Here is a 218,722-nt window from a genome sequence, read left to right on the forward strand (position 1 = left end):
TGTGTGTGTGTGTGTGTGTGTGAGTGTGTGTGAGTGTGAGTGTGAGTGTGTGTGTGTGTGTGTGTGTGTGTGTGTGTGTGTGTGTGTGTGTGTGTGTGTGTGTGTGTGTGTGTGAGAGAAAGAGAGCTTCAGTACAAGACATCAGAGTTAATTGTCGGGAGGGGAGTAGCCTAATCAATCATATCATGGAACAATTAACCATGTTAGGGTGACAGGTACACACACACACACATACACACACACCTGGGTAGTCATTGACGAAGCCCTGGTACATGTCGCAGAGCTCTTGGGCGCTGATGTGGCGGTCTGCGTTGGGAGGAGACTTGAAGTCCAGGTCGTACTTGCCCTCTTTGTAGAACTCAGAGGCTGCCACGTCCATCCCGATCACCACCTTGTCTGTGAAACCTGCCTTCTCAATGGCTGTCTTGATCAGCTCCAGGGCTGCACAGGACAGAGGGACAGGACACAGGGACAGGACAGAGGGACAGGACAGAGGGACAGGACAGAGGGACAGGACAAAGGGACAGGACAGAGGGACAGGACACAGGGACAGGACAGAGGGACAGGACAGAGGGACAGAACAGAGGGGCAGGACACAGGGACACAACACATGGACAGGGGGACAGGACACAGGGACACGACAGAGAGACAGGACAAAGGGACATGACACAGGGAAAGGGGGACAGGACACAGGGACACGACAGAGACACAGGACACAGGGACACGACAGAGAGACAGGACAAAGGGACATGACACAGGGAAAGGGGGACAGGACACAGGGACACGACACAGGGACAAGACACAGAGAGACAGGACAAAGGGACATGACACAGGGAAAGGGGGACAGGACACAGGGACACGACAGAGAGACAGGACAAAGGGACATGACACAGGGAAAGGGGGACAGGACACAGGGACACGACAGAGACACAGGACACAGGGACACGACAGAGAGACAGGACAAAGGGACATGACACAGGGAAAGGGGGACAGGACACAGGGACACGACAGAGACACAGGACACAGGGACACGACAGAGAGACAGGACAAAGGGACATGACACAGGGAAAGGGGGACAGGACACAGGACACAGGGACACGACACAGGGACAAGACACAGAGATAGGACAGAGAGACAGGGAAAGGGAGTGTGACAAGAAAGGTGAGCAGGGAGAGGGGGTTGCTATTAAACAGTGAGTGATAAATCCAATGCAGGGGTATTGTACTTGTCTTGTTCTGACTCTGAAAGACAATGTGCTGTGTTAATTTATGAGCCCAGTTCAAAAACAACCACGGACTCCAACCCCTTCTGTATTTACAGTAATATTGGGAATCTTGCCTACGGTGCATTCAGAAACTATTCATACCCCTTGACTTATTCCACATTTTGTTATATTACAGCCTGAATTCAAAATGGATTAAATAGATTTTCGTTCACACCCATCTACACACAATACCCCCTAAATGACAAAGTGAAAACATGTTTATAGACATTTTTGCAAATGTATTGAGTCAATACATGTTAGAATCACCTTTGGCAGCAATTACAGCTGTGAGTCTTTCTGGATAAGTCTCTAAGAGCTTTGCACAACTGGATTGTACAATATTTGCACTTTTTTCTTTTAAGCTATTCAAGCTCCATCAGGTTGGTTGTTGATCATTGCTAGACAGCCATTTTCAAGTCTTGCCATAGATTTTCAAGCCGATTAAGTCAAAACCAATGTTGTCTGGTAAGCAACTCCAGTGTATATTTGGCCTTGTGTTTAAGGTTATTGTCCTGCTGGAAGGTACATTTGTCCCCCAGTGTCTGGTGGAAAAGCAGACTGAACCAGGGTTTCCTCTAGGATTTTGCCTGTGCTTAGCTCTATTTCATTTATTTTTTATATAATTAACTCCCTAGTCCTTGCCAACGACAATCATACCCATAACATGATGCAGCCACCACCATGCTTGAAAATATGAAGTGATACTCAGTGATGTATTGTGTTGGATTTGCCCCAAACATAATGCTTTGTATTCAAGTTAATTTCTTAGCCACATTTTTTGCAGTTTTACTTTAATGCCTTATTGCAAAAAGGATTCATGCTTTGGAATATTTGTATTTTGTACAGACTTCCTTCTTTTCACTCTGTCATTTAGATTAGTATTGTGGAGTAACTACAATGTTGTTGATCCATCCTCAGTTTTCTACTATCACAGCCATTAAACTCTGTAACTGTTTTAAAGTTTCCTTCCTCTCTTGCTACTTACTTAGGAAGGATGCCTGTATCTTTTTAGTGACTGGGCATATTAATACACCATACGAAGTGTAATTAATAACTCCACACTGCTCAAAGGGATATTCAATGTCTGCTTTTTATATTTTACCCATCTAGCAGTAAGTGCACTTCTTTGCGAGGCATTGGAAAACGTGTAGGCCAGGCTGGAACAGAATAAAATGTAGAAAACGTCAAGGAGTGTGAATACTTTCTGAAGGCAATGTAAACCAATTGGAAGGCTGTTTCCTTCACATCTGAAAACACAGAAAGCTGAGGGTCTACAGAAGTTGTTTCCGGGCCATGCAGTAATGTCTTTGATGTGTCTTTCCTCCTGTCTCTCTCACCTTCAGTGTTCTCCAGTATGTTTGGGGCGAACCCCCCCTCGTCCCCCACGTTGGTGGCGTTCTGGCCATACTTCTCCTTGATCACTTCCCTCAGCGTCTGGTACAGCTCCGCCCCCACACGCACAGCGTCCCTGAAAGACTCCGCCCCTACAGGAAGTACCATGAACTCCTGCATGGCCAGCTTGTTGCCCGCGTGAGAGCCCCCGTTGATAACGTTAAAGGCCTGAGGGAGAGATGGACCAGGGGAGGAGAGGGAGACATACATCAGTATTTGTCAATATACAGTATTTATTCATTAATGTATCTAGTTGTTCCTTCATTCCTTTATCTAGATTGTGATTCATTGCTTTATCCAGTTGTATCTTCATTCCTTTATCCAGTCGTTCCTTCATTCCTTTATCCAGCTGTTCCTTCATTCCTTTATCTAGTGTTTCCTTCATTCCTTTATCTAGTGTTTCCTTCATTTCTATATCCAGCTGTTCCTTCATTCCTTTTTCTAGTTGTTCCTTCATTCCTTTATCTAGTTTTTCCTTCATTCTTTTATCCAGCTGTTCCTTCATTCCTTTAGCCAGTTGTTCCTTCATTCCTTTACGTAGTTGTTCCTTCATTACTTTATCCAGTTGTTCCTTCATTCCTTTATCCAGTAGTTCCTTCATTCCTTTATCTAGTTGTTCCTTCATTCCTTCATCCAGTTGTTCCTTCATTCATTTATCAAGTTGTTCTTTCATTCCTTTATCTAGTTGTTCCTTCATTCCTTTATCCAGTTGTTCCTTCATTCCTTTATCTAGTTGTTCCTTCATTCCTTTATCCAGTAGTTCCTTCATTCCTTTATCCAGCTGTTCCTTCATTCATTTTTCCAGTTGTACCTTCATTCCTTCATCCAGTTGTTCCTTCATTCCTTTATTTAGTTGTTCCTTTATTCCCTTTTCCAGTAGTTCCTTCATTCCTTCATCCAGTTGTTCCATCATTCCTTTATCCAGTCGTTCCTTCATTCCTTTATCCAGTTGTTCCTTCATTCCTTTGTCTAGTGTTTCCTTCATTCCTTTATCCAGTTGTTCCTTCATTCCTTTATCTAGCTGTTCCTTCATTCCTTCATCCAGTTGTTCGTTCATTCCTTTATCGAGTTGTTCCTTCATTCCTTTTCCAGTTGTACCTTCATTCCTTCATCCAGTTGTTCCTTCATTCCTTTATCTAGTTGTTCCTTTATTCCCTTTTCCAGTAGTTCCTTCAATCCAGCATCCAGTAGTTCCTTCATTCCTTTATCCAGTCGTTCCTTCATTCCTTTATCCAGTTGTATCTTCATTCCTTTATCCAGTTGTTCCTTCATTCCTTTATCCAGCTGTTCCTTCATTCCTTTATCCAGTTGTTCCTTCATTCCTTTATCCAGTAGTTCCTTCATTCCTTTATCTAGTTGTTCCTTCATTCCTTTATCCAGTTGTTCCTTCATTCATTTATCAAGTTGTTCTTTCATTCCTTTATCTAGTTGTTCCTTCATTCCTTTATCCAGTTGTTCCTTCATTCCTTTATCTAGTTGTTCCTTCATCCCTTTTTCCAGTAGTATCTTCATTCCTTTATCCAGTGTTTCCTTCATTCCTTTATCCAGCTGTTCCTTCATTCCTTTATCTAGTTGTTCCGTCATTCCTTTATCCAGCTGTTCCTTCATTCCTTTATCTAGTGTTTCCTTCATTCCTTTAACCAGTTGTTCCTTCATTCCTTTATCTAGTTGTTCCTTTATTCCCTTTTCCAGTAGTTCCTTCATTCCTTCATCCAGTAGTTACTTCATTCCTTTATCCAGTTGTTCCGTCATTCCTTTATCCAGTTGTTCCTTCATTCCTTCATCCAGTTGTTCGTTCATTCCTTTATCCAGTTGTTCCTTCATTCCTTTATCTAGTTGTTCCTTCATTCCTTTATCCAGTAGTTCCTTCATTCCTTTACCCAGCTGTTCCTTCAATCATTTTTCCGGTTGTACCTTCATTCCTTCATCCAGTTGTTCCTTCATTCCTTTATTTAGTTGTTCCTTTATTCCCTTTTCCAGTAGTTCCTTCATTCCTTCATCCAGTTGTTCCATCATTCCTTTATCCAGTCGTTCCTTCATTCCTTTATCCAGTTGTTCCTTCATTCCTTTGTCTAGTGTTTCCTTCATTCCTTTATCCAGTCGTTCCTTCATTCCTTTATCTAGTGTTTCCTTCATTCCTTCATCCTGTTGTTCGTTCATTCCTTTATCCAGCTGTTCCTTCATTCCTTTATCCAGTTGTACCTTCATTCCTTCATCCAGTTGTTCCATCATTCCTTTATCCAGTCGTTCCTTCATTCCTTTATCCAGTCGTTCCTTCATTCCTTTATCCAGTTGTTCCTTCATTCCTTCATCCAGTTGTTCGTTCATTCCTTTATCGAGTTGTTCCTTCATTGCTTTTTCCAGTTGTCCCTTCATTCCTTCATCCAGTTGTTCCTTCATTCCTTTATCTAGCTGTTCCTTTATTCCCTTTTCCAGTAGTTCCTTCAATCCAGCATCCAGTCGTTTCTTCATTCCTTTATCCAGTCATTCCTTCATTCCTTTATCCAGTTGTATCTTCATTCCTTTATCCAGCTGTTCCTTCATTCCTATATCTAGTGTTTCCTTCATTCCTTTATCCAGTTGTTTCTTCATTCCTTTATCTAGTGTTTCCTTCATTCCTTTATCCAGTCGTGCCTTCATTCCTTTATCCAGTTGTTCCTTCATTCCTTTATCTAGTTGTTCCATCATTCCTTTATCCAGCTGTTCCTTCATTCCTTTATCTAGTGTTTCCTTCATTCCTTTAACCAGCTGTTCCTTCATTCCTTTATCTAGTTGTTCCTTTATTCCCTTTTCCAGTAGTTCCTTCATTCCTTCATCCAGTAGTTACTTCATTCCTTTATCCAGTTGTTCCGTCATTCCTTTATCCAGTAGTTCCTTCATTCCTTCATCCAGTTGTTCCATCATTCCTTTATCCAGTCGTTCCTTCATTCCTTTATCCAGTTGTTCCTTCATTCCTTTGTCTAGTGTTTCCTTCATTCCTTTATCCAGTCGTTCCTTCATTCCTTTATCTAGCTGTTCCTTCATTCCTTCATCCAGTTGTTCGTTCATTCCTTTATCGAGTTGTTCCTTCATTCCTTTTCCAGTTGTACCTTCATTCCTTCATCCAGTTGTTCCTTCATTCCTTTATCTAGTTGTTCCTTTATTCCCTTTTCCAGTAGTTCCTTCATTCCTTCATCCAGTTGTTCCATCATTCCTTTATCCAGTCGTTCCTTCATTCCTTTATCCAGTTGTTCCTTCATTCCTTTGTCTAGTGTTTCCTTCATTCCTTTATCCAGTCGTTCCTTCATTCCTTTATCTAGCTGTTCCTTCATTCCTTCATCCAGTTGTTCGTTCATTCCTTTATCGAGTTGTTCCTTCATTCCTTTATCCAGTTGTATCTTCATTCCTTTATCCAGTTGTTCCATCATTCCTTTATCCAGTCGTTCCTTCATTCCTTTATCCAGTTGTTCCTTCATTCCTTCATCCAGTTGTATCTTCATTCCTTTATCCAGTTGTTCCTTCATTCCTTCATCCAGTTGTTCGTTCATTTCTTTATCAAGTTGTTCCTTCATTCCTTTTTCCAGTTGTACCTTCATTCCTTCATCCAGTCGTTCCTTCATTCCTTTATCCAGTTGTTCCTTCATTCCTTCATCCAGTTGTTCCTTCATTCCTTTATTTTGTTGTTCCTTTATTCCCTTTTCCAGTAGTTCCTTCATTCCTTCATCCAGTAGTTCATTCATTCCTTTATCCAGCCGTTCCTTCATTCCTTTATCCAGTCGTTCCTTCATTCCTTTATCCAGTCGTTCCTTCATTCCTTTATCCAGTTGTTCCTTCATTCCTTTATCTAGTGTTTCCTTCATTCTTTTATCCAGTCGTTCCTTCATTCCTTTAACCAGTTGTTCCTTCATTCCTTCATCCAGTTGTTCCTTCATTCCTTTATCTAGTTGTTCATTTATTCCCTTTTCCAGTAGTTCCTTCATTCCAGCATCCAGTAGTTCCTTCATTCCTTCATCCAGTCGTTCCTTCATTCCTTTGTCCAGTTGTATCTTCATTCCTTTATCCAGTTGTTCCTTCATTCCTTTATCCAGTTGTTCCTTCATTCCTTCATCCAGTTGTTCGTTCATTCCTTTATCTAGTTGTTCCTTCATTCCTTTTTCCAGTTGTACCTTCATTCCTTCATCCAGTTGTTCCTTCATTCCTTTATCTCGTTGTTCCTTTATTCCCTTTTCCAGTAGTTCCTTCATTCCTTCATCCAGTAGTTCCTTCATTCCTTTATCCAGTCGTTCCTTCATTCCTTTATCCAGTTGTTCCTTCATCCCTTTATCTCGTTGTTCCTTTATTCCCTTTTCCAGTAGTTCCTTCATTCCTTTATCTCGTTGTTCCTTTATTCCCTTTTCCAGTAGTTCCTTCATTCCTTCATCCAGTAGTTCCTTCATTCCTTTATCCAGTCGTTCCTTCATTCCTTTATCCAGTTGTTCCTTCATCCCTTTATCCAGTTGTTCCTTCATTCCTTCATCCAGTTGTTCGTTCATTCCTTTATCTAGTTGTTCCTTCATTCCTTTATCTAGTTGTTCCTTCATTCCTTTATCCAGTAGTTCCTTTATTCCTTTTTCCAGTTGTACCTTCATTCCTTTATCCAGTTGTTCCTTCATTCCTTTATCTCGTTGTTCCTTTATTCCCTTTTCCAGTAGTTCCTTCATTCCTTCATCCAGTAGTTCCTTCATTCCTTTATCCAGTCGTTCCTTCATTCCTTTATCCAGTTGTTCCTTCATCCCTTTATCCAGTTGTTCCTTCATTCCTTTATCTAGTTGTTCCTTCATTCCTTTATCCAGTTGTTCCTTCATCCCTTTATCCAGTTGTTCCTTCATTCCTTTATCCAGTTGTTCCTTCATTCCTTTATCTCGTTGTTCCTTTATTCCCTTTTCCAGCCGTTCCTTCATTCCTTTATCCAGTTGTTCCTTCATTCCTTTATCTAGTGTTTCCTTCATTCCTTTATGCAGTCGTTCCTTCATTCCTTTAACCTGTTGTTCCTTCATTCCTTCATCCAGTTGTTCCTTCATTCCTTTATCCAGTAGTTCCTTCATTCCTTTATCCAGTCGTTCCTTCATTCCTTTATCCAGTTGTTCCTTCATTCCTTTATCTAGCGTTTCCTTCATTCCTTTATCCAGTTGTTCCTTCATTCCTTTATCCAGTAGTTCCTTCATTCCTTTATTTATTGATTCATTCATTTGTTTATTCAATGACAGCGATAACTGTCTGAAGCCTTCATCTTATCTTTTTTTACAGAGTAGGTTATGGTTTTTGGTCAAATGTATTCTATGACAGTCAACTGAATACAGGTGAAAATGTAACGGTAATGAACTCACAGGAACTGGAAGCACTAGCTCTGTGTTTCCTGCCAGGTCAGCAATGTGACGGTACAGGGGGACACCTTTCTCTGCAGCACCAGCTTTGCATATGGCCAAGGACACACCCAGAATAGCATTGGCCCCAAACTGAGCTGAAGGGAGCAGAATGGATAGGTATGAATTAAGGGAACGATCAAATTGAAAAAGCACTGGTTAGAATAAAATGTTCAGACGCCAGCTCTTGAGACCAGGACTAGTCCAAGCTGGTGTCCCATATGCGATTCATACAGGTTGTTACTTACCCTTGTTCTCAGTGCCGTCCATCTCTATCATCATCTTGTCCAGTTTCTCCTGTTCTACCACACTGACCTCCTGCAACACAGCACATCTTAGAGAGACTGATGAGACATCTTTCTCTCTTTCTCTCAGTTACAAATAGGCCCAAACAAACACACTGCAACACAGGACATAACACACACACACACATACACACGCTCTCCACCGTACTCACCGACTGGATGAGGGCAGGACCAATGGTGTCATTGATGTGACCAACAGCCTTGAGCACACCTAGGAGAAGGAGGGATGTAGCGAAGGATGAGAAGAAACAGGATGAAGAAGAGGTGGTGGAGGAGGAGGAGGATACAGACACAGGACATAAGAATGAAGAAAAGGACACAGAAAAGTAGTTCATTCTGCACCTCACTTAGTGTAGTCATCTTAATTTTCCTCCTCACAGTGCTACCATAAGTCAATATGGCTTACTGCTCATACCTTCTCTAGTGACCATCCATCTCCTAGCCCATTTCTCTATCCCCCTTTCCCCCTTCACTTCCCCTCACACACACACACACACGCACACGCACACGCACACACACACACACACACACACACACACACACACACACACACACACACACACACACACACACACACACACACACACACACACACACACACACCTTTCTCGGCAATCACCTTTGCCCTTGTAGCGGCTTTTGTCTCCGTCTCTCAGCTCCAGGGCTTCATAGATGCCAGTAGACGCTCCGCTAGGCACAGCTGCCCTGAAGACACCTGGAAAGTGGAGGGAGAGATTTGAGGGAATGGAGGGGTGAGGGAATGAGGGAAGGGAGAGGAAGACAGATGGGGGAGGGAATGGAAGGGTTGAGAAAACGAGGGAATGGAGGGGTGAAGGATAGAGGAGAAAGCAAGATACCCATTATAAGGAGAAAGCAAGATACCCATTTGATAATGGAATATCTCAAATAATCACACCATGTAATGATGATGAAAAATACCAGTCTCTCACCTTTGTCAGTGTGCAGGTCCACTTCCACTGTGGGGTTCCCCCTGGAGTCCAGGATCTCCCTGGCAACAATGATCACTATCGACATCCTGTGGGGAACACACACACACACACACACATATACACACAGACGTGCACAGTCAAATATAATGCAGACACAATTCATTCTCACCTCTAACAGGCACGCACACAAATGTACACACACACACACACACGTACACTCACACATACAGTGGGGAGAACAAGTATTTGATACACTGCTGATTTTGCTGGTTTTCCAACTTACAAAGCATGTAGAGGTCTGTAATTTTTAACATAGGTACACTTCAACTGTGAGAGATGGAATCTAAAACAAAAATCCAGAAAATCAAAATGTATGATTTTTAAGTAATTAATTTGCATTTTATTGCATGACATAAGTATTTGATCACCTACCAGCCAGTAAGAATTCCGGCTCTCACCTGTTAGTTTTTCTTTAAGAATCCCTCCTATTCTCCACTCATTACCTGTATTAACTGCACCTGTTTGAACTCGTTACCTGTATAAAAGACACCTGTCCACACACTCAATCAAACAGACTCCAACCTCTCCGCAATGGCCAAGACCAGTGGGCTGTGTAAGGACATCAGGGATAAAATTGTAGACCTGCACAAGGCTGGGATGGGCTACAGGACATTAGGCAAGCAGCTTGGTGAGAAGGCAACAACTGTTGGCGCAATTATTAGAAAATGGAAGAAGTTGAAGATGATGGTCAATCACCCTCGGTCTGGGGCTCCATGCAAGATCTCACCTCGTGGGGCATCAATGATCATGAGGAAGGTGAGGGATCAGCCCAGACCTACACGGCAGGACCTGGTCAATGACCTGAACAGAGCTGGGACCACAGTCTCAAAGAAAACCATTAGTAACACACTACGCAATCATGGATTAAAATCCTGCAACGCATGCAAGGTCCCCCTGCTCAAGCCAGCGCATGCCCGTCTGAAGTTTGCCAATGACCATCTGGATGATCCAGATGAGGAATGGGAGAAGGTCATGTTGTCTGATGAGACAAAAATAAGGCTTTTTGGTCTAAACTCCACTCGCCGTGTTTGGAGGAAGAAGAAGGATGAGCACAACCCCAAGAATACCATCCCAACCGTGAAGCATGGAGGTGGAAACATCATTCTTTGGGGATGCTTTTCTGCAAAGGGGACAGGACGACCGCACCGTATTGAGGGGAGGATGGATGGGGCCATGTATCGCAAGATCTTGGCCAACAACCTCCTTCCTTCAGTAAGAGCATTGAAGATGGGTCGTGGCTGGGTCTTCCAGCATGACAACGACCCGAAACACAAAGCCGGGGCAGTGGCTCCGTAAGAAGCATCTCAAGGTCCTGGAGTGGTCTAGCCAGTCTCCAGACCTGAACCCAATAGAACATCTTTGGAGGGAGCTGAAAGTCCGTATTGCCCAGCGACAGCCCCGAAACCTGAAGGATCTGGAGAAGGTCTGTATGGAGGAGTGGGCCAAAATCTCTGCTGCAGTGTGTGCAAACCTGGTCAAGAACTACAGGAAACGTATGATCTCTGTAATTGCAAACAAAGGTTTCTGTACCAAATATTAAGTTCTGATTTTCTGATGTATAAAATACTTACAGTGCCTTGCGAAAGTATTCGGACCCCTTGAAATTTGCGACCTTTTGCCACATTTCAGGCTTCAAACATAAAGATATAAAACTGTATTTTTTTGTGTGAAGAATCAACAACAAGTGGGACACAATCATGAAGTGGAACGACATTTATTGGATATTTCAAACTTTTTTAACAAATCAAAAACTGAAAAATTGGGCGTGCAAAATTATTCAGCCCCCTTAAGTTAATACTTTGTAGCACCACCTTTTACTGCGATTACAGCTGTAAGTCGCTTGGGGTATGTCTCTATCAGTTTTGCACATCGAGAGACTGAAATTTTTTCCCATTCCTCCTTGCATAACAGCTCGAGTTCAGTGAGGTTGGATGGAGAGCATTTGTGAACAGCAGTTTTCAGTTCTTTCCACAGATTCTCGATTGGATTCAGGTCTGGACTTTGACTCGGCCATTCTAACACCTGGATATGTTTATTTTTGAACCATTCCATTGTAGATTTTGCTTTATGTTTTGGATCATTGTCTTGTTGGAAGACAAATCTCCGTCCCAGTCTCAGGTCTTTTGCAGACTCCATCAGGTTTTCTTCCAGAATGGTCCTGTATTTGGCTCCATCCATCTTCCCATCAATTTTAACCATCTTCCCTGTCCCTACTGAAGAAAAGCAGGCCCAAACCATGATGCTGCCACCACCATGTTTGACAGTGGGTATGGTGTGTTCAGGGTGATGAGCTGTGTTGCTTTTACGCCAAACATAACGTTTTGCATTGTTGCCAAAAAGTTCAATTTTGGTTTCATCTGACCAGAGCACCTTCTTCCACATGTTTGGTGTGTCTCCCAGGTGGCTTGTGGCAAACTTTAAACGACACTTTTTATGGATATCTTTAAGAAATGGCTTTCTTCTTGCCACTCTTCCATAAAGGCCAGATTTGTGCAATATACGACTGATTGTTGTCCTATGGACAGTCTCCCACCTCAGCTGTAGATCTCTGCAGTTCATCCAGAGTGATCATGGGCCTCTTGGCTGCATCTCTGATCAGTCTTCTCCTTGTATGAGCTGAAAATTTCGAGGGATGGCCAGGTCTTGGTAGATTTACAGTGGTCTGATACTCCTTCCATTTCAATATTATCGCTTGCACAGTGCTCCTTGGGATGTTTAAAGCTTGGGAAATCTTTTTGTATCCAAATCCGGCTTTAAACTTCTTCACAACCGTATCTCGGACCTGCCTGGTGTGTTCCTTGTTCTTCATGATGCTCTCTGCGCTTTTAACGGACCTCTGAGACTATCACAGTGCAGGTGCATTTATACGGAGACTTGATTACACACAGGTGGATTGTATTTATAATCATTAGTCATTGAGGTCAACATTGGATCATTCAGAGATCCTCACTGAACTTCTGGAGAGAGTTTGCTGCACTGAAAGTAAAGGGGCTGAATAATTTTGCACGCCCAATTTTTCAGTTTTTGATTTGTTAAAAAAGTTTGAAATATCCAATAAATGTCGTTCCACTTCATGATTGTGTCCCACTTGTTGTTGATTCTTCACACAAAAAAATACAGTTTTATATCTTTATGTTTGAAGCCTGAAATGTGGCAAAAGGTCGCAAAGTTCAATAGGGGCCGAATACTTTCGCAAGGCACTGTATGTCATGCAATAAAATTCATTACTTAAAAATCATACAATGTGACTTTCTGGATTTTTGTTTTAGATTCCGTCTCTCACAGTTGAAGTGTACCTATGATAAAAATTACAGACCTCTACATGCTTTGTAAGTAGGAAAACCTGCAAAATCGGCAGTGTTTCAAATACTTGTTCTCCCCACTGTATACACACACGCAAAGCACCTTTCATCCTCTCTTCTAGCACATACAGTACATGCACCAACCGTCCTCCTAACACAGCCTTGTTCTAACACAGCCATGTTCTAACACAGCCATGTTCTAATACAGCCATGTTCTAACACAGCAGAGGGATTTCTGCATTATCAAAACAAGCTTTAGAAGACGGGGGAGAAAGATGAGAGGAGCAAGGGAACGGTGGTAGAGATTCTATAATTTTTAAATCCCCCTTTGGCCAGAAATTATGAATATTCTGAGATGAGGTGAGTGATATTCACAGTGAGAGGTAAAAATTACCTCTTAAATGTCTTTGCCGGAGACATAAACAGAAAATATAGAGACTAACACAGGCAGACTTCTACTCTCTCTCTCTCTCTCTCTCTCTCTCTCTCTCTCTCTCTCTCTCTCTCTCTCTCTCTCTCTCTCTCTCTCTCTCTCTCTCTCACACACACACACATAGCACACTGACGCATAGTCAGGAAGTAAATGCTGTGAAGCAGATGCACTCTAAGCACATACAGCGACACACACCATACCGCAATTGACAGGCCAACCATCAAACACATTCAACACCGAACCATGGACTAGTAGGACACACGTTCAATGCACTGTCATTCCTTGACACACACACACCGTCAGTGAGTTTAGACACATAAGCTGATGCAATGGTACCTGTGCTGTGCTGTGCAGTCAAGGACTAATCAGAGGATATGAGCCGGTGGAGGGATGAAATGGTGAGAGAAGAGAGCAGGGAGACAGAGGACGGGAGACTGAGAAGGATGAGAGGAAGGAAGGAATAGATGTATATTGTTTTCCATTACCTGCAGTGTGTGTGAAGCCTGGTAGGGAAAGTGGGAGAATGTGAGCAAATGAGTGAGAGGGAGAGTGAGAGAGGGGCACAGGGAGGAGGTAGAAAATGGGAGGGGGTCAGAACTTGCGACAGACGGGGGAGGGGGAACGTGCAAGTTATTGGAAGATGCAGAGGAAAGGGGAGGGAGCGAGACTGGGTCAAGGAGACAAAAAGAGGAGAGGAGAGAAGGATTCAGCATAGCAGCAGTAGGCACCGAAAAAGAGGGGTTGTGTGTGTTCGGTTTTGGCTTGAGCCCAGAGAAACGTCACAAAATAGAATAGGAGAGAACACAACATGGAATACAAAATACAATCCCCCACAACCCCCCTGTCCCATCCCATGATGACACAGTCAACACACTGCACCACAGCAACAGAGCTACAGCCCTAGGCACTGACGCTCAGTATATTGGCAATCACAAAAATTACACATTCATTTATGCATACATTTGTTGGAACAATATTTCCGCAGATGTCATAAGTACTAGTCAGTAGTGATGTAAGCCCTGATAAGCTCACATACACAGAGAACAGGAAGAAACAGACGGCAGGGTTGGCAGGAGTGTATGCTGGGACATACTGTGGGATGCATGGGCTTAGCTTGCTGTGTGTATCTGCTAGCTAGAACATATTGGAGGATGCATTCACTTAGTTAGCATTAGCATTCATCTTCTAAGACATACTGCAGGCTGCAGAAATCTGTTAGTATGGCTATCAGCTTTGTATAGATACTATGTGGATTGGCCTTGTATAGACTGTTGTGACCAAACTGTAGGTTGTTTTTGGCTTAGCCTTTGCATGCACAGTACAGGAGGGGAGACATTGAACTCCCTGTAGTTCAGGTTAGATGGCCATATGGAATAGATACAGTGCCTTGCAAAAGTATTCATACCCCTTGGATTTCTGCACATTTTATTGTTCTACAAAGTGGCATTAAACTGGATTTAATTGTACTTTTTTGTCAACAATCTACACAAAATACTCTGTAGTGTCAAAGTGGAATAATAAAAAAATAAAAAATAGAAGATTGATAGAAATTCAATAATATAGTTGTTGCATAAGTATTAAGCTCCATGAGTCGAGACATGTTAGAAACACATTTGGCAGTTATTACTTAAAAAAAATAGTTTCTCACACCTGGATTGTGCAATATTTAATTTCATAATTCTTCAAGCTCTGTCAAGATGTTGGGGGTCATGGCTAGACAGCAATTTTCAAGTCTTGCCATACATTTTCAAGCAGATTTAAGTCAAAACTGTTACTTGGCCACTCAGAAACATTCACTGTCTTATTGGTAAGCAACTCCCGTGTAGATTTGACCTGTAGGTTTTTGTCCTGCTGAAAGGGGAATTCCTCTCCCAGTGTCTGTTGGAAAGCAGACTGAACCAGGGTTTCCTTTTGCCTGTGATTAGCTCCATCCTGTTTCTTTTTATCCTGAAAAACTCCCCAGTATGTGCAGATGTCAAGCATACCCATACCTTGATGCAGCCACCACCATGCATGAAAATAAGGAGGCAGTTACTCAGTGAAGTGTTATGTTGGATTTGTCCGAAACATAAGACTTAGCATTTAGGCCAAAAAGTGTATTACTTTAGTGCCTTGTTGCATACAAGATGGATGTTTTGGAATATTTGTAATTCTCTTTTCACTTCGAGTCATTATTGTGGAGTCACTACAATGTTGTTGAACCATCTTAAGTTTTCTCCCATCACATCCATTGTAACTGCTTTAAATCACCAATGGCCTCATGGTTACATCAGTGAGCAGTTTAAGTCCTGTCCTGCACCTCAGTTCAGAAGGATGTCTATCTTGATGTGTCTGGGTGGTTTAATACATAATCCACAGCATAATTATTAACTTGACCATGCTTAAAGAGATATTCAATGTCTGATGTGTTATTGTTATCCATCAAACAATCACTACCCTTCTCTGAGGCTTTCAAAAAGATCCCTGGTCTTTGTAGTTGAATCTGTGCTTGGTATTCAATATTTGATTGAGGGGACTTACACATATTGTATGCATGGGGGACAGAAGAAGGGTTAGTCATTAAAAAATGTCAACCCATAGTTTTTCATAGAGTGAGTCCATGTAAATTATGTGATTTATTAAGCAACATCTTCCTCCTGAACTAATTTAGGCTTGCATAAACAAATAGGCTGAATACTTACGCAATGGACATATTTTCGTTATCATATTTTTATTCATCTTTAAAAAAAATTGAATTTCTCTTCCACTTTGACATTACAGAGTATTTTGAGTAGATTAACAAAAAAAGAAAATTAAATCAATCAATTCTAATTCGTAACATAATGTGAAGCAATCCAAAAGCTCTGAATGATTTTGCAAGGCACTGTATGTGAATGAAGGCCAGGGCCAACTAACTAGTGATGGGTAGCATTTAACAGAATACAGAGATGAAAGATAGAGAACGAACAATAAAGCACACAAGGCAGCTATAAAATACAGATGGAACTTCAGAGATGAAGGTGACAATTATGGAAGAGACAAATCCAGAGGGAATGTGCCACGGAATGGGCAGAGGGCAGGGAGGATTTTGATTGGCTTCTTCTCTGGTGTGTTCCATCTGGATGTCATATGACCATCTGCAGCTATTCTGACACTAGATAGTGAGAGCACGAGTTTACACACACAAGAGAGTGTGTGTAGGGATGTGAATGTGTTTATTTTTGAGGGAGTATGTATGAAGGGATGGACTGTGCCATAAGACACACTATTTACTGTGGCATTTATAATAGAAACAAAGTGTTGGGATGGAAAGACATGCTGAATATTGAACAGATTCAACAGCAAAACAAAAATACAACCAAGTAACATTTTCACATGCACCAGGGTTGGGATCAATACCACTTCAATTGTGCCTATTTGGGAATTAAACTTAAATTCCAATTCTCATGGCTTTTCAACAATGAAAATTGTTGGAATGTCTGTTTACTTCCCTACATGGAAATGGGATGTCAGACACGTGACTGTATTAAGACAGAAAAACACCAGCAAACTCCATTTCTCCTGTACCACCTTCAGTAATGGCAGTCCTCGTCAGGTCAAAACCTGTTCTAAAAACATAACCCATCCACTCACTATTCCATGACAAACCACAACACAGTGTGCAATTATCTAACAATATTTAATGTTTGTTTTCATTAATTGTTTTAGTCAACAGTATACAATTCAATTCACAGACACACTAGTGTCTACACAAACATATATGGACTGTACAGCACATGTGTAGTATGTAGTGTGGCAATTTATATATATTTATATAGTGAGGTGGGAAATTAACGCATGTGAAGTTGGAGGGTGGCTCTATATACAACTTGAATGTGTGTAATCATGTGTGTACATGTGTGTCCACACGTGTATGTGAACGGTAACAGCAGATAGGTTGAACCATAATTGCAGGTATTGAGTGTGTTGGGTTCTGATGTGTGTGTGTGTGTTAAATGTATAGTTTATATATAGACAGTCCCATCATATCAAACATCTTGACGGTCAGTCGTGACCCTCTTCTCCCTTCTTCATTCACAGCATCAGGCAGATCCCCTCGGTATCCTCTCCTCCATCCTTCTGCTCACCTTTCACCTTTGACCCCTGGCAGGAGAGAACACATGACATCAGTGGGTGATGTGGATCTCGAGTGTCATAGTGGCTTCTTGTCTCCTCTCCTACACTGATCTGAAAACACTGGTTATGTCAAAAGCAATATGGAGGATTCTTACTGGGACTGAGCTTTTGCATGTCCACTTGTTTAATGTCAGAGCAGATGGAGGAGTGGTGTAACGTAAACCACTGTAGACTATTGAGATACACCCATTGAGCCCAGACAAGCTAACAACTGGGACAGGCCCAGGTCCAGACTCATCTCATCTGTTCCCTGGACCTTATTGACTCACCTAGTGGATTTGAAAGGACTGGATCGGGATTGGCGTAAGCAAAGACCCTATATCAGGGTTGATGCCTATCCACTACTTTCAGATCAACAAAGGGTACAGGAATTGATTTGGAACTGTGCTGTCCACAGTACACACACTTTTACAAACACAGATATACACAGGTCATGCTCCTCCTACCTCTCACCAGTCGTAGCGGGGGCGAGTTGCGGGTGGGAGGTGTCTGGGAGACTCATGGCGAGGGGCGGGCGGAGACGAGGAGCTGGGTGGGGCGGCGAGGGCCAGCTGTTGGCCCCCTGCCCTCCTGTCCCGGCCGTAGTCTATCCCCCGTGCGTTTGGGGGAGGGTACCTTCCGGCTGTGCTCCTCCACTCCTCATCGAAAGCAGTAGCCTCACCTGAGAGAGGGACAGGGGGGGGGTCAGAAACCTGGCCAGACGTACCTCTAACCAGGCAAGTCTAGCAATGGAAACAAACAGTTGCAAATACAGCCATTAAGCATTCATGTGCTTTTTTACTCAAGGCAAATGGTTTATTATTACTTGAGGGTTAGAAACATGGGTATGGTCATACTGATTCTGGAGAACCGTAGTGAGTAGCACATGTAGCTCCGTGACTTACTCTCCTCCAGGTTGATGTAGTCCTGTCGTTCTTCGCGGTCACCCGTGTGGCGGTTTCGGGAGCGTTCCATTACGTGACCGCGGTCCCAGATGTGGTGGCCAATGGCCAGGCGCTCCAAGCCGCTCTCGCTGTCACGCATCGATTGGCGCGTCTCACGAATCTGAGGGGAGGAGGTAGTGTTCAGCAGGGAGCTGGTAGTAGAGGCCAGTAGCTCTGGAGGACTGGCATTGTAAAACCCTACTGAAAAAATGTACATGCAATCACAGTAGTAAATGTAATTTGGCCTGCTCTTACCCCTCCAGGTGCAGTCCTCAGTTCGCTGGTCTGCTGGTAGACTTTAGGGGCTCCCATGTCTGAGGAGGAGTAGGAGATGACTGTGGAGGAAGAGAACGTCTGACAGTTTGGCGAACCAGACATTCTGTCCTAAAGGGAAAGAAGATAACATCTTGTCTAGCTGGATTATGTTTAAGTTTCAACTACTGAACTCATGTTGGGACTTTGCTTTAGACAGAGTTGTTGCTAGGTCACAAAACGTTAACTCTAAAATGTGTTTTTTTTTCTGGACGCAGAGAATCTCCATTGAGGGTGTTTTTTTTTAGCTCAGGAACATGTTTGATCTGGGAAAGCAGGTGAGGGAATATCTCTGGAAATACTCACCATGTTCTCCATCATTCCTCCCATCATCCCAAACATGTCCATGAAGCCTCCCCCCTATGGAAGGAACACATGAGGAAGTCAGTTATCTGATTCTGAAATTGAGAATTAGTTTTGAATGTATTGGAACAGGGCCTTGGGTGCTTTTCTGTGCTCTAAGAGGCAGAGATAACATCTTAACACGCAGGGACAAGGACTCACCATTCCCATCATTCCAAAAGGCTGCAGGGCTCCAGCCTGAAAAGCAGTATGAGGTTATTTAACAGCAGACAACAAATATGCAGTAACAATGCAGTATGGCATGAAGTACTATAAAATTAGAGTCTACACTACATATAATCAAAGGGAAAATAGCTATGGTGTGTTGTGCTGAATACATACCAGGGTTGGGTCGGTTCCATTTTAATTAGTCGATTCAAAAGTTATCCAATTCAAATTCCAATGTTTACTCATTGAAGAGAATTTGAATTGTACTGTACTGACTAAATTTGAAGTGGAATTGAACCCAACATCACACACTTACTATAGATACTCAGAGTAGTCTCTCTCACACACACACACACACACACACACACACACACACACACACACACACACACCTGAAGGTGGGGTGCACGGGGAGGCTGAATCTGAGGGCTGAGGGGGAAAGGTTCGTAGCCAAATGACCCAAACAGACTCCTCATCTGTTGCCTCTGGGCTGCAAATGGATCCCTTCAAAACAGAAATGATTTATCTCACTGAGGATACAGACCATGAAAAAAAACCACAGCAGTGAATAAGGAAAGGGATTGCTGACATTATGAAAACTCAGGTGAGAAATCCACCTGTTTCCAGGAGTGCTCTTGACCATGGTTACTCATCATGGAATGAGGATAAGGTGTAACCACATACTTATGTAAAAAAAAAAAGAAGAAGCTCGAGATAACTATATCATGGCTTGGATGGATCATGGTCCACTCACTATGTGGTGTATGTAGTTAACTAATACACATGGTGGCAGGAGATTAGGCCTTTAAATCTAAGAACAAACGACGACTTGGTTGATGCATGCAAGTGGGTATAAAAGCAAGACATGCAGTTCGCTTGGATAAAAGGCAATACGATACTCACATCATGTAAGGGTTGTCATCCACGTCATTTAAATATCGAAACATGGTGTTTTGGTTAGCTAATTAAGCTAGCTGGGGCTAGCTAAAAACGTACTTTCTTGGGGCCTCAGTACAAAAAATAATGTAAGAGGACAGTAAGTTTACGACCTTTCATTCAGGTATTTCGACACTTCTAGTACAGCGTACCGACGGACAATAGTGAGAAATGTGCAGCAGTATTGTTAGCAAGCTAGCTATCCTTGCTAGCCACCTAGCATCCGTGTAAGGAAACTAGCCTGAAAACTAGCTTGCAAACCAACGTAGGAAATTAGCCCCTTAAAGCAGACGTATTTGCAGATAGAAAGTCTTATATTGTTCACGCCTAAATACAACTTAAAACAGTGACTAGGGTTTTCCTAGCAAGATAGCTAACTAGCTATTTTTCCACTGTTGATTGCACATGAAAACGGAAGTCAAGCTGACAAAGGAAGCCAAAACGTCAGGAATCTAAAGGAAGAAAGATGTTGATGTCTCCACAATTTTCCAACAACCTGACACCTACAAACGCCTATATTTTGTGCAAAACATGCACCTATCCGTTCAGAAGCCGTGGTGCTAAATGTCACCGAATAAAAAACAAATGACCCTGCAAAACGCCTGTAGCCCGCAAGCTAGAATTAAGCGAAATGTCAATAAAAAAAAGGGGGGGGGGGCAACATCCGGAAATGACGTAGACTCGTCGTCAATGAGGATAGAATGCAAAAGGGCCAACATGCCTTACCCTTGCAAATGTGTAATATCTGTCAACCAATGTCACTTCTTTGGTATCTATTTACATTAAACATGTAATTTTTCTATTGAATGTCACTAAAAAGAGCTGGTGAGAGGGTGTCATTATGTCACTGGGTGACATAAATTATATAGAGCTTAAAATCATAATCAACTATCTTTTTTTCTAAAGATTTGCCTTGATATGACTGTAAAAACAGAACATTTTAAAACATGACTCTGAAACAACTTTAGGAATCAAAATATTGCCAGAAGTTAAAGAAATGTGAGAACACTGCTCTCTACAGGCCTTGCTTTTGAGGATCAAACTGCTGTTGCATGCATGCATGCTCAAAAGTTGTGCCAACTGTCAAATATGTTTTTGAAGTTAAGTTTTAATGTCACATGCACAAGCATAGTGAAATGCCTTCTTGCAGCACGAAACCCAACAATGCACTGATCAATATCAAAGTAGCACTAAAGATAACACAAGCTAGAACAAAAACACACAAGAAATAAAAATAAGAACACAAGGTAATAAGCTATATACATGGTAAGTTCCAATACCATATTTACAGTGTGCAGGGATACTGGAGTGATAGAGGGAGACACGGTGCATTCGGAAAGTATTCAGACCCCTTGACTTTTTTCCACATTTTGTTACATTACAGCCTTATTCTAATATGGATTAAAAAAATCAGAATAATAATTATTCACTAGTCTTCTAGTCCCTGCTGCTGAAAAATATCCCCACAGCATGATGCTGCCACCAGCATGCGTCACCGTAGGGATGGTGCCAGGTTTCCTCCAGACGTGACGCTTGGCATTCAGGCCACAGAGTTCAATCTTGGTTTCATCAGACCAGAGCATCTTGTTTCTCATGGTCTGAGAGTTCTTTTGGGTGCCTTTTGGCAAACTCCAAGCGGGCCATCATGTGCCTTTTACAAAGGATTGGCTTCCGTCTAGCAACACAACCATACACGCCTTTGTGGAGTGCTGCAGAGATGGTTGTCCTTCTAGAAGGTTCTCCCATCTCCAAAGAGGAATTCTGGAGCTCTGTCAGAGTAACCACCGGGTTCTTGGTCACCTCCCTGACCAAGGCCCTTATCCCCCGATTGCTCTGTTTTGCCGGGTGACCAGCTCTAAGGTTCCAAACTTCTTCCATTTAAGAAATATGGAGGCCACTGTGTTCTTGGGGATCTTCAATGATGCAGAAATGTTTTGGTACCTTTCCCCCCCCAGATCTGAACCTCGACACAATCCCGTTTAAGAGCTCTACGGACAATTCCTTCAACCTCATTTGCTTGGTTTCTGGTCTGACATGCACTGTCAACTGTAGGACCTTATATAGACAGGTGTGTGCCTTTACAATTCATGTCCAATCAACTGAATTTACGTCAAGTTGTAGAAACATCTCAAAGATGATCAATGGAAACAGGATGCACATGAGCTCAATTTTGAGTCTCATAGCAGAGTCTGAATATTTATGTAAATAAGGTTGGGTTTTTTTCTTCATTTTTCATCAAAACCTATTTTCGCTTTTTCATTATGGGGTATTGTTTGAAGATTGATGAGGAACATGTTTTAATTATCCATTTTAGAATAAGGCTGTAACGTAATATAATGGGCAAAAAGTGAAGGGGTCTGAATACTTTCACTGCACTGTATGTATAGGGGTAAGGTGAATAGGTATCAAGACTGTCTAAAGTGTGTGTAAATGTGTGTGCATGTTATGTGTGTGTTGGAGTGTCAGTTAGTGTGTATAATACTGTGACTGTGCATAGAGACAGTGCAAAACATTATTTTTTTTTAAATACAAGGTTCAACTCAGATAGTCCGTGCAGCCATTCTGTTAGCTATTTAGCAGTCTTATGGCTTGGAGATAGAAGCTGTTCAGGAACCTGTTGGTGTCAGACGTGATGCACTGGTACCACTTGCCGTGCAGAAGCAGAGAGAGAGGTCTATGGCTTACGTGGCTCGAGTCTAACGATTTCCCGGGCCTTCCTTTCACACCAGCTGATATAGAGGTCCTGTATAGCAAGGAGCTCGGACCCAGTGATGTACTAGGCTGTCCGTACCACCCTCTGTAGCGCCATGTGATCGAGGGTGGTGCTGTTGCCATACCAAGCGGTGATGCAGCCAGTCAAGATGCTCTCAATGGTGCAGCTGTAGTGTTTTTTTTGTGGTTTTAGATGGTGTGCATTTCCACTGTACTCCTATCCTCACGTGGTTCAGTTTTCACTCCAGTCCATTCCACCCTTTCGATTGTCACGTTTATGAAGTTGATTTATTTGTTGTTGATATTATGTTTGCAAGTCATCGTCATACACACTATTGGCTAGATGCTGGCTACCACCAGGTCACGCAATCCTGCACCTTAGAGGCTTATGTACATAGACATGTGTTTAGAATATTGTTCTACTCATTTCATATGTATATATTGTATTGTACTGTATTTTAGTCAATATCACTCCGACATTGTTCGTCCTAGTATTTATATAATTCCATTCATTTACTTTTAGATTTGTGTGTATTGTTGTGAATTGTTAGATACTACTTCACTGTTGGAGCTAGGAACATAAGCATTTCGCTATACCCGCAAAAACATCTGCTAAATATGTATGCGACCATACAATTAGATTGTATTGTATTTATTACTCTATTGTGTCGGTAGATGGCGGCACTGTCACAAGGACCCGGGGGGAATCCTCGCTCGCAGCTGCGCAGAAGTGGTCTAGTCGAACCCGGATGTAACCAACGCCTAATTGCCGGAGAAAAACGGTGAGTACTTTTCTGAAAACGGGCATAATGAAATTGTTTTAGTTGAATAAATGTGAAGACAGTTGTAGTATAGATTCGTCCATCGTTATACATTAGTGCCTACTCACGTAAGAAACGTTGAATTGTTATATTGTTGTTAATGACCATAAGCGACTTTTTAGGAAATTAGCAATCACAGGCTAACCGAGGGGCAATGCTTGCCAGCCAACCCGCATTGTCATAACTTTGAAAAGTTTCATGATATGCGGGCAGTCTCGAATGTTTTGGACTGTACAAAATAACCAATTATCGGCAATGGTTTATGACAATCTAACTTTACCCATAATTATTTGGCTAGCTGTATGCTTCATATCAGTGTCTCCCGAAAGCCGGTAGCTGACGTTTGGTATGAAAGTACATGAAAGCTACATTTTTGCCTGACACTTCATACAGTGTAGAGCAAATTCTAAGGTTTAACTTTCACATTCATTTTTAGACTGAGACTTTAATGGCTAGCTACAGATTGTTACACAATATGTGTGAAACCAAATATTGTTGGTATCCATTACTGGGAGTTTCAGGTTACTGTATGTTGTAACGTTAGCGCAGATAATTTGACCAACCTTAATGATATAATCTTTACAAACTTCGTTGTCAATTCGGTCAAACATGTATATTTTAAAATGACTGTGTCCAGTTGCAGGTGTTGCGTTTGAATTTAGAAAATGCTCAGTTATTAAAATAATGTGTATGGCGCCGTTTTAGTGTTGCCAAATTAAGGTTGGTCGAAAACTCTGTGCTACGCCAAACAGTACCTAACCTGTAACTCCCAGTAATGGATCCCCAAAAATCTATAGTTAAATCACATTATCTGGTGTAACAATCTGTAGCTATGCAATGGCATGCTTGCTGTCCTTGCATTTTTCTGGGAAATATGAGTGTATTTAGACAAGCAGGTCCACCTTTTCCTCTACTAATTGGTCGTTTAACCAATCACATCAAATAATTTTTTTTATATAGCCCTTCGTACATCAGCTGATATCTCAAAGTGCTGTACAGAAACCCAGCCTAAAACCCCAAACAGCAAGCAATGCAGGTGTAGAAGCATGGTGGCTAGGAAAAACTCCCTAGAAAGGCCAAAACCTAGGAAGAAACCAGGCTATGTGGGGTGGCCAGTCCTCTTCTGGCTGTGCCGGGTGGAGATTATAACAGAACATGGCCGAGATGTTCATAAATGACCGGCATGGTCAAATAATAATCACAGGCAGGACAGTTGAAACTGGAGCAGCAGCACGGCCAGGTGGACTGGGGACAGCAAGGAGCCATCATGTAAGGTAGTCCTGAGGCATGGTCCTAGGGCTCAGGTCCCCCAAGAGAGAATTAGAGAGAGCATACTTAAATTCACACAGGACACCGGATAGGACAGGAGAAGTACTCCAGATATAACAAACTGACCCTAGCCCCCCGACACATAAAATACTGGAGGCTGAGACAGGAGGGGTCAGGAGACACTGTGGCCCCATCCGATGACACCCCCAGACAGGGCCAAACAGGAAGGATATAACCCCATCCACTTTTCCAAAGCACAGCCCCCACACCACTAGAGGGATATCTTCAACCACCAACTTACCATCCTGAGACAAGGCCGAGTATAGCCCACAAAGATCTCCGCCACGGCACAACCCAGAGGGGGGGCGCCAACCCAGACGGGAAGATCACATCAGTGACTCAACCCACTCAAGTGACGCACCCCTCCTAGGGACGGTATGAGCCCTAGTAAGCCAGTGACTCAGCCCCTGTAATAGGGTTAGAGGCAGAGAATCCCAGTGGAAAGAGGGGAACTGGCCAGGCAGAGACAGCAAGGGCGGTTCGTTGCTCCAGAGCCTTTCCGTTCACCTTCACACTCCTGGGTCAGACTACACTCAATCATATGACCCACTGAAGAGATGAGTCTTCAGTAAAGACTTAAAGGTTGAGACCGCATTTGCGTCTCTCACATGGGTAGGCAGACCATTCCATAAAAATGGAGCTCTATAGGAGAAAGCTCCGCCTCCAGCTGTTTGATTTTTTAAAACTTCTTCATAGTTGATCTGATTGATCAAAATATCAGAATTAGTCAACCAGTCTAAGCACAGCCTATGTCCGGTGCCCCCCCCAGTCCAGTTCACTTGCTGTCTGACAAATTTAGTTAAGCCATAACTGTAGAGCTGATTGTTTATTCATAAGCGATGCCATTTCCTTTCACATATTTAGGTATAGACTAGCTGCTTTTAGCAACGCTAGTATTTACACACTAGCGTTGCTGGGAATTAGCTTGCAAAAAACCTGACTGGTCCGGTAGGCTTGGTCCTTATGCAGGGGGTGAATTTGTTAGAGAAAAAATACATCTATTGGAACGTTTAATTAACCAGCATTTCCAAATGTGGGTCTGTTACAGACCCATGCAGTTCCTCAGCGAGGTCAGTTCCTCTCTGCTTACATGTCAAAATAAAAATCCCCAACAAGATCTTGCTTTTTTTGTGTGCATGTATGTCACACGTGCAGGACTTTTATTTTGACATGAAGTAAGCGCAGAGGAAGTGGGTCTACAACAGACCCACTTTTGGAAAGTTTGTTTAATTTGTTCAATTAGAATTTTTTTCTCAATTTCCCCCAGTATAAGGTTTAACCTTAAGGACAAACGGCAGGGTAAGTTTAAATATAATTTTATTTAACCTCTGGCTTCCAGCGGACTGTCAATCACAGGTATTTATAAAGCCCTTTTTTACATCAGCCGACGTCACAAAGTGCTGTACAGAAACCCAGCCTAAAACCCCAAACAGCAAGCAATGCAAATGTAGAAGTACGGTGGCTCGGAAAAACTCCCTAGAAAGGCCAGAACCTTGGAAGAAAGAGGAACCAGGCTCTGAGGGGTGGCCAGTCTTCTTCTGGCTGTGCCAGGTGGAGATTATAACAGAACATGGCCAAGATTTTAATAGATGACCAGCAGGGTCAGATAATAATAATCACAATGGTTGTAGAGGGTGCAACAGGTCAGCACCTCAGGAGTAAATGTCAGTTGGCTTTTCATAGCAGAGCATTCAGAGTTTGAGACAGCAGGTGCGGTAGAGAGAGTCCGGGACAAGGTAGCACGTCCAGTGAACAGGTCAGGGTTCCATAGCCATAGGCAGAACAGTTGAAACTGGAGCAGCAGAATGACCAGGTGAACTGGGGACAGCAAGGAGTCAAAAGGCCAGGTAGTCCTGAGGCATGGTCCTAGGGCTCAGGTCCTCTGAGAAGAGAGAATTAGAGGGAGCATATTTAAATTCACACAGTACACCAGATAAGACATGAGAAATACTCCAGATATAACAGTCTGACCCTAGCCCCCCGACACAAACTTATTGCAGCATAAATACTGGAGACTGAGACAGGAGGGGTCGGAAGACACTTTGACCCTGTTAGACGATACCACCGGACAGGGCCAAACAGGCAGGATATAACCTCACCCGCTTTGCCAAGGCATAGCCCCCACACCACTAGAGATATCTTCAACCACCAACCTCCTACCCTGAGACAAGGCTGATTATAGCCCACGAACCCGAGGGGGGCGCCAACCCGGACGGGAAGATCACGTCAATGAATCAACCCACTCAAGTGATGCACCCCTCCTAGGGACAGCATGGAAGAGCACCAGTAAGCCAGTGACTCTGCCCCTGTAATAGGGCTAGAGGCAGAAAATCCCAGTGGAGAGAGGGGAACCGGCCAGGCAAGGGATGTTCGTCGCTCCAGTGCCTTTCCGTTCACCTTCACACCCCTGGGCTAGACTACACTCAATCATAGGACCTACTGAAGAGATCAGTCTTAAAGTCAATAAAGACTTAAAGGTTGAGACCGAGTCTGCATCTCTCGCATTCCATAAAAATGAAGCTCTATAGGAGAAAGCCTTGCCTCTAGCTGTTTGCTTAGAAATTCTAGGGACAGTAAGGAGGCCTGCATCTTGTGACTGTAGCGTATGTGTAGGTATGTTCGGCAGGACCAAATAGGAAAGATAGGTAGGAGCAAGCCAACATGTAATGCTTTGTAGGTTAGCAGTAAAATCTTGAAATCAGCCCTTGCCTTAACAGGAAGCCAGTGTATAAAGGCTAGCACTGGAGTAATATGATAAAATGTTTTGGTTCTAATCAAGATTCTAGCAGCCGTTGTTTAGCACTAAGTTTATTTAGTGCTTTATCCGGGTGGTTGGAAAGTTGAGCATTGCAGTAGTCTAATCTAGAAGTGTCACTTCTAGATTAGACTACTGCAATGCTCAACTTTCCAACCACCCGGATAAAGCACTAAATAAACTTAGTGCATGGATACATTTTTTGACAAAGCTTCTGATTTTTGCAATGTTACGAAGATGGAAAAAGGTTGTCCTTTTAAATATTCTTTATCTTCGTCAGAAGATAGATCAGGGTCCAGAGTAACGCCGAGGTCCTTCACGGTTTTATTTGAGATGACTGTAGAACCATCAAGATTAATTGTCAGATCCAAAATATCTCTCTCTTTCTTTGGACCTAGAACTAGCATCTCTGTTTTGTCCGAGTTTAAAAGTAAAACATTTGCCGCCATCCACTTCTTTATGTCTGAAACACAGGCTTCCAGGGAGGGCAATTTTGGGGCTTCACCATGTTTTATCGAAATGTACAGCTGTGTATCGTCCGCATAGCAATGAAAGTTAACATTATGTTTCCGAATGACATTACCAAGAGGTAAAATATATATATATATATTTATATATATTTATATATATATTTATGTGAAAACAAGTGGTCCTAAAGCGGAACCTTGAGGAACACTGAAATTTACAGTTGATTTGTCAGAAGACAAACCATCCACAGAGACAAACTGATATCTTTCTGACATATAAGATCTAAACCAAGCCAGAACTTGTCCGTGTAGACCAATTTGGGTTTCCAATCTCTCCAAAAGAACGTGGTGATCGATGGTGTCAAAAGCAGCACTAAGGTCTAGGAGCACGAGGACAGATGCAGATCTTTGGTCTGACGCCATAAAAAAATAATTTACCACCTTCACGAGTGCAGTCTCAGTGCTCTGATGGGGTCTAAAACAAGACTGAAGCGTTTCGTATACATTGTTTGTCTTCAGGAAGGCAGATATGGTAACTCGTGTAACCAGGAGGAGAGGCCTCGTTTAACACAGTAAATTCATCAAGCTTAAGCCATGATTCAGTCAGGCCAATCACATCAAAATTATGATGATTGACTGTAACTGCACTGGAAGTGAGTGATCTAACATTAAGTAGCCCTATTTTGAGATGTGAGATATCACAATCTCTTTCAATAATGACAGGAACGGAGGAGGTGTTTATTCCAGTGAGATTGATAAAGTGAACACCGCCATGTTTAGTTTTGCCCCCCCCCCCCAGATCGAGGCACAGACACGGTCTCAATGGGGATAGCTGAGCTTACTACAATGACTATGCTAGTGGCAGACTCCACTAAACTGGCAGGATGGCTAGCTGCCTGGTCTGCGCCCTATCTCATTGTGGAGTTAGAGCCCTGTCTATGTTCATAGATCAGATGAGAGCACCCCTCCAGCTAGGATGGAGTCCATCACTCCTCAGCAGGCCAAGCTTGGTCCGGTTTGTGGGTGAGTCCCAGAAAGAGGTCCAATTATCTACAAATTCTATATTTTGGGAGGGGCAGAAAACGGTTTCAACCAGCGATTGAGTTGTGAGACTGCTGTAGAACTCATCACTACCCCTGTCTGGGTGGGGGGCAGAGACAATTACTCGATGCAGACATCTTTCTAGCTGATTTAAACGCTTAAGCTATATTGCGCTTGGCGATCTCTGACTGTTTCATCCGAACATCGTTGGTGCCGACGTGGATAACAATATCCCTATACGCTCTACACTCGCCAGTTTTAGCCTTAGCCAGCACCATTTTCAGATTAGCCTTAGCATCGGTAGCCCTGCCCCCTGGTAAACAGTGTATGATCACTGGATTATTAGTTTTAAATCTAATACTACGGTAATGGAATCGCCAATGACTAGGGTGTTCAATTTGTCAGAGCTAATGGTGGGAGGCTTCGGTGTCTCAGACCCCGTAACGGGAGGAGTAGAGACAAGAGAAGGCTCGGCCTCTGACCCGTTGCTTAATGGGGAAAACCGGTTGAAAGTTTCTGTCGGCTGAATGAGCGACACCGGTTGAGCATTCCAACAGCATTTCCTTTCAGAAGCCTTGAGAAAGTTGTCCGGTTGAGGGGACCGTGCGAGGGGAATTATACTACTCACGTTATCTATACTTATTGGTGGTACAGACGATGTTTCATCCTTTACTTAGCTTCGGCTGGTGGAGGTCCTGTCGAACCATGTCCAGATAAAGCGTCCGGGGTGAAAAAGTTGAATGAAAAAATGAGGTAAAAATATAAGACGGTAATTAAAAAGTAAAAGCCATAAAGTTGGCAGGTAGCAAAGAAACATTTAAAAACAAACCGCACGTAAACAAGTCTACAAATTGTGACCGGAAACTATAGCGTTTTTTTGCAAGATAATTCCTAGCATCACTAGTGTGGAAATACTAGCGTTGCTAAAAGCAGCTTGATATAGACTACCCGTTTCTAATGTGTTAATCTACTTATTCAGCAGAAGTAACGATTTGAAATTAGAATCTTAAATCAGGCAAAACGCAACAAATAGTCATGACTACATCATGTCGCTTCCCTTTCCCTGACATGTCTTTGCTATGCAAGTATGCGGAAGTTAACGTTGTCTAGTAGTAACTGGAAATAACTTTTTGTTACATAACACCAAGTTTGTCACAGAGACACACTTTTTTGGGTAGTCCAGGCATATTTTGATTTGCCTGGACCCCTGTCTGTTTGCCTGTCTGTCTCTACCTCCTTCCGTTGACTATTAGAAGTTCCGCCCCCCCATAAAGGATCCATTAGTGATAATCAACATGTTTCAAATGCGGTCAAGCATCATTTGTGGTTTGATGATCAGTAGATGCCCATGTTTTGAGCATTAGCCTAACACACCATGAACATCACCTGTCCGTACATCAATAGGCTGCAGGCAAGGCAGAAAGTTATTGAAAATCACGGTGCTGTTGTCATCTCCACTCTGTCTGATTGTGTTGTTTTTAGTTTCCCAGTTACTGTTATTGTATGGAGTTACAAGCAAGGTCTCAATTTTGTCTTTCATAAGATATTAACTCTACTATGTTATGACTGGTGTATGTGTGTCCTGTCTATCTGTGTCTGTCTCTCTCGCCGAGTAGATGCAGACAATAAAGTGTGTAGTGGTGGGGGACGGAGCTGTAGGAAAGACCTGTCTACTTATCTCCTACACAACCAACAAGTTCCCCTCAGAATACGTGCCTACGGTAAGAGGTGGGCAGGGGAGGGTGTGTAAGTAGGGGCAGACAAGTCGCATCCTAAACACTGTGGAGGTCAGTGGGGTGATGTCCAGAGAGCTGAGTGGGAGGGTAGAATGGGCCTTAACACCTTAACGTTTAGCTTATTGATTTACATTTGCTTCATGAAATAATTAAAGATGGGTAACATCCCTTAACTTTTTTACTTTTACTAATTATTTTGTGTGTCTCATGTGTGCAGGTGTTTGATAATTATGCAGTGACGGTGATGATCGGAGGGGAACCCTACACACTTGGGCTTTTTGACACAGCAGGTAATCTGTCTTTGTCTGTCAATTTATGCTTTTATGTCTGTACCTCCTTCTGTTAAGCAGTCGCTGTGCTACAACTTAATCCTCGTCTGCTTTTGTTAATTCTTGAGAACATATGATGTTTTGTAAATGCAACCCAACCAGTTGAATCGTTCAATATCACATTAGTTTCATTGTCACAGCGTTCTCTTCCTCTGATTGGTCGTCTCAGGTCAGGAGGATTACGATAGGCTGCGACCTCTCAGCTACCCGCAGACGGACGTCTTCCTCGTCTGTTTCTCCTGCGTCTCACCCTCATCCTTTGAGAATGTCCGAGAGAAGGTCGGTGTTGGTCTCTGAGTCGCCACACACCTTAACTTTTTACCTTGTATTATTACCCATAGAGAAACTTCTAGATGATGGATCTGAACCCTTTCCTGAGCCACTTCACCTTCTGTTATGGCAGAAGATCTCCCAAAGCCCATTGGAAGGCTATGTGAAGTCATCCTCATATTGCTTACATCAGGAATGGGCAACTTTGATGGGGCCGCAGTGGCACACGGGTCTGTGTACCCACATCCATTCCAACACATGCAGTCAGAGCCAGCCATAACCTTTCGGGGACCCTAAGTTGTCTCGTGAGCAAAACATTGAAGTTTTAGTTAATTTCCTGAAATTCTACACATTTTGCCATGGAGTGTAGATAAAATGTTGTAGTTTTAAATTAACTTTGCTTCAATTCTATACATTTTGCCATGGGGCAGAGAGAAGATTTTACAATTTTAGAACTCATTTCATGCAATTCTACTAATTTTGCCATGTGGTGGAGAGAAGAACGTGTAGTTTTACAGCAAATGTTTATAAATTCTACACACTTTGCCATAGTGTGGAGAGAAATGTTTGCGGTTTTTAATATGATACCTGAGTGAGCGTGACAATTTAATGGGGACCTCCCGGTCGGTAATTCGACCATGATTACTGCAGATGGCTAGACTAATTTACCATTCAAAATTTACCAATCTTAGTTAATTCAGTGGCTGTCAGTGACTAACATAACACAATACATTTCTGATTCACAACCATATTTCAATATTGCAAATTGTATTATACTATTGTAACTCTCAACAGTAAGTTGAGACCCCGAATGAGTTCCTAAAAAAATATATATTTTCAAAACTAATTTTGGGAAATTGATCCGCGGCCCTCCAGTTGCTCATTCCTGGCTTACATCTATCTCTGTTGATATCTACAAACAGAATGGCTCGGGGCTAGCTCAGGGTAAAAAAAAGAAAGTGCATGCACTTGTCTTGTCCTACTAGCACTCACTTTGCTGAAAAATGTATTTACTACGACTGAGGTGTGTGGTTGTCTCACCTTGCTATTTTAAGATGAATCTAACTGTAACTCTGTCTGGATAAGAGCATCTGCTGAATGACTAAAATGTAAAAATGATTTTGAATTGAGCATATGAACTGATTCTGTACACACTCTGACCTCTGTGTATCCTTCGACCCCTGTAGTGGGTTCCAGAGATCTCCCATCACTGTCCTCGTACACCCTTCCTGTTGGTAGGCACCCAGGTGGATCTGAGGGACGACAGCAACACTGTGGAGAAGCTGGCCAAGAACAAACAGCGGCCCCTGTCCCCTGAGAGCGGAGACAAGCTGGCCCGGGACCTCCGGGCCGTCAAATATGTGGAGTGCTCTGCCCTCACGCAGGTAAGGGGCCAAGGATTATGATGATACATTGTTAGAGGGGAAAAGAGCTGATAAGGACCCATGGTGGCTGTACTTCACAAAATAGGTTAGAATACATTTATAAACCATGAAAAGTCAATGCAAACTCTCCCTCCCTCCTCTCTCTCTCAGAGGGGGCTGAAGAATGTGTTTGACGAGGCCATCCTGGCAGCTTTGGAACCTCCTGAGACGAAACCCAAGAAACGCTGTGTCCTGTTATAAAGGGAGGAGGAGAGAAGGAGCGGTAGAGGGGCAGGGTTAAGAATGTTATAAAGGGAGGAGGAGAGAAGGAGCGGTAGAGGGGCAGGGTTAAGAATAGGCGAGTTGGTTACAAATAAGAGAAGCAGATCAACAGCTTGAAAAAGGACAAAAAAGAGTGAAAAGGAAGGAGATGAAATGGCATCGAGACTCCAATACATTCATGCACTGTGCCTTCTTAATATGTATTGAAAAATGGAGAGGAGAGCGAAAGAAATTTGGTCTTTCAAGTAAAGAATACAAGAGGGGAAGGAATCAACAGAACTTTCATCTAGTCTCCTTCTCCAGATACACTTTAGACATCTGCAGTGTTTACCCTAACATTACTTCTGTGGGGCGGGCTCTCCTACCTGCCCGTCATGTTGCCTTTGTGCCTAGCTTAAATTAAATAAATACCTTGGGGAAACACTTCATTGACATTTTCTTTTGTTGCTTCTTTGAGGAGGGAGGGGGAGAACACATGATTTGTTTCCACTCCCGACCAGGCTAGCATGCTGGAATGGTCACTTTTTCTTTTGGGACACACAAAGTGCATTTTCGCCTCAGATTTTACTGCCTTCTGAAGGCAACACAGACCTGAATATATATATTTTTTATCTCTTTTTGTGTCATGTATGATGTATTAATTTTATAATTTTCTTTTGGGAAATTCTTAGCGTATATTATATTCTTTTGGGAGTAATTAAAAAAAACATTTTTTTTTTGCTTGACTACCAACTTGATTGTGATTGGTTGATAGTATAACACATTAAGCTGTACTATTTTGAAAAGCTGATCTTAATCTTGATAATAACAATGATGGTGAGATTATAACCTTTTCCTAGTCAACTTCTGGATGTTTGTAATTGCAGAATGTTTTTAATAAAATAGTTTAACTGACACAGTTGGTCATTGAGTTAGTGTGTAATTCTTATTTTTCTATATATGTTTCACATGATGGTATACAGCACACATCATAGAAGAAACTGTCGTCAAAACAAGTTTATTTGACCAAGTCGACTGCAGAACACGAGCAACATGCATCACAATTGTTTTATTAGTGTTGGACTAAAGCAACATGGATGCAGACGGACTGGGGGGAGAGGACAGGTATTCTCACTGGTAGAATCTGAGGTGTAGGAGAACGGGCCACAGGATGATTGATGTACAAATAAATAAAAGACAGAATAGTGGCAAAAGACTCATGAATACAGTAAATGTATAAAGACTGCAACTACCTACTACAGTGAAATCAATAGAATCGTAAATATATAAAGACCAACTACACTGAAATCAAGAATCATAAATACAGTAAATGTATAACGTTTGCAACTACCTACTATACTGAAATCAAATGCATTTAAGAAAAGGGATGTAATAATTTCCCAGTTAGTTGAGGTTAATTTCGGCTTTAAACACTTTGTCAGTTTAATTGTGTGTGTGTGCTCGCTGTAGGCTGTGTGCCATTATGATCTAGACAATCACCTACACAGTGTAGGACGCTGACTTGCAATGCTGCATTATAGTTCCTTTTAGATTGAAAGATCACGAGTGTAATGTGTTCAATGGGAGTGTGAATATTGCTCTATGCAGGGAGTTTCCTTTCTCCATGCTTGTTAGTATATCTCTCTACTTTCTGGCGTTAGAGGTAATGGGCAAGGTCATTCCACCCTTTCTGCCTTCCCTTGCAGAGGTTTCTGTCATAATGCACTGGCTTATACTATCCACACGGTTCTTCTCAGAGTCTTAAAGTGTATGTCAGGTCAGTTTTGTAGAACTTGTCATCAAAGTGTTGTTCTGCCACGTCTGGACAATGTTCTACAGCAGCGGTTCCCAACTTTTTCTCCCAGGGCCCCACTTTTCACATTTTAAAAATGTAACTTAGGTAGGCTATTTAATGATTATAATAATAAAGCATAAGGAAAATAAAGTCTTGACCTGATTTCCCATAATGTTTTTCCACTACCAAATATGTTTTATTAAAATGTATATCAACCTCAATGTAATTATACATATTATATTTTACAGAATGTAAATAGATCAATTGATAGCGACAGAGTCACACATTGTATAAGATTACTTCCCAAGCAAAGTCCAATTTCTTTGATTCCTTGACTTTAGGTCGTAGCTCAGATTCTGAATGTCATGGAGACAAACCAAAGATATTTCTATATTCGCATCTCCCCCGGGCATTTTACCGTTTGTTTCTAGCCTAAAGCTTCACAGATGGATGCGTCAGTATAAACAATTAAAAAATATATAACCCCGCCCCCCCCCCCCCCCAAAAAAAACAAACATTGGTGCATCCTAGGTTGGGAACCCTGGTTCTAGAGTGTCTGGTCCACAGGAGGTTGGTGGCACCTTAACTGGGGAAGACGGGCTCGTGGTAATGGCAGGAGCGGAATTAGTGGAATGGTATCAAACAAGCCATTCCATTTCCTTTACCTTATTATGAGCCGTCCTCCACTTGTCTGGTCGTTGTAGTAGTGGTCCAGAATGTCTGGGTAGTGTTGTGTTCTAGAGTGTCTGGACAGTGTTGTGTCTGGGTAGTGTTCTGGAGTGTCTGGGCTGTGTTCTAGAGTTTCTGGACAGGTGTAAGGTTCTTGCGTGTCTGCTCAGTGCTCTGGGTTCTGCATAGACTGGGTTCACTCTCGGCAGGTGTGGATCATCACTGTGTTCTTGCACTGCTGGCAGCGGACCGAGCAGCACCAGGAGAACTTACAGGAGCAGCGCTGCACCACCTCGGCCCGGCCTGCCCGGTACCCTGGCCCACAACACACCAGCTCACAGCCATCTGGGGCCAGCCGGGAGGTGCCTGGGAGTGGAGGATGTAGTCGAGGTAGAGGAAAGGAAATAAGGATGTGAACATACAAAACAGCCTGATCACCTAATAAAATGTAAATGCTTTATCCCAGTGCTGCTGCTGTGACTGAATCTCACCGTTACAGCGTCGGCCGGCTGTCCCGGGGATCCCATTGTTGGGGTCGAGACGGCAGAAGTCTGGAGAGACAGCGAGGTACACCAGGTCCCTGGCGGCGGGAGGTTTGACCTGGATGTCCCGGGGCAGCAGGGCTGTCCTGGAGCCGATACGGGACAGACGCACCTGGGTGAGTGGGGGTATTTGTTGAATGTTAGAGATTTTGAAAAGACTGGAAGCAGTAAAAAAACTAATTTCCAATGGTTTGTCACCTATTAAATGAATGATGAAGATAATATCCCAAATATATGGCTGTACCTCTGTGGCTCCATCAAAGCGTTCCTTCAGCACGGCGCCGACGCGCCGAAATGGGGGCATGACTTTCCAGCAGGTCCTCAGCTCACAGGATCCCGAGACACCGTGACATTTACACTCCACCTGCATGTTATGGAGAATAGCCTGGGGATGGAGGAATGCAAAAGAACAATCAGGAAGTCAAAGGAAACAAGGAGAAAAGATGATAGAAGTGAAGATTGATGATGTCATCAGAGTGCCCCACCGCCACCAACCTTCCGTCCAGCCTCGTTGTTATGGACATTCATGAGGGGTCTCCCTGCCGACATCCCCTTGGCACGCTCCGTCTCATCCACGAAGGTCTGGGAGAAGGCCACACCATATGACAGGTTATCACTGCACCCAGACCACTGGAAACCTGCAGGACAGACAGAAAGATGTTGACAGCATCTGCACATTTTCCAATTATGTATTTCAAGACAATAGAGACAAATTTTAACTGACAGACAGAAAGAGAGACAGACATATAGACTGATGTCTGGACACAAGCGTAGACAGAGGATCAGAGGTCCACACCGCAGACTCACCCTCGGGACTGACCCCTCTGACCTTCCTGTCGCAGCCACACCGCTCTAGCTCCCCCCGGCTGCAGCCTCGCGTCACTGCAACCGCTACCGCCGCCGAGGACAGGGCGTGCACAAAGGCTGCCTCACGGGTGCCTGGTTTATAGAAGAGTTCAAGACAGCAATTGAGTCATCACATGTCCTTCTGATTTCAGCCATGTGGAATCAACGGTTACCAGCATGTTAAAGACTGTGGTACAACCACAGATTTCCAGTGGTAACGAGAGAGGCCCTGCTGTCCTCACCTTGGCTCATGACTCTACCGAACACGTTGACTCCACGTGGGGTGGTGGAGCAGTTCCAACGGCGATTACGAAACTGGTGCTGGCACTGATCCAACCAACAGCCAAGCCAATGGGACCAAGGGTTCAGGGTTCATATAGACAGGCAGATAGACATTTTACAAAGGTGCTGAGGAGAGTGAACTTTGGTCAAACTGGTGCAATTGTTTAATACTTTACTGAGTACAGATGAGGGGATGTTAATGATGCTGGTTAAAGAGGAAGAAGAAGATGATCATAATAATAATAAATACAAATGATGAGGATGTTTGAGGAGGTTAATGATGACACTCCACCACACTGATTGATATGGATATCGGTTGAAGAAGATGATTTTGGTGATGATGATGTTGGAGATGACTGGAACAACAGCGCTGATGATGATGTTGGAGATGACTGTAACAACAGCGCTGATGATGATGTTGGAGATGACTGTAACAACAGCGCTGATGATGATGTTGGAGATGACTGTAACAACAGCGCTGATGATGATGTTGGAGATGACTGTAACAACAGCGCTGATGATGATGTTGGAGATGACTGTAACAACAGCGCTGATGATGATGTTGAAAATGACTGTAACAACAGCGCTGATGATGATGTTGGAGATGACTGTAACAACAGCGCTGATGATGATGTTGGAGATGACTGTAACAACAGCGCTGATGATGATGTTGAAGATGACTAACAACAGCGCAGATGATGATGTTGAAGATGACTGTAACAACAGCGCTGATGATGATGTTGAAGATGATCTTGAGAAAGTCAATGGTTGATCTTAAAGAAACTCTTCCACACGGACTTCACTACTTTTGTAACACAACCGATGACAGTTCTGCCCCAGGCTCATACCTCCTCTATGACCATCTCGGCTGCCTTGCGCACAGATTCCATGACCTCTCCCCGCGCCCTGCACACCCCCACCTGCCCCACGGACAGTCCCCTCAGCCGCCCACAGGGGGCAGCACCCGACACGGGCCGCGAGCGTGGCATCCTCGCCAGGGAGCTGAGTGAGAGAAAGAGAGTGAGAGGGGACGATGCAGGAGAGAGAGGGGAGGGGCAGAGGGGGAGATAGAGAAAGTGGGGAGTTGGGGATTGAGGGAGAGCGAGGGTGTAAATGGCGAGAAGGGGTGAGATAGAGGATAAGGATAGAGGGAGAGGAAGAGAAGGGGCGAAAGAGCCAATGATGGGTGAAAGAGGAGAGAACACAGGGGACAGGGTTTCAGAGAGAGAAAGAGGACAGAGAAAGACCAGCAGACAAAGGGGACAGAGAAGACACAGTGAAGGGAGTGAGAGAGAGGACAAGAGAAAGACCAGCAGACAAAAGGGACAGAGAAGACACAGTGAAGGGAGAGTGGACAAGAGAAAGACCAGTGGGGAAAGAGAAGACACAGTGAAGGGAGGGAGAGAGAGGACAAGAGAAAGACCAGCAGACAAAAGGGACAGAGAAGACACAGTGAAGGGAGAGAGGACAAGAGAAACACCAGCAGACAAAAGGGATAGAGAAGACACAGTGAAGGGAGAGAGGACAAGAGAAAGACCAGTGGGGAAAGAGAAGACACAGTGAAGGGAGGGAGAGAGAGGACAAGAGAAAGACCAGCAGACAAAAGGGACAGAGAAGACACAGTGAAGGGAGTGAGGACAAGAGAAACACCAGCAGACAAAAGGGACAGAGAAGACACAGTGAAGGGAGAGAGGACAAGAGAAACACCAGCAGACAAAAGGGACAGAGAAGACACAGTGAAGGAAGAGAGGACAAGAGAAAGACCAGTAGGGACAGAGAAGACACAGTGAAGGGAGGGAGAGAGAGGACAAGAGAAAGACCAGCAGACAAAAGGGACAGAGAAGACACAGTGAAGGGAGAGAGGACAAGAGAAAGACCAGTAGACCAAAGGGACAGAGAAGACACAGTGAAGGGAGAGAGGACAAAGACCAGTAGACCAAAGGGACAGAGAAGAGACAGTGAAGGGAGGGAGAAAGAGAGAGAGTACAAGAGAGAAAAGGTCAGCAAGGGAGAGACAAAGAGAGAAAGGGGAGCGACAGAAAGAGATTTAGAGGCACGTCACCATCTTTTAAAAGTTATAGCATTACAAACAAACTCTCTCTTTCTCTCCCTCCCAGAACGCCAGACTTACAGCCAGTTGGTTGCCATGGTCGGGTGGGTTGCCCATAGCAACAGCAGGAGGAGTTGTGCCGTGAGATTGACAGCGGAGACAGTTGGCATCAGACTGTCTGTCTGTCCGTCTCCGTGGGTCAGTGAGTGTCCTTGGGCGGCAGTCTGCCTTTTTCCACGGTTAAGCCTCGTTGTGTGTCAGTTAGTTATATCTTTCTGGTTCCGAGCTTGGGGATGATCCCCTCATATCTGCAGATAGGAGAAGGTCGACCTGGTTAGTTAAGTAATGTGTTCTGTCGGAGAAGCTCATCTCTCCCTCTTACAACTTATTCACAACCGTAAGGTCTGTGATCAAGACTGTAGATGAGGGTGCTATTTCATTTTCTTAAAAAAATGCTATGTATAATACATAACAAGTTCTCTGGATGAGTACAGCTTAGTAATAAACGTGGGTTCTTACCAATTCATGTCCAGCTCTGTACAGTAGTTTTTCTCTTTGGAAATGTGTCTGACCAGATTGAAAATACAATCAAATTTCTCAGTGAACGGTATCAATGTTATAGATGAACAATTTCCACCTCTGTGATAGCAGAAACATGCCTGTAGTTAGGTATTGTCATGTAAAGTTATCCAGGTACACGTCTAAAAACAACTAAATTATAAAATAAAAAAGGTCATATCCAAATAGTATGGTTCTTGACCAAATAAAATTACTTTTTACAATGATTTGGCAGACAGTGATCAAAATTTACACTTTTTGTTTGTCTGATTCCCCTCTATCTCTCTCTCTATCTCTCTCTCTCGAAAATGTTTGCGAGAGAGAAAGAGACTAATATTATAACACAAAGAACAAAAGTGAGGGAAACTCAACATCCAAAAGAGCCCCTAAGATTTCGATAGGTAAATATGTAAAAAAAGCATTTTTCCTCTCTGCTGTTTGTCCCTTGGTTTCTTCCCCTCGTTAAGAAAACGAATGTGTGTCCAGTCCCGTAAAAGACAGAAAGAAAGTGAGAATGGTGAGATGGGAGTGATGGGTTATAAAGGAGGGAGGGAGGGAGGTAGAAGAGATGTAGGGTGGCAGTCAGAGGGAGGGGACACTGTTTAATGGTTACACTGCAGTACATTAACACTGATGAATGGCATGGGTTCCATTGTGCATGTTAAGCACAAGACATAATATAATATGTGACCCGGACTGGAGAGAGGGAGAGCTAAACAGAGTTATGTTGAATGTTTCATTTAGAGCGTGCGTGTGTGCGCGTGTGTGTGTGTTTGTTTGTTTGTTTCACCAGTTTCTAAGAACATTAAAAGCACCTGTCAGAATATGTCTCTGTTCATTCAGTGGTCCTAGCTACAGGTTCTCACTGATGCTACATTGTGTGTTTGACTGAAATGTGCAGTGGTTACTGTGGCCTGTAAGAAATACCCAGCAGAAGATGAAGGACCCTGGGACTAAACACCTCCCTCTGCAACTAGATCTTTGACTTCCTGACAGGCTGCCCCCAGGTGGTAATGGTAGGTAACAACACATCCACCACGCTGATCCTCAACACTGGGGCCCCTCAGGGGTGCGTGCTCAGTCCCCTCCTGTACTCCCTGTTCACTCATGACTGCACGGCCAGGCTCGACTCCAGCACCATATTCATTAAGTTTGCTGATGACACAACAGTGGTAGGCCTGATCACCGACAACGATGAGACAGCCTAGCCTATATGTAGGAGGTCAGAGACCTGAATGTGTGGAGCAAGGACAACAACCTCTCCCTCAACGTGATCAAGACAAAGGTTTGTGGACTACAGGAAAAGGAGGACCGAGCACGCCCCCATTGTCATTGACGGGGCTGTAGAGGAGCTGGTTGAGAGCTTCAACTTGGTGTCCACATCACCAACAAACTAACATGGTCCAAGCACACAAAGAGAGTCGTGAAGAGGGCACAATAAAACCTATTCCCCCTCAGGAAACTGAAAAGATTTTACAGCTGCACCATCGAGAGCATCCTGACGGGTTGCATCACTGCCTTGTTTGGCAACTGGTCGGCTTCCGACCGCGAGGCACTACAGACGGTAGTGTGTACGGCCCAGTACATCACCGGGGCCAAGCTTCCTGCCATCCAGGACCTCTATACCAAGTGATGTCAGAGGAAGACCCTAAAAATTGTCAAAGACTCCATCTACCCTAGTCATAGACTGTTCTCTCTGCTACCACAAGGCAAGCAGTACTGGAGTGCCAAGTCTAGGTCCAAGAGGCTTCTAAACAGCTTCTACTCCCATGCCATAAGACTCCTCAACAGCTAATCAAATGGCTACCCAGACTAGAAACTTTAATAGCTGCTCTTTAATTATTTGTTATTTATATCTCATACTTTTTGGGGGTATTTTCTTAAAACTGCATTGTTGGTTAAGGGCTTTAAGTAAGCATTTCACTGTAAGGTCTACCTGTTGTATTCGGAGCATGTGACAAATAAAATGTGATGTGACTACACCCGCCCCTCGTCCAGGAATTGTGACACTGTTTTTTTGTGTATATATGTATGTGAGAAAGTGTCTTACCTAATGTTTAATCTTCCCAAACTTTGTTGCTCTTTTTACGAGTTCCCCTCCTCTATCCCCCCCCGTACTTACCCTCTCCTTCGGTCTTTCTCTGCCTCTCTATATCGTCTGAGAAGAAGGGGTGACATTTAGACAAGGGGTAGAAAACACACTGGTGACAAATATTGGAACTGAGGCAAATAAATCACGAAAGTGGAGGGGAGGGAGGGAGGGAGGGAGGGAGGGAGGGAGGGAGGGAGGGAGGGAGGGAGGGATGAAGAGAAACTACTGGGGTGTTAAACTGAGGTTAAGGGGTAAAGGGAAAGGGGGCCGAAAGGAACATTCAGGGATGTAGGGTAGAAGGAAAGTCTGATATTAGAGTTCAGGGAGAGGGGTTGGTGCTTCCTTATGGTCCTGTACAACACTCTGTGTGTGTGTGTGTGTGTGTGTGTGTGTGTGTGTACGTGCGTGCGTGCTAATGGGGTATGTTCCGGCCCAGAGCTGGAACACCTGAGTTAACTAATTTATTACTTGTGTTAGATCTCCAATAGTTGATTTAGGTGTTTTAGTGCTAGGTATGAACAAAAACCTGCACACTGTGGCTGTCCAGGGATGGGATTGGTGACCTATGCCCACTCACTTATAGGCCTATTTAATTAATGTAATAGTGCTGAACAATGTTTGGTTAACTCGTTGAAAGAGGTGTATGAGGCCCTTGTTGCCCTGCTGACCCCTGCCCTATGATCTATAATGATATCACTATCTGATGGCATACCATAGTCTACCTGAACCCAGTGACACGAGGTCCTCTCCAAACTAACAAATAAATAACCTAATTCTAGGTTGGCTCCACCTCCCCAAACCCCTCTCTCTCTCGCCGTTTGAACAGTCCCTCTCTCTGTTTCCCTCCTCCCTCCTTTTTTAAACTCTACTCCATGTCGTATTCCTCCTTTGTGTCCGTCCATTTCTCTCAGTGACGTCTTTTTCTGTATCCCCCAGCAATGCCATGGCGATGGGCTCGCCACTGTCACGTCCGGCGCCTCCGTTGTGCTCATCCCTCTGTCCCTTCACCCCTCTCTCGTAAATAACATCCCCTCTTTCCTCCCGTTGGAGCCCATTTTATCATCATTAGATGGCCTCACTTACACTCTGATTGTCTATAGTCACGTTGCAGGTGTAAACTAGCTCCCTCAACACCCGTGCCTATTTAGTAGTTTGTGTAACTTCTTAGAGGTTTCCTAACATCCAGGCGGGTGGTGCAGTCAGAGGTGTTATGCACGGCGCACCTCAAAGGGGCAACTGAGGCCAAATTCAATATCTTTGAATTAATTCTGTGTATAAAAAATTATATCTTGGATACTGTTATCTTACAAAGAAATACAACTGATGGGGCACGAGTACACATTGGTGGTGGATATTGGCGTGAGTTCCAGTGATTGAAAAAGTGCTATATAAATTCCGCCCTATAGCATTATGATGTAGCTAGTATAACAGGTAGGGCTGCACTGCCACTCCATCCAGATATCTGTACTGTATTGTTATCTCATAGTGTGCTGATTATTACTGGATGGCCAGCTGACCTCATTCCCCCATGGTCGCCCTTGGTAACCATCAACTCTATTGCAAAGCCTTCTCTTAGGTTATTATGGGATGGAAATTTGATCTCCCTCCCTCCCTCCCTCCCTCCCTCCCTCCCTCCCTCCTGTTTTCTCAGCCTGAGTATGAACAAAGCAGTCATATCTGACTTACCATTTACTCTAAAGGCACACCCACCGGAGAGAGAGGTTTCTTCTGAAGCTAGCGTGTTTCTGTGTATGAGAGGTGGTGAAGGGAGCTGAGAATATTATGGGATGGATGTGTTAGAGGGGTGAGCAGCAGATGTGTGGAGGTGGGGGCAGTGTGTGGGGCTCTGAATATTATGGGATTGATGCGTTATTAGGCAGTGTGTGTGGGGGGGGGTGGTGGCTTTGAAAGGAAGGGAGGGGATTGTGAGCATTATGGGTAAGAGAGGTTGTCAGGCAGGGGCCTGAGACAAGGAAGCTAGGGGGAGTGTGTGGGTTGAGCGGGTATAGGGGGAGGGATAAGAGTGGAATGTGTGTGTGTGTGTGGATTGAGTGGGTATAGGGGGATAAGAGTGGAATGTGTGTGTGTGTGTGGATTGAGTGGGTATAGGGGGATAAGAGTGGAATGTGTGTGTGTGTGTGTGGATTGAGTGGGTATAGGGGGATAAGAGTGGAATGTGTGTGGGTTGAGCGGGTATGGGGCATAAGAGTGGAATGTGTGTGTGTGTGTGCGTGCGTGCGTGTGCATGCGTGTGTTTGTGTGTAAGGTGCTGTGAATACTATGGGATTCAGGTGTTATGAAATGGAAGGGGGGGTGTATGGGTTTGGGGGGGTAACAGAACATCCAATCGCAGACATTGGGGCTTGGGGTCATGGCGAGGGGAAATGTTTTGAGGTGTGCAGTCAGAAAGACAGAGAGAGTAATGGCTCACTACACCTGGGCTAGATACACTGGCAGACAGGTGTAGAGAGACATTGGGTTCCCTCCAGGTTTGGTGTGGCAACTCCTTTTGAACAATAACAGTCATACCTGGAAGACATACACTTTACAGCTCAACAATAAAAACAATCTGAATTTCAATTGACCGTTACCCCAGTAGAAACATAACTAATTAAACCCCACCCAGGCGGAGATTATTCTGGTGTAGGGCTTCTTGCATCCAGGGAGCAGTCAGTGCACTTGACCTGTAGAGGGAGTAGGATCCCAAGCTATTGAGTACAGCACCAGAAGACATATCTACTGGACAGGTTCTACGTTTTTAAGGATCTGCCTGCTCGCCAGCCCCTTTTTGTCTGGATTCCTGTGTGTGTCGTGGGTGTATTTAACCTTCAACAATTGAATTTTCTTCGTCTGCTTATTTCCTCTGGGGAAAAAAGCAGGATATAAACTTTACAGTGGTGCAAAAGCCTGGTTGATATGCCCGTAATGTACTACTGATAAATCAATATCAGCGATACAGTAACAAAGTCACAAAATGAACCGTGTTTGGTATCAGGAACACTGGGCTATGAAGAATTTACTTGCAGAGACCTGAAGGGGATGGTGAGAGAGGGAGGTAAGAAATTCACACACGCACGCACACACACACACACACACCAACGTGATACCATTCTATTGTCTGCCATCTAGAAAATGCCACCCCATAAGGACAGAGTCCAACCATTCAGAGTGATGCATGACAGTCCATCCATGTAAACACAATGCATCCATCACACATATCCCAGATAACTTGAAACTTATCACTGATTCAGTCCTAACACATTAGGGTACAAATCAATCTATCAAATCTAATTGATAGAGCTCTTTTTTACATCTGCAGTTGTCACAAGATGTTTTAAATGTTTCTGTCTACAGGGCTCCCGAGTGGCGCAGCGGTATAAGGCACTGCATCTCGGTGCTAGAGGTGTCACTACAGACCCTGGTTTGATTCCAGGCTGTATCACAACAGGCCGTGATTGAGGGATGCATGACAGTCCACAGTCCATCCATGTAAACACAATGCATCCATCACACATATCCCAGATGACTTGATTCTTATCACTGATTCAGTCCTAACACATTAGGGTATAAATCAATCGATCAATTCATCAAATCTAATTGTATATAGCCCTTTTTTACATCTGCAGTTGTCACAAGATGCCACAAGGTACCACCACATAAGGGTTACTACAGACCCTGGTTCAATTCCAGGCTGTATCACAACAGGCCGTGATTGGGAGTCCCATAGGGCTGCGCACAATTGCCCAGCGTCGCCCGGGTTAGGGTATGGCTGGGGTAGGCCATCTTTTTAAATAAGAATTTGTTCTTAACTGGCTTGCCTATCATCTGTGCATAGTCACTTTAATAACTCTACCTTCATGTACATATTACCTCAACTAACCATTGCCCCCGCACATTGTCGCTGTACCGGTACCCCCCTGTATATAGTCTCGCTATTGTTATTTTACTGCTGCTCTTTAATTACTTGTTACTTTTATTTCTTATTCTTATCCGTATTTTTTTTTTAACTGCAATGTTGGTTAGGGGCTCATAAGTAAGCATTTCATTGTAAGGTCTACACCTATTGTATTCGGCACATGTGACTAATAACATTTTATTTTATTTGATAGTTAAATGTTAAATAAAATACAAAATAAAAACATGCCAATGTGGTCAGGTAGTGTGTTTGCAAACACGGCATCAAAATGTTAACATTCCTGATCATGCAATCTATTGACCATCTGTTGCCCAATTCAAGACTGAATACATCTGTATATACTTTCGATCTGTGGTTTCCAACCTGTTTCAGCTACTGTAGCACCAGCTGAATTTTGCTCTGCCCAGAGTACCCCTGAAGTACCCCCTCATGTTTATTTTTCCAGTAGGCCTATGGTCTGAAGAGTCTTCTTAAGTACCCCCTATGGATAGGCCAGGTACCCCCAGGAGTCCTAGTACCCCTGGTTGGGAACCCCTGCTTTAGATGCTCTTCTATATGGTTGAATTCTCTGTGGCGGTCAATGCAATGTTGACCCTGTTTCACATTCTAGTTTTCTCTACCCTGTCCACAGCACTGCATGCTGTGAGGGCTATGGGGACAATGGACCCCAACTGTACTGTGCCATCCCATAAGTTGTTCTGTTGAGTCCAGAGACAGATGCCTAACATGTGACATAGCAGGTCATCATTGACACAAGCAGTACATGTTTCTGGTATCCCTGTGGGTCCCGAACAATCACATGTGTGTGGCAAACCTGTTGTGTTGATGTGTGTATTTAAGACTAAGTCATGTGTACCATGTACTTCAGTACAGTTGGCCTAGAGTTATTCCCATGCAAGTGTTATAAAGCAGTCTTATACTGTGAGTGCAGTCTGTAAGTAAGTACGCACAGTGGTAGCCTAGCCTACGTGTGGGCTTCCATAGGACTTCTGGGTGCAGTGGAAGACATGCCAGGTGGACAGTCTGTGAATATTATGGTCTGTCACCAGTGGCCTAGAGTTTCCCTGGAGACCATGTGACTGGTATTTTTTCTCCTGTCTTTTTAGGAGTTGTGTTTATTATGGGATGTTGGTGGCTGGAGTATTATGGTCTGTCAGAGAGAGGGTGGGGGGAGGAGTGTATCCATGACAACGGGGTTTCTAAGGGGCTGGGATGAAGGGTGTGTGTTCAGTAGAAATGTATGTGCATGAGCATGTGTGTGTGTGTGTGTGTGTGTGTGTGTGTGTGTGTGTGTGTGTGTGTGTGGAGGGGGGAGGTGCGTGCAAGCTGAGTATTATGGTCTGTCTGTTGCGAGGTAACTATGCAGAGTTGTGTGAGTCCGAGGGAGGGAGGGAGGATTATTCTGGGATGTCTGCCCCCTTTGTGTGTTTGTGAGGATGTTAGCTAAGCTCTGCTAGCCACTGAGGCTGGGGGAGAGAAGGGGGACGGAGAGTGTGCAACCTGTTTTGCAGGGTCATTAACGACATATTTTACTGGATATTGTTGCTCATTAATTGATATTAAAGACTAATACCATTGCTGAGAGACAATTATTACACAAAGGAAACCCATCTCTAACAGGGACTACAGTAAGTTTCTCACAAGTCTTAGGGGTTTCACTTGAACCCTGACTGTAACTGTAAGTTTGCCTAAATTGAGTTTGTATCGCGAGTGGGGCAGTATTCCAGAGAGTACTATAATGCACCTTTCTATTCAATACACGATGATTGACGGGTGTCCATTGCTACAGCTTCCTGTGCGGTGTGGACAGAGGCATGCCAATTGAAAACAAATGTTTTTCGATGTAATACGATAGTTAACATGTCACACCGTGACCTGTCACTGTAATAAATATTTATTATTATTCGAAAAATACCAATAGGATTGCTAATTCAAGCAAAGGTTTTTTTTCTTCTTACAGCGACCCTCCCCTCCCCAGGACACCCCCGTTCCATTCTCCACCACCCACACGTCATTTGCCCTCCTCCCTCACAAGATCGGACAGGGTTCGGTGGAGGGAATAGCACGCTTTTAATTTAAATTCATTATTATTGAAATATGTCGGGAAGCGAGGACGAGAGGGAAGACTTGGAACCTACGGCACTTGCACATGGTAAGACAGCAATATTTCTTTTCAGAACAGGCTTGCAGGTTGGTAACGTTAGTTAACGTTACATTAGCTAGCTAGTTAGCTAGCTGATTTGCTAGCTACTCTAGTCTGGTTACTAGTAGTGACAATTTACATTAGGCAGCCCAGTTCGCTAGCTAGTCTAATGTTTTGCTTCTACGCTAGCTGGCAAAGTTGATAGCACGTTAGCTGGCTACCAATAGAGAGTGCGTAAATATTTACACTGTCAATGCATGCGTGTTGTTGTCAGAAGTTGCGTCCACGACCATTTGCTGGCAAAGTCACAGGAGTCATGCCTCTGGTACTGAACTGGCAACAGACGTGCAGTGCGTTCTTTATATCAACATGTATCCAAAGCACTGTCAATAAAGCTTGTCTGGAGTTGACAGTTTTAGAATTTTATACAAATCCCACGGTAATTTATGAATATATTTTTATGAATATAATAATCTCAATCAATTATGCATTTTATTCAATCAATTCCTGTACCCTTTCCATCGGCAGACGAGGAGGAACCAGAAGAGGCTGTGTCTGACGTCGAGGTCCCCACCAAGTCAAAGAAGAAGAAGAAAGCCAAGAAGAGCCGTGAGAGCAGGATCAGCAAGAGACCAAGACCTGTCAGAGAGGTAGGATGGGCATGATCCTTCCTTACATGAAGTATCCTAGTCACTGATATCAGGGATTTCTCCAAGGAAGTTGGGAGGGAAGAATGCATTTTGAAGTATAATAATAACAATACGGATAGCCCCTAGCCTTTGACCCTTTTGACCTGTCCTTAGTATACATTTTCAGCATTTGTGAGATTTTTTTCTTCATATTTGCATCTATGTTGACTCATTTTGTTTCCTCTCAGGAGGTGCCAGTCAGCTCACCAGAACCCTTCATAGCAGTAGAGCAAGCAGCGAGGGAGGAGGAAGAGGGAGGAGGAGGTAGAGCCAGGTCAGAAAGCGAGGGAAGTGATTACGCCCCGAGGGGGAAGAAGAAGAAGCGCTCCAGCTCCTCCAAAGACAAGAAGAAGGGAGGAGGGACGAGTGGAGAGAAGGAGAAAGGAGGAGGAGGCTCATCCAGCTCCAAGAGTAAACGCAAAGAACCAGAACTAGAGAAAGATGAGGATGAAGATGATGATGAAGATAGCCAGGTGAGGATGAAGGCTAAGAGGTGGGCAGTGCAGGTGGGGTGAACAAGGGAGACGTTGGAGCTGTTCTCTGTTTGGATTTGAAGCAGCCCCTACAATCCACTTAATGACCCTGTTGGCTCAATGACCCTGAATGTAATGATATCCTCACTCCATCCCCTCTCCAGGAGCCCAAGAGCTCGACTCAGCTGCTGGAGGACTGGGGCATGAAAGACATCGACCATGTCTTCACTCAGAAGGACTACACCACCATCACCAACTACAAGGCCTTCAGCCAGTTTGTCAGGTTAACACACCTCTCTCACGTCTCATGTTTTCTACTTTCTCCTTCTGTTTCCACTGTAGCACATTTCCGTACCACTTCACTTGGATAGCGCAGCTTTTGTGGATCGGGGGAGAAAGTTACTTCATATCTGTGTGTGACTGAGCTAGCTACGACCAGTCTGAAACTGCCCCTACTTCTACCCCGAACTTAAACTAACATAGCAGGCGTAAAAAGACGCTTGAACGGAGTCCCCACATCTGTTTTTCAGAGCAAAAGGAAGTTATGTTGAAAATACTGTAACCCTGGAAAACCGCAAACATCCAGTTTCTGCTGCCCCCCTGTAGAGAGCCCCAAACATAACCTCTGCCTCTCCTTTAACCTCACTTCCCCAGACCCCTCATCGCAGCCAAGAACCCCAAGATCGCTGTGTCCAGGATGATGACTCTGATGATGTCCAAGTGGAGGGAGTTCAGCACCAACAACCCTCTGAAGGTAACACAACCCAATACAAGACATTGCTATTACGTGACATTACATTGCTATTACGTGACATTACATTGCTATAACATGACATTACATTGCTATTACGTGACATTACATTGCTATTACGTGACATTACATTGCTATTACGTGACATTACATTGCTATTACGTGACATTACATTGCTATTACAAAACATTACATTGCTAATACGATACATTACAAACGTATTTTGACTATGATTGCATGTTCTTTATAGCAACAGTCCTGATTTCCATCCTGCCTTGTCTAACCCTCTGTAGGGCTGTGCCAGTGCCAACGCAGCCCTGGCAGCTGCCAACGTGGCTGCGGCCGTAGAAAGCATGGTGGTGGCAGGGACAGAGGCAGGAGGAGATACAGGGGTGGGGGGTAGTGCTGCTAAAGACTCCCCTCCAGCTACACCCGCTTCCGTACCTGTAGCTGTACCCGCACCCCCACTCCGCAAGGCCAAGACCAAAGAGGGCAAAGGTGAGTAATAAGTAAAATAAATCAAATAAATAAGAATGCTGATGGAGGGAGCATGTATAATATTAATGGTTGGGGATTTGTTGTAGAATAAGGGAATAATTGAACTCCATCTCCCTCTGCAGGCCCCAATGCTCGCAGGAGGTCCAAACCCAACCCTAAGCCCGTCCCCAAGCCCAAAGCCAAGAAGGTGGCTCCGCTCAAGATCAAACTGGGAGGCTTCAGCAGCAAGAGGAAGAGATCCTCGGTAAGAAAACTAACTTGTCTAAGAATCAACTGATATGCAGTAAGCCTTGCCATACTTCTGACCCACAATTCTATCATTGTATCTTTCTCTGTTTCTCTCCCTGTGTTGTTGTCAGAGTGAGGAGGATGAGCTTGACGTGGAAAGTGACTTTGACGACGGGACCTTTGAAGTGTCGGACGGCTCCAACAGCCACAGCAGCCGCTCCAAGAAGAAGGCCAAGACCGCCAAGAAGAAGAAGAAAGGTTGGCATGGAAACGCAACTGTCATTTCTTGACCTTTCATTCCATGCAATGGAGGTGTCTACTAGTGGTCAGTCACATAGCTTAGATCAGGAGAGCTATAGGGGGTGCAGGCTTTTGTTCCAGTCCAGCACTAACACACTTGATTCAACTAATTGTGTTGCTGATGATCGTGTGACTAGAAGAATCAAATGTAGTTGCTCTGGGCTGAAACCAAGGACCTGGCTCTCAGCCAATCCTCTGATAATATTAGATGTTTTTAACAGGACTATCATCATGTACAATCCCCCTCCCTCCTAACTCCTCCCCCCCTAACTCCTCCTCTTCCCATCCCAGTTGAGGAGGATGGTGACGGCTATGAGACAGACCACCAGGACTACTGTGAGGTGTGCCAGCAGGGAGGGGAGATCATCCTATGTGACACCTGTCCCAGGGCCTACCACATGGTCTGTCTGGACCCTGACATGGAGAAGGCCCCTGAGGGCAAGTGGAGCTGCCCCCACTGTGTAAGTACACAATGTACCCAGTCTGAAGTTGGCCCATAGTCCAACCCATGGTTAGGTAGAGTTTACACCATATTGCTTGTGTACACTGTATGTATTTTCTCTTTAATGACTAAAGATTGGTGTGATATCCTATTTTTGATGTTGAACTTTTTCTGTCCTGGTCCTTCTCTCTTTCACTCCTCCTATCTTTCTCTCTCCTTCCCCTTGTCCTTCATCACCACACTCTCGCTTCCCCTCCATCACACCCCCCCACCTCCTCCCTCTCCCTCCTCACTCCCCTTCCTGCCCTCTCACTATCCCCTCCACCACACCCCTCCCGCATTCTTGTCCCCCCCCCGCTCTCTCCTCCCACTCTCTTTTTGTTCCTCCCTCTCTCCCTGCAGGAGAAAGAGGGGATCCAGTGGGAGGCCAGAGAGGAGCTGTCTGAGGGAGAGGGGGAGGACGAGGAGGTGGGGAGGGATGAGGGATGGGTAGAGGAGGAGGATGACCATCACATAGAGTTCTGCAGGGTGTGTAAGGATGGAGGAGAGCTGCTGTGCTGTGACACTTGTACCTCCTCCTACCACATCCACTGTCTCAACCCCCCCCTCCCCGAGATACCCAACGGGGAATGGATCTGCCCACGCTGCATGGTGAGCCCTGCCACCCTGTGTATGTCTGTGAGAGAGAGAGAGAGATTCTCAACGTATGGGTGTTGGATGTACATGATTATTAAAGAGAACATGTTCTGTTTTACGTGTGTGGGTGGCTACACCTACATCATATGGAATTCTTGATTTGAGTTGATACAGCTATACAGCTGCAATTTAACTCTTATTTCCGATCTCTCCTCGTAGATGCTGGCATTGTTTTTAAAATGTATAATGATGGAAGATTGCAGATATAAATGCAATATGTGGTGTTGACATGATTAACAAAGAAGGTATTTTCTACACAAGATATTTCTTTGTGAATGTATATCTGATTGTTCCTGAATTTCCCTCAGTGCCCAGGCATGAAGGGTAAAGTCCAGAAGGTTCTGACCTGGAAGTGGGGTGAACCTCCGCCCCCTACACCTGTGCCCCGCCCACTGGACCTCCCAGCTGAGGCTCCGGACCCTGTCCCATTGGCCGGCCGACCAGAGAGGCAGTTCTTTGTCAAATGGTGCAACATGTCTTACTGGCACTGTTCCTGGGTTCAAGAGCTACAGGTAACACGCACAACCAGCAGTATGCCACTGTAATATGCAGGCTTAATTGTCATGCAAAAGACTGCCGGTCTCATGGTAATTGATCGATCATTAACATAAACACGTTAGGGGACAGAATGCGGTCGGACCATCACATAATTGCCATATATATTATTCTTACAGAATTTCCATGTGGGCAAGGATATATTTAATCAGTCTTCTGGGTGATAACTTGTTTTTGACTAGGACAGAAGAATTTATAACGGACTTTTTGACGTAGGTACAGCAGATGCCAATATCATATGGGACAATTTTAAATGTGCCTTTAGAGGCCATGCAATTCAGTACTCATCTTCACTGCTCAAAAAACATAAAGGGAACACTTAAACAACATAATGTAACTCCAAGTCAATCACACTTCTGTGAAATCAAACTGTCCACTTAGGGAGCAACACTGATTGACAATAAATTTCACATGCTGTTGTGCAAATGGAATAGACACTAGGTGGAAATAATAGGCAATTAGCAAGACACCCCCAATAAAGGAGTGGTTCTGCAGGTGGTGACCACAGACCACTTCTCAGTTCCTATGCTTCCTGGCTGATGTTTTGGTCACTTTTGAATGCTGGCGGTGCTTTCACTCTAGTGGTAGCATGAGACGGAGTCTACAACCCACACAAGTGGCTCAGGTAGTGCAGCTCATCCAGGATGGCACATCAATGCGAGGTGGCAAGAAGGTTTACTGTGTCTGTCAGTGTAGTGTCCAGGGCATGGAGGCGCTACCAGGAGACAGGCCAGAACATCAGGAGACGTGGAGGAGGCCGTAGGAGGGCAACAACCCAGCAGCAGGACCGCTACCTCCGCCTTTGTGCAAGGAGTAGCAGGAGTAGCACTGCCAGAGCCCTGCAAAATGACCTCCAGCAGGCCACAAATGTGCATGTGTCTGCTCAAATGGTCAGAAACAGACTCCATGAGGGTGGTATGAGGGCCCGACGTCCACAGGTGGGGGTTGTGCTTACAGCCCAACACCGTGCAGGACGTTTGGCATTTCCCAGAGAACACCAAGATTGGCAAATTCGCCACTGGCGCCCTGTGCTCTTCACAGATGAAAGCAGGTTCACACAGAGCACATGTGACAGACGTGACAGAGTCTGGAGACGCCGTGGAGAACGTTCTGCTGCCTGCAACATCCTCCAGCATGACCAGTTTGGCGGTGGGTCAGTCATGGTGTGGGGTGGCATTTCTTTGGGGGGCCGCACAGCCCTCTATGTGCTCGCCAGAGGTAGCCTGACTGCCATTAGGTACCGAGATGAGATCCTCAGACCCCTTGTGAGACCATATGCTGGTGCGGTTGGCCCTGGGTTCCTCCTAATGCAAGACAATGCTAGACCTCATGTGGCTGGAGTGTGTCAGCAGTTCCTGCAAGAGAAAGGCATTGATGCTATGGACTGGCCCGCCCGTTCCCCAGACCTGAATCCAATTGAGCACATCTGGGACATCATGTCTCGCTCCATGCTTTAGTCCAGGTCTGGGAGGAGATCCCTCAGGAGACCATCCACCACCTCATCAGGAGCATGCCCAGGCATTGTACGGAGGTCATACAGGCACGTGGAGGCCACACACCCTGCTGAGCCTCATTTTGACTTGTTTTAAGGACATTACATCAAAGTTGGATCAGCCTGTAGTGTGGTTTTCACTTTCATTTTGAGTGTGACTCCAAATCCAGACCTCCATGGGTTGATAAATTTGATTTCCATTCATAATTTTTGTGTGATTTTGTTGTCAGCACATTCAACTATGTAAAGAAAAAAGTATTTAATAAGAATATTTCATTCAGATCTAGGATGTGTTATTTTAGTGTTCCCTTTATTTTTTGAGCAGTGTATTAAAAAATAAAGCGGACTGGATGGAATATGGGGAAAAATGCACCAAATTATTTTTAGATCTTCAACAAAAAAATGTTTTGAAGTTTGTTACAAATTGAGTCACTCATGATGTACCAAACAATAATTTGAAAGAGGAACTGAAGTACTTTAAGAATGTGTTCTAATTGTATGGATTTTTTCCCCCAATTAATAATGTAAAATTAACATCTGAACAGAAAAACTCATGTGAAGGCCAAATTCCAGAGGAGGAACTTCTTGATGTAATTAAAGCTTTGAAAGGCTGGTCATGGCTCATATCAACACCATTATCCCAGAAACCCTAGACCCACCCCAATTTGCATACCGCCCTAACAGATCCACAGATGATCTCTATTGCACTTTACACTGCCCTTTCCCACCTGGACAAAAGGAACACAGAGTAAGAAAGCTAATCATTGACTACAGCTCAGCGTTCAACACCATAGTACCCTCAAAGCTCATCACTAAGCTAAGGATCCTGGGACTAAACACCTCACTCTGCAACTGGATCCTGGACTTCCTGCCGGGCGGCCCCCAGGTGGTGAGGTTAGGTAGCAACTGGAGGTCGACCGATTCATCGGAATGGCCGATTAATTAGGGCCGATAATAAATTGGTATTTATTATTTTTGGACGCCGATATAAAAAAAAAAAAATGTAATCTTTATTTAACTAGGCAAGTCAGGTAAGAATACATTCTGATTTTCAATGACGTCCTAGGAACGGTGGATTAACTGCCTTGTTCAGGGGCAGAACGACAGATTTTCACCCTGTCAGCTCTGTGATTCAATCTTGCAACCTTACGGTTAACTAGTCCAACGCTATAACCACCTGCCTCTCATTGCACTCCATGAGGAGCCTGCCTGTTACGCGAATGCAGTAGAAGCCAAGGTAAGTTGCTAGTTAGCATTAAACTTAACTTATAAAAAACAATCAATCAATCATAATCACTAGTTAACTCCACATGGTTGATGATATTACTGGTTTATCTAGCGTGTCCTGCGTTGCATATAATCGATGCAATGCTGGGGGATGATTTAACAAAAGCGTATTTGCGAAAAAAGCACAATCGTTGCACAACTGTACCTAACCATAAACACCAATGCCTTTCTTAAAATCAATACACAGAAGTATATATTTTTAAACCAGCATATTTAGCTAAAAGAAATCCAGGTTGGAAAGCAGTATTAACCAGGTGAAATTGTGTCACTTCTCTTGTGTTCATTGCACGCAGAGTCAGGGTATATGCAACAGTTTGGGCAGCCTGGCTCATTGCCAACTAATTTGCCTGAATTTGACGTAATTATGACATAACATTGAACGTTGTACAATGTAATAAGGATATTTAGACTTGGGGATGCCACCTGTTAGATAAAATACCGAACGGTTCCGTATTTCACTGAAATAATAAACGTTTTGTTTTCGAAATGATAGTTTCCGGATTTGACCATATTAATGACCAAAGGCTCGTATTTCTGTGTGTTATGTTATAATTAAGTCTATGATTTGATAGAGCAGTCTGACTGAGCGATGGTAGGCAGCAACAGGCTCGTAAGCATTCATTCAAACAGCACTTTCGTGCGTTTTGCCAGCAGCTCTTCGCAAGCACAGCGCTGTTTATGACTTCAAGCCTATCAGCCTAATGGCTGGTGTAACCGATGTGAAATGGCTAACTAGTTAGCGGGGTGCGCGCTAATAGCATTTCAAACGTCACTCGCTCTGACACTTAGAGTACTTTTTCTCCTTGCTCCGCAAGGGCCGCCGCTTTTGTGGGGCAATGGGTAACGCTGCTTCGAGTGTGGCTGTTGTCGATGTGTTCTTGGTTCGAGCCCAGGTAGGGGCGAGGAGAGGGATGGAAGCTGTTACACTGGCAATACTAAAGTGCCTATAAGAACATCCAATAGTCAAAGGTATATGAAATACAAATGGTATAGAGAGAAATACTCCTATAAATACTATATTAACTACAACCTAAAACCTCTTACCTTGGAATATTGAAGTCTCATGTTAAAAGGAACCACCAGCTTTCATATGTTTTCATGTTCTGAGCAAGGAACTCAAACGCTTTTTTACATGGCACATATTGCACTTTTACTTCTCCAACTTTGTTTATGTATTATTTAAACCAAATGGAACATGTTTCATTATTTATTTGAGGCTAAATTGATTTTTATTGATGTATTATATTAAGTTAAAATAAGTGTTCATTCAGTATTGTTGTAATTGTCATTATTACAAATACATTTTTTAAAAATGGACCGATTCATCGGTATCAGATTTTTGTGGTCCTCCAATAATCGGTATTGGTTTCGGCGTTGAATAATCATAATCGGTTGACCTCTAGTAGCAACACATCTGCCACACTGATCCTCAACACTGGAGCCCCTCAGGGGTGCGGGCTCAGTCCTCTCCTGTACTCCCTTTTCACCCACGACTGCATGGCCAGGCACGACTCCGCAACACCATCATTAAGTTCGCAGACGACACATCAGTGGTAGGCCTGATCACAGACAAGGACGAGACAGCCTATAGGGAGGAGGTCAGAGACCTGGCTGGGTGGTGCCAGAATAACAACCTATCCCTCAACGTAACAAGACTAAGGAGAGATTTTTGGAATACAGGAAAAGGAGGACCGAGCATGCCCCCATTCTTATCAACAGGGGCTGTAGTGGGGCAGGTTGAGAGCTTCCACCTCACCAACAAACTGTCCACCTCACCAACAAACTAGAATGGTCCAAACACCAAGACAGTCGTGAAAAGGGCACGACAAATGCCTATTCCCCCTCAGGAAACTAAAATAATTTGGCATGAGTCCTCAGATCCTCAAAGGCTTCTACAGCTGCAACATCGAGAGCATGGTTGCATCACTGCCTGGTACGGCAATTGCTCGGGCTCCGACATCAAGGTACTACAGAGGGTAGTGCGTACGGCCCAGTACATCACTGGGGCAAAGCTGCCTGCCATCCAGGACCTCTACACCAGGCGGTCTCAAAGAAAGGCTTTACTTACCTATGGTTCACCTAATACCTTTTTTTGCACTGTTGGTTAGAGCCGGTAAGTAAGCATTTCACTGTAATGTCTGTAATGTCTACCTGTTGTATTTGGCGCACGTGACAAATAAACGTTGATTTGATTTAAGTCCGGGAAAACTCCAGGGCTGGATGGCATACCAGTGGAAGTACACATATCCAGGTGTTAGAATAGCCGAGTCAAAGTCCAGACCTGAATCCAATCGAGAATCTGTGGAAAGAACTGAAAACTGCTGTTCACAAATGCTCTCCATCCAACCTCACTGAGCTCGAGCTGTTTTGCAAGGAGGAATGGGAAAAAATTTCAGTCTCTCGATGTGCAAAACTGATAGAGACATACCCCAAGAGACTTACAGCTGTAATCGCAGCAAAAGGTGGCGCTACAAAGTATTAACTTAAGGGGGGCTGAATAATTTTGCACGCCCAATTTTTCAGTTTTTGATTTGTTAAAAAAGTTTGAAATATCCAATAAATGTCGTTCCACTTCATGATTGTGTCCCACTTGTTGTTGATTCTTCTCAAAAAAATACAGTTTTATATCTTTATGTTTGAAGCCTGAAATGTGGCAAAAGGTCGCAAAGTTCAAGGGGGCCGAATACTTTCGCAAGGCACTGTATACCAAACTTTTTTATATCCTCAGAGGACCGTTATTAGCATGTTTTAACCACTCATATATAAACGGTAGAATATCAGACATGCAACAAGAAGGTCTGATTTCATTATTACTGAAACATGATCCAAGTGGTGTATATATAAAGATCCAGTCCATTTTTTAAAAATGGAGCCTCTTACACTTCAGTGTTGTGATACAAAATTTCTAGCTACAGTTGAAGTTGGAAGTTTACATACACCTTTGCCAAATACATTTAAACTCAGTTTTTCACATTTTCTGACATTTAATCCTAGTAAAAATTCCCTGTCTTAGGTCAGTTAGGATCACCACTTTATTTTAAGAATGTGAAATGTCAGAATAATAGTAAAGAGAATTATTTATTTCAGCTTTTATTTCTTTCATCACATTCCCAGTGGGTCAGAAGTGTACATACACTCAATTAGTATTTGGTAGCATTGTCTTTAAATTGTTTAACTTGAATCAAATGTTTTGGGTAGCCTTCCACAAGCCTCCCACAATAAGTTGGGGGAATTTTGGCCCATTCCTCCTGACAGAGCTGGTGTAACTGAGTCAGGCTTGTAGGCCTCCTTGCTCACACACACTTTTTCAGTTCTGCCCACAAATGTTCTATAGGATTGAGGTCAGAGCTTTGTGATGCCCACTTCAATACCTTGACTTTCAATGTCCTTAAGACATTTTTCCACAACTTTGGAAGTATGCGTGTTGTCATTGTCCATTTGGAAGACCATTTGTGACCAAGCTTTAACTTCCTGACTGTTGTCTTGAGGTGTCGCTTCAATATATCCACATAATTTCCCATCCTCATGATGCTATCTATTTTGTGAAGTGCACCAGTACCTCCTGCAGCAACGCCCCCCCACAACATGATGCTGCCACCCCCGTGCTTCACGGTTGGGATGGTGTTCTTCGGCTTGCACAGCCAAAGGAGGGAGATGAGAAGCGAGGTGGACACAGGCGCTGCCAAAGAAGGTTATCCAGACGGATGGCCATTGAGACGCCAGCGTCCAAGGATATGTTGTCATCCCGACATGCCAACTCCATCTGAACCTACTCGCGCAGTCCACTGCGGAATAGAGTACGCAGCTCATTACATCTACTGGAGGCTGCCACATTCTGAAAGGTGAGGGCACACTCCGCAGTGGTCTGGGCACCCTGCTGGAGTTGGAACAGTTGCTCACCTCCCTCTCTGCCCTCTGGAGGTTGGTCAAAGACCGCCCTGAACAGAGCCATGAACCTCTCATAGTAACCTAGCTCCTCCTCTCCTCTCTCCCAGGCGGCCGAAGCCCACTCCAGAGCCCTTGCGGTCAGCAGGGAAGTAACCGAGAGCAACCTTGGACCTCTCGATGATGGGGGATCCCGTCTGATAGGCGAAATATAGGGAGCACTGGAGTAGGAAGCCACTGCATTTCGATAAAGTTCCGTGATACTTCTCCGGAAGGGATAGTCGGGCATTGCTGACCTGGGTGGACCGCTGGGTAGGCTGGGGGACTGGCTCACTGTGATGATCCGTGGTAGGAGGCCCTTTGATAGGCGTATGGAGAACCTCGCTGGTGGTGTCGAGGCAGTGTAGAATGCGGAGGACCTCCCTCATGGTCCAATCCAGGTGCGCCAGTTGGTCGTGGTGTTGGTTGATTAGATGACCCTGTTCATTGACCATCTGGAAGAAGGTTTTATCTTCTGCTGCGTCCCTATTGTGAGGTGGTATTCTGTAACGTATATGCCGGGAGTCAGGAAACAGGTGCAGACGATGAGTTTAATAATCACATTTTATTGGTCACATACACATGGTTAGCAGATGCAAGTGTAGTGAAATGCTTGTGCTTCTAGTTCCGGCAGTGCAGTAATATCTAAGTAATGTAACAATTCCCCAACTACCTAATTCACAGATCGAAATGGATGGAATAAGAATATGCACATTTAAATATATGGATGAGCGATGGCCGAGGGGCATAGGCGAGGTGCAATAGATGGTATAAGGTACAGTATATACATATGAGATGAGTAATGTAAGATATGTTAACATTATTAAAGTGGCATTTATTAAAGTGACCAGTGATTTGAGTCTTTAGGCAGCAGCCTCTCTGAGTTAGTGATTGCTGTTTAGCAGTCTGATGGCCTTGAGATAGAAGCTGTTTTTCAGTCGCTCGGTCCCAGCTTTGATGCACCTGTACTGACCTCGCCTTCTGGATGGTAGCGGGGTGAACAGGCAGTGGCTCGGGTGGTTGTTGTCCTTGATGATCTTTTTGGCCTTCCTGTGACATTGGGTGCTGTAGGCGTCTTGAAGGGCAGGTATTTTGCCCCCGGTGTTGCGTTGTGCATACCGCACCACCCTCTGGAGAGCCTTGCGGTTGAAGGCGGTGCAGTTGCTGTATCAGATTCTCTCGATTGTGCATCTGTAAAAGTTTGTGAGGGTTTTAGGTGACAAACCAAATTTCTTCAGCCTCCTGAGGTTGAAGTGGCGCTGTTGCGCCTTCTTCACCACACTGTCTGTGTGGGTGGACCATTTCAGTTTGTCTGTGATGTGTATGCCGAGGAATTTAAAACTTTCCACCTTCTCCACTACTGTCCCTTCGATGTGGATAGGGGGGTGCTCCCTCTGCTGTTTCCTGAAGTCCACGTCATCTCCTTTGTTTTGTTGACATTGAGTGAGAGGTTGTTTTCCTGACACCCAACCCCGAGTGCCATTACCATCTCCCTGTAAGCTGTCTCGTCCTTACAAACTCACTCACCGAGTCAGTGTATAGATTGATGTTATTCTCTGAGGCTGCCCGGATCATTTCCCAGTCCACGTGATCAAAACAATCTTGAAGCGTGGATTCCGATTGGTCAGACCAGCGTTGAATGGTTCTAGTCACGGGTACATCCTGTTTGAGTTTCTGCCTTTAAGACGGTTGGAGCAAGATGGAGTCGTGATTGCCGAAGGGAGGGCCTTGTATGCATTGCGGAAGTTAGAGTAGTAGTGATCAAGTGTATTGTCCGCACGAGTGCTGCAATCAATATGCTGATAGAATTTAGGTAGCATTGTTCTCAAATTTGCTTTGATAAAATCCAGAGTCACAATAAATGCAGCCTCCAAGATATATGGTTTCCAGTTGACATAAAGCCCAATGAAGTTCCTTGAGGGCCGTCGCATTGTCTGCTTAAGGGGGTATTATACACAGCTGGGATGAAAACTGACGAGAATTCTCTTGGGAAATAATATGGCCAGCATTTGATTGTAAGGAATTCTAGTTCGGGTGAGCAGAAGGACTTGAGTTACTGTATGTTGTTATGATTACACCATGAGTTGTTAATCATGAAGCATACAGTTGTGGCCAATAGTTTTGAGAATGACACATTAATTTCCACAAAGTTTGCTGCTTCAGTGTCTTTAGATATTTTTGTCAGATGTTAATATGGAATACTGAAGTATAGTTACACGCATTTCATAAGTGTCAAAGGCTTTTATTGACAATTACATGAAGTTGATGCAAAGAGTCAATATTTGCAGTGTTGACCATTTTTTCAAGACCTCTGCAATCTGCCCTGGCATGCTGTCAATTAACTTCTGGGCCACATCCTGACTGATGGCAGCCTATTCTTGCGTAATCAATGCTTGGAGTTTGTCAGAATTTGTGGGTTTTTGTTTGTCCACCCGCCACTTGAGGATTGACCACAAGTTCTCAATGGGATTAAGGTCTAGGGAGTTTCCTGGCCATGGACCCAAAATATCTACGTTTTGTTCACCGAGCCACTTAGTTATCACTTTTGCCTTATGGCAAGGTGCTCCATCATGCTGGAAAAGGCATTGTTTGTCACCAAACTGTTCCTGGATGGTTGGGAGAAGTTTCTCTCTGAGGATGTATTGATACCATTCTTTATTCATGGCTGTGGTGTTAGGCAAAATTGTGAGTGAGCCCACTCCCTTGGCCGAGAAGCAACCCCACACATGAATGGTCTCAAGATGCTTTACTGTTGGCATGACACAGGACTGATGGTAGCTCTCACCTTGTCTTCTCCGGACAAGATGCCCCAAAAAATCGGAAAGGGGATTCATCAGAGAAAATCACTTTACCCCAGTCCTCAGCAGTCCAATCCCTGTAACTTTTGCACAATATCAGTCTGTCCCTGATGTTTTTCCTGGAGAGAAGTGGCTTCTTTGCTGCCCTTCTTGACACCAGGCCATCCTCCAAAAGTCTTGCACTCACACCTGCCTGCTGCCATTCCTGAGCAAGCTCTCTACTGGTGGTGCCCCGTTCCCGCAGCTGAATCAACTTTAGGAGACGGTCCTGGTGCTTGCTGGACATTCTTGGGCGCCCTGAAGCCTTCATCACAACAATTGAACCGCTCTCCTTGAAGTTCTTGATGATCCGATAAATGGTTGTTTTAGGTGCAATCTTACACGGAACCCAAACCGGCTGCGCGCTTGCGCTATCGTGCAGACATATATTTTGTCCCTCTACACCAAACGCGATCACGACACGCAGGTTAAAATATCAAAACAAACTCTGAACCAATGACATTAATTTGGGGACAGGTCGGAGAGCATTAAACATGTATGGCATTTTAGCTAGTTAGCTTGCACTTGCTAGCTAATTTGGCCTATTTAGCTAGCTTGCTGTTGCTAGCTAATTTGTCCTGGGTTATAAACATTGAGTTGTTATTTTACCTGAAATGCACAAGGACCTCTACTCTGACAATTAATCCACACATAAAACGGCCAATCGAATCGTTTCTAGTCATCTCCTCCTTCCGGGCTTTTTCATCTTTGAACTTATTTGGTGATCCATCTAAACTGTCATAGTATTACCACGACAACCGGCAACAAAGTTTGTCTTTCAATCACCCACGTGGGTATAACCAATGATGAGATGGGAGAGGCAGGACTTTCAGCGCGATCTTTGTCAGAAATAGGAATGACTTCTATTTTAGCCCTTGGCATTGCAGACGCACGTTGGCGCTAGTAGTGTGGGTGCAAAAATTGAATAACATTAATTTTTACATTTTATTTTGCGGCACACGCGACGTGACTGTTCTGGTCAGCATGTTACTGGCAGCAATAGCCCATTTTGTGCAAAGCTATGATGACGGCACATGTTTCCTTGCAGGTAACCATGGTTGAATGAGGAAGAACAATGATTTCAAGCACCACCCTCCTTTTGAAGCTTCCAGTCTGTTATTCAAACTCAATCAGCATGACAGCCTTGTCAACACTCACACCTGTGTTAACGAGAGAATCACTGACATGATGTCAGCTGGTCCTTTTGTGGCAGGGCGGAAATGCAGTGGAAATGTTTTTTGGGGATTCAGTTCATTTGCATGGCAAAGAGGGACTTTGCAATTAATTGCAATTCATCTGATCACTCTTCATAACATTCTGGAGTATATGCAAATTGCCTTCATACAAACTTAGGCAGCAGACTTTGTGAAAAGTTATTTTTGTGTCATTCTCAAAACTTTTGGCCACGACTGTACACCCCGCCCTTCTTCTTCCCAGAGAGGTGTTTATCTCTGTCAGTGCGATGCATGAAGATACCCGGTGGCTGAACCGACTCCGACAACGTATCCCAAGAGAGCCATGTTTCCGTGAAACAGAGGATGTTACAGTCTTTGATGTCTCTCTGGAAGGCAATTTCGTCTACCTTGTTGTCAAGAGACTGGACATTAGTGAGTAGTATACTCGGAAGCGGTGGGCGGTGTGCACGCCTACAGAGCCTGACCAGGAGGCCGGTCCGTATGCCTCTTCTGCGGCGACATTGTTTTGGGTCGGCTGCTGGGATTAGATCCACTGTCCCAGGTGGTGAACAAAGGATCCGCTTCGGGAAAGTCGTATTCCTGGTCGTAATGTTGGTAAGTTGACGTCGCTCTTAAATCCAATAGTTCTTCCTGGCTGTATGCAATAACACTTTCGATTTTCTGGGCTAACAATGTAAGAAATAATACAGAAAAAAAACTAAATACAGCATAGTTTCCTAGGACTCGAAGCAAGGCGACCATCTCTGTCAGCGCCATCTTCATGAAACAATACAAAAGAACAAACATGAGAAGCATTCTGAACACGAGAGATAACAATACCACCTAATGACTGATGACAACTGAGGGTGAAATAAAGGGGGCGTAATCAGAGAGAGAATTATGACCAGGTGTGTGTAATGATGGGGAACAGGTGTGCGTAATATAATAGCCAGTTCCGGTGGTTAGTAGACCGGTGACGTTGAAGGCTGGAGGGAGCAGGAGTAGGTGTGACAATATGCTTAAGTCCCGTGCCATTATTTTATTTTACTTGATTTTATAGTAAGAAGAATATAATTGAAAATAGCTGATTAAAATAGAAAGGATATTTTTCCCATTGCGGAGCATATTTTACTGCCGTCATGACTGCCGGTGTGGCGGTAATACGGTGGCGGTAATACGGTCACCGCAACAGCCCTCCGCTCAATGTCTTCATCCTTATGTACTAAATAGAGAGTAGACTCATCTTTTACCCTCTTCACTCTTTTCCCTCCCTCCCTCCCTCCCTCCCTCCCTCCCTCCCTCCCTCCCTCCCTCCCTCCCTCCCTCCCTCCCTCCCTCCCTCCCTCCCTCCCTCCCTCCCTCCCTCCCTCCAGTTGGAGCTGAACTGCCAGGTGATGTTCCGTAACTACCAGAGGAAGACCGACATGGACGAGCCCCCGCTGGTGGACTTTGGTGGGGAGGGGGACGATGACAAGAGCACTAAGAGGAAGAACAAGGACCCCCTGTATGTTCACATGGAGGAGGAGTTCTACCGTTACGGAGTCAAGATGGAGTGGCTCATGATCCACCGCATCCTCAATCACAGGTAGTGCACACACAGGCACCTGGGATACACACGCTAACACACACACGCACACACCTGGGATACACACGCTAACATGCACACGCACACACCTGGGATACACACGCTAACACACACACGCACACACCTGGGATACACACGCTAACATGCACACCATGGATACACATGCTAACATGCACACCTGGGATACACACACTAACACACACACACACACACACCTGGGATACACACACTAACACACACACACACACCTGGGATACACATGCTAACACACACACACACACACACACCTGGGATACACACGCTAACATGCACACCTGGGATACACACGCTAACACACACACACACACACACTGGGGTACACACGCTAACACACTCACACACCTGGGATACACACACTAACACACACACACACACACCTGGGGTACACACGCTAACACACTCACACACCTGGGATACACACGCTAACACACACACACACACACACAACTGGGATACACACGCTAACACACACACACACACAACTGGGATACACACGCTAACACACACACACACACACACACACACACACACACACAGGCGTGTCAAAGTCAGTTCTGTAAAAGAAAAGGCTGTTTATTTGTTGTAAAAATGGCAATAGTTTGTTTAACACCTCTGTGTCCTATTTGTATCAATACAGATGTAAACCATAATATCATCATTCTCCTTCCCCTCTCCTCCTCTCTCCAGTGTGGATAAGAGGAACAACGTGCACTACCTGATCAAGTGGAGGGATCTGGCCTACGACCAGGCCTCCTGGGAGAGTGAGGAGATGGACATCCCAGAGTACGACCAATACAAGCAGACCTACTGGAACCACAGGTACACACACGCACACACACGCACACGCACACAAAACTCTGACAACTGCCTATAGCAACCTAGAGTAACCTGAAGCAATAATCGAATCCTTCATATCAGGACCAGTACTCTTCATATCTTTCATATTTCTCTACCTTCCCCCTCTTCCATCTCTCTCTCTCAGAGAGTTGATGTTAGGAGATGAGGGCAGGCCTGGTAAGAAGCTGAAGAAGATAGCTAAAGTGAAGAAGAGTGAGAAACCTCCTGCTAACCCTGTGGTGGATGTAAGTACGGGTACTTCCTTGTTCCTTTTCATGTGAATCGTCCAAATCTCCAATTCACATTGATTCATGATTCTGTGATGTAATTGAAGATGTTTATCTTCCACTTCCCCTCCAGCCCACCATCAAGTTTGACCATCAGCCAGACTACCTGGACACTACAGGGGGAACGCTGCACCCCTACCAGCTGGAGGGTCTCAACTGGCTGCGTTTCTCCTGGGCTCAGGCCACTGACACTATACTGGCTGATGAGATGGGTCTAGGCAAGACTGTCCAGACCGCTGTCTTTCTCTACTCACTCTACAAAGAGGTGTGTTGGTAGGGTCTGTATTGGGGTCTGTGTGTGCTGGATAGGCAAAAGGATGTGGTCATCTAATTCCACAGCGATGTGTTTCAGAGTGTGTGTGTGTGAGAGAGATATCTTGTGTGTATGTCAGTTTGTGTCTCTCGTCCAGTCTGCCTTCCCTTGTCAATAATTTCAGTAGGGGTACTGCCAAACCCTGGACAAACAATAAAACCACCCATCAAAGGGAACTCGTCCAAAAAGAGGGACTCTGTCCTAAAGGCAGGCTGGGACAAATACATGCAAAGTCCAGCTAGTCTTATCAGAAGGCTAGGATGAGTTATTACCCTACTGCTAAATACCTAGCGACGTGAATGATCAGTCCAATGTTAGGGGATAAGGGCAGAGCATCTAAATCGGACTTAGGCACTTCTCTTTTCTGATTCATCTAAAGTGTTTTACTCACTCACCTATTAACCCCTGACCTTCCACCTCTCCAGGGTCATTCAAAGGGCCCATTCCTGGTGAGCGCCCCCCTCTCCACCATTATTAACTGGGAGAGAGAGTTTGAGTTGTGGGCCCCGGACATGTACGTGGTGACCTATGTAGGAGACAAGGACAGCAGAGCCGTCATCAGAGAAAACGAGTTCTCCTTCGAGGGCAATGCCATCCGGGGGGGCAAGAAGGCCTCTAAGATGAGGGTGAGAGATGAGTGGGATGGGAGGATGGGGAGACTGACAATGTGCGGTCATGTTTGTTGTTGTTGATTTTTCTTCTCATTGTGTCTTTATTGTTACCTCCTAATCCTCTGCCCCCTCCCTCTCGCTCTGTCACCCTGCAGAAAGACTCATCGGTGAAGTTCCATGTCCTGCTGACGTCCTATGAGCTGATCACTATAGACCAGGCTGTGCTGGGCTCCATAGACTGGGCCTGTCTGGTGGTGGATGAGGCACACAGGCTGAAGAACAACCAGTCAAAGGTCAGACACACACCAGTACAATAACCATTATAGACATAACCAGTACCGTAACCATTATAGTCATAACCAGTACAATAACCATTATAGTCATAACCAGTACAATAACCATTATAGTAATAACCAGTACCTTAACCATTATAGTCATAACCAGTACCTTAACCATTATAGTCATAACCAGTACAATAACCATTATAGACATAACCAGTACCGTAACCATTATAGTCATAACCAGTACAATAACCATTATAGTCATAAGCAGTACCATAGCCATTATAGTCATAACCAGTACCATAACCAGTATAGTCATAACCAGTACCATAACAATTATAGACATAACCAGTACCATAACCATTATATTCATAACCAGTACCATAACCATTATAGTCATAACCAGTACCATAACCATTATAGACATAACCAGTACCATAACCATTATTGTCAGAACCATTATAGCCACAACCATTATATGCAGAACCAGTACCATAAGTATTATAGCTAGAACCATTATAGTCATATCCAGTACCATAACCATTATAGTCATAACCAGTACCATAACCATTATAGTCATAACCAGTACCATAACCATTATAGCCATAACCAGTACCATAACCATTATAGGCAGGACCAGTACCGTAACTATTAGTCAGAACCAGTACCATAACAATTATAGACATAACCAGTACCATAACTATTATAGTCATTTCCAGTACCATAACCATTATAGTCATAACCAGTACCATAACAATTATAGACATAACCAGTACCATAACCATTATAGACATAACCAGTACCATAACCATTATAGTCATAACCAGCACCTTAACCATTATAGTCATAACCAGTACCATAACCATTATTGTCATAACAATTATAGTCATAACCAGTACCTTAACCATTATAGTCATAACCAGTACCATACCCATTATAGTGATAACCAGTACCTTAACCATTATAGTCATAACCATTATAGTCATAACCAGTACCTTAACCATTATAGCCATAACCATTATAGCCATAACCATTATAGTCATAACCAGTACCATAACCATTATAGTCATAACCAGTACCATAACCATTATAGTCATAACCAGTACCATAACCATTATAAGCAGAATCATTATAGCCATAACCATTATAGTCATAACCAGTACCATAACCATTATAGGCAGGACCAGTACCTTAACCATTATAGCCATAACCAGTACCATAACCATTATAGGCAGGACCAGTACCGTAACTATTAGTCAGAATCATTATAGCCATAACCATTATAGCCATAACCAGTACCATAACCATTATAGCCATAACCAGTACCATAACCATTATAGTCATAACCAGTACCATAACCATTATAGTCATAACCAGTACCATAACCATTATAGTCATAACCAGTACCATAACCATTATAGGCAGGACCATTATAGCCATAACCATTATAGTCATAACCAGTACCATAACCATTATAGGCAGGACCATTATAGCCATAACCAGTACCATAACCATTATAGTCATAACCAGTACCATAACCATTATAGCCATAACCAGTACCATAACCATTATAGTCATAACCAGTACCACAACCATTATAGCCATAACCAGTACCATAACCATTATAGGCAGGACCATTATAGCCATAACCATTATAGTCATAACCAGTACCATAACCATTATAGTCATAACCAGTACCATAACCATTATAGCCATAACCAGTACCATAACCATTATTGGCAGGACCAGTACCATAACCATTATAGGCAGGACCATTATAGCCATAACCATTATAGTCATAACCAGTACCATAACCGTTATAGTCATAACCAGTACCATAACCATTATAGCCATAACCAGTACAATAACCATTATAGTAATAACCAGTACCATAACCATTATAGTCATAACCAGTACCATAACCATTATAGCCATAACCATTACAGTCATAACCATTATAGCCATAACCAGTACCATAACCATTATTGGCAGGACCAGTACCATAACCATTATAGGCAGGACCATTATAGCCATAACCATTATAGTCATAACCAGTACCATAACCGTTATAGTCATAACCAGTACCATAACCATTATAGCCATAACCAGTACAATAACCATTATAGTAATAACCAGTACCATAACCATTATAGTCATAACCAGTACCATAACCATTATAGCCATAACCAGTACCAGAACCATTATAGCCATAACCATTATAGTCATAACCAGTACCATAACCATTATTTTTTTAACCAGTACCATAACCATTATAGTATGACATATCATTGCATACTGAATACAGCGTTTGTTAGTATAGTTATGGTTATAACCTGTCAAAGATGATAGATCAATCACCCTGTTTTGTGAAGAGGACAGCGGAAGTATAAAACGCTGTCTCTATCTCTCTCTGTGTAGTTCTTTAGGATTCTGAATAACTACCCTCTCCAGCACAAGCTGCTGCTGACTGGTACACCTCTACAGAACAACCTGGAGGAACTCTTCCACCTGCTCAACTTCCTCACCCCAGTGAGATTCAAGTCAGTATGCCTACACTACTGTGGGTGTATGTGTGGGTGTGTGTGAGTGAGTGCTGCTATTGCTTAGTGTTTTGTAGTCCTGATGTTTCCTTTTGAAAAAATCCAGTAACCAAAACAATAACAAAAGCCCCCCCCCCCCCCTCTTCTCTCCCTCTCTGCTCTGCAGTAACCTAGAGGGGTTCCTGGAAGAATTTGCTGACATCGCCAAAGAAGACCAGATCAAGAAGTTGCATGACATGCTGGGACCACACATGCTCAGGAGACTGAAGGCCGACGTCTTCAAACACATGCCCACCAAGACAGAGCTCATCCTACGAGTGGAGCTCAGCCCCATGCAGAAGTAAGTGATGAGGAGGACGAGGGGAGGGTGGGGAGGATGGTGCTAGCAATCAAATCAAATTCGCCACATACACAGTTTACAGCAGGTCTAAAAGGTGCAGCGAAATGCTTACTTGCTATCTCCCTCAACAATACAGTACAATCAGTGCTAGCACATGCTAATGAGTAGAGAAGAAGTATAGAAAATAAGTAAATAGAGGATTGAATATCAGTTGTGTAGTGTTGCAGAAGTCTCATGTTGGCTTCTAATTCTTGTTTTCTGGTATTAATTTAATTGTGTGATGCAGGAAGTACTACAAGTTCATCTTGACGCGTAACTTTGACGCCCTGAACACCCGCGGAGGAGGAAACCAAGTGTCCCTGCTCAACGTGGTCATGGACCTCAAGAAGTGTTGCAACCACCCCTACCTCTTTCCCGGAGCCGCAATGGTACGATCTCAACCCATTCTCTGAGACATGGGCCATAACAATGATTCGGTGCTTGAAGGAGGGCATCGATCTGTGTCTGTGTGTTTGTATACGAGTAAATGTTGTCTTGAATGTATATGATTTTGTTGGTTATATTTCCAGAACTAAACCTAATATGGACTAAACAGAATGTGTTAAGATGCTTTGATCTGGATGCAGTCTGCTTGATGATGAGCTTTAATTAATTAATTGACTGATGTTTGATTGATTTCCTGCAGGAGGCGCCAAAGATTCCAAACGGAATGTACGAGGGCAGTGCCCTCACAAGGGCTTCTGGGAAACTGACTCTGCTGCAAAAGATGATGGTTAAACTCAAGGAGGGAGGACATAGAGTGCTCGTCTTCTCTCAGGTACACACACACACACCACACACACACACACCACACACCACACACCACACACACACACCACACACACACACACACACACACTAACTGTCTCTGTCTCCTGGTAGATGACTAAGATGTTGGACCTGCTGGAGGACTTCCTGGAGAACGAGGGTTATAAGTACGAGAGGATTGATGGAGGTGTAACGGGGGGCATGAGACAGGAGGCCATCGACCGCTTCAACGGTGAGACACACACACATGGGTTCATGGATACACTAACGACAGCACAATTGGAACAGTAACTTTAACTGGGAAAAAATCTGAATTGGAAGTTTCTATTTGTCTTTTGTCACCTCCCTCCCTCTTTCTCTCCCTTCTCCTCTCTCTCTCCTCAGCTCCTGGCGCCCCTCAGTTTGCCTTCCTGCTCTCTACCAGAGCGGGAGGGTTGGGCATCAATCTGGCAACCGCCGACACCGTCGTCATCTACGACTCCGACTGGAACCCCCACAACGACATCCAGGTACACACACACACACACACACACACACACACACACACACACACACACACACACACACACACACACACACACACACACACACACACACACACACACTTGACGCATGCCTCCTGCTCATCTCTCCTCTTCCAATCTCTTCCCCTATATTTCTCTCAGGCATTCAGCAGAGCTCACAGGATTGGTCAGAATAAGAAGGTTATGATCTATCGCTTCGTTACCAAGGCGTCTGTGGAAGAGAGGATCACTCAGGTAAACCCAGTATACCAAGGCCTACCAGACTCATACAGAGTGGTAGGTAAAATACAGACACTAATTCTCCTCTCATCCTCTCCTCCAGGTGGCTAAGAAGAAGATGATGTTGACCCACCTGGTGGTGCGTCCTGGGCTGGGCAGTAAGACAGGTTCCATGTCTAAACAGGAGCTGGATGACATCCTCAAGTTTGGAACAGAGGAGCTGTTCAAGGACGAGCTGGGAGAGGGTGAGTCACTAACTACTAACCATAACCAGGTCAGTCCACTCCAAACAGGTAGTCATTCCCATTGTCGGGGGCCGTAATGCCTGCTGGTTTTCCTTCAAACTAACAACCTGGAAACTAGGTGTGTGGCCTCTCCAGTCTTTCTTACACACTCTTTCATTGTATGTCACTCTCTTTTCTTGTCCCTTTCTGTCTCAGGGGACAACAAGGAGGATGACAGCCAGGTCTTTCATTGTATGTCACTCTCTTTCCTTGTCCCTTTCTGTCTCAGGGGACAACAAGGAGGATGACAGCCAGGTATTTCATTGTATGTCACTCTCTTTCCTTGTCCCTTTCTGTCTCAGGGGACAACAAGGAGGATGACAGCCAGGTCTTTCATTGTATGCCACTCTCTTTCCTTGTCCCTTTCTGTCTCAGGGGACAACAAGGAGGATGACAGCCAGGTCTTTCATTGTATGCCACTCTCTTTCCTTGTCCCTTTCCATCTCAGGGGACAACAAGGAGGATGACAGCCAGGTCTTTCATTGTATGCCACTCTCTTCCCTTGTCCCTTTCTGTCTCAGGGGACAACAAGGAGGATGACAGCCAGGTCATCCATTATGATGACAAGGCCATAGACAGACTGCTGGACAGGAACCAGGAGTCAGAGTCCACTGAGGACACAGAGATCCAGAGCATGAACGAGTACCTCAGCTCCTTCAAAGTGGCCCAATACGTCGTCAAGGACGAGGAGGAGGAGGTGTGTGTGTGAGAGAGATACTGTGGAAGGTGATGAACAGGAGAGATGACCCATAATTCTGAGTCTGTGTTATTACACTTGTATGTGTTTGTATGCAAGTTCTTCCAACATTGCTAACCTGTGTATGTGTGTGTTTATTTGTATAAGTGTTATTCCATCATTGCTCACGTGTGTGTGTGTGTGTGTGTGTGTGTGTGCGTTAGTATACGAGTTCTTCTGTCATTGCGTATCTGTGTGTGCGTTAGTACACCAGTTCTTCATCATTGCTAACCTGTGTGTGTTAGTTAGTATATGAGTTCTTCTATCATTGCTAACCTGTGTGTGTTAGTTAGTATACAAGTTCTTCCATCATTGCTAACCTGTGTGTGTGTTAGTATACAAGTTCTTCCATCATTGCTAACCTGTGTGTGTGTTAGTATACAAGTTCTTCCATCATTGCTAACCTGTGTGTGTTAGTGTATGAGTTCTTCCATTATTGCTAAGCTGTGTGTGTGTTAGTATACGAGTTCTTCCATTATTACTAACCTGTGTGTGTGTTAGTATACGAGTTCTTCCATCATTGCTAACCTGTGTGTGTGTTAGTATACGAGTTCTTCCATCATTGCTAACCTGTGTGTGTGTGTGTGTGTGTGTGTGTGTGTGTGTGTGTGTGTGTGTGTGTGTGTGTGTGTTAGGTTGTATATGAGTTCTTCCATCATTGCTAACCTGTTTGTGTTAGTTATTATACGAGTTCTTCCATCATTGCTAACCTGTGTGTGTGTGTGTGTGTGTGTTAGGTTGTATACGAGTTCTTCCATCATTGCTAACCTGTTTGTGTTAGTTATTATACGAGTTCTTCCATCATTGCTAACCTGTTTGTGTTAGTTATTATACGAGTTCTTCCATCATTGCTAACCTGTGTGTGTTAGTTAGTATATGGGTTCTCCTATCATTGCTAACCTGTGTGTGTGTGTGTTCGTTAGTATACGGGTTCTTCTATCATTGCTAACCTGTGTGTTAGTTCGTTTATGAGTTCTTCCATCATTGCTAACCTGTGTGTGTGTGTTAGGTAGTATACGGGTTCTCCTATCATTGCTAACCTGTGTGTGTGTGTGTGTGTGTGTGTGTGTGTGTGTGTGTGTGTGTGTGTGTGTGTGTGTGTGTGTGTGTGTGTGTGTGTGTGTGTGTTAGTTCGTTTTTGTGTTCTTCCATCATTGCTAACCTGTGTGTTAGTTCGTTTATGTGTTCTTCCATCATTGCTAACCTGTGTGTGTGTTAGGTAGTATTCGGGTTCTTCTATCATTGCTAACCTGTGTGTGTTAGTTCGTTTATGAGTTCTTCTATCATTGCTAACCTGTGTGTTAGTTCGTTTATGAGTTCTTCCATCATTGCTAACCTGTGTGTGTGTTAGGTAGTATACGGGTTCTTCTATCATTGCTAACCTGTGTGTTAGTTAGTATACGAGTTCTTCCATCATTGCTAACCTGTGTGTGTTCCTTAGTATACGAGTTCTTCCATCATTGCTAACCTGTGTGTGTGTTAGTTAGTATACGGGTTCTTCTATCATTGCTAACCTGTGTGTTAGTTAGTATACGAGTTCTTCCATCATTGCTAACCTGTGTGTGTTCCTTAGTATACGAGTTCTTCCATCATTGCTAACCTGTGTGTGTGTTAGTTAGTATACGGGTTCTTCTATCATTGCTAACCTGTGTGTTAGTTAGTATACGAGTTCTTCCATCATTGCTAACCTGTGTGTGTGTGTGTGTGTGTTAGGTTGTATACGAGTTCTTCCATCATTGCTAACCTGTTTGTGTTAGTTATTATACGAGTTCTTCCATCATTGCTAACCTGTTTGTGTTAGTTATTATACGAGTTCTTCCATCATTGCTAACCTGTGTGTGTTAGTTAGTATATGGGTTCTCCTATCATTGCTAACCTGTGTGTGTGTGTGTGTGTGTTCGTTAGTATACGGGTTCTTCTATCATTGCTAACCTGTGTGTTAGTTCGTTTATGAGTTCTTCCATCATTGCTAACCTGTGTGTGTGTGTTAGGTAGTATACGGGTTCTCCTATCATTGCTAACCTGTGTGTGTGTGTGTGTGTGTTAGTTCGTTTTTGTGTTCTTCCATCATTGCTAACCTGTGTGTGTGTTAGGTAGTATTCGGGTTCTTCTATCATTGCTAACCTGTGTGTGTTAGTTCGTTTATGAGTTCTTCTATCATTGCTAACCTGTGTGTTAGTTCGTTTATGAGTTCTTCCATCATTGCTAACCTGTGTGTGTGTGTTAGGTAGTATACGGGTTCTTCTATCATTGCTAACCTGTGTGTTAGTTAGTATACGAGTTCTTCCATCATTGCTAACCTGTGTGTGTTCCTTAGTATACGAGTTCTTCCATCATTGCAAACCTGTGTGTGTGTTAGTTAGTATACGGGTTCTTCTATCATTGCTAACCTGTGTGTTAGTTAGTATACGAGTTCTTCCATCATTGCTAACCTGTGTGTGTTAGTGTATGAGTTCCTCCATTATTGCTAAGCTGTGTGCGTGTTAGTATACAAGTTCTTCCATCATTGCTAACCTTTGTGTGTGTTAGTATACGAGTTCTTCCATCATTGCTAACCTGTGTGTGTGTGTGTGTGTGTGTGTGTGTTAGGTTGTATACGAGTTCTTCCATCATTGCTAACCTGTTTGTGTTAGTTATTGTACGAGTTCTTCCATCAATGCTAACCTGTTTGTGTTAGTTATTATACGAGTTCTTCCATCATTGCTAACCTGTGTGTGTTAGTTAGTATACGGGTTCTCCTATCATTGCTAACCTGTGTGTGTGTGTGTTCGTTAGTATACGGGTTCTTCTATCATTGCTAACCTGTGTGTTAGTTCGTTTATGAGTTCTTCCATCATTGCTAACCTGTGTGTTAGTTAGTATACGGGTTCTTCTATCATTGCTAACCTGTGTGTTAGTTAGTATACGGGTTCTTCTATCATTGCTAACCTGTGTGTTAGTTAGTATACGGGTTCTTCCATCATTGCTAACCTGTGTGTGTGTGTGTTAGGTAGTATACGGGTTCTTCTATCATTGCTAACCTGTGTGTGTTAGTTAGTATACGGGTTCTCCTATCATTGCTAAACTGTGTGTGTGTGTTCGTTAGTATAGGGGTTCTTCTATCATTGCTAACCTGTGTGTTCGTTAGTATACGAGTTCTTCCATCATTGCTAACCTGTGTGTGTGTTAGTTAGTATACGGGTTCTTCTATCATTGCTAACCTGTGTGTTAGTTAGTATACGAGTTCTTCCATCATTGCTAACCTTTGTGTGTGTTAGTTAGTATACGGGTTCTTCTATCATTGCTAACCTGTGTGTTAGTTAGTATACGGGTTCTTCTATCATTGCTAACCTGTGTGTGTTAGTTAGTATACGGGTTCTTCCATCATTGCTAACCTGTGTGTGTTAGTGTATGAGTTCTTCCATTATTGCTAACCTGTGCGTGTTAGTATACGAGTTCTTCCATTATTGCTAACCTGTGTGTTAGTTCGTTTATGTGTTCTTCCATCATTGCTAACCTGTGTGTGTGTTAGGTAGTATTCGGGCTCTTCTATCATTGCTAACCTGTGTGTGTTAGTTCGTTTATGAGTTCTTCTATCATTGCTAACCTGTGTGTTAGTTCGTTTATGTGTTCTTCCATCATTGCTAACCTGTGTGTGTGTTAGGTAGTATACGGGTTCTTCTATCATTGCTAACCTGTGTGTTAGTTAGTATACGAGTTCTTCCATCATTGCTAACCTGTGTGTGTTCCTTAGTATACGAGTTCTTCCATCATTGCTAACCTGTGTGTGTGTTAGTTAGTATACGGGTTCTTCTATCATTGCTAACCTGTGTGTTAGTTAGTATACGAGTTCTTCCATCATTGCTAACCTGTGTGTGTTCCTTAGTATACGAGTTCTTCCATCATTGCTAACCTGTGTGTGTGTTAGTTAGTATACGGGTTCTTCTATCATTGCTAACCTGTGTGTTAGTTAGTATACGAGTTCTTCCATCATTGCTAACCTGTGTGTGTGTGTGTGTGTGTTAGGTTGTATACGAGTTCTTCCATCATTGCTAACCTGTTTGTGTTAGTTATTATACGAGTTCTTCCATCATTGCTAACCTGTTTGTGTTAGTTATTATACGAGTTCTTCCATCATTGCTAACCTGTGTGTGTTAGTTAGTATATGGGTTCTCCTATCATTGCTAACCTGTGTGTGTGTGTGTGTGTGTTCGTTAGTATACGGGTTCTTCTATCATTGCTAACCTGTGTGTTAGTTCGTTTATGAGTTCTTCCATCATTGCTAACCTGTGTGTGTGTGTTAGGTAGTATACGGGTTCTCCTATCATTGCTAACCTGTGTGTGTGTGTGTGTGTGTGTGTTAGTTCGTTTTTGTGTTCTTCCATCATTGCTAACCTGTGTGTGTTAGTTAGTATATGGGTTCTCCTATCATTGCTAACCTGTGTGTGTGTGTGTGTGTGTGTTCGTTAGTATACGGGTTCTTCTATCATTGCTAACCTGTGTGTTAGTTCGTTTATGAGTTCTTCCATCATTGCTAACCTGTGTGTGTGTTAGGTAGTATACGGGTTCTTCTATCATTGCTAACCTGTGTGTTAGTTAGTATACGAGTTCTTCCATCATTGCTAACCTGTGTGTGTTAGTGTATGAGTTCCTCCATTATTGCTAAGCTATGTGCGTGTTAGTATACAAGTTCTTCCATCATTGCTAACCTTTGTGTGTGTTAGTATACGAGTTCTTCCATCATTGCTAACCTGTGTGTGTTAGTTATTGTACGGGTTCTTCTATCATTGCTAACCTGTGTGTTAGTTAGTATACGAGTTCTTCCATCATTGCTAACCTGTGTGTGTGTTAGTTAGTATACGGGTTCTTCTATCATTGCTAACCTGTGTGTTAGTTAGTATACGGGTTCTTCTATCATTGCTAACCTGTGTGTGTTAGTTAGTATACGGATTCTTCCATCATTGCTAACCTGTGTGTGTTTGTGTATGAGTTCTTCCATTATTGCTAACCTGTGCGTGTTAGTATACGAGTTCTTCCATTATTGCTAACCTGTGTGTGTTAGTTAGTATACGGGTTCTTCTATCATTGCTAACCTGTGTGTTAGTTAGTATACGAGTTCTTCCATCATTGCTAACCTGTTTGTGTTAGTTATTATACGAGTTCTTCCGTCATTGCTAACCTGTGTGTGTTAGTGTATGAGTTCTTCCATTATTGCTAACCTGTGCGTGTTAGTATACGAGTTCTTCCATTATTGCTAACCTGTGTGTTAGTTCGTTTATGTGTTCTTCCATCATTGCTAACCTGTGTGTGTGTTAGGTAGTATTCGGGCTCTTCTATCATTGCTAACCTGTGTGTGTTAGTTCGTTTATGAGTTCTTCTATCATTGCTAACCTGTGTGTTAGTTCGTTTATGTGTTCTTCCATCATTGCTAACCTGTGTGTGTGTTAGGTAGTATACGGGTTCTTCTATCATTGCTAACCTGTGTGTTAGTTAGTATACGAGTTCTTCCATCATTGCTAACCTGTGTGTGTTCCTTAGTATACGAGTTCTTCCATCATTGCTAACCTGTGTGTGTGTTAGTTAGTATACGGGTTCTTCTATCATTGCTAACCTGTGTGTTAGTTAGTATACGAGTTCTTCCATCATTGCTAACCTGTGTGTGTTCCTTAGTATACGAGTTCTTCCATCATTGCTAACCTGTGTGTGTGTTAGTTAGTATACGGGTTCTTCTATCATTGCTAACCTGTGTGTTAGTTAGTATACGAGTTCTTCCATCATTGCTAACCTGTGTGTGTGTGTGTGTGTGTTAGGTTGTATACGAGTTCTTCCATCATTGCTAACCTGTTTGTGTTAGTTATTATACGAGTTCTTCCATCATTGCTAACCTGTTTGTGTTAGTTATTATACGAGTTCTTCCATCATTGCTAACCTGTGTGTGTTAGTTAGTATATGGGTTCTCCTATCATTGCTAACCTGTGTGTGTGTGTGTGTGTGTTCGTTAGTATACGGGTTCTTCTATCATTGCTAACCTGTGTGTTAGTTCGTTTATGAGTTCTTCCATCATTGCTAACCTGTGTGTGTGTGTTAGGTAGTATACGGGTTCTCCTATCATTGCTAACCTGTGTGTGTGTGTGTGTGTGTGTGTTAGTTCGTTTTTGTGTTCTTCCATCATTGCTAACCTGTGTGTGTTAGTTAGTATATGGGTTCTCCTATCATTGCTAACCTGTGTGTGTGTGTGTGTGTGTGTTCGTTAGTATACGGGTTCTTCTATCATTGCTAACCTGTGTGTTAGTTCGTTTATGAGTTCTTCCATCATTGCTAACCTGTGTGTGTGTTAGGTAGTATACGGGTTCTTCTATCATTGCTAACCTGTGTGTTAGTTAGTATACGAGTTCTTCCATCATTGCTAACCTGTGTGTGTTCCTTAGTATACGAGTTCTTCCATCATTGCTAACCTGTGTGTGTGTTAGTTAGTATACGGGTTCTTCTATCATTGCTAACCTGTGTGTTAGTTAGTATACGAGTTCTTCCATCATTGCTAACCTGTGTGTGTTAGTGTATGAGTTCCTCCATTATTGCTAAGCTATGTGCGTGTTAGTATACAAGTTCTTCCATCATTGCTAACCTTTGTGTGTGTTAGTATACGAGTTCTTCCATCATTGCTAACCTGTGTGTGTTAGTTATTGTACGGGTTCTTCTATCATTGCTAACCTGTGTGTTAGTTAGTATACGAGTTCTTCCATCATTGCTAACCTGTGTGTGTGTTAGTTAGTATACGGGTTCTTCTATCATTGCTAACCTGTGTGTTAGTTAGTATACGGGTTCTTCTATCATTGCTAACCTGTGTGTGTTAGTTAGTATACGGATTCTTCCATCATTGCTAACCTGTGTGTGTTTGTGTATGAGTTCTTCCATTATTGCTAACCTGTGCGTGTTAGTATACGAGTTCTTCCATTATTGCTAACCTGTGTGTGTTAGTTAGTATACGGGTTCTTCTATCATTGCTAACCTGTGTGTTAGTTAGTATACGAGTTCTTCCATCATTGCTAACCTGTTTGTGTTAGTTATTATACGAGTTCTTCCGTCATTGCTAACCTGTGTGTGTTAGTTAGTATACGGGTTCTCCTATCATTGCTAACCTGTGTGTGTGTGTGTGTGTGTTCGTTAGTATACGGGTTCTTCTATCATTGCTAACCTGTGTGTGTTAGTTAGTATACGGGTTCTTCTATCATTGCTAACCTGTGTGTGTGTGTGTTCGTTAGTATACGGGTTCTTCTATCATTGCTAACCTGTGTGTGTTAGTTCGTTTATGAGTTCTTCCATCATTGCTAACCTGTTTGTGTGTTAGTATAGGAGTTCTTCCATCATTGCTAACCTGTGTGTGTGTGTCCAGGAGGAGGAGGTGCAGCGTGAGGTGATTAAACAGGAGGAGTCAGTAGACCCAGACTACTGGGAGAAACTGCTGAGACACCACTATGAGCAGCAGCAGGAGGACCTGGCCCGTAACCTGGGAAAGGGCAAGAGGACCCGCAAGCCTGTCAACTACAACGACGGCTCTCAGGAGGAACGAGGTAGTAGACGGGGTACAGAACAGCGCTGCACAATGCAACCTTTTTTTAAACTACTCTGTGTGTGTGTGTATGTGGAGGTGTGTTTATGTCTGTGGTAGGTAGGGTGTGTGTATCTTTCATGTTATGTTGGAGCATGTGAGTGTGTTTGTGTTTGTACTAAATATTTGTCCATGTCCCATCTCTGTCCTCTGTGTTTTTTTTGGTGTTTCTAGTAGTATTCTAGGATTAAGCATGGGCATGATGTTTCCTTGTTACTGTCTCAGTACTCTCTCCTGTCTGTCTCTAACAAGATTAGGGTCAATTCCAATTCAGGAAGAGAATTGAAATTCAATTCATGTTCAACAATTCATGTTTGCCCATTGACAAGAAAGTGACCCCAACCTTGTTAATGTCTTTGGTATTGACTAGTTTAGTTTTCTTGTGAAGTTGGTTGAAGTGAGTTTCTGTCTATGTGATTGTATCTGTTCTTCACTCTCTCTTCCTTCTCCCCTGAAAACAGAGCGGTCTGTTTCCTAAAACTCTCTGATTGGCTAATCCTGTCTCTTCCCCTCCCATCTCTCCCCATTCTATATGCAGATTGGCAGGAGGATCAGTCTGACAACAACTCAGATTACTCTGTGGCCTCAGAGGAGGGAGATGAGGACTTTGATGAGCGATCAGAAGGTAACAAACACTTTTGTCATGAATTCATATTGGTTACAGGGCATTCGGAAAGTATTCAGACCCCTTCACTTTTTCCACATTTTGTTACGTTACAGCCTTATTCTAAAATCAAAAAATGTCCTTCATCAATCTACACACAATACCCCATAATGACAAAGCAAAACAGGTTTTCAGACATTTTTGCACATTGATTAAAAAAATAAAAAAACATTTACATAAATATTCAACCCTTTACTCAGTACTTTGTTGAAGCCCCTTTGGCAGTGATTACAGCCTTGAGTCTTCTTGGGTATGACGCTACAACCTTGTCACACCTGTATGAGGGGAGAAACTCCCCATTCTTCTCTGCAGATCCTCTCAAGCTCTGTCAGGTTGGATGGGGAGCGTGACTTGTTTATGACTTGTTTATTGTGTTATTGGCTTGTTTATTGTTTACTCCATGTGTAACTCTGTTGTTGTCTGTGTCACACTGCTTTGCTTTATCTTGGCCAGGTCGCAGTTGCAAATGAGAACTTGTTCTCAACTAGTCTACCTGGTTAAATAAAGGTGAAATATATCAAATAAACATTTTCAAAGAGAAGAATGAGAGAAATGCTCCAAATACAGGTGTACCAAGCTTGTAGCGTCATACCCAAGAAGACTCAAGGCTGTAATCACTGCCAAAGAGGCTTCAACAAAGTACTGAGTAAAGGGTTGAATACTTAAGTAAATGTGATATTTCCATTAAAAAAAATTTTTTTTTAATACATTTGCAAGAATTTCTCCAAACCTGTTTTTGCTATGGAATATTGTGTGTACATTGATGAGGGGGGAAAAACGAATCTGTTTTAGAACCAGGCTGAAATGTAACTAAATATTGAAAGAGTGAAGGGGTCTGAATACTTTCCGAATGTACTGTATGAGTCTGTGTATGTGCAAATAAATGAATCTCTGTATGTGCCAGTTCAAATTAGTGTTTGCTTGTGTGTTTTCCTGCAAACGACAGAAAGTGAAAGTGTGTGCATTTGTGTGTGAGAATGAGCGCGAGAGGGAGCAACTGATTCTGTCAGCCAGTTGTAACAGATGCCAATTAAACGATAATAATATGAAACTATTCCACACATCAAGTGTAAGTAAGCAGAAGCACAAACCCAATACTTAATGGCCAACGGCAGTTAGAAAGGGCGGTAAGCCCTAACTACTGATACAGGGTTAGATATTTGTTCATCCCCCTAATGGTTCATTTAGGATCGGGGATAGAATAATCTGATTATAGATCTGTGGTTAAGGTCAGTTCTACCAGGAGTGTTACGAAGCTGTGTCCCATGCTAACGTCTTTCAAACGGCCCCTACAGATTATACAGAAACAGACTAACTCCTGCATCGACTTGTAAGAGAGGGCAGCAACATGGTCAGAATATATCAATTCTGTACAGTGAATCATCCATGTTCTTTTTCAGGATCTGTTCAAATTCTTATTTTGAGGTTTATAGTGTGGTGCTCATACATAGAATTAGAAGAAACTGTTGAAAGCACCTATGATGACGTCTATTCTTTGAGTTTATGGATATCCAATCATTGTTAAGATAATATATGAATGTGGTCAACATGACATTTGGTTAAACTACAAGTGTTTTGAAATGGAAGGGTTGCAGGTTAAAATGCTGGTGTAGAATACCTTTTCCTTTACATTGTTGGAAAAACATTTTCATTGATTAAATTCACACAAAAATCCAGGACATTTGTGTGTATGTATTATGTAAGAAATAAAATATATATTCTATATAAAGAAGTGTTTTGGTGGCAAAACAATAATTAATACGATGTTAGTCAGAAATGTGACATGCTGTGGTCTGGGTTCAAACCATTGATCTATTGATTGAACGTCAGATGAGTTACCGATTACGCCGCCGTGGTAAATGAAATAGTAATGACTGCAGATTTCACCCTGAGTGAGCGACTCTAAATCCTGTCATAATTGTAAATATTTCCATGCTAAACGGTAAACACATTGACAGAAGATGAATCGGGAGATGTCCACTTGCCTCAGTTGACGTTCGCATCACAGAACATTCAGAGCGGATTTTATTACAGCGCGACAGATACAGTAGCTACTCGCGGTTACGTTTTTCAATATTGAGGTGTTTCTTTCGATCATCCGACCGCTTCGATTGCGACAGTCAGTGAGTGAGTGCTCTTTCAAGATCAGATATATCGAGGAGTAGCAGCATCGTCTGTGAATATGATAGCTACTAATTCAATTCAAAGGGCTTTATTGGTATGGGAAACATATATTTACATTGCCAAAGAAAGTGAAATAGAAAATAAACAAAAGTGAAATAAACAATAAAAAAATGGACAGTAAACATTACACTCACAAAAGAGCTGAAGGAATAGAGACATTTGAAATGTAATAGTATGGCTACATACTGTGTTGTAACGATTTGCAAATAGTTAAAGTTAGCTATTAGTTAGCAAAACCGTTTACCGTTTGCAACTGTTTGAGACTGTTTTCTGAGGTGTGAACTAATGATACACACAGTTTCCTCCTTGAGACTGTTTTCTGAGGTGTGAACTAATGATACACACAGTTTCCTCCTTGAGACTGTTTTCTGAGGTGTGAACTAATGATACACACAGTTTCCTCCTTGAGACTGTTTTCTGAGGTGTGAACTAATGATACACACAGTTTCCTCCTTGAGACTGTTTTCTGAGGTGTGAACTAATGATACACACAGTTTCCTCCTTGAGACTGTTTTCTGAGGTGTGAACTAATGATACACACAGTTTCCTCCTTGAGACTGTTTTCTGAGGTGTGAACTAATGATACACACAGTTTCCTCCTTGAGACTGTTTTCTGAGGTGTGAACTAATGATACACACAGTTTCCTCCTTGAGACTGTTTTCTGAGGTGTGAACTAATGATACACACAGTTTCCTCCTTGAGACTGTTTTCTGAGGTGTGAACTAATGATACACACAGTTTCCTCCTTGAGACTGTTTTCTGAGGTGTGAACTAATGATACACACAGTTTCCTCCTTGAGACTGTTTTCTGAGGTGTGAACTAATGATACACACAGTTTCCTCCTTGCGCTGAGTTTTTTTCAGCAAGTTCACTGATGATGCAGCAACAATGAATCAATTAATGTCTTTTTGAATCTCTTATCATGTCATATTCTATGGTACACTATTTCAAATAGGTCTGTCTGCAACTTTTATCTGCAATTGGTTGTAAAAATTGCAAAGGCTTGCGAAAACAACATCCGGTAGAGGGGTAGAATAGCACACAATTCCATGCTGTTTTGAGGGGTCATTCAATCAAAATCTCATATAGTGATGTATGGAGTTTACCCCAACTCTATTGCAGGATGAATTGTGTGTGTATTTTCTGTGTGTGAGTGTAGTGTGTGTGTGTGTGTGAGACTAACATGACATGACCTGTGTTTCTCCCTCCAACCAGCCAACTCCCGCAGGCCAAGCCGCAAGGGGCTGAGGAATGAAAGGGACAAACCGCTGCCCCCCCTGTTGGCCAGAGTGGGAGGCAACATTGAGGTCAGACTGCGACTTCTATCAGTCTCTCATCGTCTGTCACTCTCAAAATAAAAATCAACATTGTTCTCTTCATATCTTCCTCTACAAGCAGTCTTTTCTTTCACTATGTCTACTTCTGCCTGCACATTTTCCTCTCTCTCTTTACCACTTGTCTTTTGTCTCTTTCAGTGTGTATGTTGCTCTAACCACCCCCCTCTCTCTCTCTCTCTTTCTCTCTTAGGTGTTGGGCTTCAATGCGCGCCAGAGGAAGGCATTCCTGAATGCAGTGATGCGCTATGGGATGCCTCCTCAGGATGCCTTCACCACCCAGTGGCTGGTCAGAGACCTCAGGGGGAAGTCTGAGAAAGAGTTCAAGTGAGTCTGTGTGTTAATGTCTATGGTCTATCTATTTGTGCGTGTGTGTGCAGTCTTTATGTGTGTGTGTTCCCAGGGGTCCTTATAACAGTATTCTCTCTCCCTCTCAGGGCGTATGTCTCTCTCTTCATGCGTCATCTCTGTGAGCCGGGGGCTGACGGAGCGGAGACCTTCGCTGACGGGGTTCCACGGGAGGGGTTGTCACGACAACACGTCCTTACTCGCATCGGCGTGATGTCATTGATCAGGAAGAAAGTAAGCAATGTTGTTTGTTTACAACATTTGGTATTTTTTCTGATCAGTCATTGGTGTTATCAGTTGATCATTTGTTGTTTTGTTTTCATCTAATTGGTGAATGTATTGATGTCCAGGTGCAGGAGTTTGAGCATGTGAACGGCCAGTGGTCCATGCCCTGGATGATGGAGCTAGAGGAGAACAGGAGGCTGGCAGCCATCGCTGCTGGAGAGGATGTCAAAACACCTTCTACTGGAACCCCCGCTGACACACAGCCCAACACCCCCGCCCCAGGTACACACACACACACACACACACACACATCCCAACACCCCCGCCCCAGGTACACACACACACACACACACACACACACACACACACACACACACAGCCCAACATCCCCGCCCCAGGTACACACACACACACACACACACACAGCCCAACACCCCTGCCCCAGGTACACACACACACACACACACACACACACACACACACACACACACACACACACACACACACACACACACACACACGCAGCCCAACACCCCTGCCCCAGGTACACACACACACAGCCCAACACCCCTGCCCCAGGTACACACACACACACACACACACACACAGCCCAACATCCCCGCCCCAGGTACACACACACACACAGCCCAACACCCCTGACCCAGGTACACACACACACACACACACACACACACACACACACACACACACACACACACACACACACACACACACACACACACACACACACACACACACACACACACACACACACAGCCCAACACCCCTGCCCCAGGTACACACACACACACACACACACAGCCCAACACCCCCGCCCCAGGTACACAAACACACACAGCCCAACATCCCCGCCCCAGGTACACACACACAGCCCAACATCCCCACCCCAGGTACACACACACACACACACACACACAGCCCAACATCCCCGCCCCAGGTACACACACACAGCCCAACATCCCCGCCCCAGGTACACACACACACACACACACAGCCCAACATCCCCGCCCCAGGTACACACACACAGCCCAACATCCCCGCCCCAGGTACACACACACACACACACACACAGCCCAACATCCCCGCCCCAGGTACACACACACAGCCCAACATCCCCGCCCCAGGTACACACACACACACACACACACAGCCCAACATCCCCGCCCCAGGTACACACAAACACAGTAAGATGAAAACATACTCAATCATTCTCACGCTCCCTTTGTCGCTAACAGAGGACCTCACTAAGTCTGAAGACACTGGCAAGGAGACAGAGGTAAATAAGGAGGGAGAGGCAGAAAAGGACTGCAGGGTGCACAGCAAGACAGAAGACCCAGAGGTGAACATTATTTATTACATTATACTGCACCCTCCGCCTAGATTGCGATGTCATCCCATCACTACCCCAATCCTGACCCCTTTTTCCTCCTCACAGATTATTGAAATCCCAGACGAGATGGAAAAACGATCTGAAAGGAAAGAGGCAGAGGGAGAGTCCTCCACCACAGAGAACGACAAAGAAAAGAACAAAGACACAGAAGAGAAGGAGGATAAAGAGACTGAAGAGAAGGAAACCAAGGAAACCCAAAAGGAGACGGCAGACAAGGAGAACGATTCCCCCACTGAGGTCAAAGGTGAAGGGTCAGAGGCCACAGCAGTGTCACAGGAGGCCAAGCCAAAAGGTCAGTCGGGAAAGTCAGCGTGACACAGATATTGTATTAAGGTCATGTCTCCTGTGGTTGTGACCCCTGACCTGTGTTCTCTCTGTTATAGTGGAGGAGAGCAAAGAGGAGAAGATGGACACCAGTCCTCTTGCAGAGGACAAGAAAGGTAGGTTCTTCTGTTCCTTACACTCATTTATGCACACACACACGAACAAACATATGGTGCTAACCCAGTATTCTTCCTCCCTTCAGAGCAAAAAGAGGAGAAAGATGGTTTGAAGAGCGAGGAGTCTGGCAAGCTGCAGAATGGAGAGAACAGTAAAGAAGGAGTGGCAGCAGCAGCGATGGCGGTGAATGTGAGTGAGGAGAAGAAGAAGGCTACCAAGCAGAGGTTCATGTTCAACATCGCAGATGGAGGATTTACAGGTACACACACAGATCTAGGATCAGCGATCCCTCCCCAACTCCCTAACCTTATCTAGTAACCATTGGGGGCAGGGGGATGCAAACTGTCATTTGTTCATTTTCAGTCTCTCTTAACATCTCTCTCTCCAGAGCTCCACTCTCTGTGGCAGAACGAGGAGAGGGCGGCGACCGTCACCAAGAAGACATTTGAGATCTGGCATCGTCGCCATGACTACTGGCTGCTGGCCGGCATCATACAGTATCCTTTCACTCTGTACCAACGTCACTCTGTACCAACGTCACTCTGTACCAACGTCACTCTGCACCAACGTCACTCTGCACCAACGTCACTCTGCACCAACGTCACTCTGTACCAAGGTGTCTCTGTACCAAGGTGTCTCTGTACCAAGGTGTCTCTGTACCAAGGTCTCTCTGTACCAAGGTCTCTCTGTACCAAGGTCTCTCTGTACCAAGGTCTCTCTGTACCAAGGTCTCTCTGTACCAAGGTCTCTCTGTACCAAGGTCACTCTGTACCAAGGTCACTCTGTACCAAGGTCACTCTGTACCAAGGTCACTCTGTACCAAGGTCACTCTGTACCAAGGTCACTCTGTACCAAGGTCTCTCTGTACCAAGGTCACTCTGTACCAAGGTCACTCTGTACCAACGTCACTCTGTACCAACGTCTCTCTGTACCAACGTCTCTCTGTACCAACGTCTCTCTGTACCAAGGTCACTCTGTACCAACCTCACTCTGTACCAACCTCACTCTGCTAATCAAAGTGTGGAGGAGTAGGTTATTAGTTGGATCAGGTATGTTAGTGCAGGGCTGGAACTAAAACCGATAGGACCAGGGTTGGAGACCACAGCACTACTCAGCAGGATGTCAGAGGTTTGGTGGGAGGACTGTGAATCATTATGATGTCATGACCTTTGACCGTGGCGCCTCTCAGACACGGTTACGCTCGCTGGCAGGACGTGCAGAGCGACGTGAAGTATGCTATCCTCAACGAGCCCTTCAAGGGGGAGATGAGCCGAGGAAACTTCCTGGAGATTAAGAACAAGTTCTTGGCCAGAAGGTTTAAGGTGCGCTGAGCTGGCGGGATGTTTCTGGCTGCTTCTGTCTATTGGAACACACTCTCTCTGTGTTCTGTTGAGCCACCCTCTCTCGCACTGTTTCTTTCTTTCTGTTAATTACTCTGTTTACCTCTCCCCTCTCTCCTCCTGTCATATCCCTTCCTTCTCTCTCTTTGCCTCTCTCCTCCTCATATCCCTCTCATCTCTGTACCCCCCTCGGACTCTAGTTGTTGGAGCAGGCGTTGGTGATTGAGGAGCAGCTTCGCAGGGCAGCCTACCTGAACATGTCTGAGGACCCGGCCCACCCCTCCATGGCCCTCAACACCCGCTTCAGTGAGGTGGAGTGTCTGGCTGAGTCCCACCAACACCTCAGCAAGGAGTCCATGTCAGGGAACAAGCCTGCTAACGCAGTACTGCACAAAGGTAGTGTTGTGTCTTCACTATGGATTAACTGATATTTCACATGCTATTGTATCAAATCAATTTTCTGTCATTAATATTACCTGATTAAACTAATCATAGAAACGTAATTAACTAGGAAGTCGGGGCACCACAGAAGAATGTTTATAGAGCTGTTGTAAACTCTTAAAGATGTGGTAATCTTTTATAGCAATAGCAGTGAATTATTAAACGTAACCTTATTCAGTCACATCTGAACATCGTAAAATGATTTGTTATCTTCACGAACCCTGTCTAAAAAATTGAATCAGCAATTACAAAATGTAGTTTAATTATTTATTTACTAAAAATCACACAGAATTCCATATACACAGGATGGATCATACATTGATGACTAATTATGTCCTAATAATTTGCAAATAAATTCATTAAAAATCCTGCAATGTGATTTTCAGGATTTCTTTTCTTCTCATTTTGTCTGTCATAGTTGAAGTGTTACAGACCTCATCTTTTTAAGTGGGAGAACTTGCACAATTGGTGGCTGACTAAATACTTTTTTTGCCCCACTGTATATGCACATTCTAGCTTTTATGGCTGAGTAGCAGGAAGTTTACTCTGGGCACCTTATTTATCCAAGCTACTCAATACTGCCCCCCAGTCACCAAAAAGTTACAAAGGGCTTTCCAAGTGTCCATTCTGTTTAGTAGAGAGAGAAAAGGGGGAAGGTATTTATGGGGGTCATAAACCTCACCAACAGGGCAACGTCATGACAGTAGGCTACACACACACACAGACTCGCTCTCTTTCTTTCTCATTGTCTCTTTTCTGTCTCTGCTGTTCTTACACACTTCCATCATCTATTTTTCTTATTTCTCTCCCTCCCGTCATTGTTTCCTAAACTCTGTCAGTTGGACTTTGGTGGTGGTAACTCTGTCTCTCTCCTTCAGTTCTCAAACAGCTTGAGGAGCTTCTGAGTGACATGAAGGCCGACGTCACCCGTCTCCCGGCAACCATCGCCCGCATACCACCCGTTGCCGTGAGGCTGCAGATGTCGGAGAGGAACATCCTCAGCCGATTGGCCAGCCGCGGGTCCGAGGTCACCGGCCAGAGCCAATCACAGACCACGCAGCAGATGCAGGTGCCACGCTGACCAATTCCGCCAGTCCTCCCTAAGGCGTTCTCCCATCCGTGTTTTGGAATTGGAGAGTGACCCTCATCTCACCCCGCTCTGCAGCTCTCCTGTCCCCAAACCAAAACTCACACTCTGGACAGTAGAGTAAGGTCTCTACCCACCAACACATCTTCTCTGGACACAGCAGACTACAAATGTTCTGCTTCCTCTTCACCCAAAGACACCTGGAGGAACACAGTCTCTGTTCTCCACTGGGAACACCTTCTCTACAGTATCTACCTAATGAACTGCAGCACTGTCTCTGTGTCTGTCTGTTATGTGTCTAACTTTCACACAGAGGTTGTTTTCACTGTATCTTTCCCCAAGCCTGTCTCTAAAATAGACAGCGGTGTACCTGGCTCTGTCCCATAGAATTAGAATGGGTCAAATGGTCTTTTCCACTTCAAGTAAAGCTTCTATAATATGTGGACTCGTTGTTCTATGGGTGTGCAGAATTCAATTCCATATGCAACATGTACAATTCAATTCGGTAAATATGAAATCATGTGGAATTTAGAACTATGTCTGTTCTGCCCATTCCATTTCTGGGTGTGTACCTCTTCTGAGTGTGTGTGTGTGTGTCTGTGTGTGTAGTTGGGCACACTGCTCTATACTTCCCACAGAGAGACTGTTAATAACTATCAACTGATGAGGATGCTTTAGTAGAATAATATTGGTTCTGTGTTACACTCCTGCCCCTCCCCCTCTTCACTGCTCCCTTCACCTGTAAACTCAGGTGGTCCATAACACTAGCCTGTTATTGGCTCTCCCCACTCCTCAGCCATGCCCCGTCCTGCAGCTCTCCATTCCTGAGCGATTGTGTCACAAATGTTCCCGGAGGCCTCGCCCCCTTTTTGCCCAAATAAGGACATGCAATAGCTCCACGAGTGTCCACACACGGGGCTGCATTGAGAATGATGGCAATCTCTAAATGAATTAAATGGCTTAGTCTAATGTTTTGTTCTTTTACATTTTGGAATATTATTATGGTTAACAGCTTGTTGTTTTTATCGTTACAGTTTCTTCTGAGAACTCCAATAAAAAGGGTAACAGTTTGTGATGCTTGTTTCTTTGCCCTTTATTATGTGAGGGCATTATTACCTGGGAACATTGCATTGTATTATAATCTGGGTGGGGTCGAGCCCTGAATGCTGATTGGCTGACAGCTGTGGTATACCACGAGTATGACAAAACGTGTATTTTTACTGCACTAATTCCGTTGGTAACCAGTTTATAACAGTAATAAGGCACCTCAGGGGTTTGTGGTATATGGCCAATGTACAACAGCTAAGGGTTGTGTCCAGGCACTCCCCGTTTCGTTGTGGTTAAGGACAGCCCTTAGCCATGGTATATTGGCCATATACCACACCTCGGGCCTTATTGCTTAAATGACCAATGGTACACGTCATAATTTGACCTACAAGGTCTGTGGAAGGGCATCATCTGATTTAACTGTATCTATAAAGCAATAAAACCATAGAACACAGGTACAGGAGGAGGAGGGAGTGTGGCTGTAAATGTATGATGGGAAAGGTGAATGCTCATTTCCTTTTGCAGGAGAGGGAAGGTGAACAAGTGGACAGTTAGAGGGAGAGAAGAAGAGAGAGACAGGAACAGACTTGTTTTCCCAGACAGAGAGAGGTGCAATTAAGAAAGTTGGGGGAAATTACAGGGCAGGAGAAAATACTGCATTGTAATAGAGCCTGCTGATAACTTAACAGGACAGAGACAGGGACAGAGGGATAGAGAGAAGGCAGTCAAAGGAATTGTAGAGAGGGGAAACAACAGGGAGAGACGGGGAGGAAATGAGTGAGAAAGAAGAGGTAGATAGAGGGACAGAAGGGAGAAGCAGCTGGAACAGTGTCGTATACGCTAGTTAACTGGACACAGTGGACAGACCACACTGCACTAACCTCTAGCTCATCTTCGTTCTGTTGTAAAGACTGGATCTATGAGACTGAACTGCTGTCTAGAACACCTGAGCAAAAGTCCATTCAATGTCTTGTGGGTAAGTACTATCTATAGACACAGTTAGCATGTGAAGCTCACAGGTGTGAAAGGGGAAGAGAGCCCAACTCAAACTGCTGCAGGCGTTTTGTTTCATTAACCAGTATGTTTGTGTGTCTGCAATTCCTGGTGTTAACCATTGTTTTAACACCTGCAGTACAAACGTCTGTTAGTCTCTGCATGTGTGTGTGCGCGCGCGCGCGTGTGTGCTCGCTCGCATGCTTGTGTATGTACACTCTAGCCTTCTGTAATGTATGTATTTAAAGATATTTAAAATCATACATGGGAGAACTAATTATGTTCCCATTGGCTGATCATTCTGAGTGTACACCTTCCTATTTTTGAGTTGCACCCGCTTTTGCCCTCAGAAAAGCCTCAATTGGACTCTAGAAGGTGTCGAAAGCATTCTACAGGGATGTTGGCCCATGTTGACCTCCCACAGTTGTATCAAGTTGGATGGATTTGCTTTTGGGTGGTGGACCATCTTTGATACACACAGGAAACTGTTGAACGTGAAAAACCCAGCAGCGTTGCAGTTCTTGACACAAACCGGTGCGCCTGACACCTACTACCATACCGAGTTCAAAGGCACTTCAATCTTTTGTCTTGTCATTCACCCTCTGAATGGCTCACATACACATACATTGTCTCAAGGATTTAAAAACCCTTCTTTATCCTGTAATCTCCCCTTCATCTAAACTGATTCAAGTGGGTTTAACAGGTGACATCAATAAGGGATCATAGCTTCACCTGGTCAGTCTGTCACAGAAAGCTGTTGTATACTCCGTGTATTTACATACATTTAAATCTCACTGTTAGATGTCCATGCAAGAGAGATGATACGATTTGCAAGCCAAAGTGATCGCCCTGGTAGATTCTTATTTTGACAATAGTTACTGTCAGACAGGGCTCTTACTTTGGTGTCATTTATTCGTATTTATTTCAAACCCATCCCCCACCAGGCTGCTGAGGGGAGGACGGCTCATAATAATGGCTGGAACGGATGTGTTGGAAACCATGTGTTTGATGTATTTGATACCATTCCACCGATTCTGCTCCAGCCATTATCACGAGCCCATTCTCACCAATTAAGGTGCCACCAACCTCCTATGTCCCCCACCCCTCCCTTCAGAGGACAAAAGCAACCTTGTTTTTACACACTTTTTCCCCAGATATGTTTCTACGTACATGCCACTTTTCCCACACATGACAAAAATACAGTTCAATATACACTGAGTGTACAAAACATTAGGAACTCCTTCCATGATATAGACTGACCAGGTGAATCCAGGTGAAAGCTATAATTGCTTATTAATGTCCACTTCAATCAGTGTAGATGACAGGGAGAAGACCGGTTAAAGAAGGATTTTCGAGCCTTTAGATAATTGAGACATGGATTGTGCATGTTTGCCATTCAGAGGGTCAATGGGCATATGGCAAAATATTTAAGTCCCTTTGAATGGGTTATGGTAGTAGGTGTGTGTCAAGAACTGCATGCTCCTGGGGTTTTCACGCTCAACAGTTTCCTGTGTGTATCAAGAATTGTCCACCACCTAAAGGACATCCAGCCAACTTCCAGCCATCCAGCCAACTGTGGGAAGCGTTGGAATCAACATGAGCCAGCATTCCTATGAAAGTGTTGTCCTGTAGGGCTGGGAATTGCCAGGGTCCTCACGGTATGATATTATCATAATACTTAGGTGTCGGTATGATTAGTATTGCGGTTCTTACGATTCTCATGATTCTATATGTATTGCAATTTGATTTTCCAAACATATTGCTCACCAAATGTCTGCTGTGGAGACAAGAGAGAGTCATGAGAAAACATGTTTTGATCAGTCATGGAAATAAATGTGCTTAAAACACATTGGCTCCTTATTTAAAAAGAAGATGGAGAACAAGATATGAAAGGAAAATGATGGAGTTTTAGTGCATGTACAGCCTACTATAGCAAAACTAGTATTGCAATATTGTCAAAATGATACAATATATCGCCAAAAAAAATATCCCAATATGTAAATGTATCAATGTTTTCCCCCTTCACTATTGGTCAGTGTGAGAGTGTTCTTTCATTGAAGGCAAATTATCATCACTTGGACTTTGGGTGCGAGAAATACACACGTGTGTATGTGTGTTAGTCAGTGTGTGTGAGAGTGTGTACATACCCTGCAGGAGTGACCGGATCAAGAGATGTTATCACTTGGTATGTGTGTGTTAGTCAGTGTGTGTGAATCTTTGTGGAAGGTGTTAGAAATGATACACAACAGCAACATGACTGAACAGGGAAAAGCCATTCTCACCATCAGCTCTCAGCTCTGTACAGTGGGGCAAAAAAGTATTTAGTCAGCCATCAATTGTGCAAGTTCTCCCACTTAAAAAGATGAGGCCTGTAATCCCAGAACCACACGGGGGGACCTACTGAATGACCTGCAGAGAGCTGGGACGAAAGTAACAAAGCCTACCATCAGTAACACACTACGCCGCCAGGGACTCAAACGTTTTCTGTAAGTCTTCACAAGGTTTTCACACACTGTTGCTTGTATTTTGGCCCATTCCTCCATGCAGATCTCCTCTAGAGCAGTGATGTTTTGGGGCTGTTGCTGGGCAACACGGACTTTCAACTCCCTCCAAAGATTTTCTACGGGGTTGAGATCTGGAGACTGGCTAGGCCACTCCAGGACCTTGAAATGCTTCTTACGAAGCCACTCCTTCGTTGCCCGGGTGGTGTGTTTGGGATCATTGTCATGCTGAAAGACCCAGCCACGTTTCATCTTCAATGCCCTTGCTGATGGAAGGAGGTTTTCACTCAAAATCTCATGATACATGGCCCCATTCATTCTTCCTTTACATGGATCAGTCGTCCTGGTCCCTTTGCAGAAAAACAGCCCCAAAGCATGATGTTTCCACCCCCATGCTTCACAGTAGGTATGGTGTTCTTTGGATGCAACTCAGCATTCTTTGTCCTCCCAACACGACAAGTTGAGTTTTTACCAAAAAGTTCTATTTTGATTTCATCTGACCATATGACATTCTCCCAATCTTCTTCTGGATCATCCAAATACTCTCTAGCAAACTTCAGACGGGCCTGGACATGTACTGGCTTAAGCAGGGGGACACGTCTGGCACTGCAGGATTTGAGTCCCTGGCGGGGTAGTGTGTTACTGATGGTAGGCTTTGTTACTTTCGTCCCAGCTCTCTGCAGGTCATTCAGTAGGTCCCCCCGTGTGGTTCTGGGATTTTTGCTCATCGTTCTTGTGATCATTTTGACCCCACGGTGTGAGATCTTGCGTGGAGCCCCAGATCGAGGGAGGTTATCAGTGGTCTTGTATGTCTTCCATTTCCTAATAATTGCTCCCACAGTTGATTTCTTCAAACCAAGCTGCTTACCTTTTTCAGATTCAGTCTTCCCAGCCTGGTGCAGGTCTACAATTTTGTTTCTGGTGTCCTGTGACAGCTCTTTGGTCTTGGCCATGGTGGAGTTTGGAGTGTGACTGTTTGAGGTTGTGGACAGGTGTCTTTTACACTGATAACAAGTTCAAATAGGTGCCATTAATACAGGTAATGAGTGGAGGACAGAGGAGCTTCTTAAAGAAGAAGTTACAGGTCTGTGAGAGCCAGAAATCTTGCTTGTTTGTAGGTGACCAAATACTTATTTCCACAATAATTTGCAAATAAATTCATAAAAAATTCTACAATGTGATTTTCTGGAATTTTTTTCTTCTCATTTTGTCTGTCATAGTTGAAGTGTACCTATGATGAAAATTACAGGTCTCATCTTTTTAAGTGGGAGAACTTGCACAATTGGTGGCTGACTAAATACTTTTTTGCCCCACTGTAACTCACACCACACACAAAAAGGCATTCAGACATATGTGGCACACAAGATAGATGGTGCTCTCGGCCCCAGCCACTACAGATCAGGAGCTTTAAATGGCACCTCTCACCTACTCTCTGCTGCTTTGCATGTTGGTTGTATTGAAATTTGTAACACTAACTTCAACAGGCAGTCACGCTGTAACATCACGCTGTTAACTTATACAGCCCTGCTTTGTTGCTATGCATCTTCCGTAGCCACAACAGCTGGCTGTTGCATTATGGGAAGAGTAGTTTCAGTTTCAATCTCTAACAGACTTCTGTGGACAAGCCTTTAGTATACATGTAGCCCACCTCTTCTTGTAGCATGGTCACATGTCTTGTATTGCTGCTCACATGAACAGTGTTGTGTAGTTGCTATCCTGACAGTAGTTATGTGTGTATGTTACTTATTGTTAATTTGTGAGTTTGTTGTCATGACCTCACATTTGTAAATGGATTGAGAGCGACACACGGGGGGAAGGTCGCACTCTGAAAATAAGGAAGTGTAATGCGAGCATGACCTTTGTGTCAAACACAAATTGAACACAAAAGGTTAGACACACACACGTGCACATATACAGCTGAAAGAAGAGAACAAACACTCAGACAGAAGAGGGGAGGAGTGGAGGACAGGTGGGTTGGGTTAGAAGGAAAGAGAGAGAATGAGAAGGACAGAGAAAAATGTATGATTAGTTTAACCAGTATATACCGGAGGGGCTAGTTTGTTTTTCATTCCTGATAGTGAGCAGATGTGCAGTTCCTTAGTTTACCTTTTAAAGGTGCTCTCTCTCTGTCTCTGTCTGTCTGTCTCTCTCCCTCTCCGTCTCTGTCTCTGTCTCTCTCTCTCTCTCTCTCTCTCTCTCTCTTTCTTTCAATTCAAGGGCTTTATTGGCATGGGAAACATGTGTTAACATTGCCAAAGCAAGTAAGGTAGATAATATATAAAGTGAAATAAACAATAAAAATGAACAGTAGACATCACACATACAGAAGTTTCAAAACAATAAAGACATTACAAATGTCATATTATATATATATACAGTGTTTTAACAATGTACAAATGGTAAAGGACACAAGATAAAATAAATAAGCATAGATATGGTGTTATGTACTTGAGTGAAGACCCAAAAGCGGTTTTAACAGAAAACAGAGTTCTTTAATGAAAAAACAGGAATGGCATAAATCCTCTTCCAACGTAGTCAATGGAACAAAAGAACGTAGTATAATGCAGGATGCACCTGCCAGGCAGACTCCGACAGGATAGGACAAGGTGGAAGCAAACGGGACGACAGCTTGCTTCTGGCATCAAAAAACACAAACAAGAATCAGACACTGAAAGTAGCAGGAACAGAGAGAAAATAGAGACCTAATCAGAGGGGAAGAGAGAACAGGTGGGGAAAGAGTGAATGAGCTAGTTAGGGGAAATGTAGAACAGCTGAAGAATGAGAGACAGAGAAGGTAACCTAAAAAGACCAGCAGAGAGAGACAGAGTGAAGAGAAAGGACAGGAACAGACATAACAAGACATGACAGTACCCCCCCACTCACCGAGCGCCTCCTGGCGCACGAGGAGGAAACCTGGCGGCAACGGAGGAAATCATCGATCAGCGAACGGTCCAGCACGTCCCGAGAGGGAACCCAACTCCTCTCCTCAGGACCGTACCCCTCCCAATCCACTAGGTACTGATGACCACGGCCCCGAGGGCGCATGTCCAAAATCTTACGAACCCTGTAGATGGGTGCGCCCTCGACAAGGATGGGGGGAGGGACGAGCGGGGGCGCGAAGAACGGGCTTAACACAGGAGACATGGAAGACCGGGTGAACGCGACGAAGATAGCGCGGGAGAAGAAGTCGCACTGCGACAGGATTAATGACCTGAGAAATACGGAACGGACCAATGAACCGCGGGGCCAACTTGCGAGAAGCTGTCTTAAGGGGAAGGTTCTGAGTGGAGAGCCATACTCTCTGACCGCAACAATATCTAGGACTCTTGGTCCTACGCTTATTAGCGGCCCTCACAGTCTGCGCCCTATTACGGCAAAGTGCCGACCTGACCCCCTTCCAGGTGCGCTCGCAACGCTGGACAAAAGCCTGAGCGGAGGGGACGCAGGACTCGGCGAGCTGAGAAGAGAACAGCGGAGGCTGGTACCCGAGGCTACTCTGAAAAGGGGATAGACCGGTAGCAGACGAGGAAGCGAGTTGTGGGCGTACTCTGCCCAGGGAGCTGTTCTGACCAAGACGCAGGGTTACGAAAAGAAAGACTGCGTAAAATGCGACCAACAGTCTGATTGGCCCGTTCGGCTTGACCGTTAGACTGGGGATGAAAGCCGGACGAGAGACTGACGGAAGCCCCAATCAAACGGCAAAACTCCTCCAAAATTGAGACGTGAACTGCGGGCCTCTGTCGGAAACGACGTCAGACGGAAGGCCATGAATTCGGAAAACATTCTCGATAATGATCTGAGCCGTCTCCTTAGCAGAAGGGAGCTTATCGAGAGGAATGAAATGAGCCGCCTTAGAGAATCTATCGACAACCGTAAGAATAACTGTCTTCCCCGCTGATGAAGGCAGTCCGGTGATAAAATCTAAAGCGATGTGAGACCACGGTCGAGAGGGAATGGGAAGCGGTCTGAGACGGCCGGCAGGAGGAGAGTTCCCAGATTTAGTCTGCGCGCAGACCGAACAAGCGGCGACAAATCGACGCGCGTCACGTTCCCGAGTGGGCCACCAGAAACGCTGGCGAATGGAAGCGAGCGTACCCGAACGCCGGGGTGGCCGGCTAACTTGGCAGAGTGGGCCCACTGAAGAACGGCCGGACGAGTAGGAACGGGAACGAACAGAAGGTTCCTAGGACAAGCTCGCGGCGACGGAGTGTGAGCGAGTGCTTGCTTTACCTGCCTCTCAATTCCCCAGACAGTCAACCCGACAACACGCCCGTCAGGGAGAATCCCCTCGGGGTCGGTGGAGACCTCAGAAGAACTGAAGAGACGAGATAAAGCATCAGGCTTGGTGTTCTTTGAGCCCGGACGATAAGAAATAACAAACTCGAAACGAGCGAAAAACAGAGCCCAACGAGCCTGACGCGCATTAAGTCGTTTGGCTGAACGGATGTACTCAAGGTTCCTATGGTCAGTCCAAACGACAAAAGGAACGGTCGCCCCTCCAACCACTGTCGCCATTCGCCTAGGGCTAAGCGGATGGCGAGCAGTTCGCGATTACCAACATCATAATTACGTTCTGACGGCGATAAGCGATGAGAGAAAAACGCGCAAGGATGGACCTTGCCGTCAGAGAGAGCGCTGAGAAAGAATGGCTCCCACGCCCACCTCTGACGCGTCAACCTCAACAACAAACTGTCTAGAGATGTCAGGTGTAACAAGAATAGGAGCGGATGTAAAACGATTCTTAAGAAGATCAAAAGCTCCCTGGGCGGAAACGGACCACTTAAAGCACGTCTTAACAGAAGTAAGGGCTGTGAGGGGAGCTGCCACCTGACCGAAATTACGGATGAAACGACGATAGAAATTAGCGAAGCCCAGAAAGCGCTGCAGCTCGACGCGTGACTTAGGAACGGGCCAATCAATGACAGCCTGGACCTTAGCGGGATCCATCTTAATGCCCTCAGCGGAAATAACGGAACCGAGAAAAGGGACAGAGGCGGCATGAAAAATGCACTTCTCAGCCTTCACATAAAGACAGTTCTCCAAAAGGCGCTGGAGGACGCGTCGCACGTGCTGAACATGAATCGAGAGAGACGGTGAAAAAATCAGAATATCGTCCATGTAAACGAAAACAAAAATGTTCAGCATGTCTCTCAGGACGTCGTTAACTAGTGCCTGAAAGACAGCTGGAGCGTTAACGAGGCCGAAAGGAAGAACCCGGTATTCAAAGTGCCCTAACGGAGTGTTAAACGCCGTCTTCCACTCGTCCCCCTCCCTGATGCGCACGAGATGGTAGGCGTTACGAAGGTCCAATTTGGTGAAAAACCTGGCTCCCTGCAGGATCTCGAAGGCTGAAGACATAAGAGGAAGCGGATAACGATTCTTAACTGTTATGTCATTCAGCCCTCGATAATCCACGCATGGGCGCAGGGACCCGTCCTTCTTCTGAACAAAAAAACCCCCGCTCCGGCGGGAGAGGAGGAGGAGACTATGGTACCGGCGTCGAGCGAAACCGACAAATAATCCTCGAGAGCCTTACGTTCGGGAGCCGACAGAGAGTATAATCTACCCCGGGGGAGTAGTTCCCGGAAGGAGATCAATACTACAGTCATACGACCGGTGTGGAGGGAGAGAAGTGGCCTTGGAACGACTGAACACCGTGCGCAGATCGTGATACTCCTCCGGCACCCCTGTCAAATCGCCAGGCTCCTCCTGTGAAGAAGAGACAGAGGAAACAGGAGGGATAGCAGACATTAAACAGGTCACATGACAAGAAACATTCCAGGATAGGATAGTATTACTAGACCAATTAATAGAAGGGTTATGGCGCACTAGCCAGGGATGACCCAAAACAACAGGTGTAAAAGGTGAACGAAAAATTAAAAAATAAATGGTTTCGCTATGATTACCAGAGACAGTGAGGGTTAAAGGCAGCGTCTCACGCTGAATCTTGGGGAGAGAACTACCATCTAAAGCGAACAAGGCCGTGGGCTCCCTAACTGTCTGAGAGGAATGTCATGTTCCCGAGCCCAGGTCTCGTCCATAAAACAGCCCTCCGCCCCAGAGTCTATCAAGGCACTGCAGGAAGCAGATGAACCGGGCCAGCGGAGATGGACCGGAAAGGTAGTGCGTGATCCAGAAGGAGAGGCCTGAGTAGTTGCGCTCACCAGTAGCCCTCCCTTTACTGATGAGCTCTGGCTTTTACTGGACATGAGGTGACAAAATGACCAGCGGAGCCGCAGTAGAGACAGAGGCGATTGGTGATTCTCCGTTCCTTCTCCTTGGCCGAGATGCGGATACCCCCCAGCTGCATAGGCTCAGCATCCGAGCCGGCGGAGGAGGGTGGCAGTGATGCGGCAGGTGGCAGTGATGTGGAGAGGGGAGCAACGGAGAACGTGAGCTCCTTTCCACGAGCTCGGCGACGAAGATCAAACCGTCGCTCTATGCGAATAGCGAGAGCTATTAAGGAGTCCAGACAGGAAGGAACCTCCCGGGAGAGGATCTCATCCTTAACCTCGACGAGGAGACCCTCCAGAAAACGAGCGAGCAAAGCCGGCTCGTTCCAGTCACTAGAGGCAGCGAGAGTGCGAAACTCAATAGAATAATCCGTTATGGATCTATTCCCCTGACATAGGGAAGACAGGGCCCTGGAAGCCTCCTCGCCAAAAACAGAACGGTCAAAAACCCGTATCATCTCCTCCTTAAAGTCCTGATACTGGTTAATACACTCAGCCCTCGCCTCCCAGATTGCCGTGCCCCACTCACGCGCCCGTCCGGTAAGGAGAGAAATGACGTAGGCGATGCGGGCTGCGCTCCTGGAGTAAGTGTTGGGCTGGAGAGAGAACACCACATCACACTGAGTGAGGAATGAGCGGCACTCAGTGGGCTCCCCAGAGTAACACGGCGGGTTGTTGATCCTGGGCTCCGGAGACTCGGAAACCCTGGAAGTGGGCGGTGGATCGAGGTGGAGTTGGTGAACCTGTCTTGTGAGGTCGGAGACTTGGACGGCCAGGGTCTCAACGGCATGTCGAGCAGCAGACAATTCCTCCTCGTGTCTGCCTAGCATCGCTCCCTGGATCTCGACGGCGGAGTGAAAAGGGTCCGGAGCCGCTGGGTCCATTCTTGGTCTGATTCTTCTGTTATGTACTTGAGTGAAGACCCAAAGCGGTTTTAACAGAAAACAGAGTTCTTTAATGAAAAAACAGGAATGGCATAAATCCTCTTCCAACGTAGTCAATGGAACAAAAGAACGTAGTATAATGCAGGATGCACCTGCCAGGCAGACTCCGACAGGATAGGACAAGGTGGAAGCAAACGGGACGACAGCTTGCTTCTGGCATCAAAAAACACAAACAAGAATCAGACACTGAAAGTAGCAGGAACAGAGAGAGAAATAGAGACCTAATCAGAGGGGGAAGAGAGAACAGGTGGGGAAAGAGTGAATGAGCTAGTTAGGGGAAATGTAGAACAGCTGAAGAATGAGAGACAGAGAAGGTAACCTAAAAAGACCAGCAGAGAGAGACAGAGTGAAGAGAAAGGACAGGAACAGACATAACAAGACATGACATATATTCACATGTATTTACAATGGTGCGTGTTCTTCACTGGTTGCCTTTTTCTCGTGGCAACAGGTCACAAATCTTGCTGCTTTGATGGCACACTGGAATTTCACCCAGTAGATATGGGAGTTTTTCAAAATTGGATTTGTTTTTTCGAATTATTTGTGGATCTGTGTAATCTGAGGAAAATATGTCTCTCTGTCTCTCTCTCTGTCTCTCTCTCTGTCTCTCTCTCTGTCTCTCTCTCTCTGTCTCTGTCTCTCTCTCTCTGTCTCTCTCTCTCTGTCTCTGTCTCTCTCTCTGTCTCTCTCTGTCTCTCTCTGTCTCTCTCTCTCTCTCTCTCTCTCTCTCTCTCTCTCTCTGTCTCTCTCTCTCTGTCTCTCTCTCTGTCTCTCTCTCTCTCTGTCTCTCTCTGTCTGTCTCTCTCTCTCTTTCTCTGTCTCTCTCTCTCTGTCTCTCTCTCTGTCTCTCTCTCTCTAGTTCATTATCTCATTGAGGAACAGTGTTTGGTATGACATATTCAGAGTAATCTCACTGGACTCTCTCTCTCTGTCTCTCTCTCTCTGTCTCTCTCTCTCTCTTTCTCTGTCTCTCTCTCTGTCTCTCTCTCTCTCTAGTTCATTATCTCATTGAGGAACAGTGTTTGGTATGACATATTCAGAGTAATCTCACTGGACTCTCTCTCTCTGTCTCTCTCTCTCTGTCTCTCTCTCTCTGTCTGTCTGTCTGTCTGTCTCTCTCTCTCTGTCTCTCACTCTCTCTCTCTCTCTCTCTCTCTGTCTCTCTTTCTCTCTCTCTCTCTCCCTCTCTAGTTCATTATCTCATTGAGGAACAGTGTTCGGTATGACATATTCAGAGTAATCTCACTGGACTGTGTCTGTTTGCAAAATATTAGTGGTGCTATGATCCTTCTGAAGGGATAGAGAAGAGAGAGATAGAGATGTGACATTAGATTGAGGCAAGGAGAGAGAAAGAATTATAGTTTAATTTTAAAGATGAAATCTAAGCTTTTTTATTGCGTTGACATTTATAAAGTATCTCTATCTGTAAGAGATTCCGGCCTGTCAGCTTTTTTTGTTCCTGTCTGTCTCTTGCTTTCACTGTTTTGTGAAAAGAGCCACAAAAAGGAAGGAAGGAGCGAGAGAGTGTCACAGAACGACAGAGAGAAAAATCAAAAAGAAGGGAGGGACGGACAGAGGGTAAGGCATACACGAGCCTGTCAGCAAGAGTGTCGCTTGTTTTCAGAAGGAGCTGAGAACAGTAAGATTGTTTACTTATCTACCTAAAGTGAGATATATCAAGAAAGATAAAGGGTAAGGGAGGAAAGAGGATTTGATGAACAGATTAGTGTGGGAGTAAAAGAGGAAGAGAAGACAGGTTGTTTAGAGGGGTGGTCTTTGCGTATGTGATGTTGAATGAGAGAAATGAAGAAATACAGTAAACTAATGTGTGGAGGAGGGTTGTTAGAGAGAGAGAGGGATGATAATGGAAGTAAAACATGCTTTTTAGAAGTACATTTGTAGTTAATAACTGGCTAGATTTGCAGATTTAGAAAGGGCATGAAGATGCGTCAATTATGTACAGTATTTGCATTTGTAGCCTTGAGGTTGTACCTGTACGTGTACCATCACTATCCTGTCTCCTTCTCTTTGGGCCCAGAAGAAGTGAAGGTGAAAATGGTTCGGTGAGTTAATATCCTCCCTCTCCAAGACTCTTCCACCCAGTTGCTCAACCCTGGTCTGGATCTGCCTTTACCTAACGCGTGATGTCAACTTCCCACTTTATTTTACTTGTTCTCTCTGTTTCTTTACCATCAGTACTTTGTTCTTTAGACTTTTCTGCTGTCTTGTGTGTTTGTAGTTCACACGTAACGTTTTGTTTTCAAACTCTGAAGGAATTCCCGGTTATTTTGCAGTAGTTTTTCAGATTCTTGAAATGTTGCCCAATTCTGATTGATTCTACCTTTGCATCCTACTCTTAGTCTATCAATAGCTTGACCATGCCGTGTGTAGCTACAACTACACTGAAACTTGGCAACAGATAGCAAAGTGATGGTCCACTTGTTAGTGAGAGAAAGATAATAGATTGTACATTTACAATCACAAATCATTCCCTTTAGTTGAGAAAGCGTTATCAGTCCTACCTCTCAGATGTGTGATACAATTGTTAGCAGCAGGTTGTTCTGTAGAATAGACTAGTATAGTATCCATTGAATGAAAAGTTGGTGCTTTTTTGTTAGTTCTTTGCCTTGACGCAATATTGTATACTTGTATACTAGTGGATACTTAAAAAAGGTTGCAATAATGCTGTGTAGGCTGCTCTCTACCGAGTACTGTGTTAATCTATGAGCTGGTAATGGTACCTAGTACTGTGTTAATCTATGAGCTGGTAATGGTACCTAGTACTGTGTTAATCTATGAGCTGGTAATGGTACCTAGTACTGTGTTAATCTATGAGCTGGTAATGGTACCTAGTACTGTGTTAATCTATGAGCTGGTAATGGTACCTAGTACTGTGTTAATCTATGAGCTGGTAATGGAACCTAGTACTGTGTTAATCTATGAGCTGGTAATGGTACCTAGTACTGTGTTAATCTATGAGCTGGTAATGTTTCCTAGTACTGTGTTAATCTATGAGCTGGTAATGTTTCCTAGTACTGTGTTAATCTATGAGCTGGTAATGTTTCCTAGTACTGTGTTAATCTATGAGCTGGTAATGTTTCCTAGTACTGTGTTAATCTATGAGCTGGTAATGGTACCTAGTACTGTGTTAATCTATGAGCTGGTAATGTTTCCTAGTACTGTGTTAATCTATGAGCTGGTAATGGTACCTAGTAGTGTGTTAATCTATGAGCTGGTAATGTTTCCTAGTACTGTGTTAATCTATGAGCTGGTAATGTTTCCTAGTACTGTGTTAATCTATGAGCTGGTAATGTTTCCTAGTACTGTGTTAATCTATGAGCTGGTAATGGTACCTAGTACTGTGTTAATCTATGAGCTGGTAATGGTACCTAGTACTGTGTTAATCTATGAGCTGGTAATGGTACCTAGTACTGTGTTAATCTATGAGCTGGTAATGTTTCCTAGTACTGTGTTAATCTATGAGCTGGTAATGGTACCTAGTACTGTGTTAATCTATGAGCTGGTAATGTTTCCTAGTACTGTGTTAATCTATGAGCTGGTAATGGTACCTAGTACTGTGTTAATCTATGAGCTGGTAATGTTTCCTAGTACTGTGTTAATCTATGAGCTGGTAATGTTTCCTAGTACTGTGTTAATCTATGAGCTGGTAATGTTTCCTAGTACTGTGTTAATCTATGAGCTGGTAATGTTTCCTAGTACTGTGTTAATCTATGAGCTGGTAATGTTTCCTAGTACTGTGTTAATCTATGAGCTGGTAATGGTAACGAGTACTGTGTTAATCTATGAGCTGGTAATGGTACCTAGTACTGTGTTAATCTATGAGCTGGTAATGTTTCCTAGTACTGTGTTAATCTATGAGCTGGTAATGGTACCTAGTACTGTGTTAATCTATGAGCTGGTAATGTTTCCTAGTACTGTGTTAATCTATGAGCTGGTAATGGTACCTAGTACTGTGTTAATCTATGAGCTGGTAATGGTACCTAGTACTGTGTTAATCTATGAGCTGGTAATGGTACCTAGTACTGTGTTAATCTATGAGCTGGTAATGGTACCGAGTACTGTGTTAATCTATGAGCTGGTAATGGTACCTAGTACTGTGTTAATCTATGAGCTGGTAATGTTTCCTAGTACTGTGTTAATCTATGAGCTGGTAATGGTACCTAGTACTGTGTTAATCTATGAGCTGGTAATGGTACCTAGTACTGTGTTAATCTATGAGCTGGTAATGGTACCTAGTACTGTGTTAATCTATGAGCTGGTAATGGTACCTAGTACTGTGTTAATCTATGAGCTGGTAATGGTACCTAGTACTGTGTTAATCTATGAGCTGGTAATGGTACCTAGTACTGTGTTAATCTATGAGCTGGTAATGGTACCTAGTACTGTGTTAATCTATGAGCTGGTAATGGTACCTAGTACTGTGTTAATCTATGAGCTGGTAATGGTACCTCGTACTGTGTTAATCTATGAGCTGGTAATGGTACCTAGTACTGTGTTAATCTATGAGCTGGAAATGTTTCCTAGTACTGTGTTAATCTATGAGCTGGTAATGGTACCTAGTACTGTGTTAATCTATGAGCTGGTAATGGTACCTAGTACTGTGTTAATCTATGAGCTGGTAATGGTACCTAGTACTGTGTTAATCTATGAGCTGGTAATGGTACCTAGTACTGTGTTAATCTATGAGCTGGTAATGGTACCTAGTACTGTGTTAATCTACGAGCTGGTAATGGTACCTAGTACTGTGTTAATCTATGAGCTGGTAATGGTACCTAGTACTGTGTTAATCTATGAGCTGGTAATGGTACCTAGTACTGTGTTAATCTATGAGCTGGTAATGGTACCTACTACTGTGTTAATCTATGAGCTGGTAATGGTACCTAGTACTGTGTTAATCTATGAGCTGGTAATGGTACCTAGTACTGTGTTAATCTATGAGCTGGTAATGGTACCTAGTACTGTGTTAATCTATGAGCTGGTAATGGTACCTAGTACTGTGTTAATCTATGAGCTGGTAATGGTACCTAGTACTGTGTTAATCTATGAGCTGGTAATGGTACCTAGTACTGTGTTAATCTATGAGCTGGTAATGGTACCTAGTACTGTGTTAATCTATGAGCTGGTAATGGTACCTAGTACTGTGTTAATCTATGAGCTGGTAATGGTACCGAGTACTGTGTTAATCTATGAGCTGGTAAAGGTACCTAGTACTGTGTTAATCTATGAGCTGGTAATGTTTCCTAGTACTGTGTTAATCTATGAGCTGGTAATGTTTCCTAGTACTGTGTTAATCTATGAGCTGGTAATGGTACCTAGTACTGTGTTAATCTATGAGCTGGTAATGTTTCCTAGTACTGTGTTAATCTATGAGCTGGTAATGGTACCGAGTACTGTGTTAATCTATGAGCTGGTAATGTTTCCTAGTACTGTGTTAATCTATGAGCTGGTAATGTTTCCTAGTACTGTGTTAATCTATGAGCTGGTAATGGTACCGAGTACTGTGTTAATCTATGAGCTGGTAATGGTACCTAGTACTGTGTTAATCTATGAGCTGGTAATGGTACCTAGTACTGTGTTAATCTATGAGCTGGTAATGGTACCTAGTACTGTGTTAATCTATGAGCTGGTAATGTTTCCTAGTACTGTGTTAATCTATGAGCTGGTAATGTTTCCTAGTACTGTGTTAATCTATGAGCTGGTAATGGTACCTAGTACTGTGTTAATCTATGAGCTGGTAATGGTACCTAGTACTGTGTTAATCTATGAGCTGGTAAAGGTACCTAGTACTGTGTTAATCTATGAGCTGGTAATGTTTCCTAGTACTGTGTTAATCTATGAGCTGGTAATGTTTCCTAGTACTGTGTTAATCTATGAGCTGGTAATGTTTCCTAGTACTGTGTTAATCTATGAGCTGGTAATGGTACCTAGTACTGTGTTAATCTATGAGCTGGTAATGGTACCTAGTACTGTGTTAATCTATGAGCTGGTAATGGTACCTAGTACTGTGTTAATCTATGAGCTGGTAATGGTACCTACTACTGTGTTAATCTATGAGCTGGTAATGGTACCTAGTACTGTGTTAATCTATGAGCTGGTAATGGTACCTAGTACTGTGTTAATCTATGAGCTGGTAATGTTTCCTAGTACTGTGTTAATCTATGAGCTGGTAATGTTTCCTAGTACTGTGTTAATCTATGAGCTGGTAATGGTACCTAGTACTGTGTTAATCTATGAGCTGGTAATGGTACCTAGTACTGTGTTAATCTATGAGCTGGTAATGGTACCTAGTACTGTGTTAATCTATGAGCTGGTAATGGTACCTAGTACTGTGTTAATCTATGAGCTGGTAATGTTTCCTAGTACTGTGTTAATCTATGAGCTGGTAATGTTTCCTAGTACTGTGTTAATCTATGAGCTGGTAATGGTACCTAGTACTGTGTTAATCTATGAGCTGGTAATGGTACCTAGTACTGTGTTAATCTATGAGCTGGTAAAGGTACCTAGTACTGTGTTAATCTATGAGCTGGTAATGTTTCCTAGTACTGTGTTAATCTATGAGCTGGTAATGTTTCCTAGTACTGTGTTAATCTATGAGCTGGTAATGTTTCCTAGTACTGTGTTAATCTATGAGCTGGTAATGGTACCTAGTACTGTGTTAATCTATGAGCTGGTAATGGTACCTAGTACTGTGTTAATCTATGAGCTGGTAATGGTACCTAGTACTGTGTTAATCTATGAGCTGGTAATGGTACCTACTACTGTGTTAATCTATGAGCTGGTAATGGTACCTAGTACTGTGTTAATCTATGAGCTGGTAATGGTACCTAGTACTGTGTTAATCTATGAGCTGGTAATGTTTCCTAGTACTGTGTTAATCTATGAGCTGGTAATGTTTCCTAGTACTGTGTTAATCTATGAGCTGGTAATGGTACCTAGTACTGTGTTAATCTATGAGCTGGTAATGTTTCCTAGTACTGTGTTAATCTATGAGCTGGTAATGTTTCCTAGTACTGTGTTAATCTATGAGCTGGTAATGGTACCGAGTACTGTGTTAATCTATGAGCTGGTAATGTTTCCTAGTACTGTGTTAATCTATGAGCTGGTAATGTTTCCTAGTACTGTGTTAATCTATGAGCTGGTAATGGTACCGAGTACTGTGTTAATCTATGAGCTGGTAATGGTACCTAGTACTGTGTTAATCTATGAGCTGGTAATGGTACCTAGTACTGTGTTAATCTATGAGCTGGTAATGGTACCTAGTACTGTGTTAATCTATGAGCTGGTAATGTTTCCTAGTACTGTGTTAATCTATGAGCTGGTAATGTTTCCTAGTACTGTGTTAATCTATGAGCTGGTAATGGTACCTAGTACTGTGTTAATCTATGAGCTGGTAATGGTACCTAGTACTGTGTTAATCTATGAGCTGGTAAAGGTACCTAGTACTGTGTTAATCTATGAGCTGGTAATGTTTCCTAGTACTGTGTTAATCTATGAGCTGGTAATGTTTCCTAGTACTGTGTTAATCTATGAGCTGGTAATGTTTCCTAGTACTGTGTTAATCTATGAGCTGGTAATGGTACCTAGTACTGTGTTAATCTATGAGCTGGTAATGGTACCTAGTGCTGTGTTAATCTATGAGCTGGTAATGGTACCTAGTACTGTGTTAATCTATGAGCTGGTAAAGGTACCTAGTACTGTGTTAATCTATGAGCTGGTAATGTTTCCTAGTACTGTGTTAATCTATGAGCTGGTAATGGTAACGAGTACTGTGTTAATCTATGAGCTGGTAATGGTACCTAGTACTGTGTTAATCTATGAGCTGGTAATGGTACCTAGTACTGTGTTAATCTATGAGCTGGTAATTGTACCTAGTACTGTGTTAATCTATGAGCTGGTAAAGGTACCTAGTACTGTGTTAATCTATGAGCTGGTAATGTTTCCTAGTACTGTGTTAATCAATGAGCTGGTAATGTTTCCTAGTACTGTGTTAATCTATGAGCTGGTAATGTTTCTTAGTACTGTGTTAATCTATGAGCTGGTAATGTTTCCTAGTACTGTGTTAATCTATGAGCTGGTAATGTTTCCTAGTACTGTGTTAATCTATGAGCTGGTAATGTTTCCTAGTACTGTGTTAATCTATGAGCTGATAATGTTTCCTAGTACTGTGTTAATCTATGAGCTGGTAATGTTTCCTAGTACTGTGTTAATCTATGAGCTGGTAATGTTTCCTAGTACTGTGTTAATCTATGAGCTGGTAATGTTTCCTAGTACTGTGTTAATCTATGAGCTGGTAATGTTTCCTAGTACTGTGTTAATCTATGAGCTGGTAATGTTTCCTAGTACTGTGTTAATCTATGAGCTGGTAATGTTTCCTAGTACTGTGTTAATCTATGAGCTGGTAATGTTTCCTAGTACTGTGTTAATCTATGAGCTGGTAATGGTACCTAGTACTGTGTTAATCTATGAGCTGGTAATGTTTCCTAGTACTGTGTTAATCTATGAGCTGGTAATGTTTCCTAGTACTGTGTTAATCTATGAGCTGGTAATGTTTCCTAGTACTGTGTTAATCTATGAGCTGGTAATGTTTCCTAGTACTGTGTTAATCTATGAGCTGGTAATGTTTCCTAGTACTGTGTTAATCTATGAGCTGGTAATGTTTCCTAGTACTGTGTTAATCTATGAGCTGGTAATGGTACCTAGTACTGTGTTAATCTATGAGCTGGTAATGTTTCCTAGTACTGTGTTAATCTATGAGCTGGTAATGTTTCCTAGTACTGTGTTAATCTATGAGCTGGTAATGTTTCCTAGTACTGTGTTAATCTATGAGCTGGTAATGTTTCCTAGTACTGTGTTAATCTATGAGCTGGTAATGTTTCCTAGTACTGTGTTAATCTATGAGCTGGTAATGTTTCCTAGTACTGTGTTAATCTATGAGCTGGTAATGTTTCCTAGTACTGTGTTAATCTATGAGCTGGTAATGTTTCCTAGTACTGTGTTAATCTATGAGCTGGTAATGTTTCCTAGTACTGTGTTAATCTATGAGCTGGTAATGTTTCCTAGTACTGTGTTAATCTATGAGCTGGTAATGTTTCCTAGTACTGTGTTAATCTATGAGCTGGTAATGTTTCCTAGTACTGTGTTAATCTATGAGCTGGTAATGTTTCCTAGTACTGTGTTAATCTATGAGCTGGTAATGTTTCCTAGTACTGTGTTAATCTATGAGCTGGTAATGTTTCCTAGTACTGTGTTAATCTATGAGCTGGTAATGTTTCCTAGTACTGTGTTAATCTATGAGCTGGTAATGTTTCCTAGTACTGTGTTAATCTATGAGCTGGTAATGTTTCCTAGTACTGTGTTAATCTATGAGCTGGTAATGTTTCCTAGTACTGTGTTAATCTATGAGCTGGTAATGTTTCCTAGTACTGTGTTAATCTATGAGCTGGTAATGTTTCCTAGTACTGTGTTAATCTATGAGCTGGTAATGTTTCCTAGTACTGTGTTAATCTATGAGCTGGTAATGTTTCCTAGTACTGTGTTAATCTATGAGCTGGTAATGTTTCCTAGTACTGTGTTAATCTATGAGCTGGTAATGTTTCCTAGTACTGTGTTAATCTATGAGCTGGTAATGTTTCCTAGTACTGTGTTAATCTATGAGCTGGTAATGTTTCCTAGTACTGTGTTAATCTATGAGCTGGTAATGGTACCTAGTACTGTGTTAATCTATGAGCTGGTAATGTTTCCTAGTACTGTGTTAATCTATGAGCTGGTAATGTTTCCTAGTACTGTGTTAATCTATGAGCTGGTAATGTTTCCTAGTACTGTGTTAATCTATGAGCTGGTAATGGTACCTAGTACTGTGTTAATCTATGAGCTGGTAATGGTACCTAGTACTGTGTTAATCTATGAGCTGATAATGGTACCTAGTACTGTGTTAATCTATGAGCTGATAATGGTACCGAGTACTGTGTTAATCTATGAGCTGGTAATGGAATGCAGGGTTTTGAAATGGGATTTAACAGACACATTGTGATTTAACTCATCTTTATTACCACGTCTCATATAATTTCCCCCCGAGGGAAGAAACGGAGTATCAAAGAGATGATGTGGCTCAGTGGACAGGTGCGGCAGGGCCAGAGGATAACCATTTGTGTGTGCATGTGCTTATGTGCGTGGCCCGATCTGTGTGTGGTTTGTATATACTGTATGTATATGTGTGTAATGTGTCTCTCTCTGTGTATCCAGCTGGTTCCACAGGGATATCTCTGGCTTGGATGCGGAGTCTGTTTTGAAGAGCCGGGGCGTCCATGGCAGCTTCCTGGCCCGACCCAGCAGGAAGAACCAGGGAGACTTCTCTCTCTCTGTCAGGTAGGAATACACCCCATCTCTTTCTTTGTCATTCTCTCTCTCTCTCCATCAGCTAGGACATCCTCCATCTCTTTCTCCTCCTCTCTCTCCATCAGATGGAGATACTCCATCTCTTTCTCTCCTTCTTTGTCTCTCCTTCTCTCCTTCGCTCAACCTGCAGTGCCTTTGGAAAGTATTCAAATCCCTTGACTTTTTCCACATTTTGTTGTGTTACAAAGTGGGATTAAAATGTGTTTAATTGTAATTTTTTGTCAACGATCTACACAAAATAATCTGGAATATCAAAGTGGAAGACATTTTTTGTAAAAATATTATTAATGTTAAGTATTCAACCCACTGAGTCAAATTCATAATTACAGCTGCGAGTCTTTCTGGGTCAGTCTCTAAGAGCTTTCCACACCTGGATTGTGCAACATTTTTGTGCAAAATTCTTCAAGCTCTGTCATATTGGTTGTTGATCATTGCCAGACAACCATTTTTAGGTCTTGCCATAGATTATCAAGCAGAATTAAGTCAAAACTGTAACTAGGTCACTCAGGAACACTCATTGTCTTTTTGGTAAGCAACTTTAGTGTAGATTTGGTCTCGTATTTTAGGTTTTTGAAAGCTAAATTAATCTCCCAGTGTCTGGTAGAAAGCAGACACAACCAGGCATTCCTCTAGGATTTTGCCTGTGCTTTTTGCCTGAAAAACTCCCCAGTCCTTAACGATTACAAGCATACCCATAACATGATGCAGCCCCCACTATGCTTGAAAATATGGAAAGTGGTACTCAGTAATGTATTGCATTGGATTTGCCCCAAACATAACACTACATTTTCATCACAAAACGTCAATTGCTTAGCCACACTTTTTTGCAGTATTACTTTATTTAGTGCCTTGTTGCAAATATTTTTTTTCTGTACAGGCTTCCTTGTTTTCACTCTGTCAATTAGTTTAGTATTGTGGAGTAACTACAATGTTGTTGATCCATCCTCCGTTTTCTCCTATCACAACCATTAAACTCTGTAACTGTTTTAAAGTCACCATTGGCCTCATGGTGAAATCCTTGAGCAGTTTCCTTCCTCTCTGGCAACTGAGTTAGGAAGGACATGTATCTTTGTTGTGACTGGGTGTATTGATACACCGTCCAAAGTGAAATTAATAACTTCACAATGCTCAAAGGGATACTCAATGTCTGCTTTTTTATTTTACCCATCTACCAATACGTGCCCTTCTTTGTGAGCCATTGGAAAACCTCCCTGGTCTTTGTGGTTGAATCTGTGTTTTAAATTCACTGCTCGACTGAGGGACCTTACAGATAAAGTCCATGCAACTTATTATGTGAATTGGTAAGCACATTTTACTCCTGAACTTATTAAGGCTTGCCATAACAAAGGGGTTGAATACTTATTGACTCAAGACATTTCAGCTATTTATTTGTAATTAATTTGTCAAACATTTGAAAAACATAATTCCACTTTGACATTATGGGGTACTGTGTGTATTCCAGTGACTAACAAAATCTACATTTCATCAATTTGAAATTCAGGATCTAACAACAAATTGTGGAAAAAGTCAAGGGGTGTGAATACTTTCTGAAGGCTCTGTATGTTAACCTACAGCATTTCACTACACCTGCAATAACATCTGCTAGATGTGTATGTGACCAAAAACATTTCATTTGAAAATTTGATTTATAGTATATCCTCTCTCCTTTTCTTGCCCTCTGTCAGGTACAGATACACTAAAACTAGTTTAGGTGGAATTGTCTACTGTCACTGACTGGCCCATGAATGTCCCCTTTCCCCTGATCTTTGACCCCAGGGTGGGTGAGCTGGTGACCCACATCCGTATCCAAAACACAGGGGACTTCTACGACCTGTATGGAGGGGAGAAGTTTGCCACGCTGTCCGAGCTGGTGGAGTACTACACTGCAGAGAATGGGATCCTGCAGGACAAAGACGGCACCATCATCGAGCTCAAATACCCCTTCAACTGCTCTGACCCCACCACCGAGAGGTCAGTGCACTTTAACCTTTACCCTTTACCCCTAACCCTTAATTCCACCAGAGTCAGTCAGTCAAGTCCGTGTACTCTTGCCTCAAATCTCTAACCCTTAACTCTGCTTTCACTGTTCTGATGAATTTCGTTGCATGTTTATCAAACGGAAGCAGATCATATAAAATACTCCTGAGACATCCAGCCATTTTGTAATTAATACTTTCTTTATTTAAATGCTTTATGTTGTGGATCATAAAGCTTTCAGAAGGAAAGGTAATTCTATGGCCATTACTTTGAGGCGTGTGTGTGTGTGTGTGTGTGTGTGTGTGTGTGTGTGTAAATCCCTCATGTTCTACCCTCACTGCCCCTCCTTTCTCCACTCTATTTTCTCTCTCTGACGGTTTGACTTCCCTTTCTTGCTGCGGTTGGAAACTTTAGATTTTGACACATTTGAAAACAGTGACCAGACCCTCAATACCTTCGTCTCTCCTAACCTCTATTTTAGTCTTTCTGATCTCTTTCTCGATACCCATATCACAGGTACTGCTGTGATGGTATGCTTTATAGTCTAATTTTAATGCAGAGGTGTCATTCTATGATGTCTATGCCTCTGTAACTGTCTCACTCATCATTATTCACAATCCATTCATGATTATCCGTAATCATGGTAGCATCCAAATTAATTTAGAAGTGTTTAGAAACATACATTATTCACCATTCATTTTCATTGGGCACAAAATAATCTGAAACACAGCCAAAACAAACTGAACATGCATCCAACAAGTCAGTAGAGTCATCAAGCTTGATGTAGTCATTGCGGGCTAGGAATATGGGGCCAAATATTTGGGGGGGCTCTATGGGGGGGTTATATGGGGTGAGGAAGAAAAGGGGGGTAGTTTGTGTGGGGCTCAGGCTATAAATATCATGCTGTCTTGAGCCACAAAATCTTGTCATCAGAATTTTCCGACCGCAAAGCGGGAAGTTCAGATGTAGAAATCGAGAACTGCCCCTAAATTTAAACAGCAGGCAGCACTCAGAGACGATCCCCATACTAACGAGTGTAAACTCTCCCAGACACACAGACGCATGCACGCAAACACACACTCACACACACTATACTCTCAGGACAGAAATACCTTGCATAAACCCATATAAAGTGCATCTGTACAGGCCGTAAATACACATTAGTTACCAAAATATCCTCAAACATTTATTAAAGTCCTCTACCAAGTCTTCTTCCATTCTCCTCCATGTAGGGCATAGTGATGTTTCCATTAGAGCTTCATTGACCCCTTCTCTGTCATACACCATACAGGTGGTATCACGGACACCTGTCAGGCCCCAACGCAGAGAAGTTGCTATGGGAACGGGACGAGCCGGGCACCTTCCTGGTGCGGGAGTCTCTGTCCAAACCTGGAGACTTTGTTCTGTCTGTTCTGACTGAGGAGAAGAGCAAGGCATCCAGTGGAGGGAGGAGGGTCTCACACATAAAGATCATGTGCCAGGTGTGTGTATGTATGTATGTATGTATGTATGTATGTATGTATGTGTGTGTGTGTGTGTGTGTGTGTGTGTGTGTGTGTGTGTGTGTGTGTGCGTGTGTGTGTGTGTGCATGAGTGTGTGCGTGCATGAGTGTGTGCAAGCATGAGTGTGTGCGAGCATGTGAGTGTTCGTGTGTTTTTCTCTCTCTAACACACATTCACTCACTATTGCAATTCACATTGCAATCTTTGCTTTAATATTTCCCATATCTGAGTACATCTTGTTATGAAACCAGACCAATTTTCAGTTTCCCCAAAATGTTCAGTCTTATGCAACGAATGACCTTCCTGCTTCCAACATCTAGGAGAAAACCTGACAAACATCAAACACACCACCACTACTGTCTCAGCACAGAAACAGTTATGCAAAGTCCAGTCAATATGAAAATATAGGTTTGAGTTTGATAGATATCACTGTCTTGGTTACAAAAGTATGCCAAGCGGTTATGTTTTAATTAGTTAATTATGTATTTAATTTGGACCCTTATGTGACGTGTGAAAATGTGTATACGATTCCAATAAAATACATGGGAATTGGTCACAATTAAGTACTTTATATTCATGTGTGTACAGTAACTACCAATAGAAATAAAAAATAGCATAGTTATTTCCGAGTGCAGAGCTAGACTGTAACTAACTGCATTCATCCCCAAACCTACTTTTCGTAGATTCAACATTATTAGCAGCACCATCATGGTTAGGTTATTTTTAGCTGTGGTAATACAGTGCAGACATGAGGTGGATTTGAATGAGAGGCATTGTAGGGCTGGAGTCTAAAGGTTTCAGGGTCAGAAGATTATCACACAGGTCATTGAGTCCTGGCACAGGCCCTACCAGGAGCAAGCATCAGGTGCATTTATTAATAGCTAACCGGAAGTACATTAAAGATATTTTCTGGTACTACACCGGCTCTGACGCTCGTCGGATGTTGCAAACTATTACAGACTACAAAGGGAAGCGCAGCCGCAAGCTGCCCAGTGACACAAGCCTACCAGACGAGCTAAATCATTTCTAGGCTTGCTTTGAGGCAAGCAACACTGAGGCATGCATGAGAGCATCAGCTGTTCCTGACGACTGTGTGATCACGCTCTCCGTAGCCGATGTGAGTAAGACCTTTAAACAGGTCAACATACACAAGGCTGCGGGGCCAGACGGATTACCAGGACGTGTGCTCCGGGCATGTGCTGACCAACTGGCAGGTGTCTTCACTGACATTTTCAACATGTCCCTGAGTCTGTAATACCAACATGCTTCAAGCAGACCACCATAGTCCCTGTGCCCAAGAACACAAATGCAACCTGCCTAAATGACTACAGACCCGTAGCACTCACGTCCGTAGCCATGAAGTGCTTTGAAAGGCTGGTAATGGCTCACATCAACACCATTATCCCAGAAATCCTAGACCCACTCCAATTTGCATACCGCCCAAACAGATCCACAGATGATGCAATCTCTATTGTACTCCACACTGCCTTTTTCCACCTGGGACTAAACACCTCCCTCTGCAACTGGATCCTGGACTTCCTGACAGGCTGACCCCAGGTGGTGAGGGTAGGTAGCAACACATCTGCCACGCTGATCCTCAACACTGGAGCTCCCCAGGGGTGCGTGCTCAGTCTCCTCCTGTACTCCCTGTTCACCCACGACTGCATGGCCAGGCACGACTCCAACACCATCATTAAGTTTGCTGACGACAACAACAGTGGTAGGCCTGATCACAGACAATGACGAGACAGCCTATATGGAGGAGGTCAGAGACCTGGCTGGGTGGTGCCAGAATAACAACCTATCCCTCAACGTAACAAGACTAAGGAGATGATTGTGGCTCTGCCTTCGACCGCAAGGCACTTCAGAGGGTAGTGCGTACGGCCCGGTACATCACTGGGGCAAAGCTGCCTGCCATCCAGGACCTCTACACCAGGCGGTGTCAAAGGAAGGCCCTAAAAATTGTCAAAGACCCCAGCCACCCCAGTCATGGTCTGTTCTCTCTAATACCGTATGGCAAGCGGTACCGGAGTGCCAAGTCTAGGACAAAAAGGCTTCTCAACAGTTTTTACCCCCAAGCCATAAGACCCCTAAACAGGTGTTGCTGCTACTCTCTGTTTATCTAATATGCATAGTCACTTGAACTATACATTCATGCACATACTACCTAAATGGCCCGACCAACCAGTGCTCCCGCACATTGGCTAACCGGACTATCTGCATTGTGTCCCACCACCTGCCAACCCCTCTTTTTATGCTTTTGCTACTCTCTGTTCATCTTATATGCATAGTCACTTTAACAATACCTACATGTACATACTACCTCAATAAGCCTGACTAACAGGTGTCTGTATATAGTCTTACTACTCTTTTTTTCAAATGTCTTTTTACTGTTGTTTCATTTCTTTACTTACCGACACACACACACACACACACCTTTTTTCTCCGCACCATTGGTTAGAGCCTGTAAGTAAGCATTTCACTGTAAGGTCTACACTTGTTGTATTCGGCGCAAAAGACAAATAAACTTTGATTTGATTTTGTTTACTTTTGAACCAGTGGTTCTGAAAGTAGCGCCCACGAGCCAAAAGTGGTCCCTGAAAATTGCATACTATGTCACAGATGGGCAGATATGTTCACCTCGCTCTCCCCCTTTCTGATTTTCTCTATTTTTACATATTTTTGATATTGAATGCTATCAGATCTTCAACCAAGACCTAATATTAGATTAAGAAAACCTGAGTTTACAAATTAGAAAACAAATTGATGCTTATTTTATTTATTTAATTGACATAGTTATGCAACACCCTAACACTCAATAACTGGTTATGCCACCTTTAGCTGCAATGACTGCAACCAAATGCTACCTGTAGTTGTTGATCAGTCTCTCACATCGCTGTGGAGGAATTTTGCCCACTCTTGCATGCAGAACTACTTCAACTCAACAACATTTGTGTGTTTTCAAGGATAAACTGCTCGTTTCATGTCCTGCCACAACATCCAAATTGAGAATTAGTCTGGACTTTGACTCAAACATTCCAAAACTTCAAATTTGTTGATTTTTAGTCATTTTCATGACTTGATTGTTTGTATTGGATCATTGTCTTGCTGCATGACCCAGCTGTGCTTCAGCTCACAGACGGATGGCCTGACATTCTCCAGTAGAATTCTCTGATACAGAGCAGAATTCATGGTTCCTTCTACTAAGGCAAGTCGTCCAGGCTTGAGGCAGCAAAGCATCCCCAAACCATCACACTACCACCATCATGCTTGTCCGTTGGTATAAGGTTCTTACTGTAGAATGCAGTGTTTGGTTTTCGCCAGGTATAATGGGACTCATGTCGTCATATATTTATATAAATAGAATGACCGGTACACGGTGGGAGGCACAGAGATGTTTGACACCCTGGCTGACCTGATGGAGCACTACAAACGCAAAGGCATCGAGGAGATGTCTGGAACCTGGGTGCACCTCAAACAGGTAAATACATACAGGACTTACAGTTGTAACCCCATACAGGTTACAAGAGTCACCGTGAGTGTTGCAGTAAAGTTACAACCTTACACAGGTCGCCGATACTGTATCTTATAATGGGTTCACCTGAATGACAAGTTAGAGCCATATCCGAACAAATCTTGACTTATTCTCCTCTCCTTCTCTTTCTTGTCCACTCCATCCTTCTCTCCTTCAGCCCTACTTCTCCACCAGAGTGAATGCAGCAGACATTGACAGCAGAGTGAGGCTGCTGGACCAGATGGCCGAGAGAGAGAACGAGGGAGACAAGAAGAGCAAAGCAGGATTCTGGGAGGAGTTTGATGTAAGTCGATTAAATTTTTGATGGAAGGAAGATGTGATGTTTTGAACAACCCTTCTTAACCTCTTCCTCTCTTTACTCAACCTGGTCTCAGAGCATTTTATATTATTATGTATGTAAATTCGAGACACTCCATTTAGTATGATATGTTAAGTTTCTTATTGTATGTATTAATGTGTGGATAGGGGCCTCCCTGTTGGTGCAGTGGTTCAGGGCGCTGTACTGCAGCGCCAGCTGCGCCACCAGAGACTCTGGGTTCGCGCCCAGGCTCTGTCGTAACCGGCCGCGACCGGGAGGTCCGTGGGCCTAGCGTCGTCCAGGTTAGGGAGGGTTTGGCCGGTAGGGAAATCCTTGTCTCATTGCGCACCAGCGACTCCTGTGGGGGGCCGGGCGCAGTGCGTGCTAACCAAGGTTGCCAGGTGCACGGTATTTCCTCCGACACATTGGTGCGGGTTGGATGCGCGCTGTATTAAGAAGCAGTGCGGCTTGGTTGGGTTGTGTATCGGAGGACTCATGACTTTCAACCTTCGTCTCACCCGAGCCCGTATGGGAGTTGTAGCGATGAGACAAGATAGTAGCTACTAAAACAATTGGATACCACAAAATTGGGGAGAAAAAGGGGTAAAAAAAATATATATATAATTTATTTGTGGATGATATGTTATGAATTACAATTCTTATATGTTACAAATTTGCAAAATGTACTACATGTTACGAATTTTTTTAAAGTATGATATGTTATGAATTCCAGCAAGGTGGCTAGCGTTAACTACTTGGCTAATTTTTAGCTAGTCTAGGGTTAGGGTTAAGTTTAGGGTTAAGATTAGGAGTTAGGTTGAAGGGTTGAGGTTAGTGCTAGGGGAAGGGTTAGCTAACATGCTAAGTAGTTGCAAAGTCGCTAAAAAGTAGTAAGTATTTGAAAAGTAGCTAAAATGCTAAAGTTGTCCATGATTAGATTCAAACTAGCAGCCTTGGGTTGCTAAATGTTCGCGTTATACACCCACGCATCCACCCCAAACAACCACCCTACTTTTGTTTTACTTTAACAATCTATCTTATGTTACCAAACCAAACGTAACATATACTAATTTGATTGTGTCGGATTTAGATTTACTATGTTATGTCTAGTCTATGAGACCAGGATGCTTTACTCTACTGTAGGTTTTCTGAGGCCTAATTTCTTACATGCTGACCGAGCGTCTGCGTAGCCAGGCGCTAAAATAGAACGTGGCAATATTTGTGACGCTTGACAAGCTGCAAATCCAATCTCTCCCATCTCCTCATTGGTTTTTAGGAGCATATACCCATGTAGGTGATTGCAAGATTAACTGAGGTCCACACTCCAGTCCAGTTGGTAGTGGTAATGCACCTCAAAGTTGGTTAGCACCCGCCAAAGAAGAAGCCTGAAGGAGGAGAGATTACTAGAAACTAACTCAGTTTACCCTTTTATCTGTGGATTAATTGTAAGAGTAGAGGATCTTGTGCATTTCAGGTAAAATAACAATTGAATGTTTATATCCCAGGACAAATTAGCCAGCAACAGCAAGATAGCTAGCCAAATTGCCATGAATGTTTAATGCTTTTTGACCTGTCCCCAAATTAATATAGTTGGTTCAGAGTTGGTTTTGATATTTCAACCTGCGTCCTCTGATCTCGTCTGGTGTGGATGGACAAAATCATCATGGGTGTAGTCAGCATGAAACTGTGTCTGTGTTTGATGCTTTAGTTGGTCATATAAGCTGTGATGTCTTGTGCAACATGGTGAAACATGTTCCGTTAGACAAGTCAAAGTGAGAGTGTTGCAAGGAAAAACTATAATCAAATGGTTAAAGGTCTCACTATTTCAGCCATAGGAAATAAACTGCAAGAACCATAGAACACATTTTTACTACCACCATGTGGTAGCATGTGGTACTGCTATTTGAGGCCTCAATTGTCTATAATCTCAGAAACCCACAACAAAACCTTGCATAATTGTTAGATGCTAAATAGTCTGGCCACAAGAGATAAGAAAAGTCTAACACTAATTCCAAACTGCTTTAATTAACAGCACATTAAAAATAACTTTTCAAATGGTAGACAAAATATGGGTAACGATTGTACATTATCTATATGTTTTTAAAGAATACATAACACATAATAAACATGCCATATTTATAGAGCATTCATGGATGTATTCATAGTAATACAGTATGTCAGTATTCCACAAATACTGGGAATGGGGATTTGCATGTCTTTAAACATGAACTCATTCTCCTGAAGGTATTCCTGCAAAGATTTTGAGTTGTCACAGCTGGGTTGAGTGAATCTATGTTTGGGATTTTTACAGTCAATCCCTTCCCTCAAGACTGTGAGGTTAGGCCAGGGGTTAGGTTACTCAGGTCCTGGAGTACACATGCAGGCTTTTGTTCTAGCCCAGTGAAATAGTAAACACTGGATGTATGTGTAATCCCAATCCTTTACACCAATTAGAGTTCACCTGAGCTGACACAGGCTAACAGATAGGATGAGAGGGCTGATGATGCTGATGAGGAACCTCACTGAAACTCCCCTCATATCCAGGGGACTAGATTAGCACTAGCAGCAGCTTCCACCAGGGGTCAGGGGTCAGGACAGGTTATAAGGCAATACAGGTTGTACACACAAGTTCAAATCAAATCAAATTGTATTTGTCACATACACATGGTTAGCAGATGTTAATGCGAGTGTTTTGAAATGCTTGTGCTTCTAGTTCCGACAATGCAGTAATAACCAACAAGTAATCTAACTAACAATTCCTAAACTACTGTCTTATACACAGTGTAAGGGGATAAAGAATATGTACATAAGGATATATGAATGAGTGATGGTACAGAGCAGCATAGGCAAGATACAGTAGATGGTATCAAGTACAGTATATACATATGAGATGAGTATGTAAACAAAGTGGCATAGTTAAAGTGGCTGGTGATACATGTATTACATAAGGATGCAGTCGATGATATAGAGTACAGTATATACGTATGCATATGAGATGAATAATGTAGGGTAAGTAACATTATATAAGGTAGCATTGTTTAAAGTGGCTAGTGATATATTTACATAATTTCCCATCAATTCCCATTATTAAAGTGGCTGGAGTTGAGTCAGTGTCAGTGTGTTGGCAGCAGCCACTCAATGTTAGTGGTGGCTGTTTAACAGTCTGATGGCCTTGAGATAGAAGCTGTTTTTCAGTCTCTCGGTCCCAGCTTTGATGCACCTGTACTGACCTCGCCTTCTGGATGATAGCGGGGTGAACAGGCAGTGGCTCGGGTGGTTGATGTCCTTGATGATCTTTATGGCCTTCCTGTAACATCGGGTGGTGTAGGTGTCCTGGAGGGCAGGTAGTTTGCCCCCGGTGATGCGTTGTGCAGACCTCACTACCCTCTGGAGAGCCTTACGGTTGAGGGCGGAGCAGTTGCCGTACCAGGCGGTGATACAGCCCGCCATGATGCTCTCGATTGTGCATCTGTAGAAGTTTGTGAGTGCTTTTGGTGACAAGCCGAATTTCTTCAGCCTCCTGAGGTTGAAGAGGCGCTGCTGCGCCTTCTTCACGATGCTGTCTGTGTGAGTGGACCAATTCAGTTTGTCTGTGATGTGTATGCCGAGGAACTTAAAACTTGCTACTCTCTCCACTACTGTTCCATCGATGTGGATAGGGGTGTTCCCTCTGCTGTTTCCTGAAGTCCACAATCATCTCCTTAGTTTTGTTGACGTTGAGTGTGAGGTTATTTTCCTGACACCACTCTCCGAGGGCCCTCACCTCCTCCCTGTAGGCCGTCTCGTCGTTGTTGGTAATCAAGCCTACCACTGTTGTGTCGTCCGCAAACTTGATGATTGAGTTGGAGGTGTGCGTGGCCACGCAGTCGTGGGTGAACAGGGAGTACAGGAGAGGGCTCAGAACGCACCCTTGTGGGGCCCCAGTGTTGAGGATCAGCGGGGAGGAGATGTTGTTACCTACCCTCACCACCTGGGGGCGGCCCATCAGGAAGTCCAGTACCCAGTTGCACAGGGCGGGGTCGAGACCCAGGGTCTCGAGCTTGATGACGAGCTTGGAGGGTACTTTGGTGTTGAATGCCGAGCTGTAGTCGATGAACAGCATTCTCACATGGGTATTCCTCTTGTCCAGATGGGTTAGGGCAGTGTGCAGTGTGGTTGAGATTGCATCGTCTGTGGACCTATTTGAGCGGTAAGCAAATTGGAGTGGGTCTAGGGTGTCAGGTAGGGTGGAGGTGATATGGTCCTTGACTAGTCTCTCAAAGCACTTCATGATGATGGAAGTGAGTGCTACGGGGCTGTAGTCGTTTAGCTCAGTTACCTTAGCTTTCTTGGGAACAGGAACAATGGTGGCCCTCTTGAAGCATGTGGGAACAGCAGACTGGTATAGGGATTGATTGAATATGTCCGTAAACACACCAGCCAGCTGGTCTGCGCATGCTCTGAGGGCGCGGCTGGGGATGCCGTCTGGGCCTGCAGCCTTGCGAGGGTTAACACGTTTAAATGTTTTACTCACCTCGGCTGCAGTGAAGGAGAGACCGCATGTTTCCGTTGCAGGCCGTGTCAGTGGCACTGTATTGTCCTCAAAGCGGGCAAAAAAGTTATTTAGTCTGCCTGGGAGCAAGACATCCTGGTCCGTGACTGGGCTGGATTTCTTCCTGTAGTCCGTGATTGACTGTAGACCCTGCCACATGCCTCTTGTGTCTGAGCCGTTGAATTGAGATTCTACTTTGTCTCTGTACTGACGCTTAGCTTGTTTGATAGCCTTACGGAGGGTATAGCTGCACTGTTTGTATTCAGTCATGTTACCAGACACCTTGCCCTGATTGAAAGCAGTGGTCCGTGCTTTCAGTTTCACGCGAATGCTGCCATCAATCCACGGTTTCTGGTTAGGGAATGTTTTAATCGTTGCTATGGGAACAACATCTTCAACGCACATTCTAATGAACTCGCACACCGAATCAGCGTATTCGTCAATGTTGTTATGTGACGCAATACGAAACATGTCCCAGTTTCCTAGGAACGCGAAGCGAGGCGGCCATCTCTGTCGGCGCCACTATATATATGTATTAAAAAATATATAATTATACCACATTTACATAAGTATTCAGACCCTTTGTTGAAGTAACTTTGGCAGCAATTACAGCCTCGAGTCTTCTTGCATGACGCTACAAGATTGGCACACCTGTATTTGGGGAGTTTCTCCCATTCTTCTCTGCAGATCCTCTCAAGCACAGCTATTTTCTTGTCTCACTAGAGATGTTTGATTGGGTTCAAGTCCAGGCTCTGGCTGGGTCACTCAAGGCCATTCAGAGACTTGAAGCCACTCATGCGTTGTCTTGGCTGTGTGCTTAGGGTCATTGTGCTGTTGGAAGGTGAACCTTCACCCCAGTCTGAGGTCCTGAGTACTCTGGAGCAGGTTTTCATCAAGAATTTCTCTGTACTTTGCTCCGTGGATTTTTCCCTCAATCCTGACTACTCTCCCAGTCCCTGCCGCTGAAAAACATTCCCACTGCATGATGCTGCCACCACTATGCTTCACCGTAGGGATGGTGCTAGGTTTCCTCCAGACGTGACGCTTGGCATTCAGGCCTAAAGTTCAATCTTGGTTTCATCAGACCAGAAAATCTTGTTTCTCATGGTCTGAGAGTCTTTAGGTGCCTTTTGGCAAACTCCAAGCGGGCTATCATTTGCCTTTTACTGAGGACTGGCTTTCGTCTGGCCACTCTACCATGAAAGCCTGATTGGTGGAGTGCTGCAGAGATGGTTGTCCTTCTGGAAGGTTCTCCCATCTCCACAGAGGAACTCTGGATCTCTGTCAGAGTGATCATCGGGTTCTTGGTAACCTCCCTGACCAAGGCCCTTCACCCCCAATTGCTCAGTTTTGCCGGGCAGCCAGCTCTAGGAAGAATCTTGGTGATTCAAACTACTTCTATTTAAGAATGATAGAGGGCACTCTGTTCTTCGGGACTTTCAATGCTGCAGAAATGTTTTGGTACCCTTCCCCTGATCTGTGCCTCGACACAAATCCTGTCTCGGAGCTCTGTGGACAATTCCTTCGACCTCATGGCTTGGTTTTTGCTCTGACATGTCAACGTTGGGACTTTATATAGGCAGGTGTGAGCCTTTCCAAATCATGTCCAATCAATTGAATTTACCGCAGTTGGACTCCAATCAAGTTGTAGAAACATCTCAAGAGTGATCATTGGAAACAGGATGCACCTGAGCTCAATTTTTGCGTCTCATAGCAAAGGATCTGAATACATATGTAAATATGGTATTTCTGTTTATTATTTGTGATAAATCTGCTAAAATAAAAAATAAACTGTTTTCACTTTGTCTTTATGGAGTATTGTGTGTAGATTGATGAGTATTTTCTATTTATTTAATCAATTTCAGAATAAGGCTGTAACATAACAAAATGTGGAAAAAGTCAAGGGGTCTGAATACTTTCCGAATGTACTGTATTTATTCCAGGAAAGGGGAGTGGTTTTGGGCGTTAAATCACTGTAAATCTCGGTATACGGGTTCGCGCCATTCAACCATACTATAGATACAGTGGTTACCGTCAAAGATACTGTGGGCTAACTTGGATGTGAGTTAGATAGTGACCTATCTGGTGAGGGTATACACTTAAAAGCTCTCTCCAACGTTAACTAAAAAGTATAATTTCTGGCTAAGAAAATCAAGATTTCTTGGTACTAGTACCTCTTGGTATAGTAGTTATCCCTAGGGCATCAAGAATTAAACCTCTCATAATCAGATAGTCAGGATTACTTCAAGCTCCTATCCTGTAGTCAGGATCACACCCAAGGTCCTATCCTGTAGTCAGGATCACACCCAAGCTCCTATCCTGTAGTCAGGATCACACCCAAGCTCCTATCCTGCAGTCAGGATCACACCCAAGCTCCTATCCTGCAGTCAGGATCACACCCAAGGTCCTATCCTGTAGTCAGGATCACACCCAAGCTCCTATCCTGTAGTCAGGATCACACCCAAGGTCCTATCCTGTAGTCAGGATCACACCCAAGCTCCTATCCTGCAGTCAGGATCACACCCAAGCTCCTATCCTGTAGTCAGGATCACACCCAAGCTCCTATCCTGTAGTCAGGATCACACCCAAGCTCCTATCCTGTAGTCAGGATCACACCCAAGCTCCCATCATGTAGTCAGGATCACACCCAAGCTCCTATCCTGTAGTCAGGATCACACCCAAGGTCCTATCCTGTAGTCAGGATCACACCCAAGCTCCTATCCTGTAGTCAGGATCACACCCAAGCTCCTATCCTGTAGTCAGGATCACACCCAAGCTCCTATCCTGCAGTCAGGATCACACCCAAGCTCCCATCATGTAGTCAGGATCACACCCAAGCTCCTATCCTGTAGTCAGGATCACACCCAAGGTCCTATCCTGTAGTCAGGATCACACCCAAGCTCCTATCCTGTAGTCAGGATCACACCCAAGCTCCTATCCTGTAGTCAGGATCACACCCAAGGTCCTATCCTGTAGTCAGGATCACACCCAAGCTCCTATCCTGTAGTCAGGATCACACCCAAGCTCCTATCCTGTAGTCAGGATCACACCCAAGCTCCTATCCTGTAGTCAGGATCACACCCAAGCTCCTATCCTGTAGTCAGGATCACACCCAAGCTCCTATCCTGCAGTCAGGATCACACCCAAGCTCCTATCCTGTAGTCAGGATCACACCCAAGCTCCTATCCTGCAGTCAGGATCACACCCAAGCTCCCATCATGTAGTCAGGATCACACCCAAGCTCCTATCCTGTAGTCAGGATCACACCCAAGCTCCTATCCTGTAGTCAGGATCACACCCAAGCTCCCATCATGTAGTCAGGATCACACCCAAGCTCCTATCCTGTAGTCAGGATCACACCCAAGGTCCTATCCTGTAGTCAGGATCACACCCAAGCTCCTATCCTGTAGTCAGGATCACACCCAAGCTCCTATCCTGTAGTCAGGATCACACCCAAGCTCCTATCCTGTAGTCAGGATCACACCCAAGCTCCTATCCTGTAGTCAGGATCACACCCAAGCTCCTATCCTGTAGTCAGGATCACACCCAAGCTCCTATCCTGTAGTCAGGATCACACCCAAGCTCCTATCCTGTAGTCAGGATCACACCCAAGCTCCTATCCTGTAGTCAGGATCACACCCAAGGTCCTATCCTGCAGTCAGGATCACACCCAAGCTCCTATCCTGTAGTCAGGATCACACCCAAGGTCCTATCCTGCAGTCAGGATCACACCCAAGCTCCTATCCTGTAGTCAGGATCACACCCAAGCTCCTATCCTGTAGTCAGGATCACACCCAAGCTCCTATCCTGTAGTCAGGATCACACCCAAGCTCCTATCCTGCAGTCAGGATCACACCCAAGCTCCTATCCTGTAGTCAGGATCACACCCAAGCTCCTATCCTGTAGTCAGGATCACACCCAAGCTCCTATCCTGTAGTCAGGATCACACCCAAGCTCCCATCATGTAGTCAGGATCACACCCAAGCTCCTATCCTGTAGTCAGGATCACACCCAAGCTCCTATCCTGTAGTCAGGATCACACCCAAGCTCCTATCCTGTAGTCAGGATCACACCCAAGGTCCTATCCTATAGTCAGGATCACACCCAAGCTCCTATCCTGTAGTCAGGATCACACCCAAGCTCCTATCCTGTAGTCAGGATCACACCCAAGCTCCTATCCTGTAGTCAGGATCACACCCAAGCTCCTATCCTGTAGTCAGGATCACACCCAAGCTCCTATCCTGTAGTCAGGATCACACCCAAGCTCCTATCCTGTAGTCAGGATCACACCCAAGCTCCCATCATGTAGTCAGGATCACACCCAAGCTCCTATCCTGTAGTCAGGATCACACCCAAGCTCCTATCCTGTAGTCAGGATCACACCCAAGCTCCTATCCTGTAGTCAGGATCACACCCAAGCTCCTATCCTGTAGTCAGGATCACACCCAAGCTCCCATCATGTAGTCAGGATCACACCCAAGCTCCTATCCTGTAGTCAGGATCACACCCAAGCTCCTATCCTGTAGTCAGGATCACACCCAAGCTCCCATCCTGTAGTCAGGATCACACCCAAGCTCCTATCCTGTAGTCAGGATCACACCCAAGCTCCCATCCTGTAGTCAGGATCACACCCAAGCTCCTATCCTGTAGTCAGGATCACACCCAAGGTCCTATCCTGTAGTCAGGATCACACCCAAGCTCCTATCCTGTAGTCAGGATCACACCCAAGCTCCCATCCTGTAGTCAGGATCACACCCAAGCTCCTATCCTGTAGTCAGGATCACACCCAAGCTCCTATCCTGTAGTCAGGATCACACCCAAGCTCCTATCCTGTAGTCAGGATCACACCCAAGCTCCTATCCTGTAGTCAGGATCACACCCAAGCTCCTATCCTGCAGTCAGGATCACACCCAAGCTCCTATCCTGTAGTCAGGATCACACCCAAGCTCCTATCCTGTAGTCAGGATCACACCCAAGCTCCTATCCTGTAGTCAGGATCACTTTCAAGCTCCTATCCTGCAGTCAGGATCACTTTCAAGCTCCTATCCTGTAGTCAGGATCACACCCAAGCTCCTATCCTGTAGTCAGGATCACACCCAAGCTCCCATCCTGTAGTCAGGATCACACCCAAGCTCCTATCCTGTAGTCAGGATCACACCCAAGCTCCTATCCTGTAGTCAGGATCACACCCAAGCTCCTATCCTGTAGTCAGGATCACACCCAAGCTCCTATCCTGTAGTCAGGATCACACCCAAGCTCCTATCCTGCAGTCAGGATCACACCCAAGCTCCTATCCTGTAGTCAGGATCACACCCAAGCTCCTATCCTGTAGTCAGGATCACACCCAAGCTCCTATCCTGTAGTCAGGATCACTTTCAAGCTCCTATCCTGCAGTCAGGATCACTTTCAAGCTCCTATCCTGTAGTCAGGATCACACCCAAGCTCCTATCCTGTAGTCAGGATCACACCCAAGCTCCCATCCTGTAGTCAGGATCACACCCAAGCTCCTATCCTGTAGTCAGGATCACACCCAAGCTCCTATCCTGTAGTCAGGATCACACCCAAGCTCCTATCCTGTAGTCAGGATCACACCCAAGCTCCTATCCTGTAGTCAGGATCACACCCAAGCTCCTATCCTGCAGTCAGGATCACACCCAAGCTCCTATCCTGTAGTCAGGATCACACCCAAGCTCCTATCCTGTAGTCAGGATCACACCCAAGGTCCTATCCTGCAGTCAGGATCACACCCAAGCTCCTATCCTGTAGTCAGGATCACTTTCAAGCTCCTATCCTGCAGTCAGGATCACTTTCAAGCTCCTATCCTGCAGTCAGGATCACACCCAAGCTCCTATCCTGTAGTCAGGATCACACCCAAGGTCCTATCCTGCAGTCAGGATCACACCCAAGCTCCTATCCTGTAGTCAGGATCACACCCAAGCTCCTATCCTGTAGTCAGGATCACTTTCAAGCTCCTATCCTGCAGTCAGGATCACTTTCAAGCTCCTATCCTGTAGTCAGAATCACACCCAAGCTCCCATCATGTAGTCAGGATTACTCTCAAACTCCCATCATGTAGTCAAGATTACTCTCAAACTCCCATCATGTAGTCAAGATTACTCTCAAACTCCCATCATGTAGTCAGGATCACACCCAAGCTCCCATCATGTAGTCATCACTCTCACTTTGATTACCTGAAATGGCTCAAGGTAAAAACAACTGAAGTCACCCAAATTAAGATAGGGTTTATCAACTAAACTGTATAGCCTTGTCCCCACATACTCTTCCTTTCGCTGCCTTTCCTTCCAGTTCTCTGCTGGCAATGACTGGAACGAATTGCAAAAATCTCTGAAGCTGGAGTCTTATATCTCCCTCTCTAACTTTAAGCCTCAGCTGTCAAAGCAGCTTACCGATCACTGTACCTGTACACAGCCAATCTGTAAATAGCACACCCGACTACCTCATCCCCATATTATTATTTACCCTCTTGCTCTTCTGCACCCCAGTATCTCTACTTCCACATCATCATCTGCACATATATCACTCCAGTGTTAATGCTAAATTGTAATTATTTTTTGCCTCTATGGCCTATTTATTACCTATATGTAATTATTTCAGCCACATTAGAGACTCGTCCGAGATTCCTAAAGACTGGAAAGCTGCCGCGGTCATCCTCCTCTTCAAAGGGGGAGACACTCTAGACCCAAACTGTTACAGACCTATACCCATCCTGCCCTGCCTTTCAAAAGTCTTCAAAAGCCAAGTTAACAAACAGATCACTGACCATTTCGAATCCCACCGTACCATCTCCGCTGTGCAATCCGGTTTCCGAGCTGGTCACGGGTGCACCTCAGCCACGCTCAAGGTACTAAACGATATCATAACCGCCATCGATAAAAGACAATACTGTGCAGCCGTCTTCATCGACCTGGCCAAGGCTTTTGACTCTGTCAATCACCGTATTCTTAAAGGCAGACTCAATGGCCATGGTTACTCAAATGACTGCCTCGCCTGGTTCACCAACTACTTCTCAGATTGAGTTTAGTGTGTCAAATCGGAGGGCCTGTAGTCCGGACCTCTGTCTCTATGGGGGTGCCACATGGTTCAATTCTGAGCTGACTCTTTTCTCTGTATATATCAATGATGTTGCTCTTGCTGCTGGTGAGTCTCTGATCCACCTCTACGCAGACAACACCATTCTGTATACATCTGGCCCTTCTTTGGACACTGTGTTAACAAACCTCCAAACGAGCTTCAATGCCATACAACACTCCTTCCGTGGCCTCCAACTGCTCTTAAATGCAAGTAAAACTAAATGCATGCTCTTCAACTGATCGCTGCCAACACCTGCCCGCCCGACTAGCATCACTACACATGACGGTTCTGACTTAGAATATGTGGACAACTACAAATACCTAGGTGTCTGGCTAGACTGTAAACTCTCCTTTCAGACTCTTATTAAGCATCTCCAATCCAAAATTAAATCTAGAATTGACTTCCTATTTCGCAACAAAGCCTCCTTCACTCATGCTGCCAAACATACCCTCGTAAAACTGACCATCCTACCAATCCTCGACTTTGGCGATGTCATTTACAAAATTGCCACTAACACTCTACTCAGCAAACTGGATGCAGTCTATCACAGTGCCATCCGTTTTGTCACCAAAGCCCCATATATCTCCCACCACTGCAACCTGTATGCTCTCGTCTGCTGGCCCTCGCTACATATTTGTCGCCAGACCCACTGGCTCCAGGTCATCTATAAGTCTTTGCTAGGTAAAGCTCCGCCTTATCTCAGCTCACTGGTCACCATAACAACACCCACCCGTAGCACGCGCTCCAGCAGGTATATCTCACTGTACATCCCCAAAGCCAACACCCACTTTGGCCACCTTTCCTTCCAGTTCTCTGCTGCTAATGGCTGGAACAAATTACAAAAATCGCTGGAGTTGGAGACTTATATCTCCCTCACTGACTTTAAGCATCAGCTATCTGAGCAGCTTAACAATTGCTGCAGCTGTACATAGCCCATCTGTAAATAGCCCACCCAACTTCCTACCTCATCCCCATATTGTTTTTATTTACTTTTTTGCTCTTTTGCACACCAGTATTTCTACTTGCACATCATCATCTGCACATCTATCACTTCAGTGTTAATTTGCTAAATTGTAATTACTTTGCCACTATGGCCTATTTATTTCCTTACCTCCTTTGTACACACGGTATATAGATTTTTCTATTGTGTGATTGACTGTACTTTTGTTTATCCTATTTTTAACTCTGTGTTGTTTTTTGTTGCTCTGCTTTGCGTTATCTTGGCCAGGTCGCAGTTGTAAATGAGAATGTGTTCTCAACTATCCTACCTGGTTAAATAAAGGTTAAATAAAAAATAAATAAAAACACCCTCTGGTACTCCACCTCTACCGACTTTATTCCCTGAAGATTCAAGAGCTCAATGGGGGAAAACTCTTTCCTCTAGTCAAAAGGTTCCCATACTGTGGGGTCGAAATGGGGGGCACGGGTGTCCCCCCCAAAAAAACCATTATTATATATACATATTTTTTAATGAACTCAGTCCTGTTTTAAACTTCCTCTTGAAAGTTGTAATAGTAGAATGCACAAGGTGCAATTTCGAAATTGGGTCGTGCATCATCAGTTCCTCTTGTCGTGTCAGTCATTGCAGACCTTAGAGAGATATTTATAACTTGTCAGAAATGTCCAAAGAGGGGTTTGAACAGTTTGTGTCATGAACAGTGCTTGTGCCCATAGAAATAGACACGGTGTGCACGTGGGACCCGAGATGTTCCCCAATGCTGGAAGGGGGGCCCAGAGTGAAAACGTTTGGGAACCCCTGCTTTAGTCTGTGGCAGTACTGTGGAACAAATGAAACATTTGTTAATATGGGGGTGGCAGGTAGCCTAGTACTTAGAGTGTTGGACTAGTAACCTGAAGGTTGCAAGATCAAATCCCCGAAATGACAAGGTACAAATCTGTCATTCTGTTCCTGAACAAGGCAGTTAACCTACTGTTCCTAGGCCGTCATTGAAAATAAGAATTTGTTCTTAACTGACTTGCCCAGTTAAATAAAGGTACAAAAATACATGGCTGTTTGAGGGTATTTTTATTTTCAAGAAGTGACCCCTTTAAAGGCCCATGAATGCTTGTTGATGTTTTTAAAATTGTATTGAGCTTACACTGACTGTCTTTCTCTCTCTCTCCTTCTCTCTATTTCTTGTTATTTTCAGACCCTTCAAAAGCAGGAGACAAAGGTGAAGAAGAGCAGAGAAGAAGGGATGAGACCAGAAAACAAAAGCAAAAACCGATATAAGAACATCCTTCCCTGTAAGAGCATCTACTTCTAAAGTGCAGGGATATAGCCTCTTATCTTTCATCTTTTATCTTCTTCACATTTTCTCTTCCATTTATATTCTCTCTGTCTGATACATCCCCTCATCTCTCTCTCTCATCCTTCCATCTCTACACTCATCCTATTCTCCTCCCAGTTGATGAGACCAGGGTCATTCTGTCATCTGGAGACCCCGATATCATTGGCTCAGATTACATCAATGGCAACTATGTGACAGTAAGTACATGTTATGTCACCTTGTATTCTCAACATCAAATGATAAACCTCTGTTATGAATCCATAACAAGTCTAAACATGAATATGTTTGAATTAATATGATAATATTAATCAATATGATAATATGATCAAAGACTATGATTGCAATGGGCTTTGCCTCCATGTTGACAATATTTGACATATTTTACTAACTTTCTCCATCTCTTTATAGAATAAGTTACAAGAGTCTGGTGACCCGAAGGTGTACATTGCCTGTCAGGGCTGCCTTGCAACAACTGTCAATGATTTCTGGCAAATGGTGTGGCAAGAGAGGACAAGGGTCATCGTCATGACAACCAGGGAGGTCGAGAAGGGACGGGTTCGTAACTTTTACTGAGAATTTGAAAGCATTTTCTTTTCAATTGTATGATTTTAATATTATAACATAGTATAAACTGCCCATCTCATTTTCCTCAAACCATTTCTCCATGTTTGTTTATGCAGAATAAATGCGTGCCATACTGGCCAGAAATGAAGGGCTCCAAAGAGGTGGGGCCGTATGTGGTCACTTGTGTCTCTGAGAGAGATGCCACTGACTACAAGATCAGGGTTATGGACATCTCCCCTCTGGATCAAGTAGGTACCACCTGCTGGCTCCACCCATCATCACCTCTCTTACCACTGTCATCATTGTTACCTCTGTCATCACTGTTACCTCTGCCCTTACTGTCAACACTACCATCATTGTCATTACTGTTAACACTTTTACCTCTGTCATCTCTAATGATGTCATCACTGTTATCGCTATCATCACACTCACCACTGTTATCTTCACTGTTACCATTGTCACCACTGCATCACTGTCATCACTGTTACCTCTGTTGTCACTGTTACCATTATCATCACTGTCACCTCTGTAATTACTGCAGTCACAGAATAGCTGAGTTTACAGTATTACTCATGTCTCTCCTCTTTGTCTCATTCCTCTCCCCTCCTCGTCTGTCCCAGTCGGACTCGGTCCGTACTATCTGGCACTACCAGTACCTGAGCTGGCCCGACCATGGAGTTCCCGAGGAGCCAGGAGGGGTGCTCAGCTTCCTCACTCAGGTCAACACAAAACAGGCCGAGTTCGCCAACGCCGGGCCAATGATCATCCACTGCAGGTATATTCAAGCTGTCTTCCAGCTGTAAACTTGGTATATTCAAGCTGTCTTCCAGCTGTAAACTTGGTATATTCAAGCTGTCTTCCAGCTGTAAACTTGGTATATTCAAGCTGTCTTCCAGCTGTAAACTTGGTATATTCAAGCTGTCTTCCAGCTGTAAACTTGGTATATTCAAGCTGTCATCCAGCTGTAAACTTGGTATATTCAAGCTGTCATCCAGCTGTAAACTTGGTATATTCAAGCTGTCTTCCAGCTGTAAACTTGGTATATTCAAACTGTCATCCAGCTGTAAACTTGGTATATTCAAGCTGTCTTCCAGCTGTAAACTTGGTATATTCAAGCTGTCTTCCAGCTGTAAACTTGGTATATTCAAGCTGTCATCCAGCTGTAAACTTGGTATATGCAAGCTGTCTTCCAGCTGTAAACTTGGTATATTCAAGCTGTCTTCCAGCTGTAAACTTGGTATATTCAAGCTGTCATCCAGCTGTAAACTTGGTATATTCAAGCTGTCTTCCAGCTGTAAACTTGGTATATTCAAGCTGTCTTCCAGCTGTAAACTTGGTATATTCAAGCTGTCTTCCAGCTGTAAACTTGGTATATTCAAGCTGTCATCCAGCTGTAAACTTGGTATATTCAAGCTGTCTTCCAGCTGTAAACTTGGTATATTCAAGCTGTCTTCCAGCTGTATTCTTGGTATATTCAAGCTGTCTTCCAGCTGTAAACTTGGTATATTCAAGCTGTCTTCCAGCTGTAAACTTGGTATATTCAAGCTGTCATCCAGCTGTAAACTTGGTATATTCAAGCTGTCTTCCAGCTGTAAACTTGGTATATTCAAGCTGTCTTCCAGCTGTAAACTTGGTATATTCAAGCTGTCTTCCAGCTGTAAACTTGGTATATTCAAGCTGTCATCCAGCTGTAAACTTGGTATATTCAAGCTGTCTTCCAGCTGTAAACTTGGTATATTCAAGCTGTCTTCCAGCTGTATTCTTGGTATATTCAAGCTGTCTTCCAGCTGTAAACTTGGTATATTCAAGCTGTCTTCCAGCTGTAAACTTGGTATATTCAAGCTGTCTTCCAGCTGTATTCTTGGTATATTCAAGCTGTCTTCCAGCTGTAAGCTTGGTATATTCAAGCTGTCTTCCAGCTGTAAACTTGGTATATTCAAGCTGTCTTCCAGCTGTAAACTTGGTATATTCCAGCTGTCTTCCAGCTGTAAACTTGGTATATTCCAGCTGTCTTCCAGCTGTAAACTTGGTATATTCCAGCTGTATTCAGGAAGATAAGTGTCAGTTCTATTCATTCTCCATTGTCTAGAATACATTATAATAATTTCAGATTATGTTGTTTTTCCAGGATTAAGATTAGTTGTTAAGATTAGTTGCGGTACACAGCATTTTAAATCAACTCACAGTTTATCCTATAGGAATTTTCCCCTTGTGAAATCAAGACTAGAGAGTGTTCTTGTACTCTTGTATGTTGTTGGTCCCGTAACTATTTGTTATGTAAGTAGAGTATAATAGCGTATAGAGTGTTTACACGGCTGTTGCAGTATAGTTTAATGACAAAAGCTTCTTTACACTGAAAGACATCCATAGGGACAAAGTTCTTATCCAATCCACTGGTCTTTATAATATAACCAAACTGTCACAGTCACGTGTGTGTAATGTGGTCATCCCCTGGCTGAGACATCTGTTAGTGTGACAACATGACAAATCCGTCTCCATTTGTCCATGATCACTTTACACCTCCGATCACAGAATTACTTTATTTTATTATCAATACTGTTCTAGAAATTCTGTTTCAATACAGTTAATTCAATTCAGTGAATTGCATTGAGTCCAGTCACATTGTACTGTACTGACAGTTGTCCCTACAACCACTCTGTTTGTGTCGTGTTTCTGTGCAGTGCTGGAATAGGGCGAACTGGCACCATTGTGGTGATCGACATGATCATCAAGACCATCGACACGAAAGGTGAGTCTCTTTCAGTACCAAAGGTTCCTGCATTTCTTCAGATCTTCATGATATTATATTGTATCTTATTATGGCTCTTTTGTCCCATGATCCTTGTAATGCCTGTCATCACCGAAGAATGACAATGTTTTTGTTGTGGATTGTGATTCTAACTTCCTGGTTGTCCATAGGTCTGGACTGTGACATAGACATCCAGAAGAGCATCCAGATGGTGAGAGACCAGCGGTCAGGCATGGTGCAGACTGAAGCCCAGTACAAGTTCATCTACCTGGCCGTCTCTGAGTACATAGAGGCCTCCAAGACCTACAACAAGGTGAGGGAGAGGGGGGGGAAGAGAGACTCAGATATCAGCTGACACAGAGGGATCTGTGTCAAGATGTACTTTTCACTGTTGTTGTGCATGTTCTTCTGTTCTCCAGACAGATATCTTATCAGACACTGCTTTGTAAAATATGAACATTGACAAAATTGTTTACGGAAATTGCTAATGTTCTGGGAAATTGTTAATAAGACTATGACTTAACTATGCACATTGACTCACCTTATACCACCCATCATGTCTAACACTCGCTGTCCTCCTCACCTTATACCACCCATCATGTCTAACACTCGCTGTCCTCTTCTCCCCTTTCTAGGGAGCTGAGACAGAGTATGGAAATTTGCAGTTCAAACACCAGCCTGCCAGCCGTAAGGTCTCCAAGTGAGTTTGTGCAGTGTGTGTCTGTGCACATGCCATTGGAGTCCTGTGCATATTCCCATCTCTCCTCAAAACCACATTGGGTCAAAGTTCTCTGACGCAGGCTACACAGAGAGAGAGACACACACACTCAGAGAGAGAGAGAGAGACGGAAAAGAGAGAGAGAGCGAGAGAGACGGAAGAGAGAGAGAGAGACGGAAGAGAGAAAGAGAGACGGAAGAGAGCGAGAGAGGCGGAAGAGAGAAAGAGAGAGAGAGAGATGGAAGAGAGAGAGAGACGGAAGAGAGAGAGAGAGAGACGGAAGAGAGAGAGAGAGAGAGATGGGAGAGAGACGGAAGACAGAGAGAGAGACGGAAGAGAGAGAGAGAGAGATGATGGAAGAGAGAGAGATAGAGATGGAAGAGAAAGATAGAGACGGAAGACAGAGAGAGAGACGGAAGAGAGAGAGCTGGCTATAGGGATCACCCTGGTAATACAGCTGGCTATAGGGATCACCCTGGTAATAGAGCTGGCTATAGGGATCACCCTGGTAATACAGCTGCCTATAGGGATCACCCTGGTTATACAGCTGCCTATAGGGATCACCCTGGTTATACAGCTGGCTATAGGGATCACCCTGGTAATACAGCTGGCTATAGGGATCACCCTGGTTATACAGCTGCCTATAGGGATCACCCTGGTAATACAGCTGCCTATGGGGATCACCCTGGTAATACAGCACAGTTCACCCTGGTTATACAGCTGCCTATAGGGATCACCCTGGTAATACAGCTGGCTATAGGGATCACCCTGATTATACAGCACAGTTCACCCTGGTTATACAGCTGGCTATAGGGATCACCCTGGTAATACAGCACAGTTCACCCTGGTTATACAGCTGGCTATAGGGATCACCCTGGTAATACAGCACAGTTCACCCTGGTTATACAGCTGGCTATAGGGATCACCCTGGTAATACAGCACAGTTCACCCTGGTTATACAGCTGCCTATAGGGATCACCCTGGTAATACAGCTGGCTATAGGGATCACCCTGATTATACAGCACAGTTCACCATGGTTATACAGCTGGCTATAGGGATCACCCTGGTAATACAGCACAGTTCACCCTGGTTATACAGCTGGCTATAGGGATCACCCTGGTAATACAGCACAGTTCACCCTGGTTATACAGCTGGCTATAGGGATCACCCTGGTAATACAGCACAGTTCACCCTGGTTATACAGCTGGCTATAGGGATCACCCTGGTAATACAGCACAGTTCACCCTGGTCATACAGCTGCCTATAGGGATCACCCTGGTAATACAGCACATTTCACCCTGGTTATACAGCTGCCTATAGGGATCACCCTGGTTATACAGCACGGTCCACCCTGGTTATACAGCAGGCTATAGGGATCACCCTAGTTATACAGCTGGCTATAGGAAATACCCTAGTTATACAGCTGGCTTTAGGGATCACCCTGGTTATACAGCACGGTTCACCCTGGTTATACAGCAGGCTATAGGGATCACCCTAGTTATACAGCTGGCTATAGGGATCAGTGTAGTAAGCTCACAATCCAGTGTGGTGTGGGTAGGCTCACAATACAGAGTTCACTGGAGAGCACTGAGCCGGCTATGTACAGAATGAAGGGAAACGTGTCACTGTCACCACTTCTGAGTCTCCTAAGCTAGGCCATACCTGTTTTTTATTTTTAATATTACGTTTGTGAACTATCCTTGTATTGTTAAAATGTCAAGGTACTGTTTGGTAGGGTCGGGGTACTGTTTGGTAGGGTCAGTATACTGTCAGGGTACTGTTTGGTAGGGTCAGGGTACTGTTTAGTAGGGTCAGGGTACTGTCAGATTAGTGTTGGGCATGGTCAGGGTACTGTCAGGTAGTGTTTGGTACGGTCAGGGTACTGTCAGGGTTGTGTTTGGTACTGTCAGGGTAGTGTTTGGTAGGTCCAGGGTACTGTCAGGGTAGTGTTTGGTACTGTCAGGGTAGTGTTTGGTACGGCCAGGGTACTGTTTGGTAAGGTCAGGTTACTGTCTGGTAGGGTCAGGGTACTGTAAGATTAGTGTTGGGCATGGTCAGGATACTGTCAGGGTCGTGTTTGGTAAAGTCAGGGTGCTGTCGGGGTAGTGTTTGGAAGGGTCATTGTACTGTCAAGGTAGTGTTTGGTAGGGTCAGGGTACTGTCAGGGTAGTGTTTGGTACTGTCAGGGTAGTGTTTGGTAGGGCCAGGGTAGTGTTTGGTAGGATCAGGGTACTGCCATGAAAGTGTTTGGTACAGTCAGGGTAGTGTTTTGTAGTGTCAGGGTACTGCCAGGAAAGTGTTTGGTACGGTCAGGGTACTGTCAGGGTAGTTTTTGGTAGGGTCAGGGTACTGTCAGTGTAGTGTTTGGTAAGGTCAGGGTACTGTCAAGTTACTGTTTGGTAGGGTCAGGGTACTGCCAAGAAAGTGTTTGGTATGGTTAGGGTACTATCAGGGTAGTGTTTAGTACGGACAGGGCACTGTTTGGTAGGGTCAGGGTACTGTCAGGGTAGTGTTTGGTACGGACAAGGTACTGTTTGGTAGGGTCAGGATACTGTCAGGGTAGTATTTGGTAGGGTTAGGATATGGTCAGGGTAGTGTTTGGTAGGGTCAGGGTAGTATTTGGTAGGGTAGGATAGGGTCAGGGTAGTGTTTGGTAGGGTCAGGGTAGTATTTGGTAGGGTTAGGATAGGGTCAGGGTAGTGTTTGGTAGGGTCAGGGTAGTATTTGGTAGGGTTTGGATATGGTCAGGGTAGTGTTTGGTAGGGTCAGGGTAGTATTTGGTAGGGTTAGGATAAGGCCAGGGTAGTGTTTGGTAGGGTCAGGGTAGTATTTGGTAGGGTTAGGATAGGGTCAGGGTAGTGTTTGGTAGGGTCAGGGTAGTATTTGGTAGGGTTTGGATATGGTCAGGGTAGTGTTTGGTAGGGTCAGGGTAGTATTTGGTAGGGTTAGGATATGGTCAGGGTAGTGTTTGGTAGGGTCAGGGTAGTATTTGGTAGGGTTAGGATAGGGTCAGGGTAGTGTTTGGTAGGGTCAGGGTAGTATTTGGTAGGGTTAGGATAAGGCCAGGGTAGTGTTTGGTAGGGTCAGGGTAGTATTTGGTAGGGTTAGGATATGGTCAGGGTAGTGTTTGGTAGGGTCAGGGTAGTATTTGGTAGGGTTAGGATAGGGTCAGGGTAGTGTTTGGTAGGTTCAGGGTAGTGTTTGGTAGGGTCAGGGTAGTATTTGGTAGGGTTAGGATAGGGTCAGGGTAGTATTTGGTAGGGTTAGGATAGGGTCAGGGTAGTGTTTGGTAGGGTCAGGGTAGTGTTTGGTAGGGTTAGGATAGGGTCAGGGTAGTGTTTGGTAGGGTTAGGATAGGGTCAGGGTAGTGTTTGGTAGGGTCAGGGTAGTATTTGGTAGGGTTAGGTATGGTCAGGGTAGTGTTTGGTAGGGTCAGGGTAGTATTTGGTAGGGTTAGGATAGGGTCAGGGTAGTGTTTGGTAGGGTCAGGGTAGTGTTTGGTAGGGTCAGGGTAGTATTTGGTAGGGTTAGGATAGGGTCAGGGTAGTGTTTGTTAGGGTCAGGGTAGTGTTTGGTAGGGTTAGGATATGGTCAGGGTAGTGTTTGGTAGGGTCAGGGTAGTATTTGGTAGGGTCAGGGTAGTGTTTGGTAGGATTAGGATAGGGTCAGGGTAGTGTTTGGTAGGGTCAGGGTAGTATTTGGTAGGGTTAGGATAGGGCCAGGGTAGTGTTTTGTAGGGTCAGGGTAGTATTTTGTAGGGTTAGGATATGGTCAGGGTAGTGTTTGGTAGGGTTAGGATAGGGTCAGGGTAGTGTTTGGTAGGGTTAGGATAGGTTCAGGGTAGTGTTTGGTAGGGTCAGGGTAGTATTTGGTAGGGTTAGGATAGGGTCAGGGTAGGGTTAGAATATGGTCAGGGTAGTGTTTGGTAGGGTCAGGGTAGTATTTGGTAGGGTTAGGATAGGGTCAGGGTAGTGTTTGGTAGAGTTAGGATAGGGTCAGGGTAGTGTTTGGTAGGATCAGGGTAGTATTTGGTAGGGTTAGGATAGGGTCAGGGTAGTGTTTGGTAGGGTTAGGATAGGGTCAGGGTAGTGTTTGGTAGGGTTAGGATAGGGTCAGGGTAGTGTTTGGTAGGGTCAGGGTAGTATTTGGTAGGGTTAGGATAGGGTCAGGGTAGTGTTAGAATATGGTCAGGGTAGTGTTTGGTAGGGTCAGGGTAGTATTTGGTAGGGTTAGGATAAGGTCAGGGTAGTGTTTGGTAGGGTCAGGGTAGTATTTGGTAGAGTTAGGATAGGGTCAGGGTAGTGTTTGGTAGGGTTAGGATAGGGTCAGGGTAGTGTTTGGTAGGGTCAGGGTAGTATTTGGTAGGGTTAGGATATGGTCAGGGTAGTGTTTGGTAGGGTCAGGGTAGTATTTGGTATGGTTAGGATTGGGCCAGGGTAGTGTTTGGTAGGGTCAGGGTAGTATTTGGTAGGGTTTGGATAGGGTCAGGGTAGTATTTGGTAGGGTTAGGATGGGGTCAGGGTTGGGTTAGGATATGGTCAGGGTAGTGTTTGGTAGGGTCAGGGTAGTATTTGGTAGGGTTAGGATAGGGTCAGGGTAGTGTTGGGTAGTGTTTGGTAGGCTACTACTAACTGAAGATCTAAAGAGTGCTCCTCTTCTTACACACAAAGAGGCCTACATTTTTATCTCTCAGCTATTTGAGGCTGCAGGTTTCTAACATTATGTCCTCTCTCTTGTACTGTCTCTCTTTTAGAAACAAGGAACAGGAATTGTATGAAAACCTAGCCAAAGGAAAGAAAGATGTGAAGAAGCAGAAGTCAGAGGAGAAGAAGAGTGGCTCCGTGAGAAAACGATAGAGGATGAGAGAGCTGTGTCCTGATGATTTAATATTGAATTTGATATTAACTTTTTATTTTAAAAGATTTATTTGAGTGTCTTTTTTATATCAATCGATAAAGTTGTCTGTGATATAATTAAGATTATAAAGCAAAGTACTGATAGATTTGGGCCCTGGGCCGTGAACCATGGAACCATTCTGCACCCATGCAAATGGTAATGTATTGACATTTTTGCTGACAATAAAGGCTCAGAGTAATATGCATTCATTTCTTTCTTCATCACAATTGTATTGTATCCATGGGTGCAAATCCTCTAGAATATTCTACAATGAATATAATAAAATGCCATGACCACGGGATCTAGCACATCGGGGACACACCGCCATTCCAATGAAAGTTTTAGATAAGACATATCTCTATGAGCTATTATGTTAATAGACTAACATTGGCAACATCACTGGGCTCCCCCAGAGTCGCCGACGACCCGCAGTGACTGCCCCCAGTGAGAGGAAAACATTGAGCGAGATGAATGAACTTTCCCCCGCCTCCCTCTTCTCCGCATGTGGTACAGAACACAGTCTGCTCTCCAAACAGTGATAGATAGTGAAGGAGAGCGAGGGAAATTTTGAAAACGTTTGTGTGTGTAATGTTTACTGTTAATTTCTGATAGCTTATTTCACTTTTGTTGAATGTTTTTCACGTTTTGGCAATGTTTCCCATGCAAATAAAGCAATTGTGAATAGAGAGAAGGCCGTTTAATTAACGCGTAAAGGGCACAGACCTACCCAGCTCCCACTTTAGGAAGAGGATTAGTGGAATAAAAACGGCTCGCATAAAGCTCCGTAAGGAAGAGTTTACACTTTCCGAAAGGAGGGGAGAGGGAGCGAATAGGGAACCTAAAAGGGCCGTGGCAACGTCAGCATCAACAATCGATACCCGGGAATTGAAGGAGTGAATAGAGCAGAGGACAGTCGTTGTGGATACTGCCGCCGCTCTGTTGAAAACATTCCAGCAGCTCAATCATTCCATTATCGCGTTGCAGTTTTGCGTAAAACCGCATACCTTCTGACTGACACTAGCAGATTGAGGGTTAGCTCACAGGTCGTATTATTATTATTGAACAATACGGGAGTAGTGGGAGCAGTGAAAAGAACAGAGAAGGATAATATCTGTAGAGAAGAGGCAACACTGTAGGTTACAGTTTTCTTTGTTGAGTTCCTCTGCAAAACTAAAGGCTAAAAGATGTCTAAACCAAATTACACAGGAACCTTTCACATGGTGTCTCAAGATAACTTCGAGAACTACCTCGCAGCTTTGGGTAAGATTATATGAATCGTAATGTCTTTGTCTGTTACCACATATATTAGCTACAAATGCGTCATTGTTAAAAAGTGTCAAATTCTGTAGTTGTAATGTGTAAAATGACACGTGTTAAGAGCTTAATGTACCTCTGCAACTTGCCTCCTTTCATTTGAATTTAACACGATTCATTCATTCTATTTTACTGAATTTAAAATATGTTTTTCCTTTGTTTGCCTACTTGCTTTGAGATTTAATTTGAGGGGTAGTGACTCATCGAAAGGTTTGCCGTTTCCATTCCCAGAGCCGAGTGATGGATCATCATGGCGCCTTAGCCTGTAAATGACCCTGGACACAGACAGGGTTGTGTGTGTGCCTCTGTGCGTGTGTGATATCTGGAAACATTAACAGGACATGTAAAATTACAGACACAGCTGTAGGTCAGAGATGTTGCCTCAGATACACTACCTCATTACTAGAATGGCAAGGTTTTATGTTTGGTTGATTCATTCTCTCCCTCTCTCTCTCCGTCAGATATAAATTTTGCCCTGCGGAAGATAGTGTGTATGTTGAAGCCCACTAAACAGATAGTCCACGACCCGGCCACGGGCAGTATGAAGATCCGCACACTCACCACCTTTAAGGACTTTGATATGGATTTCAAACTGGGTCAGGTCTTCACGGAGGACCTGGGACCTGTGGATGGAAGAGTCTGTCAGGTGTGTGTGTTTACAGTTCTACATGTATGGTTGGGTGGGTGGTCTCTGTGTTCTTCATCATGTGCTGTTAGTAAAGACAGTGGCTAAATGTATTTATTTTATTTGGTGATGTTTTCCCTTATGTTTGTCTGTTTCATGGCTTGTTCAGATTTGTACAAATTCTCTCTAATTGGCTTCATATACGTGTACTTGTCATACTACTTTGCTTTGTTTGGGTGAATAGACGTTTTGCCAGCTGTGTGTGTGTGGCTATTTTGGCACGTCTATGAGAGTGTACCACCTGTTGTTTTCCTGTCACAATCACCCCCGTTGCTTGTTTTCAGACCGGGCCAAACTGAGAGTGGTTCAAGGCAATGGTTGTGTGTGTTCTTTTATGTTATTTTGCAGACCACTGTGTGTGTGTGTGTGTGTGTGTGTGTGTGTGTGTGTGTGTGTGTGTGTGTAACCCTGTTTTTAGACCACAGTGGACTGGGAGGGTGATAAGCTGGTGTGTGTTCAGAGAGGAGAGAAGGAGGGAAGAGGATGGACACACTGGCTGGAGGGAGACAAGCTACACTTGGTGAGAATGGAGGGAGGGATGGATTAACAGAGGGGGATAAAGATTGGAAGGGAATTGGAATGGAGGTGAACACAAGGCTAGAGCAAGGGAGGAAAGTAGGAAAGATTTGGGAGGAAAGAAGATGCTGGGATTGATATACCATTTTGAAAGTGGGGGATACGCAAATCAGATTTGGTAATGGAAGTTATTCGCTGCCTACGTTGTATGCGTGCGTGTGTTTGTGTGAGAACAAATGAGATCCTTCTAAAAGAAAATAGGGGGTGTATGGCCCTCAAACCTCCTTATTTGTTGCCTGTACATGGAAAAGAAATGTGTGGGGCCCGAAGGAGGAGAAAGAAACGGAGGAAAACACTGTTAAGAGTCTTCAGGGTGAAGGAATGAACAGGAAGAATAAGGAAAGGTAATTGTTCGTTACCATTTTAATGAGCTAAATACAGACTTCAACAAGACTCTTCATAGTGAAGGGATTGGGAGGAGAATCACAAGCTTCTGTTTATGCCTGTGCTTGAGATGGACTTTAGCTGGGAAATCTGTTTGTGCTTGTGATTACATGCAAATGCTGATTACGATTTCAAACAATCAAGCATTGTTTTGTTCAACAGCTCCCAAATGCTTCTAAAAACAGATTTCCCAGCTAAAGTCCATCTGAAGCACAGGCCTAAACAGAAGCTTGTGATTCTCCTCCCAATCCCTTCACTATGAAGAGTCTTATTGAAGTCTGTATTTAGCTCATTAAAATGGTAACAAACAATAACCTTTCCTTATTCTTCCTGTTCCTGCCCATTCCTTCACCCTGAAGACTCTTTGCTTGTGATTACATGCAAATACTGATTACGATTACAAACAATCAGCATTGTTTTATTAAACAGCTTCTAATAGAAAACAATACCTCATTGATATTTTGTTCAATTCCGAAAGAGACGTTTGGAAATAAATGTCACTGGGGATCATGCAGTAAATGGTGGATTTGGTGAGTAACACAAGAAAAGGGGGAGGGAGGGGGGGGAGTGGGATTGAGAGCTGGGAAGTACATGTGTGGGGGGGTGGAGATAAGGAAGGGAGAGAGAGGATTACGGAGTCCGGAGAGAAAAGAGCACAGCGTTTTTATTGTGACTGAGTCCATTAATGATCTTTTCTCACCCACGCACCCACCCACCCACGCACGCACGCACTCACCCACCCACGCACTCACCCACGCACGCACGCACTCACGCACTCACTCACCCACGCACTCACCCACGCACTCACCCACGCACGCACTCACCCACACACTCACTCACCGACCCACGCACGCACGCACTCACCCACCGACGCACTCACTCACCCACACACTCACGCACCCACCCACCCACGCACTCCCACACTCACCCACCCAAACTCCTCCCTCTTTTCTCTTTCTCCACCCTCTTCTCAACCTGTCCTTTTTTTGCCCTCTAGGAGATGAGAGTTGGAGATGTGGTCGCCAGGCAACTCTTCAAGAAGGCAGACTGAAACCACTGGGAAGGATCCCTTCATCAACTCAACATTCATGATTCTCATTAGAAAAGTCTAGGACTTGGTATATAAGTGCCAAAGTTTTTTTTTAAATATGATCTTCATTGTTTTAAAAACCATTACTTAATGGACAACATTTAACATTTAAGATATTTTTAATTAGTGTGCTATTTCACTGTGGGAAAGATTGTCAATGATCAGTTTTGAATTTGTCATGGTACAGTGCAGGTGAACTGTGTAAACATTCCCAATGCGTTTCCTCATATATCACTACGATAGTTCCCAATGCCATTGAATGTTCCCTTTTGTGTTGAATGTGGCTGTTCTGTGTCCAAATATACCACCTGATGCTCCACACTACAAATACAGATGTTGCCTCTTTATGGTACCCATGTTCTAACTCTTCCCTTCAATGTGTATTTATGTGTACGCTGTGATCGAAAGTCAGTTCAGCATTTTTCACTCCCATTGGTTTAGTTATTGGGGAAGGTGTGCTTACCCTTGGTCTGTGCCTAAAGGGCTGTGTTTACACAGGCAGCCCAATTCTGATCTTTTTGTTTAACGAATTGGTCTTTTGACCACTCCGATCAGCTCCGAAAAATATCTGATGTTATTGTTTTCCGCTGGTCTTTTGACCAATCTCAGACTTGGGCTGCCTGTGTGAAAGCAGTCCGCAACTGATTTCAGTTGGCCTGCATTTATCTGGAAATGCTAGCTGATAACACTAGAGGGCAGGGTAAAGCAGTTTGAAGTATGGTAGCCTCTGCTACTCCTATCCTACAGGGGGCGACAAACACTTAATTAATCAGTGTCCACTCGGGTGTTGCTACATTTAGATTCTGTACTTTGCTAAAGCGTCAACTGTTTTGACAGAATTTTCAATGCTGTTGTTAAAACATCATTGAACAGATGCTGTGATGTCAAAATGAATATCTATCTATATACATCTACTTCAACAATCTCTTTTCCACCACAGTGATGTTCATATCAAGCTACTGAGGACAACACGTCTTCGTTAGGGGAATTCCAGCTGCCCTGGGCTTTGAAAGTTCCTTAGAAAAATGTAAAATAGAGAAGCTATGATGACATTTGACCTCAGGGGTTACACTTTATTTAAGCCGTCCCCAACAGTTTTTTTCAATGACCTAAGAAACAAAGAATGTTCATAGGATGTTCAGTATATTTGCATTGCAGAGAGAAGACTTTACAAAAGGGATTGTATCCAGGAACCTTCAAGGAGGAATCTGCTCAGTTATTTTCCCATGTGGGTCTTGTTCATTGAAAAAAGTAATATTTAGTTGAAAATCAGAATTAAGTCCCTGGCCACTCATCTTCCTGTGGCTCTGATAGGTAGCGGGAGGGTCTGATGTCATTTCCTCTCATTCCATTACTGTGATCCGATTGGCTGAATCGCTCTGTTGTCATTGTTATGGTGGTGCCATCGGCCTCAACTTCACAGTCTGAAGTATAGCCGTTTACCTGAATAACAGCTGGGATACACAAGGGAAATAGTATGACCACACAACAATAACCCTCCTCCAACCTCACGTAGTACAGCATTTATCATTCATGAAGCCTACACAAGCCCCATCTCATCATCTCCATAGAGGTAACAATACATCTGTATTTTAATGATTTGATTTAGGCTCTTGCAAATGGAGAAATAGCTCATCCTGATTGTTGATTATATGGGCAGCCTCAGTTTAGATTACATTACATCTGATCCATTCTAAGTGAGGAGAGTCATCACATTATTGATCATTGCATCACATTATTGATCATTGGGAAGCTGCAGAACTACTATGAGTGATGGATATGGTGTAATATAGACGAATGAACAGGTTTATCACATATAGCGACTCCACATGGAAACAATGTGTTTTTGGTGATGCGATTTGTCAGGAGATGATTTAAAGGGGTAGTTCATCAAAATGTCTAATTTAATTTATCTTATGGATACCTTGTACTCGATTCAATCCATATTGTCGAAGTTCAGCACTATGGCGCTGAATTACGTGCTTGAAATTGAAAGGTAATTTCCAATTGAGCTGACATCGCTTAGGGGAACGTTGCCTTTAAATTTCAATTGCTCTATAGAGATGAACCTCAGCTATATGGATTGAATCGAGCCCTTAAACCATGGTACCATGGTATCCAGGGTCCCATCACTCATATTGTTCTGCACTCTATGATGCTAATGCTAACCTGTAGCTCAGCAAACAAACCCAACTTACTCTCTGGGTGTACTGAATACCTCCTTTCTTGTGCACTAGAGGAGGTACATTTGTAATTGTGGTGAACTATTCCAACTACCACTGAGGGACTTTCACCTGTGTTGATGAAGAGTGGCTCAGTGGCTTTCTGGTCCAGGCTCCAATGGCTGTTGCACTCGGTGGGGAACTTGAGCTCAGCTGGAGCGAAGGAAGGAGGTGCAGGCTCTACAGGAATTCCAGGACCACTGGAGTTGGCTACAGACAAGACAGGCAGACAGACATGAGATCACTGAGTAGCACTATCAACATTCATATACTTGCTGTATCTTATCTGACTTGTTATTGTGGGGAAGTCCAACCACCACTGGTGAAGCATTGATAAATAGGACAGTCACCAAATGTGTCAACCGGTGACGCCAGTGTACTTTACACAACACTTTCTTGCTATGAGTTAGCTGACTGAAACGTGTCATGTGGTTTTCCAATAACCGTGTCAAGCTCAACATAGAACAGGATGTGGTTTTGTCCCCAAGTCTCACAAACTCAAGAAGCTACAGTAGAAGCTTGTTTCATACCTACTATAGTTTCCTAACTGATAATGAGTAGATGTACATGGAATCTGGAGGCAGTTGTTCTTATTTCTACCTTCACAGGGTAGTCTAACTGGTTATTTATTTCTACCTTCACAGGGTAGTCTAACTGGTTATTTATTTGGTGGAACCTACATTTAGTTTGATTTGAATTAAATATATATAAGATTGAAATGTCAATGTCAAATAACCTTCAGAAATATAATTTCAAACAACATTTTTCAAAGAGAGAATATGAGTTTGAGATCACAGATATGTGTGCCTACAATGTCCTCTCAATTTCCCATTTTATTCTCAGCCGTTTCTCAACAAACATCTGTTTGTTTGAGATATTAGGCTGAAACATAAATGTTATAACCAGAAGCCAATAGCAGTGGTGTCTAGTGTCGCCCCTTATATAAGCTCCTGTAACTTTTATCTGCACTTGGACTCATATTGGTTGATGTGCTGTGCACTCAGCCCCTGATGGAGCATAAACATGAGCGATGCATGCGAGTTTCACTATAACTCATATTGGTTGATGTGCTGTGCTCTCAGCCCCTGATCGAGCATAAACATGAGCGATGCATGCGAGTTTCACTATAACTCATATTGTCTTTGATCTGATTAATCTCTAGAGGAAGTGGCGAGTTCCTACGTCTGACGGTGAAAAGCAATGACCTTGTTTCCTTTCATTCAATCCAAATTACGTCTAGCACCTTGACACCTAATACTTTTACAATGTGATGCATATTGTCACTGTGTAGGAGAGAAAATACACACTAAGAGTTCTCACTGCCTCTACATCTGTCACCGGGTAAAATGTACTGTACATGATCTGAAATCTGCTGGCTGGGAAATCACACAGAGAAACGAAAAGAGCATTTACTTAACAATTGGTAGGCTTAACTATCAAGTGGGGCTTTTTGAATGACTCCCAAAGAAACAAACAAGTTGTTGATAGGTTACAATGATGTATGTACAACAGCCCTCAGAGTGGAGTAGCATACAGCTGAGGTGGACTTGATCAAGCAAGTTCGCTACACTCGCATTAACATCTGCTAACCAATTTGATTTGATTTGATTTGAAGTTGATTTCACCTGTTGACTCGCTCATGCAATCACACACCTGTCAGTAATGATCAGAACTGCCCTGATAGGCTCGTTCACACTTGTTGTTTGTATTTAAAGCCTGTCAAGCCATGGCTCAGTTTCTTTCCAGTTGTGTGTTAAGAGTAAGTTTGTTTCCTATTTCCTTATTTCAGATGTATTGGTTCAATAGGTTTATCCATATCACCTTATATGTTCTATAACCTGCTCATAATGTCTCGCCTTTGTTGCAGAACCCCACAAATCCAACTTCACAAGTCCTCAATAAACAGGTGAACTATGGCACTGTCTCTGTGATTTGCAAGTACTCATGGTGACATCTATCCAACCAATGACCTATCTAGGTTCCTTAGCTTATTTTTCATGGTTCTTCAAGACGGATGATGTTTACCAGTTGTACTGCAGCAGATTTCCATCTACCACAGCAGAAAGCGTTTCATTCTCATGTGAAGGACTGTGCAGTGGTCACTGTAGGGAGTGTCAGTGGTTGATCACCCATCAACAGGACCGGGCTCTAACAGCATGACTTTGTCTCCATTCATCACGTCTTTGGGCTACCAACCTAAACAAGCACCATTGTGGTAAATGGCAGAGCGATGCTCCAGTGCTCTGGCAACACTACACCAACCCTTCCCCCAGCTACCCATATCTACTGAACCTGTAATGTCACCACTGTGGACCAGCCTTTCTTGATGCCCTGGGCCTTGGCTAATCCATGTCACAGGTTTTCAACAACCTGTGCTAATCCAAGGAGCCATCTCGCGCCTGCCTGAGGGGCAGACCCGTGCCCGTCATGGGGCAGCCTACCCCATGCTCATCCTAGCGGCCAACCTGTGTCTGTCCAAGAGGTGGCCTACCAAGTACCCATACAAGGGGACTCACGTGAGCCTGCCCAAGAAGCCTACCACGCCTACATCGCTCCTGACCAACCACCCTATTTTTCATTATTATTAAAATGTTTCACTGTAAAGTCTTGTTAAATACCTACAAATTGTTCTACAGTACAAAGAGTCCCTAGAATATGGTGGGAACTCTAGCCAATACTTACATCAAATCCACGATGAGTGCACACACACACTTTTGGGAATTGGTAGTGATGATATACGTACCTGGCATGTATGATTGACGCTTGGCCCTCCAATAGATGCAGATAAAGATTATGATGAGTGAGGTCACCACTAGTCCCGCCCACAGACTGGTAGGTAGTATCCAGTGACACCCTGAGATAGAGGCAGAGCGATAGAGGATCAATCAAAACAACCTAAAACCCAGACAATCTATATGAGGCTCTATCTGAACCATTTCTGAGGGAGAACGCAATGTGCTCTAATCTTGTTTACAGTATTAGATGTACATTACTTATGTCAAATCATTCAATGAAGAGAGAAGAGGTGGACGAAATATTGGTAAAATGCTATATATATATATATATACCATCTAGTTTTCTATATATTCTATACTACTGTGCAAGAAAAGGAGATCCTATTAGACCTACGAGATATGAAGGCACCACACACAGCATCGGTAGTCTCAGTCCCAGCACTTTTCACCTCCTTCCCTAGGTCCCCACACCTGAGAGAGGAAAGAAAGTGATTGTGAAACAGAGAAAGGAGTTTAACTCCACAGTTAACCCCGCTGTCCCACAATTGTATAAAAATGTCATGTTTTGTGTCAACCAAATGCACCTACTGAGTTGGCGTTCGATAAAAATCAGAGCCACTTTGTGTGAAGGGTTCTGACCTGGTGTGTAATTTGCAGTTTGTGGTGGCATCGTTGACGCTGTTATAGGTCCCAGGTTGGCACGGGGCACAGACTGTGTCATTCTGGGGGTTGGCTGGGGGGTTTAGGAACAAGTGTCAGACATGTCAGCTGCTCAAAGTAAAGTACATCCAGCAGATTATACAAGCACAGTAATAAGATGTTTTGTACTGACAAAGGCCCACAGTGGTTTAAACATTGACTCTGAGTGCATCTTATTAGACTACAGACTCTGATTTCTTGTCAGGTGTCTTTTCAATACCAGCCTTTGTATCTCCAACTCATGATCAGCTCATCAGAGGCAATGGTCTGTCATATTAGAACAGGGTATAGAGGTGAGGAGGCTGCTGAGGGGAGAACTGCCCTTAACAATGTCTGGAACGGAGCAAATGGAATGGCATCAAACCATCATTCCCATGACTCCGCTGCAGCCATTATCACGAGCATGTCCTCCCTAATTAAGGTGCCACCAACCTCCTGTGGTGTAGAGGTGAGGAGGCAGTTCTCACCTTGATTCACGACACCTGAACCCAGAGGGCACAGGGTCACAGGTAGGCAGTGTTCACATCCATCGTCTGTACAGTAGTAACCCGTATTACACACACATTGCCTGTCACTACTGGCTTCACACTCCCTCGATACCTTCTGGTTACTGCCTGAGAGAGGGAGAGCGAGACGGAGAGAAGAGAAGGGAGAGAAAGAGTGGGAGAGAGGATGGTAGAGGGAGATGGAGAGAAGAGAAGGGAGAGAAAGAGTGGGAGAGAGGACGGTAGAGGGAGAGAGAGACGGAGAGAAGAGAAGGGAGAGAAAGAGTGGGAGAGAGGATGGTAGAGGGAGAGGGAGACGGAGAGAAGAGAAGGGAGAGAGAGTGGGAGAGAGGATGGTAGAGGGAGACGGAGAGAAGAGAAGGGAGAGAAAGAGTGGGAGAGAGGATGGTAGAGGGAGAGGGAGACGGAGAGAAGAGAAGGGAGAGAGAGTGGGAGAGAGGATGGTAGAGGGAGAGGGAGACGGAGAGAAGAGAAGGGAGAGAAAGAGTGGGAGAGAGGATGGTAGAGGGAGAGGGAGACGGAGAGAAGAGAAGGGAGAGAAAGAGTGGGAGAGAGGATGGTAGAGGGAGAGGGAGACGGAGAGAAGGGAAGGGAGAGAAAGAGTGGGAGAGAGGATGGTAGAGGGAGAGGGAGACGGAGAGAAGAGAAGGGAGAGAAAGAGTGGGAGAGAGGATGGTAGAGGGAGAGGGAGACGGAGAGAAGAGAAGGGAGAGAAAGAGTGGGAGAGAGGATGGTAGAGGGAGAGGGAGACGGAGAGAAGGGAAGGGAGAGAAAGAGTGGGAGAGAGGATGGTAGAGGGAGAGGGAGACGGAGAGAAGAGAAGGGAGAGAAAGAGTGGGAGAGAGGATGGTATAGGGATGGATGGATGGGGTATTGAACGGGAGAGGCAGAAAAAGATGAAGTGAGGTGAAAATAATGTCAAGAGAGATGAGGTGGGATAGAGAGAGGGGATGTAAAGATGAGGAGAGAGGTGGGATAGAGAGAGGGGATGGAAAGATGAGGAGAGAGGTGGGATAGAGAGAGGTGGGATAGAGAGAGGGGATAGAAAGAGAGGAGGGTCGGGGGGAGTGAGAGAGAGCGCGAGACAGTGGGAGAGAGAGAGAGCAGGGGTGGGGAGTGAGAGAGGAGGAGTCGGATCAGAAAGGGATTATTTTAAGGAGACAGGGGAACAATGAGTGGAACTGTCAGAACAGGGAAGAGGGAGGGGGGGGGGACTTACTGGAATAGCAGACCCTACAGGGTAGACATTGTTTCAAGAAGTTTAATTCAGCAGTGTAGTATTCATGTTGACAGGTTTCACACTCTGTTTTTGTAGACTTGCCACAGTCGGTGCGAACATACTGTCCTGGAGTGAGGTTGGGAATGAGAGAATGACAGAGAAATGTGATCATCCATACCGCCACATACAGGCCACAGTATTATGCTGTCCATAGTAACATGTTCATCACAGGAGGTTGGTGTCATTTCAATTGGTGAGGATGGGCTCGTGGTAATGGCTGGAGCAGAATGAGTGGAATGGTATTATCAACATCAAACAAATGTTTTCCATGTGTTTGATGCCATTCCATTTGTGCCGTTCAAGCCATTATTATGAGCCGTCCTCCCCCCAGCAGCCTCCTGTGTGTTCATGTAGTGTTGTGGAGATAAAGGGACTGCTGTTTTCCCCTCTACACTGCAGTTCATCATTTGATAATATGGTCATGTTGTAGACAAACAGTTAATACATATAATATGAGGTGCTTGTATAATGTTCGTCTTTTAGACATCTTGCTCCAACAGCCACCTGAACAACAGAAACACACCAGTAGTCACTGACCTTTACGACAACAGAAACACACCAGTAGTCACTGACCTTTACGACAACAGAAACACACCAGTAGTCACTGACCTTTACGAAAAACAGAAACACACCAGTAGTCACTGACCTTTACGACAACAGAAACACACCAGTAGTCACTGACCTTTACGACAACAGAAACACACCAGTAGTCACAGACCTTTACGACAACAGAAACACACCAGTAGTCACTGACCTTTACGACAACAGAAACACACCAGTAGTCACTGACCTTTACGACAACAGAAACACACCAGTAGTCACTGACCTTTACGACAACAGAAACACACCAGTAGTCACAGACCTTTACGACAACAGAAACACACCGTAGTCACTGACCTTTACGACAACAGAAACACACCAGTAGTCACAGACCTTTACGAAAACAGAAACACACCAGTAGTCACTGACCTTTACGACAACAGAAACACACCAGTAGTCACTGACCTTTACGACAACAGAAACACACCAGTAGTCACTGACCTTTACGACAACAGAAACACACCAGTAGTCACAGACCTTTACGACAACAGAAACACACCAGTAGTCACTGACCTTTACGACAACAGAAACACACCAGTAGTCACAGACCTTTACGACAACAGAAACACACCAGTAGTCACTGACCTTTACGACAACAGAAACACACCAGTAGTCACAGACCTTTACGAAAAACAGAAACACACCAGTAGTCACTGACCTTTACGACAACAGAAACACACCAGTAGTCACAGACCTTTATGACAACAGAAACACACCAGTAGTCACTGACCTTTACGACAACAGAAACACACCAGTAGTCACAGACCTTTACGACAACAGAAACACACCAGTAGTCACAGACCTTTATGACAACAGAAACACACCAGTAGTCACTGACCTTTACGACAACAGAAACACACCAGTAGTCACTGACCTTTACGACAACAGAAACACACCAGTAGTCACAGACCTTTACGACAACAGAAACACACCAGTAGTCACAGACCTTTACGACAACAGAAACACACCAGTAGCCACTGACCTTTACGACAACAGAAACACACCAGTAGTCACTGACCTTTACGACAACAGAAACACACCAGTAGTCACAGACCTTTATGACAACAGAAACACACCAGTAGTCACTGACCTTTACGACAACAGAAACACACCAGTAGTCACTGACCTTTACGACAACAGAAACACACCAGTAGTCACTGACCTTTACGACAACAGAAACACACCAGTAGTCACAGACCTTTATGACAACAGAAACACACCAGTAGTCACTGACCTTTACGACAACAGAAACACACCAGTAGTCACTGACCTTTACGACAACAGAAACACACCAGTAGTCACAGACCTTTACGACAACAGAAACACACCAGTAGTCACTGACCTTTACGACAACAGAAACACACCAGTAGTCACTGACCTTTACGACAACGCTCACAGCACCTTTTCACCCCAGAAGCATCATGAAGGTATTCCTCAGTTTTGCATTCCAATACAGCCATCTCTTGTCCATTTGATGATAGTCTCTTTGTTAAAATGTTGACTCTATCATAAAGTTTGTGTTTTTCAGTAATTCTTCTCTGTAAAATTGTTACTATTCAAGTAAAACATTCTTCTTCACCATTCATGTTGTTGATCACTGGTCTCAGTTGAATGTACATCCTTTCACACTCTGCCTCTCTGTCTCCAGATCTCTCTCCTTGTTCTCTATCACTATTTCTGACTTTGACTTCTTTCTTCCGCTGACGTATCACTCACTCTTTGTCTTCTCCTCTGCTGTGTCCTCCGTCCTCTCAGTGAGAATATAGAGCTGCTTCCTCTCCTCTCTCACCCACCTCTTTCCCCCTCGCTTGTCCTCCAGAGTGGAAAGCCCCGATGCCCCTCATCTGCCCTGTGCGTCTCTCTCTCTCCTCCCTTTCCTTCCTGCCCTCCCTCTCTGGCACGAGGAGCACTGTTCTGGCTGTTTAAACTAGCTGCAGAGAGGAGGATTCTAGAGGCTGCTTTTGGCACGGTCTCCAGATCAGTATGTCCAGATGTGGCACACAATACACACCAACACAATAAGATACTTCCCCTGACCACTCCACCCCTTCCCATCACTCGCTCTCCCTTTATTGCTTTACTGAACCTTTGTTCTGATAGTGTTGTAATGCCGCTAATATGGAGCTGTTGAGAGATGTGTTTCGATGATGAGATGAGTAGATTAAGACAGAAATATATACCTCTGACTCTCTCTCTCTCTCTTCCTTCCTTCTCTCTCTCTCTCTCTCTTTCTCTCTTTCTCTGTCAATTCAATTCAATGGTTTCTTTGGGCATGGGAAACATGTTTACATTGCCAAAGCAAGTGGAAAAGATAACAAACAAAAGTGAAATAAACAATCAGAAATTAACAGTACAGATATCTCTCTCTCAACATGGAATTGACTTTGAATTGACGTCTGTGCCCAGTGGAAAAGACAGTGAGTTTGTTTATTTGCTGAGGCAGAAGTGATCCCTTCCTAATGCTAGCTAGGTGTGATTATGATTTTTCATAATCTCTTATCAAACAGAATATAAATATAAATATAACATGTAAGTTCCCCTTGCATTTACACAACACTGTGTGATATTAAAAGGCAGAAAACAAGCAACACATTTTAAGACGGCCTTATGCAACGATCGTGATTTACAGTTTCCTTCTTGGGATATGGGGTGTAATTTTCTTCTTCCTCAATGGATGTGATTATGTGAAATTAACCCAGCATTTGTTAAGGATCCTCCCCTTTAAAAGAAAATTAGCCTAAAATGACATACCCAAATCTAACTGCCTGTAGCTCAGGACCTGAAGCAAGGATATGCATATTCTTGATACCATTTGAAAGGAAACATGTTGAAGTTTGTGGAAATGTTAAATCAATGTAGGAGAATATAACACATTAGAGCTGGTAAAAAATAATACGAAGAAAATAAACAACCATTTTTTGGTATATTTATTTGTACCATCATCTTTGAAATGCAAGAGAAATACCATAATTTATTATTCCAGCCCAGGCACAATTAATATTTTGGCCATTAGATGGCAGCAGTGTATGTATAAAGTTTAAGACTGTATGTGTATGTGTAAAGTTTATTTCTGTTCAAAATGTTGTATCAAGACTGTCCAAATGTGCCTAATTGGTTTATTAATACGTTTTCAAGTTCATAATTGTGCACTCTCCACAAACAATAGCATGACACTATTTCACTGTAATAGCTAATGTAAATTGGAGTTAGTGCAGTTAGATTAACAATACTTTAAGCTTTCTGCCAATATCAGATAAGTCTATGTCCTGGGAAATGTTCTTGTTTACTTACAACCACATGCTAATCACATTAGCCTACGTTAGCTCGACAGTCCCGTGGGGGACCCACCTATCCTGTAGAGGATAGCCTGGAGACTCCATCCACCCCAAGAGCATTGACATGGCACAGAGGGGCAGAAGGAACAAACAGAGGCTGGGGGAGTGGACGAAGACAGAAAGAGAGAGAGGGGGGAGGGAAAGGAGAGAAAAGAGAAAGCTAGAGTGAGAGAAAGGGGGGGGCGATAGAGAGAGAAAGGTGGGACACAAGTTTAATAGAGAGAATGAGAGAGAAGGAAAGTATGAAGAGAAAGAGAGAGTCAATAATATAAACAAATAGACAGAGAAACAGTCAGACAAACAGAAATAACAAGCGTGAGATGCATGAGAATATCAAATCAAATCAAATGTATTTATATAGCCCTTCTTACATCAGCTGATATACATCAGCTATATCAAAGTGCTGTACAGAAACCCAGCCTACAACACAAAACAGCAAGCAATGCAGTTGTAGAAGCACGGTGGCTAGGAAAAACTCCATAGAAAGGCCAGAACCTAGGAAGAAACCTGGAGAGGAACCAGGCTATGAGGGGTGGCCAGTCCTCTTCTGGCTGTGCCAGGTGGAGATTATAACAGAACATGGCCAAGATGTTCAAAGGTTCATAGATGACCAGCAGGGCAAATAATAATAATAATCACAGTGGTTGTAGAGGGTGCAACAGGTCAGCATCTCAGGAGTAAATGTCAGTTGGCTTTTCATAGCAGAGCATTCAGAGTTAGAGACAGCAGGTGCGGTAGAGTGAGAGAGTCGAAAACAGCAGGTCCGGGACAAGGTAGCATGTCCAGTAAACAGGTCAGAGTTCCATAGCCACAGGCAGAACAGTTGAACCTGGAGCAGCACAACCAGGTGGACTGAGGATAGCAAGGAGTCATCAAGCCAGGTAGTCCTGAGGCCTGGTCCCAGGACTCGGGTCCTCCGGAAGGAGAGGGAGAGGGAGAGAGAATTAGAAAGAGCATCCTTAAAATTCATACAGGACACCGGATAAGACAGGATAAATACTCCAGACATATCAGACTGACCCTAGCCCCCCGACACAAACTGTTGCAGCATAAATACTGGAGGCTGAGGCAAGAAGGGTGGGGAGACACTGTGGACCCGTCCGACGATACCGCTGGACAGGGCCAAACAGGCAGGATATAACCTCCACCCACTTTGCAAAAGCACAGCCCTCACACAACTAGAGGGATATCTTCAACCACCAACTAACTACCCTGAGACAAGGCTGAGTATAGCCCACGAAGATCTCCCCCACGGCACAAACCTGAGGTGGGGCGGAAAACCCGGACAGGAAGATCACGTCAGTGACTCAACCCACTCAAGTGACGCACCCCTCCAAGGGATGGGATGGAAGAGCTCCAGTAAGCCAGTGACTCAGCATCCCTTAATAGGGTTAGAGGCACAGAATCCCGGTGGAGAGAGGGGAACCGGCCAGATAGAGACAGCAAGGGCGGTTCGTTGCTCCAGTGCCTTTCCGTTCATCTTCACACCCCTGGGCTAGACTACACTCAATCATAGGACCTACTGAAGAGATCAGTCTTCAATAAAGACTTAAAGGTCGAGACCGAGTCTGCGTCTCTCACATGGATAGACAGACCATTCCATAAAAATGGAGCTCTATAGGAGAAATTCTAGGGACAGAAAGGAGGCCTGCGTCTTGTGACCATAGCATACGTGTAGGCACTAACTGAAGTTTATTTAGTGCTTTATCCGGGTACCCGGAAAGTAGAGCATTGCAGTAGTCTAATCTAGAAGTCACAAAAGCATGGATTAACGTTTCTGCATCGTTTTCGGACAGAAAGTTTCAGATTTTTGCAACGTTACAAAAATTGAAAAAAGCTGTCCTTGAAATAGTCTTGATATGTTCGTCAAAAGAGAGATCACGATCGCAGAGGTCCTTCACAGTTGATTTGAGACGACTGTACAACCATCAAGATTAATTGTCAGATCCAACAGAAGATCTCTCTCAACACAGTAGAAGCCTCATTCAAATTTCTATAGACGGTTGACATCTAGTGGAAGCCCTAGGAAGTGAATCTTCATTCATATCCCAATGTGATTTAATAAGGAATGGGTTGAAAATTTACCAACCTCAGATTTCTCACTTCCTGGTTGGATTTCTTCTCAGGTTTTTGCCTGCCATATGAGTTCTGTTATACTCACAGACATCATTCAAACAGTTTTAGATACTTCAGAGTGTTTTCTATCCAATACTACTAATGCTATCCATATATTAGCAACTGAGACTGAGAAGCAGGCCGTTTACTCTGGGCACCTTTCATCCAAGCTACTCAATAGTGCCCCTGCAGCCATAAGAAGTTATTAATGCGAGTGTAGCGAAATGCTTGTGCTTCTAGTTACGACAATGTAGTAATATCTAACAAGTAATCTAACAAATACACAACAACTACCTTATATACACAAATGTAAAGGACTGAATGAGAATATGTACATATAAATATTTGGATGAGCGATGGCCGTGCGGCATAGGCAGGATGCAGTAGATGGTATAGAATACAGTATATACATCCGAGACTAGTTTTTTTGTATTGTATTTTTATTTCACCTTCATTTAACCAGGTAGGCCAGTTGAGAACAAGTTCTCATTTACAACTGCGACCTGACCAAGATAAAGCAAAGCAGTGTGACAAAAACACAGAGTTACACATGGGATAAACAAACGTACAGTCAATAACACAATAAAAAAAATCTGTGTACAGTGTGTACAAATGAAGTAAGGAGGTAAGGCAATAAATAGGCCATAGTGGCGAAGTAATTACAATTTAGCAATTAACACTGGAGTGATAGATGTGTAGATGAGGATGTGATGTACCATTCCAGTGTTTTACTTGCTATATTGTATTTACTTTGCCACCATGGCCTTTTTTTGCCTTTACCTCCCTTATCTCACCTCATTTGCTCACATCGTATATAGACTTGTTTATACTGTATTATTGACTGTATGTTTGTTTTACTCCATGTGTAACTCTGTGTCGTTGTATGTGTCGAACTGCTTTGCTTTATCTTGGCCAGGTCGCAATTGTAAATGAGAACTTGTTCTCAACTTGCCTACCTGATTAAATAAAGGTGAAATAAAAAATAAATAAAAAATGTGCAAGTAGAAATACTGGTGTGCAAAAGAGCAGAAAAACAAAAACAAATATGGGATGAGGTAGGTACTGGTTGGATGGGCTATTTACAGATGGGCTGTGTACAGCTGCAGTGATCGGTAAGCTGCTCTGACAGCTGATGCTTAAAGTTAGTGAGGGAGATGTAAGTCTTCAACTTCAGTGATTTTTGCAATTCGTTCCAGTCATTGGCAGCAGAGAACTGGAAAGAAAGGCGGCCAAAGAGGTGTTTGCTTTGGGGAAGACCAGTGAAATTTACGCGTGCTATGGGTGGGTGTTGCTATGGTGTTGCTATGGTGACCAGTGAGCTGAGATAAGGCGGAGCTTTACCTGGCAAAAACTTATAGATGACCTGGAGCCTGTGGGTTTGGCGAAAAATATAATTTGTAAATGACATAATGTAGGATATGTAAACATGATTAAAGTGCTCTCATTTAAAGTGACTAGTGATACCTTTATTAAGTCCATTTATTAAAGTGGCCAGAGATTTGAGACTGTATGTTTGCAGCAGCCTCTCTATGTTAGTGGTGGCTGTTTAACAGTCTGATGGCCTTGAGATAGAAGCTGTTTTTCAGCCTCTCGGTCCCAGCTTTGATGCACCTGTACTGACCCCGCCTTCTGGATGATAGCGGGGTGAACAGGCAGTGGTTCGGGTGGTTGTAAGCGGTGGTTCGCGCTTTCAGTTTTGCGCAAATGCTGCCATCAATCCAAGGTTTCTGGTTAGGAAAGGTTTTAATAGTCACAGTGGGGACATCTCTAATGAACTTGCTAATAAACTTGCTCAACGAGTCAGTGTATACATCAATATTATTGTCTGAAGCTGTCCGGAACATATCCCAGTCCACCTGACCAATCTTGATGCGTGGAATCCGATTGGTCAGACCAGCATTGGATAGACCTGAGCACGGGCGTTTCCTGTTTCTGACTATAGGCTGGGAGCAACAAAATGTAGTCATGGTCAGATTTGCCAAAGGCAGGGCAGGAGAGAGCTAGAGTGGCACCTGCTAGAGTGGCACCTCTTTCTCTCCTCTTGCACTTTATCAGCTCCGGTTAATAAAGTACATTAAAAAATAATCGGACCCGGTCTGGATCAGACCAAGTCTATACAAAAAGGGTCTAGTTGTCCTCAGGTCCGTTCGGAACGGGTCTTTGTATTTAAAACATTTATTTATGCATATCGGGACTGGGTGGGAAAGCCCCAGGTTCATTTCAGAACAGGTACAGCTGTTCTCTAATATCAAGTACAAACCCAGATGAGCAGCCAAGTCAGAAAGATGCTGCTATTTTTATTAACACAATCGCCTCACCTTATCTTCATCGCTGGTATTTCCATTCAGCACATGTGCTGCAGTCATGATCCAGTGGTCCCCAATAACTATCCCTCCTCCTCTACCATTTACTATCAGCAACACCTGCCAGGGGAAGCATCCAGCTGGTGCTGGCTTTCCCCCAACAATCCTTACAATCCCTGGGAGGTTCACTGTAAGAAGTCCACACACTAGGGACAAAGAGGGACACAAGAGGCACACATAGACAGCTACACTCACAATAACTGCTAACCATGTGTATGTGACCAATAACATTTGATTGGATTTGACAGTGACAGTTGACTAAGGAACACTCACATCCATTCATTCATATTGTAAAACACATGCACATTCACACTTAGAAACACAAATTGTCTTCTTGCTGTATCTCATTTCAAAATGTTCTCCTTTCCCTTTAAGGAGGGTACATATTTATTATGAGATACCTGGGGTACATTGGAGAATCAGATAGTTGTTCTGATCATCTTTCCACTTTGTGACCAATGAGCATGTGAAACTAGCTATTTTTTATTTTACTTTTATTTTACTAGGCAAGTCAGTTAAGAACCAATTCTTATTGTCAATGACGGCCTAGGAACAGTGGGTTAACTGCCTTGTTCAGGGGCAGAACGACAGATTTGTACCTCGGGGATTCGTCAGTTCGGGGATTCGATCTTACAACCTTTCGGTTACCAGTCCAACGCTCTAACCACTAGGCTCCGCTGTACATTGAAAGAGTGTCATTAGAATGTTGTAATTGCTGTGAAATATATTTTCAATTGCAAAAAAATAGAGTTAACAGCTGTTTGAGGCTGGTGGGCCAAAACCAAACGTAAAAGGCTCAAGAGTGAGTCTCCGCCAGGGAGGTACAATGATTCTCCACAGTATACAGCTTGTTTTCTCATTTAAATTGAAATTGAGCAAAGTGTAGACTTTTAGCAATCAAAGGAGATGAATGTGGATGACAGGAAAAGGAGGACCGAGCACGCCCCTATTCTCATCGACGGGGCTGTAGTGGAGCAGGTTGAGAGGTTGCAAATTTTATTGGTCACATACACATGGGTCGGCCTCTAGGATAAAACAGATGTTAATGTGAGTGTAGCGAAATGCTTGTGCTTCTAGTTACGACAATGTAGTAATATCTAACAAGTAATCTAACAAATTCACAACAACTAAGAGTGATTCTCCGCCAGGGAGGTACAATGATTCTCTGCAGTATTCAGCTTGTTTTCTCATTTAAATTGAAATTGAGCGAAGTGTAGACTTTCAGCAAATAGGGAATTGATTTCCAATAAATAACAAAGCCACAAAGTCAGAACATCTTTCTCATTTTGATGACAGATGCCACTCCGGTGGGAGAAATCAATAGGCGGATATCACAGCCAATAACAACTCTGGTGGGTAAGTAATAATGTAAAACACGATCATTCCACTATTACTGCACATATATTATGGACATTTTCTAAAATTACAATGCAAAAATGATTAAATAAATCCTATGTCTAGCACCTATATGTTTCTTTACATTGATATCTTTAAAAAAATAAGGAAACTATTTACATTCACTTTTTTACTATGTAACGCTAATGCTTAAAATAACCATAAAACACCTTCTCATGGACTAAAGGTCAGATTCACTCCAAATTTGATCTTTGCACTCATCACAATAGTCCCTAACAACTTTGAGAAAATAACAGTGATGCATTCAAAGATGACCACACTATACCAGTAGATGCATATTAGCACATTCGCTAATATGCTAAAATATGCTAAAAAATACTTTAAAATCATGAATGATAGGATCAAATGACACTAAATTTGGAATGTATGCCCATGGTATATACCTTAAGTTAGCTAAGGGATAGTCAAAAGTTATTGACTAATTATTGAGTTATTGACACACATTTTACATGTCCATTTAAACCACTGTAAAACCCAATCCAGAGAGGCCTATCAACTTGAAACTTGTCAACGCTAACATGGACATCCCTACACTTAGAAAAAGGCATTCCAAAATGGTTCTTCGGCTGTCCCCAAAGGATAACCCTTTTTGGTTCCAGGTATAATCCTTTTTGGTTCCAGGTAGGACTCTTTTGTGTTCCATGTAGAACCCTCTATGGAAAGGGTTCTACCTGGAACCAAAAATGATTCTTCAAAAGGGTTCTGCTATGGGGACAGATGAAGAGCACTTTTAGGTTCTCGATTTTTTTCCTGAGAGTGTAAGATGAACCACACTGAATTTGGTATTGATTTCTCAAAAAACAAAGAAACTATTAGGGAAAGGGAAAGGGAGATACCTAGTCAGTTGTTGAACTGAATGCATTCAACTGTCTTCGCATTTAACAACTCATTCTTTGCATATGTAACGTTAATGCTAAAATGCTGCATTCATCATCTTCGTTAATGCTGCATTTATCTTCTTCTCATGAAAAATACATTATTAGATTAGCTCCAGATTTTCAATTTAGACTCATTACATCAATCTTTAATGATTTTGAGAAAAAATTGTTGCTGCATACAAATATGGCGCAGTGTACCTATAGATGCACGTTAGCACACATGCTAATGCTAAAAATACTCTACAAATCCTCTTCTCATGAACCATAAATCAGATTGACTCAAGATATGGTAATAAAACTCATTGAATTAGCCTCTAATCATTTGAGAAAGATAATCAACTTACCTGCGTCATTCTCAACTGGCCAACCTGGATAAATAAAGGTGAAAAAACCCACAAAAAAACCTTGTGGTATTGAGAGATAAATATGGTATCGCTTTTACTGATTGCACATAAAGGAAGATAGATCCTATATGATTGGGTGCTTGCTTTGTTATCCAACTGATCTTGTGTCCTTTCTATCATCCCGTGAACCCCGTTCATTGCTACTTGCAGCTATATTTAATATTGAAATGTAATAAAAAGATGGGACTCATTATGGACTTCACATTGTTAAAAATATATGATCGTAAAAAGTCTCACCATTAACTCTTTTAGAGAGAGTGTAGTACAGCTCATTGCAGTGGTAATAACTGACTGAGAGATGCTGGTTCTGAGAGCTAGATATGAACGTCACCCCTCCATTCAGCAACGGTTCGGGTTCCCCATAGTCAATTACTGCAGAGGAGAGAGAAAGAAACATCATCACCATCATCATCATCATCTTTACCCTAGAGAGGGATGGTGTGGTATCTTGAAATATGGAGCTGTATGAGCAAGTCATAAAGTAGTAGTCATTATCATCTTTGCCGTTGTTATCACAATTGTTGTCATTAACATGAGCAGGCTCATCATCATCATCATCAGAAGCAACAGCAGATTCCACATTATTATTATTATACAATAACACAGTCAAAGCACTCACACAAAACATTAAAACACACAAACACATCTGTAATAGTTCTATTTTAGAATGTTTTAGAATCTTCATCCTCTATGGTATTTTTGATCCAGTCTACGTAGTTAGCCACACGCGTGTAGACCCCATATTTTTTCAAGGCTGTCCACAGTCAATCCCCCAACTGACGATCCCTGCTAGATATTCGTAGTTTACTGTTTTAGTTGACCTATGCTTACCCAATCTGACCTATCAGGTATTTAGCGTCCTTTGCTGGCAGACACAGTGGCATGATATGAGCGTGATTGGATGTTTTAGATGGATCAGGGCGATGTCATGGTCATAGTTTACATTGTTGTATTCAGGGTGAATATGGAGAGAGGTGGCCTCAAGGGGTGGAGACTGGATGAGCTTTTCCACATTGTTGTCTCCAACACCTTTGGACAGGGAAAATGAGTCACACTTAAGATAAACACTTAATCAGCAGTGACAACAGTCCATTTTTCCATTGTATCGTATCACCCCTCTGCCCAGTCATTGAAAGCAATAGATTAGGGCCTAATGAATTTATTTCAATTGACTGATTTCCTTCATTTTCTTTTATTTAATGTTAAGGGACAGTATTCTGTTGGTGAGAATGAAATACAATTCCATTATGTCTTATCTGTGTGCTGAAGGCACCTGAAGAGTTAAAGGTGCAATATGCAGGAATTGCTCTGTCATTTCCTGGTTGCAAAAATTCTAGTAGTTCGTCCCTCCACCTGAATCTCTGTACCATCTAAACCGATGTGAAATATCTTTTCAATAACCATAAATACACACTTTTACACTCATCATATGCTCCTGCTACTCCGTTCTTTATTTTACTCTATCCTGATGCCCAGTCACTTTACCCTGCCTTCATGTACATATCGACCTCAAATACCTTGTACCCCTGCACATTAATCTGGTACTAGAACTCCCTGTATATAGCTCCGTTCTTGTGTATTTTATTCCTCTTGTGTTACTATTTTTCTTTTTACTCAAATTTTTTAAAACTGCATCGTTGGGAAGGGCTCATAAGCAAGCATTTCACTGTAAAGTTTACACCAGTTGTATTCAGTGCATGTGACAAATAACATCTGATTTGATTTTAGTTTTTGGTTCCAGTCTCTTCTACAGTGATTTGCTGTGGGGAACCTGAACCATCGCTAAACCGTTGCTGAATGGAGGGGTGACGTTCATATCTGCCTCTCAGAACCAGTACCTCTGTCATTCAACACCACTGCAATCAGACGTAATACATTCTTCCTGAAGAGGCTAACCATGAGACTTTCATTGAAGGAAAGTCAGGAAGTGTGCAGGAAAGTCGTGAATTCTAAGCAAACTCCTGCTACTGTCTTGTAAACCACCAATACTGTCTGGAAAAATGTTAATAGGAGTGTTGTTCCACCAATTGGGTGCCATTTTGAGTGCTTAACTTTAAGAAAAATATTGAAGAAAAAAAACAACTTTGAACATTCTGTTATAATCCTTATGAGTCATTCGACGCACTCCATCAAAACCTGTCTGTTTAAATTAGAGATATCAGTTTATTTCTATGGGCTGCGTCTCAATCCACCACATCCGCCGGACGAATGGCCTCCCACGTCTGAGCTGGAAAGTGTCAGGGCTGTTTTAATCTCCCTCCCTTCCTCTTTATCTCCAGGGTTTGGTGTAGGAGTCTAAGCTCCAATATGTCCAGCTTCCTGTGGTGGATCAGGAAAGGTGCAGAGCTGCTGTTGCCCTGAACGATAGCGGACACAACTGGGGACTTGTTCTGTGCCGGGTCACCTGAGGGGTCAAGTCTAAATGTACAGTGGACAACGGAGGGGTGTACGTCCTGAAGGAGGCTGAACATTTTTGGTCAGCAGGGATCATTAGCTGGGCAAAAGGATGTGTATGACCTGGACAATATGGGGTAAATACCCATGTGGCTAACTACATCTGCTTGATCAAGAAGACCACGAAGGAGAAACTAGGACCAATATAAGTTGTAGTGGCAATCAATGACATCTGTTCTCTCAGCATCTCGCTTTTTGTGTCCATTAAACATGGAACCTCTATTTATTTTACACACTTCCAAATTAATCTCACAATATATGACTAATATTGCATTTACACACTGTAGTCTTAGAAAATAAAAGCTGGACGCATTTCCGAGGCTCCGATACAATAAATGCACTAAATACCAACGTTTCCACAGCTAAGCTGCCTTCATCAGGGTCTCATCTATCTAACATACTGTAGGCTGTCATATCCCATAACTACACATGACCAGGGATGTAGTTTAAAAAAGGTAGATCATCTGAATGCTATAGTGGATAGTGTTGTGTACAGTGTGTTCTTAGCAGCACTGCAGTACATCCCTGCATCATGTGACCTGAACTGACATACCCAGACCAGCATGGAGTTTGTCCCTATAAGTAAACAAAACAAACTATTCAAACAGCATTTACAGGAAGAGCACTGAACACACTTTCCTCCCACTCTCTCTCTCTCCTCCCTCCCCTTTTCTGCCCCTTCCTCCCCCTCTACCCCCTTTCCCCCGCGCCCCATCCCCCCTCCAACCTCTGGTAGATATGCATTCTGTCTTTTATAGGTTTCAATTTCGACATTAACGTAAAAAAATGTTTTACCTTTAAGAACTGGTCAATTGTAGTCTTTTAACTCCACCACCACCAATACTCTGTCTTTCGGACCCTTTCACTCTCTCTCTCCCTCTCTCTCGTCCCCCCTTCTCATTCGTCTAGTTCAGCCAAGTCAAACAGAGCAGGTTTTAACATGACTTTTAGACTCATAGTCTAGCATAATACCTCACCATATGTCTCTATTGGGACACACAGACTGCAGGGAATTCAAGTCTAATACATGTGAGCAATAGCCACACAACAGTAAAACAAGAACAGCAGAAACATTTGTAGCCAGGACCTTCAACATGGACTGGACCCATCCGTTCATCTGGTGAGTTTGTGTGGTTACACTGTACTTGAACCCATTGGCTATAGCTAAGTGAACGTAAACAACAACTGCTTAAGTGAGTGTGTAAAGTCAGTTGTCATAATCAGACCAGCTGCCATGAAGGTGTATGCCGTTTATTCCATTACTAGTACATTGTGTCATGTGACTAGCACGTTTGAGAAAGAGTTCAAATGAAGTATAACCTGTTTGTTTACATTACGCAGCACACCAGTGGTTTTAACCTTTATTGAGTCTTCATCTTGAAGGATGATAAGAACATATGATTCCTACAGCATCATTAGATGCTGCTTCCTGGTCACAGATCAGAAAATAGCTCTCCATCTGATCAGTCATCATACAGACATGTTTCATGGGGCTGTATTGACCTCGTTGTGACACACAACTCCTCCTACACCTCCCATCTCAGCCCTCTCTCCCTGTGTTGGTCTGCTCCAGGCTGCTGTGTGTGTCTGTGTGTGAGTGTTGGCGGTTGGCCCGGTCCCTGCCAGCCCTACATGGGGTGGTCCAGTCCCCCCAGTTCCCCCAGCCGTACCCTGCTGCCCTGTCACAACAGTGGGACCTCAGTGTACCTGAGGGCTACCAGCTCCAGCTCAGCTTCACTCACCTGGACATCGAGCCGTCAGCCGACTGCTACTACGACTCCCTCACGGTCAGTGGACTTCAAAAGAACACTTCCATACCTTATTATAAAATGTTTTAGGGTGTATTAAATGTTTCTTACCGATATTGGAATATGTCCAAGAACCTTCTTCACTCTGTCATTCCAGGTTTTCTATGACAAGAAGGTCCTTGCAAAGTTCTGTGGTCAGGAGAATTCTGCTGATGGACATCACCCAGACAACCGGCCACTCTTGTCTCCAGGCAACAGGCTCACCCTGGTCCTTCAGACAGACGACACGAACCCTGAGCCACACCAGCACCTCGGCTTCTCTGCCCATTATCAGGCCAAAGGTAGCAACCGCACTAGAGGATCAGATGCCCTGCTCACAACATTAATACATAATCCAAGACAACCGTACAACACTGTTAAACCACAAACCCCAGGAAAGTCTCAGGGAAGGTGACATCACGGTGTGATGCTAAGCTCCACCCTCCACCTACCTCCTTCTCTTCACCATCTCTCTCTCCATCCCTCCACCTCTCTTCTCCATCCCTCCACCTCTCTTCTCCATCCCTCTCTCCTTCCCTCCACCTCTCTTCTCCATCTCTCTCTCTATCCCTCCACCTCTCTTCTCCATCCCTCCACCTCTCTTCTCCATCCCTCTCTCTTTTCCTCCACCTCTCTTCTCCATCCCTCTCTCCTTCCCTCCACCTCTCTTCTCCATCCCTCTCTCCATCCCTCCACCTCTCTCTCCATCCCTCCACCTCTCTTCTCCATCCCTCCACCTCTCTTCTCCATCCCTCTCTCCTTCCCTCCACCTCTCTTCTCCATCCCTCTTTCCTTCCCTCCACCTCTCTTCTCCATCTCTCTCTCCATCCCTCCACCTCTCTTCTCCATCCCTCTCTCCATCCCTCCACCTCTCTCTCCATCCCTCCACCTCTCTTCTCCATCCCTCTACCTCTCTTCTCCATCCCTCTCTCCATCTCTCTTCTCCATCCCTCTCTGCTTCCCTCCACCTCTCTTCTCCATCTCTCTCTCCTTCCCTCCATCTCTCTTCTCCATCCCTCTCTCCTTCCCTCCACCTCTCTTCTCCATCCCTCTCTCCTTCCCTCCACCTCTCTTCTCCATCCCTCTCTCCTTCCCTCCACCTCTCTTCTCCATCCCTCTCTCCTTCCCATCTCTCTCTCCTTCCCTCCATCTCTCTTCTCCATCCCTCTCTCCATCTCTCCACCTCTCTTCTCCATCCCTCTCTCCATCCCTCTCCCAGACATAGATGAGTGTTCAGCTCCAGACCCTGAGGATGGTTCTGGTCCACTCTGCTCCCAGATCTGCCACAACACCCTGGGCTCTTACATGTGCTCCTGTCGCCATGGCTACGAGCTCCGCCCTGACCAGCGCACCTGTGTCTGTGAGTACATCTACTCTCTATCTGTGTGCGTGTGTGCGTGTGTGTGTATTGTAGTCCTACACATTTTGTGGCCATCTCTCTCCTCCCCAGTGTCCTGTGGTGGGGGTATATTTGATGAACCAGAGGGGACTCTGTCCAGCCCAGGCTACCCTGACCCATCACCCCACGGCCTGGCCTGTCAGTATGTCATCTCTGTGGAGCCTGGGTTCATCGTCACCCTCAACTTCACTGACAGCTTCCACATAGAGCACATAGGCACCCAGAATGGACCCAGCTGCCTCTACCACTGGCTACAGGTAACACTGTACACTGCCCTGACCACTGGTTACAGGTAACACTGTACAATGCCCTGACCACTGGTTACAGGTAACACTGTACACTGCCCTGACCACTGGTTACAGGTAACACTGTACACTGCCCTGACCACTGGTTACAGGTCACACTGTACAATGCCCTGACCACTGGTTACAGATAACACTGTACACTGCCCTGACCACTGGTTACAGGTAACACTGTACAATGCCCTGACCACTGGTTACAGGTAACACTGTACACTGCCCTGACCACTGGTTACAGGTAACACTGTACACTGCCCTCACCACTGGTTACAGGTAACACTGTACACTGCCCTGACCACAGGTTACAGGTCACACTGTACAATGCCCTGACCACTGGTTACAGGTAACACTATACAATGCCCTGACCACTGGTTACAGGTAACACTGTACACTGCCCTGACCACTGGTTACAGGTAACACTGTACACTGCCCTGACCACTGGTTACAGGTCACACTGTACAATGCCCTGACCACTGGTTATATGTAACACTGTACACTGCCCTGCCCACTGGTTACAGGTAACACTGTACACTGCCCTGACCACTGGTTTCAGGTAACACTGTACACTGCCCTGACCACTGGTTACAGGTCACACTGTACAATGCCCTGACCACTGGTTACAGGTAACACTGTACACTGCCCTGAACCACTGGTTACATGTAACACTGTACACTGCCCTGACCACTGGTTACAGGTCACACTGTACAATGCCCTGACCACTGGTTACAGGTAACACTGTACACTGCCCTGACCACTGGTTACAGGTAACACTATACAATGCCCTGGCCACTGGTTACAGGTAACAATATACAATGCCCTGACCACTGGTTACAGGTAACACTGTACACTGCCCTGACCACTGGTTACAGGTAACACTGTACAATGCCCTGACCACTGGTTACAGGTAACAATATACAATGCCCTGACCACTGGTTATATGTAACACTGTACACTGCCCTGACCACTGGTTACAGGTAACACTGTACAATGCCCTGACCACTGGTTACAGGTAACACTGTACAGTGCCCTGACCACTGGTTACAGGTAACACTGTACAATGCCCTGACCACTGGTTACAGGTAACAATATACAATGCCCTGACCACTGGTTACAGGTAACACTGTACACTGCCCTGACCACTGGTTACAGGTAACAATATACAATGCCCTGACCACTGGTTATATGTAACACTGTACACTGCCCTGACCACTGGTTACAGGTAACACTGTACACTGCCCTGACCACTGGTTACAGGTAACACTGTACACTGCCCTGACCACTGGTTACAGGTCACACTGTACAATGCCCTGACCACTGGTTACAGGTAACACTGTACACTGCCCTGACCACTGGTTACAGGTAACACTATACAATGCCCTGACCACTGGTTACAGGTAACACTGTACAATGCCCTGACCACTGGTTACAGGTAACACTGTACAATGCCCTGACCACTGGTTACAGGTAACACTGTACAATGCCCTGACCACTGGTTACAGGTAACACTGTACACTGCCCTGACCACTGGTTACAGGTAACACTGTACACTGCCCTGACCACTGGTTACAGGTAACACTGTACAATGCCCTGACCACTGGTTACAGGTAACACTGTACACTGCCCCGAACACTGGTTACAGGTAACACTGTACAATGCCCTGACCACTGGTTACAGGTAACACTGTACAATGCCCTGACCACTGGCTACAGGTAACACTGTACTATGCCCTGCCAACTGGTTACAGGTAACACTGTACAATGCCCTGACCACTGGTTACAGGTAACACTATACACTGCCCTGGACACTGGTTACAGGTAACACTATACAATGTCCTGACCACTGGTTACAGGTAACACTGTACACTGCCCTGACCACTGGTTACAGGTAACACTGTACACTGCCCTGACCACTGGTTACAGGTAACACTGTAAAATGCCCTGACCACTGGTTACAGGTAACACTGTACAATGCCCTGACCACTGGTTACAGGTAACAATATACAATGCCCTGACCACTGGTTATAGGTAACACTGTACACTGCCCTGACCACTGGTTACAGGTAACACTGTACACTGCCCCGAACACTGGTTACAGGTAACACTGTACAATGCCCTGACCACTGGTTACAGGTAACACTGTACAATGCCCTGACCACTGGTTACAGGTAACACTGTACACTGCCCCGAACACTGGTTACAGGTAACACTGTACAATTCCCTGACCACTGGTTACAGGTAACACTGTACACTGCCCCGAACACTGGTTACAGGTAACACTGTACAATGCCCTGACCACTGGTTACAGGTAACACTGTACAATGCCCTGACCACTGGCTACAGGTAACACTGTACAATGCCCTGACCACTGGTTACAGGTAACACTGTACAATGCCCTGACCACTGGTTACAGGTAACACTGTACACTGCCCTGACCACTGGTTACAGGTAACACTGTACAATGCCCTGCCCACTGGTTATAGGTAACACTGTACAATGCCCTGCCCACTGGTTACAGGTAACACTTTTCAATGCCCTGACCACTGGTTACAGGTAACACTGTACAATGCCCTGACCACTGGTTACAGATAACACTGTACAATGCCCTGACCACTGGTTACAGATAACACTGTACACTGCCCTGACCACTGGTTACAGGTAACACTGTACAATGCCCTGACAACTGGTTACAGGTAACACTGTACAATGCCCTGCCCACTGGTTACAGGTAACACTGTACAATGCCCTGACCACTGGTTACAGGTAACACTGTACACTGCCCCGAACACTGGTTACAGGTAACACTGTACAATGCCCTGACCACTGGTTACAGGTAACACTGTACAATGCCCTGACCACTGGTTACAGGTTACACTGTACACTCCCCCGAACACTGGTTACAGGTAACACTGTACAATGCCCTGACCACTGGTTACAGGTAACACTGTACAATGCCCTGACCACTGGCTACAGGTAACACTGTACAATGCCCTGACCACTGGTTACAGGTAACACTGTACAATGCCCTGACCACTGGTTACAGGTAACACTGTACACTGCCCTGACCACTGGTTACAGGTAACACTGTACAATGCCCTGCCCACTGGTTATAGGTAACACTGTACAATGCCCTGACCACTGGTTACGGGTAACACTATACAATATCCTGACCACTGGTTACAGATAACACTGTACACTGCCCTGACCACTGGTTACAGGTAACACTATACAATGCCCTGACCACTGGTTACAGGTAACACTGTACAATGCCCTAACCACTGGTTACAGGTAACACTATACAATGCCCTGACCACTGGTTACAGGTAACACTGTACAATGCCCTGACAACTGGTTACAGATAACACTGTACAATGCCCTGACCACTGGTTACAGGTAACACTATACACTGCCCTGACCACTGGTTACAGGTAACACTATACAATGCCCTGACCACTGGTTACAGGTAACACTGTACAATGCCCTGACCACTGGTTACAGGTAACACTGTACAATGCCCTGACCACTGGTTACAGGTAACACTGTACACTGCCCCGAACACTGGTTACAGGTAACACTGTACAATGCCCTGACCACTGGTTACAGGTAACACTGTACACTCCCCCGAACACTGGTTACAGGTAACACTGTACAATGCCCTGACCACTGGTTACAGGTAACACTGTACAATGCCCTGACCACTGGCTACAGGTAACACTGTACAATGCCCTGACCACTGGTTACAGGTAACACTGTACAATGCCCTGACCACTGGTTACAGGTAACAATATACAATGCCCTGACCACTGGTTATAGGTAACACTGTACACTGCCCTGACCACTGGTTACAGGTAACACTGTACACTGCCCCGAACACTGGTTACAGGTAACACTGTACAATGCCCTGACCACTGGTTACAGGTAACACTGTACAATGCCCTGACCACTGGTTACAGGTAACACTGTACACTGCCCCGAACACTGGTTACAGGTAACACTGTACAATTCCCTGACCACTGGTTACAGGTAACACTGTACACTGCCCCGAACACTGGTTACAGGTAACACTGTACAATGCCCTGACCACTGGTTACAGGTAACACTGTACAATGCCCTGACCACTGGCTACAGGTAACACTGTACAATGCCCTGACCACTGGTTACAGGTAACACTGTACAATGCCCTGACCACTGGTTACAGGTAACACTGTACACTGCCCTGACCACTGGTTACAGGTAACACTGTACAATGCCCTGCCCACTGGTTATAGGTAACACTGTACAATGCCCTGCCCACTGGTTACAGGTAACACTTTTCAATGCCCTGACCACTGGTTACAGGTAACACTGTACAATGCCCTGACCACTGGTTACAGATAACACTGTACAATGCCCTGACCACTGGTTACAGATAACACTGTACACTGCCCTGACCACTGGTTACAGGTAACACTGTACAATGCCCTGACAACTGGTTACAGGTAACACTGTACAATGCCCTGCCCACTGGTTACAGGTAACACTGTACAATGCCCTGACCACTGGTTACAGGTAACACTGTACACTGCCCCGAACACTGGTTACAGGTAACACTGTACAATGCCCTGACCACTGGTTACAGGTAACACTGTACAATGCCCTGACCACTGGTTACAGGTAACACTGTACACTGCCCCGAACACTGGTTACAGGTAACACTGTACAATGCCCTGACCACTGGTTACAGGTTACACTGTACACTCCCCCGAACACTGGTTACAGGTAACACTGTACAATGCCCTGACCACTGGTTACAGGTAACACTGTACAATGCCCTGACCACTGGCTACAGGTAACACTGTACAATGCCCTGACCACTGGTTACAGGTAACACTGTACAATGCCCTGACCACTGGTTACAGGTAACACTGTACACTGCCCTGACCACTGGTTACAGGTAACACTGTACAATGCCCTGCCCACTGGTTATAGGTAACACTGTACAATGCCCTGACCACTGGTTACGGGTAACACTATACAATGTCCTGACCACTGGTTACAGATAACACTGTACACTGCCCTGACCACTGGTTACAGGTAACACTATACAATGCCCTGACCACTGGTTACAGGTAACACTGTACAATGCCCTAACCACTGGTTACAGGTAACACTATACAATGCCCTGACCACTGGTTACAGGTAACACTGTACAATGCCCTGACAACTGGTTACAGATAACACTGTACAATGCCCTGACCACTGGTTACAGGTAACACTATACACTGCCCTGACCACTGGTTACAGGTAACACTATACAATGCCCTGACCACTGGTTACAGGTAACACTGTACAATGCCCTGACCACTGGTTACAGGTAACACTGTACAATGCCCTGACCACTGGTTACAGGTAACACTGTACACTGCCCCGAACACTGGTTACAGGTAACACTGTACAATGCCCTGACCACTGGTTACAGGTAACACTGTACACTCCCCCGAACACTGGTTACAGGTAACACTGTACAATGCCCTGACCACTGGTTACAGGTAACACTGTACAATGCCCTGACCACTGGCTACAGGTAACACTGTACAATGCCCTGACCACTGGTTACAGGTAACACTGTACAATGCCCTGACCACTGGTTACAGGTAACACTGTACACTGCCCTGACCACTGGTTACAGGTAACACTGTACAATGCCCTGCCCACTGGTTATAGGTAACACTGTACAATGCCCTGACCACTGGTTACGGGTAACACTATACAATGTCCTGACCACTGGTTACAGATAACACTGTACACTGCCCTGACCACTGGTTACAGGTAACACTATACAATGCCCTGACCACTGGTTACAGGTAACACTGTACAATGCCCTAACCACTGGTTACAGGTAACACTATACAATGCCCTGACCACTGGTTACAGGTAACACTGTACAATGCCCTGACAACTGGTTACAGATAACACTGTACAATGCCCTGACCAGTGGTTACAGGTAACACTATACACTGCCCTGACCACTGGTTACAGGTAACACTATACAATGCCCTGACCACTGGTTACAGGTAACACTGTACAATGCCCTGACCACTGGTTACAGGTAACACTGTACAATGCCCTGACCACTGGTTACAGGTAACACTGTACACTGCCCTGACCACTGGTTACAGGTAACACTGTACACTGCCCTGACCACTGGTTACAGGTAACACTGTACAATGCCCTGACCACTGGTTACAGGTAACACTGTACACTGCCCTGACCACTGGTTACAGGTAACACTGTACACTGCCCTCACCACTGGTTACAGGTAACACTGTACACTGCCCTGACCACAGGTTACAGGTCACACTGTACAATGCCCTGACCACTGGTTACAGGTAACACTATACAATGCCCTGACCACTGGTTACAGGTAACACTGTACACTGCCCTGACCACTGGTTACAGGTAACACTGTACACTGCCCTGACCACTGGTTACAGGTCACACTGTACAATGCCCTGACCACTGGTTATATGTAACACTGTACACTGCCCTGCCCACTGGTTACAGGTAACACTGTACACTGCCCTGACCACTGGTTTCAGGTAACACTGTACACTCCCCTGACCACTGGTTACAGGTCACACTGTACAATGCCCTGACCACTGGTTACAGGTAACACTGTACACTGCCCTGAACCACTGGTTACAGGTAACACTGTACACTGCCCTGACCACTGGTTACAGGTCACACTGTACAATGCCCTGACCACTGGTTACAGGTAACACTGTACACTGCCCTGACCACTGGTTACAGGTAACACTGTACAATGCCCTGACCACTGGTTACAGGTAACAATATACAATGCCCTGACCACTGGTTACAGGTAACACTGTACACTGCCCTGACCACTGGTTACAGGTAACACTGTACAATGCCCTGACCACTGGTTACAGGTAACAATATACAATGCCCTGACCACTGGTTATATGTAACACTGTACACTGCCCTGACCACTGGTTACAGGTAACACTGTACAATGCCCTGACCACTGGTTACAGGTAACACTGTACAGTGCCCTGACCACTGGTTACAGGTAACACTGTACAATGCCCTGACCACTGGTTACAGGTAACAATATACAATGCCCTGACCACTGGTTACAGGTAACACTGTACACTGCCCTGACCACTGGTTACAGGTAACAATATACAATGCCCTGACCACTGGTTATATGTAACACTGTACACTGCCCTGACCACTGGTTACAGGTAACACTGTACACTGCCCTGACCACTGGTTACAGGTAACACTGTACACTGCCCTGACCACTGGTTACAGGTCACACTGTACAATGCCCTGACCACTGGTTACAGGTAACGCTGTACACTGCCCTGACCACTGGTTACAGGTAACACTATACAATGCCCTGACCACTGGTTACAGGTAACACTGTACAATGCCCTGACCACTGGTTACAGGTAACACTGTACAATGCCCTGACCACTGGTTACAGGTAACACTGTACAATGCCCTGACCACTGGTTACAGGTAACACTGTACACTGCCCTGACCACTGGTTACAGGTAACACTGTACACTGCCCTGACCACTGGTTACAGGTAACACTGTACAATGCCCTGACCACTGGTTACAGGTAACACTGTACACTGCCCCGAACACTGGTTACAGGTAACACTGTACAATGCCCTGACCACTGGTTACAGGTAACACTGTACAATGCCCTGACCACTGGCTACAGGTAACACTGTACTATGCCCTGCCAACTGGTTACAGGTAACACTGTACAATGCCCTGACCACTGGTTACAGGTAACACTATACACTGCCCTGGACACTGGTTACAGGTAACACTATACAATGTCCTGACCACTGGTTACAGGTAACACTGTACACTGCCCTGACCACTGGTTACAGGTAACACTGTACACTGCCCTGACCACTGGTTACAGGTAACACTGTAAAATGCCCTGACCACTGGTTACAGGTAACACTGTACAATGCCCTGACCACTGGTTACAGGTAACAATATACAATGCCCTGACCACTGGTTATAGGTAACACTGTACACTGCCCTGACCACTGGTTACAGGTAACACTGTACACTGCCCCGAACACTGGTTACAGGTAACACTGTACAATGCCCTGACCACTGGTTACAGGTAACACTGTACAATGCCCTGACCACTGGTTACAGGTAACACTGTACACTGCCCCGAACACTGGTTACAGGTAACACTGTACAATGCCCTGACCACTGGTTACAGGTAACACTGTACACTGCCCCGAACACTGGTTACAGGTAACACTGTACAATGCCCTGACCACTGGTTACAGGTAACACTGTACAATGCCCTGACCACTGGCTACAGGTAACACTGTACAATGCCCTGACCACTGGTTACAGGTAACACTGTACAATGCCCTGACCACTGGTTACAGGTAACACTGTACACTGCCCTGACCACTGGTTACAGGTAACACTGTACAATGCCCTGCCCACTGGTTATAGGTAACACTGTACAATGCCCTGCCCACTGGTTACAGGTAACACTTTTCAATGCCCTGACCACTGGTTACAGGTAACACTGTACAATGCCCTGACCACTGGTTACAGATAACACTGTACAATGCCCTGACCACTGGTTACAGATAACACTGTACACTGCCCTGACCACTGGTTACAGGTAACACTGTACAATGCCCTGACAACTGGTTACAGGTAACACTGTACAATGCCCTGCCCACTGGTTACAGGTAACACTGTACAATGCCCTGACCACTGGTTACAGGTAACACTGTACACTGCCCCGAACACTGGTTACAGGTAACACTGTACAATGCCCTGACCACTGGTTACAGGTAACACTGTACACTGCCCCGAACACTGGTTACAGGTAACACTGTACAATGCCCTGCCCACTGGTTATAGGTAACACTGTACAATGCCCTGACCACTGGTTACGGGTAACACTATACAATGTCCTGACCACTGGTTACAGATAACACTGTACACTGCCCTGACCACTGGTTACAGGTAACACTATACAATGCCCTGACCACTGGTTACAGGTAACACTGTACAATGCCCTAACCACTGGTTACAGGTAACACTATACAATGCCCTGACCACTGGTTACAGGTAACACTGTACAATGCCCTGACAACTGGTTACAGATAACACTGTACAATGCCCTGACCACTGGTTACAGGTAACACTATACACTGCCCTGACCACTGGTTACAGGTAACACTATACAATGCCCTGACCACTGGTTACAGGTAACACTGTACAATGCCCTGACCACTGGTTACAGGTAACACTGTACAATGCCCTGACCACTGGTTACAGGTAACACTGTACACTGCCCCGAACACTGGTTACAGGTGACACTGTACAATGCCCTGACCACTGGTTACAGGTAACACTGTACAATGCCCTGACCACTGGTTACAGGTAACACTGTACACTGCCCCGAACACTGGTTACAGGTAACACTGTACAATGCCCTGACCACTGGTTACAGGTAACACTGTACACCCCCCCGAACACTGGTTACAGGTAACACTGTACAATGCCCTGACCACTGGTTACAGGTAACACTGTACAATGCCCTGACCACTGGCTACAGGTAACACTGTACAATGCCCTGACCACTGGTTACAGGTAACACTGTACAATGCCCTGACCACTGGTTACAGGTAACACTGTACACTGCCCTGACCACTGGTTACAGGTAACACTGTACAATGCCCTGCCCACTGGTTATAGGTAACACTGTACAATGCCCTGACCACTGGTTACGGGTAACACTATACAATGTCCTGACCACTGGTTACAGATAACACTGTACACTGCCCTGACCACTGGTTACAGGTAACACTATACAATGCCCTGACCACTGGTTACAGGTAACACTGTACAATGCCCTAACCACTGGTTACAGGTAACACTATACAATGCCCTGACCACTGGTTACAGGTAACACTGTACAATGCCCTGACAACTGGTTACAGATAACACTGTACAATGCCCTGACCACTGGTTACAGGTAACACTATACACTGCCCTGACCACTGGTTACAGGTAACACTATACAATGCCCTGACCACTGGTTACAGGTAACACTGTACAATGCCCTGACCACTGGTTACAGGTAACACTGTACAATGCCCTGACCACTGGTTACAGGTAACACTGTACACTGCCCTGACCACTGGTTACAGGTAACACTGTACACTGCCCTGACCACTGGTTACAGGTAACACTGTACAATGCCCTGACCACTGGTTACAGGTAACACTGTACACTGCCCCGAACACTGGTTACAGGTAACACTGTACAATGCCCTGACCACTGGTTACAGGTAACACTACAATGCCCTGACCACTGGCTACAGGTAACACTGTACTATGCCCTGCCAACTGGTTACAGGTAACACTGTACAATGCCCTGACCACTGGTTACAGGTAACACTATACACTGCCCTGGACACTGGTTACAGGTAACACTATACAATGTCCTGACCACTGGTTACAGGTAACACTGTACACTGCCCTGACCACTGGTTACAGGTAACACTGTACACTGCCCTGACCACTGGTTACAGGTAACACTGTAAAATGCCCTGACCACTGGTTACAGGTAACACTGTACAATGCCCTGACCACTGGTTACAGGTAACAATATACAATGCCCTGACCACTGGTTATAGGTAACACTGTACACTGCCCTGACCACTGGTTACAGGTAACACTGTACACTGCCCCGAACACTGGTTACAGGTAACACTGTACAATGCCCTGACCACTGGTTACAGGTAACACTGTACAATGCCCTGACCACTGGTTACAGGTAACACTGTACACTGCCCTGACCACTGGTTACAGGTAACACTGTACAATGCCCTGCCCACTGGTTATAGGTAACACTGTACACTGCCCTGACCACTGGTTACAGGTAACACTGTACAATGCCCTGACCACTGGTTACAGGTAACACTATACAATGCCCTGACCACTGGTTACAGGTAACACTGTACAATGCCCTGACCACTGGTTACAGATAACACTGTACAATGCCCTGACCACTGGTTACAGGTAACACTTTTCAATGCCCTGACCACTGGTTACAGGTTACACTGTACAATGCCCTGACAACTGGTTACAGGTAACACTGTACAATGCCCTGCCCACTGGTTACAGGTAACACTGTACAATGCCCTGACCACTGGTTACAGGTAACACTGTACACTGCCCCGAACACTGGTTACAGGTAACACTGTACAATGCCCTGACCACTGGTTACAGGTAACACTGTACAATGCCCTGACCACTGGTTACAGGTAACACTGTACACTGCCCCGAACACTGGATACAGGTAACACTGTACAATGCCCTGACCACTGGTTACAGGTAACACTGTACACTCCCCGAACACTGGTTACAGGTAACACTGTACAATGCCCTGACCACTGGTTACAGGTAACACTGTACAATGCCCTGACCACTGGCTACAGGTAACACTGTACAATGCCCTGACCACTGGTTACAGGTAACACTGTACAATGCCCTGACCACTGGTTACAGGTAACACTGTACACTGCCCTGACCACTGGTTACAGGTAACACTGTACAATGCCCTGCCCACTGGTTATAGGTAACACTGTACAATGCCCTGACCACTGGTTACGGGTAACACTATACAATGTCCTGGCCACTGGTTACAGATAACACTGTACACTGCCCTGACCACTGGTTACAGGTAACACTATACAATGCCCTGACCACTGGTTACAGGTAACACTGTACAATGCCCTGACCACTGTTACAGGTAACACTGTACAATGCCCTGACCACTGGTTACAGGTAACACTGTACACTCCCCCGAACACTGGTTACAGGTAACACTGTACAATGCCCTGACAACTGGTTACAGATAACACTGTACAATGCCCTGACCACTGGTTACAGGTAACACTATACACTGCCCTGACCACTGGTTACAGGTAACACTATACAATGCCCTGACCACTGGTTACAGGTAACACTTTTCAATGCCCTGACCACTGGTTACAGGTTACACTGTACAATGCCCTGACAACTGGTTACAGGTAACACTGTACAATGCCCTGCCCACTGGTTACAGGTAACACTTTTCAATGCCCTGACCACTGGTTACAGGTAACACTTTTCAATGCCCTGACCACTGGTTACAGGTAACACTGTACACTGCCCTGACAACTGGTTACAGGTAACACTATACAATGCCCTGACCACTGGTTACGGGTAACACTTTTCAATGCCCTGACCACTGGTTACAGGTAACACTGTACAATGCCCTGACCACTGGTTACAGGTAACACTATACAATGTCCTGACCACTGTTTACAGGTAACACTATACAATGCCCTGACCACTGGTTAGAGGTAACACTTTTCAATGCCCTGACCACTGGTTACAGGTAACACTATACAATGCCCTGACCACTGGTTACAGGTAACACTATACACTGCCCTGGACACTGGTTACAGGTAACACTATACAATGTCCTGACCACTGGTTACAGGTAACACTGTACACTGCCCTGACCACTGGTTACAGGTAACACTGTACACTGCCCTGACCACTGGTTACAGGTAACACTGTAAAATGCCCTGACCACTGGTTACAGGTAACACTGTACAATGCCCTGACCACTGGTTACAGGTAACACTATACACTGCCCTGACCACTGGTTACAGGTAACACTATACAATGCCCTGACCACTGGTTACAGGTAACACTTTTCAATGCCCTGACCACTGGTTACAGGTTACACTGTACAATGCCCTGACAACTGGTCACAGGTAACACTGTACAATGCCCTGACCACTGGTTACAGGTAACACTATACACTGCCCTGACCGCTGGTTACAGGTAACACTGTACAATGCCCTGACCACTTGTTACAGGTAACACTGTACAATGCCCTGACCACTGGTTACAGGTAACACTGTACAATGCCCTGACCACTGGTTACAGGTAACACTGTACAATGCCCTGACCACTGTTTACACGTAACACTGTACAATGCCCTGACCACTGGTTACAGGTAACACTGTACAATGCCCTGACCACTGGTTACAGGTAACACTGTACAATGCCCTGACCACTGGTTACAGGTAACACTATACACTGCCCTGACCACTGGTTACAGGTAACACTGTACAATGCCCTGACCACTGGTTACAGGTAACACTGTACAATGCCCTGACCACTGGTTACAGGTAACACTGTACAATGCCCTGCCCACTGGTTACAGGTAACACTGTACAATGCCCTGCCCACTGGTTACAGGTAACACTGTACACTGCCCTGACCACTGGTTACAGGTAACACTGTACACTGCCCCGAACACTGGTTACAGGTAACACTGTACAATGCCCTGACCACTGGTTACAGGTAACACTGTACACTGCCCTGACCACTGGTTACAGGTAACACTGTACAATGCCCTGCCCACTGGTTATAGGTAACACTGTACAATGCCCTGCCCACTGGTTACAGGTAACACTTTTCAATGCCCTGACCACTGGTTACAGGTAACACTGTACAATGCCCTGACCACTGGTTACAGATAACACTGTACAATGCCCTGACCACTGGTTACAGATAACACTGTACACTGCCCTGACCACTGGTTACAGGTAACACTGTACAATGCCCTGACAACTGGTTACAGGTAACACTGTACAATGCCCTGCCCACTGGTTACAGGTAACACTGTACAATGCCCTGACCACTGGTTACAGGTAACACTGTACACTGCCCCGAACACTGGTTACAGGTAACACTGTACAATGCCCTGACCACTGGTTACAGGTAACACTGTACACTGCCCCGAACACTGGTTACAGGTAACACTGTACAATGCCCTGCCCACTGGTTATAGGTAACACTGTACAATGCCCTGACCACTGGTTACGGGTAACACTATACAATGTCCTGACCACTGGTTACAGATAACACTGTACACTGCCCTGACCACTGGTTACAGGTAACACTATACAATGCCCTGACCACTGGTTACAGGTAACACTGTACAATGCCCTAACCACTGGTTACAGGTAACACTATACAATGCCCTGACCACTGGTTACAGGTAACACTGTACAATGCCCTGACAACTGGTTACAGATAACACTGTACAATGCCCTGACCACTGGTTACAGGTAACACTATACACTGCCCTGACCACTGGTTACAGGTAACACTATACAATGCCCTGACCACTGGTTACAGGTAACACTGTACAATGCCCTGACCACTGGTTACAGGTAACACTGTACAATGCCCTGACCACTGGTTACAGGTAACACTGTACACTGCCCCGAACACTGGTTACAGGTGACACTGTACAATGCCCTGACCACTGGTTACAGGTAACACTGTACAATGCCCTGACCACTGGTTACAGGTAACACTGTACACTGCCCCGAACACTGGTTACAGGTAACACTGTACAATGCCCTGACCACTGGTTACAGGTAACACTGTACACCCCCCGAACACTGGTTACAGGTAACACTGTACAATGCCCTGACCACTGGTTACAGGTAACACTGTACAATGCCCTGACCACTGGCTACAGGTAACACTGTACAATGCCCTGACCACTGGTTACAGGTAACACTGTACAATGCCCTGACCACTGGTTACAGGTAACACTGTACACTGCCCTGACCACTGGTTACAGGTAACACTGTACAATGCCCTGCCCACTGGTTATAGGTAACACTGTACAATGCCCTGACCACTGGTTACGGGTAACACTATACAATGTCCTGACCACTGGTTACAGATAACACTGTACACTGCCCTGACCACTGGTTACAGGTAACACTATACAATGCCCTGACCACTGGTTACAGGTAACACTGTACAATGCCCTAACCACTGGTTACAGGTAACACTATACAATGCCCTGACCACTGGTTACAGGTAACACTGTACAATGCCCTGACAACTGGTTACAGATAACACTGTACAATGCCCTGACCACTGGTTACAGGTAACACTATACACTGCCCTGACCACTGGTTACAGGTAACACTATACAATGCCCTGACCACTGGTTACAGGTAACACTGTACAATGCCCTGACCACTGGTTACAGGTAACACTGTACAATGCCCTGACCACTGGTTACAGGTAACACTGTACACTGCCCTGACCACTGGTTACAGGTAACACTGTACACTGCCCTGACCACTGGTTACAGGTAACACTGTACAATGCCCTGACCACTGGTTACAGGTAACACTGTACACTGCCCCGAACACTGGTTACAGGTAACACTGTACAATGCCCTGACCACTGGTTACAGGTAACACTACAATGCCCTGACCACTGGCTACAGGTAACACTGTACTATGCCCTGCCAACTGGTTACAGGTAACACTGTACAATGCCCTGACCACTGGTTACAGGTAACACTATACACTGCCCTGGACACTGGTTACAGGTAACACTATACAATGTCCTGACCACTGGTTACAGGTAACACTGTACACTGCCCTGACCACTGGTTACAGGTAACACTGTACACTGCCCTGACCACTGGTTACAGGTAACACTGTAAAATGCCCTGACCACTGGTTACAGGTAACACTGTACAATGCCCTGACCACTGGTTACAGGTAACAATATACAATGCCCTGACCACTGGTTATAGGTAACACTGTACACTGCCCTGACCACTGGTTACAGGTAACACTGTACACTGCCCCGAACACTGGTTACAGGTAACACTGTACAATGCCCTGACCACTGGTTACAGGTAACACTGTACAATGCCCTGACCACTGGTTACAGGTAACACTGTACACTGCCCTGACCACTGGTTACAGGTAACACTGTACAATGCCCTGCCCACTGGTTATAGGTAACACTGTACACTGCCCTGACCACTGGTTACAGGTAACACTGTACAATGCCCTGACCACTGGTTACAGGTAACACTATACAATGCCCTGACCACTGGTTACAGGTAACACTGTACAATGCCCTGACCACTGGTTACAGATAACACTGTACAATGCCCTGACCACTGGTTACAGGTAACACTTTTCAATGCCCTGACCACTGGTTACAGGTTACACTGTACAATGCCCTGACAACTGGTTACAGGTAACACTGTACAATGCCCTGCCCACTGGTTACAGGTAACACTGTACAATGCCCTGACCACTGGTTACAGGTAACACTGTACACTGCCCCGAACACTGGTTACAGGTAACACTGTACAATGCCCTGACCACTGGTTACAGGTAACACTGTACAATGCCCTGACCACTGGTTACAGGTAACACTGTACACTGCCCCGAACACTGGATACAGGTAACACTGTACAATGCCCTGACCACTGGTTACAGGTAACACTGTACACTCCCCCGAACACTGGTTACAGGTAACACTGTACAATGCCCTGACCACTGGTTACAGGTAACACTGTACAATGCCCTGACCACTGGCTACAGGTAACACTGTACAATGCCCTGACCACTGGTTACAGGTAACACTGTACAATGCCCTGACCACTGGTTACAGGTAACACTGTACACTGCCCTGACCACTGGTTACAGGTAACACTGTACAATGCCCTGCCCACTGGTTATAGGTAACACTGTACAATGCCCTGACCACTGGTTACGGGTAACACTATACAATGTCCTGGCCACTGGTTACAGATAACACTGTACACTGCCCTGACCACTGGTTACAGGTAACACTATACAATGCCCTGACCACTGGTTACAGGTAACACTGTACAATGCCCTGACCACTGTTACAGGTAACACTGTACAATGCCCTGACCACTGGTTACAGGTAACACTATACAATGCCCTGACCACTGGTTACAGGTAACACTGTACAATGCCCTGACAACTGGTTACAGATAACACTGTACAATGCCCTGACCACTGGTTACAGGTAACACTATACACTGCCCTGACCACTGGTTACAGGTAACACTATACAATGCCCTGACCACTGGTTACAGGTAACACTTTTCAATGCCCTGACCACTGGTTACAGGTTACACTGTACAATGCCCTGACAACTGGTTACAGGTAACACTGTACAATGCCCTGCCCACTGGTTACAGGTAACACTTTTCAATGCCCTGACCACTGGTTACAGGTAACACTTTTCAATGCCCTGACCACTGGTTACAGGTAACACTGTACACTGCCCTGACAACTGGTTACAGGTAACACTATACAATGCCCTGACCACTGGTTACGGGTAACACTTTTCAATGCCCTGACCACTGGTTACAGGTAACACTGTACAATGCCCTGACCACTGGTTACAGGTAACACTATACAATGTCCTGACCACTGTTTACAGGTAACACTATACAATGCCCTGACCACTGGTTAGAGGTAACACTTTTCAATGCCCTGACCACTGGTTACAGGTAACACTATACAATGCCCTGACCACTGGTTACAGGTAACACTATACACTGCCCTGGACACTGGTTACAGGTAACACTATACAATGTCCTGACCACTGGTTACAGGTAACACTGTACACTGCCCTGACCACTGGTTACAGGTAACACTGTACACTGCCCTGACCACTGGTTACAGGTAACACTGTAAAATGCCCTGACCACTGGTTACAGGTAACACTGTACAATGCCCTGACCACTGGTTACAGGTAACACTATACACTGCCCTGACCACTGGTTACAGGTAACACTATACAATGCCCTGACCACTGGTTACAGGTAACACTTTTCAATGCCCTGACCACTGGATACAGGTTACACTGTACAATGCCCTGACAACTGGTCACAGGTAACACTGTACAATGCCCTGACCACTGGTTACAGGTAACACTATACACTGCCCTGACCGCTGGTTACAGGTAACACTGTACAATGCCCTGACCACTTGTTACAGGTAACACTGTACAATGCCCTGACCACTGGTTACAGGTAACACTGTACAATGCCCTGACCACTGGTTACAGGTAACACTGTACAATGCCCTGACCACTGTTTACACGTAACACTGTACAATGCCCTGACCACTGGTTACAGGTAACACTGTACAATGCCCTGACCACTGGTTACAGGTAACACTGTACAATGCCCTGACCACTGGTTACAGGTAACACTATACACTGCCCTGACCACTGGTTACAGGTAACACTGTACAATGCCCTGACCACTGGTTACAGGTAACACTGTACAATGCCCTGACCACTGGTTACAGGTAACACTGTACAATGCCCTGCCCACTGGTTACAGGTAACACTGTACAATGCCCTGCCCACTGGTTACAGGTAACACTGTACACTGCCCTGACCACTGGTTACAGGTAACACTGTACACTGCCCCGAACACTGGTTACAGGTAACACTGTACAATGCCCTGACCACTGGTTACAGGTAACACTGTACAATGCCCTGACCACTGGTTACAGGTAACACTGTACACTGCCCCGAACACTGGTTACAGGTAACACTGTACAATGCCCTGACCACTGGTTACAGGTAACACTGTACACTGCCCCGAACACTGGTTACAGGTAACACTGTACAATGCCCTGACCACTGGTTACAGGTAACACTGTACAATGCCCTGACCACTGGCTACAGGTAACACTGTACAATGCCCTGACCACTGGTTACAGGTAACACTGTACAATGCCCTGACCACTGGTTACAGGTAACACTGTACACTGCCCTGACCACTGGTTACAGGTAACACTGTACAATGCCCTGCCCACTGGTTATAGGTAACACTGTACAATGCCCTGCCCACTGGTTACAGGTAACACTTTTCAATGCCCTGACCACTGGTTACAGGTAACACTGTACAATGCCCTGACCACTGGTTACAGGTAACACTGTACACTGCCCTGACCACTGGTTACAGGTAACACTGTACAATGCCCTGCCCACTGGTTATAGGTAACACTGTACACTGCCCTGACCACTGGTTACAGGTAACACTGTACAATGCCCTGACCACTGGTTACAGGTAACACTATACAATGCCCTGACCACTGGTTACAGGTAACACTGTACAATGCCCTGACAACTGGTTACAGATAACACTGTACAATGCCCTGACCACTGGTTACAGGTAACACTTTTCAATGCCCTGACCACTGGTTACAGGTGTTACACTGTACAATGCCCTGACAACTGGTTACAGGTAACACTGTACAATGCCCTGCCCACTGGTTACAGGTAACACTGTACAATGCCCTGACCACTGGTTACAGGTAACACTGTACACTGCCCCGAACACTGGTTACAGGTAACACTGTACAATGCCCTGACCACTGGTTACAGGTAACACTGTACAATGCCCTGACCACTGGTTACAGGTAACACTGTACACTGCCCCGAACACTGGTTACAGGTAACACTGTACAATGCCCTGACCACTGGTTACAGGTAACACTGTACACTCCCCGAACACTGGTTACAGGTAACACTGTACAATGCCCTGACCACTGGTTACAGGTAACACTGTACAATGCCCTGACCACTGGCTACAGGTAACACTGTACAATGCCCTGACCACTGGTTACAGGTAACACTGTACAATGCCCTGACCACTGGTTACAGGTAACACTGTACACTGCCCTGACCACTGGTTACAGGTAACACTGTACAATGCCCTGCCCACTGGTTATAGGTAACACTGTACAATGCCCTGACCACTGGTTACGGGTAACACTATACAATGTCCTGGCCACTGGTTACAGATAACACTGTACACTGCCCTGACCACTGGTTACAGGTAACACTATACAATGCCCTGACCACTGGTTACAGGTAACACTGTACAATGCCCTGACCACTGTTACAGGTAACACTGTACAATGCCCTGACCACTGGTTACAGGTAACACTATACAATGCCCTGACCACTGGTTACAGGTAACACTGTACAATGCCCTGACAACTGGTTACAGATAACACTGTACAATGCCCTGACCACTGGTTACAGGTAACACTATACACTGCCCTGACCACTGGTTACAGGTAACACTATACAATGCCCTGACCACTGGTTACAGGTAACACTTTTCAATGCCCTGACCACTGGTTACAGGTTACACTGTACAATGCCCTGACAACTGGTTACAGGTAACACTGTACAATGCCCTGCCCACTGGTTACAGGTAACACTTTTCAATGCCCTGACCACTGGTTACAGGTAACACTTTTCAATGCCCTGACCACTGGTTACAGGTAACACTGTACACTGCCCTGACAACTGGTTACAGGTAACACTATACAATGCCCTGACCACTGGTTACGGGTAACACTTTTCAATGCCCTGACCACTGGTTACAGGTAACACTGTACAATGCCCTGACCACTGGTTACAGGTAACACTATACAATGTCCTGACCACTGTTTACAGGTAACACTATACAATGCCCTGACCACTGGTTAGAGGTAACACTTTTCAATGCCCTGACCACTGGTTACAGGTAACACTATACAATGCCCTGACCACTGGTTACAGGTAACACTATACACTGCCCTGGACACTGGTTACAGGTAACACTATACAATGTCCTGACCACTGGTTACAGGTAACACTGTACACTGCCCTGACCACTGGTTACAGGTAACACTGTACACTGCCCTGACCACTGGTTACAGGTAACACTGTAAAATGCCCTGACCACTGGTTACAGGTAACACTGTACAATGCCCTGACCACTGGTTACAGGTAACACTATACACTGCCCTGACCACTGGTTACAGGTAACACTATACAATGCCCTGACCACTGGTTACAGGTAACACTTTTCAATGCCCTGACCACTGGTTACAGGTTACACTGTACAATGCCCTGACAACTGGTCACAGGTAACACTGTACAATGCCCTGACCACTGGTTACAGGTAACACTATACACTGCCCTGACCGCTGGTTACAGGTAACACTGTACAATGCCCTGACCACTGTTTACACGTAACACTGTACAATGCCCTGACCACTGGTTACAGGTAACACTGTACAATGCCCTGACCACTGGTTACAGGTAACACTGTACAATGCCCTGACCACTGGTTACAGGTAACACTATACACTGCCCTGACCACTGGTTACAGGTAACACTGTACAATGCCCTGACCACTGGTTACAGGTAACACTGTACAATGCCCTGACCACTGGTTACAGGTAACACTGTACAATGCCCTGCCCACTGGTTACAGGTAACACTGTACAATGCCCTGCCCACTGGTTACAGGTAACACTGTACAATGCCCTGACCACTGGTTACAGGTAACACTGTACAATGCCCTGACCACTGGTTACAGGTAACACTGTACAATGCCCTCACCACTGGTTACAGGTAACACTGTACAACGCCCTGCTCACTGGTTACATGTTTTTAATGTCCTCAGCACTGCATAGAGTACATTAATGTTAAGTATTGAGTATTGCATGTGTACATTAATTAAGTATTTCATGTGTTTGTCTGTTCATGTGTGTGTTCATGCATGTGTGTGTGTTCAGGACAGCATGCTTTGTGTTTGTTTACAATGTTTGATCTCTCCTCTACCTCGCCCAGGTGTCCATCCCCGACAAGGAACCCCAGAAGCTGTGTGGAGGGAAGAGTCCTGGACTAATGCCCACTAACTCTTACACTGTCCAGCTAGACTACCACACTGACTGGGCTGGTCTGAGCCAGGGCTGGAGCCTGCACTACACTACTCAGAGTGAGAGAGGGAGGAGGAAATGCATAGAGAGGGAGAACAGAGGTAGAGGGAAATAATGAAAGAGGAGAGGGAGAAAGACAGAGCAAGGGAGAGTATGAAGGAAAGAGCAGATGCAAACTGGTGAAGGGCAAAGGTAAAGAGAAGGTAAAACCTCCTGGAAGTAAAGTAGAGAATGCAGGTCAAAGTTGAAGCCTAACTAAAAAGGCCCTGGTCTGAAATCCTGATACGTGTGTTGTTGTTCATAGGGGTGCAGTGTGCTTCACCCAGTTCTATCACCAATGGAAGAGTCACCCCAAACTTTCCCCAGTACTATTACAGAGACTACATCCAAGTCCGCTGTGACACTGGCTACAAACTAATGATGGTGAGATTAAACAATCCCTTTTTACCCTGCCTCTTATCACTCTCACCTACCTCATGCTTCCTTCATTCTCTTTCTCGAGTTTATATTCAGTCTTTTTATTTTCTACAAGGACTCTTTTCCTGGAAATATCCTCTGTGAAGTATCACTTCTCTCTCTCTCTCTCTCTCTCTCTCTCTCTCTCTCTCTCTCTCTCTCTCTCTCTCTCTCAGGATGGGAGAGAGATCAAAAGCTATGCCTCCATGTGTCAAAAGAATGGACAGTGGCACCTCTCCCTCCCTGAGTGCCACAGTGAGTTACAACCATAGAAATGGATTCTATTTCTATGATCACAACCTAATACATTCCCATGAGTCAAGTTCCATATTAAACACAGATGTATTTTGGTTTCTCTGTCTCTCTGTCTTTCTCTTTCTCTCTCTCTCCCTTTCTCCTGTGCAGTAATTGACTGTGGGGAACCTGAGGAATTGTTGAATGGAGGCGTAAGGTTCATATCTGGCTCTCAGAACCAGCACCTCTCCGTCATTCAGTACCACTGCAATGAACCATTCTACTCACTCCTTGGAGGAGCAACTGGTGAGATGTTTTAACTATCCTTCATCAGTCACACACATTTGCTCACTAAACAATAATGTGTTTTTATTTAATTTGTGTATAATTTGTGTTGACAACCACTGTCTGTCTGTCTGTCTGTCTGTCTGTCTGTCTGTCTGTCTGTCTGTCTGTCTGTCTGTCTGTCTGTCTGTCTGTCTGTCTGTCTGTCTGTCTGTCTGTCTGTCTGTCTGTCTGTCTGTCTGTCTGTCTGTCTGTCTGTCTGTCTGTCTGTCTGTCTGTCTGTCTGTCTGTCTGTCTGTCTGTCTGTCTGTCTGTCTGTCTGTCTGTCTGTCTGTCTGTCTGTCTGTCTGTCTGTCTGTCTGTCTGTCTGTCTGTCTGTCTGTCTGTCTGTCTGTCTGTCTGTCTGTCTGTCTGTCTGTCTGTCTGTCTGTCTGTCTGTCTGTCTGTCTGTCTGTCTGTCTGTCTGTCTGTCTGTCTGTCTGTCTGTCTGTCTGTCTGTCTGTCTGTCTGTCTGTCTGTCTGTCTGTCTGTCTGTCTGTCTGTCTGTCTGTCTGTCTGTCTGTCTGTCTGTCTGTCTGTCTGTCTGTCTTTCAGTGAGCTACACTTGTGCAGCAGATAGAACATGGAGAGACAACCTTGACACCCCTGTCATTCCCTCATGTATCCCAGGTAACTCCTTAAGTACCATTTTCTTTACCATATTCATCAAATACCATCCTGTATCTATTTGTGTGACCCTCGACACTACTTTACCCCCCACCCCCAGTCTGTGGTCAGCCCACAATGTCCATCTCAGGCTTTCAGAGGATCATGGGGGGAGACATAGCCCCAGACGAAACCATCCCCTGGCAGGTGCTGCTCAGTGTGGAGGGAGGCAGAGGAGGGGCCATGGTGATCGGGGACCGCTGGATCATGACTGCAGCTCATAACCTGGTGCATCAGGACAAACTTGTGCTAAAGGAGAAAGTTCGGGTAGGTAGATTGTGACACACCCATCAATCAATTCATTGGACACTGGAGAACAAAAGTATTTCCTGCTTATGTTTTTAAAGGTATCGTCCACTTAAATATCTGGAGTAACAACAGGCAAAGAGAAGTCCTCAGTACTGTGGCAAAGCTACCACAAGCTAACGTTCAAATGATGTGTGTAGAAGTCCTTCAGTGATGTCAGATTTGAAGAAGTTGAAGATCTATACTGAAGTTGAATTATGTTTTGTTTTCAAGGTTTTTGTGGGAGACAATGATGCAGAAAAACTAGCAAAGCTCACCCCTCTTGGAGTCGCCTCCCTCCACCCCCACCCTGAATACAAAAACACAGACAGTGCAAACTACAATCATGACATCGCCCTGATAAAACTCCAACAACCACTCACATTCCACGCTGCCATCATGCCATTGTGTCTGCCACCAGAGAACGCTACTTACAAGATTGGCCAGACTGGGTGAGAGCCAGACTTGTCCTGTTCTTTATTAAACATGAGAAAGCTGAACAACAATATTAACATTTATATTATTAAAGACATCAATAAGAACACAAAGAGGAAGGGAACGATAGAAGGGATCGATAGACCCACATTTCATAATGTGTTCATTCTTATCATGGAAGTAGTCAATGCGCCAAGTGCAACCTACAAATTTCATGACTTCTTTTTCACATCCTTAAATTCAATTGTAAAATCTAAAGTATCCTAACTGCACAACCAGTCCTTAGCAGTCCATAGTTCATCAATGTTCTTTGGTAAGCTAATGAATGTAAGGCAATAGTTGTCTGAGTAACTCCTTGACCTCTTCCCTGACCTCTATCCCTTATCAGAATGGTGTCAGGCTTTGGCATCAAAGAAGATGATATCATTGCCAACAATCTCAGGTACATACGCCTACCAGTAGTGAAAGAGGATGAGTGCCAAGACTCTGTCAACAGAGCAAAAGCAGCAACGCCAACAGGGAAGATCCCTGTTCTGACAGACAACATGTTCTGTGCCGGAGTACCTGAGGGGGGCAAGGACTCCTGTACGGGGGACAGTGGAGGGGCGTACGTCTTGAAGGATAGTATTACTAAACGGTTTTGGGCTGCAGGTATTGTCAGTTGGGGTGTGGGTTGTGGGCAGACTGGTAGATATGGAGTGTACACCCGTGTGGCTAAATACATTAGCTGGATCAACAAAACCATGGAGGACAATAAGTAAAATATATAGGCAAAGACAACGAGGGAAAAAGAACAGAAATACAAAACTATTTTCAATTCAAGTCATGATTTATGAATCCAAATAAAGCCCAAACGTTTAATCTCTGCTTTTCTCATGTGCATTTGTGTGAGTGTGTGTGTGTGCCTGTATGTGTGTTTGTGTGTGTGTGCCTGTATGTGTGTTTGTGTGTGTGTGCCTGTATGTGAGTGTGTGTGCGTGCCTGTATGTGTGTTTGTGTGTGTGCCTGTATGTGAGTGTGTGTGCCTGTATGTGTGTTTGTGTGTGTGTGCCTGTATGTGAGTGTGTGTGCGTGCCTGTATGTGTGTTTGTGTGTGTGCCTGTATGTGTGTTTGTGTGTGTGCCTGTATGTGAGTGTGTGTGCCTGTATGTGTGTTTGTGTGTGTGCCTGTATGTGAGTGTGTGTGCCTGTATGTGTGTTTGTGTGTGTGTGCCTGTATGTGAGTGTGTGTGCGTGCCTGTATGTGTGTTTGTGTGTGTGTGCCTGTATGTGAGTGTGTGTGCGTGCCTGTATGTGTGTTTGTGTGTGTGCCTGTATGTGTGTTTGTGTGTGTGCCTGTATGTGAGTGTGTGTGCCTGTATGTGTGTTTGTGTGTGTGTGCCTGTATGTGAGTGTGTGTGCGTGCCTGTATGTGTGTTTGTGTGCGTGCCTGTATGTGTGTTTGTGTGTATGTGTGTTTGTGTGTGTGCGCCTGTATGTGTGTGTGTGCCTGTATGTGTGTTTGTGTGTGTGTGCCTGTATGTGTGTTTGTGTGTGTGTGCCTGTATGTGTGTTTGTGTGTGTGTGCCTGTATGTGTGTTTGTGTGTGTGTGTCTGTATGTGTGTTTGTGTGTGTGTGCCTGTATGTGTGTTTGTGTGTGTGTGCCTGTATGTGTGTTTGTGTGTGTGTGCCTGTATGTGTGTTTGTGTGTGTGTGTCTGTATGTGTGTTTGTGTGTGTGTGCCTGTATGTGTGTTTGTGTGTGTGTGCCTGTATGTGTGTTTGTGTGTGAGATGAAAAGTAGAAGGAAAGAAAAAGAGCTTTGACTTGGGTTGACTATTTTGTGCTTATGTACCAGAGTATGTGAGTGAAGCAGAGCTGGAGCGGAGCGTGCCCGATTTGACTGAGGCATGGAGCGAGATTCCCAAAAGCTGAAGCGTTGGAAGCACTCACTTCACCAGCTCAGGGCATGTCCGGCCCAGCATGCATTTGTAGTCTACTTGGGTGCTGCTATCTATAGCCCCTTGCTTCAGCTATTGTCTAAATATTTTCATAAAGATACTGATAAAACACACGTGCTAAATCAAGGTGACTTACAAAGATGTAGACCAAGAGCAAGAGATGGAGTGTGGTGATGTAATGACCACAACAAAGAAGAGAGGGAGTGTGGTGATGTAATGATCACAACAAAGAAGAGAGGGAGTGTGGTGATGTAATGATCACATCAAAGAAGAGAGGGAGTGTGGTGATGTAATGATCACATCAAAGAAGAGAGGGAGTGTGGTGATGTAATGATCACATCAAAGAAGAGAGGGAGTGTGGAGATGTAATGACCACAACTAAAGAATCATTGTGGAATCTGAAAAGATACATATCCCAAAAGCATGATGCTATACTACGAACACTATCCACCACTTTCTATCCACCACTTTCTATCTATCCCTTTCTATCTACCACTTTCTATCTATCCCTTTCTATCCATCCCTTTATTTATTTCACCTTTATTTAACCAATTTACAATTGCGACCTGGCCAAGATGAAGCAAAGCAGTTCGACACATACAATGACACAGAGTTACACATGGAGTAAAACAAACATACAGTCAATAATACAGTAGAAACGAGTCTATACACTATGTGAGCAAATGAGGTGAGATAAGGGAGGTAAAGGCAAAAAAAAAGGCCATGGTGGCAGAGTAAATACAAGATAGCAAGTAAAACACTGGAATGGTGGATTTGCAGTGGAAGAATGTGCAAAGTAGAAATAAAAATAATGGGGTGCAAAGGAGCAAAATAAATAAATAAATTAAATAAATACAGTAGGGAAGAGGTAGTTGTTTGGACTAAATTATAGGTGGGCTATGTACAGGTGCAGTAATCTGTGAGCTTCTCTGACAGCTGGTGCTTAAAGCGAGTGAGGGAGATAAGTGTTTCCAGTTTCAGAGATTTTTGTAGTTCGTTCCAGTCATTGGCAGCAGAGAACCGGAAGGAGAGACGGCCAAAGAAAGAATTGGTTTTGGGGGTGACCAGAGAGATATACCTGCTGGAGTGCGTGCTACAGGTGGGTGATGCTATGGTGACCAGCGAGCTGAGATAAAGGGGGACTTTACCTAGCAGGGTCATGGAGCTAGTTTGGCGATGAGTATGAAGCGAGGGTCAGTCAACAAGAGTGTACAGGTCGCAATGGTGGGTAGTATATGGGGGTTTGGTGACAAAACGGATGGCACTGTGATAGACTGCATCCAATTTGTTGAGTAGGGTTTTGGAGGCTATTTTGTAAATGACATCGCCGAAGTTGAGGATTGGTTGGATGGTCAGTTTTACAAGGGTAATAGGAAGCCAATTCTAGATTTCACTTTGGATTGGAGATGTTTGATGTGGGTCTGGAAGGAGAGTTTACAGTCAAACCAGACACCTAGGTAGTTGAAGTTGTCCACGTATTCTAAGTCAGAGCCGTCCAGAGTAGTGATGTTGGACAAGCGGCAGGTGCAAGCAGCGATCGATTGAAGAGCATGCATTTAGTTTTAAGCCACGGAAGGAGAGTTGTATGGCATTGAAGCTTGCCTGGAGGGTTGTTAACACAGTGTCCAAAGAAGGGCCAGAAGTATACAGAATGGTGTCGTCTGCGTAGAGGTGGATCAGAGACTCACCAGCAGCAAGAGTCGGCCCAAGAATTGAACCCTGTGGCACACCCATAGAGACTGCCAGAGGTCCGGACAGATGACCCTCCGATTTGACACACTGAACTCTATCAGAGAAGTAGTTGGTAAACCAGGCGAGGCAATAATTTGAGAAACCAAGGCTGTCGAGTCTGCCGATGAGGATGTGGTGATTGACAGAGTCAAAAGCCTTGGCCAGATCAATGAATACAGCTGCACAGTAATGTTTCTTATCGATGGCGGTTAAGATATCGTTTAGGACCTTGAGCGTGGCTGAGGTGCACCCATGACCAGCTCTGAAACCAGATTGCATAGCAGAGAGGGTATGGTGAGATTCGAAATGGTCGGTAATCTGTTTGTTGACTTGGCTTTCGAAGACCTTAGAAAGGCAGGGTAGGATAGATATAGGTCTGGAGCAGTTTGGGTCAAGAGTGTCCCCCCACTTTGAAGAGGGGGATGACCGCAGCTGCTTTCCAATCTTTGGGAATCTCAGACGACACGGAAGAGAGGTTGAACAGGCTAGTAATAGGGGTGGCAACAATTTCGGCAGATCATTTTAGAAAGAAAGGGTCCAGATTGTCTAGCCCGGCTGAGTTGTAGGGGTCCAGATTTTGCAGCTCTTTCAGAACATCAGCTGACTGGATTTGGGAGAAGGAGTAATGGGGAAGGCATGGGCAAGTTGGTATGGGTGGTGCAGTGCTGTTGACCGGGGTAGGGGTTGCCAGGTGGAAAGCACAGCCAGCCGTAGAAAAATGCTTCTTGAAATTCTCAATTATAGTGGATTTATCAGTGGTGACAGTGTTTCCTATCTTTTCTATCCACCCCTTTCTATCCACCACTTTCTATCCACCACTTTCTATCCACCCCTTTCTATCAGCAATTTCTATTCACCCCTTTCTATCCACCCATTTCTATCTACCACTTTCTATCAATCCCTTTCTATCAGCACCTTCTATCATCAATTTCTATCCACCACTTTCTATCAGCACTTTCTATCCAGCACTTTCTATCCAGCAATTTCTATCAGTACTTTCTATCAGCACTTTCTATCCACCCCTTTCTTTCAGCAGTTTCTATCCATCCCTTTCTATCAGCAGTTTCTATCCAACCCTTCATTTCAGCAGTTTCTATCCCATCCCTTTCTATCTAACCCTTTCTATCCAACACATTCTATCCACCACTTTCCATCCATCCTTTTCTATCCACCCCTTTCTATCCACCCCAATGTATCCATACCATTCTATCCACCACTTTCTATCAGCCCTTTTCTATCCACCGCTTTCTATCAGTAGTTTCTATCCACCCCTTTCCATCCATCCTTTTTCTATCCACCCCACTTCTATCAGCAGTTTCTATCCACCCCTTTTTATCCACCACTTTCTATCCACCCCTTTCTATCCACCACTTTCTATCAGCACTATCTATCCAGCACTTTCTATCCATACCATTCTATCCACCACTTTCTATCAGCACTTTCTATCCACCCCTTTCTATCCACCACTTTCTATCAGCACTTTCTATCCAGCACTTTCTATCCAGCACTTTCTATCAGGAGTTTCTATCCTCCCCTTTCTATCCATACCATTCTATCCACCACTTCCTATCCACCCCTTTCTATCCATCCCTTTCTATCCACCCCTTTCTATCCAGCACTTTCTATCCAGTACTTTCTATCCAGCACTTTCTATCCAGCACTTTCTATCAGCACTTTCTATCCACCACTTTCTAAACACCCCTTTCTATCCACCCCTTTCTATCCACCACTTTCTATCCATCCCTTTCAATCTACCACTTTCTATCCATCCAATTCAATTCATCTCTTTTTATCCATCCCTTTCTATCCACCACTTTCTATCCATCCCTTTCTATCCACCACTTTCTATCCATCCCTTTCTATCTACCACTTTCTATCCACCCATTTCAATTCATCCCTTTCTATCAGCACTATCTATCAGCACTTTCTATCCAGCACTTTCTATCAGCACTTTCTATCCAGCACTTTCTATCTATGCACCACTTCCTATCCACCCCTTTCTATCCACCACTTTCCATCCATCCCTTTCTATCCACTCCTTTCTATGCACCGTTTTCTATCCACCCCTTTCTATCAGCACTTTTTATGCACCCTTTTCTATCCACCCCTTTCTATCAGCAGTTTCTATCCTCCCTTTTCTATCCACCCCTTTCTATCAGCAGTTTCTATCCTCCCCTTTCTATCCACCACTTTCTATCAGCACTTTCTATCCAGCACTTTCTATCCAGCACTTTCTATCGGCACTTTCTATCCATCACTTTCTATCCACCACTTTCTATCAGCACTTTCTATCCACCACTTTCTATCCAGCACTTTCTATCGGCACTTTCTATCACCACTTTCTATCCAGCACTTTCTATCAGCACTTTCTATCAGCACTTTCTATCAGCAGTTTCTATCCTTCCCTTTCTATTCATACATTTCTATCCTCCCCTTTCTATCCATACCATTCTATCCACCACTTCCTATCCACCCCTTTCTATCCATCCCTTTCTATCCAGCACTTTCTATCCAGTACTTTCTATCCAGCACTTTCTATCCAGCACTTTCTATCAGCACTTTCTATCCACCACTTTCTATCCACCCCTTTCTATCCACCCCTTTCTATCCACCACTTTCTATCCATCCCTTTCAATCTACCACTTTCTATCCATCCAATTCAATTCATCTCTTTTTATCTATCCCTTTCTATCCACCACTTTCTATCCATCCCTTTCTATCCACCACTTTCTATCCATCCCTTTCTATCTACCACTTTCTATCCACCCATTTCAATTCATCCCTTTCTATCAGCACTATCTATCAGCACTTTCTATCCAGCACTTTCTATCAGCACTTTCTATCCAGCACTTTCTATCTATGCACCACTTCCTATCCACCCCTTTCTATCCACCACTTTCCATCCATCCCTTTCTATCCACTCCTTTCTATGCACCGTTTTCTATCCACCCCTTTCTATCAGCACTTTTTATGCACCCTTTTCTATCCACCCCTTTCTATCAGCAGTTTCTATCCTCCCTTTTCTATCCACCCCTTTCTATCAGCAGTTTCTATCCTCCCCTTTCTATCCACCACTTTCTATCAGCACTTTCTATCCAGCACTTTCTATCCAGCACTTTCTATCGGCACTTTCTATCCATCACTTTCTATCCACCACTTTCTATCAGCACTTTCTATCCACCACTTTCTATCCAGCACTTTCTATCGGCACTTTCTATCACCACTTTCTATCCAGCACTTTCTATCAGCACTTTCTATCAGCACTTTCTATCAGCAGTTTCTATCCTTCCCTTTCTATTCATACATTTCTATCCTCCCCTTTCTATCCATACCATTCTATCCACCACTTCCTATCCACCCCTTTCTATCCATCCCTTTCTATCCAGCACTTTCTATCCAGTACTTTCTATCCAGCACTTTCTATCCAGCACTTTCTATCAGCACTTTCTATCCACCACTTTCTATCCACCCCTTTCTATCCACCCCTTTCTATCCACCACTTTCTATCCATCCCTTTCAATCTACCACTTTCTATCCATCCAATTCAATTCATCTCTTTTTATCTATCCCTTTCTATCCACCACTTTCTATCCATCCCTTTCTATCCACCACTTTCTATCCATCCCTTTCTATCTACCACTTTCTATCCACCCATTTCAATTCATCCCTTTCTATCCAGCACTTTCTATCAGCACTATCTATCAGCACTTTCTATCCAGCACTTTCTATCAGCACTTTCTATCCAGCACTTTCTATCTATGCACCACTTTCTATCCTCCCCTTTCTATCCACCACTTTCTATCAGCACTTTCTATCCAGCACTTTCTATCTATGCACCACTTTCTATCCTCCCCTTTCTATCCACCCCTTTCTATCCAGCACTTTCTATCGGCACTTTCTATCCATCACTTTCTATCCACCACTTTCTATCAGCACTTTCTATCCACCACTTTCTATCCAGCACTTTCTATCGGCACTTTCTATCACCACTTTCTATCCAGCACTTTCTATCAGCACTTTCTATCAGCAGTTTCTATCCTTCCCTTTCTATTCATACATTTCTATCCACCACTTTCTATCCACACCTTTTTTTATTTTTTTATTTCACCTTTATTTAACCAGGTAAGCTAGTTGAGAACAAGTTCTCATTTACAACTGCGACCTGGCCAAGATAAAGCATAGCAGTGTGAACAGACAACACAGAGTTACACATGGAGTAAACAATTAACAAGTCAATAACACAGTAGAAAAAAAGGGGAGTCTATATACAATGTGTGCAAAAGGCATGAGGAGGTAGTTCGAATAATTACAATATTGCAGATTAACACTGGATTGATAAATGATCATGTACAGGTAGAGATATTGGTGTGCAAAAGAGCAGAAAAGTAAATAAATAAAAACTGTGGGGATGAGGTAGGTGAAAATGGGTGGGCTATTTACCAATAGATTATGTACCGCTGCAGCGATCGGTTAGCTGCTCAGATAGCTGATGTTTGAAGTTGGTGAGGGAGATAAAGGTCTCCAACTTCAGCGATTTTTGCAATTCGTTCCAGTCACAGGCAGCAGAGTACTGGAACGAAAGGCGGCCGAATGAGGTGTTGGCTTTAGGGATGATCAGTGAGATACACCTGCTGGAGCGCGTGCTACGGATGGGTGTTGCCATCGTGACCAGTGAACTGAGATAAGGCGGAGCTTTACCTAGCATGGCCTTGTAGACGACCTGGAGCCAGTGGGTCTTGCGACGAATATGTAGCGAGGGCCAGCCGACTAGAGCATACAAGTCGCAGTGGTGGGTAGTATAAGGTGCTTTAGTGACAAAACGGATGGCACTGTGATAAACTGCATCCAGTTTGCTGAGAAGAGTGTTGGAGTGTTGTGTTTCTATCCATCCCTTTCTATCCTTCTCTTTCTATCCACCCCTTTCTATCCACACCATTCTATCCACCCATTTCTATCTACCCCTTTCTATCCACCCCTTTCTATCAGCACTTTCTATTCATCCCTTTCTATCCACCCATTTCTACCACTTTCTATCAATCCCTTTCTATCAGCACTTTCTATTCATCCCTTTCTATCCACCCATTTCTACCACTTTCTATCAATCCCTTTCTATGAGCACCTTCTATCATCAATTTCTATCCACCACTTTCTATCAGCACTTTCTATCCAGCACTTTCTATCCAGCACTCTCAATCAGCACTTTCGATCAGCACTTTCTATCCACCCCACTTCTATCAGCAGTTTCTATCCTCCCCTTTCTATCCATCCCTTTCTAGCCACCCCTTTCTATCCACCACTTTCTATCAGCACTTTCTATCCAGCACTTTCTATCCAGCACTTTCCATTAGCACTTTCTATCAGCACTTTCCATTAGCACTTTCTATCAGCACTTTCTATCCAGCACTTTCTATCAACACTTTCTATCAGCAGTTTCTATCCACCCCTTTGAAACCATCCCTTTTCTATCCACCCCACTTCTATCAGCAGTATCTATCCTCCCCTTTCTATCCTCCCCTTTCTAGCCACCCCTTCCTATCCACCCCTTTCTATCCACCACTTTCCATCCATCCCTTTCTATCCACTCCTTTCTATGCACCGTTTTCTATCCACCCCTTTCTATCAGCACTTTTTATGCACCCTTTTCTATCCACCCCTTTCTATCAGCAGTTTCTATCCTCCCTTTTCTATCCACCCCTTTCTATCAGCAGTTTCTATCCTCCCCTTTCTATCCACCACTTTCTATCAGCACTTTCTATCCAGCACTTTCTATCCAGCACTTTCTATCGGCACTTTCTATCCATCACTTTCTATCCACCACTTTCTATCAGCACTTTCTATCCACCACTTTCTATCCAGCACTTTCTATCGGCACTTTCTATCACCACTTTCTATCCAGCACTTTCTATCAGCACTTTCTATCAGCACTTTCTATCAGCAGTTTCTATCCTTCCCTTTCTATTCATACATTTCTATCCTCCCCTTTCTATCCATACCATTCTATCCACCACTTCCTATCCACCCCTTTCTATCCATCCCTTTCTATCCACCCCTTTCTATCCAGCACTTTCTATCCAGTACTTTCTATCCAGCACTTTCTATCCAGCACTTTCTATCAGCACTTTCTATCCACCACTTTCTATCCACCCCTTTCTATCCACCCCTTTCTATCCACCACTTTCTATCCATCCCTTTCAATCTACCACTTTCTATCCATCCAATTCAATTCATCTCTTTTTATCTATCCCTTTCTATCCACCACTTTCTATCCATCCCTTTCTATCCACCACTTTCTATCCATCCCTTTCTATCTACCACTTTCTATCCACCCATTTCAATTCATCCCTTTCTATCCAGCACTTTCTATCAGCACTATCTATCAGCACTTTCTATCCAGCACTTTCTATCAGCACTTTCTATCCAGCACTTTCTATCTATGCACCACTTTCTATCCTCCCCTTTCTATCCACCACTTTCTATCAGCACTTTCTATCCAGCACATTCTATCCAGCACTTTCTATCGGCACTTTCTATCCATCACTTTCTATCCACCACTTTCTATCAGCACTTTCTATCCACCACTTTCTATCAGCACTTTCTATCAGCACTTTCTATCAGCAGTTTCTATCCTTCCCTTTCTATTCATACATTTCTATCCACCACTTTCTATCCACACCTTTTTTTATTTTTTTATTTCACCTTTATTTAACCAGGTAAGCTAGTTGAGAACAAGTTCTCATTTACAACTGCGACCTGGCCAAGATAAAGCATAGCAGTGTGAACAGACAACACAGAGTTACACATGGAGTAAACAATTAACAAGTCAATAACACAGTAGAAAAAAAGGGGAGTCTATATACAATGTGTGCAAAAGGCATGAGGAGGTAGTTCGAATAATTACAATATTGCAGATTAACACTGGATTGATAAATGATCATGTACAGGTAGAGATATTGGTGTGCAAAAGAGCAGAAAAGTAAATAAATAAAAACTGTGGGGATGAGGTAGGTGAAAATGGGTGGGCTATTTACCAATAGATTATGTACCGCTGCAGCGATCGGTTAGCTGCTCAGATAGCTGATGTTTGAAGTTGGTGAGGGAGATAAAGGTCTCCAACTTCAGCGATTTTTGCAATTCGTTCCAGTCACAGGCAGCAGAGTACTGGAACGAAGGCGGCCGAATGAGGTGTTGGCTTTAGGGATGATCAGTGAGATACACCTGCTGGAGCGCGTGCTACGGATGGGTGTTGCCATCGTGACCAGTGAACTGAGATAAGGCGGAGCTTTACCTAGCATGGCCTTGTAGACGACCTGGAGCCAGTGGGTCTTGCGACGAATATGTAGCGAGGGCCAGCCGACTAGAGCATACAAGTCGCAGTGGTGGGTAGTATAAGGTGCTTTAGTGACAAAACGGATGGCACTGTGATAAACTGCATCCAGTTTGCTGAGAAGAGTGTTGGAGTGTTGTGTTTCTATCCATCCCTTTCTATCCTTCTCTTTCTATCCACCCCTTTCTATCCACACCATTCTATCCACCCATTTCTATCTACCCCTTTCTATCCACCCCTTTCTATCAGCACTTTCTATTCATCCCTTTCTATCCACCCATTTCTACCACTTTCTATCAATCCCTTTCTATCAGCACTTTCTATTCATCCCTTTCTATCCACCCATTTCTACCACTTTCTATCAATCCCTTTCTATGAGCACCTTCTATCATCAATTTCTATCCACCACTTTCTATCAGCACTTTCTATCCAGCACTTTCTATCCAGCACTCTCAATCAGCACTTTCGATCAGCACTTTCTATCCACCCCACTTCTATCAGCAGTTTCTATCCTCCCCTTTCTATCCATCCCTTTCTAGCCACCCCTTTCTATCCACCCCTTTCTATCCACCACTTTCTATCAGCACTTTCTATCCATCCCTTTCTATCCACCCCTTTCTATCAGCATTTTCTATCCAGCACTTTCTATCCAGCATTTTCTATCCAGCACTTTCTATCAGCACTTTCTATCAGCACCTTTCTATCCACCACTTTCGATCTATCCACCACTTTCTATCCGCCCCTTTCTATCCACCACTTTCTATCTATCCCTTTCTATTTACCACTTTCTATCCATCCCTTTCTATCTACCACTTTCTATCCATCCATTTCAATTCATCTCTTTCTATCCACCCCTTTCTATCCACCACTTTCTATCCATCCCTTTCTATCTACCACTTTCTATCCATCCATTTCAATTCATCCCTTTCTATCCAGCACTTTCTATCAGCACTTTCTATCCAGCACTTTCTATCAGCACTTTCTATCCAGCACTTTCTATAAGCAGTTTCTATCCAGCACTTTCTATCAGCACTTTCTATCAGCACTTTCTATCCAGCACTTTCTTTCAGCACTTTCTATCAGCACTTTCTTTCAGCACTTTCTATCCTCCCCTTTCTATCCATACCATTCTATCCACCACTTTCTATCCACCCCTTTCTATCCATCCCTTTCTATCAGCACTTTCTATCCAGCACTTTCTATCCAGCACTTTCTATCAGCACTTTCTATCAGCAATTTCTATCCAGCACATTCTATCTATGCACCACTTTCTATCCACCCCTTTCTATCCACCACTTTCTATCCATCCCTTTCTATCAGCACTTTCTATCAGCACTTTCTATCAGCACTTTCTATCAGCAATTTCTATCCAGCACATTCTATCTATGCACCCTTTTCTATCCACCCCTTTCTATCAGCAGTTTCTATCCACCACTTTCTATCAGCACTTTCTATCATCAACTTCTATCCACCCCTTTCTATCAGCACTTTCTATCCAGCACTTTCTATCCAGCACCTTCTATCAGCACTTTATATCAGCACTTTCTATCAGCACTTTCTATCCACCACTTTTTATCTACCCCTTTCTATCCACCACTTTTTATCTACCCCTTTCTATCCACCACTTTCTATCCATTCCTTTCTATCTACCACTTTCTATCCATCCATTTCAATTAATCTCTTTCTATCCACCCCTTTCTATGCACCCGTATGTATCCATCCCTTTCTATCCACCACTTTCTATCCACCCCTTTCTATCCACCCCACTTCTATCAGCAGTTTCTATCCTCCCCTTTCTATCCGTCCCTTTCTATCCAACACTTTATATCCACCCCTTTCTATCCATCCCTTTCTATCCAACACTTTATATCCACCCCTTTCTATCCAACACTTTATATCCAACCCTTTCTATCCATCCCTTTCAATTCATCCCTTTCTTTCCACTCCATTCTATCCACAAGTTTCTATCCACCACTTTCTATCCATCCCTTTCTATCTACCACTTTCTATCCATCCCTTTCCATCAGCACTTTATATCCAGCACTTTCTATCAGCACTTTCTATCAGCACTTTCTATCCAGCACTTTCTATTAGCACTTTCTATCCAGCACTTTATATCAGCACTTTCTATCAGCACTTTCTATCCAGCACTTTCTATATCCCACTTTCTATCCACCACTTTCTATATACCACTTTCTATCCATACATTTCAATTCATCCCTTTCTATCCAGCACTTTCTATCCAGCACTTTCTATCAGCACTTTCTATCCAGCACTTTCTATCCAGCACTTTCTATCAGCACTTTATATCAGCACTTTCTATCCAGCACTTTCTATCAGCACTTTCTATCAGCACTTTCTATCAGCACTTTCTATCCAGCACTTTATATCAGCACCTTTCTATCCACCACTTTCTATCCATCCTTTTCAATTCATCTCTTTCTATCCACTCCTTTCTATCCAACACTTTATATCCACCCCTTTCTATCCATCCCTTTCTATCCAACACTTTATATCCACCCCTTTCTATCCATCCATTTCAATTCATCCCTTTCTATCCATTCCATTCTATCCAACACTTTATATCCACCCCTTTCTATCCATCCCTTTCTATCCAACACTTTCTATCCAACACTTTCTATCCATATCCATCCATTTCAATTCATCCCTTTCTATCCATTCCATTCTATCCACCACTTTCTATTCACCACTTTCTATCCATCCCTTTCTATCCACCCCTTTCTATCAGCAGTTTCTATCCAAACCTTTCTATCCACCCCTTTCTATCTACCATGTTCTATCCATCCCTTTCTATCAGCACTCTCTATCATCAATTTCTATCCACCACTTTCTATCCACCACTTTCTATCCACCACTTTCTATCAGCACCTTTCTATCCACCACTTTCTATCAGCACCTTTCTATCCACCACTTTCTATCCATCCATTTCAATTCATCCCTTTCTATCCAGCACTTTCTATCAGCACTTTCTATCCAGCACATTCTATTCAGCACTTTCTATCCAGCACTTTATATCAGCACTTTATATCAGCACTTTCTATCCAGCACTTTCTATCCAGCACTTTCTATCAGCACTTTCTATCCAGCACTTTATATCAGCACTTTCTATCCAGCACTTTCTATCCAGCACTTTCTATCAGCACTTTATATCAGCACTTTATATCAGCACTTTCTATCCAGCACTTTCTATCAGCACTTTCTATCAGCACTTTCTATCAGCACTTTATATCAGCACTTTATATCAGCACCTTTCTATCCACCACTTTCTATCCATCCTTTTCAATTCATCTCTTTCTATCCACCCCTTTCTATCCATCCATTTCAATTCATCTCTTTCTATCCACTCCTTTCTATCCAACACTTTATATCCACCCCTTTCTATCCATCCCTTTCTATCCAACACTTTATATCCACCCCTTTCTATCCATCCATTTCAATTCATCCCTTTCTATCCATTCCATTCTATCCAACACTTTATATCCACCCCTTTCTATCCATCCCTTTCTATCCAACACTTTCTATCCATATCAATTCATCCCTTTCTATCCACCCCTTTCTATCCATCCCTTTCTATCCAACACTTTATATCCACCCCTTTCTATCCATCCATTTCAATTCAACCCTTTCTATCCATTCCATTCTATCCACCACTTTCTATTCACCACTTTCTATCCATCCCTTTCTATCCACCCCTTTCTATCAGCAGTTTCTATCCAAACCTTTCTATCAGCACTTTCTATCCATACCTTTCTATCCACCCCTTTCTATCTACCACGTTCTATCCATCCCTTTCTATCAGCACTTTCTATCATCAATTTCTATCCACCACTTTCTATCATCAATTTCTATCCACCACTTTCTATCCAGCACTTTCTATCCAGCACTTTCTATCAGCACTTTCTATCAGCACTTTCTATCAGCACCTTTCTATCCAGCACTTTCTATATCCCACTTTCTATCCACCACTTTCTATCAGCACCTTTCTATCCACCACTTTCTATCCATTCCTTTCTATCCACCCCTTTCTATCCAACACTTTATTTCCACCCCTTTCTATCCAACACGTTATATCCACCCCTTTCTATCCATCCATTTCAATTCATCCCTTTCTATCCACTCCATTCTATCCACCACTTTCTATCCATCCCTTTCTATCAGCACTTTCCATCCATCCCTTTCTATCCACCCCTTTCTATCTACCACTTTCTATCCATCCCTTTCTATCAGCACTTTCTGTCATCAATTCCTATCCACCACTTTCTATCAGCACTTTCTATCCAGCACTTTCTATCAGCACTTTCTATCCAGCACTTTATATCAGCACTTTCTATCCAGCACTTTCTATCAGCACTTTCTATCCAGCACTTTCTATCCAGCACTTTCTATATCCCACTTTCTATCCACCACTTTCTATCCACCACTTTCTATCCATCCCTTTCTATCCATCCCTTTCTATCCAGCACTTTCTATCAGCACTTTCTATCCAGCACTTTCTATCCAGCACTTTCTATCAGCACTTTCTATCAGCACTTTCTATCTAGCACTTTCTATCAGCACCCTTCTATCCACCACTTTCTATCCACCACTTTCTATCCACCCCTTTCTATCCATCCCTTCCTATCCATCCATTTCAATTCATCCCTTTCTATCCACTCCATTCTATCCACCACTTTCTATCCACCACTTTCTATCCATCCATTACATTTACATTTACATTTAAGTCATTTGGCAGACGCTCTTATCCAGAGCGACTTACAAATTGGTGAATTCACCTTATGACATCCAGTGGAACAGCCACTTTACAATAGTGCATCTAAATCATTTAAGGGGGGGTGAGAAGGATTACTTTATCCTATCCTAGGTATTCCTTAAAGAGGTGGGGTTTCAGGTGTCTCCGGAAGGTGGTGATTGACTCCGCTGTCCTGGCGTCGTGAGGGAGTTTGTTCCACCATTGGGGGGCCAGAGCAGCGAACAGTTTTGACTGGGCTGAGCGGGAACTGTACTTCCTCAGTGGTAGGGAGGCGAGCAGGCCAGAGGTGGATGAACGCAGTGCCCTTGTTTGGGTGTAGGGCCTGATCAGAGCCTGGAGGTACTGCGGTGCCGTTCCCCTCACAGCTCCGTAGGCAAGCACCATGGTCTTGTAGCGGATGCGAGCTTCAACTGGAAGCCAGTGGAGAGAGTGGAGGAGCGGGGTGACGTGAGAGAACTTGGGAAGGTTGAACACCAGACGGGCTGCGGTGTTCTGGATGAGTTGTAGGGGTTTAATGGCACAGGCAGGGAGCCCAGCCAACAGCGAGTTGCAGTAATCCAGACGGGAGATGACAAATGCCTGGATTAGGACCTGCGCCGCTTCCTGTGTGAGGCAGGGTCGTACTCTGCGGATGTTGTAGAGTCGCTCCTACCAGGTGGCGTGGCGAGAATCTGTCTCCTCGCCACGCGCTCTCACCACTGGTGTCCCCCAGGGCTCTGTTCTAGGCCCTCTCCTATTCTCGCTATACACCAAGTCACTTGGCTCTGTCATAACCTCACATGGTCTCTCCTATCATTGCTATGCAGACGACACACAATTAATCTTCTCCTTTCCCCCTTCTGATGACCAGGTGGCGAATCGCATCTCTGCATGTCTGGCAGACATATCAGTGTGGATGACGGATCACCACCTCAAGCTGAACCTCGGCAAGACGGAGCTGCTCTTCCTCCCGGGGAAGGACTGCCCGTTCCATGATCTCGCCATCACGGTTGACAACTCCATTGTGTCCTCCTCCCAGAGCGCTAAGAACCTTGGCGTGATCCTGGACAACACCCTGTCGTTCTCAACCAACATCAAGGCGGTGGCCCGTTCCTGTAGGTTCATGCTCTACAACATCCGCAGAGTACGACCCTGCCTCACACAGGAAGCGGCGCAAGTCCTAATCCAGGCACTTGTCATCTCCCGTCTGGATTACTGCAACTCGCTGTTGGCTGGGCTCCCTGCCTGTGCCATTAAACCCCTACAACTCATCCAGAACGCCGCAGCCCGTCTGGTGTTCAACCTTCCCAAGTTCTCTCACGTCACCCCGCTCCTCCGCTCTCTCCACTGGCTTCCAGTTGAAGCTCGCATCCGCTACAAGACCATGGTGCTTGCCTACGGAGCTGTGAGGGGAACGGCACCGCAGTACCTCCAGGCTCTGATCAGGCCCTACACCCAAACAAGGGCACTGCGTTCATCCACCTCTGGCCTGCTCGCCTCCCTACCACTGAGGAAGTACAGTTCCCGCTCAGCCCAGTCAAAACTGTTCGCTGCTCTGGCCCCCCAATGGTGGAACAAACTCCCTCACGACGCCAGGACAGCGGAGTCAATCACCACCTTCCGGAGACACCTGAAACCCCACCTCTTCAAGGAATACCTAGGATAGGATAAAGTAATCCTTCTCACCCCCCCCCCTTAAATGATTTAGATGCACTATTGTAAAGTGGCTGTTCCACTGGATGCCAGAAGGTGAATTCACCAATTTGTAAGTCGCTCTGGATAAGATCGTCTGCTAAATGACTTAAATGTAAATGTAAATGTAATGAACCTACAGGAACAGGCCACCGCCTTGATGTTAGTTGAGAACGACAGGGTGTTGTCCAGGATCACGCCAAGGTTCTTAGCGCTCTGGGAGGAGGACACAATGGAGTTGTCAACCGTGATGGCGAGATCATGGAACGGGCAGTCCTTCCCCGGGAGGAAGAGCAGCTCCGTCTTGCCGAGGTTCAGGTTGAGGTGGTGATCCGTCATCCACACTGATATGTCTGCCAGACATGCAGAGATGCGATTCGCCACCTGGTCATCAGAAGGGGAAAGGAGAAGATTAATTGTGTGTCGTCTGCATAGCAATGATAGGAGAGACCATGTGAGGTTATGACAGAGCCAAGTGACTTGGTGTATAGCGAGAATAGGAGAGGGCCTAGAACAGAGCCCTGGGGGACACCAGTGGTGAGAGCGCGTGGTGAGGAGACAGATTCTCGCCACGCCACCTGGTAGGAGCGACCTGTCAGGTAGGACGCAATCCAAGCGTGGGCCGCGCCGGAGATGCCCAACTCGGAGAGGGTGGAGAGGAGGATCTGATGGTTCACAGTATCGAAGGCAGCCGATAGGTCTAGAAGGATGAGAGCAGAGGAGAGAGAGTTAGCTTTAGCAGTGCGGAGCACCTCTGTGATACAGAGAAGAGCAGTCTCAGTTGAATGACTAGTCTTGAAACCTGACTGATTTGGATCAAGAAGGTCATTCTGAGAGAGATAGCGGGAGAGCTGGCCAAGGACGGCACGTTCAAGAGTTTTGGAGAGAAAAGAAAGAAGGGATACTGGTCTGTAGTTGTTGACATCGGAGGGATCGAGTGTAGGTTTTTTCAGAAGGGGTGCAACTCTCGCTCTCTTGAAGACGGAAGGGACGTAGCCAGCGGTCAGGGATGAGTTGATGAGCGAGGTGAGGTAAGGGAGAAGGTCTCCGGAAATGGTCTGGAGAAGAGAGGAGGGGATAGGGTCAAGCGGGCAGGTTGTTGGGCGGCCGGCCGTCACAAGAAGCGAGATTTCATCTGGAGAGAGAGGGGAGAAAGAGGTCAGAGCACAGGGTAGGGCAGTGTGAGCAGAACCAGCGGTGTCGTTTGACTTAGCAAACGAGGATCGGATGTCGTCGACCTTCTTTTCAAAATGGTTGACGAAGTCATCTGCAGAGAGGGAGGAGGGTGGGAGGGGGAGGAGGATTCAGGAGGGAGGAGAAGGTGGCAAAGAGCTTCCTAGGGTTAGAGGCAGATGCTTGGAATTTAGAGTGGTAGAAAGTGGCTTTAGCAGCAGAGACAGAGGAGGAAAATGTAGAGAGGAGGGAGTGAAAGGATGCCAGGTCCGCAGGGAGGCGAGTTTTCCTCCATTTCCGCTCGGCTGCCCGGAGCCCTGTTCTGTGAGCTCGCAATGAGTCGTCGAGCCACGGAGCGGGAGGGGAGGACCGAGCCGGCCTGGAGGATAGGGGACATAGAGAGTCAAAGGATGCAGAAAGGGAAGAGAGGAGGGTTGAGGAGGCAGAATCAGGAGATAGGTTGGAGAAGGTTTGAGCAGAGGGAAGAGATGATAGGATGGAAGAGGAGAGAGTAGCGGGGGAGAGAGTGCGAAGGTTGGGACGGCGCGATACCATCCGAGTAGGGGCAGTGTGGGAAGTGTTGGATGAGAGCGAGAGGGAAAAGGATACAAGGTAGTTGTCGGAGACTTGGAGGGGAGTTGCAATGAGGTTAGTGGAAGAACAGCATCTAGTAAAGATGAGGTCGAGCGTATTGCCTGCCTTGTGAGTAGGGGGGGAAGGTGAGAGGGTGAGGTCAAAAGAGGAGAGGAGTGGAAAGAAGGAGGCAGAGAGGAATGAGTCAAAGGTAGACGTGGGGAGGTTAAAGTCGCCCAGGACTGTGAGAGGTGAGCCGTCCTCAGGAAAGGAGCTTATCAAGGCATCAAGCTCATTGATGAACTCTCCGAGGGAACCTGGAGGGCGATAAATGATAAGGATGTTAAGCTTGAAAGGGCTGGTAACTGTGACAGCATGGAATTCAAAGGAGGCGATAGACAGATGGGTAAGGGGAGAAAGAGAGAATGACCACTTGGGAGAGATGAGGATCCCGGTGCCACCACCATCCCATTCTATCCACCCCTTTCTATCATCAGTTTCTATCCACCCCTTTCTATCATCAGTTTCTATCCACCCCTTTCTATCAGCAGTTTCTATCCACCCCTTTCTATCAGCACTTTCTATCCATCCCTTTCTATCTACCACTTTCTATCCATCCCTTTCTATCAGCGCTTTCTATCATCAATTTCTACCCACCACTTTCTATCACCACTTTCTATCATCAATTTCTATCCACCACTTTCTATCACCACTTTCTATCATCAATTTCTATCCACCACTTTCTATCCAGCACTTTCTATCCAGCACTTTCTATCCAGCACTTTCTATCAGCACATTCTATCAGCACTTTCTATCCAGCACTTTCTATCAGCACCTTTCTATCCACCACTTTCTATCCATCCATTTCAATTCATCTCTATCCACTCCTTTCTATCCACCACTTTCTATCCATCCCTTTCTATCTACCACTTTCTATCCATCCATTTCAATTCATCCCTTTCTATCCAGCACTTTCTATCCAGCACTTTCTATCAGCACTTTCTATCCAGCACTTTCTATCAGCACTTTCTATCAGCACTTTCTATCCAGCACTTTCTATCAGCACTTTCTATCCAGCACTTTCTATCAGCACTTTCTATCCAGCACTTTATATCAGCACTTTCTATATCCCACTTTCCATCCACCACTTTCTATCCACCCCTTTCTATCCATCCCTTTCTATCAGCAGTTTCTATCCTCCCCTTTCTATCCACCACTTTCTATCCACCCCTTTCTATCCACCACTTTCTATCCATACCATTCTATCCATCCCTTTCTATCCACCCCTTTCTATCCATACCATTCTATCCATCCCTTTCTATCCACCCCTTTCTATCCACCCCTTTCTATCCATACCATCCTATCCCCCCATGTATCCATCCCTTTCTATTTACCACTTTCTTTCCAGCACTTTCTATCCAGCTGTCACGTTCTGACCTTAGTTCCTTTTTTATGTCTTTGTTTTAGGTTGGTCAGGGCGTGAGTTTGGGTGGGTAGTCTATGTTCTTTTTTCTATGTTATATTTCTATGTGTTTTGCCTTGTATGGTTCTCAGTCAGAGGCAGGTATCGTTCGTTGTCTCTGATTGAGAATCACACTTAGGTAGCCTGTTTTCCCCATTTTGGTTGTGGGTGTTTGCTTTCTGTTTTTGTGTCTGCACCAGATAGAACTGTTTCGGTTGTTCTCTGTGTTTTGTTAATCAGTGTTCAGTTCCATTATTAAAAGTATGAACATGTACCACGCTGCACGTTGGTCCTCACCTTCTTCTCCAGACGAGAATCGTTACAGAAACACCCACCAACCAAGGACCAAGCAGCATGGAGATTTTAGACGGTAAGGGACCCTGGGCACAGGCTGGGGAATATCGCCGCCCCACGGAAGAACTGGAGGCAGCGGCGATATGAGGAGGTAGCACGGCAGCGCAACAGGCACGAGAGGCAGCCCCAAAACTTTTTTGGGAGGAGGCACACGGCGGAGTCAGGTTGGAGACCTCCTCGTGCTTACCAGAGGAAGCGCAGTACCAGCCCTCCGCAAGTGCCATGTGAGTGTAAGCATCCAGCCAGGGCGTATTGTGCCGGACCAGCGTGTTTGGTCTCCGGTACGCCGTCACTGCGCCTGGCCCGCCACAAGAGTCGCTGGTGCGTGATGATACCGGCCAAACCCTCCCTAACCCGGACGACGCTAGGCCAATTGTGCGTCGCCCCACTGACCTCCAGGTCGCAGCCGGCTGCGACACAGCCTGGGCGCGAACCCAGGGTCTCTGGTGGCACAGCTGGCGCTGCGATGCAGTGTCCTAGAACACTGCGCCACCCGGGAGGCCCTATCTACCACTTTCTATCCACTTTCTATCCACCACTCGTCCGGGTTAGGGAGGGTTTGGCCGGTAGGGATGTCCTTGTCTCATCGGCGCACCAGCGACTCCTGTGCGGGCCGGGCGCAGTGCACGCTAACCAGGTCGCCAGGTGCACGGTGTATCCTCCGACACAGTGGTGCGGCTGGCTTCCGGATTGGATGCGCCCTGTGTTAAGAAGCAGTGCGGCTTGGTTGGGTTGTGTTTCGGAGGACGCATGACTTTCGACCTTTGTCTCTCCCGAGCCCGTACGGGAGTTGTAGCGATGAGACAAGATAGTAGCTACTAACAATTGGATACCATGAAATTGGGGAGAAAAAGGGGTTCAAATTCAACACACAAAAAAATAAGCTTCCTTGTGATCGGACAGCTTGATGAAAACCAGTCAATATTCAGGTCCCCAAGAAAGTAGACATCTCTGTTTACATCACATACACTATTTAGATACTGACTGTTAGCACTTGGTGGCCTATATACAACACCCCCGAAGAAAAGGCTTTAGATGTGCCAAGTGAACCTGCAACCACAACACTTCAACAACACTTGGCATAAGATCTTCTCTAAGCATTACAGGGATATGGCCCTGAATATATACAGCAACTCCCCCCCCCATAAGCATTTCTGTCTCTTCTATAAATGTTATATCCTTGTTTTATCAGGAATCAAGGTAAGACCCAGATGCAGACTGTCGAAGTAACACTGTTTATTGTAGCAAACAGGGGCAGGCAAAGACAGGTCAAGGCATGCAGGGGTCAAAACTCCAGGGTAAGGCAAAGGTACAGGACGGCAGGCAGGCTCAGGGTCAGGCAGAGAGGTCAGGTGGGCGGGTGCAGGGTCAGGACAGGCAAAGGTCAAAACCGGGAGGACTAGCAAAAAGAGGCTGGGAAATGATAGGAGCTGACAGGAAAACTGCTGGTAAGCTTGAACGAACAAGACCAACTGGCAAATACAGACAGAGAACACAGGTATAAATACACTGGGGATAATAAGGAAAATGGGCGACACCTGTAGGGGGATGGAGACAAGCACAAGGACCGGTGAAAAAGGTCAGGGTGTGACAGTATTGCTACTGATGTATCATCAAATGAATTATCTAAGTGAGTCTCAGAAATGTCTAATATATGAATGTTATCTGATGTTAGCAAGTTATTGATTTCATGAACCTTATTTCTAAGGCTACATATATTCATATGGGCTATTTTCAGCCCTTTCCTGGGAAGCTTATCCGAGACAGACATAATATTGAAAATATGAATACATTCAGCAGTCCGTTAATCCATTGGTGTGTGTGTGCTGCGAGGTTTAGGCTACGTACCCATGGCTCTCTCATCCCTTCCAGGATACTGGGAGGGAGGCTGGACAATGAGCCTGTCGTAGCGGATGTACACAATGTCTGCACACGTTCTTGCAGCTTTCATGGCTGGGATCCGTTCTTTCCTCTTCTGGCGCACAGCTTCAGGATAGTCCTCGTTGAGGACGATATACGTTCCTCTCAAGTTCTTGGCTCTTTCCAGAACAGCTACCTTGTCCTTGAACCTCAGGAGCTTGACCACTATCTATCCCAACTGTTCTCCCCTCTTTAACCTCCCTTTCCCTCTCCCTCCCTCCCTCTCTCCTCTCTTTCTCTCTTTCTGTCTGCCCACGTTAGAGAGAGAGAGAGAGAGAGAGAGAGAGAGAGAGAGAGAGAGAGAGAGAGAGAGCGATGGCTGTCATAAATAATGTGTAACCTCCGTAATTCTGGCCATCTGTCTACAGCAGCCATCATGTCTCATCGCTCCTTGGAGCTAATGTAGCCTACTTAACGCACTGACTGATGCTAGGAGACTGTGTGTGTGTCAGACCTGGGTTCAAATAGTAGTTTAAATATTTGAACTGAGGTCTGGTGTGAGTATGGAATAAATAGATTTGTTAACTTATGCAGAGAGCCTACGTCTAAAATGGCACCCTATTCCCTATGTAGTGCACTACTTTTGACGAGGACCCATAATTACCCATATACTTTTAGAAAAAATAGTTCCCAAAGGGTTCTTCATCTGTCCCCATAGGAGAACCCTTTTTGGTTATAGGTAAAAAATGAAAATAAATAAAAAAACGTTTTGTTCTAGGTAGAACGCTTTTGGGTTCCATGTAGAACCTTCTGCACAAATAATTTAAATAATATAGCCTAAATAATACATTTTCGATACTTCTTAAACTCCATGTCTGGCTCCTGATCTGTTTAGTGTTTATATGCTATTTAATTTGACATGTAGCCTATTTGAAATGATGTGTGCTTCTTACATTCACCTTTTCATGTTTATTCAAATCCATATGCTTTGGTTTCAAAACTTCAAAACCAAATGGGAGGTCCAGGTAGTCACAAAAAAATAGATCGGTGTTGGTTTAATGAATGGAGCAAATTTTGAGCCGCAGTTTTTTTTTTTACCTGAGCGCGGAACAGTTTTTAGCAGAGCGTTGGAATTAGACGTGTTTTGTACGTTATTTGTTCTATACGAAAGCAAGGTTATGTTGATTAGAATGTCTTTACTTCAGCATCATTGTTTAGCATCCATACAACTCCATTTAG

At 44.5% G+C, this 218,722-nt stretch overlaps 9 protein-coding genes and 1 long non-coding RNA gene across 20 annotated transcripts in view; 5 read left to right on the forward strand and 5 right to left on the reverse strand.

Annotated features, from left to right (window-relative positions):
- The window catches only part of LOC135520572 (gamma-enolase-like), a 24,046-nt gene extending 10,392 nt beyond the window's left edge, over positions 1 to 13,654 (reverse strand). Inside the window, exons 1-8 of the mRNA XM_064946219.1 lie at positions 13,573 to 13,654; positions 9,293 to 9,378; positions 8,962 to 9,057; positions 8,495 to 8,553; positions 8,286 to 8,355; positions 8,002 to 8,135; positions 2,602 to 2,824; positions 244 to 441 (exon numbers count right to left, since the gene is read on the reverse strand). Of these exons, the coding sequence (XP_064802291.1) occupies positions 244 to 441; positions 2,602 to 2,824; positions 8,002 to 8,135; positions 8,286 to 8,355; positions 8,495 to 8,553; positions 8,962 to 9,057; positions 9,293 to 9,377 (865 nt within the window). The 5' untranslated portion in view covers position 9,378; positions 13,573 to 13,654. The remainder of the gene's footprint in view (positions 1 to 243; positions 442 to 2,601; positions 2,825 to 8,001; positions 8,136 to 8,285; positions 8,356 to 8,494; positions 8,554 to 8,961; positions 9,058 to 9,292; positions 9,379 to 13,572) is intronic.
- A 2,122-nt stretch (positions 13,655 to 15,776) lies between these two features.
- LOC135520573 (myeloid leukemia factor 2-like) lies at positions 15,777 to 20,576 on the reverse strand. Of its 2 annotated transcripts, none has more exons than XM_064946220.1 (8): positions 19,891 to 20,576; positions 19,380 to 19,491; positions 18,982 to 19,017; positions 18,784 to 18,837; positions 18,421 to 18,549; positions 18,127 to 18,286; positions 17,696 to 17,903; positions 15,777 to 17,209 (listed from the first exon to the last, which is right to left on the reverse strand). In XM_064946220.1, exons 1-8 carry the CDS (start codon positions 19,932 to 19,934, stop codon positions 17,197 to 17,199), a joined length of 756 nt encoding a protein of 251 aa, XP_064802292.1. In that variant the 5' UTR covers positions 19,935 to 20,576; the 3' UTR covers positions 15,777 to 17,196. The 2 variants fall into 2 exon arrangements, with proteins under 2 accessions (XP_064802292.1, XP_064802293.1); XM_064946221.1 differs by having other exon boundaries at positions 17,689 to 17,903; positions 19,891 to 20,575.
- A 2,763-nt stretch (positions 20,577 to 23,339) lies between these two features.
- On the forward strand, positions 23,340 to 33,925 carry LOC135520574 (cell division control protein 42 homolog). The gene is made up of 6 exons (XM_064946222.1): positions 23,340 to 23,417; positions 30,665 to 30,769; positions 31,002 to 31,074; positions 31,283 to 31,392; positions 32,571 to 32,768; positions 32,919 to 33,925. Exons 2-6 carry the CDS (start codon positions 30,665 to 30,667, stop codon positions 33,006 to 33,008), a joined length of 576 nt encoding a protein of 191 aa, XP_064802294.1. The 5' UTR covers positions 23,340 to 23,417; the 3' UTR covers positions 33,009 to 33,925.
- Positions 33,926 to 35,668: 1,743 nt separating this feature from the next.
- On the reverse strand, positions 35,669 to 39,448 carry LOC135521315 (protein Wnt-4-like). Its single transcript, XM_064947233.1, has 8 exons — positions 39,274 to 39,448; positions 37,991 to 38,144; positions 37,103 to 37,187; positions 36,822 to 36,953; positions 36,510 to 36,652; positions 36,259 to 36,399; positions 35,964 to 36,126; positions 35,669 to 35,838 (listed from the first exon to the last, which is right to left on the reverse strand). The coding sequence occupies exons 1-8, from the start codon at positions 39,360 to 39,362 to the stop codon at positions 35,669 to 35,671; spliced, it is 1,077 nt and encodes a 358-aa protein (XP_064803305.1). The 5' UTR covers positions 39,363 to 39,448.
- A 7,807-nt stretch (positions 39,449 to 47,255) lies between these two features.
- Positions 47,256 to 90,786, forward strand: LOC135520576 (chromodomain-helicase-DNA-binding protein 4-like). 2 transcript variants are annotated; one of them, XM_064946223.1, is made up of 41 exons: positions 47,256 to 47,386; positions 47,719 to 47,910; positions 48,430 to 48,551; positions 48,779 to 49,063; positions 49,228 to 49,346; positions 49,718 to 49,817; positions 50,108 to 50,312; positions 50,435 to 50,556; positions 50,672 to 50,798; positions 51,132 to 51,301; positions 51,685 to 51,933; positions 52,287 to 52,490; positions 64,622 to 64,833; positions 65,560 to 65,691; positions 65,855 to 65,954; positions 66,070 to 66,261; positions 66,735 to 66,935; positions 67,076 to 67,213; positions 69,620 to 69,741; positions 69,908 to 70,081; positions 70,368 to 70,509; positions 70,767 to 70,898; positions 71,003 to 71,120; positions 71,273 to 71,397; positions 71,554 to 71,646; positions 71,735 to 71,876; positions 72,437 to 72,612; positions 80,024 to 80,213; positions 80,778 to 80,864; positions 84,305 to 84,396; positions 84,617 to 84,750; positions 84,861 to 85,005; positions 85,122 to 85,278; positions 86,253 to 86,356; positions 86,453 to 86,699; positions 86,791 to 86,847; positions 86,934 to 87,107; positions 87,237 to 87,345; positions 88,038 to 88,170; positions 88,389 to 88,584; positions 89,508 to 90,786. In XM_064946223.1, the coding sequence occupies exons 2-41, from the start codon at positions 47,856 to 47,858 to the stop codon at positions 89,708 to 89,710; spliced, it is 5,985 nt and encodes a 1,994-aa protein (XP_064802295.1). In that variant the 5' UTR covers positions 47,256 to 47,386; positions 47,719 to 47,855; the 3' UTR covers positions 89,711 to 90,786. The 2 variants fall into 2 exon arrangements, with proteins under 2 accessions (XP_064802295.1, XP_064802296.1); XM_064946224.1 differs by having other exon boundaries at positions 80,024 to 80,201.
- A 507-nt stretch (positions 90,787 to 91,293) lies between these two features.
- On the forward strand, positions 91,294 to 142,209 carry LOC135520577 (tyrosine-protein phosphatase non-receptor type 6-like). 8 transcript variants are annotated; one of them, XM_064946234.1, is made up of 16 exons: positions 96,158 to 96,226; positions 103,476 to 103,497; positions 111,698 to 111,820; positions 113,627 to 113,821; positions 115,119 to 115,308; positions 118,695 to 118,811; positions 119,023 to 119,148; positions 132,937 to 133,033; positions 133,195 to 133,274; positions 133,486 to 133,632; positions 133,758 to 133,889; positions 134,262 to 134,416; positions 136,323 to 136,390; positions 136,561 to 136,703; positions 137,026 to 137,090; positions 141,862 to 142,209. In XM_064946234.1, exons 2-16 carry the CDS (start codon positions 103,490 to 103,492, stop codon positions 141,962 to 141,964), a joined length of 1,749 nt encoding a protein of 582 aa, XP_064802306.1. In that variant the 5' UTR covers positions 96,158 to 96,226; positions 103,476 to 103,489; the 3' UTR covers positions 141,965 to 142,209. The 8 variants fall into 8 exon arrangements, with proteins under 8 accessions (XP_064802302.1, XP_064802306.1, XP_064802304.1 ...); XM_064946232.1 differs by having other exon boundaries at positions 96,213 to 96,226; positions 103,473 to 103,497; XM_064946233.1 differs by lacking the exon at positions 96,158 to 96,226 and adding an exon at positions 102,940 to 103,012 and having other exon boundaries at positions 103,473 to 103,497.
- An 86-nt stretch (positions 142,210 to 142,295) lies between these two features.
- Positions 142,296 to 146,412, forward strand: LOC135520581 (retinol-binding protein 1-like). The gene is made up of 4 exons (XM_064946238.1): positions 142,296 to 143,264; positions 143,780 to 143,964; positions 144,422 to 144,523; positions 145,961 to 146,412. The coding sequence occupies exons 1-4, from the start codon at positions 143,189 to 143,191 to the stop codon at positions 146,012 to 146,014; spliced, it is 417 nt and encodes a 138-aa protein (XP_064802310.1). The 5' UTR covers positions 142,296 to 143,188; the 3' UTR covers positions 146,015 to 146,412.
- Positions 146,413 to 147,100: 688 nt separating this feature from the next.
- On the reverse strand, positions 147,101 to 156,135 carry LOC135520580 (tumor necrosis factor receptor superfamily member 5-like). 2 transcript variants are annotated; one of them, XM_064946237.1, is made up of 8 exons: positions 155,674 to 156,135; positions 153,435 to 153,560; positions 152,177 to 152,323; positions 151,650 to 151,743; positions 151,405 to 151,481; positions 151,019 to 151,129; positions 148,348 to 148,485; positions 147,101 to 147,507 (listed from the first exon to the last, which is right to left on the reverse strand). In XM_064946237.1, exons 1-8 carry the CDS (start codon positions 155,711 to 155,713, stop codon positions 147,329 to 147,331), a joined length of 912 nt encoding a protein of 303 aa, XP_064802309.1. In that variant the 5' UTR covers positions 155,714 to 156,135; the 3' UTR covers positions 147,101 to 147,328. The 2 variants fall into 2 exon arrangements, with proteins under 2 accessions (XP_064802309.1, XP_064802308.1); XM_064946236.1 differs by having other exon boundaries at positions 155,473 to 156,132.
- Positions 156,136 to 157,006: 871 nt separating this feature from the next.
- LOC135520584 (uncharacterized) lies at positions 157,007 to 167,963 on the reverse strand. Its single transcript, XR_010452409.1, has 3 exons — positions 167,855 to 167,963; positions 164,843 to 164,977; positions 157,007 to 158,343 (listed from the first exon to the last, which is right to left on the reverse strand). It is a non-coding gene; the product is annotated as an uncharacterized LOC135520584 (long non-coding RNA).
- Positions 167,964 to 167,981: 18 nt separating this feature from the next.
- Positions 167,982 to 195,490, forward strand: LOC135520583 (complement C1r subcomponent-like). The gene is made up of 13 exons (XM_064946240.1): positions 167,982 to 168,179; positions 168,633 to 168,846; positions 168,965 to 169,148; positions 170,066 to 170,206; positions 170,297 to 170,502; positions 192,136 to 192,283; positions 192,529 to 192,647; positions 192,857 to 192,935; positions 193,086 to 193,220; positions 193,794 to 193,868; positions 193,966 to 194,171; positions 194,424 to 194,641; positions 195,013 to 195,490. The coding sequence occupies exons 1-13, from the start codon at positions 168,154 to 168,156 to the stop codon at positions 195,383 to 195,385; spliced, it is 2,124 nt and encodes a 707-aa protein (XP_064802312.1). The 5' UTR covers positions 167,982 to 168,153; the 3' UTR covers positions 195,386 to 195,490.
- The last annotated feature ends 23,232 nt before the right edge of the window (positions 195,491 to 218,722 follow it).

The sequence above is a fragment of the Oncorhynchus masou genome, chromosome 29 (genome assembly GCF_036934945.1).
Source record: "Oncorhynchus masou masou isolate Uvic2021 chromosome 29, UVic_Omas_1.1, whole genome shotgun sequence".
NCBI lineage: Eukaryota > Metazoa > Chordata > Actinopteri > Salmoniformes > Salmonidae > Oncorhynchus > Oncorhynchus masou.

What these genes read in the sequence shown, in the direction of transcription:
- LOC135520574 (XM_064946222.1), top strand. Translation starts at nt 30,665, where the DNA reads ATGCAGACAATAAAGTGTGTAGTGGTGGGGGACGGAGCTGTAGGAAAG. An exon ending in CCTCAGAATACGTGCCTACG is followed by an intron (nt 30,770 to 31,001) that starts GTAAGAGGTGGG and finishes TCATGTGTGCAG; the next exon opens with GTGTTTGATAATTATGCAGT. An exon ending in AGTGCTCTGCCCTCACGCAG is followed by an intron (nt 32,769 to 32,918) that starts GTAAGGGGCCAA and finishes TCTCTCTCTCAG; the next exon opens with AGGGGGCTGAAGAATGTGTT.
- LOC135520576 (XM_064946223.1), top strand. Translation starts at nt 47,856, where the DNA reads ATGTCGGGAAGCGAGGACGAGAGGGAAGACTTGGAACCTACGGCACTT. An exon ending in CCTGGGTTCAAGAGCTACAG is followed by an intron (nt 52,491 to 64,621) that starts GTAACACGCACA and finishes CCCTCCCTCCAG; the next exon opens with TTGGAGCTGAACTGCCAGGT. An exon ending in GAGTGGGAGGCAACATTGAG is followed by an intron (nt 84,397 to 84,616) that starts GTCAGACTGCGA and finishes TTTCTCTCTTAG; the next exon opens with GTGTTGGGCTTCAATGCGCG.
- LOC135520581 (XM_064946238.1), top strand. Translation starts at nt 143,189, where the DNA reads ATGTCTAAACCAAATTACACAGGAACCTTTCACATGGTGTCTCAAGAT. An exon ending in TGGATGGAAGAGTCTGTCAG is followed by an intron (nt 143,965 to 144,421) that starts GTGTGTGTGTTT and finishes CCCTGTTTTTAG; the next exon opens with ACCACAGTGGACTGGGAGGG. An exon ending in AGGGAGACAAGCTACACTTG is followed by an intron (nt 144,524 to 145,960) that starts GTGAGAATGGAG and finishes TTTGCCCTCTAG; the next exon opens with GAGATGAGAGTTGGAGATGT.
- LOC135521315 (XM_064947233.1), bottom strand. Translation starts at nt 39,362, where the DNA reads ATGCCAACTGTCTCCGCTGTCAATCTCACGGCACAACTCCTCCTGCTG. An exon ending in CCGAGATGGTCATAGAGGAG is followed by an intron (nt 37,188 to 37,990) that starts GTATGAGCCTGG and finishes TGGTTGGATCAG; the next exon opens with TGCCAGCACCAGTTTCGTAA. An exon ending in CGGTAGAGTCATGAGCCAAG is followed by an intron (nt 36,954 to 37,102) that starts GTGAGGACAGCA and finishes TCTATAAACCAG; the next exon opens with GCACCCGTGAGGCAGCCTTT.
- LOC135520577 (XM_064946230.1), top strand. An exon ending in GACTTCTCTCTCTCTGTCAG is followed by an intron (nt 111,821 to 113,626) that starts GTAGGAATACAC and finishes CTTTGACCCCAG; the next exon opens with GGTGGGTGAGCTGGTGACCC. An exon ending in CAAGACCATCGACACGAAAG is followed by an intron (nt 136,391 to 136,560) that starts GTGAGTCTCTTT and finishes GGTTGTCCATAG; the next exon opens with GTCTGGACTGTGACATAGAC.
- LOC135520583 (XM_064946240.1), top strand. Translation starts at nt 168,154, where the DNA reads ATGGACTGGACCCATCCGTTCATCTG. An exon ending in CTGGCTACAAACTAATGATG is followed by an intron (nt 192,648 to 192,856) that starts GTGAGATTAAAC and finishes TCTCTCTCTCAG; the next exon opens with GATGGGAGAGAGATCAAAAG. An exon ending in TGCTAAAGGAGAAAGTTCGG is followed by an intron (nt 194,172 to 194,423) that starts GTAGGTAGATTG and finishes TTTGTTTTCAAG; the next exon opens with GTTTTTGTGGGAGACAATGA.
- LOC135520580 (XM_064946236.1), bottom strand. Translation starts at nt 155,554, where the DNA reads ATGGCTGTATTGGAATGCAAAACTGAGGAATACCTTCATGATGCTTCT. An exon ending in CTGTAGGGTCTGCTATTCCA is followed by an intron (nt 152,324 to 153,434) that starts GTAAGTCCCCCC and finishes TCCCTCTCTCAG; the next exon opens with GCAGTAACCAGAAGGTATCG. An exon ending in GCCACTCTTCATCAACACAG is followed by an intron (nt 147,508 to 148,347) that starts GTGAAAGTCCCT and finishes TGTGTATCCCAG; the next exon opens with CTGTTATTCAGGTAAACGGC.
- LOC135520573 (XM_064946220.1), bottom strand. Translation starts at nt 19,934, where the DNA reads ATGTTTCGATATTTAAATGACGTGGATGACAACCCTTACATGAT. An exon ending in GAGGAATGATGGAGAACATG is followed by an intron (nt 18,550 to 18,783) that starts GTGAGTATTTCC and finishes CTTTCCCTTTAG; the next exon opens with GACAGAATGTCTGGTTCGCC. An exon ending in TGAGGACTGCACCTGGAGGG is followed by an intron (nt 18,287 to 18,420) that starts GTAAGAGCAGGC and finishes TCCTCCCCTCAG; the next exon opens with ATTCGTGAGACGCGCCAATC.